This window comes from Python bivittatus, unplaced genomic scaffold (genome assembly GCF_059951505.1).
Source record: "Python bivittatus isolate LINGU-HERP-01145 unplaced genomic scaffold, Pbiv_v1 ctg000840_np1212, whole genome shotgun sequence".
Lineage (NCBI taxonomy): Eukaryota > Metazoa > Chordata > Lepidosauria > Squamata > Pythonidae > Python > Python bivittatus.
In genome coordinates this window covers 35,214,616-35,417,221 of record NW_028277113.1, presented here as the reverse complement: position 1 = coordinate 35,417,221, position 202,606 = coordinate 35,214,616, and the positions used below count along the sequence as shown (strand labels likewise).

At 37.4% G+C, this 202,606-nt stretch overlaps 1 protein-coding gene across 16 annotated transcripts; it reads right to left on the bottom strand.

The window, feature by feature from the left end:
• Positions 1-361: 361 nt before the first annotated feature.
• On the bottom strand, positions 362-184,227 carry GREB1L (GREB1 like retinoic acid receptor coactivator). Of its 16 annotated transcripts, none has more exons than XM_025165066.2 (35): positions 184,076-184,227; positions 108,084-108,186; positions 93,048-93,219; positions 92,462-92,659; positions 84,492-84,668; positions 79,390-79,566; positions 77,274-77,393; positions 67,680-67,814; positions 63,219-63,356; positions 62,889-63,008; positions 59,717-59,854; positions 56,479-56,664; positions 45,991-46,317; positions 41,156-41,284; positions 39,064-39,198; positions 37,453-37,650; positions 36,492-36,672; positions 35,783-35,975; positions 33,678-33,811; positions 31,653-31,992; positions 29,365-29,480; positions 24,142-24,386; positions 20,473-21,026; positions 17,456-17,558; positions 16,349-16,504; positions 16,077-16,216; positions 14,446-14,607; positions 13,142-13,346; positions 12,394-12,559; positions 10,234-10,464; positions 9,821-9,962; positions 8,600-8,671; positions 6,784-6,984; positions 6,010-6,148; positions 362-4,136 (listed from the first exon to the last, which is right to left on the bottom strand). In XM_025165066.2, exons 3-35 carry the CDS (start codon positions 93,214-93,216, stop codon positions 3,973-3,975), a joined length of 5,991 nt encoding a protein of 1,996 aa, XP_025020834.1. In that variant the 5' UTR covers positions 93,217-93,219; positions 108,084-108,186; positions 184,076-184,227; the 3' UTR covers positions 362-3,972. The 16 variants fall into 16 exon arrangements, with proteins under 16 accessions (XP_025020834.1, XP_025020836.1, XP_025020838.1 ...); XM_025165068.2 differs by having other exon boundaries at positions 10,234-10,461; XM_025165069.2 differs by having other exon boundaries at positions 794-4,136; positions 93,060-93,219; positions 184,076-184,226.
• Positions 184,228-202,606: the final 18,379 nt, after the last annotated feature.

Here is a 202,606-nt window from a genome sequence, read left to right as displayed (position 1 = left end):
ACCAGTGTTTCTCAACTGTGACAACTCTAAGGTGTGTGGACTTCAACTCCCAGAATTACCCAGCCACCATGCTTGGAGTTGGTCCACATATCTTAAAGTTGTTGAGTTTGAAAAACACTGATTTAAACACTATTGTATTCTGAAAGTTTAATTACTCAGAACAATTGTGGAACATTTTTTCTAATTCTAAACTAAAAAACCTACATCACTTACCTTTAACAAAATTAGAAGAACAAGCAAAGCAAAACAAAACTAAAAGATTGGTTGTATAATGGGAAAAAAAAGCTTAAAAGTACTGTTATTTCATCTAAGTGGACCCACAGACAGTTTAGACTATATTAAGACCAACACTTCAAGGTAATAACATTACTGAATTTAATGAAAGAACATTATAAACATACTATAGACACAACTGCAGACAACTTCAGTTAAAATAAATGTGAGGTAGACTGATTAGTGAAGCTAAATTCACCGTGTTTTGGTTAAAAGTTTTACACCAAGGACTGCTTCAAATCTGAAGAACTTCCTATAGAGTGGGTAGCTCTATGTAGGAAACAAGAAGACAAATAAGGAATTGTTGATAGACAAACAAGCCAAATGTTTGTTTCAAAATATATATACATGCTCTGGGAAGCTGCAACCAACTTTGCATAACAAATCTGGCATCTACGTCATTATCACGTCGTTGATTTACGGATTACGTGCTTTATTCCTTAAAAATTTTATCTGGCTAGGAAACTGGTCAAGTGTGAAGCAGTCCTAAGAGAGCAACATTTACCCTCTTTTTTAGAGATCACACAAAGCAACTGTACAAATTACAGAAATATCTGAGTCATTTTTAAAAAATTACAGATTACATTCAGTATAACCTGGGACTTGTCAATTACTTGTATTTAACAAGCTCACAGGTAAAATAATGCTGGCCTTTTAATACATTCATGTCATCTACCTTGCTGCAAGGCTTGTAAATGAAATAACAACATGGTAACATCTGGTATCTTGCTCTGATCTCCTGTCCCATTTATCACATCCAGAACTTATTTCACTGTACTACATGAACCTTAACGTTGAGTTTGTGAAGACATTTATTAAAGAGGTTTCAAAGAATATTCAACCAAAACTCTTCTTCCTTTGCTTTAGTGATGCTATGTTGAACTACCAATTGTTCTTGTCCAATTTAGAAAATACCTTTTAGGATCTTTCCACACAATCACACAAAACATTGCTTAGTAATAAGGGAGAGTGGAGTTTTTATACATCAGTGATAAACACATATTCCTGCACAATTTGTTCAACAGGGAGTGCACTAGTAAATTCTAAATAAAAACTGCTTGATTTGGATAGCATGTGAGTTAAACATTTTGTGCTATGATTACAACTCAACAGTATTAAAAACTATGTGGTGCATCAAATAAAATAGGAATGTGCTATCCAGGAAATACATTTTTTTAGGTATAAAGCATAGTGTTTGCTCAGATATTATATTCTCCCTCAAATATGGCCCCAAAGCCCGATTGTGTGAAAAGACCCTTTATCCCTAAATTCTCAGCCTATATTTTTATACCTCTTTATCAAGGGTCAAAGCACCTGGAATTTTAAGAACATAGTGCAAACTTCAAATATATAAAGAAGATTTTAAAAGCTTTCAATCTGCAAAATTTGCAATAAAATGGCAACTCTTTGGAAACATTTACAAATTATGTTCAGCCCCATATAACTAGAATAAAACCTAGGTTATCTGAAATCCCATACTTGTAGCTTTTATGTAAATTTCTACTCCAAAAATGTAAAGGTATTTATTAAAGTATAAGGCAGATTTTATAAGGGTACCAAAAAAAGAATAATCTACACTAAAGTAAACAATTGTTCATTTGAAATATGCTACATTTATGTAAAAGTACAATAAAAACAATAGGTTTGAAAACCATTACTTTCCTTTCAACTTCAATATATTATGCTTTTCATTATTTGTAAACAGCTCTTTCACAAGGTAAAAAAGTTGCATGATTAACACTTTGTTCTAAATGCAGTTTGGGCAGGTGCTTAATTGAGAATTGCAGGTATCACCATTTGTATTTAAACGGACCGGACCAAATTACTATCTGTGTTCACCATCTTATGAAATAGGCTGCACAACTTTAAATATCTGTGCAAGAAATGTAAGAATGTGTCTGAAGGAAGAACTATAGTAAAAGATAACAGTAAGAGAAACTGAAAACTGACTAATGAGCAGGAAATAAGGGGAATTCTGTCTATTGTTAACTGCAGTATGAAGACTGATTGTACTAGACTCATTTAAACACTCAGCATATTTCACAGCACAAAGTGCTGGTGCAAAGAACTTCACTTTCAAACAACTTAATGCCTATTTAAAATTTAATACATCTCTTTCTCTCTAATTCAAACAAAAAGCACAGGGCTTGATCCAGTCAAGCACATACACGGTATTTGCATATGAAGGAGTTGTGCTAAGCTCAAGAAAGCTCCAGTTCTCCCATTCCCCACCAAAATACACACATGTGCAAGCAGTGCAAGAGGCATTGCAGCAGGAGATGCTCTGGACCTACCTCCCATATCCCCAACTTTGTGCCATGTAAAATTACTTGAGCTCTGGAGCAAAAGCATGGCACCAAGGTGCCAGATCCAGACAGGAATACTGCCCTGTTATGGTGCCTCCATGTGCTCACACAGGGAAGTTGGGAAACAGAGCTTTACGAGCCCTGCAGGGCCAGTGTTCAACTGCTTCAAGCCCTACAGATCTAAAATAAACTGGCCAACTTTTCCAGGTGTGTTTTAGACTTCTGTAAAGCATGGTGTCTGTTGCTGGTCCCAGTTCAGGGGAAAGTGATTCCTAAAGGACTTACAAGCTTTTATAATTCAATTACATAATGAAGTACTAAGCCCCATTATTCCTGTTCTGTGGTCAGTCTCTTCTTAGAATAGTAAATGCTCTTCATAAAAGCACAAAACCAACATTTTCTATTCCCAGCACTCAAGACAGCTGAGGCAGGGAGGCATCCATTGCAAAAATAATGCCAGGAATTTCAGCTATATAGGAAACGAGGTTACTTAGCCACTTCAAAACAATATCCCATAACATTGAGGACAGAAATCAGTGGTGGACCTTAAATATACTGAGGAAACAATATGCAAAAGCTATCTATTTAGGCTGGCTGAGCAGATACTTTTCAAACCATAGTCAGTGATGATCTGTGTGCAAAAAACAGGTTTGTACGCAGCCTTTCTTTTGGGATCCAGTTCCATATGTACTGTTGAAGGAAAAAAGTGATCACCTACACAATTTCTCTCCTCGCAAAGGATCTCTGGATTTAAATCAATAATGGATACCCCAAACCTGCATCTTTATACAAATGCCTGCCATACATTCACTGATTTGTTCAGGCTTCTGTAGTAAACGTTTTAACTTTTGTGGAAACTTTGCCAAAACAGTTTCAGTACATAAAAATTACAAACCTTAACCTAACACTGCACAGAAAGTGAATAAAGATTACTCTTTCAAACACAAATATCTGTGTTTTGTAGTTTCAAACCCCTGAGATACACTGTACCAAAAGTACAGATATGAAGAGAAATGGACAGCATTCCTCAGTACATTATCTTCACATAATTCCACTTGCTTAGTATGAGCCTCATGTAACTCAAGCTGACAGATGCCAAAAGTAATTTCATCCCCCCTCCCCTTCAAAAGATTTCTCCATATCTTAGTCACAGTGGGTATATTATCTTCTATATCAGTGACCCACAAGGAATTAATTTGAAATCAATGCTCTTTCAATCATAAAATAAGAGAGAACATGTCTAAAAGTGGGCCTGAATTTGGAGAAATCCTTAAAGTAATGACTGAACTTGGGTTGCACTTTGCTCCATAGTGATTGTACTTTAACTGAAATAAGGAAAAAGACACAATTTGGCTCATCAGGTTCTCCTGTGTCCTGTGCCGTTGACTCAAGCTTATACATGGCGCCCAGTCAGAAAATAGAGTGGCTTGTCATCAGAGCTGTTAGCAGTTTGGAATTCATCTCTCAGACGGAACTGCCATTCATCTTCCAGCTCTAAACGGACAATGGTTTGACGCAAGGAACTCCTGTCTTGGCATATGACACACAGTGTTGCACCTGAAGTTAAAAGATTAAATTAAATAACAGACGGTTTATACCACGGTTCAATTTCCCCAGCACTTACATTCTGAGATTGCTCTCTATTGCTTGGAAACATTATCACACACATGTGCAAATGCTAAAAATATAAAGTAATATTAAGGGTTAATAGAATTCTGTTACTGCTATTAAATATTTTGCCCTTTTTCTGCCAAATGGATAGATCACAGGAGACAACATGAATTTCTTCCAATTATGACTGAGATCACACCAGATGCTAAGCTGTCGGTCCCCCCCCCGACGTTTCTGGCTTGAAGTGTCATATGAACCCAACTACTATATTTATTTAATATAGTAATATTTAGGGCTATCTGTGAGAGTCTGTCATTATCATCATAGGTGGTAATACAATTAAGTCATAACAACATGGAGCTTTTTTCCATTTACTACTTCAGGTGAAAGCTAATTTTTAAATATGAACACAAAACAAAGCATACACAACATAAATCATAACAGATGGCAGTAATTAGGCTGAGCTCAAATCAGATAAAGTTAATATCTGGAGGGGAGACTACCAAGAAATCTCTGGACTGTGGATTAGATTTAGAAGTTAAAAAATAGAAAGAAAGAGAAAAATTCTGGAAGACAATGGCAAACCACTTCCATGTCTTTTGCCTCAAAAACAAGAATACGCTCATGTAGTCACCAAGAATTGAGCTTGATTAATAGGAGATGTAACTATTTGCACCGTGCAAGAAATATATCAAGACAAGGTACACAAAGTATTTTCCTGATTTTCACACATAGCTGAGAAAATGTACACAGGTGTATTAATTAATATAGTATATTAATATGTTTGGGATTTTATTGCATTTATAGATTTTTACTATTTTGCTAACTTTCAGAATCTGGATAAGAACAGTGTATCATATTTTTAAAACATCCTAAATAAATATAAATGCAAGGTAGAATCTCTGCACAAAGTATCTCATACGTGAAATCAGAAATTCTACCTCACCTTTTATCATTCACTGAAAAAAAGTGGAGCAAACCAACAACCTACCATCTTTATTAATAAAGCAAAGTAGGGAGGTCTGGAATGCTTTGCCTCTCCTTGCAGCAGTGGCTATGGGAGATACCTGTATTTTCTTCTATGCAGCAAAGTATCATGTATCTCTCTCTGTGTTGCTGCTCTGTTCTTGTGTTGTGTGTATGTACATGTACCTCGAAGAGCACAGGACAGACTACACAGTGTCTCCTCTGGGTCATGGGACAAGGAAGGAGGGGAACTTAGGATGGAGGTGTCAGTAGCATTCCAACGCATTGCCCAGCCCCCTCTCTCATACAGATCCAGCGGGGATTTTTTTTTCTCCACAGCCCTTGGCCAGATCCAACCAATTTTCAACTTGATCTTTCTTTTGCCAGCTTCTCCCTCCATGCCAAACACGGTCCCATTCCATTCAGTTTTCAGAAAGTGATCGTGCTGATGGACAGAATCCCAAGACCCTTTACATAAATTTTCCAATATTTCACTGAGTAGGAAAGAATAAAAAAATAGACACTTTTGGGTTATTAAGGAGCAGCCAATTCAAACTTATTTCAATATATTCCCAAAAATAGAGAACAGACTGTGCTTAAATGGGCATGCATACGTTAGAATCAAGGATGAGATTCTTTTGCCCCCGGCTTTTTCATGTTTTGGGTGTAAAATGCTGGAGAAATAGAAAGTGGAACTGGAACTGGAAGACAACACTGGTTTCCATTACACTTCTGCAACTGTCTCTTTGTAGGGAAAGGGTTGTTACATTACATGGCATATAATGGCAATGTCCGTTCACAGTCTACCCTTGTTAGGGACCAGTTAGCAAGTTCTATATAGAAATCACATTACCTTTCAGGAATCTGAACTTTTTAAGAAAGTCTGCTCCGACGAAGGAGTCACAAAGGTAGAGAAGAAGACCACTGAAAAACACCCCTTCACAGTTCACATTAACTGAGTGCGGCCGTGAACTGACATAGCAAAGAGCTACCTATACCAGAAATGGGAACAGATACATACATTTAAGCCTTCTTTCTTTAAAATACTTATATCTCAACATTTATGTTCCTGTCCCATCAAATTAGCACATCAGTGGTAAATTCCAAACATGTTCATGTTTAGAATATAGATTATTAGTAACAACTGTTTCCAATACCCTAATCAAGGAACTACCAAGAGGAAAAAAACCCCCGCCAACACTGGCAGGGCACCCCACTGTATATAAACAGAGAGGAAATCCCATTCCATTCTAGCACTGAAGATGTTACCTAGCCAGGTAGTGAAACATTTACGAAAAAACAACCAAGCTCAGAGAACCCCAAGGACTCCATGGAGCAAAAATTGTTTAAATAGTAAAAAACATATCAGAAGAATCTACAATATGCCCAAGAGCATTAAATTGTCTAATCAAACATTTAAAAAAGGAGAAGGTAAAATATTATGGAAAATGGATCTCAAAATTCAAAAGATTTATAAAGCAATTAAAAAGGTTAATATCAGTGCTTCAGCTGAAGAAATATAAACTAAAAGTCCCAAGAATGGAGTTGCCTTGCCATATTCGTTTCTTTCAAAGAGAAGCCTTTGTTTTCTACTGAGTTATAAAATACAAGATTTCTAGATACGTACCTGAGGCCCAATATTCAAATAGCAGTCAACAGCTAAGACCGGGTTTTTAAAGTTATAGATGGCCTTTGGGAAAAGCTTGTAGGTGGCATATTGAAGGAACTTCTCTAAAAGGAACTGAGCTGGAGCTGCCAAGAGGGTGTGCTCGCTGTCTGGAGCACAAACATACTGAAGAGGTATTATTGGAGTCAAACTTTCTGAGATCTGAACAGGAAAACAATATGTCCATATGAAATATACTGAGCAGCATCTTTATATAGCTTAGGGTGCAACTAGCATTCAATTATCAGTTTAAAATGTTGGGCAGAACGGAAAGAGCAAGAAAAACTGGAGCCAAGCTTGAACGGTTCTTGAACAGTACCCAGCAACAGGGATAGCACAGGTGACACTGGGCAGCTAGCATTTCCTATACAGTCCTGGACGTAAGGTTGCTTTGACGCTCCAAGAACCAAGGCGGTGGGGGCAGGGGGGGAACCAGTAAGAAAGAATTAAAATAATCCTATAACAGGCACTCACATTTATACAGGTGCTATGTAATGGCGGCAAGCCTAGATAAATAAATAAACAACCCCCGCCCCAAGAAAGAGTTTTAATATGAGTGCCCAAAACATTTTAAATCTGAAACATTTCAAGTTCAAAGTACGTTGTTCCTATCGTACTGGAATTGTTCTGAGCTATGAATTCAAAACACTTGTGTCAAAATCAAGACAGGCTTTGTTAAGCATGAAACACTTCCGAAATAGTCAGAGTGACAGGTTGCAGCAACCTCTTCTGAACTCAAACTATTTCATATTCAAGATGGTTTACAACGCCAAAGTTTTTTGTGAGTTTTCCATCATTTTTTTTTTAAGCAGCTTTTATCCTAGGCCTGACTCCCGCCATTGCACTACAGAAGCATTCATTGACTGATGAGATCAGCCAGGTAGCGAGCAACACATTTGGCACTGCAGAACTAAGGGCAGCAGAAAATATAGCAAATGTGGTCATATTTAGTTTCTGATTACAGATCCAACGATTATCCAACTTGATAATCATTTGAACAGCAGAATGATTATTAAGAAAGAAGCCGAAGGCCATGTGAGTAGAAGACGACAGAGCACAGAGCCACAGTTGTTAAGCAGGGTTCCCATACAAAGGCTAAAATATTTCATGATATACGTAAAGCATACAGATGGGAAGAGACTGATGAGGTTGTATCATATGGAGAAGTCAGGAAGTACAGAAATATAATCAATGAATAAATAAAGCAATGGCTTGAAAGGTGAGCAGAGGCTTTATAAGCCATAAAACTAATTTCGTCTCAAACACAGGAAGTTATTCTCTCCCTCCTTTTCATCAGATAGGAACTGATCCTATCTGAGAGCTTATAAACCTGCAGAAGAGCCCACTGGGGTGGTGGGAGTGGAATCTGGTGCAAACTGCACTGTTCTGGACATGGACAGGGGACAGTAATCCAGCCAACGAGTTGCTCCAATAGTGAGATGATCGGGGCACGAACCAGCTGCTTTGTCATTTGACTCCTATAAAAAGTCAGGTGGGATTGGTACCATTTGGGCATCAAAGGGGATGCCTGAGGTATGTCAATGACTCAGAATAGTCCAATCCATCCTCCCTCCCTCCCTTTATGAAACTTTTTTATATCCCACATTTCAAGATAAAAAATCCTTCCAAAGTAGCTTGGGCTTGGAAATGAATAAATAAATATGTAAACTCAAGGAAGCCACACAAAGTAACACATTTCCAGGACTTTCCCACCACAGAGTTGGTGGCAATGGCTCTGTAGGGATTGGGAAGGAAAAGCTTGCTGGGTAGCTCTCACCTGCCTGATTTCCTTCCTCTCTCCAGAGATCCTTCCACAAGACAGTTGGTGGAAATGGCCCTGGGGTGGGATCTGAGGGAAGAATCCAGCTGAGCAGATAAGAAAATAGAGGCTCTCTTCTTCAGTTCTATCTAAAGCTCTCCAAAATGTTTTAAAAGAAAAGCAAAATACAACATACAAAACAAAACAAAACAAAACAAACAAAAAAACACCCTTTGGCTTGGGGCATCTGTTGAGCTGTATCCAAGGGCTCACATGAGTAATGAGAGTAATATGGTCATTAGGTCTGGTAAAAAAAATATCCAAGCCAATCAACCACAGCAAGTGCTCCAGCAGCTGTTCCTGGCGGTCTCCACAGGAGTATGCACCCACAGCCCCTTGGCTTGGCTCCTGCAGGTGGCACAGCATCTCTTTCAAAGGATTAACACTGCCTTAATGCAGTGTTGTCCAAACTTGGCCACTTTAAGATGAGTGGACTTCAACTCCTAGAATTCCCCAGCCAGCCATGACAGCCAAGTCTACTCATCTTAAAGTGGCCAAGTTTGGACAACACTGGCCTTAATGGTTAGGAAGGTCATTGGTATACCATAATAATTCCTCTAACAGGGAAGTATGCAGACTCTAAATTGCTGGACTCATTTCCTTTTGTTTTTCTATAACCTTTCTAGAATCATCTGGCCAGGTACAAAATGTAAGGAAAATGTGGGAACCCAGTTCATTCATTGCGGATGTTTACCACAGCATATATTTGTGAGTTAAACAAAACCCATTAAGAGTGTCTATAGACAAATGGTCAAGGTCTAAAAGAACCTCTACAATTTATAAAAGAAGTTGCATGATTTTTCATGGTTCCTTATTTTTGTAATATATCTTAATGACTGGGAGAGGAAGGTAGGTTGCTCATTTTGTTAAACAACAGGGGGTCATAAATAATAATAGTAATAATTTATTAAATTTATATGCCACCTGACTCCCAGTGACTTGCCAATCAATTGCAAACCAGTCAGATGTCTGTCAGACCTTATCTTCTCCCCATGACCCACTGCCAAGCACTGAATGTAGCCCTTGGACCATTACCCGTGGCCTAGAGAGATTAATGACTTGGCACTCAGAAACCTTTCCCCTTACCTATGACTTCATAAGGATAATGGAAGAGGGGGGAAGCGAGGGGAACACAAATTTTTCCTCAGGTAAAAACAAGCACTTTCCTTTTCCACTCACCATAATTTTAGGTTTAATATCAAAGTCTTTTTGACCGCCAACCTGGATGTGTTTCTTCATAAGACTGAAGTTGTTAAAGCAACAGATAAGTAAGCCACTGCTGTTTGTTCTCAGATTAAAATCCACATCTTCACAGAAATACCTAAGCAATTGAATATAATTTACATGTGTTTATTCAAGGTAGGCTTCCCAAACGTGGTGCACTCCAAATATGTTGATACTACAATTCCCAAAATTTAAATTCTGTTAAAGGAAAACATTATATAGGAACTCCTCTCATTGATCTTTTTCAGAAGAGAAAATGGAGGCAGGCAGGGACAAAGAGGGAAAAATGTAATGAAATGGCTGTACATGGACAAACATGTGAAGACAGCCAAGCTAGTGGCATACCTGACTTGCATACATTTACTCACCTGTTTAAATCATATTGCACATTTTGGGTCAGGTCTATGTTGAGCAGTATAAAATCATGTATGTGGCATCTGGAAAAGGGGTTTTTGGGTGCTCTGGAATTCAATTTGCTGTTCCATTTCTGGATGCCCAGTATTGCATAATGGACAATTTTTGGTGTGGCTTCAATATGCTGCAGAACACTCTTTAGAGACACATTTTTGCTGGTTGATCCTTGATCCATACATTGACTACTGAAAGGCAAAAAGACTGATTATATTACATCCCAATGATAACGATAAAGCATACATAAAGATAATGAGCGTACAAGAAGTCTGCTAGAAAACAAACCATTTTAGGTAATTTGTGACTCTAGCTGCTTACAGTTTATTTCCTAGTACTTAGGAAATAAACATGGAAAATGGTAGAGCAAATGCAGCATTTTTCTTGGATCATTGAGAACCAGACTTAAGCTACCATTCTTCAGTCTTTCAGCTTAAACTAACGAAGAACTGACTATTTTTATGAAGATACTAATATTGGATGCCTTATGGGACTTCCACATGACATCATTTTCACTTCCCAATATCTCTCAATTGTTTTCAAGCAGATTGTGTGATTGTCTTGACTTCTGCAGATTTCAGCATGCAGAGAATCAACAAGGAACACCATGGGTTAATCAATGTTTTCTCTCCAGCTGAAAAACAGATGAGTGCAAAAGGTATCATTTCCTCAATGCATCATTCCAAGCTACTCCATCTTGGAAGAACAAAATTCTCTTACATCCCCTACTTTATGCAAAAGGGAAACAAAATAAATTGCTTGCAACTGCTCTCCAGTCCACATTTTCAGTTCACTTTGTGAGCATTCAGTCACCTGCAAAACATCTTAGTGTAGGATAAAGCTGCATCCAATCAAGGTATCATTCCACCTGAATTAAAGACACCATTGGGAGCAGTGAAGGTGGTATGATATTGCAACATTAATTTTACAACTAAGCACTTTCCCCAAACCTTCTAGCCACGGTTGTAAGCTACTGCAGCAGTCAATGTAAGGAAGTTTTAAACAACCCTCATAGACAGAGATTAGCAACAGGGTCCTGTGGAGCACCCAAAATCTGCTCTCTCTCTCACACCAACTCCATACAAAAGGAAAAGAAATTACACTCACTCCCATCTAGTGGGTAGTGAGGTCTTCAAAAAATAGGAAATGTACAGATTGCTGTAAGTGGAGAATGCAACAATGCTAATTTAAGACCATCACCTTTCAGAGAATACAGAGCCCATAGAGTGAACCCAACCACAGATGCCAAAAAACATATCCCAGAACAATGATAATTTAAAATAATGATGTACCCAATAGCTGGAATGATTAAATAGCAAAGGAAAGGTGAATAATCAGGTCAGAGAAATCAGATCAGGCCTGTACTTGTTCTTGCCCATGTTTTCTATACACTTGGGCTAGTCTGTCATGGGAATACTGGTTATAATTTTACATTTTGTGTATAAAATACATAGAGAAGAAGACATTCTATGTTGACACTGAACTACAATCACAGTTTGGACAGTTGATTAAGAATGAGAAATACGAAGGGGAAAAAGACACAGAACTAAAAACTCATTACTCTTTAGGGCCTAATTCTCTTAGAAAACACTGTAGATCTTAAACCAATAGACTTCCAAGTTAAACATATGGTAGTCATGCAACCATAAAAATATACTACTGAGCCTCTATCAAATCAGATTCATTAATGGACATACACAACTGCATTAAAATGTTGAATCATGGCTTTAAAATGAGAAAGAGAAACCGCTGAATATATTTGAGATTATCCTTAGTGCCATTTCCCTTTCATTTTTTTAAAAAGCTCTTAATTTCAAACAGCAGATACAGCTAAGGTACAGAACAGTGTTTCAAACACTTTAGTCACTTTGGTGCAATATTCATATGATGGGGGTTCCCTAATAAAGCAAAGGTATCAGGCTACTGATCCTATCCTATATATAGGATATTCCATTTTAGATGCCTAAAGGAGTATGTAGATTATGTTATCAAAGATCATCATCACAACAACCTTGCTCTTTCCTGCATGGAATTGGTGGATATGCCATTAGGACTAATGCTGTATTGATCCAAAATTCTGCTGTCGGCCATGAGTGCCATCTCCGCATTGAGAAACTTACCTAGACTGTTCTTGGGCAGCATGACTGTTCCATAAGACACAAGAATCATCCATGACAACAATAAATGGCCAAACACACTGACGTTTAACTCCCAGTTCCTCCAAACGGTTTCTTTCCAGTTCCAAGTTATGGTAAGAAAGTTCTTTAATTAGGAATCTGGCAGCACCTGAAAAAACAGACCTTTTTTTAAAAAAAAAAAAAAGACTAGACTTCCAAATCCTGAAGAAAAGTTGTGAATTTATTAAAATAGGTAACAGGGAGATTGGTTTTTCTGATTTCTGAGGAGCAAGAATTGTTGAGCTTGCATGAAAGAGTCCAAAGAGAAGCAGATTCTGAAACTAAGGCTAGTTCAGTGTTTTTCAACCTCAGCAACTTTAAGATATAAAGTAGGGTTTTCTTCCTTTCTTTCTCAGTTTGCATTTTTAGTTTGTTTCTCTATTTTTTAAAGTTTTTTTTAAGTTCCAAGATTGCTTTGTTAATTGTGTATGTATAAAATTTTTAGAAAAATAAATTCTTTTTAAAAAAGTAATAAAATGTACATGAATTTAACAGAGGACATAGGCAAGCATATTGTTAAAGATGCTACAAAGAGTGGAATTTACTACTATTTAAATGTTTGATACTCACTAAGCTGAAATATTTTTATACAGTTACATAAACACTCATCTGTTTTTATCCATGGGAGTTTTCTCCCTTCTCTCCATCTTGCAAACAAAAGGAAAATGTCCTTATTCTGGGTATTACTCACCAACTCCTGCATTGTTGAACATGCCTGGCAGAACCAGCATGATATGGTTGGGCCAATATTTGCGATAAAGCGGCATTTCATATTCCTTGACCACAAGAAGATGGAGGTGGCTGATACCTTCCATAGCGTGGTAAAGATTCAAGAGACCATGTTCATGACGTCCGCTTGAAGGTGTAAAAATAGGACTCTTCACTGTATTCAAATTCTGCAGGATGACAAGCCAAAGGCAGATATTATGTGTCTTCCATATGTACTCATTGTCTGTGATGTTGATGTTATTCACTTTCTGGACTATGAGATACAAAGAAAAAATCAGACTGGGAGAATTCTGCCAATTAGAGCATTCTTCAATTTCACTGCCTTCTCTTTTTCCCATAAATGTTGTGATTAATAATTTTAAATAGTTATGTAGTTGTAATATAGAATTTATGTATGTTGGCTTTATTCCTGAAAGAAAACCTTGATAGGTTGAGAGATGGAAAAGGGGAGCTGGCAGTGATACTAGCAAAGTATCTACCAATGGATCAGTTTTTTGAGTCCAGAAAACCCTCACATGCACCCCGAATGCAATCTCATCAAATGGTAAAATCTCACCAGTATTGGTTGTGCTCCTCTATCTAGATTAAAGGTGGATGGGCAACATTTTCAGAAATCAGCATTTTTAACAATGATCTCTAGTAGTGTCAGCCCTTCAAGTTAGGTCAGAAAACAGACACCACAATAAATACGAGAACTCTACTTTCTTGATATAAATTATAACAACAGAAACTTGAAAGCTTGACAGTGTTTCTCTTTCCCTCCCTCTTATACTAAATAGAGACAAGGCGGAACTCTCTTGAGTTTCTTTTTCACTACCTTCCCCTTCCTGGTTTTCAAGGTTACGTTCATGTTTTCCTAATGGCTGCTGCATGTGTTCTTCAAGGCCATCCCTGCACTTCTCTACTAGCTGGGGAAGGGAGCTTTTTAGTTCCTGCTTGTCTCCCAGCAACCATTCTCAATGTTTGCTGGTTTCCCATGGAGAGTAGTGAAAGAAATCCACGAACTTGTGCAGCAGTTTTTAGTCCCTGTACATCTTTGTATCTATCATGTATATTTGGACATGCACATGCACACACACCTCAACCCTGAGCAACGAGATGCTGCCCATGTGGCTGAAAAACTATCCACCCGTGGGTTAACTGAAGGTAATGAAAAAAGGACCTAGTTCAGACTCTGGAACTGAATACCAGCCTCTTAGATATACTCTTTTACACTTGCATGTATCTACGTAACTCACCATCTCATCCAAAACACATTTCACCAACCTTATCAGATACAAGAGGAAGACGCATGCTTTCCAAATGTCTGCCCTGTTTGCTGAAGACAAAATAGTTCTCTTTGGATTTAGGAATGATAAAATGTAGCTGAATCTCTTCTCCTAACATTGAGGATGAGAATGTAAATGCATGTAGGGTGGAATCAGATATCTGCATACAAGGGAGAAAAAGGTACTGTAACCCACTAAGGAAACCAACTGCCAATATTAATCTACTTTAGTTCATGAGGATATATTACCAAAATTTTACATATGCAGGCAGCATATTTGGATTACTCTTATTAAAATACTATCAGCAAAATAGGATCCATTTTCAATAGATTAGTCTTTTGCAAGGATATGATACATGCTGTTGGACTCATCTTTTTGCATCACAATTTAGAATAAGAAGAATGTTTTTCATATTGCTAGTAAAACCTTGACCATGGTCATATACTAATGAATATGGGCTAAGACTATGTGATGCTTTAGATTTGATTCAGAAGAGATGTTTCAGAACACATAGGAATACAAATATAGCACTTGTCTGCAACTTATTGGAGTAGTTGTGTCTGTTTCCAGGATCACATGGATACAGCAGACACCTGTACAATCCGGAAAAATGATGCAGCTGCTTTAATGAGTCACCAACAGGTGCTATGTTCATATTCCTGTGTTTTTGAAGCACTTCTTCCACTGAAATGCAAAGCATCTGCTGGCATGTATTTGGCATACAGTAACTTATTCCAAAAGAGAAGCATCACTAAGCTTAAAATGAAAGTTAATGTGGAGATATGGTCAAAGCAAAAAGCGAGAAACTCCTTATAAATCTCAAAAAGCCTTGAAATAACTGTGATGCTGATTATGTGCAATGAGAGCATAAAAATGTTGTTACAAGACCAAGTTATTTATACTATTCCAGAACATTATCTTAAGAGCTACACTGTGAAGCTATACTGGTTTTCATGACTCTTACATTTTCACTGAAAAATTGGTATTTCTGTTAGGGGCAATGGTGTTCCCATAACAAATAGTAGAGCCCTAGACTCTCAAGTAAAAAAACGATGGTGATTAAACCTGATAAGAAAAACTATGAAGTGAGCCATCCATGGCCTGCTGGCAGCATATATTCACGTTCTTGGGTCCTATGAAGACCCCCAACACTGCACTGCTGAAATAGAGTGGCAATTGCCAATTGTTGATATTGTGACTTTCCCCATTTTTAAACCAAATTACAAATAGGTGTGTAAAAGACCCCAGTATGTCGAATATACCTATTTTGCCTTTAAATCTTCCAATGCAAAAAGAGACCAAATATTTCAATTCTGACCCACATCTTAATTTTTTTTAGATTTTTATCCTTCCAGCAACTCAAGGTAGCAAACACAGTGCTTCCTTTTCCAATTTTTCTCTCAAGCCACAATCTTGTAAACCCCAAGGCACCCTATGAACTTCCATGGCTGAAGATGAACTTGAAACTGGGGCTTCACAGTCCTATTCAATACTTTAACCACTACTCCACTCTGCTCTCATAAGAACATCACGTTCTATGACCCCTAGAAACCAATATTTTCTTCTCCAATGTGGCTCCCAGTGGAAAAAATGTCACCTGCCCCTGGCCTACATGGAACCATTGCATACCGGAGCTGAAGGATTTATGTCCATATATTGATGGCACTGTTCACAGTGGTGGAAAGTATTGTAGGCTGCGTACTTAGTCAGCATCATTGAAACAGTATTTCGCTTTCTGGGTTCTTCAACTTTGGTTTCTTTGCTTGGTTCTGTGGACAAAGGCAATAAAAGGAAAACAGTCAACTTAAGGAATCCTAAAAATGATTTAATTGTCAAAACAAACTGATAAGGGTTCTGAAAGGCTAGGTAGAAGAAGAAACCATAATTTAGTTTTCCCTTACCCTGCTTTATTTTTTGTAGTTGCTCTGTATAGACTGGACTCATAAGAACATATTTGGGATCATGCACACTGAGGTCAAAATTCATTTTCCTGACAATTTCAATGTCAGGCCACTGATCACTGCTAGACTGGGCAATTTCATTGTCTTCCGTATGATCTAAAAAAAGTGTGAATACCTTTTTTAATACCTAAATCATAGTTTTATGTTACCTAAATTCTTCATGCAGATTACAATGATATTTCAGTAATTCTTACAATTACAATTTTAAGTCTATAAAAACTATAAAGTCTTTTGCAGGTACATCTCTTATTCTGAGACACAGTATGGCTTAACTACGTATATGGGGTCAGGACTATGAAAAATAAATAATCTTTAGATCATAATTATTTTAATGTAATTCAATGTAATAAAATACAATGATATATGCTAGAGTAATACATTTATAGGATAATACATTTCCAGAATATAGGGACTATTGGTGAGTCCATGCTAACCATATCAGTCAAAAACAGTACTTCATATGCAGGGATAAACCAGAGGCATGTAATCATCCATTGCTGGAGAATGATGGCTTTTATTCTGAATCATCAAGTCTTTTCTTATAATATCAATGTTCTTCCTACAAAAGGTAGATACTACTCACAAATAATAATAGTCATGTGCCCTTTTAGGTTCATAAATGATGCTGCTATTCTATAAATGGCATAACATACAATGCTTTATCCACAAAATGGATTAAATACATAATGTAATATCTAATGCAGATAGCTCTCAGCTGAAATTTTCAGTCAGGGATATAGATTTCATACTTACCAAGATAAATTAGAATAACTTCAAAAGCGTGAAATTACACAAATGTCTCTAAAAATAGTATTTTATCATCAGGGAAATTATCAGGGAGAATGTTGGCCAAGGATAATTTGATATAATAGGCTCAGTATATTCCTAGCTCTGATTTGTCATTACTCCTTCCAATTTTTCATGCTAACACAATGCCCAAATTTATACTACAAGAGTTGGCCTTCTCTTCTCAGAGCACTCTGTATGCTTTACACACATTAGAGAGAACTGTCTTCAGAAATTAGAATACTGGCTGTTAGTACTTACTGATATTAATATCTTCCTCATCATACACATCTACCTCCAGCAATCTGATCAGCATTCGAAAGAGAATTCGTAGGAACTGCAAGTAAGATCCAGTTTTCCCTACCTAAAACAAAAACAAACAAACAAAGAAAAAACAGCTTCTGAAATTATACTATCAGAAAAGCATACTGTGTTCATTTGTTTCTGGGATCTCCTCCTTCAATCATTTCAGAAAAGAACTAATGTTCATTCAAGCTGTGACACACAAAATGTTTGATTGGCAGTACACTTTAGAGCACCAAGCATCTATTAAGTGGGATTTCAGAATATTGATTTTTAAAGAACAATTTATCTAGCCTCTATGCCACTATGAATTTTTCAAAAACAATAGTTATGCTTTAAAGCTCTTTCAGATATAGCTCTGAGATGTCAGAAGCTAATGATTCATGAGCAGCTTATAAAATCAAGTCATTCTTCACAGAAATCTTTCTTTAGTTAAATATGCTTGCTTGTCCAAACTTTCATCATTACTGTAATTTACTGAAAATTCAGTGATCCCTTGCAGATAAAGCCTCTAGAGTAGAAAATTATGTGCTTACATTTGGAGTTATTTAACAAAACAAGGATTCAGATTACAAAACCTTCACATGTCTTCCAATTATTTGATTCAAATGTTATTAGCTAATACTAATATTATTTAAATCAATGTTAGGCATAATTAATCAGCTCTTCTTCTCTTAGTAGAAATAAAATAATAACATTAATTCAGTCATCCATTCTGTTTTCCCTCACTATCCAACATCCAACATTTTAATCAATACAGGATTGATGCATTCCTGCAAACATATTATCAATTTTTGCAAATTATTTTTATTTAAATCAGGAATTTTATCCAGTTTTAAAAGAACAGGGAACTTTCCAAGTCATATACTTCATGTAACAATTCATCACTCATTTTAAAATAGCAATTATTATCCCTTCCTTGCACTAAAACCTGAGGGAGGTACGTGACAATTATACAAGACTAACATGACCCAAGCTGTTATAGTAATTTTTCCTACACATCTGTGAACACCAAGCTTTCAGACAAGGACACCAAAAATGCTAGAACTTGCAAATGCTGTCTGTGCACTGAGGCACATAAAATTAATTATCAGTTGTTTAATAGCCTTGACCATTCTGAAAGGAAAACCATTGAATGATCAGGGACCTTAACAAAATAATCTATTGGTTTTTAATTGCTGGAAAGGTATTACTGAACATCTCAGAGCTCTCCTCAACCTTGGAAGTTAATGCTTTCTAATACTTTTATAAAAGGAGAATGGCTTCCTCAAAAAACTGTTACCCTAAAACTAAGATGAAGTCCTGGGTGAGGGCTGAAATGGTTTCAATGGATAATGTTTACAGGATCAGTTTTTCCCTGCTTTATATTTGCTTCCAATAAGTTCCATTTATATTTTCATGAATAAAATTTATTACACATATTATATAGACCCCAATCCCCAGCATGTTCTGGTTTGAAGAAAATAGTATTTTGTATTCCTGACTATGGATTTCTCCTTGCCTGCAGGAAGTAGATGTATGTTACGAACAAGCATGAACATGCAAGTGCTAAAAGGCCCTTTTAAATATTATTACTCAGCTGCAAAGGCTAAAAATATGTTCCATAGCATTTCATTGACACCAGAGACTTCGTAGTATTTTGGGGATATGATATGAGCAGATGATGAATCAGGGAAAAAAAACCAATAATTATGAGGGCAAGACTGAGACAGTAGAAGAAGGGGAAAGCAATAGCTAAGGTGGAAGCACAGGATCAAAAGAATCCCTGGAATTCCTTGGAAACCAGAGACTGATCAAGATGGTGAACATTTGTCCTTGCAGTGACCAAGAGTCCAGTCCAACTCACTGACACCTAACTAACCATACACATTTGAGCTTTCTTTTCTCATATTAGTAATACTTATTACCAGGAGCATTTCCACTTATACATGATTTCCAAACGACAGCCAAAATCCCAGTAGTTAATTACATCAACAGAAAGATATCAGAAGTCTATCTGAGGCTGTGCTTCTGCAATAACTCATGCCCAATAGGAAGAAATACTGTGAAATGATTTGGCCACATTTGCACAGATTGATAAATTGAGATTTGTGGTTTACTCTATTAGTGCCTCTTTCCACAAGTTATTCAAACTAACCAGATAAGGATATCTTATCATAACATCTAAAACCAGGATCCAGAATCCTTGTTTAATGTTTATTATCCAAAAATAATTTGGAATTCTTCTAATTTATAATTCTAGCTTTTTCAAGAACAATGAACTAGAACTCTGGTTTAGATAGCATTAAACTTTAGCCCTTCCTGGTTATTTTTATTAATGTCCATGAAGGAAGGACAAAGTCACAGCAAGCAGGCAGCATGCACTAGTTTGTTGCTCATTCTTACAATTATGCAGAAGCATCCAAAATTCAATTAAGAAACACAGAGAGTTAAGTAACCTGGCACTAGCCCTCCTCTGAATCCAGTGAAGATGCAACCACGCCTGCTCTGAAGCACAGGCTTCTTGGCTTGATTATACACAGTTCATAGGGAAAAATAGATCCAGAATAGTGTCCAAATGTCACTGGAAGGTCATTGGTTTGGGTACAACTGACGTCAAAACAATCATAGATTAGATTTCACTTTCCAAGGATTCCATGCAGTGAATCACACTATTATGGAAGCATTTAACTATTACAGCCTGGAATAAAAGATTCCAAGGAGTTTACATGCTTCAAATAGCCATAGTTGCTTATAAACTGTATTTCTCAACATGTATTTTTATCATTAACATATGTGAATTACTAAACATTTTGATCTTTCTTATTTTCTAACAGAGCCTTCCTTAACCTGCTTAGATGTTTAAGAATTTCTACTTCCAAAATCCCTAGCCAGCATGCTCAAAGGCTGGGAAATCTCAGAGTTATCACCCCAACTCATCTGGAAGGAGCCAGGCTGGGGAAGGCTGGTCTGCCCTATGACATCTATTTATTTACCTGAGGAGGCCCTGTAAGAAGTAGTCGTCGTGGATGAAAACTCCTGCTGCTTGTGGTTTCACCATGGTTGCTGTAGTCTGCATGGTGTTGCCGTGCTGCAGTCCACTGTCGGTAGTAAAGAGACTGCTCTTCACTGGTCATATCCTTGTGAAGCAAAGGTCTTAGTGAGCTCACCCAAGACACGTCAGCATGAGGTAACAGAGCAGAAGAAAAAGATGGCTGCCCACTTTTCTGTGAGCCAAGGAGGCAGTAGGCAGCTTTTGACAAGATCACAATTCGGGGTAAGGATATGTGCAATGCCTTGCAATCTTTTGCTGACTGGTTAGGCCATCGGAAGGTCTGGCTGACCGAAGGGGAAGCTGCTGACAATTTAGAAGTGGTGCTGCTCGCTATCTGGTTGGCTAGAGAGTCACATTCTTGTTTCAAAGACTCCCCAGCAGCAAAGCCTTCATCAACAGAGCTACTAGCAACATTCTGGAAGTTCATAGACAGTGATGGCTTTTGAGACTTGTCTGTAGTACTAGAGGAGCTCACTCCATTTTCTGCTATAGAACCTGAAAGATAGATTGAAAGGAAGGAAAAGGAACGGCTGAAGGATATTCAGTAATATACAGTACATACTGCACTGTCCTACAACTTCTATACCAAAAACATCCAGCTTACACTTGGAGCTTTGGAACAACAGAAATGATCAGGAGAGGATAAGTAAATACAGGTGAACAGAGAATGGATCAGATGTGTATAGTACAAATTTAAAGTTATGCAGAAGTGTAACAGAACAGTCCATATCACATTTTTGTGTGAAAAAAAAGTGTGCATTCCTGCCCTTCCTACAATTTATAAAAGGTGTAGGAGGTCTGCCATCAGCAATAATGTATAACAGGGGTCAACAAATGTTTAATGTGCAGCCACCATTACATGAAATATCCTCAGATCCAAAAAATTTTTTTTTGAAAAATATTTCTAAAAGATACATTAAAAATGGCCAGAATCTGTGAGAGATCTCAGAACAGAGATACCATGCAAGATTTAAGTATTAAAGATTTCAGCCATGTTATCTACAAATGTGTTATTGTAGTGCCATGTTGTCAAACATCAGTGTATAATGTTTAGGATGACAAAGATTCGTGTACAAAAAAATGCTACCATTTTTTTTCTTCACTCAGGCCCTGTGACTAATAGCAACTAGGCAGCCAAAAATTAAATATAATTTGCACCAGGATGGAGGCAATGATAAAAACATTTTGCCTTTTGTCAACAGCACATGAGCAAGACCTGAGAAGAAAAAAGCATCAATCTTACAACAGCAGTGCTTAAAGCTATTAGCCAGAAAACCACTGGAATACTGGGTTACTAGGTCTAAACCCAGGAAAGTTCCTTTTTATTTAAGATTCAGTGTACTCTCAACCTTTTTTAAAATGTTACAAGATCACAATGAAGCACTGGGATTATGGCCTCCCTACCTATTTTAAGTCCCACTATACCACTAGCCAGTATAACCTCATTCAGTATTCACTGAAATCAAGCATTGGTATAAAGGACTTAAAAGCAGCATTTGAGCACCAACCCATAATGTAATTTGTTTGTTTATGGCGTAGTGTGCTGTATATAATCAGCCAATTTTGATTTAATTAATCATTCATGGATACGCAAGCCATATTTTAGTGTAATGTGGAACCACTCATACCATCCTGTTGCCAGCTCCCAATCACAGATATCTGCATAAATCCTAAAAGATTAACAGAAAAAAACCCACTCCAACAAGTCCAATTTCTCCAAATTTTCAAACACAATGATCTCAAAAGGAACATCTAATGAGACTATAATTTTTACAAACCTAGGGCTACCAGATCTGGGATGCAAAAATCCAGATTACCCTTCTATAGCAGCAAGGACTGCGTGTTTTCTATATTTCTTTGATACCATCTAATAGTCATCTGGATTTTTGCAGTCAAGATTTGGTAGACCCAGCACAAGTCTTAAAAGATCAGGAATCCTGTCCAGAAAGGGAAGAACAAATCTGGGTCAGGGTTACATCAATATTTTATTTTTTCAATGAGCTCATAGTTCTGGGAGGAAGTACAAAGTTTTTCCCCTCACTCCACAAATATTTTATTCTTACTGCTACATGGCTGAAAGTGACTGTCCCAACGTCTTTCAATGGCTTCAGGGCTCAGTAGAAATTTGTATATATACTCCTTTAGTACTGGTTCAGTGCTCTAATCTCTACATATCCTGGCTACTATATTCACCTTTTAGACAAAAAGGAAAGCACAATAGGCCAGGCTTTTCTTTGCTACTCATCTGGCATCAATGATTGTGCCATCCCTGCCCACTGAGCTACAGTCCATAAAGGTCACAATTAGGCTGCATCAGAAAAAAATTATGCAATATCAGTTTAGAAAAGAGAAGACAGCATTCTTTTCATAATGCTAATTGGAAAGATATTTCAGCCTTCCACCTACATTCAAGGCTATCTGGAATCCTGCATAAAGAAGAAGATATCCATTACTAATAATATTGTGCAGTTACCTTCAAAGTACCTCAGACGAGAAAATTGCTATGTTTAGATCACCATTATAGCCATATGCCAGTTTCCTAGAAGTCAACTGCATGCTAGGTACGACCCTATGTCTAGACAAAATAAAATGGCATTCTAGGTGGTAGAATGGAACAGGCAATGAATGGAAACTAAATTCTCATGACTGTATTGGCAATAACCAGTCTGCCCCAATGCCTTGCTATAAGACAAGAGTAGCAAACTTGAGGCTTAAGGTCTATAAGCAGTTCCTAAACCCCTTTTTTGAGGCCCTTAGAGACCCCATCAACCTCAGTGGCCATAAATTGGCAACAGTTTCCTACCTTTTTAAGTAGAAAATAGAAAATGTTCTGGAAGCCCTAAAAAGGCTTTGATATACTAAAAAAATGTTCTGGAAGCCCTAAAGGAGGCTTTGATACACTAAAAAAATAAAGAAAAAGAAAAAGAAAATGGAAGAAGAAAAATTCCAAAATTCCTGCCTCAAACCTAGGAAATAAATAGAAAACTGGGCCACCCACAGGTGTGATCCTCATTTACCAAATACATATTAAGTTCAGCCTCTGACCATTCAGTGCAGCCCACCCTGATGAAAGGACACTTAGAATCAGACATTTAGGATGACCAGCCACTCCAGAGAGCTGTCACAATTATAACCCTCATCCTGAGGAGTATCCAGGGTCCTAATAGCAAAGCACAAGTAAAGGAAGTACAGTGGCTGCCTCTTGCTTGATGACATGGGTGGCTACCATAGCCACCTTAAAATGCCTCACTCTTCTAAGGGCAGAGTATGGATTGGATGAGAGTCTCGCTAATAGGTGAGGAAGCAACTGCGGCAGCACCAAAGATGGCTGTAGTACTTCCACCTCAAATAGTTGCTTCTCTTGAGCTGCCTCTGCACAACCCTTCCACTTCTTCCATCTCCATCCTCCCATTCTGAAACAATCATTCTGGATCATTTTAAAGGTCCACCTATATCCATTTCTTTCCATTTTCCTTTTTCCGCTTGTCCTATTCTCTCCTAAAATCAATGTCCTCTTCTATTTTCTTATCTCCTGCAAAAACTGCTCTGCAGTTGGACAAAAGGCATTCTTTGCAAGGTATAGCTCTGAATGGTAAAATTAAGAACCAACCTGAAGTTCCAGTCACAGCACTGCTGTTGCTTTGTGGCCTCTCCAAGTCAATCAACAGCTCATCAGTATCGTTCTCACCAATGCTGGTCTTCTCTTGCTCCTTTTCACTAAGGTCAAGGGCTACAATAGGCCCTCGAATTGCATCCTTTGAAACATAGCAGCATGCTAGACCTACTTCTTGTTCTAAGGCTGTGCGAGTTAAATAGCTTGAATCAATCAGTCGAAGATCACAGTATTTCAAAGACCTGGGAAAAAACAATATAGAGGGACTTGCTGGAAGATGGGGTCACCATTCTTGTCATTTAAAGTGATAAGTGATACATATCCATGAGAAGTCAGGACAGACTTTTTATACAAATAAAATAAAATGCAAATTAACTATAGTGATTTATAAAATATGAAATTGTCAGAGTTTGTTTGCTTGCCACAAAAAAGACGATTTGGGATGCAGAGGCAGTCACCAGGATTTTTCAGAATTTTGTTGAACCATATTCTGTTTTATTACTCCCCATCCAATTTTTTCCCCTTAGATTGGGGTTTTAAATTACAAGATTGGTAATTTAGTTGCCTCTACATATTACCAAAGATGCTTCCTTGTCATAGTATAGCAAGGCACAGTTTGTTGCACTTCTACATTCATGTTCTTAGAGATTACACATGTTCACCATACATGCTACAGTGCAAAAACTGGGTGTAATCAAATCAAGATTTTTCCTTTATGCTTTAATAATCAAAGCACATGTAGTTATTGGTTAAATTACAGTACTTAAAGGAATCCTTCAGGAATTGACTTTCAGTATGTACAGTTTTTTATGGGAACTATCATTATGTATTAGAAGTGTCCAGAATGTTTCAGGATTGAAACATTCCAACTCCAAAACATCCCTTCCAAATCCAGTGTCACTGTTCCAGTGCCAAAATGATCTGTTCTGATCTTACCAGAAGTAAGGCAGGGCCCTAACCTTGAAACAGTGATCCAGTCTTAAAATAGGTCAACCCAGCAACTCTTTCAAATGGCTCATTTCAAAGTCAGACAAATTCTCGTAAAGTCAGAACATGCCATTCTAACAGTAGTGCTTAAAAGTTTGTGAACCCTTTTGAATTTTCAATATTTCTGCATAAATATGACCCAAAATGTGATTTGTTCTCCACATAAGTCCTACAACTAGATAAAGAGAACCCAGCTAAACAAATGAGTCAAAAACATTATAGTTGTTCAGTGATTTATCAAGGAAAATTATCCAAAGCTACACATTTGTGTGTGTCAAAAGTATTTGAACCTTCTCTTTCAGTAACTGGGGCGCCCTCTTGGGCAACAAGAACTGCAGCTAAACATTTCCAATAACTGATCAATCCTGCACATCAGCTTGGAGAATTTTAGCCCATTTCTTTTTACAGGACAGCTTCAACTCAGGGATGTTGGTGGGCTTCCTTGCATGTACTGCCCGCTTCAGGTCCTTCCATGACATTTCTATAGAATTAACATCAGGACTTTGACTTGGCCATTCCAAAACATTAACTTCTTCTGCTTTAACCATTCTTTGGTTGTATAACTTGTGTATTTTGGTTCATGACCCACTTGCTCTTGAACTTCAGTTTACAGACAGACACTCCAACATTTTCCTTCAGAATTTGCTGGTACAATTCAGAATTCATAGCTCCATCAATGATGGCAAACTGACCTGGTCCAAAGGCAGCAAAGCAGGCCCAAACCATGTGACTGCCACCACTACATTTCACAGATGCAATAAGATTCTTATACCTGAATGCATTTTGTCAAACATAATGCTCTTCTTTCAAGCCAAAAAGTTCTAGTTTGGTCTCATCCATCCACAGAACATTCTTCCAATAGCCTTCTGGCTTATCCATGTGGTCTTTTGCAAACTGTAGATGGCAGCAATGTTCTTTTCGGAGAGTAGTGGCTTTCTCCTTGCAACCCTGTCATATATACCACTGTTGTTCAGTGTTCTCCTGATTGTGGTCTCATGAACACTGACATTCACCAATACAAGAGAGACATTTAGTTCCTTAGACATTACCCTTTACTTCTTTGAAATCTCCTACACTGTGTGCACAATTATTAGGCAAGTGAGCATTTTGACCATATCATCATTTTTATGCATATTTTCCACCTCCAAGCTGTATAAACCTGAATGCTTATTGGATATAAGCATATCAGGTGATGTGTATTTGTGTAATGAGGGAGGGTGTGGCCTAAGGAGATCAACACCCTATATCAAGGTGTGCATAATTATTAGGCAGCTTCTTTTCCTCAGGCAAAATGGGCCAAAAAAGAGATTTAACTGACTCTGAAAAGTCAAAAATTGTAAAAAAGTCTTTCAGAGGGATGCAGCACTCTTGAAATTACTAAGATATTGGGGCGTGACCACAGAACCATCAAACGTTTTGTTGTAAATAGTCAACAGGGTCGCAAGAAACATGTTGAGAAAAAAAGACGCAAATTAACTGCCAAAGATTTGAGAAGAATGAAACGTGAAGCTACCAGGAACCCATTATCCTCCAGTGCTGTCATATTCCAGAACTGCAACCTACCTGGAGTGCCCAGAAGTACACGGTGTTCAGTGCTCAGAGTCATGGCCAAGGTAAGGAAGGCTGAAACTCGACCACCACTGAACAAGACACATAAGTTGAAACGGCAAGACTGGGCCAAGAAATATCTGAAGACAGATATTTCAAAGGTTTTATGGACTGATGAGATGAGAGTGACTCTTGACAGACCAGATGGATGGGCCCGTGGCTGGATCAGTAACGGGCCCAGAACTCCACTTCGACTCAGACGCCAGCAAGGTGGAGGTGGGGTACTGGTATGGGCTGGTATTATTACAGATGAGCTAGTTGGATCTTTTCGGGTTGAAGATGGACTCAAAATCAACTCCCAAACCTACTGCCAGTTTTTAGAAGACACTTTCTTCAAGCAGTGGTACAGGAAAAAGTCTGCATCTTTCAAGAAGACCATGTTGTTTATGCAGGACAATGCTCCATCGCATGCATCGAAGTACTCCACTGTGTGGCTACCTAGTAAAGGCCTCAAAGATGAAAGAATAATGACATGGCCCTCTTCCTCACCTGACCTAAACCCTATTGAGAACTTGTAGGCCCTTCTCGAACGGGAGATTTATGCTGAAGGAAAACAGTACACCTCTCTGAACAGAGTCTGGGAGGCTGTGGTTGCTGCTGCACAAAAAGTTGATCGTCAACAGATCAAGAAATTGACAGACTCCATGAATGGAAGGCTTATGGCTGTTATTGCAAAGAAGTGTGGCTATATTGGTCACTGATTTTTTGTTTGAAAAGTCAGAAATGTTTATTTGTAAATTTTGAGTTGTTTGTTTATAATTCTCACTTTAACAGATGAAAATAAATGAGTGAGATGGGGGAATTTTCGTTTTTCATTTAGTTCCATAATAATTCTGCACACTAATAGTTGCCCAATAATTGTGCACATATAGATATGCTCCTAAGAAAGCCAAAACCTCACTTTTACTTTCTTGAATATTCAGGTTTGAGGTTTATTAACATTTTGGATTGTCTGAGAGCACTGTAGTTGTTCAATAATGAAATTCATCCTCAAAAATACAACTTGCCTAATAATTGTGCACACAGTATAGAGTATTACACACTTTTTTCTTGGTGTGATCTTGGTTGGTTGACTACTCCTGGAGAGGGAAACAGTGATGTTGAATTGCCTCTATTTGTACAGTCTGCTGGACTGTGGACTGGTGGAGTCCAATCTCTTTGGAAAGAGTTTTGTAAACTTTTCCAGCCTACTGAACATCATCAACTGTTTTTCGGAGATCCTCAGAAATCTCCTTTGTTTGAGTCATGACACACTTCCACATAGCTGTGTGGAATCAGATCAGACTTTGATAGTGAATACCCAGAATTCTGTTCTCTAAATAAGGCAGGACCTCCCACACACACACCTGATTATCATCCCATTGATTGAAACACCTGACTCTAATTTCCCCTTCAAATGAACTCATAGTCCTAGAGGTTCACATTCTTTTGCCACACACAAATATGTAACTTCAGATCATTTATTTATTAAATCAATTTATATAGCCACCCATCTCACCACAGGTGACTCTGGGTGGCATACAACAAAGCTAAAAACAGTAAAAATACATTAAAAATATATAAAACAAAATAAAACAGAGAATAAAAGGAAGTTAAAAATAAGGGAGCCACCTCACTAATTCCCCCATCCCCTGGAGTCCTCAGGCCTGCTGGCATAACCAAGTCTTAATTTACCTCGGGAAGCTCAACAATGATGAGGCCAGTCTCACCTCAGGGGGGAGAAGATTCCACAGCGCAGGCACCACAGCAGAAAAGGCCCGCCTGGGCCTGCCAGATGTATTTCCCTAGGTGACAGAACCCATAACATGCCCTCTCTGCTGCATCTGGTAGGAGGGGCAGATGAAATCGGGAAGAGGAGGTCCCTCATGCCATGCCATGAAGACCTTTAAAGGTCAACACCAGCACCTTGAATTTTCCTCAATATATCAATGAACAAGTATAATGTTTTTGATTCATTTGTTTAATTTGGTTCTCTTTATCTAGTTTTAGGACTTGTGTGAAGAGCAGATCACATTTTAGGTCATATTTATGCAGAAATATTGAACATTCAAAAGGGCTCACAAACTTTTATGATGTCATCGATATGTGTGGACTTCACTGCCCAGAATTTTCCAGGCAATGTGGTCATTGCTGAAAATTCTGGGACTTGAATTCCATATAGCTAGACAGTAACCAGGCTGGTGTAGGCTGATCTGAAACTGAATGGTGAAAAAGAGGGCTTTTCACAACTAGGGTATCACAGTTATGAGGTGCCCTCTAGGACACATTCTGGAACCAAGAAAAGGTATTTTGATTTGTCCAGATTTTAGCTCATATCAATTGTATGAAAATTCTATCTGTACTGCTGAAGGAGTATGCGGAATTCTTACATATTTTATATTTATGTTTTATTACTGCAACTGTGCACTATGTTCTTTGTGATTTAAAAATCAAACAAATATTCTTTTCAGTCAATGCTGTCTATTTTCCCAGCTGTTTGCATGTTTTTTTCCTTCAACCATAAGAAGGAAAAATTACAAATGTGCCATTGAAGATTAACAGATTGTCACCTAAAATAAGAAGTTGGAAATAATGCAGATATTTTAAGAAGCTTTTATATTTGCACTATGGAGTAACTCAGCATACCTGGGAAATGTTTCTCCTAGTGGATCCTTGCCAGTTAAAACAATAATACAGGGTAGACCTTCTAAATCTTGGTAAGTATGAGGAAACCAATCATCTTCTTCATTTCCTCTCCAAGCCTGTGAGAAAGAATAACAAGAAAGCTTTCAATCTCCTTGTCAGGGTTATTTCAGAAACCCTCTTTGTACCAAAAGTAGTCCAAGCAGAGGGTAGCAACGAAAAAGTAGGCCATCAATTAAAAAAAGAGGTCTGTAAAAAGCAGGAAATATATACAAACTGAAACTCTTGCGTTTGATAAACTAGAAACATAAACTAAAAAAAAAGTTTATAAACAAACTCTTCTAGAACTCTACTCTAACAGCAAAAAACAGTGAGAAGCAAACTATGTTTGCAGTTTCAAACAGTGGATCCTTACTTCCTTATACAAAGCAAAATAGGTGATTGCATTTTCCAAATATCACATTGTTTTTTCTTAAATGGCATTTCCCATGTCTTTTTCTCTGCTCATTATGTTGTTGATGTATCTGCTGTTTTGAAGGTCACTAGACGCAAACAAGACATGACTGAGAACCTTCAGAAACTCCATGGCAGAGAAATTTATGACAGAGGATCTCTATGCTTTCTTCTTTGCTCTCTGTGGTACAGGTAGCTCTGGAGCTGGCAAATAAAAATGGGTACATTCCCACTAGACAAGCCTTGTGAATTAGGATGATGTGCTATCTGTCTCTAAATCTTCTTGCCATGTTAGGTAAGAATTTCATCTGAAGTAAAAACAAACCTACAAACCACCTAATTTGGATCACTTAAGGAAAAGAAGAGTGTATAATTAAAGTCCACACAAAAACATCCAATGGCAAGCCATTAAAAAGTAAATGGGCCCTCACCATGCTTAAAATAAAATATTGCCAACTTTATAGTGCATTTAACTTATCCAACAGATTTGTCCATTACACAGAGAGTAAGAAAGACCTTTCCAGTGGCAGTTTCTTTTCAGCTGTTTGCTCCTCTCCAACTGACATTTTTCTGTCTTTCGCCCCCTCACCCATATGCTGGGCATTATGAGTCATTTCTTGTGAGGAAAAAATAACTTGGAAATTGAACACCTAACAGTGGATCAATGAGTCAATACAGTGTCTTGCTTTTTCAGAAGATTCCACTGTGAAAAGATCTATGATTAATTCTTTTCTCAGGAGTAAGAGCAGAAGCCATGTTTTCTAAAAGAAACCTATTCCCTCTTGCCATTCCATGCAGGATAAATTTGGAAACAGCGCACACTGCCGCCACATTACCATCTCACACTGTTCCCTATTTAGTTGAAGATTATAGGTTTCTACTATCCAGCTCCAGAGGCCTGCTCAGGTGCAAAGAATAAAATATAATCAACCTGAAGAGTACATAAGTAGTACTAGATTTGTTCAAGGGCAGGTTTGTATAATACTTGAAAATGACATGGGAAGAAAGAAAATGAAGAGCAACTTTGGGCTAGCAAATCATGGAAATCTCTAATGTAATTCATTTATTTTCAGGGTATCCATATTTGTTTGTTTATCAGATGTATACCCTGCCTTTTCTCCAGGAGCTCGACAGCACATACAGAGCTCCCTTTTCCAATTTTTCCCCAACAATCCTGTGAGGTAGTTGGGCTGAGAAACAGTAACTAGACCAAAGTCATCCAGTGAGCTTCCATGGTTATTAGTGGACTTCAGCCTGGGTCTTTTCACTCCTAGTCCAACACCTTAACTACTATACCTGACAAGTCTACATTAGTTATAAATTAATATTCCTCTAGGGGATCCATCCTAGTAAATTCTGTTTGTGTTAACAATAAGGGAGTGCATGATTTTATTTCTCACTGAATTTTTAAAGGAAGGAATGATGAAAAGAAAGACATTTTGCTATATATTCTAAATAAAAAGTCTGCAATATGTGTGATGCTCTATTATCAGACTCTACTAATAGCACTTGAACAAATACAAGCTGGTCAGAATATAATGGCCAATTTGGATAACTTGCTTCTTTGAGCCTCATGTCTCTGAGTTAATACTCATAATTTGTGGCCACAATTCTGCAAGATAGGGTCCTTCGTTCTATCAAAATATAAAAAACTCTATTCAATAAAGAGAGAATGCCTCTATCACATCCCCTGCTATATCCTGTTTCTATCCAATATAACTGGCTTCTCCATAAGAAATTTAACAGAGAAGTCAAACAATGGGCAGCTATATGTTTCCATGCAAACCTACCAGATTGAGCTATTAGTCACACATAAACAAGCAGCCTTTGAAGCTAACCTTTAATCTCTTCACAAAGTGCTTGGCAACCATAAGCTCTGAAGCCGGGTTCCCCAAAATGATTTCAAAACGATACTGCAGACCTAGTTTATCTCGTGCTTCTTGCAGCCTCTCTTTTGCCAGCATTGCCAGCTGCACAGAAGGAATTCGGATCACTAACATGTGGCCGCGGCCATTCTTATCCTTGCCAGGAGCAGTGATGATGTCATCCATCATGCTGAGTGTTTCTGGTGTGCTGTGATCTCTTAGTGAAGCCATGGTAGTGAGAGCCATCAAGGCTTCCAAATACTGCTGAATGAGGAGATAGCAGCGAATCACCATGCTGTGCAACCTGGGATACCTTTAAAGGACAGAGGTCTTTTTTAGTCAGTCTGGTATAAACATATCTGGCATGAAAGATTATACTTCTGTTCCGGATAGCTGGAGCCTCCTACTGTGCTCAGTTGTACGCACATAAGCATTGTGCTTATATATATTTCAGTTTGAAAGGTCACAGACATACAGATGGACTCTAGTAGCCACAATCTAAGCAAGTATAACAAAATCCCACTGAAGTATGGATTATTTCTTGATATAACCTCTGCTCAACATGGTCATGCTGGCTGAAAATTCTGGGATTTGTATCCCAACACATCTGGTACTATGGGGTTGGAAAAGGTGCCTTAATATTTTCATAATTGCAATCAAAAGCCTGGCTTATACAAAGTTCCACATAAGAACTGGAAGATCCCAAAGGCAGAATTTCAGCAACCTTTTTCTCACCTATTGATTTAAATTAGGAAGTAATAACTTTATTTTACAGAGAAGCTATTTATACAATAGCCATGGCACACACAGTACTAAGTCATCACTACTTTTATTTATTTATATTTCAAATTTGGCCATTGCCCATCTTTTAACCATGGTTCGCTAAACAAAACATAAGTTTACATATAATGTGAACCAACAAAATTGCCATTTATAAACCAGAGAGGAAGTGTTCACCCACTATGTTCAGTCAAAACCAAATAATTCACATTATGATTTAACATGTGTGAACTTGGCAATGCTAACAGGAAGGGAAGCTGTCATAACCTCTTTGTATATGAGCAGCAGTCCCCTTAATGAGTGGTTGCTTGAAAACAGTCCAATAGTGTAATCTAAACTAGCACTTTGTTTTAGCATAATTTACCAATTTACCATAAAGTGTCTTCTGGCATCTTAGAGACAAATTAATTCATTAGCACAAAAGCCTGAACAGAGCACTGCCCCCTTAATCATATGCATGCATGCATATGATAAAGTAGTGATCCAGAAAACCTTAACCAATAATAAATTTGTTAGTCTTTAAAGTGTTACAAGACACACTGTTTTGCTTCAACAGCTTATTGTTCTCTCAAAACTGTCACAGTAGCTAGTTAAGTTGAAACCATTGGAAGATCATGCCAGAGAAGCAGTTTTCAAGACTACTAATTAGTTCTTAAATTAATTAAGTTTATTGGATTACAATTTGGTGGGATTTTATTATTAGTCATTTGAGAACATTTTTAGGGTTAAATATATAGAAATTAATTCATTTATAAGTAAATATAATAATGCCAGACTAGGTACTAGGTCCATACTAGCCAATGCTGCCTGATCTTAGAAAGCTAAAGAGAGCTGGATCTGATCAGTATTTGGCTGGGAGACCCCCAGGAAATACTAGGGTTGTGAGATAGACTGGGAAGTTGAAAAAAAAAATTACTTGAGCAATCATATCTTACTCCCTTTTGGAATATATGCCCAAAGCATTACTCTTTTAAGGCTATCATTGCTTAAAGGCTAGGGTCACTCAGAACGTAATTTAAAGATAACACTTATCCATGTTCCTCAGATTTATACTGGGAATATTTCAGTGTTAACAATATTGTAAGAGTTTATCTAGATAGGATTAACATTCTTACTGTTTCCCTATATATATATACGTATTGCATATACTAAATAAAAGAGGCTTTCTGGGTGTCCAAACATACAGTCCTGGCTAAGTACTATCCCCAAAGCATTTACCTCTCTAAGAGCGTATTCACCATTTTTTCAAAGATTTCATCACACCTCAGAAGAGGGCTTGTGATTCCCCACTGCAGAGATTTGCTGTATTCATTCAAGCCAAAGTACAGCTTCTCATCTTGGCTTATTTCCTCCTGTTTGATATATTGCAAGCAAAGTGATTCTCACAATCAGGTTACACTTATCCTGTATTTAAAACATAGGCCCGTTGTCCCTTTTCCCCTTAACAGTGAACATAATTATGTTTGTACACTTTATCAATGCTTTCCTCCATTGTGAACAATGTATCTGTTGAACACAGCCACAGCCTTGTTGAGCTCAGACTGTTTAGCTGAACTATCCTTCCCAGAAGAGCCATTGCAATTCCAAATAAAAGACTCTAAGATATACAACAACATAAAAATTAACACATCCCTCAATCTTTCATCCTTATTACTCCATTAACTTCAGAATAGAATTCTGAACAGAAATCAGAACAGAATTAAAATTCAATCAAAATAGAACCAATGGATCATCAAACAAATCAACCCAGAGTTCTCACTAGAGGTACAAATGACCAGGCTGTAATTATCCTACTTTGGACACATTATGTGAAGACATGGCTCTCTGGAAAAGGTTCTAATGCTAGGAAAGGTAAAAGGAGAGAAGAGGGCAGCCAGCAGCAAAGTGGATGGACTCAGTTAAAGTGATGATGAGTGCACTGTTGGAAGATCTGAAATACCAGGTATAGATCATCATAGAGAAAATCTGTCTATGTGGTTGCTAGAAGTCGAAAAGGACTTGATGGCACATAATCAAGCAATCAATCAATCAATCAATCAATCAAAAAACAGAAGGCCAGTCCAATAACACCACAAGCACTAGATTTATTAATTCCTGGAGCTGAAGGCGGCATAGATAGTACATAATTTCCAGCACAACTCTGTGAGAAAAGTTGGGACTGACCCATAAAAACCTAATAAGCTTCCATGACTGAGGGTGGAACTGAACCTACACCCCTCTGTTCCTAGTATAACATTTTACCAACTACACCACAGTAGCTTTCAATTTCCTGTCAGTCAGTCAGTGTCCTGGGGAAAAATACATTACAGTATTGCAAACAGGTCTGGATGTTCCAGTTAAGGTAGCCTGCTAACAGGGATCAAGCGTTCAGACTCATCACACATGCTCTGAAACCACTTTACTGGCTTCTAAGCCCAACCATAAGTACTATGATCTTCATTTCTTAGAATCCAGGTAAATGCTAGATCATCTTCTCCCACATCATCTTGCCCACATGGTGAGATCTATGCTTGAAGTTTTTTCCCCCCCAGATATTCCTACGTTCAGAATTAAGGAAAATGGGAAGAGAGGATTTTGAAGTGAGGATCCCTCTGTGGACAAAGACTTAAAAAAAATGTTCCTAGACTTTTCTACATTGCAAGTAGGAAATTGAAAGCTACTGTGGTATAGTGGTTAAAATGTTATACTAGGGACAGAGAGGTGTAAGTTCAGTTCCACCCTCAGACATGGAAGCTCATTAGATTATCATGGGTCAGTCCCAACCCACCTCACAGAGTTGTGCTAGAAATTATGGAGGGAGCTCCAGGAATTAATAAATCTAGTGCTTGTGGTGGTATTGGACTGGCCTTCTGTTTTTTATTGATTATGTGCCATCAAGTCCTTTTTGACTTCTAGCAAACATACAGACAGATTTTGAAGTGGGTCATTCTTTTAAGACACTACTAATTGAAAAATTTTAGCCAACTGTTTTATTCTATTTCTTTCTTTGTGCAATTCACTCCAGAAATCCACTTCATAACTGAAAGGCAAAATTTAAATTCCTGAAAATAAAGCTGGAACTATTACTAAATAATTTCTAGGATATCAAAGGTAAATGAAGCGACCGGTATTCTGGCGAGTTACTAAGATGAGTACTGTACAAGATGAATATCTTATGAAACCACTCCCTTCTTGAATGCAACCAGAGTTTGATAATGAACTGTGTAAATCAGCTAAGAAAGTAATCCCTCTCCCTATGCTATCAGTGAATTTGAAGCCATGCTATTCAGAATACATAACATTGCCTGAGAACTTTATTTTATTTGTAACCTTTAGACTCTTACCATATTGCCAAACTGTATCCAGTGCACCTCATTTGCTGAGTTGATTCGGGATTGGAGAGTCTGAAGGGCATATGGGAAACAACTCACTTGGAGGACAAGGAGGTTGAAAGCTTCAAGGACCTCTCTGCAGTTTATCACTCTATCAGCAAGTCCGTGACTAGGCTCTCCGTGAGACAGCGAGCTTGAGATAGCACTGGGAAGAAAGTCAAAACATGCATGTCCAGGATACCAAAACAAAAAAGATTAAAACAGAGACCACAGGATTCACTCGGTTCAAAAAGAAGCATGAGAGCAAATCCAGAAATAATGAATTCATATCTTTTCCCACCCTTTAATATAAACCAACAGAAGTAACTTCTGTAAAACCTATTCCTGCTTAAATATTGGTACCACTGAATGCTATCCTCATTTCACAAAAAATATTTCTACACATTAAGAACAGAAAAACTACAACAGCTGCGCCAATTTTAGAAAGACATCACTCCTCATTCAGGTAACAAAACAAAATGAAATAATTACAGATGTAGCTACCTACTTCTCAATCCAGAAAAACCAAGGTGTCTTTAACACAGGTTTGATATAGTTCAGTGACCAAAGGCATTTCTTGCTACATAACTTATGACAAGCAACCTGAGCACAACCTCACCATTGGCTTATAATCTGAATTCTACAGCTTAGTTTTAAACCTTATGTTGCTTCAATGTGTTACCTTGTTAAGTCCACATGGGCATTGTCATGTACGAGCACAAAAAGAGTATATGGATTCTGTTTCACTCGCCTCATGAAACCATCAAATTTTGTTTGAACCTCATTGTCAAGCCGCACCACATACTTTTCAGCTCTTTGGTAAGCTGCTCCACTTTCTTCAAGCCCTAAGTCTACAAGAACACCTAGAAGAAGAAATGAGGGCTTTATCCAAGATTAAAAAAAAGATCTTTAATTAGTTATTAAAGTGTCAAAATCAGCACGCAAAAGGCATTATTACAAATTCATGCTAGATGCATGTTTATGCATATAAAATTCATGCTAGATCTGTATGTAGGATCATATATAACTGTGCATCTATTATTACAGCAGCAAAAAAGATTGTAAATGGCATATTTACTCACACTAATCATCTAGAACAGAGTAAGAAAAATCTACTTGAACAAATAATAGATGAGAATTAGCGTTTACTTTTCTTTCAAGTAGCTTCTTATCCCTATGAGGCCTTTCAACAGTTTCAGAGACTATTTTCTCATTTATGAAATCTTCTGTGTTAAACAGCCCTGTAGGTATTTGCATTACACACGACCGCTTTGCAAAACTTTAGAAAATTCCTTCACAGTGCAATGTAAACAAAGCGTCTCTCTCTGAACAACTAAAACAACTGTGCTTTTTGCAGTGCTCGTGCAACTGCTTCAGAAGGTGCGCAGTTTTCTTCACATACATTATTCAAAAAGAGATGCTTTATCCATACTCCCACATATTGCAAAGCACTTCATACAAATGCTTTCCATAATCCTACTATAATGCCCATATACACTAATATAATTCCAGATCTTTTTATTGTGCAGCGGGGTTGTCAATACTGATATTGCTCCTCTATCTCCCCTTGACAAGGAAAAATAGAATTCTGAAAAATAAGTGTATACTAGCTTTAATCAGCATCTTTTCTCTTGGCTATTTACCTGATTGTCGAATCCGCTGGATGGTTTGTTGGACAAGGACCTCTGAACGAGGAACTACAACAATGAAATCTACTTTGCTGAAGTGGCCCAGATCCAGGCTTTGGCTGCCACTATCTGCTATGGCACACACCTGTGACAAGAGCTTTCTGGCAACTGTGAGTTGTGGTTGATAAATCTGGAAAGTTTCAGTATCCAACTCTAGGATAAAGTAGAATCATCATTTATTTTCTGGTCCATAAGTTGGCACTGAGACCCAGGGCTATATGTGGCCCCAACAACCAAAGCCTCTTGGATTCTATAAATCACTATTTTAAAACAAAAAATACATAAAATTATAATATACATCTTAAAGTAAGCTTCTCATAATTAACCCGTAAAACACCTAGGAAAAAAAAATCTGATTCCACCCATATGCATCCATTTTGCACCATCATGCTGCCTACCATGGCCTTCTCCGTTACAAACAATGTTAGGTGTGGCTCCTGAACACCAAAAGCTGGTCTGTCTCCCTTGTAACTTAGAGCAATCTTACCTAACTTGGCACCCTCCTGATGTGAGCTGGAATTGTAACTTCCAGAATTCCAAAATTGTTAGTAGGAATTCTAGATGTCACAGTCCCCACACATCTGGAAAATGGGGAACTGGGGAATGCTGATCTAGAGAAGTCTGATAATTAGTTTCTGTCTCTGAAATGAATCATGCCTGGGCCTTGCTATAAGGATATAAGAACTGGAGTAGAATTCCCCCCCTTCTCTGCAAGATCTTCATCTCTTCACACATACTCAGGTTTATGGTTTTGGGAAAAGACAGGATGAATAAATGATAATCATATAATATGAATAGTATAAAATGCATTAAATAAATAGCATAAATAACTGATTTCAATTTTAAAACATTAGCCTAAATCTGGGCAGTTACAGTATTAGCATGTTTAACAAGTATGCTTAATGTAACTTATAGTTTGACAGAAATGCAGACATGATCATGGATTAAGATCTTTTGCAGGCCAAGAACTTCATTTTTTAGAAGGGGCTCAATATTCCCAAATGTAGTCAGTTTTTTAATGTTTCATGGAAAATATTTCATGAAAATTTTTAAAATATATTTTTGAAGAAATACATGTACTGACATACTGTCACTGATTATTCATAAAGAATATTATTGACACACACATTATTTATGCTCTTTTACCTAAATTACTACTAATTATACAGTTTGATCCTAAGTACATTTCTGCATTAATAGATTCAGTAAGGTCAATGAAATTATCTCTTAAAGTAAATTTAAAGCTGTCACCTACACCTTTTGCCAACAGGCTAAATATTGGAGCTATGCTTCAGGCTGTTATTTTAGGAGAAATTCAATTCTAACTGAAGAAAAATATGGCAATGTAGCCTTTGATTTCCCAAACGCACACATACAGATATTCCCTTCTACTTTTTCCAGTCATTAGCATACAAACTCCAAGGAATCGCCAGCAAGAGTTTCATGACTGTACCATCTGATTTCCAGGTTTTCTATGGTTTCACTGTTTGAGCAGGTGATGCAAAATTATCCAATTCCTAAGCATAAGCTAAAGTTGGAGTTTGACATAAATCATTTCTTCCTTACCCAGTTCTTGAGTGGAAACCATGGCAGCTGCTTCCTGAGATGATACACACTCATTAACGTCTCCGCTGAATGGAATGACAACATTATCTCCCCGTCTCTGTTGCATCATCTCTAATAACTTGTCCAATTCATCACCTGATAGAGAAGTTGCTCATAGTATAAACATTTATCTATCCCATTAAATACTTTGCAAGAAATGGTGCGAGGCCATATAGTACTTTAAATCTGAGGCCCCAGAGCTCCATAAACCTTATGTGGGTCCCCAGATGCCTTCCAAAAGTTATAACCAAACTGTAATGTTTAATGTGATAGTGTGGTAGGAGGGGGAATTATTGAATATATAATTTGGGAGCTAAATTGTAACCTGTTAGCATTTAAGTTACCAAGTTATTAAGAATTAATTAATTTAAATGTGGCTTTTGTCCTGGCCTCATCTGTCTTTTCAAATGTGGACCCAGCATGTTACTCCAAGTCCAGCCCTCATCCTAGAAAAAACTGTGCACTTCTGGTTTCAAAAAAGACCTCCTCCCACCATCATTTTTAATAGCTCCAGTTAAAATACAGATGAAGGACAACCAGGGACATCCAAACTACCATAAGGAAGCTACAGAGGATGATTCATAAATACAGTATGGCAATATGGCATTGTTTTGCAGAGGTCTTGCTTTTCCTGAAAAGGAGGTTCCAAAAATAACGCTGTGGCTCTTCTCTGTCCCATTCCCATTAGTATTCCACATGTCTACATATTTCAATTTCATCTATTTTTTCTAATAACCCCACCAAACTGCTTTGAGAGGTTGTCCAAAAACATGAAGCAAATATCCCAAGACAACTATCACTCAACTTGTTCTCCCTTTTCATCAGATCTAGATGTGGCAATCTCCTTCACCAAATAATGGTTGGGAATTACTCATAAACTGAAAGAGGGTCAATCAAGACATGGCAAAGTTTATAGTAAATAAGAGACTAGCTAGAAGGAAAGTGTTTGGTAGAACAGAAATATTGTTTAGAGTTACTCTAACCCAGGAAAACATGAAACTGAAAGTATGCTGAGATCACCTTCAAAAACCATTCTCAGTGCTCTCATCCATTGCAAGAAGACAGACAGCAATAGGGAAACAGGTCATTTCACTGATGGTGTCAAATTGTGGAAACTGAACAAATCACTTAGTCATTTGAGTCTTGGGGCCACCTATCAAACTTTCATTTTGCTAATGAGGCTGAGCTTCAAAAGTATTTCCCCCCAAAAATGGCACTAATTTATTCTTGCAGCAGAGTTTTATTATTGTGGCTCCTGAAATACACAATTTACCCCTTGGAGAGCTTGCATACATTTTTCTTTGGTTGGTTTCATGACTTAAAGGTATGGATCTGTGGATGTGGAGAAGCCTCAGAGTAGGTTTGCTCAGGTGGATCTTGTCAGCAGTTTAAAGCCAGGTGTTTCAGCTAAAAGACCTGCAACTTTAAGGCAAGATCACCATTTGTGACTCTGAAGTCTTCTCGTTTCACTTAGCCATTGTTGAGGCAAAGTCTGTTTTCCTTACTGTTCTTTTGACACAGCAATGATTGGATGACTTTAGGATCCTCCTGCCAAAGTCAGCCTCAAAGTGGAGACTGTAGACTGAATGCATTGGAGTTTAGAATCCAAAGATGGAAAATAACGGTTGATTACTGCCATTGTTTGAATAAAAAACACAAAGTTTCACCTCTAATTTCTCTCCTGCCTTGGGCAAAGCACAGAAGCTTCTAGCTTGGCAGAGAACAGATACTTAAACAATTAATAACATCTGGAGCAAATGATTCATTTGTATTAACATTAAGAGGAAATAAGTTGATGCCTTTAAGAACAGAGGGAAAAAAAATTATTTTCTGCCTATTATCTCTTTTTCTTTACTTTTACACATATACTCTTCATAAAATTTGAAGCTTCCCTGAACAATTTTATGATGAATCAAAATTACCTTATTTTTTTTTAAATGACAGACTGTGGTAGTCAGCATGAAAGAGCTAATTTTCGAGATGCAATTTTCTGATTTGTGGAAATGGCCCCATCATTAATTCAAAGTGATGGCAGACTGTAAGATTCACTCACCTAAAGATGTGTTTTTGAAATGTGATGCCAGAAAACTAACTTTTCCTGTAATGAGCTCATAACTTATCTCCTTTAAAAACTCACTGGTAGTAAGCATGCTCTCTGCCAGAGCTCTAGACTGATATTGACCTATGGAACAGGGGGGAGAAAAAAGAGGGAAAAAAATCAAGACGTTGCTTATGTGTGTTTCACCTTCCTCTGTTTCTTTTAACACTCTCCAGAAAAAGCCAAGTAACTGTAGCCTTATGTAACGAAGACCTCTGTATATCTTTTATTTATCTAAGCATCATGAAAGTCTGAAGACGTCTGAATATATGAACTTGGATACTTTTTTACCTTTCAATATGTAACAATGCTGTTTTTTAATTACTATTCAGCAAACCTATTAGTAGTTCCAATTCTGAAAGAGAAAACATAGCATTAACAAAAAGGATTTGATATACACTCTGGCTTCAGTCCCAACTTCTCCAGATCTCACCCCACCAGTAAATGCTTTTTGCACTCTATCATTAAAATACAAATTTGGTTTGTAGATTTTTATTTCCCATCATCTCTGGGCCATGTATCTGGTAGAATTAAGTTACAAATGCTATGAGCATTCACACATGATACTAATGTTTAAAATCCTACATACACTCACTTAGAAACAAGTCTTATTTAAATATTACATTTATAGCCCACCTTTTATCTGAGATTTCAAGGAGGCATAAATTAGAAGCCTGCCCCTAATTTTATCTTTACAAGAATATACGTTGAGGTAGGCTGCACATTTAGAGGAGGGGGGGCAGGGGGGATGAGACTATATTATTGGCCCAAGGTCATCCAGTTGGCTCAGTGGTTGAGCAGGACTTGCATCTCCCTGGTCTAAGTCCAACACCTTAACCATACTCTGGTATTTTTCAGTAAACATGAGTTTACTTTTGTTAAACAATTTAACACTCTGTATCTGCAAAACGTTCACAACAGCGATTTAAACATACAAATCTGCTATTTGCTTTCTAACCTGCATTGATAACAATCACAAACACAGAAATGGTACAAAAAAAGATACAACTCTAGCTGCATTTAATGCCATGTGAGAGAGTCTGCATGTTTGTAAAGCAAGTACTGAAAATTGCAGGGGGTAACCGTAGAATATTTTAACACAGACTATTCTGGGAGCAAGTCCTTCCCAATCACACAGATTAGTACAGTATATTTTCACATCAATTCAGCACCAGCTGTTTCTCAAGGTCAGGTTTGCTTGTTATTGCTCATATGGTTAAAAGCAGCTGAGCAAAGGAAGAACGCTGAGATGGGGCAAAGAATTGTGTTTTTAGAGCCACAACCCCGAAGTTTTCCTTATTTTCATGTTTAAAAATGTATAGAATTTAAATCTCTAAAATGGAAATTCCTCTTATATAGCTCTTTGCAGTATGTTTGGTATTGTCAGGAAAGCAGAGGTATTTCCAGAACATCTCAGGATTTTTGTTTATTCAAGAGAACCTGTCAATACTGTCCTCAATAGCCTCATCTACACAACCTTGATTTTATACAGGTTCAAAGACATCTGAGTCTGGCTGCTGCCAGATCTGGAGCACAAGCTGTGCCTCAAGAGAGCTGTTCAGACTAATGACTACTATTTAGTAGACATGTTCTTTTTCTCAGGGGTCATCCTGAACCCAAAGCAAGTTTTCATATAATCCACGATGGCAAGCTAATGAGTAAGCCCTTTCCGAACAGATCAAAGGCCTCTGAGTGGATCAAGATCTAACCCTTTCTAACAGCCTTCTCTGCCTTGTATGTATCCATAATGAAAATCCAGATATTTTCTTTTCCATACATTTTCACTTTTGGGACAGTACTTAAAATCAGTGAAGTAGCTGGGGTTGTGAGAAATAATGTGTTTCTCAGACCATTTGTAGTGGATGATTATTACAATGATGTCACACTTGCCACTCTTTGGTTTAGGTCAGTGTTATCCAAACTGGGGATATGGCTGGGAAACATGGCTGGCTGGGGAATTCTGGGAGTTGAATTAAAGTGGCCATCTTAAAGTGGCCAAGTTTGGACAACACTGGCTTAGGTGGTCCAAGAATTATAAAAAGAACTGAAGTTGGTGATTACATTGCACAGGTCAGAGTGAAATCTAATTTCTTCCATGTCATACATGAGATAATTCTGCCAGAGAGGTAACATCCAGTATATTAGTTTAACATTAACATGAAACCTTGCTCATTTATTTTTTTTTAATTTAGTGTTGACACGGAAAGTCTCTGTTTCTCACCAGAGAAATCTGGCGCACACTGTTGCAGGAGGGAGGCCACTTCAACCACCACTACTGATTACCATTCTGGGTGTAAAATCAGATGAGGGCATTGAAGGGCAGAAGCATATTTTGACACTTAACAGGCAGACATCTTCCTTGCAAATGCAAGAGGGGTTATTCAATGCTACCATTCAATGCAGTAGGTTTCCTTTTCACAGTCACAGTTGTGTTTTCTGTCCAATTCACCCTGTCACACTGGACTGGGGTGGGCAGATGGAGGAAGTACTGACCCAGTGTCTGGAGGCAGTACAGGCTTGGATGGGAAGATACAAAGTAACACAGAATACCTGCAAGACAGAGTTGTTGTTTTTCCACAGACCACTGGGAACTTTGCTCTAGCACTAACTCAGGGTGGGGAGGCACGTGCTCTGAGTGAGTTTATATGGGATCTGGAAGTTTCCCTAGACTCATGGCCACCTGCTTTGTCTGAGGCACCCGTTGTAGCCAATCCTGGAAGATGATGCTCTGGCAACAGTTGCTCATTACCTTATGGATCAACTATTGCAATCTGCTTTACATGGTGTTGCTTTTGAAGACAACTCTGAAGGTGTAATTGATACAAATTGAAAGCTTCCATTGTTTCATAAAACATGCTATAGGTCATACATTGAATTATACCTGGAAGCCTATTGGCAATCAAAGTTCTGTTTTAACTTAAAAATCATATTACTTCATGCCCAGATATCTGAAGGGCTGCTTATTTCAGGCAGAACTGACCCAGCTAGGTTAGAAGAATCCTTCCACACACATATATGAGATCTGGGAGACTAAACACACTGCTTTTTGTGCTCTTCCCCCTTTTATCAAATATCTTGTTTCTGGAGATCCAAATGGCGTGCCACCTTACTACATTTCTAAGATAGTCAAGACTAACTTCTCTAGAAGGCTTTTGATGGTAAAAAGTTGATAGTATCACTCACATGGATATAGGATATCTTGTGTTCCATTGTGAGTATTTTAATGTTGTCTTTTTACTGATTTTTGTGTAGGAGCTGGTAACTTAAAAATATACTAAGTAAACAAGCAAGCAAGCAGATAAGTAAATAAATGAATAATCAATTCTTCAAGTCACAAACACTTTCAAGGAATACAGCTCTTCTCTAGAATTCATTTTGGGAATGACTTTATTGCATATATCCCCAAAATGAATTCTAGACTGTTTTATAGTCAAGAAAAGAAATAGGACTTTTTAAAAATAAGAGGCATATATGTCTATTTCTTGTTGAAGGCATAACCTGCAATCTTAAATATATTGGTGTGATAAGAAACTGTTAAGCTTCATGCATTTAAAAGATACACATACCTACCCCAGATACTACATGCAAATACATACACCTAGATGTTTCAATTGTGTTTGGTTCAGTAATAGGCTCCCACTTCCACACGCACCCTCATTCCACCCCATAAAGATGTACTATAATTGCCAAACCAGCTTTTAAATTAGTCACTGAGGATTGATTTGGCAACTTGAGAAAGAACAGGGTTGAACTGGAAATAGAAAGCAAAAACATGAGGCACTTATGTACAATGTTGGAAGTTGTGGTTAAGATGAAAGCCTAAGAAAGAAGAAGGTCTATGGAGAGAGCTATGTAACTATTTGAAGAAATCCATTTGTTGGAACATACTGGTTGCTCTCTCATTGGCAGTGTGGGATCAAAACGCAGGACACAAATGCAGAATAATAAAGGCTTCACTGCAGTGTTTATTGAGCAGTACGTACTGGAGGGGGACCCCACCAGAAGTTAGTGGGAGGCACTCCCCTACAGGCAAAATGGATGCTCTGATATTTATACAGTTCTACAAAAAGGGGAAGGGAAAAAGAACATATACGTATACACATACATATTCATATGATGATGCAGCCATACCTAAATAAGCAATAGTTCTCAAGTTACTCTCTGCCCCTCTGTTATCTGCTAACTGCTAATAAAACAATAGTGTCACAGAGAAGAAGACACAAATTAGTTCAAGGTGCCAAATGCCAGGAAGAAGGCATCCTCCCTCAGGACAGATGCCCAGGTTGCTATGGGAATGTTTTTGATAAGGAGTTTACAACCGGCCTGGTTCACATCAGCTTCAAGGATGCTTCCACATGCCTTTATGTTTCGATCTTATTAAGGCGATCCCATTCACCTGAGGCCTCTAGAAACTTGTCTTTTTCACCCAAAGATTCATTTTTCTCACAGCAGTAAAAATTGTTTATAAAGCAATCTATATTGAAATTACTTCATGGCAACTTTTCCATGTTTACAATGGAAAAGGATACTTACTACACAAGATCATTGGCATTCCTACTTCTTTGTAGTCTGCCGCAGTTTTAAAATTATTAAAAAGGCAATAAGCAGGATATTTAAAAGTAGATTTCAGTAAGCCACACAGCAGTGTGTCTGCCTGTCTGTCTATCTATCTGTCCTGGATCCAATGATAACACTGCAACTAGATTTAGAGCATGCTGAAACAACCAATATTTGTATTCCATTTCACCAACAAAATCTAGTCCTAAGATACTGTAGAGAAAAATACCTACCTAAAACTACCACGCAGAACTCACTTCCTCTGATCTTCGAGGTGCAGATAGCAACCACGTAATCTGGCACCCTTTGTTGGTGCTTCATTTCACTCAGAGACCGCAGGGTTTCAGAAATGCCTTCCGCCAAGGAATTCTGAGTAACCACCACATGCACCATGTCTTGGGAAACGCTGGCAATTAACTTGGCAAGCCATGGAAGTTGAGCTGGCGACAAGGAGATGCTCTGTGCATTCATTTGAAACGATTGTTCCCTTAGAGTAAATTCCTGCATAGCTTTCAGCATGATCTGTTCAAATTCTTCCCTGAGAGGTATCTTATCAGGACCTGCAATTTTGTTAAATAGAGGATCAAAACACATCATAAACACCTCTTCCATCAACCTAACTCATTCTGTTACCAGGTCAGAGTGCTAACAAAATAGTCCACTCAAGATAGAAAGTTTTCTCACTTAAAAACACGAGCACCTCACTACGAATGGATTTAACCACTATCACAATAACAGAAAATACAAGAAGTAAGAACTGTCTGGCAGAGATTAAGATGCTAGGCACAGAATGGGATTTCAACAGGTGACTTGGTTTGTTTCTGAGAATGGTCCCCTCACTCTTCTCTTGGCCGTGGGCTGCTGCTCCTACTGCAGTGGCATTCTGGAGTCTGGACTATATTGGATTGATCATGACTACCTGCATGATTGCTTGGAGGTGACTGGAACAAAAGATTCTCCTCTTTCTACCATTTCAATAAATTTATAACAGTGTGTTTTTAGGGGGAGAGAGCCAGTCACAAGAGAAATCAGCAGCTTTTCCATTGCCTTAAAGCACAATCCAATGGGCTGCACACAATCTCTTGTGTTAGTACACTAACAGAGACAGAGCTGACGGCAATTCTATATTGTTATCATCATATATAGAACAGAAGTGGAAGAAGAATGTGTACAAATCTGCATGCCTGTGGAAGGTTCACCTATGTAATGTGAAAAAAATTACCTATTTTACAGCCTTCTGAAGCACAGATGTATTGGATAATTATGAGCTACTAGGCCTACAATATTTGAAAGCTGGGGGGTGCTGTATTAGTCTCTAGAGGGAATATTTCAGAAGGAACATGTTTTATGTAGAGGCTGTTGTATTTCTAAGCATGCTACAATATACCTCCTAAGCCAGATTGTGCAGACAGCCTGATTGATTGGGATGTATAATTTTTCCCATAATAAATTTGAAATGACTGGCCAGAAGTTTAGTATATAATTTATTATCAAGATTGATTGAAAATAGGTCTGTTAAAAAAATACCTCTACTGGATCTTCACCTGGTTTAGGAATTATTTAGAATTGCAAGGGGATAATAGAAAATCTCCCCAATGCAGCACAGCTGCTTAGTGACAAGAATATCTCTGAATACTTTATAGAATTCACCTGTTAACCCATCCAGAACCAGAGATTTTCTATTTTTAATACTTTTAGAAACCTCATGAAACTCTGATTTTGCAAACAGAAAATTCAAATACTGACATCCATTAAAAATAATTCTGGAAAATTCAATTTATCCAAGTGCTTATTAATTTTTTCTATTGCTAGGCTAAGAATTGTGTACAATTCTTTTTTAAAAGTGACAAACCTTTTACTAATATTTTTACTATTAGTAATGATATGACTTTTAGTATCTTTTAATGCCTTTATCTCCTTTCCTTGCTTTTTAAAAATTTGCCTATAACCTTAAGTAGTTTTTATCAAATTTGTAATATTTTTGCTTTAAAAATAAAATTTGTTTTGATATTTAGTCAGTTTCTAAAATGTCAAGCTCTTTCTTCTCCTAATTGCTTATACAGATTATTTGATCTTGCTCTATTATCCAAAAATTCTTAATTCCTAAATATAATACATTCATCATCTGTGTAGATTTCTTTTTGAGCCTTCTCATTTTACTGATATATTCACCTCTTTTTACAGCTTTATGGCATTTCATTTTGTAGTTAACAAAATTTGATCCCTATCATTTTCTTCTTAATAAATCCAAATTCTGAGGTAAATGTTTATTCACTTGTGAGTTTTATAGCAATCTAGAATTAAAACATGAAGAATGATTAAATGGGTGTTTTCATTCAAACTACTGTAAATACAAAAATAATTGCAGCATGATCTGAAATGTATACTGCTGAACTTTCTACTCAGGCTAATTGATTAAAAATATTTTAAAGCCCAAATATAATCTATTCTTGAATGAGATCAATGCCTACCTAAATAATATGTAAAGTGTTTTGTTAAAGGATGCAATATCAATAAGTCCGTGCAGTTGCATCAAATTGTGAAATCTCTTAAATCATGATGGAACGTGAAGGTGGTCTTGGAAGATGGGGAAAAGAGATGCTGCCTAGGTAAGGGGAAAAAAGTCCGTGCAGTTGCATCAAATTTTGAAATCTCTTAAATCATGATGGAACGTGAAGGTGGTCTTGGAAGATGGGGAAAAGAGATGCTGCCTAGGTAAGCATCAGATAAGAGAGAAAGAAGTCCTCAACAGGGTAAAGGTCAAAGAAAGAACCTTAGGAAAGACCCACCCTAACTACTTAGGCAGTAAATAGGGAGGGCAGGAGATTTGTGCTTTCAGACTTGCAAGATTCTGTTAATATAGCCTAATGTATAATAAAGTAGAACTAGTTCATCTAGTCTTGTTTCCTGTCTGGTTTACCTGGGAGGGATGACATCAATCTTGCAGGTCTCATACTCTCTTCTAAAGAGAGGAATTTTGAGAATGGCCTCCAATCCTCAAGGAACCCCACTATCCATGGAACATCTGGCAGCCACGTTGTTGCAGCACCAGCAGCAAGTAGATGCACAGATGACCAATTACAGAATGCCATGCTACAACTAACACAGCAACTAGGGCAGAATTTACCTTAGCCCGCAGCAGCACAACTGATGACAGCCCAGACAATGCTCTTGCATTCCCATGGCAGCTTGCTGGTGAAGTTCGGAAGGGACCAGGATCATTCTGGACATTCATTGGTCAGTGTGAAATGTTTATGGCAGATAGACCAGTAGAGTTTATGGCAGATAGATCAGCGACTTCTGTGCTGAGCTTGCTGAAGGAAACAGCAGCTAAGTGGGCAATATCATTTATTGAGGGGAACGATCCAGTGCTGGACAACTATCATGACTTCATGTGTAAGCTCAAAGGACACTTTGGGGATCCCATACAGAGAATCACAGCTAGCTGAGAGATCCGAAAGCTCAAGCAGGGACAGAGAAGACTAAGGCGTATATTTCAGACTTTAAATTACTTGGTAGCAATGCTGACCAGTTCAGGGAAGGGCTGAACAATGAACTAAGGGATGAGCTGGTGAGACAAGGTGCTCCAAATAACCCGGATGAGCTATATCAGCATTGTGTAATTATAGATGCCCGACTGGGAGAACTGAGGCAGGGAAGGAATGGGAGGGAGAAGAGATCCTACAATCTGTCTTCCCCCATACCACCCATCCCGATGCCCTCCTCGGAATCCAGTGCAGGAGAGCCCATGCAATTGGTGTGGCCAAGAGATCCCTGTCATCGGAGAGAAGCAAGGAAGAACGGATTAGGGACTATGCTTTTACTGTGGGACCCCAGGACACGTAGCAAGATCATACCCGATAAAAGCGCCAGCAGCTGTTATAGCAATAAGATGCAAAACTTGTAAATCAACAGAGCACGAATCCAGCAATTGCCCAGTGCACTCTCAAACAGCACCCCAGGGAAACTTCACCGGCCTCTCTCCCAGGAGCTGTGCAGGGGGGCCAACCACCATTTGAGGAGAGCTCTGACAGCCAACAAAAGGCAAGCATATCTGATTACTCCTGTTATTGTTTCTTTAGATTCCAGGCAGAAGGTGGAGCTTTCTGTTCTAGTAGACTCTGGGGCAACTGCTACCTTCATAGATATAGAAATGGTACAGAAGCTGCCAACCCAAGCTCTAGAAAACTATCGAGATAGTCGAGACTATCGGTGGTCAGCCACTAAGGGCAGGAGCAATTCTGCAGCACACAGTTCCTTTGCAATTGACAATCAAAGATCACACAGAGTTCATAACACTCTGTGTAACTGCCTCTTTGCAAGTGCCCATAATCTTGGGTATAGAACGGCTTCAGGTGCAAGACCCAGTGATAAGTTGGGAGCAAGGGACACTCTCATTTCCATCCCCTAAATGGCAACATCGCTTACAAGCAGTGAACGCTACCCCCCCCCCCACTCCATTGCAGGACAAGGGAGGGTCAGCACTGCCAGAAAAATATGCAGCCTATGCAGATGTGTTCAGGGAGGAAGGAGCAGCCATCTTACCTCCACACCAGGCATCTGACTGTACCATCAACTTGAAACCAGGGGCCTAAATCCTAACAAAGAAGCAGTATCCCATGTCTTCATGCGAGTTAGCTATACTCAAGGAGTATCTGGATGTCAACGTCAAATAAGGGTTTATTTGCCCTTCCAGTTCACCAGCATCTGCTTCCACATTCTTTGTACCCAAAAAACTAGAGGGTGAAGCAGCAGCCACTCTGAAGGGAAAGGAAGGAGCCCACAGGCATACTGTTCATGACTACAAAGACCTGAACAAAGTGATAATTAGAGACCATTATCCACTCCCGCTTATCTCCAATCTACTAGACTGGCTACACGAGGCACACGTCTTTACCAAACTAGATTTGAGAAGTGCTTACAACCTAATCAAAATAAAAGAAGGTCATGAGTATTTAACAGTCTTCGATACAAGGTATGGAAAATTTGAATCTATAGTAATGCCATTTGGCCTAATCAACTGGAGGGCTGTTTTTTCTAGATTCAGGAACCAATTATTTGCAGACATTTTAGATAAATACGTAGTTGTTTACTCAGATGATATTTTGGTTTATTCCGAAGATCCCTCCTTGCACGTAACCCATGTCAGAAATGTATTGCAAAAGTTATGGGACAACAAGCTCTTTGTTAAATTAGAAAAATGCACATCTGATTTGGCCCAACTGGACAAAATCAGAATTGCCACAGAAGGCACACAGATGGATCCAGCAAAGATACAGGCTATTTTATCATAGCGTGCATGTACACACACACACACACACACACACACACACACTCGTAATGCAAAAGATGTGCAGCGCTTTCTGGCTTTGCTAACTTCTACAGGAAATTCATCCCTAATTTTGCTGAGCTTATTAAACCACTATGCCAGCTCCTAAGAAAGGGTTGGTGATTTTCCTGGTTAACCCAAGAGCAAGCAATGTTTCAAGAGTTAAAACAGCTTTTTGCTTCTCAATCCCTCCTCCATCACCCTGACTCCTCCTGCCCCTTTGTTGTGCAGACAGACAACTCAGATGTGGCAATAGGAGCTGTTCTACTCCAGGTAGAGAAGGAAATGGGGGCAGATTTGCTACCATGTGCCTTTTACTCGAGGGCGCTTCTATGATAGAAAGGAACTATGATATTTTCAATAAAGAGTTGTCTTACTCATTGTTGTCCTACTGCCAGTAACTCTTTATTTTCAACAAATGTTTGAAATGTTTATTGAATGTTTTTCAATAAAGAGTTACTGGCAGTAAGACAACAATGGAGACACCTGCTAGAATCAGCAGGATACCCAATACAAGTATACACAGATCACAAAAATTTAGAGATTCTGTAAAACACCCAATCTCTCACCCCCAGACAAATCAGGCAGGCACAATTTTTCTCCCACTTCGATTTTTACGTCTCATATGACCCAGGTTCCCAGAACAAACTTCTAGATGCCCTCTCACACAAACTGGAGTATGAGGTTCCACAGTGACCCCCCCCCTCAGTAGCAACACTGCAACCGTGTAGCATTTGAATCACGCCATAAATCAGACAAGCAAAAGAGGCTAGGAGCAGGAAGACAAGCTGTTGATCTCTTTGATCAGATTAGGAGAGCAACATTAGGGATGCAGGATGCATACGCCACGGCCCGGAGGGATGACCTCCAGGGATCCCAGATTTTAGAGAAACTATCCTACATTATTCACCTGTTGATCTTTTACACTTCTGCTGTTTCTACCTTGCCTACCATTCTTACACAGGAAACTCATCAACAGTGAAATCTATTTTTTCCAAGCCAATACATTTGTGTTCTGAGAAATCTTCAAAAATGACAATTTTTTGTGGCTTTCCCCACCCTCTCTCAGTTCCCCTCTCCATTCACCCCCTTTCCACACACTAACTACTTCCCAACTCATTCAGATCACATATGAACAGAAGTTCATCCTCTAATTTGAAAACCTGGCTCTGCCCCCCAAGAATTCCCTTAGGATGGTTGGGTGGACCCCTTTAAACTGTGTAGGATGTGGAAGAACAGTTTATTGTTGCCTTAGACAGGTGTTGTTTTATATATGATTGTTGTTTTTATGTGATGTAATGTTGTTCTTTTAACAATGTGGGGCTGCCAGAGTTGTTTTGGATTTGGGTGACAGTAAAATTAAATTAAATTAAAAATAGTCTAGTTAAGGGAGGGCTATGTTGCGTTCTAGTTTCCCCCTTCCCAGATCCTCTTATCCTTATATTAATTGATATATAATTCTTTGTTCTCCATATTTCATCTTATTCCCTAACTAATATGAAACAATATTAAACATCTTATAACAATCAACTTTCTTAAGTCCCAAATGCCAAAAGATCCTTTTATCACATCATCTTCTTATAATGATATATCAATTCTTTAAACATTAAAGAATGTTGTCTATGTGCTCTTCATAATTTATTCCATAGGTTAACTCTCTATTCCTCTCTTGAAGCATAGAAATAGTCTTTCTTCTCTATGGACGAAATAAAATTAACTTGAAGCAAAACTCTTATACCATATTTTGCTTTTTGATCATTCTTCCATCAAAGGCTGAAGACTTTTCTTCTTTATAACAAGTTGGACTAATATATTGAAAACATAATATATTATATCTGTCCCAATTTATGTCTTCCAGCCCACAAAGCTTTTGCTAAATTCTGTTTCTCACGCAAGCATTTACAAATCTTAGTATTACACCCCCTCCACATCTTCATCAGAAAGCTTTGTGTCTGGTAGCTTCTCATCAAGCTTCCAATACAATATCCAGTTTTTCTACATTTTCTCTAATTCCTCTAAGTCTCAAATTATTTATTCTATTCTGATCCTGTATAACAGCAAATCCAGTCTAATGTCTGTACTATTATTTTGAACTTTTCAAATATCAAGTTCATTTTCTGTAGCAGCATCATATGTTTTGCCAGCAATCTGGACCACCTCTGCAACTTGAGCAGACAATTCTTTTAGTTGTTCATTAACTTGTTCAAACATAACTGTCAAATCCTATCAGACTGTATAAGCTAACTTATCCCATTCCACCTTTAATTCTTAGTTGAATTCTTTAATTAGATTTCCCAATGAGTCAGTTTCAAAGCTTGTCCTGAATGGTGCTCAGTTTTCATGAGCTCTGTAAAAACATCCTCCTCCACCACCATTTATTTTCATTCCTAGAGTGGGGTGCCACTTCAGCCACTTCAGGATCATCCATGTAATCCTTAATTCCTCTGTCTTTTTTGGAATTACCTTTCTTAAACATCTTTTTATTACTAATAATGCCAGTTAGCTAGATATTTTTTAAAAAATGAACAACAAAATTATTGGAAAAGGTGGTGAAGAGACCAATGTGCCATCTTCTCTGGTGGCTAGCTACACCTGCCTCCTCCTTCATCCTTGGTCCTAACATTCAAAGAAACCTGAGCACAAGCTTAAAATTTATCCCACTGATATGAGCAGGTACTTAGTGTTGCCCAATTGTTTGGACCGTGTTCCATTATTACGAAAACATGTTCTTTGTAAGGGCATTAAAAAGAGTGCTGTTCTTATTTGAACAAAATATTATTTTGATCAGACTGTCCAGGAGTTAACTTTTCCCCACTTTGTCCCACCCAACCAGTTGCAGCAGGAGATAATAGTTCACACAGGAAATAGCTGACAGGCTGCCAAGGAATTTTTTTCCATCATCAAACTGGCACATAGAATAGGCACTGAATATTGATTGGCAGAGAGGAATAGAGGGTGCCTAGAACAGGACCCAGGATAACTTCTGCTCTCAGATTTTGAAGACATCTAAGTCCTACTCATTGTTCTCTGTGTCACAAGAATATAAGCAGCACTGTGCTGGATCAGATCAATACCCTAGCATGCCCTAACTCCTGGCTTCCAATGGGATATTGGAATCATCTCACATTCCTCAGAAAAGGACTGATATTCACCTGATACAACTGGTAATACAAAACTCATATGACAACTAAACTATGGCAGTTGGACTTTAAACTTCATAAAAATTGGTATGTTATTAATATGGATGTTTCTTGGCTATTCTATTAATGACTTTCTCTATATGATTCTTTAAATCATATGCACTGCCAGCATTCTGGAGCCCTATTCAACCATCTTCTTTGTTCACACAATGAGCAAGCACCCCCAGTATAACACTGTCCCTTGTTTGCAACTTCCATGAATTTATATAGGCAAACTTCTGACATGGAAGGACTTCTGTGCCCATGGAGGCTCTCTTCATGATTCAGAGCCCTGATGAAATAGGATTCTATATTATTTGGGACTCAAACTAGCAATGCATTTATCTTAAAATAAATAACACAAAGACAGCTACCGCAAGCCTTGGCTACCACTGAAAGAGAAAGTACATATTATAAAATCACACATGTAACAAAATTCAAAGATTGTGGTTTTGAGCAGGTAACTACTGTAGTGGTAAATATGCAATCTGGGTTTCACAGGAAGCAAAATAGGTAGCGTAAATTTTATAGAAAATGAAGCGACATACATGTGTGTACATAAACACACAGACATGTACATGCTTCTTACATTGCTTTTATTACCTCCCCCCCCAAAAATACTTCATCCATTCCTTTTATTTTTATTTCCCAAATTTGTTGCATGACACTGAAAACATTCTCCTCAGTTGTTTCCTGTGATGTCTAGCCTATATTTGAGAAGACATTCATTTACATTGGTACAGAAGGGGACAGGGGGGCTGGCCATTGTCAAATACCAGGCATATAAAGTCCTGCTACTGGAATTTCCTATATTTTTCCCTAGAAAAGCAGCCAGAGGATGTGCAACATTTGGTCAGATATTAATTTAGCTTTCGATTTGTGAATGTTTGTGCTATAATGTACAAATAGATAGATGCACATGACACAATACTATATACAGCTCAAGGTAATTTTTTTTTCCTGTTCCTGCCTTTGTCATTAACACACAGCTGTTAGATTTCAACACTTTTTATACCAAGTGAGCTTTTCAGTTAGGGTTAGAACCAAGCCTTATATAAAGCTATATATTTTCCAATCAATCCCAATGTTCAACAATGCCTCTGATTTAAACCTGTTCCCAAATATAGGGCTCCCCAAGCAAAATTCCTGAGGTACTCAGTAAAATACAGAGAAAACAGATGAAGAATGCTTGAATCTGCTGAAAACTGAACGGTGATTGCCTTGTGCAATTTTACAAGAAAGAAGATAGGAAGGTATACAAAGCTTAAAGTGGTATTTGCTGTAAAATAATGAAAGTTGTGGAGAGCTGTGTCTGTTTTTTTAAAAATTACACACTCTTAAGTATTCAGATCAAAATTACTTTAAACACCACATTTCTCTTCAAAGCAAGAACTTCATAAACTATTACTGCATTTCCCTAGGAGAAAAACTCTTGTAAAATATTTGTGAAAATTCTTAGTTGGCTAAAAATACACCCAGAATGTTTCTGAGTAAACTGAGTTTAAAAAGAAGGTAACGTGTGTGCATGCAGTCATGAGCATTGCCGTCTGCTGCAGGTTTCACAATACAGTTCAAGGGCATTTCAAATATCTACCATCAACCATTAATGCTTTTACAAATACAGATTAGCCATAATGGGGAGGGAATCTCTAATCACTAAGGAACATTAGTGCCATTCCAATGATGAGTCAGAGTAATCTGTAACTAGTAAGCAATCCATATTGGGTTCTTACCATAATGAAGTTGCAAAATTTGAGAAAAGGTAGCAACTTGTACTGAAACACATTTGTTTAACTGAGTCCTTTCTATTTTCTTAATGAGAATTGTATATCAATATACCTTGTGAGAGGCTGCTCTAACACTACTTGCTTACATTTACATGGTAGAATCTGGCCATTAACAGTTCACGCAGAGAAATCTTTCAGAATGAAAGCAGATGGTTGTAATTTAAAGTTGCTCCAAAGCAAATCAGAGATTTGAATTTCAGGATAAAACTGAAAGAATGAAAAAGGTGATACACTCCCAGAAGGAGGGCAGAATTACAAATATCTTCTGAACGCAGAATTTTGTGATATTTAGTCACAAGAAGATGTAGTAATCTCTTATTACAAAAAATAAAAAAATAAAAACTTTATTATATGCAGATGACAATGATTTGTAGGAAATAGTATTTACACACCTAAAAAAAATCAATATACTTTTTAATGTCTTACCTAGACGGACAAGATACTGTATTGTTAAAATAATCATGTTCTCCACACTTAGTAGCTGATTCCCAGTTAAACCAAAAAGATCCAAATCTTTATTTTCCAGCTGAGGAATCTTGTAGGAATTCACTAGCAAGGGACTTACTACAATGTCTCCAACATTCCCATAGAAATAAGGTAAAGTGCCATAACCTTTAAAAAACAAAAAGACAAGCTCTAATCAAATTATTGAAGAAGTGCTTTTCAATTTTTTAAATCTTGTAAAATAAAAATTATTGTTAAGCAAGGAATCAAAATATATTTTCCCACAAAAGCATGAAATTTTTTTTTAAGCTCAGATGTAAAGACCATTACAGGCAGTCCTTGCTTAACAATGGTAACTGGGACCAGCAACACCATAGCTAAGTGATGCGGTTGTAAAGTGCGACATCATGTGATCATGCTGACTTATGTTGGCAATTGTGGCAGTTCCAGTTGCCATTGTTAAATGAATCCAGGCGGTCATTCAGTGTGATGTCACGTGATTGCCATTTGCGACCTCCTGCCAGCTTCCCCACTGACTTTGCTTGGCGGAAGCTGGCAGGGAAGGTCACAAATGGTGATCATGTGGCTGCAGGACACTGCGATTGCCGTAATTCTGAGCTGGTTGCCAAGTGCCCAAATCGTGATCACCTGACCATGGCGACTCTGTGACTGCCGCAACTACGAGGACTGGTCATAAGTCTCCTTGTTCAGTGCCATATAACTTTGAACTGTTTCTTAATAAGTGGGAGTTAAGCAAAGACTACCTGTATAAACCTAGGTGACAAAGACATCTATGCATTTTAATGTCTAACAAAAATGAAGGACAGTGTAGAAATGGTTACAACATATATATATCTTTTTCTACTAACAGTAGTACTAAAATCCCTCCTAAATCTCAATTTTAGCTTATTACTATTAACCCAAATCTAAAGGTTATATGGGGAATTGTTTAAATGCAATGCTTACCTGTATCTGTATGTAATATGTAGCTTTTTAAAGTAATGGACAACACAAGATTTTCATACTGCCTATAGGTTTTTTCTGGCATAGTTACAGATTATACACACATACAGACACATGTATATAAATAAAAAAAAGTGGTACTTTTTTCTAGGTACAGTGAGCCTTTACATATCAGTAACTTGACATGGGCCAATGTCTAAAATTTAGAAATTGAAATAACACTCTATACTTTGTTCTTTTATATCCAAATATTAAATTCTAGCCTTAAAATGTATTATTCAAATAATAAATTTGTTCATTATCTATCTACCTAGAGTTTATTTTGTAAGATGAACAATAATTGCTAGCTCAGTGACAGAGCCCTTTTTTTTTCATGAGTTCTACATCCATATACTAGAAAGCTGTTGTCAATCAGGGCTGTCAATAATTCCTGTAGATCAGTGTTACTCAACCTCAGCGACTTTAAGATGTGTGGACTTCAACTCCCAGAATTCCCCAGCCAGAACATCCACACATCTAAAGTTGCTGAGGTTGAGAAACACTGCTGTAGATAAGGCAGCTACTTCTGTTCTTACAAGACTTAGTTGTTTCCTAGATTTCCTATGCAGAGCTTAATGCTTCTACTCCTTTACTGCATAAATTTGGGCTAAGGAGTACCTTTAATTTTTTCTCTTTTTCAGTATTATGTTCAATGATAACATTACTCAGCTGAATGGCAGAATGAAGTAGCAAGCTGCTGGCAAGCCTCAAGCTGCATTTATATTAATAGTCTTCTTTTGCTGTACCCCCTCTAGTCCCAATTTCCTATGTCTGCAAGGCTATAGAAGTGACTTGCAAGTAAATGCTCCTGTTTGCTAGGGAAGAGTCTAGCCTACCATCTGTTGTGACAAAATGAAACCCTCTTGGCAAAGAAACAAGCTTTCTTATTCCTAATGAAAAGATAGCTCAGAATCATTCTGCCATTCTGCCCACCCATCCTCTCCCTGCAGAAATGCAGCTGAGTTGTCAGCCAAGTTCTACTTCACAACAGACAACTGGAACAGCTCCTGACATTTCATAGCTTTAAAAGGGAAACACCCAGCGTCATTTCATCAGGCGTGTGAAATTGATTTGAATGAGATTACCATTTCTTAGGGGGAGAAAACTGGAAGCAGAGCCCAAATCACAAGCATCACTTAAAAAGTAGTGCAGAATATGTGCAATATAAGTACAGATAGTACTTAACACTTTAAGATTTTACACAAAACACCGCAGGTTTATCATCTTACATGGGAGCTCTTGAATAATTTGGACAGTACAATCCACAACTGCATCTAAAATATTAAGGAGGAAAAATGCCCACACAAGTAAGCTTATGAAGATATTGAAGTATTTTTACAGTTGTTCCTACTTCCTGTGCAAGGGTTGTAACAGAGCGTGGGATATTTTATTGACATAACCCCCTGATAAATAACAAGGGAATACTGTAAATCCAGTTCTTCTAAATAAGCGCTGAAATGCATATTTCTACATACTTTCAGTAACTATCTGCTATAATCATTCAGTTGAAATATTTTATACATATACAATTTTTTTAAGGAGCACAATTCTTCAGTTTAACTGCTTACTGTTTAACATTTCTCATGTGAAGATATTGCAGGATCAGGCATGAAAAATAAGATAATTTATTTTGGACTATATAGATTTTGGAGATTCTGGTCAGCCCAAAATTGCTTTGAAATGCTTAAGTTCTCTAAGATTCTGCAAATTGCAAGGACACAATTATTTCAGGGGCTGTGAGAAAAGCTATTTCCCTTAGTTCTTAATGGAAAGGTCTCTATGATTTATGTGCACACTCTTTCACGTTAAGCTTGAACAAGAGCATTCTAATTATCACCTGCAGTTGTCTAAGGCAGTGCTTCTCAACCTTGGCCACTTGAAGATGTGTGGACTTCAACTCCCAGAATTCCCCAGCCAGCATGGGGGGCTGGGGAATTCCGGGAGTTGAAGTCCACCCATCTTCAAGTGGTCAAGGTTGAGAAACACCTATCTAAGGTATCTTCAGTTACAAAGTTTTCATCCCTTTGGGAGCTTAAAGAGATTTTTTTTCTCCAAGAAACTGTAGTTTAAATTTTCTACCAAGATCATTTTTTAAGCATGCAAAGAATGGATGCAATATTTAGGTTTCAAAATTTTAATCCAAAAATAAACAACAATAACAAAAGAAACCAGGAAAGTAACAGCTGCAGATTATGCTGTTCATTACTTGAGAGCTTACCTATTAGAATCACTGGTCTGATTCCTGAATTAATCAGCAGATTTTCAGGAACTATTACAGTCTCCCCTGCAGGGATGGGCTGAGGCTGTAAAATTCCAGTTAACATCGACTGTGGAACTGGGACTGATAAAAGAGGCTCTATAAAAATACAGAAAGGGGACAAATCTATTACAAAAAGGCTCATACTGTGATTTGGCCCTATGAACAATTTAACAGGAAAGAAAACCATGCTCGTTCTACCAATCATTAAACACAATAAAATTCAGACTACATCTGCATTTCCTTTTGAGATTATAGTGAATTCCTTTAAACCATAAAGTTGCCCTATCTTTCCCTAGCTTGCCCTTCCAAAAGAAGTTACCTTAAAAAATCTAACACAGTTTGTAGCCGATGGAGGGGAAGTAGAGAGAAAAGGTTGAATGCACACTTTCCTCCAAAACCAAGTATTACTACAGAGCTGTTCACAAAAACTCCATTGTAATGTTACCTGTACAAAGAATGGGATTTAATACTAACTTATAAACTATCATATGCAAATTAATTGTGAAACATGGGCTTGTTCTCAAAGCTGAATTGAATATTGATTTATCTTATCCTAGTCACAATCTATTAAATCAAAACTTTAGACATAAAGGAGCCATAGAGCGTTTTACAGATAAAGATACAGCTGAAAGCACTAGGTATAAATCTTATCTCAGTTGCTATTGCAAAGCTTAATTAATGATTTGCAATAACTAAGCACAGAGAAAAATAGAGTGCATCTTTTTTTTAAGCTACAGAGGTCTTTTTTGCGTTAATACACAGTTTGTAATCCACCAGGAGAAATATCTGCAATTTGTTTTTTTATCTCTAGTTTAGGATACTGTTATCCATTAACATTTTATTTCAAAGTAATCCCATTTCAGCTGGCAAACACTTTGATGGGTGATCCAGGTCAGAGTGAGGTGGGGGAAGTGCTCCCTGCTCCCCTGGGGTTTCCTGGTGGTTCTTATACCACTGACCATGATATCCTTCTAGGCCATCTGGCAAAGTCAGGCCTTGTTGGCACTGTTCTACTGTGGTCCTCCCTGTCAGGATGCACCCGTAAAATGGTGCTGGGGAACTATGTTCAACAACTAGGTTACTGTTCTATGTTGTCCCACAGAACAGTATCTTGTCCTCCGTGTGGTTTAATATCTGGGGAAGGTCATTTTGAGCTTTTGAATGGGGTACCACCAGTACGCTGATGACACCCAGCTCTATTGCTCCTTACCATCTTCTTCTAAGGAAGCAATCAGTACCCTTGAATGTTGCCTAAACCTGAGAATAGGCTGGATAAAGGAAAACAAGATGAAATTAAATCCAGACACGATGGAGGTACTGCTGATGAGGAAAAAGTTGGACTCATGAATTGTTGTAAAAGTGTATTTGGATGATCCTGCACTTCCCCCATAAAGAAAAGGTTCACAGTTTGGGGATGTTCTTTGAGCCCCCAGCTGTGACTAGATTTGCAAGTGATGGCTGTGATGCGGAGCACGTTTGCACTACTATGGCTAGTTATCAAATGCAACCCTTTCGAAGCTGGTTGCACTTAGTGATAGTTATCCACATGTTGATTACATCCTGTCTTGACAACTTCAACAAACTTTATATGGGGTTGCCCTTGAAAAGTGTCCATAAATTACAGGTGATAAAACATGCAGGGATTAGGGTGCCAGCTAGTGTAAGGTATGGTGTGTGGTTATATTGAACAATCTACCCTGGCTACCAATTATCTACCGATTCAACCTAGTGGACTTGGCTTTGTGTGCTCTAAATAGGTTTGGGCCAGGTGGTGTGAAAGACAACTCATCTGCTACAAAGCTGCTGAGTAACTCAGACCAGCAGGAAAAGCTATTTTGAAGATTCTCCCTCTGCCAGAAGCTTGTCTATTTGGTAAACAGGAGAGGGCCTTCTCCAGCATGGCCCCACTCTCCCAATGCTCAGAAAAATGGCAGAACTCATTTGTTTTACCAAGCTGCTGTTAGCTGAATTTGGTGTTAATTGGGCATATTTTACATTTGTCTTGATTTAATTGTACTGTGTTTATGCTTAAGTTCTATAATTTGTATTTTTAGCTGCTGTTTAAGCATTTGTAGGTTCAACTGCCACAGTGAGTGGCAGAGAGAAAACAGGGTATATATCTAGTAAATAAATAATAATAAAAGCACTAACTTAAACAAAGAGAGTATCTGTTGGAAAGAGAGAGAGAGAGAGAGAGAGAGAGAAAATGAAGGAAGAGGAAAAGGAGGAGATGGAGATATTCTATTGGATTTCTGAGTAAATGGCCTTACTTCTGTGTAAATATATCTACCAGATTTTTCCAATAATATCCTTATAAGGTAGAACAGACTAAGAAACCAATGCCATACAGGTAAGGACTACTTTTATGGGAACAGCTATTGTAACAGAATCTTGTGAATCTGAATATACTTCCTACTCCCTCACTTTATCTTTGTGTGAACTAGGAAGGGGCCTTCCTGAGATGTTTACTCCAAGTAGTTTCTTGGAATGGGTCCAAGCCCCATTTGTCTGATCGTTGCATTGGTAGCAGCTCTTCCTCCTGTCCTTCAAGGCCATTCCCTATTCCCTCTACATATCTTTCTTCCAGATGTGCTAAACTATAACTCATTGTACTGACTGAGAAAGAAGGCAAATGACGTCCAACACATTTGGAGTGCACAAGATTGAGTAATGCTGATGTACTGAAGAAAACTTTGTGTGAAAGAGACTGCTGATGTGACAGTTATAGATAGCATTAAAAAGCATTTATCAGTTTAAATTATGACATGAAAGAGTAAAGGTTTCTGTCATGACATACAGATCAATGTTAGAATGAAGTTAGTTTATCTCATTCAATATGCATGTATTGATAATACACTGAGATGAAATTAAATACAACTTGTACTGACTAAGATTGGGAGACTTAGATTCATACCATAAGTTGGTCATGATGTTATTGGGAGACTCTGGTACAGCCTAATCTTGGAGGGGGAAGTTCTTGCTCTCTACCCTGAGCTACTATAGGAAAGTTGGTTATAAATGCACCAAATTAATTAATTAAGGTGGATATAAATTTAACAAATAATTAATAAACTACCAATGAAGCCACACCAAGTCAATGGCTGAACACACACATATATCAGAATCTTGCCTGCTCTTGGAAGAGGCCGGATGGCAGGAACAGGCACAATTACACCAGGAGGAGGGACCGGGGATCCAGGAGACCATCCTCGGTGTCGTTTCTTGGGAGGGCCAGAACTGGACAGGGTAGCTAAGCAGAAGTAAATTAACATACACACACACAAGCAGACATAAATAACAAAAAGCATAAACATTTGCCTCCTCTATGCTTTAGTATCCACCCCATGTAATAAAATATTCTTATTTATTGGCAACTCTGATTTTCAGAATGCTTTATATCTGCTGAAGTCATGAGATTATATTAAAGTAGGCAATAACAAAGTCAAGAGGTTAGTTTTACCTTGCTCTGCAGCTACACAACTTGGGCCGGGAGACATTGAGTGAGGCACAGGTCGTGAAACTGTAGAGCTCATGACATTTGTCCTTCCTGCAATGTTGTTTCCACTGGTAACATCAGTGGCTCGGAGAGAAAGGGGAGCTGAATGCAAAAAACCCACAAATACTTTTAGAATATTGTTGTAAAATGAACAATTGCATTGTGAACTAGAGGAGCACTGTCAGAAGACAACAAAGCAGGTGATTCAACAGGGGAAGTCAAAAAAGGCAAGATGGCAGCTATGATGGCACCCAACTTTTTTGACCACACCTTGGACATCCCTACAATAAAGGCTATGTACAATACATAGCCATATTTGAGATTTGGATAGCATGCTAGAGGCTTCTCTCTCCAAAGCTGACAGTTATAATTACCCCCAAGGCATTCATTTTCCACTCCTGTCATATTAAAAATAACAATTGGACAGCTTATTTTGGAGCTATTCTGGTGGCTACAATCTGTAAAATTTGAAAAATAAAAACAAAATTGGAAAACTGGTATATGTGCAGAACGCCTTGTCCGCTTTGTTAAGAACCTGAAGGTAGGTACATTATTTGGCTATAATTCATAAAAAGTAAAACAAAGATGTCAGCTTGAATCCTAGTCACATGGAAGCTAACTGTAATAAAAGGGAATACATTTTAAATTGTGGGATTGTAAAATTACTATACATGTCCTTATTTTGGAAGACTATTTTGGTTATTCAGTCTCTGGTGATATTTTAAAATTTTAATTAATATTTAATTTTAATTAATATTTAATTAATATTTAATTTTAAAAAATTAAATATTTTTTTCAATATGGCCACTCCTTTTAACAATGTGTTCTGGAATTGTCTTGCCAAATTTTAATTTCCAACACATTCTTTTGTATCTCAAAATCTATGTTATGCTAATTAATCAGCCACTAAGTTTGAAAGGTAAAACAAACTAAAATTAAGTTACTGACAGCACAAATAAAAAGGCATTTAATCATCTTAGTTCCCCTAATTGGCCTCAATTAGATCCTTTGGGAATTAATACTATTTCTAAACTTGAAACTTTGTTTCAAACTTGATTTGATCAAATATCCTGAATTAGTGCCCCATAATACAATACAATCCACATCTACTTTCAAAAGACAGTCCCGGATAGTTCAATGGAATTAATTTCCTTTTTTAAATATAATTTTATTAAGAATCTTAATTACAATAGGAAAAATGAATACAAACTAAACTTAGAGAAAGAGAAGAGAATGGAAAGAACTAATAAAAAGTACAGGAAAAAGGAAAAAGAAGAAAAAGAGAAGAATGTAATAAAGAAAAAGAAATATATAAAGAAGTGACTTCCAACCTTCATCACAAGTATAAACAAATTTACTGACTCTTCACCCCCTCTAAGGTTACAAACAGTTATCTCTTCATCCCATATCCCATCCCTTATCTATAAGCAAATCATAAAACATCAACTTCCATAAAGTGTTGCCAGAACATTGCAAAAAAACCCCCTTATTTTAACCTTGATCAAATCAACCAACTTTATATTCCTTCCTTTTACTTCTTACAGTCTTAATCTTTAATTCAATCAAATATTATTGTATGATTTTATTTCTTTTCAATTCTTCTTAATCCCATCGCAGATTTCTTCAAGGCTTTGACAAGCCTCTTTTGTAGATCCAATAAGAAAATATTTTCCAGATCATTCTCTTGGTTTATCATTTGTATTTCCCTTTTAATTTTTAAAGCTTCAGCCAGTTTCTTGGTATATCCAGTAAAGCATCCTTTTCCAAATCTTGTCATGTGTTGTTCCAGAAAGACATTCTGTACTTTCTCTGTCTTGTCAGATAAAATTTGTTCCACATCTGTCATTACTTCATTAACACTTTTAGACATAGTCTAGCCATACATCATTACTGACAGTGTTGATATTGTAGTTACTAATTTCACAATCCATTCTTCAAAGGTCTCCTTTAATATTTCCGATGTTACAATGTTTTGTGTCATTTTGTAAGTCCCAGCATTAACTGACATCAAGAACAGGCTTGCATTTTTTTTTCTCCTGATTAAAATATTTAGTCCCTTTAGTGTCCAGTTTCTAAAATCATCACTTACCTTTTGTTATAACTTGCAATAGTCAGGATAGCCAAATTAAGTCTGTTTCCCATGAGAAGTTGTTTATTTTTTATAGTTAATTCCAAAATCTTATAGTAAAAGTCAATATTCCAATTTATCTGGACCCTTAATCCATTTATAACTTTCTTAGATCAAAACCTTCTTTAGCTTTTTGTTGTTTATTTCAAATTCTTTAAGTTCTTAAACTTATAATATGTACTGATCTAACTGACTGTAATAAAGTTAAAGAAGAAACTTATAATTAATTTTTATTTTGTTTAGAGTTGAAGATAAACTCATCTGATGAAGACTTTTCAAACTTGTCATTCCAAAGGTCTCTAACAGCTTTAAGATGATTAATAGGCAATTTCTGAAAGTGATTAGAAAGTGAGGTTTGCGAACTTAATGTCCTTTAAAAGGCTCCACCACAGTTGCAAGCAAGATGGCTAATCCCATCGTCTCCTGGTGCTCAAACCTGTGGAAAGCTGCAATCCTGCGGTCTCCTCACAAGGAGCAGCCATCCGGATCACATGTGGGTGATCTCCCATTCTCTCCTTATCCGGAGACATTCCAAGAAGGTGGTCTACTCACTGGTTCCTTGGTCTTTGCCACGGTCATTGGCTCTACTTTCACAGAGCCGTCTTCAGTTCACCATACCCCCCTCCCCCCAGGAAGTCCCAATGGAATTAATTTCCAAGTAACAGTGCACACGATTCAGTCTTTAATGTTTGAGGCATTATTTTAAGTATATAGCCAAAATGCTCATAATTTGGATATACAGATTCACTGTAGATTCCAGGAAGGGGTAAAATTCACTAATTCTGAATTGTGTTACCCATTCATATTAGTTGAATTCAGGCAGAAACAGACATTGGTGGAGGTATCTATAATCTCCCCTCTTGTGATTCCAGATGTGAAACCTGGATTTCACTTTATAGAATAAGAATATCCTTATTATGGTAACTGACCAATATAAAATAACATGCAATAATAAAATTACAGAGAACCCATTATGATAGTAGTGTAGTCGACACACTGTGAGAAATTACCAGCACAAACTATAAAATTGTGACACTGTTAAGATTGTAAGATTAAGCATATGAAGACAAATATGAGTACAGAAGAGAATTTGGATGTTAATATATAAATCTATAAGTTGGACATTAACTATGAAACTATGGAAAAATAACTAAAACTAATTAAAAACTAAAATTAATTAAATATAGTTAACATGAAATATACAATCACTATCTCACTAAAATTTACAAGTAAAACTGTATTAAATATTGATATTGTAACTATAAAAACTATAATGGTATGGTGCAAATAAAGTGGTACATAGAAAGGAATAAGACTAAATAAGACTAAAAAGTTAAAGAACTAAAAATAACTAGTAGAATACAAATTTATGGGCATAATCTTTGTCAAACTGATGGCTTACTTTACACAAAATTATTAAATGAGATTTGAATGATGGAGTTCTGGCAACTTTAACTGCCAGTTGGAGTCCAAATGCAGAAACTGAACATTTTACAGATCCCACAATGTTTCAACCTTGTGTTTTAGTGGGTTTATTATTTAATAAATAAATTAGTGCAGAATATTAATCTGTTAAAGATGAGAGTCAAAATGATATAGTCAGTGATTAAGAACTAAAAGTGGGATGACTCAGGTTCTGCAACGAAACTCACAGGTTGATCCTGGCTAGTTACAACCTCTTAACTTCACCAACTTATCTCTTAGAGCAAAGATAAAATGAGGAAGGGAAGAGAAGGAGGAAGGGGGAATCCATTTAAATCACTTTAATTGCTTAGATGAAATACAAATTATAAATGTAATAAATAAATGAAGTTAGTGAAAAACATTCCAGTAGAATTGGTGCATCAGTTGGAGCTACCAGATTTGAACTACAAAAAGTTGTCAACCACTAGATGGCAGCAAAGGAAATATAGAAATTTCTAATTCTTTGCTGCTATCTACTGGTTAACTAGATTGTTGCAACCTAGAACTGGTAATTCTAGTGTTGGTAATAAACATCATAGAAACCTGATTTGACCACAGCATCATTTTAAAGTTGTCTTCACTAACCTGGAGCCTTTCGGATATATTATAGGCCATTACACTGATTGATTTAGCTGAGGATGGCAAGAGTTGAACATATCTGAAGGGCACCAGCTAGAAGACATTTGGAAGTATGAGGTATTTATCATCTGCTTTATTCCACAAAGGCAATTCTATAGCAAATTACTTGCATCTTGTGAGATTTTACATATTACTTTTACATAGTAGAGTCAAAGTAATATTAGATTCCAATGAACTCAAGTGAAAGATATTACCTGCTGCAAACGTGTTTCCTACAAGTTGCACAGGCAAAGCGAGTGGTCTCACTATGTTCTTATTCCGAGTCAAGTCTTGAATTCCACTTAAATTAACAGCAGAGGAAGACTGTGCTTCACTGAATACCGAGGACTCTGTCAAAGAGATAGTTGTAACTATTTTTTTTAAATCTACATTTTTGAAAAATTTGTCTAAGATATCATCACAACAATTCTTTTCAGAAGCCATTATGAATGTTGAAAAATTATTAAATCATCATATTTATAATTTATAATGCACCTCCCCCATTCCAGTTGTTTATAAATGTTAATATTGATCATACGATTAGACTGAATCTTTGAAGAATTAACCTATGAGTGTTACCATTATTTTCACAAGAGACACCTGCATATAGTTCCACATAATTCCACATTTTAGGAGACAAATAGCACAATCCTATACTGATACACTTAAAAGTACCATTCTTTTCAATGAGAATTACTACTCAGTAACTAGGTACAGAACTATAGTCTAAACTCCTACATCCATCCAGTAGATGCAAGATCCTTTTACTACATGTATAAAGAAGGAATAAATCGACAACCCAAAGAATATGCAGATTTGTTTTTGTTCTTCACAATAGCATATTCACTAGAGCATATCTAACAGAAACAAATCTGAGTATGTATTAAATTGGAGCCAAATATTTTTCACTGTTATCAAACATGGTTACACCATGCTACAAGGCTATATAGTACACTTATCCTAACTCTCTTTTCTCTTGTACCATTCAGTTTATGTAGTATTTCCAAAGTCTGCCTGACTAAAGACAAAACACTAGGAGAGAAGGACAAATACATTGGTCTGACCTATCTGTAATTGCACTGTATGGCACAGGGGGCCCAATCAAGTGAGAAAGCTAAATAAAAGACAAAGAGAATCTGTATGATGATGCATAGATTGTAACTGGTATTTATCAGGACCAGCAGCTTAGCTCAAGCCTTTATTTCACCAGCAGTCTGCTGAGTCCCCAGTGCCTCTGAAATGCCAGAACAGACTTCTTCCTTAATCCAAGAAAGATGGGTGTTCTGTATCTCTGCTTACCATACTAATGACGGTGTCTAATAATGATTGCTGCTATTCCTTTCAACTTCTAAAATCATCAAGCTCAGGATTTCTGAACTGCTCCTGTTGAGCTGGGAGAACTACAACTCTATCACTCTATTTCCCATGGAAAATATGGCAAGCTGGATCTTCCTTCCAAACTTGAAACTAGAGGCAGGGAAATCATCATTAAGGTTGTACAGGACTTTGGAAGCAATTGGGACACCTTAAAAATGCAGCACAACTGTAGGCACGATCAATGATGCCCTCTTATTTTTTCTTACATTTCTAACCTATTTGCTCCCAATGAAGCCAGGTGGAGCAGCTTTTAATACATATCTAGACAATAATAATTGTGGATCCATATTATGGAGAACTTCCTATTTTGATGCTAGTAGTTTGAAAACTTTGGAAGTACAATACAGTTTCACTGCAGAAAAAAATCCCTTTCTTTCAAAGGACCGTCTCTGACTTCAAACAGACATGCAATAAAAAATCAAGGGCAAGTTTAATTGTTTACTGAGGCAAGACTAAATGGGTGGATCTCTGCTCTAAATACTTTCATATTGCCCAATATGCTGTACATCACAAGGCCTGAGCAATGGGCTTTCTTTATGCTCCATTATATACATGTGTGGTTTCTCCTTTCTTCTTCTAGGTCTTTTGTAGCTTTTTAGTACCCCTTTCTTCTTCTTGTTTCCCTGGAATATGCATTTCTAAGTGATGTCATTATCAATAATGCTTAATGGATGACTTAAAACCAAGGCACAGTCCCACCTCATTATCACAGCCTAGAATTCTCAATTACTTAAAGTGCGGTTGAACTAAAATATACTCTTCCCCAATCAGATGAACTCAAAATATTATGCATAATTCCCAGCCAGCATGGGTACTGGCCTTGCTGACTCATAATGATGAAAGTTGTAGTCCAGAGTACAAGATAGTCCTGACAAAAGCAGAATGAACTACGTGATAATTTAATCTATACATTATGTAAACTGTGCATTTTCTTATAAGTTGCAGAATTCAACTTTTCTTAGCACAGAATATTGTTGATTTTGATCCATAATTTTGGTGTTCTTATGACAGATTACACAGCCCTAGAAATAAACAGCTCCAATATACTGAACTGTATTCCTGCTCTTACAAATGTATACAAATGACTTCTTTTGTCCCCAAGTTACATTTTAACATGGGATCAATCTTCTTCTCTAGGTTGTTGATATACCCAACTTGTCTGAAATTGTTGTGACCTAACAATGAACTTTTCCTTGGAAACAATGTAAACTGGCTTTCGCCAGATAAATTAATCTAAGAAAAGCAAACAGGCTAGTTTGAAACTGTACCAATCCTACTGAAAGTAGTCAGGGAGAAAAGGCAAAAAGAAGAGGGAAGGGACATTTCCAAAAAGCCCTGCCAAGATCACAGACCCTGGAAACAATACACAACTTTCAGGAGTGAGGGGAGGGAAGGAAATATAGAAAGGGGAACACTGGCCAGTTAGAGAATGGACATTAAAACTCTCATTTGCCAAAGGACTGACTGAGCTGTAACATGGTTAAGTCTTAGGAGAGACACCAGTACATGGAAATATGACAAGGAATCCAGAAAAGAATTTTCTCCTCCCTTCCCTATTTTCCAAAACGATTTGCCTGGGGGCCTGTCAACACATAATGGCAGGATAGCTGAATATTTTTAACCAGAAAACACAGAAAACAAATTGTAGAATGACAAAGATCTACACTACCTTACCCAACCTGGCACCTTCCACATGTATGGGGGATTTTGGCTGGAGGGAGATCTGTGGCTATGGAGATCTTACTTCAAGTCCCCACTTGACTAGAGAGCTCACTAGGGGATTTTTGGTCAGTCACAATCAACCCCATGATTGTTCTTCTGAGGATAAAATGAGGTATAACCCAGAGATCTCACCTTAAATTTCTTAGAGAAAAAGTGCAATATACATTTAAGATTTTTATTACAAAAAATTAAAAATGAATAAGAGGAAGAGAAGATGTATAATTATATCTTTTCTAGAATAGTAGCAAATATAGCTTACAAAGGAAACTCCCTTGAGGCCACAGTCTTATTCTGCTTTTAAAAGAAGCATAACAGTAATTATATACTAATCTAAGCCAAGTATGCAACATTTCTAGACCTGAAACTATTTTTATGTGCCTTGCCTTCCATTTATTCTAGAACAGCAATAATGGAAAGCTAATCCACATATTAGTATTAAGTTCTAGGAAGAGGACCTAAACCAAGGATATATGTCTGGGGAAAAGAGGAACAGAGTGGCCAAACTCAGATGAAAGAGAACTCTTGTACCTTCAAGAGTTGTATAGTACAAGGATCTACAACAGCTGCATAACAAATTACATATTTCCTCTTCTCCTCAACTGTAAAAGGGAAAGGAGAGGATCCGTATTGCCATACACCCATATATTCCCTACAGATATGATTAAAATTAAATTGCAGAAGTAGCTTGCCACTTGGTTTGGTAGTAGCACCAAACCAATCTTCAGCAGAGTTAGAAATGTTTAATTACTGGATCGGAGACTACTAGGAAAATCCAGGACTGGGAGGTAAAAAAATCCTAAAAAGAGGCAATAGGAACTTGTGTACTATTGCCAAGAAAACTACATTGGTGTTACCAGGAGTTGAGCTCAACTCAAAGGAGATTTTACTTTATCTTTAGCCAGTCTTCTCCAACTCTTTTCCCTTCCCAACAAACTCAGTTCTGGGTTTCTTAGCTATACTGAACAAGTTATATTACAATAATTGAATCCATCTGAATAAGATACGTAATGGTTGTATATTAAAAATAATGCCTATATAAATGGATATCATTAGATGGGGCTCATGGAAATCAAATTAACTGTATTATTGGTAGAAGGAAGTAGAAGACTCAGTTATAGAAGCAAAGATGTGGCCAGGGGCTGTCTGTGGAACAGATCACAAACTGCTCATGCACAAATTCCAAGTCAAGCTAAAGTGGAAGAACAAACCAACCAGTTTCTAGGATATGATCTTAAGCATATACCCACCATATTCAAGCAGGAATCTCTCTGAAGTCCTGAACCTTATTGAGAGGGAACCACTGTAACTATGGAATGAAATCAAATAAGTTTTAAGAATGAATGTGAATACTGCCAAAGACCAAGAAACAGAAGAAAGCAAACTGGATGTCAGAACAGTTGGTAGAAATTACCAAGATGAAAAAAGAGTCCAAAGCCAAAAAAGATAGACGTCTCAAGGAGAAAACTAAGAATTTCAGAAAGCTGCTAGAAGAGACAAGGAAGACAGAAGCAGATATGGAAAAACAGGGAGAGCCTTCCAAAAATTTCTAAACTCAAAAGAAGTTTCCAGCATCAAATTGGTATGAAGGATGCCAGTGAACAAATAATAACTGATTTAAAGAAAAATGGAACAATGCTGTACAGTAGGAAGGCCATCATCTAATATAGCTAAGAAAAAGAGGTTGGATCAGCACGATCATTATCAAGTCAAAAGGCTACATTGGTGGAATCTCTACAGAAAGCAATAGAAGAAGCATGAAAGTTCTAACTGAACTATGCCAGCAAATCTGGAAAATGACACAGTGGCCAACAAATTGGAAGAGGTCAGTCTACATACCAGTACCAAAGAAAGGAGACTTAACAGAACATACAAATTATCACATAATATATTTAATTTCACACACTAGCAAAATAATGCTCAGGATGATCTAATACAAATCAGAGCCCTACCTGGAATGGGAAATACCAGATGTTCAAAATGGCTTTAGAAAAGGTTGAGGAACAAGATATATTATGGCTGATGTACAATGGACAATTGAGAATGCCAAACAATACCAAGAAGTGTCAATATATGCTTAATTGATAGAAAGGTCTTTGATTGTATCAACCATGTCAAGTTGTGAATGTCCTTAAGAAAATGGGAATCCCAGAACATCTCACTGTTTTCATGTTAGCCCTTCAAGGCCTTCAAGGCAGGCCAGGTTAGGAAATAGACCCTACCATTTTGACTGTAACTATGCTTCATTGATATAGGCTATAGTAACAGAATCTTGAAAGCCCGCCTGCGTTTTCCCTTCCCTCCCTCTTATACCCCACTTGATTAGGGTGGAGCTAGTAAGAACTTCTTTCTAATGCTTTCTTTGTTTCTCAGGCTTAATGAATGCTTTTGTTTTTTGTAACCTTTTGTTTTTGTAACCTTTTCTGCATAGTTTCTCCAAGGTCATCTCCATAGCTCTCCACACCTCATGCAAAACAAATACACAGAACAGAAAGCCACAGTGAAGAAATGAGATTACAATTACATATATAAAGATGATCAAACAAATGATAACAGGTACAGCAACTGTCCTTAGAAATGACAGTGAAGTTTGGTGGACAGCTGCTTCTTTTTAGAATTGACAATCAACAGTAAAGGAATCCACAGTCAAGAAATACACGGCAGACTAAGACTTGGTAGGTTAGCAATGAAAGCCTTGGAAAAGATATTCAGATGTCGTGACATACTTATACCTACAAAGATCAAGGTTTTCCCTGTGAACTCTATGGAAGCAAAAGTTGGACTCTGAAGAAGTAAAACAGAAACAGTATTGATGTTTTTGAACTTTAATGTTGAAGAAGACTCCTGTGAATATCATGGACAGCCAAGAAAACAAACAAATGTATCATAGAACAAATCAATCCCAAGTTCTCACTTGAGGCACAATGGCTCAAATGTTCATACATTATGCAAAGACCCAGCTCCCTTGAGAAGTCCATAATGCTGGGAAAGGTGGAAAGATAGAATAAAAGAGAACAACCAGCAGCAAGGTGGAAGACTTGATTACAGTGGTGATGGATACACTGTTGGGAGCAAATCATCTTGGGAAGATCTATCTATGTGGTCACATTGATTTGATGGCACATAATCAAATCAAGCAATAGTGAAGTGATTCACTAGTCAGTGCAGGGGAACCTTCACAAAGAGGTCAAGTGCACTATGATTAATTTCATCTGCACCTCCACCTCACAAGGCAATCCCAGGGAGCTCTTTCCCTTGAGGGAAGGCCAACAAGGACAACAGCCAGCTGGATCCCATTAATGAAGGACACTCTATGGATTTTCCAGTTCTGCCATACTACTGACCTTTCCTAATAAATGAAATCAATTCATGGATGGGCCTTGTAGCTACAGAACCTTTCAGCAGAAACAGCATTTACCATGCCATTCACACCTTTCCAGTTCCAACCCCCCCCCCCACTCCCAACCATACCATCAGGAAGCAGGAGTATATCTTCATGTGCCTCCCCCCAGCATAAATAGATTATTATTATTTTATCACCATCCTCATCACTGCCGCCACCACCATCACTCAAGAAGAGCAGATGCATTATTAATTGGCAGGCATAATATAGTATGAATTTATTTCTAGAGGGGAAATTATCTCCACTCATCCATGTTGGTTATTGGCAACTTTGGACCAGTCACCTTTTCTCAGTCCAACTCACTTTATACCTTGCACAGATAAAATTAGGCACATCTGAGGTAAACCACCTGGAACTCCTAGAGGAATTATTATTAATGCATAAGTCTTATGAAACATGAAGTAGACACTAATCCAGAAAAATGCAAAAGCAGACTGCAATATATCAGGAGATCTCATAAAAATTAGCAGAAAATGAACAATTATGCTTACATCTCCATTTTTTCTACAATCATATAATAAAAGGACTCCTCCCTACCACCCACTCCAAATTATACTGCTGAAATATAAAAGCTTGTGTGGAAGTAGATGACTGGGAATGGATTTCTGTATGGAATGTCTGCAGCTTACATTTGGTCCTGATACCCAAAATAAATTCCTTAATTTTAAATGATATTGTATGTTATTTATACCAAATTCTAGTTGATGAACCTCAATACTCTGGTAAATAAAGTCTGAAATATTTTCCCCCTGCTCTAATCCATGAAAGTTTATGCCATAATAAACCAGTTCATTTTAAAATATTGTTCTTCTTGTCAGTGAATCACAATTTGAACAACTGGAATTTCAGGAGGAGACTGCATTACCTAGTACTATCTTTGTAGGCTAACCTTTTTCAATCTGTTGATTTCCAGGTATGCTGGATTACATCATCACCTTGGGGATAATATGGGTTACAGTCTAACACCTTTCCTGGGCAGCAAACTGGGGAAGGCTATTTCAAACGCTGCTGTATTTTTATTTATTTATGGTTCTTATAATGCTATTCAGAACCTTCAGTACTATTTATTCACTTGTGGCTTCCTCACTGATTTGTGTCTGTGATTATGTGGATTTGTGTCTGTGATTATGTGGATCAATAATCCCTGACATATTAAAAAATCTGCCTTGAGTCGCTCCCACAGTACTTTTTGAAACAAAAAGAGAATATACATTGAATAAAGCACCTCTTTTCACCCACACAACCTTGCTGGTGAAATTGAAATGGATTGACAAGGATAAGGTACACTGTGGCCCCAGCGGCCTCTTGGATTTCTTAGCTTTTTTTATCTTTTTAATGTTTGGTTTTATAACTTTTAACTGTATTCATGTTTTTTAGTATGTTGTAAGCCGCCCAGAGTCCCCCATTGTGGGGAGATGGGCGGGGACAAATTAAATAAATAAAATAAAATAAATAAATAATGTGACTGTTTCTTCAGTGAAAGACTACACTTCTAGCAGCAGGTAAAAAATAGTTTAGCAACTCTGACCTGACCAATAAACACACATACGGAAGGACCAAGTAAACAAAACCATAATGAGCTGATAAGAAAAAGGAGAGCAAAAAAGGTAGATTTACCGATTTGGCAGAAGTAACCCAAGGCAAAACTATTTAGTTTACACATTACTGCAGATATAAGAGCTTCCTTTGTAATGACATTTCCATGCCAAGAAACCATGAAAGTCAATGATTTCACAAAATAACATTCTAACCATTCTCTCAATATCTACTGAAATATTTTGAGGCTGGCTGAGAAGGTTCCATAAATATATACATAATTCCTATACTTTCAAAGAATGATTAACCACAGATTACATAGTGGACCCTGCTAAACACTTGAGATACGGTATTTTCCATTTCTGAATATTCCTGAAGAGTGGGTAAGGTACTGATAATTAATATGACTCTTGTTTAATAATGCAGATATATTTCCACTGCAAATATGTCACTCTTGGTAGGTATGGATATTGCCACAGTGGTCTTAAGGAACAAAGAGTAAAATTAAAAGTTCTATTTGGCCACTTCATATTGGTGTAGAAACAAAAAACTGTTGAAATGATAACTACTCAGAATTGGAAACATCTATACAGCTGCAGAGATTGTGTTTACTTTATTGAATTTATAATTGTGATCCAGGACAAATCTATCTTTGATCCTCGTTAACACTAATCCCAACTAAACACTTAAGTATAATTAAGGCGGGCAGAAATTATCTGTCCCTGAGATATGGAGGAGACAAAAAGAAGTAGTATATTGATCAGATGTTTTGAGATGGATAGCTCGTAACACTACTAATGAAAACAAACTGTGTGATTGTTTTCCTCTTTAATACATATTTCTGTGATAAGAAAAATGATGAAAGAATTTGAGGGAAAACACCAGAGATTACAAAGAACCACTGGAAAATTCTGTGAATGAAGCTGGAAGACAACACATTAAAACCTCACCTGGAAATACTTTCAGTCTTTAAATCAGAAAAAAAAATAATTAAATTGGCTGTAACATTCCTTGTTCCAATTTAAATTAACATATGTGTTCATCAGACAACAATAAATCATGGAGAGCTTTTTGAAGTAGTTGTTTATTCAGATCCTAGCCTTGACCTTATGAAAACAGTGGAGCACTTAAACAACTGAAAAAGAAAAGTGTCATTCCAATGGCCTGGGAACAGATCATGCCAAACACAGAAATTATCCTCCATCTAAAGGGGCTGTTCTGCAGCTTTAGTTCTTTTGTGATATTATACTCTTGCAAGATTTCACTTCAGTACTACACACATTGTGGTGCAAGGCCTGAAGTGAGACCTGGTCTATATATTTACTCTCCACATAGGACTCCAAAATATGCAGGTAGCCTGTATGAATGAATCATGAACCTTCCCCAGACCTCCCACCAACATATGAACAATGGGAAGAGATAACCTGTCATAAAATCCTGAGGGGAGAAGGGCCCCAAAGGGTTTTTACTGTTCTTCAACAGGACATCTTTGCAAACCTTACTGAAACAAATATATATACTGAAGATCCACCATGCTAGAGTAGTTTACCCTTTGATGGCAACTATTGTGTTCTTTCTTAACACAGACTCCAGAGTAAGTTATAACTTAAAATCTTTTATTACATAATGGTTTTAGACATACAGTAGGACTCTACTTAAACTAGAGCAGCTTCAAATCTTATGATTGGGGGCTTCACAGCTACAAAGGTAATGGCATCATAATCACTACTTCACAAGTGTCAGCTCTAGGATGCAATGGACTCTCAGCTCCTACCTGTCTGGGTGAACCCTGGCTTGTATCCATTGGCTGTTCCACTCTCAGGGGTCACAGATGGAGATGCTGAAGAACTAGGTTTAGCAGAATGGCTAGCAACAGATTGCCTGCTTCTACATTCTGCAAGTAAAGCAGCTATAGTACATATTTAAGCAGCCAGATTGACAGTGAAACAATGCAGCAGAACAGATATTATATGCAATGTTTAAAAGCACATCACAACATTTGAAACAAAACAAAAGACAGCTATTGTGCAATCAAAAGAGTTAACTAAAAAGCAAAGTTTTTGGAATTTGTTAACTAAAGATTATTTTCAGCTTAGAAACCCTTAAAAAATTCATGCAGCAGCTATGATCCTAACTCTGTGAGGGGAAATAGAAGAATAATTTCAGAGAAAGCACTTCACGCAGAGAGATCATCAAATATGTCTGATACTACCATTCCCCTGGTTTCTTGTGCATGGGGGGAAAAGGACCCTTGCATCAGAAGCAAGGACTCTTACAGAACTGCAACATCAGTATATCCCTCATACAGAAACACTTCTAGGACATTGCACTAGAGAAGCCCATTGTGTAGCTCCAATATACCGTATAAGGCCTTGCATAAGTCACAGGAGGGTACAGAGGGAGCACATCACTAAGCACAACCACACCTACAGGAATATTGTATTAATTAGGCCATGACAATGGGAAGCTGCTGACACAGAAAACACAGTCTAAACTGCCATAGGATTGGACTATTGGGATATTTTCAGGAAGATCTCCTTTCTTGGAAAAAAAAACATATAATAAGACAATCAAGTTAAACATGATTTCTCAGCAACTTCTGGAATAAATATCCATATATGCCTATCATCAATTGCCTTGTGTTCTTGGAATCCCATGTTTTACTCTAAGCTGTTTCTGCTGAACTTGATATTTTTATTAGTTTAAGCTAAATTCTTTACCTCCACTATCTTCACACGTTTCTTACGCTATATTTTTACAGCCACCTATTTAGGAGTGAGCTCCACTGAGGCAGGTATGGCTTACTTCCAAGGAAACATGCATACAATTGTGCTATTAGTGTTTACTTATAGACTGTACTAGACCAGAGGTGGGCAACCTGTTGTCATAAAACTCTCTTTTTTGGTGGAGGCTAAACTCCCAAAATATAGCTGAATTTGGGGATTTTTTTTTGGGGGGGGGAAGAACAATGATATGATCTTCCACCAACTAGAAAAAAATCACACCCGGTTATACATGACTCCCTTAGGCTAGCATTCTAAAAGCATTCAATTATATTTTGTCTTTTCACTGACATCAGCATAACTCTGATTTTTCAACCTCGCTACTTTATAGGCTGCTTTGAGGCACAAATTGTCCTGTGTTCCTTATTGGGAGGGTAAGATTAAGAAGAAATTAACTACTTTGCAAGAGAAAATTAATGTATTTTAAATATGAATTTCTACATCCTTTGAAGTTACTTCTAAATGTTGTTCATGTCAGAATTTGTTTGAATAAAATCAATCACTATTTCTTTGTCAAGTCCTCTATATATGTCCACAGCAGCTATTTACTTACATGTGCACAGAAGCAGATTGTACAAGTGGATTAATCTTTCAAGGCTTCTTTGCAAATTACATGATATGTCAATAAAACGCAAGCTATTTGAAATATGTCTATCCTTCAGATTCCCTTGGTACAAAAACAAGGTTGGTTGTAATTCCTGTTGATTGCGTGTCTAATTGCAAACCGAGCTCTGCTGCCATATAACGGTCTTCCATAACCTGGTGTTCTCTTATGTGTTGGGACTATAATGGTCAGAATTTCTATCCAACAAGAAAACGGTGCCTATAAATAGTAGCATTGCACCCCCACCCACCAAATAGCTGGATAAACCTAGATTTATCCAGAAAACTGTCATGTAACATGTAGAAAGGTCCTTCAGTGGCTGATAAGAAACACTTAAAACCATATATCATGTCCTACACACTGAAAAGATAGGTTTACTATATCATATCATCTGGAAATTCCCCCTTTTAAGAAAAAGCATTCAAAAACAATTTAGCCATTCTAGAATTAAATTCTCACCCCTACCCCCCACACACTCATACATCAAAGAGAGTATTTCTTACCTTTCCAACATATAAGAGGTCCCTTTGACAGCACACCTTGAGCATTCCTTATTAGGTAGTACTTTAAGTGCTTCTGCTTCTTTGGCTGAGTGGTGAGTTTCAAATTAATGTGGTTTGAAAATTCAGTGAAATATCGAAATCCCCTTTCTCCACAGCCTATACAATTTCCAGAAAAACCTGCAGGGTTGAAGAAAAGCAGGTTAGCTTTACATTTTTCCTAGGATATTTGATAATTTTGTTTCTATTCAAGTTCTCTTCTTGGCATCTACTTGGTTTATTAAGGTATTTCCCCCTGCACACTGATAGCTTAAAGAACAAAGAGGAATAATTAAATCTACATTTTCCAAGTATCATCAAACTACCCTGGGCACTTGTACCCATAGGCACCTGTTTGTAACCATTACGATTCCAAAATTTCAAAACTTGTAGCATGACATCATGACACAAGCTCCACCCTTTTGTACTTGTTACAACCTTGCATAACATAAGAGGCAGAGTTTGCTTTACAGTGTTTTGTCACACGTCACCCTCCCCCTGTGGATGTCCATGCTTGAATCTGTGGGTTATATCTAGACTGTTAAGCCCCTGAAAGTTAGGCCTCAAACCTTTCCCAGGTCACCATCATTGGTTCCATTCAAGCTTACCAATCTTATTTTTACTCCATCCTGCCTTGTTCCATAACCACAAAACTCACTGAGAAAGCCTTGAACATGCTGGGGAAAAAGAACACCAGGATGCAAATGTCTTTTTTTTCTCTCATTAGATACTGTACAAAGGCAAGTCACATCCGTATCTCTAATTTTGAGCAACAGCCTCGCCCATTTTGGGCTATCATCTATCCAGTGCTAAATGGTAAACAGATATTACCAAAGGTAGGACAGATCTAAATAGGAAAGAAAATTCCCATTCCTGTTCCAAAATACCAAAGAGGACCAAATTGTGAAAACTGACAAGGAATGACAGTTGTTAGGAAAAGCAAATAGTTCAATTAAGATATTCAAGACCTTTTTACAAAGCCATCTTTCTCTACTAGTGAATTAATTCCAAAGTTGCAGTTTTTTCCATAAACAAATATCTCATTTTTTTTAATAATGCTACTTTATTTTTGCTTGAATTTTCAAAGGCTTCCTTTTTATTTTGATATGGATAAATGATTTAGAGGAGTCACAGGAGATGAGAAAGAAAAATACATATCCTTTCAGCTCCACAGAAATCCCTGGTGTAAGTAATCTGTATTGTCATTGGAGAGATTTTTCTGCAAAGTGATTAGGCATAAATATGTAAATTTCAACAAAAGTTAAAAGCTCATTACTTTGAAGAATATTGTAATTTCTTCTAAACACAAAAGGCTAGGGAAGAAAGGTCAGCAGGTCAAACCAGTTTGGCAAGGTGGCCTAAATTACATCTTTAATTGAACTAGGAATCGATTGGGGGATATATTATCTTTGATCCACTGTAGATTTCCTACTGATTTCAAAAAGCACTTTGCACAACAGCCAGTAATTTATTTTCTTAATTATTATAATCCAAGGTTAGGCAATTTGTTCAGCATAAAGGTACACACAATGCATTCTCAAGTGTAAGGCCTTCGTTAGCTGGTTGCTTTAGTTGTCACAGTGGCAAAGGCAAACTATACTACTGTGCGTTTTAAAAAAGATTATGAGTTATTTCAAACAACAAAATGAAACAGCTATCAGATCAACACGCATACTCTTACCTACCAGTAGCTTCCCCCTCTCTGGAAAGAGATTCACAAATCTCTTCCAAAGGTTTAGAAATGGAAGAGAAGGAAACAGCAGAAGTCTATCAACATAACATTGCTTATAGCCTCATATTTTTACACCATCAGATTTTAAAACTTGCTTTACAACTTAAAAGATGATAAATTATAGTCCTTAAATATAGGAACAGAAACATTTGAACAACAGCAACAACAAAAAAACAGGAATTACTTACATGCATTTATATTTTGAAAATTTTGCCTTCAAATTTTCAAATTTAATTCTGCTTAGAGACTGTTTTTCTTGTTTAAATGAAATTTGAGTCAATATGCTTCTAAAACTCCACAGACTAAATACAAGTGATCACTAAATTGTCCACTCTTTTTTTCAAGTAATGGAATATGTCTCACACACACAATGTGTGTACTAAAGTGGTTATGCATAAAGTTAAAATAATTTAGTATAGGTAGTCCTCAAGTTACAACCACTTGTTCAGTGACCGTTCAAAGTTACAGCATTGAATGAGTGGTACTTATACCCGGTCCTCAAAGTTCCAGCCATTGCAGAACACCCCCAGTCATGTGATTGCAATTTGGGCACCTGGCAACCGGCTCACACTTACGACGTTTGCAGTGTCCCACAGTCACATAGTCATCATTTGTGACCTTCTCTCTCAGCTTCCCACAAGCAAAGTCAATGGGGAAGCTGGCAAGGAAGGTTGCGAGTTGCTCCCGTAAGTCACTCCCACTGCTTTTTCTCCCAAGGAGACCCACTACGGACTCAGGGATCTTGTACTCTGCAACATCCTCCCACCTGCCCACGCTCCATAGTGCACACCAACCTGCAGCACCCTCCTGCCAGATCCCCTGTGCTCTGTGGAACCCACTTGCGGCATCCTCCCACCTGCGCCTGAGGCCCCCACCATCCCACCCACAGCCCCTGCCAGTGCACCCCCACCCCTTGTAGCAACCACATACCCCCATGCTCTGTAGCGCCTGTCCACGGCAACCTCCCCACAGCACCCCCAATGCTCCTCAGACTCCCTCCTCTTCCCACTTAGCAACCCACATGGTTCTGGGGTTATAACGGCAACCAGGACTGCTGTCACTAAATGATGCAGTCACATCACGCTTTATGACCACATCTCTTAGCGACGGAAGTTCCAATTCCAACTGCCGTCGTAACCCAAGGATATCCGTACAAGAGAATTTGAAAACAGAAGACTTCCTCAACTTTTGAGCCATGGAATCCCTTGTAAGAATAGCCATCTCTGCAGCATGTAATAAGCTAAGAAAATATAGTCTGGAATACCGAAGTGAGGGATTTCTAAATAAGGCCAAGTCAAGTTGACAAAGAGAGCTTTTCCGGTGTCCGTTGAGAAGGTACTTCAAGAAATAAGATAGGACACAAGTGTAACTCAACTCTTTATATATGCTAACAAATCTGTAAATTCCAGTGGTAGTCAAAAATGATGCAAATAAAATACAACAGTTCATTTCATCTCTGGGCACCTTGAAAGGCAAATTAAGTACTTATACTGTAACTTCCTTGGTGAGAGTCAGTTTGGTGTAGTGGTTAAAGGTTCAAGGCTAGAAACTGGAAGACCAAAAGTCCTGCCTTTATCACAAAGCCATGGGTGACTTTGGGCTAGTCATTCTCTCTTAGATCTAGAAAGAAGGAAACAGCAAACTATTACCAAAAATACTGCTAAGAAAATTGCAGGGACTTGTCCAGGCAGTGACCAGGAGTCAAGACTGACTTAAACGCACAAAATGTATTAATTTAACTTTCTTAGTACTTCAGTCTTCAGGGAGGAGTACCATGTGCCAAGAACTAAAAATGGGCCCATTACTAAAGAAGCAAAGGAAGAAAACTCCTTCCTTTGCATATGTCTCTGAAAACGTATTCCATTATAAAGATTAAAAAAGGTTTTAAGAGTTAAAAAGTCACTATACTTGCATTAATACTAGGCAAAAAGAGACTGAAACACTGGATTATAAAGCAATTAAATGACAATTGAACAGATTTTTTTTCACAAAAGTCTATTGCAACACAGTACAGGTAGTTGCCACGTTAAGAACACCTAGTTTACAGAAGATCCATAGCTAAGAACGGAGCCTATTGTAGCAATAACAATGGTTTGAGTTAATTACACAATACTACTTATGCCGTATTATACAATAACACTGTTCTGGCTTACATACAAATTCAATGTAAGGACCTTGGGAATGGAACTTGTTCTTAAACTGGGGACTACCTGTACAGAGATTCAGGTATTCCACAGAAAGCATTTGCAAAACCTATGTAAAACACATCCTTGCAGGATCTCAGATTGGTTGCGCATTCATAGCTGAACTGGGGATTCTGGGAATTATAATCCAAATTTATTTGGAACAGAAGGCTGATTTAAAGGATTAGGAACTGGTTGTTCCGAATGAAAGGAATCCACAAACTCTAATATTGTAACGTCATTCTTCTTGGAATCATTCATTTCCATGTGAACAATGTGAGCAAACTTGATCACTATAATCCAGCTGCCCTTTGTTTCATCTGAATTGTCTATGCCAATCTCCAAAGTCCTTGCTTTGTTCCATTATCTGCCTTTGATCTTGGACTAGCCTAGATACTTACGTTCCTGCCACAAATAGGCTCTTACAGAGTAATCCCCATGCTACTGCTATAATTCTGATCTCATCCTGGGGAGATACCATTATTTCCTGGCTACTGAAAGAGTGCAGTGAAATAAATTGCAGCTATACCTCCTAATTCCTAAAGTCTTTCAAAACCTAATACCTTCCATATATTTGTTGGACTTCATTTCCCATAAACCCAAGCCAGCACAGGTCATAGTTGGAAAATTATGAGAGTTGAAATCCTACACATCTGGAGGCACTAGGCACAACCAAGTTTATATGGCATGTGTACAAGCTAATTTGCATCTAATATTACAGCACTCCTATATGGTTTAACAGAAAAAGCCATAATGCCACTTTATTTGTATTCTGGACTGGGAAAAGCAGGGAGGAAATCATTATAGCCAAGTGATATCAAACAATTATATCTTCTTCCATGAGGAAGAAGAAAGCTCAGAGATAGTCATTCTAGTGAAGCATGTAACTTCCTTAATAAACTTCTCTTTTCTCTTGTATCTCAAGCCTGTCTCTACAGTAGATGCTCTTAATACTACTCACAAATATAGTCCAGCAAATGGAGTGGAGGACTCCCAAACAATTTTTCCCTAAAGAAAGAACTTTTAAAAACTATTTCAGAATAATACAGGGAGAAAGCTCTCCAGTGAATCAATCTCATATAACATTAATTCAGTCCTAGGGACTGTAAATTTGTCACGTTATGAGGAATAATGAATGAATTTTCATTTACCTAAAAGTGCATTTTTTCCATGGTCATCTGGCAGAAATCTTTTATCAACAGCACAGACTAGAAGATGCTCAGGAAGATTTGGAGACTTGGCTCCCACCAACAGGAAGCCTGGTGGGATATCAATCTGTTCCATACACAGCGATGATAATCGCAGATCTTTGCCGGCTTGACAAAAACCTGAAAAGAAATGATATATCATGAAACAGCCATTTAGAGCAACTCACAAGTATACTGGTCACTCCAGGCTTAATATTTCTAACCCCTTCCCCTTCACAAAATAGCTACCTGGTTCATTAATTCATCATGGGCAAAGGACACGAGATGAATTAGTAATATATAAAACAAATATAGATTCATGAAACAAAATGAGGAATTTATGTATTATGCTCCTTAGAGGGAGAGATGTTAGCAGTAGTGTATTGTGCTGGTAGCTTTTATTTTACATATTTGACAGAATCTATTTCTGATTCACAAAAATGGACACAGCAAATAGGAAGACAAGAATTCACCTCCTTCTTTTCCTTTTCTTCTCTCTGCTCCTGAAATCCAGGTAAGAACAATGGCATACAAAAGGCACCTTCCTTTTCCATTTGTGAATTAAATGTGCACCTGTGTGCTGTCAACTTAAACAACATTACTTTCAACATGTCTGGATGCAATGCAGGTAAATTGCCTTGGCAACTGGAAGGTTGGGGAAAGCTCATTGAAGCCTACATCCATGCACTTTTTCTTCTACAAAGGAACCCAAGGCACTGACTTTACAGACCCTCACTACAACTTCTCTGCTGGAGCTGGAAAAGAGTGTGCCTGTTACAATTATTCTGGTGTAGTTTGTGGAATTATTCAGAAGACACACATTTTTCAAAACTGCTTCTCACTCATTCCTTCAGTCTTTAAACTGCAAGGACCATTTGCTTCTCAATTTAAGGGCAAAGCTATTTTCCTCCACTGTGAATTACACATAAAAGAAAAAAAAAAAACTAGGACTGCAAGGAATATGTCTGTTGAAGCAGTGATATCACCAAAGGGGGCAGGACCAAATGTTCAGCCTGGGTTCATTTGGGGGAGGGGTTGGGAGTTCTAGTGCAAAATAGCTGTTTTAAACCATTTGGGAATTTAATTTACTGAATCTGTCTCTTTCTTGCCTCTAAAAGCAAAAAGTCATATTGCTGAAAATAAATAATTTGTTACTGAAGTTGGCAATGAAATTTTAGTTCTGAAAGTGTAAAAATAGGACTTGTGCATGTACAACCTTTGGGGTGCCCATAAGGTAGGAGGATGCTGGACCCATCTCCAAATTAAGCCCCATTTTAAAGAAATATAAGCCTATTCACAATCTGCTAAGGCAATTAGCAAGACTGGAAGAGCAGCCATTCGGAAGCATGGCCATTTTAATTTGGCAGTAGGAGCAGAATGGAAAAAGGCGTCTCCCATTCTTCATCCAAAATATGTACTACTTCAATGCTATGCCAGTTCTAGCATAGCATCTCAATAAAAGGTGCTCACTTTAACAGTAACAACAACACAGTTTTATATTAATATTACATCATCTTGGTAACCAGTAGAAGATTTCCCAAAGAATTTTCATCCATTCTGAAAACACTCTTAGATGTTCCTCTACCTTGTTCCTATCTAGTATTCTGCCACATTCAGACCATGATTTAGAGTTCCACATTCTTACTGGCATTAGTAGAAAAAGAGCTGGATATGAACATGTTGATGCAATAGAATCTCAGTATTTTGAATGACTTCCACCAACTAACTCATGTAGAAGTAGGAAGTACAGTATGCGAGAAAAAAAATCTGCATCTTGAGGAACCTTACAAGCCAAAGGCACCATCATATGGGAATAATGAATCCAACTAAGCCAGAATCACTCTAAAATGTTACTTCCAAATACCACCTCAGTCAGATACCCCATGAGGAAGTCACAATTGATGATACTGAATGCCACCTGTCCTGCCAAATCTCAGTCCAGTTCTTGGTACAGGTCATCTACAAAAGAGACTAATGCTGTTAGTATCCCAAACCTAGGTTTGAAAAATAGAAACGGTGATGCCCTCATCTGTTCTTTAAAGAGGGAGATCTAAACTGACTGATTATAGAAACAAAGTTTCACAGGCCATCCAGCCCAAATCCTTGCTCAGTGCAGGATCCACCACAGCATATCTGACAGATGACAATCTAGCCTCTATTTGAATTCCTCCAGCAAAGAATGTGTCACTTCATGTGGCAACTTGTTTCACTGGTTGTTAGCTCATACAGTACAGTTAGAAAGTTCCTCCCAATGTCTACACTGAACCTACTTTTAGCTTTAACCAAGTAGCATCTGCTTTTGCTTTGAATACTGCGTTGAGTAACATTTTGAAGAGCCTATTGTATTAGTCAGACAGCCATACATGCATATATTTCTTATCCTTTCTGTCTGCCAAAATGTGCGCATCCAGCATTATTTTGGGTACATTGTTCTCTATGATCAAAGGGTGTTCTTTATGCATGCAATCACCTTTTTCAATCAAACATTCAGCAGCAGTGAGCAGTAGCAATTACTGCCATGGTATATAAGAGAGCATGGCTATGGCCAGAGGCAGACAGAGATGAAGATAAGGGAAGCAAATACCACAAGTGATAAGGAAGAGCAGGGTGGTCTTAATTGCAATCATCAGTATTCCACAACTTTTGCTGGAAAAGTGCTAGAAGAGACATTAACTGACAAAATGGTGTCACAAAGAGCAAAACAGATTTAACTGATCATAGAAACAGAATATAAGGGAAAGAACTATAGACATTTTGAAGTTCTCCAAGAGAAACTCAAACATCTTAATGTTTCCCTTTCAAGAACACCATCCATGCAAAAACCTATTGTTTACCAGAAAATATAGCAAATAGTCTCTCCACCCATATTTGCTAGTCCCTTTGGGAGATCCAAGTAATTTTTTCTTTATTTAACTTCTAAGATACTAGATTAAAAAAAATCATTTTGTGCATTTTTGTATATTCATATTTACATTTTCTTATTGATTTTAACAGTCATATACTTCGTAAGTTATTTCTGATTGGGCTAGCACCCATCTCTCTCTTCCCCCCGCCATTGTTAAAATGTGTCATATACATTATTGTTAGATGCAATAATTAACAGGAGAAACTGCTAAGGTATAAGAAGCATTTCATGTCTAAGTGAAAACTGGATGGAGGAAATGGGGTTTGAAATCATTAAAATATGTAACATGCTGGGTTACAGAAGTCACTGGAATATGTTAAAATGACTTTCCCTTCTTACTAAAAAGATTTTAGATGAACAAGAGAGAAATCTTTAAGGAGAAAATAAAAACAAGCAAGGAAACTAAACAAATTGATCTTGAAAGAGTCTTCAAGCCCAAAAGATTCCTGGACAGGCTATCTGTACTGTATTTATATCAGTTCTTTAATTTACAATCTTTATGTTTGATTATTCTGTTATCTACAATTGAGGGCTGAGTCTTTGGACCCCTTTGAAACTTAGAGAATATCAAAGGCACAGCATAATTAGGTTCTAGGAGTTAAAGATTGAACAGTTCTATAGCAATGCAGACTGCTAATTTTAACCAGCATTAGCCATTAGCTGTTGTTGTCTTAATGCAGAGTACAATGCTTTTTTCCAGAAGAACTCAAAGAGTTTGTTTGCAATTCTACTATTGTTTCAGCAAAAAACATTAGCATTTTGAATTAAGGACTGTGGTATCAGCTGAAAGCAGCAGATAATTAAGAGATGCAAATTTACTTCTCTGAAGTAAAAAAAAAAATATAGAAAAACCTTACATTCCTATTCCAAAGAAATGCAAATACTGTTGCATTCCCAGGAGCAATTCATTAGACTCCATTTTAAATGGTTTCCATTCAACAAATCATTATTTGGAGTTTAAGAGCTTGCTGCTTTTCAGGATTGAATCAACATATCCTTGTGTTTTTCTGCAAAGATTATCTCAAATATTATCAAAATCCTTAGCTGGTCAATATTTTATTAGGATCAACGCCACAGAATACATTTTAGTCCTAATAATTTTGCCTAACCATGGATTTTGGAATGTTATTCGATTTTGGAAAGTATTAACCTACTTTGCTTTTTTGTTCCTCGTATTATGTAATGAGGTTTTTTAAAAATTGGAAATAACTTTATCCAATCACTGTAACAGAATAAATCTATACATTATTCAATCTACACATTAATAGCTTTTATATAGCTCTACACTATCAAAATGCAGTTTTTGAATATAAGAAATTTAACACCAGAAATAACAACTATTTGAACTTCGGTAGGTTACTTTGGTAGGTTCAATTCAGATATAATTCATCATATTTTAAAACCATTGGTTTTAACCACATAATTAACCACAACTAAGCAAACTTTGACTTAAGTGATTCACTTAAGAATAAATGAACCAGTTCACTGACAAATTTAATTCTCAGTTATTTGACTTGGGGGTCAATTTTCTGGGGATACTGATAACAGCGTACTGTAATCTATAACAAATGTTAACTGTTTTTGTTCCAACAGAAAACTCAGCGATATACTCACAAGGACATGCAGATTGTTATTAATATTCTTAACACAATATAATACACAAAGTGGTCAATTTAACTAATTTTTTCTTAAGTAATCACAGAATGAACTCTTAAGACCAGAGATAGATTGGAAGCTATTTTCTATGTTTTTCTTTCTTTTCTTTACTTTATATCATGTTTTCTTTTTCTTTTTCTTATAATTTGTATTTTTCATTTTCTTTTTCATTTCTAACTTTTAACTTTGTAATTTTAAAACTTTAATAAAATATTATAAAAAAAAAAGTAATCACAGAGTGAAGAAGCATCTTTCACATATCCAAAGAGGTCTATCCTTTTCCATTAACTAATGATCCCTGCTTCCAGCAAGGAGCACTGAAGCATTTGTTTACAAGGACACAAATTTACTTATGCAATACAATTTGTAGATGTGACTGTTACCTTCTCAGGAGTTACCAAACTACAATGAAAGATTTTGGAAATCAATAAAATATAACAACAGAAGCAATTATATATTACACAATCAAAGGTGCTAGGAGTTTACTTCAAACAGCCATGCCTTGCAAAATGATAAAAATAAATAAATGGTTAATAAGATATTTTTGTGCTTTCCAGAAATACTGATCTTTGCATTCTAGAGTCATCTTTTAAGCCACTAAGAAGAAAAGAGTTTGGCCAACACAGCTGTGAAAATACAAACAAAAGGTCTGAAACTGTGTAAAGTAAAAAACTGTTTCTGCCCCCCCATCCCCCCTTTTCTTTAACAGTAACAATTAACATCTCCTTTGTGAGGTACAGACCTGTTTTTGTGCTACTTTAAGATAAGGATTCTGCATAAGAAATTACCTACCACGATTTACATAAGAAATGCAGTTCACAGTCATTTCCACTTGGTATTTTTACAGTAGCTGATCTGGTATTAAGTATCTGACTAACTCAGAGCTTGAAAAATTAAGAATTTAACTCTCTGGCTCTCTCTCATATTGCCCTTAACAACCAAACCACATCATTAGTAATAAACAATACTCTTGAGATTGTATATATTTTATAAATGAAGCAATGCATAAACTAAAATAATTTTTTTTATTTTACGCATACTCTACAGGCTTTATTAAAGTCACTGATAATTAAATAGGTGACTAAAAAGAGCATAGGAACTGAATGAATGCTCGTGGGCACTAAAATAAGAAAGATACATCAACACCCAACTGCAAAAGTAATTTGTGCTACAACTCCCTGAAAGCTCAAAAACTGATACCCATGCTATTATTGTTATGATATTATCTGTTATCTTTTCAGCAATCCACTGGGGAGAACATCCATGTACCAGCCAGTGTTTCCCTCTCAATCTAACCAATCATGTAGAAGGAGGTGAGTGTATATTACAAGAGCAAAAAACAAGAGGGCTTTCCCACCCCATTGTTCCATCTACAGAATATAATTAAGTCGACAGTTGATTCTCCTTCAACACACAGGAAACAGGCCAGCATTCACAGCACCTGATGACAATAAGTTAATTCAAAGGTTGCCAGGCAGGCTGCCAGAATACACAGCTTGCTTCTTCAATGGAGGGGAAAGGCCAGAAGACTGATGCTGTTGCTGAGCATCTGTTATCCAAGATAACATTCAGTCCAATGGTAGGGCCACTCCTGCTACCTAATTGATGGGTTCTGCTCCAATAGCTCCAGAGGGACATCATATGCTATTCAGTTACAGTCTCTACATGAAGTCCAGGTTTTTAAAGTCAAAATCATTTAATCCAATACTATAGTCTTTTCTGGAAAATCAACTGGTCGTACTGGATTATACAGAGTATAATGGAACAAGATATCACCACACAAAATGCAGGATGTTTGAGAGAGGGCAGATGAGCTGGGTGGATGGGAACGCAAGGCATAATACTTGCTGTTCTCAATCAAGAGAGGATAATATTAACCAGTTCCTTATCAAACAGATTTTTGCTGAACACATTCAGTACATCATTAGCAAAAAACACCATTTGAAATTCAGTTTTAACATGGTTTTCACAATTCCCACAGCAATAACTTCAAGCTTTCATACTGCCTTGATCCCACCAATCTAATTGCTATGATTTGTATGTATGATTCAGTATATGTTTATTTCAGTCTCACTAAATTCAGTGAAATTTGTTTCCAGGTAAGCAGTTTCACACTGCAATCTTAATCTAGTGCAAATAATTTGTCAACCTTCTGGCAGGAAGAATAAGGGCAGGAAGGCACAAAGGTCACAGAAGTGAAGTATAATTTAAAATGAAGCCAGTCTAAAGAGCAGCATACATTCGGTGGCTAAAACAACCTCCACAGTAATTTTAAAGAATCTCACCTCTGTAAATAAATCTCTCTTCTGGTGTACTTTCATTTTAGAACTTTCTGCAACCTGAATTGTACTTTATGTGGAAGCTTTCAGATTTGGGTGGTGGGGAGTTGCTTTATTTATTTAATGAAACAAAACATTTCCCCCATACAACTTGTTAAAATATTTTTAAGTCTGGTGCCATCAGAAAGACAAACCAGACTATATCCAAATATATAATCCTAATTTCTTACTTTAACTGTAAAGTTAACTAGAATAGTACCAAAAATACATAGCCATCTTTCATTTCTGGGCTAAGAGAAATACTGCCTGACTTACTCTGTATTTTTAGAAGATTCTGAAAACAATTTTCATAAAGGACAATGTTTGAAATTACTTTGCATCTTAAACATGTTAACTAAAATTATTATTAATCTTTAAAATATATGATTTAAATTGCCTGTTCTTCCTGGAACACTTTCTAAAATGCCCTTGTAGAATACAACAATTGGAGCTGTTTCCAATATTGCTTGTTGCCCAAGTAACATTGCAAACAGATTCAGATTTTAATCTTGCATTCAGTTTGCATGCAAGCAAATCCCATTTAAACAGAATAAAAATGCTCCATAATGGAGCACTAGATATTTTAATGTTGGAAAGTACTATAAAACCTTAAGATTTATTAAATAAGGCTTATTAGGTGAAGCTGTTATCCTATACCAACTTAGCTGGAAATATTCCACTGAACCAAGTAGGACTAGCATCAAATTAGAAACAGAGATTTGCACTGTCTTTAAGAAGTTACATGACTTTTTTAGATTTTGTTGTAACAAACAAGAAAGATTATACATTCATATCCCAAATGTATCTTTAGTCTAATTTCTTTCTTTCTAACTTTGGGCTAAATAGTATTTTGCAGGATCTGATCCTTTTGTTAAAATAACAGAAGCAGCTGACACCATCATAAAGCAAACTCTGCTCTTTTCCTATATGCCTGTGACATCACAATGTATATACAAAAGAGGCACAACTGCTTTCATCATTTGACAACTTCCCCCCTTCCCCGTGGACACCTCTGATTCTGCATGATGTGTTAGATAAGGAAGATTTAAACCAACCATCAGTAGTGCAAGATCCTTCTGGGGCAGGCTTTTGTGCATACGGGATTGGCGGACTATTGGAATCAGACATGTCTTCATCCTCCTCATCTTCTTCTGTTTCATTAATAGTTTGGCTAGTGGAAAAATCCAAGCTTCCATTCAAGGTGTAACGATGCATCAATTCTTTGTCCAGCTCTTCCACTTTTGGTTTCACATCTGGAATGTATGATTTTTAAAAAGTCAAACATGTTTTTTTTTCTTCCTAGCATTTTTCCTGCAAGCGCAGGGTCTGCTTTTTTTTCGGATCAACCAAACGTTGATCCATTGGTTCTGACAGGAATTGACCGACCAGCTTGTCACCCGAGCCTGGCATCATGGGCTGAGAGACAGTGACTGGCCCAAAGTCACCCAGCTGGCTTTCATGCCTAAGGCGGGACTAGAACTCACGGTCTCCTGGTTTCTAGGCTGGAGCCTTAACCACTAGGCCAAACTGGCTCAAAAAGTCAACCACATAAACCTGTAGAAAAATATACTTCTTTAAAGTTATTTTTTTTTAAAAAATAAACATTTTACATAGCATAAGAACAATTAGAATATGCCATACTTGCTTGGTTACCTTCCGGCAAAATAGGAGGCTGCTCAGGATCAAGATAGAGCTGGGAAAAGATGGGGCGAGGAACAACGCTATTACATCGGAGAGAGGCCTCTATGGAGTTGTGAAGGGCTTCTTCAAAACGGGCAGATTTCAGTTGCCCTGCATAAGAATTCCCCATGGTCTGTAAAAAAGTAAAAATAAATAAGTTAAGCATTTCATTCTTTTATTATGGCAAGCAGAAGTGATGTATGAACCAACATTTTGTAACATTTTTAAGGATGAACTATTAATAATGGTAAAGAAATAATTAAAAAGCCATCTTGGAAAAGGACTGTTTGTTCTTGATTTTGTTTAAGTCTGCCAGTGTGCTTTTCACTGATAAACCTCTTTTCTGTCACTGCAAATTACCTTAATATCTCTCTGTACATCAGTGTAAATTAAAATGGACTATGACAGATTTCAGGTGCAGCACAGGGAATGTTCAGACAAAAGTCAGTATGTGGAGACCTTCGAGGATAAATACTTAAAAACATTATCTATTATAGGAGTATTTCCTTTCTATCTTTACTTCACAGATATGTGATAGCAATTTTGTTTTGGCTGGACTGGCTTCTTCACCCAACTGAACATCAAAATGTCAATGAAATGGAGGTCACACAAAGATCTGCCTGGAAAAGCATAACCTATTGTTTCAACTTTAATTTCCCAGCTGCCATGAATGAGTTTCATGAATTCCCAGTTGTCATGAATTCACCAGATTGCTGTCTAACGTGTGTATTGTGGGGTTTGTTTTGGGGGGGGGGGATAAACCAAAGAAATTGGACATAATTCCCAGACAAATCAGTTAAATACATCTGAATACCACTGATTTGAAGGGACAGAGAACTTAACTCATCAGTTTTAAAAAGACTTTCATGCTCTAAAATTGCTATTGGATTGCTTTACAATAGGAGCGTTTCTGTTTTGTTTGATTTTGGGTTGTTGTTGCTGTTCCAGAGATCTAACTGGAATACAATGTTAATAGCTGAGTAAAAGTCAACCTTAAATCCAACAATAGATTTCATCATCAAATAATTTTCCTTGCAATGCAAAACAAAGAGCAAAACAAAAAACCCGAACAAACCAAATCCTTTAAAATGTAAAATATATGCAAATGGTTCAGACTTCCAAATCACAGCATAACAGGATGAACGAACGCTGCTTCCTTAAAATGCCCATGCCCTGAGCTTGAGAAAAACCCTTTGGAAAAGCAATGGATTGGCAGTAGCTTGCACAGCATTCAGTCTGGGCTGGAGATTACTATGGTCTTCCATTGGACAATCTCCCTGTTGCCCTGACCTCCCAGTTTTCTTTTCCCCAAGGTCTGCTGCAGCCACCATTACAGACCTTTCTCAGTGACATATCCCAATGGGTTAGGGTTAGTCTAACAGCTATTTGGAAGCTGGAGGTGAAATCCTTCTACCTCAAATGACTGGAAAAAAGATGAAAAGGTACACTGGTGGACTTTTTGGGGAAAAAAGCCCAGAAGAAAAGCAAACAGCTTAAGAAAAGAAAAACAGTAATTAAAAAGACATTTGTGCATGTCAAGAAAATGTTATAACCAATATGCCACGAGAAAGACCATGTTGATGAAAAGCTCAGAAAATGCTCGGGATTATAGTTAAAGTAATTTCAGCAGATGACTATCTACTTGATGGAAGTACATGCATATGAACACTTTCCATCAAAATGTGTGAAGTTCAGTTAAGGACAGACTTTGCTGTGCATTTCTAAATAGTTGAATTTGAAGATATGATCTACTACACACCTCCCCACATAATTAATGGAGCTCTTAGAAGGAAAAACTCAGTTCAGATAAGCCTTTGAAACATCAATAAGCTTATGACTTCAAATATTATTTATTTGCATTTGATGTTGCAATTGAAATGGCATGTGAATTACAGCAACATACTGTAACTGTAAGCCTGAAGCAAATTTTCCAGGTATTCTTCTGGGCTGCCATAGCAACTTTAATTGAGTTTAGTAAGATGCATGGTACTAAATTATAATATAGGCATATCCATAATGTTAGCCCCTGCCCTCAGTAACACAGTGGCTACATAATATCATTATATAATTCAGTGTTTTTGAATTTGCAGTAGCATTTATTTAGCTTTATAAAACTATTGTCCTTTCTTAAGATTGTCAGGATTGTAAGCCCTATGAAAATCAACAAATTTCATAGATACACCTACTTCATATTTTCTTTTCAATTTCTTCCCCCATCTTCCCAGCTTCTATATATTTTGTACGATTTACCACATCCCTTCAAATTACTTAAAACGCCTGCTGTGATTAATATCTTCTAAAAATTCACAATTGTATAATAATCCTACTCCCCACAGTAAACCATTCTTTGTGGAAATGCAACTGATTATTATGATTACTAAGGATGCTACATAAAATTCTTAACAGAAGTTCTATCTGGAAAAACTGCCAAATATTGTTGGGCTATAGCTCCAAGATCTTTGACTACTGGCCATGCTGGACAGTACTGATAGAGTAAAAGATCACATTTTCACTCCTGGTCAGCTGAAACAATGGCCGAATACGCCCTTGGAGAAGGACCAAAAAAGGCACAATGGCCATCCTGTTTGTCCTTGAAGTGTATTATTCATAACTTGGACACTCTTATTCATAACTTGGATATGTTGGATAGATTATTCACTTGCTTTTTCTTCCATGTCCATTTTAACTAAGATCCATTCATGATGCTATCAAGAAATGGTCTGTCCAACATTGAGAACCTCTTATCACCTTTGCATCATTCACTAATTCTTTCAGTATTTCATCATAAACTATCAAATCATCATGCATTACATTTATATTTATTCCTTTGCCATGTGTACATAACATAGACCTCTTCTTAAACCATGCATTTCAAACAAATATATATTTTTCTAAACAGATAATCACCAAAGGATGATTATCATCATTCTAATTCATTCTTGGGTCTCTGAATAGCCCAGGGTTTTTTAAAACTCTCTTCTCTAGGTCCCACTGATCTTTCATGTCAACTAGCATAATGTTTTTCTCTTGGATCTTATTCATTCACAGCACTGAACAGTTCCCCCCCGCAAACTCATATATAGTTCTTTTATCATTACAATTCACTATAGCACAAATGCAACTATCATCATTCTATAGATTCCTACTTTCATATATGCCTGTAACATCCTGATTATTGATTAACTGATTATCTGCCATAAAATAGTGTTAACTCTTAGCAGCCACATAGATGGAAATTCTCCAGGATGATTTTCTCCAACTTGATGCTTCACGTCCTCCAACAGTACACCCATTGTCACCATGAGTCTATCTACTTGCTGCTTGTTATCCTTTTCTTCTCTTTTCTTCCACCTTTCCCAGCATTGTAGACTTCTCCATAGAGCTAGGTCTTTTCATAATGTGTCCAAAATATAATTTGAGCCTTGAGAGAGAACTCTGGTTTGATTTGTTGTATCATCCATTTGTTTGTTTTCTTGGCTGTCTGTGATATTATTAGGAGTCTTATACAAGCTCAATGTTCAAAAGCATCAATATTCTTTCTCTTCTGCCTCTTCAAAATCCAACTTTGGGTTCCATATTGATTGGGTGCCAATCAAGTGTTCCTATCTGAGGCAACAAATTAACTGTGCTGAGTAGCTTGTGATGTCTGCTGACAGTTCTTAGCCTCAAAGTTACTTGGTACTATATTCTATATATTTGTCAATTACGGATTAAAGCACCTATCCCTAGCCTATACTTCCAGAATGTATTGGACTTCAATTACCATAATTAACAGCACAGAGATTCAGGCTATGTTAAGAATAACAGGAATGTCAGGAGGGCTTCAGGTTGGGAAAGGTTGGAAAGTGGGTAGAAGTACATTCTTAGAGATACAGTAGCCATTTCCATCCTAGAAAGTTTCTATATACAGCTACTCTTTTTTTTCCACTTTTTTTTTAATGTTCATTATGTCCCTACCCCTCATTGTAGTCTCTACTTTTCCAAAATAACGAAGCCTATACCTTCTTTACTTTATTAAAAAGTATAATGTTAGAACCTTGATTAACCAAAGCCATGATGGGAATGGAAATTAATATCTATGGATCAATTTGATGATGGTCCTGTCATATGGAAAATTTACAACTTGGAATGTAAGGTAAGCCAACAGCAAAGTGCATGAATTAACAAATAAAATGAATGAAAGCAAAGTAGATGTGTTGTGTGTTCTTGAAACTATAACAATGGGGAAGGATGTTATAGTTATGAATAAAGGTACTGCATTCATAGTCAGAAAGAATATATACTGTAGCAAAGACAGCGCCTGGGTATAATGCAGTCAATGACCAAATAATACCATTAGCAATACCAAATTTTACTGTGAACAACCATTTAATATGGCAGTATCTTAGTTTATGCTTCAGCCACTAATGCAGAAGAAAAGGAAGAGGTTGATATGTATTATGATCAAGTTCAATCTGAAATCAATACAGCATGAAAGCAAAATGTGGAATTCCAAAATTGGAAATAGTAAGGAGGAAAACATAATTAGACTGTATGGAAATGAAGCAACTTTTTAGTTCCTGCAAATCCAATTATTTCTTCTTTGCTAACTCGGTCTTCAAATAACCAAAATGATGTTGTATACATGAACATCACCAGATGGAATATTCAGAAATCAAACTGATTATATTACTGGTGCAAGGAGGTGGAAGAGCTCAGTTATAACAACAATGACATGGCTAGGGGCTGAGTGTGAGAAGAACACAAACTGCTCAGCAAATCTGGAGGATAACATTGGCCACCAGATTGGAAGAGATCAGCCTACATTCCAATAGCAAAGAAAAGAGACTTAACAGAGCATGGAAACTATCACACAATAACCTTAATTTCACATGTCAGCAAAATGATGCTTAGGATTATCCAATGCACTTTAGAACCCTGCATGGAAACAGAGATGTCAGATGTTCAAGCTGGTTTTAAAAAGGCTGAGGAACAAGAAACAGTACCATGGATGCAGAACAGATAATTGAGAAAGCCAAACAGTACTAAAAAGAAGTAAATATGTGCTTCATTGATTATAGAAAGGCCTTCAATTGTGTTCGTCATGCTAAAGTGATGAATGTCCTTAGGAAAATGGGAAACTCAGAACATCTCCTTATTCTCATGCGAAACCTATACACAAGACAGGAAGCCACAGTCCAGACTGAACATAGTAAAACACTAGCTCTAGGTTGGCAAAGAAGTGAGACACGACTGTATACTCTCTATTTATTAAATGTATGTGCTGAGTCCATATTAAAGGAGGCTGGATTGGAAGAAGATGACCATTGTTATAAAATTGGTGGAAGAAATGTCAATAATCTGAACTATGCTGATGACATTACTCTGATAACTGAAAATGAAAATTATCTGCAAGCTCTACCAATGAAAGTCAAGGAGCACAGTGAAAGAATTTGGACAAAGATTAAATATAAAGAAGATCAAACTAATGACAATAGGTATTGCAACCTGCTTTAGAACTGATGATAAAAATATTGAAGTAGTGGATAGCTTCTGCCTTTTAAGATCGACTATCAACAACAAAGGAACCAGCAGCCAAAAAATCCACCACAAACTAGCAATTGGTACAGTAGAATGAAGTCCTTGGAATAGATATTCAGATACTGGAATATGTCTATACCTACAAAGAGCAGAATCATGCAGGCAAGGGTTTTCCCTGTGATACTCTATGGAAGCAAAGGTTGGACTCTGAAGAAGCAGGATAGGAAGAGTATTGATGCTTTTGAACTTTGATATTGGAGAAGACTCTTGAGAATATAATGAAAAGCCAAGAAAACAAACAAATGGATCATCAAACAAATCAACCAGAGTTTTCACTTGAGGCACAAATGACCAGGCTCAAATTGTCATTCTTTGGATACATTGTGCAAAGACCTAGCTCTCTGGAGAAGTCTATAATGTGGGGAAAGTTGGAAGGAAAGAGAAGAACAGGATGACCAGCAGCAAGGTGGAGGGATTCAATTTCAGCAGCAATGGCTATACCATTGGAAGACCTGAAACCAGGTTTTCAAGGATTTATGCTAGATTCAGATAGGAAATAAAAAGTCCATACATGTAATCTTTTAGAGATTTAAGGATGCTGGTATTAAATTTATTATCTATTTGATTTATCCTGCCTTTATTTTTTGTCAACTCAAGGCAGAATACATAACTAATGCTACCGCCTCCTATTTTCTCTACAGCTGGTTTCAATTTCTAATCTAAATTTGTGAAGTTTTATAAATCTCTCTTAGTATTTTAATTAAGATGGAAAATGTTAGTTTCATTTGCAAATCTATCAGCAAGGGCATTTAAAAGAATAAGTCTGGCACCATCCTAAATGTTCTGGAACAGGAATTTTAGAAGAAAAGCTGGAGGATGTCAGGATGGTGAAAGTACACTTGTTAAGAAAATGATAGTTAAAACTGCAACAAATGGACTCAAATGGTTAAGATTTTACAATAATCCCTCACTTTTCTTTAGTCTATTTGAGTATTACCATCTATCAACTATATTGCTCTTTTGAGCAGTCATGTTGACATTCTGCACCATTCAATTATATAGCCATGTAATAGCTAATTTATTTAGATGTGGCCTGAAGATCCTTTAGAGGCAGGTGACATCACTGGGGATGAGATTTTCCAAATTATAGGACCACCACATTTGGAAGATATCACACTGGGGAACGTTACATGAGATTCTAATTATGAATTCTTAAGGAACTGCTGAATCATGTAGAGCGTGGGGAAAAAGCAAAGGAATATTCAGTAGGGCCTCTCTACAACTGTACTTTAAGAGATAAGAAAATCATCCTACTCGAGGGATATGTAATGTTCTCTCTGAATGTTTTTGATTTCAACTACCATCTACTTTAACAGGCATGGTCAATTGCAAAGTATAGTTGGTGTCATAATCTGAGAGATCTGTAGATGACATGAGGTTATTTACCCTTGTTCTACTAAAATTTCTCTGCCAGAACAGATTAATATAACCAAGAACAGCATGTAGATGTACCTAGATCTGTCTTAATTAACCTTTTGTCTGTGAAATCCTTGGTGCCCTCTGAACTTGGTTGTTTGTTTGCAGATGTTTCATTGCCCAACTAAGTAACATCATCAGTGCAACACTGCATGGGTATCCACTTTGTTGGAAGATACTGTATAGGCAGTCTGTTTCCTTTTTCTGGTGTTCTAGGTTGCTGCAGTGCACTTGTACTTGTCTGAATAATGTTCTTACACAGCTTCTCTTGTGGGAGGTTGGGTTGTTACTTTGGTAATGGAGCATTTGGTTAGTGTGGGTTGTTTTTCAATAGACTTGCATTTCTAATTTGCCATCGTTTCCTCTGCTGATGAGGGTATCCAGGAAGGGTAGTGTGTTGTTTTCTTCTTCCCTTGTGAATTTTATTCCTTTGAAGATGTTGTTGATCGTTTCATATGACTTCTCTAGTTGTTCCTTTTTTATGACGACAAAGGTGTTGTCTACATACTGGAGCCATACTTTGGTTGTATGTATGGGAGTGCTGTCATTTCTAGATGCTGCTTTATGGTCTCTGCCATGAGTCCTGAGAGTGGTGATTCCATGGGTGTGCCTTTGATTTATTGGTATATTTGTCCATCAAACTGAAAGTAGGTAGTGAGGCAGAGGTTGATGAGGTCCATGATTCTGGGTATTTCAATCTTAGTGTATTTGGCTAGGTCAGGTGTGTTGTGTAGTACTGCAGCTATGGATTATTTCACTAGTTCTGGATCTATGGACATAAAGAGTGTTGTGACATTGAATGAAACCATAATTTAATCTTCTTTTATTTTTAGATCTTTGATTTTCTGGAGCTGCTGCATATAAACAGGGAGCAAACCCCCGCACTCACTCTCACTGATGAATGTTACCTAGTTGGGTAATGAAATGTCTGCAAGCAAACAACCAAACTCAGAGAGTACCAAGGACTCCACAGTTCAACCCTGAGCTACATATATTCTCTTCTATTATAATTTTTTGTCTTCCAAATGTGCTGCACTACAGCTTTAATCATTCTAGCCAGCTTTAGCTTCCCAGGGAAGATGGGAATTATAGCCTTAACACATCTGGAAGACATTGGGCTGGGCAGGCTGATTTAGATGGATTGTTGTATAATCTATGAGAGAATTATAAAAAATGTGGAGACATGTTATGCTATTCAATAACATTATTTGGAATTTAACATTTAATGAATTCATTGTTACCTGCCAAAAGTGTATATAATCTCAGTATAAATAACAATATATTGTCATTTCAATTATAAATGTGTAACATTTAGCTGCATTTCTTTATAATGTGTCATGTCAGTAGAAAAATACTACAGTGGGACAGTGGCTATTTATTTATTTTTTAATCATTCCCTTCCACTTCGGTGAAAATAAATGCTGGCTAGTTGCCTATAGCTAACCACTGGGCTTTTTTTTCAGCAAAAATCACTTGATATAAGGAATCTTTGTTACACCAATATAAACCACCATGTGATCCCAGGTGATCCCAGATCAACACTGTAGAGACACATGCCAGAAAATATGTTTTAAAGCTAGTCAAGAGGTAGCAATCTCTGTATGTCACCAAATCTCATAGCAACTCCTCCATGTCTATTTTCACCATCTACATCTAGCTTCTTATATCAAAACATCCAACCAGGTATTCAGTATAAAATCTCTTCAGTATAAAAACTCTCAGAAGATTTCCTGTGTCAAGCAAGTGTCATTTTAATCATTTATTTATGAAGTATCAGCTGCCCAGGAACTGTTTCAAACAATCTCTAAGCCATATGAAGAAATAACACAGAGGTCTTCCTAGAGTGCTGGGTATAATAATTCAGCTATGAATGTGAACTAATCAGTACGAAAAGACAAAGTATACTTTATTTCCCAGTTACTGTCCTCACAAAGGAAATGTAATAATAATGCATGTAATAGTATTCATGAAACTTCTACTTTGTAACAGACCATTACTGTAATTGATCAGAACTCATAAATAAAAGCATGAAATGGTCATGCATATACTGGTTTCATATACCATTAATTAGTAAGAAGATGAGACATTTACATCATCAGGAGAATAAAACCAGACAAATATATGTCTCTAACTCTAGATTGGAAAGGGGCAGGGGAATCTCCAAAAATGAAATTTAACTCTCAGCAGTTGCAACCATTATGAGCAATGACGCAGAAAGCTGAAAGTTGTAGTTCAGCAATATATACAGGGAAACAGATCCCTTTCTCATGTTCAGTTATGATAACTTTAGGATTACCTTATCTACCCATTGAACAGAAATATAGCTTTTGATAATAATTCATACAAGTTATGAAACTACTTTAAAGTAATTTTTATGAGCTTTGTAATTCTCTTGGCAAGCGCAGTCTGCCCAGGCATGTCTAAGCATGAATTTCTTGTAACATAGTTTCCAGTCAATCAGTAGGATCTGGACCAAATTTGGAATTAGATCAGTGTGGAAAATTCAATCCAATTTACTGAAAGAGTTTTTATTACTTTTCTGATTCACATTAATAATTATTTGTAATGCCAGAATTCAGAAAGGTGCAAAAACCATGCCATTGTATATTTATTTTTTAATTCTTTTGGGAAGACTCTTCTTGTTACTTTCAGAAATCCCACTTCATTATTAGTCATCCAAAGAGGAAAAGAAAAAGAATTAATGTTATTAATAAACGAGCATTACATACCACATTACACATCAGCAATGGTAATCTGTCAGACATGGGGATTCTCATTTATGTATTATAATCTTTTGTAATTTAGCAAATACTGATTATCTGAACAGTGTCCATTGAATGACACCTTTCTGTTGTGTATCAATCTCTGCAGTCAATTCTGAGTACTTATTAGCTGCACTTCTCAAGGACTCCCTGCAGATTCTCAACAGAATCTGGGCCCCAGGAAAAGATCCATTTCCAATGAACTTTCACTGCCGCCACGGTCTAACAAAGAACAGTTTTTGGCAACTGAAAAACCATCTCACTTAATAAATAAGTTGATCAAGAAGGGAATAGGTGATGATGTTCCAGCGCCATGGCAACAGAGATGCTATCTCTCACCATCCAATTCCAGTATATTCCACAGCAACAGAAAGAGAAGAGTGCCTTTGTCATGCTTGGATAACTTCCCCATTTCTTTCCAGGAATCCATGTAGAATAAGGGAAAGAATATGGAAGAAAACAAGATGCAGTAAGGCACAACTCACTCTTTCCTATATGTGAGACCAAAGATAGGGTAAAACAGGAAAAATGTGATAGTAACTTTTGATATTTATGGTTCACAAAGAGATCTTAAAAATCCAACAAAAGGCAAAGATTTCTTAATACTCTCAATAAAGCAACAGAAATTGCTTTTTAAAACTATATCATTCTCTTCTTTCCTGAATGGTACTGTTTTCCAATTCAGCTACCTGTGAAAATTAGGGTCAGATTTATTAATTACAGCAAAAGGAATTATACTTATGCATATGTTCCTCTTTCACGTCTTTCCTCGCACATGAAAAGGAATATCTTTTCTCACTCCTCCCACTGCCTGATTATGTCAATGTTGTATTTGCAACTTTGTAGCTACAAAAAGAACCCACAATCATTTGAAATCTTACTGTTTGAAAAAGAAAAAAGAAAAAAGAAAAAGTTGGTACCTAACAATACATGCATTCTTCTTTTATCTGAACATAAAACAGGCAGACAGTATTAAAATAGACAGACAAATAATTTGTCTCAGACAAAAATAGCCATTCCTATATTGCTTAGCATATTCCAACATTTTTGGGCAAGTGCTAATGGTTTATTCTCCCCTTGTATTTTTAATCTGAACACATGTCCCCTCTGTCTTTGTCTCTGAGTTCTAGTTTAAATACAACAAAAAGGATTGGTGGCTGAAGACTTCCATTCTAAATTGTTATTTTTAATAAACTGAGGTCCTTCCTTTTAGCATCTACTTAAAAAGAGCTCTGTTAAGCTGAAGTGAAGAACTTTTGATGTTCCACTCTCATTTCATCTAAGACAAAAAAGCAAATTCTACTCTGTTTTCTTCCAAATAACAAATGATTTAAAAATACTTAATCTGAAAGGAAGAGAGATCAAGTCTTACGAGGATGAGCGAAAAACAATTTAAAAGCCTAAGTTTGGAAAGCCAAAGAGGGCAGGGCTTCCATTCTGTAATTTGGTTTCCCTGCCTTTCACTGAATGTACTACCAAAGCTGCAAACATTGGTAAGGGTTGTCCTTTCAGTTAGACAAAAGCAGCATTCCTTACCTAAATCAGCACTTTTTGCCACCAGACTCATAAAACCTTCCCACAGCAGAGATTTCAAGAAAACCCTTTAAAGGTTTTAGGATGTCCCTTCTTTTACTAAGTAACAAAATACACCCCGCAGTGTCTCACTGACCCACTCAGCTGTCTTTTGACCCCTGCAATTGTTGCAACTTCACTTCGGGGACCAGAGAACTTAACTCCCATATCAAAAAGCGACTGTTGCTTCCTCTGAGCACCTGGTGAAACAAAATGCCCGGAGCCCCCCTCCCCCACTCCTGCTACCAGATGTTTCCAAAGCTGCCTTGGTGTCTGTGTGGCAACCAGAAAGCAACAATTAGGACCTGTATGATGGCAATGACCCTCTTATTCTACTGGGTCTATTGGGCCTCCTGGCCTTAAGGATACAGCAGGTCATAAAACAGAAATAGATCTTTGGCCTCCTGGAAATACTGCTTATTTAAGAACAACAAGGAACAATAGGAGTCCAATGTTCCATATAAAGTAAGTCAAGCCACTTCAACTAACCTGCAGCAAGAAAATATCATAAGTTATTTGCCCTCTCTCACTGAAATAATATACATTCTACATTTTCTCCTTCAGTTTCTCATACTGAATTTTCTATAGATTATATTTTACAGAAAAATCCAAAAATCTCTCATGTGCACCAAGTATTTGATTTAAATAAAATCTGTCTGAATTTACAAAATTAGTTTAGTTGAAGGAAACCTCAAGAGACATCACTTCTTCACAGACAGCCTCATCTCATCTATTATGATTTCTCAATACTCTGGTTTCATTTCAGATCATATAAATCATCCCATAAAAGGTCACTAAGACTCTAATTTGTGAGCCTTCTTTCCAAGGATCAATATTGTATCCTAACTTGTTGACAGGACACTTCAACAGACTAAAACACTATTTACACCACTCAGATTCGCTGTTAAAATGGTTTTGATTCTTAATCTCTAAATCAGTGACTTATTGCAGTAATGTGCTAGACAAGGGTGAATAACATGAAGCTTATACTATATAAGACAGAAGAAATGCTCCTGTTTGGAAAACTAAGTACAGGTGGTCCCCAGTTTGTTTGTTTGTTTGTTTATTTATATTTAGAATTTAGATACTGGCCAGCTCACAAAGAAGTGACTCTGGGCAGTTCACAATAAAACAAGAAATAAATATTACTTAAAATACAATAAAAACAGTATAAAATACAGTAAAAATACAATAAAACCAAACACATAAGCAAATAATAATATCTTACAAGATGCTAGTGATCAGTAAGCATATGGGAGCATCTTCAAGGTGCTAGCCACCCCCAGGGTTGGTTGCCCCTTTTTTCGCCCCATGCCAGTTGACAGAGCCAGGTCTTGACTGCTTTCCAGAAGGACAAGAGAGTTGGGGCCTGTTTCACCTCTGGGGGGAGGGTATTGCATAGGGCAGGGGCCATGGCAGAGAAGGCTCTCTTTCTGGACCCCGCCAGTCGACATTCTTTCATTGATGGGGTCTGCAGCATACCCTCTCTGCTTGACCAGGTGGGACCGGTCAATATAATGGGGGTGAGATGGTCCCTCAGATAACCTGGTCCCATGCCATGTAGGGCTTTAGAGGTGATAACCAACACCTTGAACTGGACCTGGAAGCAAACTGGGACCCAGTGCACCTCACGCAGCAAAGGTGTAACATGTGCCATCTTTGGGGCACCTAAAATTGCCCGTGCGGCTGCATTTTGAACCAGCTGAAGCTTCCGGATACTTTTCAAGGGTAGCCCCATGTAAAGCGCATTGCAATAGTCTATGCAGGAGATGACTAGGACATGAGTGACTGACTGGAGGGACTCCTGATCCAGGAAAGGGCGTAACTGGTGCACAACATGTAGTTGAGCAAAGGCCCTCCTAGACACGACTGCCATCTGCTCTTTGAGCAGGAGTCGTGAATCCAGGAGGACCCCCAGATTGCACACTGGGTCTGTCTGGGATAGTGCCACCCCATCCAGAACCAAAGATGGTAAACGTCCGGATACAGGGGAGCCCCCAACCGACAGCCACTCTGTCTTACCAAGTTTAAGAATGAGTTCAGTTCCCAAGGTCTGTCCTAAAGTTGAATTTACCTGTAAGTCAGAACAGTATTATTGTATAATACTGTATAAATAATATTGCATAATGAACTCAAACCATTGTGTATTTAACTCAAATTTTGCTTCAACAGGCTCCATTCTAACTATGGGTCATCTGTAACCTGGGCGTTCTTAATCCAGTGACTACTTGTATCTCAGGGGCCTCTACCACCAAGATCTGCTTTCCCCTTGAAAAAGCACGCTTGTGGATTTGGGAGTACTCATCGATCCAATTCAAGAACTGGATTTTAGTTGGTAATAGGAACTCAGAATGCTTTGCTTATTTTGTTAGTGTGCTAATCATGCCATCTCTCATCATGGAACTCCTCATTTGTGGATATATGTAGGACCCCTCACCTTTTATTAATAGTGTAATGTCATTTGATAAAAACATTTTTAAGCAGAACGAATTCTTTTTTGCTTTTTCTCACAAGACAGAAATGAAACTAATTACCTAGGGATGTGGTAGGCTCCCCATCACTGGACATTTCAAATAGAAGTTGAACAGCCATCTCTATGGGATGCTTTAATTTGGATTCCTGCATTGAACAGGGGTTGTACTTGATGGTCTATATGACCCCTTCCAACTCCCAAAATATTCCAAGTTAAGTAAAAATTAAAATTTAATAAAATCAGAATCATAAATTTTAATTTTTACTTAACTTGGAATATTTTAAATATTTTTTTCAAATAGTGCAAAAAAAAGATATTACAATGAAACTCTACCTACGGGAGATTAAGTATAAATATTAACCATATTGGTAATCACAGTATCATGTATGCTTTTAAATAGACAGGATTCATCCTCCATTTTTGTCTGATAGTCATAAAACATAAATCTTGATTGTGAAACTTTAAAAATAACCCTAGCAGACACACCAATATTTAGTTTGACTTTCCATGAAAATTATTTTGTTAATTGTTTTCAGCATACAGTATGTGAAATGTAAACAGCTTTATATAATTTAATAGGTAAATAGAGTACATATTTTTCTATACATTTTATTAACTGTAATATGATGTTAGTGTTATGGTAATTTCACAGAAACACACGTTAACATAAGATTTCAAGATCTGTGTGAATAAATTATGACAATGGTCCACAACATATATTCTAGGGACAACTGGTAATCAGTAAGGGTACTATAGGTTTGAACCCATGGATCTTTCCATTTTTTTTCATTAGCAAAAATCTCATTACACTGTCAATGTATCTTGCCAAAATCTTGCAAGATTTGATGAGCCCACATTTTAGCAACTGAAAAATGTTTTAACATATAAATTCATTTTTATTTAATTTTAGAATCCTGTAGATGCCACTTGGGAAAGGTCCTGTATACTGTGGTGAACGCAACCCAAGGCTTAAGTGGTGATCCTCAAAAGCTTTTGATGATGTTGTAGTAGTTCACATAAAAGAAAAGGCTGGGGGTTAGTGAAGTGAATAAAAACATTGAAATTAATAGTACAATTAAACAGCTTCATACAGACGTCATGTATCAAAGGACACAAAATATTTTTGTACTCTTGCTGCCACTGAAAATAATGTTACCAAGGATAAATGCATTCCAAATATGGAAACAATACTACCTTCTTGTATGTCTTTCAATCTTCATTAAATGCATTCATGATGGATGATTGTTCAAAGTTATTCTGCTGCTACTTGATCCAGGCAGTTAAAAATTTTAAATACCTGTGAAATAATAAAATAGTTTAAAATGGTACATGACAGATTCAAATCTGGATATAGCAGCAAATATTTAAGGACTGTACAAAAAAGTCAGAGCTTCTTAAAAGTAACTCTATTTTTTGTTCTTAATTGTTCGTTATTGCTTTGAGCTTTGAACCAATCCCCATTGGACTCAATAGGACTGCTAATCACACCTAGGGCTACTATGCATTTACTGTCAAGTAAATACATGTAAAAATCCCTGATCATAAACCTTGACCAGACTGCACTGGCCTATATGTTAATTTCCTCAAACAACTACTACAATAGAAAAAAAAACTGCAATCTTCCTCTCACAGTGTTGGAGACAGTGAGAATGTTAGACACACACACCATCCATCCATTATCTGTAGGTTAGGTCTTGGAAATGAAATACAGTGGTACCTCGGGTCACGAACTTAATTTGTTCCGCGACTCTGGTCGCGACCTCTATTGGTTGAGACCCAAATCAAATTTTCCCATAAGATTCAATGTAAATACGGTTAATCCATTCTGACCCCTACGAATTTGGTCGCCAACCGATTTTGGTTGCCAACCAAATTAAATTTTCCCATAAGGTTCCATGTAAATACGGTTAATCCGTTCTGAACCATATGTTTTTTTTTAAAACCACAAAAATATGACACAAAGTACAGTACAGTACACTATGAAGAGAGAGAACGCTAACCTTGCTTGAGGCGTGGAGGACAGGAAGGCGGGTGGGGAGGCGGTTATTGTTTGGAGGGAGAGTCCCCCTCCCTACAGGAAGCCACGACCACGTATCACGGCAGGGAAATGGCCGCGGATCCTGTTCGTCACCTGATGCAGAGTTCGCGAATGGAAGCAAAATTTTGTGAACGGTGCTGTTCGTGACCCAAATTGGTCATGAACAGAAACGTTCGTGACCCGAGGTACCACTGTATATATAGAAATTCAAGCCAATCTAGATGGTATTCTTCTTAATATAAGGAAATATACCTTGTTCACCAGCTGGTTCACCCCAGAGAACAGTCTCTAGCCAATTTGGATTTCAGGGAACTATAATTTCAATACTTCTTTCTTTCAATGTGGCCTAACAAAACCCTCAGATAAAAACCTAGAAACAAAAAATGTTATATATTTTTTAAAAACTATGAGAAAACATCCTTTGCATAGGCTTGTCATATACCCAGGAAAGTATTAAACAGTGGTTGGCCCTAATGAGGATGAAGGTAATACAGTGGTATCTCAGGTCACGAATGCTTCTGTTCATGAACAATTCGGGTCACGAACAGCACCGTTTGCAAAATTTTGCTTCCGTTCGCGAACTCCGCATCGGGTGACAAACAGGATCCGAGGCCATTTTCCCTGCTGTGACACGCGGTCGTGGCTTCCTGTAGGGAGGGGGACTCTCCTTCCAAACAATAACCGCCTCCCCACCTGCCTTCCTGTCCTCCACGCCAGAAGTCGCTTTGAGCAAGGTTAGCGTTCTCTCTCTTCATACTGTACTTTGTTTCATATTTTTGTGGTTTAAAAAAAAAAAACATATGGTTCAGAACGGATTAACCGTATTTACACTGAACCTTATGGGAAAATTTGATTCGGGTCGCGACCAATTTGGGTCGCGACCAGAGTCGCAGAACGAATTAAGTTTGTGACCCGAGGTACCACTGTACTTATAACAGACTGCAAGTTAAGAATTTTTCTTTAAAATATTTTCAAAAGTATGCAATAATAATTAGTATAGTAAGATCTTTGACTCTAAATAAAAGTAAGTCACACTACTGACAAAACTAATATTCCATGGTACTAGCTTACCTTATTAATATGTGAAGAGAAAAAGTTGAAATTATATACATATTTTAAGTTTACAACATTCAAGGGATAAATTAAGCAACATTAACTGTGCATCAACATACATGGGGTAACATAAGATCAAGAGGATAGCACTTCAAGAATATTGTGATTTATAATAAGCTGCAAATAACCAACATGCTGATGTCACTGCATAATTTTAAGTTTTTGTCTACACAAATTATGCATTTGGAAGAGGAACTTTTACTTGGGAGAAAATGCCTAAACTAGGAAATCAAACGCTGACTACAGTACAAGTCAATTTGAAATCTGCTTTCACATCCTCTTGCTGCAATCCTAAAACAGTTGAATTAAAAAGATTTCCATCTGAATTCCTGGCATATGGGCAGTCGGAGCAGGGTGGGAAAATAAATTACATTGTAATCTGAGATTACTTTTTTAAAAAAAGTGTATATGTGGTCTAACCACAGGAGGAAACCATTTTTTGTTAGTCTCAGCAATACAGAAGATTATCTAACACAAGAATGGTTGCAGCAGTGGAGGACAGCCAAGTTTTAATATGGCTACTTATAATTGGTTCTCATGTGGTTCACTAAATCCTGCCTAAGTCTTTATCTCCAAATGCTAAGTGGTTGTGTAATTCTACCTTCCTTTCACATAACTTGTTCTGATTTGGGAACGTTTAAATCAAGCATTATAAAACTGAAAGTTCAAGGTGTCCAGAAATATTTCCTTCTATAGGAAGCTTTTGTCTTTTGAAGTTGCTGCTGGGACTGAAACGTGACCTTGAATGGCAATTCTGCTAATCCAAATTTATCCTGTGTGTGTGGTGTTGTTGCCCTCATAAACAATGAGTAACAAGCAGTATGACTTAGATTTCAGGCAATGCACTTCCAACTGTGCAATATTACATTGAACAAAGTCTCTGATCACTTTCCACAACACTGAAAAATTTAACATAAATTAATTAGCCTCTCGATGAACAGAAGACATGTCTATCACTATATTGCTGGAGATCCTAAGGAGATCAAGCCAAACAATTTCTGATGTGCAGGTTGCTTCATCTCTAATTCATACCACTTTCCACAGTATCAAGTTTTACAACAATCACCAGTGATGATCAAAGTCAAGCTATATTGTTTCTGAACAAACTGCAAGGAGACCTTGCATTAAAAAACAATAATTAAAGTCCATAATCCAATTTCAACAGTCATAAAGGCTGAAACTACTATTTTTGGGGCCACGTGCTGAACATTTCACCTGCTAGTAATGACATCTTTGTATTGTCTTCTAATTACACTCAAAGCTAAGACCTTTGGCCCTGAGCCACAGACCTCTATTCAGGCTGCACACATTCTCTTAAGCACCCTGAGCCTTTGTTGTCATTCTCAGTCTTTCATCTATTATTTACATTCATTGAGGAGGGAGCTACTCTACCATTCACAAAGCTTTAAAGCTTCTAATCATCTTAATTTCTTTGGCTTTTCCACTCTTCATTCCCGCCTCATGGCTGAACACAGCAAGCAAGCAAACTGACAAAATCATTTTTCAAGCTGCTGGTTCAGATGGCTAGTCACAATCAGAGAAGCTTCTCGTAAGTAAAAGACACATTCTGCCATTTTGTCCTTACCAGAAAACTTCAACCTCAGCAGCTTTTTAAAAGTACGTGCTTCCATTCAGATACATATGTCAAATGCAATCAGCTGAACTGAAAAACCAGTTATTTTCTAAACTGAAATAATGGAGAATGAGTAATGCTAAAATGCTCACAATTTAAATGTTTTGGTTTCTTAATAAAGGAGTGACAGCTAATAGAATAATCAGGCAAAATTTCAAATTAAACAAAGCAGCATGCAACAAAACAATCTTTTTCAGAAGAAATATAACCATACAAAATGCAGTTTTTGAACTACAAAGTAGCCTATACTACTTTTGTAAATGATAAATTACATAAAGCCCAGCCCTGAAAAGCATGTTTTATCAATGTTACCAAGTATTTTCCTCCACACTGAGAGAAAACAACATAAAACATAATTATTGTTCCTAGTACTGTCGCAATGATAACAAAATGCAACTTTTTTAAAATGGAGGGGGTTGCCATGATTTCAATGGTCAGCTCTGATTATTACATTCTTTGAAATATCTAGGGTCCAACTATGACAATCGGTGACCCTACCAATGGGTACCTTGGTGTTCTCCTCCTAACAGTGTTTCCTTGTTGTCTCTCCCTTCTGAAAGCCTCCAGCCCCCTTGTCTTTTCTTATTTTCACCATTTGTTTCAACCAGCAGTTCACTTGAGACTCATCCATCTTAGGATGCCTCAAGTGACAGATGCTCTTAGAAATGACCATATTGCTCAGTGAACAAAAGATAACATCACCTTTAGGAACTCAAGGGAGGAATACAACAGCAGCCTTAACCATGTGTCCCTACATCGGATAATAAATATATTGCAAACCTCTTATAAATTAAAAAAGAAATTAAGAAAACACTTGAAAAGAAAGCTATCTTTTACTCTCATCAAAGCAGAATAAGAACTACAAACAATGCATCCTGGCAAAGAAACATAGGATTTATTCATTAAAAAAATTGTAGCAGTTAATCAATGACAGTGCATTCCCCATAAGGAATCCCTTAAGAAACAAAAATGTAACAATATTAGCCTGGATCCAGATTTAATTATAATGATTAACTTAAGCTCCACTAATATCAATAGTTGTGGTTAAATACAGACCCATTTTATTGACATACTTAAAAAGTGAACAGCTGATTCTAAATCAAAAGTTTAAACAGCAATTCCTAAAATGGGGGCAAAAATGATTCCTTCATTCCTTTCTACAAGGGAAATATCTGCATATTTTTCAACAGGGAAAGTGGAAACTCCAGCAGGACTAGAATAATGCAATTCGTATCATAATTTAGCTGATTTGGAAGGAACTTTAAAGCATACAATTTGTTATATATTAAAAGGAACAACTCCACATCTAATGAGAGAACTCACATCTTCTCTCGTGTGCTGACCTTTTTTTGACCATAGTCATACAATTCACATCTTCTCTGGTCTACCAACATTCACTTGTAAAGTAAGTGCAACTAGTCATTATAAAATGTGTGATTCCAGCAGTAAAAAATAAAGAGAAAAGAAAGAAAAGAATGCTGTGATGAGCTATAAATCACTTTTCTAACAAAAGAAGGTTTTATTAACAGCACCAAGCAACAAATTGACGAGATGCTATATATGAAAAAAAATAGCCCTCCATTGAATCTTAATGTGTACCTCTTTCTTCTATACAAAAGAACGTATATTTGTCCACATCATTTTTATATAGAACTTCAGAATAACTTTTGGCATGAAACAGGATCATTTGTTTCCCCCAATCTCCTACTTGTGGCCTTGCTGGAACAGAAGAAGGGAGAAAGTGAGTACAAGAATCCCAACTCACTATGGCTCATGCTTATAATAATAAACAAATTCTTACTGTTACACCTAAATGCAATAACTACATTTTAAGGTATTTCCTTCATGCCAAACCCCAGATAGAACAAGAAAACTACATTATAGCTGAAATATTTCTTCAGTTGATAGATGTAAAATTCTGGAGCCCAGATAATAATTTCAGTCATTAGTTTCAGGCAACGATGCATAAACTGAAATAAATGTAGAAGGCGAGGATTTTTTATGGAACTTTTCAATACAAAACTCTCTCTCACACACATACACACAGCACAAACACATACACAGAGTGAATAATAATAAAAAAAGGAATTTTTACAGAAAACACATAGTAGTAATAATAGTACATATCTACAGATAGGTGGAGAGAGTCACTGAACTCTCAGAACATGGAAGACATAATAACCATATTCCAACAACAGTTTTTGCTGCCAAAGGAGATTTGCAGTTTATTTCGCAAAGGTTTGCCCAGATGCAACAACAACTTCAAAAGCTCCTTATGGAGGAAGCAAGAATTTCTTTGCTTTAGGTCACCACAGAGCAACACTAGCTATATTTCCTACCAAAAATCTGAGATGCTTAGTAGAAACAGTACTTAGGCTAACAAGTCCATAATTTTTCATGTTACCATTTTCTAAAAGATCAGGCAATTACTTTTTCATACCACAATGAGCATAACAAGTAGTGAGAACCCTAAGTAATATTTCTTTCTGTAGACATCCTAGTAGAGGATGATGTTGATTTAATATTGTAGCTGTTTTTATGTCTTTTTTAGTTTGGTGCACCAACCAGAGTCCACTGGAGTTGGGTGGCCAATAAATTTAAATTTAAATAAATTAACAGAAAAGCTTTCAAAATATATCATAATTTCATACATGGCAAAGAAGCTTATCAGTAGGGCTCTGCAAATCCTTCAGAAGAGATATTTTCAATGTCAGTTATCTAAAAAACAGGGCTGCGAAAAATCCTTCAGAAGAACACGTGGGGGAGAGTAGCACCTCCCTTTGAAGCATTAAAACAGTTGCATCTTTCTGTAGGCTCACATGGCAGCTTTAGAGTTGTTTCTGTCTCTCTCTGCATGAACTAGAAGTGAAATTGCTGTGCATACACATATTACAAAGGCATCTGGAAGCGATTCCCAAAGCAGCCATGTAAGCCTGGGAAAAGATGCAGCTGCTTTAATGCTTCAGAGAATTCCAAAGCACTTATTTTGAAGGATTAACAGCCTTACTTTGCAGATAACTAATACTGGAAATAGAAGAAAGAGCTTAAAAATATATATACTGAAAATAGGCTCCTTCTATATTCACATGGGATGGATCCCAAAATGAGTGGATATCTAATGGTTTAAAATATTAATATTATTTAGCTTTATCTGAGTTTTAGTTTATTCATATATTACCACCTTCATTGTCAACCACAGGAGACAGATGTACAGACTGTCAAGAAGAAACTGCACCATTAAATTTAGTGTCAAGGAATACCCTGCCAAGACTGAATAAAGGCAAATATGGCTTGAGTCAACTTGACTCCTGGGGATTTGTGCATACAACCATGCAGTTTTTTTGGCAGTATTAAGGATGTGGTTTCCCACTGATTCTTCTGAGATGTTTTTAGACTTCCTAGTCTAGCCCATAGCTTGGATTTTCTGGTGGTCTAGAAGCACATTGTTCAGTGCAGAGGGAAGGCCAAAGCCTGCTTGCACAAATTAGTACTGTATCAGGATAAATGTTTGACTCCTTAAGTATTCAGAAGATGAGAACGTAACCTTTTTCATAATGTTATGGAAGGGTTTTTTTAGATGCTACCACTTATTTTGATATAAATTTGCAGGTAGCACAATATTTCATTTTGCTTGTTTAGCATATAACTCGGCTGAACTTTGTTTTTGTTATCCATTCCTGATAACAGAGTTACATTTTATAAACATCCAAATAGCACGTTTTGTGGTTCATAACATCCTACTCTATTTGCTAAAGATCTGTCTGCATTCAGATGAATCCATTAACAGCTCTAGAAAATATAACAAGTGGTTGTTCAAACACATTTCCTCCTATTGCAGGACTCTATTAGCTAAGAAGCTGCCAGGATAAGAACATGACCTTGACATGACAACTCTACTAACTCATGTCTTATTGGGTAGATTTTTTTCAAAGATCCTATTAAATTAGCTACTTTTAAGCACAATAGGATCAATATGAATGCAGGGGAAAAGGTACATCCCCCGTGGCCAGTTCTTATTGCATGATTGATCAAAAACAAAACAAAAAATCCCTGTAGCTTTTGAGATCACAGCTAGTGCCAAAATATCTCCCCTCGCCCCACAAAAATCCATCAAGTGAAACTCTGAAAGGGTTTACCCTTCACCAACCTATTTGCACTTCAAAAACCCTTTAAGTCCCTTCAGCTAAACCCCAGGATTTAAAACACTGAAAAAATAAAGAGGGGGTGGGTGTCATTTATCTTCCTTTTGGCCTCTAGTCAGAGCAGTAAAGTCTGCCAATTTCGAAGGGGGAAAAAAAACACACATTTTGTTTCAAAGAAAACTTCCAGACTCAATTCTTGCACAATTTATCCCTTTAAATCTAATCTTCAATTAAGAGATACAGTGCTCCTAATTGGCCACTGAAACTCACTGAAATATAATTGGGCAAGGTTGTATAAGGAGGGCACAGTCTTATCTTTTTACTCAAATCACATTATCAAGCAGCATGTCCTCATGCACAAATTAATTTAAATTAACAATATGCCACATGCTAGCCAATATACAAAATACATTTTATGATTTCTGCAGTCTAACATGAATGGAGATTTCATCGGTCACAAGGACCTTCTTAAATCATTGTGAAGGCACTCTGACTCCATTTATATGTTGTACTCTCATTATCAGATACATCCTGTAATTAAATTTTTGAGGCTTTTAAAAGTAAGCATATACGTAACTTCTGTTGTTACATCAAAATCTAGGTCTAGTGATTCATTATGATAGCCAATAAATACAATTATTATCAATGCTCATTTTCCTACTGATTTCAATGAATTTACTTTCAAATAAAGCTTTTTTAGCTATTAATTACATTTGATTGAGATAGATAAGTTCCTCAAATTATACAGTTGATGGTGAAAAGCAGTACAGCATTTATTTTATTTAAATAAATCCTAAAGTTTTCACACACTTCTCCACTCCATTTTCAAGGTGAAAAAGTAATGATAAAACCGAATTAGAAATTGCCCTATACAAAATATTGTCTACACAAATTAAAATAAAACATTTATTTCTACTTTTCCCTATATGCCAAAACTGAATACTGTAGCTCATCTACAGAAAGGAATTTGGAGAACTCAAATTTTTCTCTGTTCAAATCTACCAAAGTAGCTTTCTACCAAAGCTTCTTCACAATTCATGCAATTGGATGGGGAATGTATATCTACTTACTAACTACTTTGGGCTGTAAATTTATCAGTTAATTCCTATCTAGGACTTATCCACAATGCATTTTTGTCTAGTACTTTCCAACTCCTAAATCAGGACCAGATTAAGGCCAACTGATGTGTTAAGCACACCCAACAATGGAGCCCCTTGGCCCTTCTATTGCTTAACTGACAAGACATTAAGACTCAATAAGTGCTGATGGTGAAATAAGAAATTAAAAATTCAGTCTTCTTCAAGGGCATTCTCCAGGCTATATTAAATATAAACTTTTAAAATTTTTATTTGTTTAACACTAAATAGCAGTAAGCAATATAAGCAAATAATTTACTGTACTTATAACTAGGGCAAGAGAGAAAATGCAAATTTTCAGTACTTTTTAATGCATTTTTTAATAAAATTGTTATAAGGGAAAACTGCAAATACAAAAAATTATTGAAAACTAAAGTTGAAAGTGGCAGTGAAAAAGTTAAAGATAGGGGGAAAAATTTGGTGGCGACCCCTTCCTTTGATGTCATAAGCATGCGCTTATGTTGCTTAATGGTTAATCCAGGATTGTCCTAAGTATTCAATTTGTCAGTCAATTATGTGCTAAAAGAACATGAAAAAAAAGGTAACTCTTTATCAAACGATTTTTTGTTTCCAGTTTAAGAAACACAAACAGCAGCTTGGGTGCCAGGTACCAGTCTAACTCTCAAATCAAAATTTGGGATAACCTACAGAGTACAGGAGTATGAACCGCATTAGTGGCAGATAAGAGATGAAGTGCTGGGGGCCTGGGAAAACTAGTAAGCAGAAGACAACCATTCTAGATAAATACCACTACTAGAATCAGCAGTGTGAATTGCTGGAATCTGATAATAAAAAAAGTAGATTAGAGGTTGGAAATAAAAGAATTAAAATGAGGAGCAAAGAGGTAGTTTTGATACTTCAAGACATGATATTCATTAACAGGGGCACTGCTGGCATGCAAGGCACCCTTGTGCATACAATTGTTTAAATATTGCAGCTGTGTGCATGTGCTATTAGAAACATTTTTTAAAATATTTCAGCCATGCACATGCACACTTGTTCCCCATTAAAAACATTTTTTTTTAATCTTGCAACCCCCTCTCCCTCCAATCTGATGCCCTTGCATGGCATACAATTTGCATAGTGGGTTGTGGCAGCCCTATTAATTAATCCAGTGAACATTTACTGTGCAGTCAAAAACTTTTCTTTTTTTCTTTTCTATAATTAGCAAAGCAAGAAGTAATTTTGTATTACTTAACACTTCAAAGAAAAGATACATAAACCAGTACAGACAGTCCCCTACATATGAACTTTCAAGTTGCATATTTCCACTGATATGAACAAGATGGACCCGGAAGTCGGAGCCGGAAGTTGAGCCGGAAGTCAGGAGAAGGCACACCGCAAACTAACCTTTTCCTGCCGTCTCCCAACTTCCGTTCTGACTTCCAGTCCTGACTTCTCGCATGGTCAGTTGTTTGGCGTGTGGCAACTGCAAATTGCAGACTGCAATTGTCTGCAATTAAGTGCAAGAGTGCTGATGGGGAGGGAGTAGCATGAAGAAGTGGCAATCCATTATGATGCTCACAAAGATGGAGATATTGAAGAAAATGGGGGGGGGGAGAAGATGGTGAATGTGGCACGTTCTTATGGCATGAATCGTTCCACAGTCAGAACTATCATTAAGAACAAAGATAAGATCATGGAACATGTCAAAAGTTCAGTGCCTATGCAATCCATGATAATAAGCAAGAGGAGAGGTAAAGTGATGGAAGAGATGGAGGCACTGCTTGGCATGTGGATCGAAGACCAACATCAGCAGCGTGTGCCGCTTAGTCTAATGCTGATCCTAGTCTAAGGCTAAGAGCTTATTCCATGACTTAGAACAGAAGGCTGGTGAAGGTGTTGCTGAAGAGACATTCGCTGCAAGTCATGGGTGGTTCCACCACTTTAAGGCTCATATGAACCTATAACGTGAAAGTCAGTGGTGAGGCAGCAAGTGCAGATGAGGCTGCAGCCAAGGAGTTCCTGGAAACCCTTAAGAAGATCATCAAGGAAGATGATTATTTGCCCCAGCAAATATGCAGTGTGGATGAATCGGGGCTTTACTGGAAAAAGTTGCCGGACAGAACGTACATCAGCAAGGAGAAGATCATGCCAGGCTTCAAAGCTGAGAAGGATAGGCTAACTGTGCTGCTATGTGGCAACGCTTCTGGTGACCTGAGCCTAAAACTGCTGCTAGTCTACCACTTTGAGAACCCATGCACTCTCAAGAACTTCTCAAAAAGCTCACTTCCTGTTGTGTGGAAGGCTAACAAGAAAGCTTGGGTCACCCTTCTCATCTTTGAAGACTAGTATGAAATGGTGGCATTTCATCCTGGAAGTGGAGAGGTACTGCCATGTGAAAAACATTGACTTCAAGATTCTGCTCATATTGGATAATGCATCTTACCTGGACGATTTTCATCCGAACGTGAAGGTTGTATAACTGCCTCCCAACAGAATCTCCCTCCTGCAGCCAATGGACCAGGGAGTGATAGCAACTTTCAAAAAATACTATTTTCAGCACACGTTTAGGCAGGCAGTCCAGGCAACCAAAGCAGACTCCCAGATGATCTTGCACCAGTTTTGGAAGTCCTATGACATCTACAAGGCCATCAAGAACATTGATGCAGCCTGGAGTGAGGTTACCCCTGCGAACACAAACGGGGTGTGGAAATATCTGTGCCCTCAGTTTGTTCATGACTCTCGCGGGCTTGAGGTGGCAGAAAGGGAGTTGCAGGCTTTTACCAGCAACTTGGTTGCCCTCAGCAAGCAGCTTTAGTTCGACCTGGAGGAGGGGGACTACATGAGCTGCTAGCTGCACAAACAGAGGACCTCTACAATGAAGACCTCATGGAGTTGGAGTGACAGCGAAAACAAGAGGAAGAGGAAGAGATCGAACCATCGGGGTGGTTCCAGACCAAGCAGATGGCAGACAGGTTCAGCTTAACTGAGAAAGCACTATCATTGTTTGAGATGCAGGACCCTAACGTGGAGCGCTTCACCAAGGTGTCTGCAGCTATCCATGATACAATCCAGTGCTACAGCATCATTTATGAGGAAAAGAGGAAGACCACCACCCCAAAGTTCACTGGACTGCTTCTTCAGGAAGATGGAAAAAAGTGCTGTTTCAATTACAGAGGACGAGCCTATACCATTGCTGCGAGCGCCTTCGCTATTGCTGCAAGCGCCTACACCAACGCTGCCGCTTATGTAAGGTATGAACTGCGCATATTTTTTTATCCTTGTTGGACTAGCAAACAAAATGGACTTACAAACAGCTTCTTGGAACATAGCCCGTTCATAAGTAGGGGACTGTCTGTACAAAAAAGAACATGAAAAATAACAGAATACAAATGAATGAGCCAAAGATTTAAATATGTCATGGAGCTTATAGCTTTCTACTATAGCATTAATTACTTGTAAAGTATATATACAATATCATGGTAGAAGAGCCAGTTTGGTGTAGTGGTTAAGGCTAGAAATCGGGAGACTGTGAGTTCTAGTCCTGTCTTAGGCATGAAGCCAGCTGGATGACCTTGGGCCAATCACTCTTTCTCAGCCCTAGGAAGGAAGCAATGGCAAACCACTTCCAAAAAACCTTGCCAGGAAAACTGCAGTGACTAGTCCAGGGAGTCACCAGGAGTCAAACAAACAAACATCACAGAAACGGACTAAGGATCTTTATGAAATATAAACTGAAAATGACTATCAAGAAGCATAATTAACTCTATAAATCACCAAATACAATCACATACTACAATATGTTTAGTCTACATTACCAGAAACAATTTTGATTTCAGTTTTGTGAAATTGAAATTCTATGCCTAGAAAAACTCAAATGTTGGGTGTGATACCAATTCAGGTATTAGAGTATATAGTACTCAATACAGGTATACATAGTCTAGGAATGGTTTCCAGTTTGAGTTAAAAGATATAATCTTCATTAACCCCTTTAATATTAAGCATATTTAATTATGCCTTGAGTTCTCATTTATGCTGCAATCCTAAATATACTGAACTGGGAGAATACTGGATATTCACTAGATTGCACAAAGTCATCAGAAAGTGTTTAAACCCATGTATCTTTTTTGGATTTGATTTAATTAAACACAGTGTCAGAGACCGTGGATTCTGCATTATACTTCAAATAATGTCTTCAGTATTTTGCCAATTTTATTATACATGTGATTGATCCTGTAAGAAGACTTATTTTGGCATTACCAAGCTGAATTCTATCTTACCACCACAAGCAACATTTGGTATTGGAAGTACTTAATTTTGATATATTTTGCAGTACAAAATGTGAAAAATGAATAATTTGCTTATAATTCCCAATCTTACACACACACACACACACACACACACACACACACACACTGTATTGCCTCAATTCCTTAAACATGATTCATATGTCGAGTAATTGATAAGACTGATTTATTTTCTGGAGACCATTTGTCTAATGGATAAGGTTTGGAACGGCACTGCTGGAGCCATCAAAAACTACATGCATGAAAAACTTGCAGATGTTGTGGGTTAAATTTTCATCAACATAGATGTATTGGTACTTAATTTAATTTGTTATTATTTCAAGTACGGGGGGGACAGATATAATTGTATATGTTTATAATAGAATTAAACTGTCAAGAAGCATTTTGATAATGTTCCAATAATTGCTTTTTCAATCTCTTACCAGTAGTTAAGTGAATATGTTAGATACATGAAAATAGCTTTTCCTATTTGATGCCCTCCAGTTATGCTAGGAATACAATTCCCAGAATTTACAGCCAGCATGTTATGAAATTGAAAAAAATGACACAACTAGCACAAGCTACACTTAGAGATCAGTTTGGTTCAACATAACTCATTCTCCTCTTAGACTAAGAGCATAGTTTTTATCTTGCTAAGCCAATAGTTCACGATTAAGCCTCGAATAATGGATTTTAAAACATGCAGCACATCTCCTGTATTCAAGTATATTAGAAATGGGCAACGTGTGGCTCTCCAGAAGTTGCTAAACTACAAACCTTAGAAGCCTTAGCCAATTTAGCCAATCCTTAGGGATGCTGAAAACTGAAGATTTTATAGTATTTGGAGGTAGTTTTCTCACCACTGATGAGCATAAAAGAAGATACCCATAAATAATTTGTCTTCTATGCTATTATCCCAATGGTATAGAAGTTAATTCCAACTTATATTTTTAAGATTGTTAACAGAAATGGTTGTTTGAAGCTACAGAATAAATTATGAAATAGAAATTATGAGCAAAAGCTGCAGAATTAAGATCGTATCAAAACATTTTGGGAAACAGTGGGGGAGAAGAGGTTTCACAAACCTCTCTTTGGCTAATTACCTATAGAGGATGCAGATCAAAATACCTTTATGAGCTCTGAGTGGAAAAATAAGAACGGGCAACAAACAAGGCCAGATACAGTTATGACCAACAACTCTGTTCCACAGGAAGCATGCATCTGTTCAACATCCCTACAGAAGAGTCTTCCCATGTTATACAGCCTTGCCAGTTACTGGAAAGAAAGAAATGAAAATCTGTAGATCGGTTCCTTCACTAATCCAGACTGCTTTTGTTCTTGCCTTTTTGTTCGACTCCACAACCGGTTGCTTTATTTTCTATATTCAGCCATTATTTACTGTTTCTCTTGACTTGGACAGCTGGCCCTGACCCTAGTTGCTGACCCAGTAAAACAGTCAGTACTCAGGAGGGAGATGGCACTCAGGAATTGCAAGAAGGCCTTTCCATGAAAGAAAGAATGAGCAAATGGATGCACCCAAGTGCTATTCCAGATGCCTTGAGTTTGATTTATGAAAGAGTACTACTTCTAGAAACAATTACTGCAGATGCTTTCTTGTGCCTCATCGTGCTTCTGAACCATCAATTCCTGTAAACATGCCCTCACATGCCCACTTTAACCCAAGAATATTTTCATTACACCACTTAAGAGAAGCTCCTAAGCAAACCTTAGGCGCGTCCTTCAAAAAGTGTCAGCTACAAAATCTAAAATAGGTCACTTTTACTTTTAAACAGTGGTAATACTGATTTGAGCAAGGCTTCTCAACCTTAAAGCCTTCGCTACTGATTCCTCAGTAACAAAATACTAAAGCATCTTCTAGAGATCTAAGATCTGGTTCACATATAATCTAAGATATCTGAGAGCTATATAAATATTTAAAAATAGAATATGTATTTTCTAAAACAAGATATAATACATGTTTATATATAAATAACTTAAACATTAATCAACCTACACCCTGTAACTTCAATATCATTTTAAAAAACATATTCATCACCCAATTCCTTTTTGGGGTAAACAACTTTATGCAGATCACAGAAAATGACTAAGAAGTACCAAGCAAAGAAATTAAAACAGAAAAGAAAACCTAACAATGTTGTTTACAACACCACTCACTATACTTCTCCTTCCTTTCTGCTCTTGCAAACCAGTTTCGCTTCTACCATGACCATCCACTGGTTCATATGATTCATATACTACTTTTTCTTCTTTAAACTTCTTGCCTCTGTTTTTTTAAGAATCTCATCAAATCCATCCAATCATGGCTTTGTCTTCCCTTTCCTCTTGATCCATTCATTTTTCCTTCATAAATTTATGATTCCTTCATAGATATTTATATTAATTATATTAATTATATTAATTCTCTCTCTATGACCTATCCACTCCAATGGACTTCTTTTGTAGGGGTCATTCTTTTTTTTTAATACAATCCATATTCATTCATCACTCATCCACTTCTTGCTTTATCACACACTCTTCTTAAATAATCTAGTCCCACTGCATTCAACTTAAGTTTATGTTTGTCCTTGTTTGTATATAACAATGTCAGCAAAAACATGCTCTTATGCATACTATTTTCTCTTATTTCAACAAACAGAAAGCTTCTGCTGTCTGAAAGGTACATCTGAAAGTACACTTTCTCAATTTTACAATGCAGTATGCTAGAGATTGCCTTACACTGAATTTATTTAGGTATCGCACAAATTTTTCAGCAGTTATACATTTTTATTGTACAGTTTTATATTGTATTTTACTTTCTCTACACTGGAATTTCTTGAAGCTGAAAGTACAGAATATCAATTTAGTAGTAAATTTAGTACTGACAAATATATAAAATGAGTGTTTTATGAGAAAAAAGTACCAATATAAATATGTGGAAAATGTTTCCCACTCAACTCAATGAAAATCAAAAGATAATGTCTCATATCTCTTCCCACTCCACTTCCATGGAGTGTAAATTTTCAATTATGACACATTATCATGTAATTACTTTACAAAGCTAGATAAGGAAACCTACTATTTAGATGAAAACAGGATTCATGGCACACTGGGTACAAAATAAGACATTTTAGTAGCAAGACCTATTGCTCCATATTGGAGCGTTTTACATCTATAAAAGTAATTTGTTACTTTCAGAACTTTATTAGCTATGTTTTACAAAACTAGTAATCACAATCCAACTGAAACTGTCTGGGAGGGTCATTAATTTTTTCCATGGGATTTCATCTAAGAAGTACCGAAATGCATATGCCATTCAAAGTTATATCAGTACAACACATTTGTACCCACATCAGTACAACAAATTTCTGGGGAAATTAATAGGTTTACAGTTTTCACTTCTTTCATTTTTTCTTTAGATTTAAACTTCCAGAAGGAGTTTATGTATGAGATTGTCATAAGTTTATAACTATTTCAATGAAAATGTTTTCTAAGGCTTCTTTCACATATAGGACCCACATGAATCTAAGAGTAGAGCATCTCCTGTAGCTGGGGCTTGGAAACTAATTAGCTTTTGGCTTACATCCTGTTTCAGCAGTAATGCTGTGAGGACAGTTATAATATCTCCTCTGAAGCTAAGGGGCTGGAGTGGGAGCTCCTCCCTCATTCAACCTCCTGGGATCTCCCCCCTCCTGCCTTAAGTTAAGGCACTGTGCTACCTGTTTTCTTTTCACACCTTCTCCTCTTCAGGAATGGCTGGAGGGGTGGTATTGCTACTTCCTCCTGCTGAATTAATCTTTCTTGTTTTTGTGGTAAAAGAAAATGCAGGGGAACACAGAGGACAGCTGGTAAGGTGCTCAGTGGAGTTCCACATTTCCCATTTCTTCACTGTCCAGCTGGAAGGCCCCTCTTTCCTCTTCTTCCTTATCCATCAAAGTCCCACTGAACTGCCACAGCTATGCAAAAGAGGAGTATAATAAGGGGGGAGGCCAATGACTGCATGGAAGTACCCTAAGTAAAGATTTGAACTTGTGTGGCTGGGGAATTCTGTTGAGAAACACTAACTCTAGGCAATATGGCTGTGCAAAGCATTCACGGAGAACGCTTCATGTGTCATGCAAATGAAGCACCCTTCTCAAAGCAAATATGTCCTATGGAAGAATGGCAGACAACTGCAGTAGGGGCCCTGCTTGTACTAACATGCTTTGTACAATCCAACTTATACCTCCTTTCCCCTATTTCAGTATTGAAAGGACAGACAATTCTGGCTGTACCATTTTTGCAGATGAATCCTTAGGCTAAACTATTTATTACAGATAAGTCTTTGGTTAACTACAACAATTGGGAGGCAGTTATAAAGTGCAAAGTCATGTGACTGTGCCACTTAGTGACAGCAGTTCCAGCACTTCTGGTTGCCATTGTTAAGCAAATCCTGCACTGTTGTTAAGCACAACGTCACATGAATGCCATTTGCAACCTCTTGTCAGCTTCCTCGTTGATGTTGCTTGTTGGAAGGTGGCAGTGAAGGTTGCAAATGGTGATCACATTACCATGGGATGCTGCAATGTTGTAATTGCAAGATGGTTGCCAAGTGCCTAGACTGTGATCACAGGGATGCTTTAACTGTCCTAAATATAAGGACTGGTCATAAGTACCACTTGTTCAGTGCTGTTGTAAGTGTGAACAGTCACTAAATGAGTAGCCTTTAAGCGAGGACCCCCTGTAATGTGTCCCCTTCCCCAAGAAATGGGGGAGAATTGACTGGCGCCATAACTATTTTAATAGAATTGCTGCTGTTTTGCATCCATCCTTTAAAAAAAAGGCTGTGCCTTTTGGCAAGTGCAGCTCTTACTTTCTTTTTCTTCATCAGTTTCCTTGAGACTAACTGCATAATAAACATAATTTTGTTAAAGAAGGATAATTAAAATAACAAATTCCATTGTGAAGCAGAGAATGGGGCAAACAGGCAAAAATATAGGGCTCTCCAGATATTGGCCTTCACGTATATGTCTCTCTCTATCCCTCCCTCCCTCCCTCTCTCATCCCCAGCTCAAAAGCTAGCACTATTGCTTCTGCATTCTTCAGTGTGGTTTGGAAACTTGCCAGCATGCTACCGATTACATTTCCACCACAGTTAGTTTAACCTTTGAAACATGTCAGTCAATGGATAGACCACTAGGTAAGGTCAGCACAACCTTGCCCATGCCAGCATTCTCTCTCTATTTACTCAGAAAACAACAGCGCATTCCGCAAATCCTTCCCTGTGAATGCAAAACGTATCCAGGAACGTGTAGCTGCTCTTCTTTTTTGCTATAGGATACAGCAATAAATTATCTTTTGAAGAAAACTCATACGCATTCACACTTTATGCCATTTTAAAAAGATCTATGATATAATATTAAGACAGCAGATTATATCAGAGCTAATTGTTATAACGTTCATTAGTTGCTTTTCAACTATGGTTCTCAAAACGGTGTGTAGCATAATAAAATAAATCCACAGCATGCCAACAATAAACTGTGGGAGGGTTGAAACACAACAATTAAAAAACAGAACAGTCATAAGAACTTTTGATTTCTTTTTAGGGTTTTTTTTTTTTAATACTTACAGGGGATTTGTTTATGAACAGGCACTACGCACAAACAAGCCTCCATGCATTGCAAACTCTTCTGCCTAAATATTTCTGTGGATGGAAACAGATCTAACAGAGTACAGACCAATTACACCTCCGTCCCATTGATCGACTTGGGCCTCAGGATAAAAATATATAATTTATTTGATATCCATACTGCATACAAATATGATTAAAGGCGGTTTATATAAACCAAAGCTAGAGAAGGGCAAGAACATTATAAAACAACAAATGGAGTATGCTGCATTTTGATTCCTGCAGAGTTCTATTTCTATCCTGCACTACTGAAATGGTAGTCCTATTCCCACCACCAGCCACACCACCCTCACTCCCAACCCAGCCCTCCTCCTACACACCTTCTGAAGCAGGGAGCTATTTAACTTTTTGAATAAACCTTGTCCACGGTTTGAACCCTGGAACTCACTGCCCCTAGCCTATGCAAGACTTTAGTAATGAGGATAGGTGGCAGAGAACACAACCCATTGCCTCACACACACTCCCCAGTCACGCCCTGTGTAACTGTGAGTACAAGGGCAGGAAGAGAAGATTGAATTGGTTGTTTTTCTGTCTCTGCAGCTAAACAGGGTTGGGCCTAGTTAGCATGTGTTTGGGAGAGCCCTAGAAAAACCTAAGATTGTAAGTTAGTTTGGGAAGTAAAAAAAAAATCTCTCTCTCTCTCTCTCTCCCCCAGGAAGCAGCAGCAGCAAACTGTTTTTTTACTGATGCCAACAAAAGTACATGGATGAATCCATGAATTCACCAAGAGCTAAATGTAACTCAAGAGCATCTTTACTTTTGTGTATGTTGGGGGAGTAAATACAAATTTCACACATAATTTAACTGCAGTTTCCAGTCACAAATACTTATGCATATCAGGTGACAGCACCAAGGAGGTGTTGGAATGCTTTTCTTTTTTTTTAATCTGGCCTTACTTTTTCTCAATAGGAGTTATTCAAGGTGGCTTATAATTTGAATCCAAAAATCAGCAACAGATATATCAAAGGTCACATTAACCAACAGAACAAAACAAATCTCAGAATTTTTTAAAAAACAGCAACAATAATTAAAAAGGAGAAGATAACTAAAAGAGCCAGGGTTTTCAGCCAACACTCAGATCAAAATCAACTTAAAATAAGAATATCTTCATCTATTGTTTCAAAATCAACATAGGGTAGCAAAACATAATTCCCAAGGCAAAAAAGCCACTAGCGTGCCTCAATGGAAAAGCACATTTCTCAGGTCTCAGAGGATGGTGGAAAAGGGGAAGCCTCAGCTAAGGATTCTATAGCTTGAAATGCAAGACAAATATCTCTTTTTTTCTTCTTCTTCTGCAATAATCCATGAGACTGGACCTACAGAGCTTAACTACCGTTGTAAGTTAAGCTTGTACCCAACTGAGAAGTGATAAGGCAGAATGCTTTCAAACTACACTTGCATTGCTTACAATACTTATTTCAGAAGACACTTTTATTACCTTCTTCTTTTGTAGAATTAGATGGGGATAATTGGCAGTATCTAATACTTGTAAACCCACCATGTTACCTCACCATTTCCTTCTTTTTTTTTTCATTACTGGAGCGAAAAAAAACTATTGAGGAAGGAAATATAGAAGAGTTGCATGTCATCTTTTGATTTATGACATGGGAAGCCCTTTGTCTGCACAACCAATGTATTACATCCATTGAGGCGATAAGCTGGGGAGACTAGGGATTCAATTATCCAAAAAAACTCACTAGGTGACTTTGGCCAGTCATTTTTTCACAGCCCAACTTATCTCACAGGGTTGTTGCTGTGAGATCAAAATGAAAAGAAAGATTCAAATTTTATGGGGGTCTCAAGAAGAGACAGAATGTAAATGCATAAACAAACCGGAACAAGACATTGGCTGCCTGAGACAAAGATGTCTCCCCTCTCTCTTGTTACAGAGGAGAACTATAAAAAAGGCAGCTGCTGAACCTCCTTTCTGCCTGGTGAAGAAACATAGGAGGAATTATGAATGACACATGAACGCTGCTTCCTCCATGCTTTTTAGAACCTGCCTCTTGTCCCCTGCATAATACTAAGGCTGGTCCTGACTTTCTGGAAACATTCGCAAGAGCAAAGAGTTATCTTTGACATATTATAAAAGAAATGCTTTACAGAAATAAAATTTATGCCTCTTTCTCTACACTACTGTACCTTAATGAATTGCTTAACATGTCATTAGCTTGCTTTTTTAAAAAATAAAATTCTTTCCTTTGATAGATCTTTTCAGAACTAGATTGGCAAGTAAGAAGCAAAGCTGATTCATACCTCTTTCTTTTGTACTTCTTGACAAAGCCTCAAAGAGAGTTTTGCACCCTGGGGGCTCTCAGAAGGCCCTAAGACATGGTTCTTCTTGCCCTAAAATGTGGGGGCCCTCAGAAAGCCCTAAAACATGGGTACAAAGTGTGATATGAATCCATCCAGAATGAAGAGTTTCAGTATGGTTTATACAGTTGTTGGTCTCTATTATTCTGTTATTGTTTTATTCTATTACTCTGTTTTTTGGTTCTGGATATTTGCTGTTTTATTTTTCTTTTTATATTCAATTGTAAACCACCAAAAATGCTTTGGCAAGTTGGGGAACTTTACAAATCAAACTAACTAACTAAATAATAAAATACATATATTGTATAGTTTAAGTATTTTATATTAATGTCTCTAGTATGTTTGTTGGTTTGGCTATTAAAATTTTACTGTATTTTATTAAGTTCGTTTTGTATTAAATGTTTATCTTCTAACTTTTTACTTGCTTTTGCATCATGTTGCTTTTTGGAGATGCTTTTAGATGTCTGTTTTATACTACAGTATTGTGTTTCTTTACAGGTAGCCCTTGTTTAGCAGCCACAATTGGGACTGACAACTTGGTTGTTAAACAAAGCGGTTGTTAAGTGAAATCACGAGTGTGCTTACAACCTTACTTCAGCTTTCCTTTGCTTTACAGACCTGCAAAGGTTGTATATACAAGGATTGGTCACAACATTACTTCTTCATCACCATCGCTAAATGAGGCAGTCACTAAACAAGGGTTACCTGTATGACACCTAAAGTATCTGTAAGAAATATTGAATTTGTAAAAAACTGTGAAAAAAGAAACCACGATCCATTCCTCTACTCTTTCTTCCTCCAACTTCAAAATACTATGATTGCTGCAACTTACAACTAAAGATTGTACATTCCACGTCAAATGAATGTCTTTAAAGAAGACTTCCACTATCCAATGCCCCTTAAATATGTCAGATTATCACTTCATGAAATCTTAGTCAGCCAAATGCCATGCTCTTTGAAATTATGGAAGTGGTAGTAGTTGGTTTATCAAAACACAGAAAAACCAACTATCACTGATCCAATTTCCATTATATGCATTTTTGACAAAATATAATTACTAAACATAAATCCCTTGACATATATTTAAGAAGTGTCATTTCAAATGGTTCTGAATTAATAAGTTTGTGTTTGCATTTTTTATTTACCCATGCCTAGCTAAACCATCATGTAATCAATTAATTCAATTTTATGGGTTCACCCAACACATTATAGGTTATTGGCTGCTTCATGTAACATGCTACACTAAAATATGGTTTCCTTGTTTGGATTCCGTGTATTATTTTATGTTTTGATAATGAATTTGATTTCTTATAAATGTAAAGTGTTATCTGTTAGAAAAAGGAGAAAGCATATTAAGAAGTGGAGTTTTAAGGAGTAGTCCAAATGTCTCGCAACAATATTCAATAACAGAGGTGACCAATGTTCTTTTTGTATGCTTTTGGAGGGTGTACACTGAATACATGCAATATAGACTGTTCTTGTTAAACTGAAAACTGTACAGTTGAAAACAGACACAGTGTACTCTTGAAGAGAGCAAGGAGTACTCAAAAGTTAGCAAAAGGTAAACACAAAGTAAATTCAGTAGGTGCAAGTTCTTGTTTTCTGACACAAATCTGCATTTTAGTTAAACTGTAATTTTGACTTTTTTTTAAAAAAAAAAGGCTACATTTTAAAAGTATAGAATCTGACATAGTATTTCTGATTTTTTTAAAAATATTTTGAAATAGTGCTTCCATTTTCTTTACAGCTTAGATTCTACAACCTAGTAGTTATCTGGTTAATGTGAATTCTGTTCTGTTGTTACTTTATCTTATTTTCTCCAATTTGGCCTAAAGGTAAACCCAAATTAATCTGGATCATTATTTAATGGCCATTATTAATGGCATTATTTAATTCCATGTTTCAAAATGGTAAGAACACTACTGAAAAATACTAGCAAGGTTTTTTCCTTCTCAGAGATTAAAGGATTTAGTGCCTTTAAAGATGCTCGCAATAGAAACCCTCCTTGGAATCAGACCACAGTCTTTTTGAACAATCACGGATTGAGACAAATAATGTGATGAATGTTTTCTAAATACCCTTAAAGATGCCTAGAAAATTGCAAGGTAAGGACAATTAAGTCTTTTTCTTTGGAGTTCCTGTCCTGTCACAGATCAGAAGGATGACATTCTAGTCTACCCAAGTAAGGGAAATGTTGTGTGTTCATGAGCACAATTAATCTCTGGCAGCCTTGACAAAGAAGTGCCTTGACAGAAGAGTTTTCTGATTTCCTCTCAGGATAGACTCTGTTTTGATCCATCTTTCCCGCTTCCTGATCTCTTCTTACCAACTAAAAAAAAACATCAGCAGATCTGCCTATCAGCTGAGACAGCGGGAGGGAGAGGCCTAAATGATGGATGGCGCAACACTCTTCTTCCATTGCTATTTAATGGTAAGAATTTATTGCTAGAAACTTACTTTACAGCAGTTAAACAAATATAATGGTTACCCAACCAACCATTGTGTTGTTTGAGCTAATCTAAAAGAACCAAGTAGAGGTTAGCTGATTATACTAAACCAGATTCTAAATCTAGTCATGTTTCATTGAAAGGGTAGTTCAAACATATACAGGCTGGAAGACAATTATCTCTTTTATATGTTTTATATACACACATTTCTTACAGTTTTCACTTAATCAACACTCTCTGCACCAAATCATACCACAATCTTTTTCAAACTCTTAACTAATTGATTAAAAGTGAAAACAAAAAGCAAAAACAAAAAAACCCAGCCATACAGATACATGCCCATACGTTTTATTTGGCAAACGGGTGGCATCCTGACAGGGAGATTAACAAATGTAGAAAAGAAAATCAAATATAAGATGCGCCTTGCATATGTTATCATTTCTTCTATGTTATGATCTTCATAGTCTTTGTTCCCTTGAATTTTTGGGCATAGTGGGAGTACTGGTCCCATACAAGGAAGTGCACTTACAGTAAATTGCATTGCTTCATATTGTAGCTGATGAGATTTATTTTTGCTAATAACTCTTATCCACTCAATGCAACATTTTACATTTTACCATAAACCAGGTATGGATAATCTGTGATCCACTGGGCCCTTTTCTGTGGCCCATTACGACCCTCAAAATCACAATACAGAAATAAGGACATTAATATGATTAACAGGCCTGTTTTACTATAACAAAAAACCAGTCCAAAACATTAAAAGCAAAACACTGAAAACAAGGGCTTGAAAAGTCCAGTCCTGCTTTTTCCAATGGCATAACTGTCTCACTGCTTTGTCTTTTACGCTCCTCAGTGCCCCCTCCAAAAAAGTATAACAAAAATTAAAGTGTGGCCCAGCAGTAAGATTGCTTGTCCCTGTTATAAACTATCCTGAGGAATATAATTAAATAGTAAACAGATCAATAAAATGTTCTGTACTCTATACCACAAGCTCTCAAAACTAATAAGCATAACCATCCGGCATCTTTGTAATATGTTCATTTAAAAAAAAATCTGATTTCATTAAAAAAATTGATGTTATTAAAATGATCTGTATAAAGGGTCCTGCTAAAAAGTGGCAAGCAGCATGATCTAAAGATGACAAATAGGAAATCAGACTCCCCCCCCCCCAAAGGATATATACGGCTGGTGAATAGTTCTAGATGTTGGACAAATTCATAATGAGTAAATAATTTATTTTAACATTATTTACTAGCAATGTATTATACCATTACTTTACTAGCAAGACCCCTGGGATTTCAGCAATCGCTCTCAGCTTGGCAACTATAGCTCTTGAATTTCAGTTCTGTTTATCACCAGCACTATAGCCCTCACCAACAGCTTCTTTGTCTTTGTTTGAAAAGAATAATGGGTTCCAACTGATGAAGGAGCCCACACAAACACAGTTCTTGATTGCAGACATTCAGACTCAAACAATGGGAAATGCTAGAGTGGCTACACAGGCTTCATCTTACAAGTCATTCAGCAAAACTAAAATCACACAAGTTCAAGCACTTCCAGGAATACCACAGCAGAAAAATTCATTCCATTAATTACTAAAAACAAGTATCTTCGCGCAAAGGAATATGTTTTAATATTAATGCCAATGCATTATTTGGTTGAGTTTTGAGCAGAATATTTACAAAAATTAAAATAAACACCTTGCAACCTAAATCTGCTTCAATGCAACTTAAGCCCAGAGAAGAGAATTCATGTGAATACTATGAGATGAAGGCATTAATATTGACTTTCTGTGTTAATGAAATAGCCAGCAATAAAGCTGACCAGTTGGGTACAAGAGTTTGTAAACTTATTCTTGAAGAGCTAGAAAGTTAGTGAAGTAGATTGCAGTGAGAGAGTTTGAAGGGAAAAAGAGCCTTCCATGTATAACAATATTTTGAATAACATTTTGATGGTCTCCAAATGTTTCCTGGGGATATTTGTGATAATTGTTTACAAGGCAAAAATGATTGCCTAGAAAATATATACATCTGGTAGCTAGGATATTCAATGTCTGAAGTAGGCAGTGTTTGGGGTTGCAACTTCCACAACCTCTTGCCATTTGCCATGACAGCTTGGACAGATGGGACATGAAGTTCAAAACTTGTATGAGGCACTGAGTGGTCTGCTCCTGCTTTATATTTTGAAATCAACAATTAATTCCTTTGAAATTCTCATGGTTCTTGGTGCTATCAACCATTATAATTCTTCTAAGGTACTTCACTGGAATAGAAATAGGAAGTATTATTGTAAGTTGTTTATGGACTTTCTGGGGTGAATTTGTAACTTCATCCTGTTCTTTGGCCTACAGAATGCTACAAAACTCCATATAAACTGTACTATTTAACATCTGTGTGAATACAATGGATGAGATTGATAATACTATACTCCAAATCAGTGGACAATCATTTGATAATATCCAATTTTAGTTTCTTATCTCTGTATGGTATCCTTCTGGACCAGCTGTGGGAGTTGGGGGTGGGTGGCATTGTACTGTGCTGATTTTCTTCCTTCCTCCATGGCCAGTTCCAGTCAGCATTGACTGGGAGAGGTCCCATCCTCAGCCCCTACTTTGTGGAGTGCTGCAGGGTTCAGAATTCTCTCTTCCTGTTTAACATCTACATGAAACCACTAGGTGAAGTCATCGGTAGCCATGGGGTGAGGTATCATCAGTATGCTGATGATACCCAGCTGTATACCTCTGCCCGTGATGAAGTCAGTGATGCTGCTGACATCTTGTCTCCGTGCTTGGAGCCTGTAGGGGCTTGGATGGGGAACAGCAAGCTTTGGCTCAATCCTAGCATCACTGAGTGGCTTTGGGTTTTGGGGCCATCAGGATCTGGGAGTTTACTATCTTTAGTTCTGGATGAAGTTGTATTGCCCCAGACAGACCCAGTACACAAACTGGGGGTCCTTCTGGACTCAAGTGGCAGTTGTGGCTAGGAGGGCCTTTGCACAACTTCGGGCTGTGCGCCAGTTGCACCCATTCCTGGATTGAGACACCCTACACTCACTCACACCCCTGGTCACCACCCACATGGATTACTGCAATGCACTCTACATGGGGCTGCCCTTGAAAAGCATCTGGAAGCTTCAGCTGGTGCAAAATGCAGTGTCACAGGCAGCTATGTGCACACCTAGATCAGTGCATGTTATACCTCTGCTCTGCGAGCTGCACTGACTACCAGTTTGCTTCCGGGTTCAAGATGCTGGTAATGACCTATAAAGTCCTACTTGGCATGAGGCTGGGTTATTCGAGGGACCACCTCTCCCTAATCACATCTAACTGCCCCGTAAGGTCTGGCAGAAAGGGCATGCTGTGGGTCCCATCCATATATGTCATCTGACGGGACCCAGGAGGAGAGCATTTTCTGCTGTGGCACCCTGCCCTTTGAAACATCATTTTCCCTGAAGTCAGATTGGCCCTGACCACGTTGGCCTTCTGGAAGGGCCTGAAGACATGGTGTTGCCATCTGGCCTGGTGATCTGGTAGTGATGGTGTGGAGCCTACAGAGTGGTTACAGGTAGTCCTCACTTACTGACTGCAATTAGGATCAGAAACTCCATTGCTAAGGGTCACAGTCATAAAGTGAAAAATCTTGTGATCGCTCCCAACTTAGAACAGCAGTTTGTCATTTCTGGCTGTGGTTGTTGTGATGCAATGTATCTATGAGGAGGAGAGTGATGTGGGAGATCAAGACTATCAGGAGGGAGGGGGTGCATTCCAGCAGGGGAAAGGAGACAAAAGACAATGCAGCCCACAAGAGGAGCATGAGTAGAGTAACAGATTCAGGATAGTCGCTCCCTTGAATCTCCCAGGGTATGTCCACTAGTTGTTGTGGTATAGATTTAGTTTGGCAAGATTCTGTCTATCAGGTGTAAGCAAATAAAGGAACTATACTTGACTAGACCGTTTCATCGTTCTTGGGCTGGGCCTGACAGTTGTTAGGCGAATTATCATGGATCGTTAAGCATAACATCACATGACCATGACTTGCAACTTCCTGGCTTCCCCATTGACTTTGCTTGTCAGAAGTTGGCTGAGGAGGTCGCAAATGGCAATCACATGACTGCAGGACACTGAGACCATCATAAATGTGTGACAGTTGCCAAGTGTCTGAATCGCGATCATGAGTGCAGGAATGCTGCAACAGCCGCAGCTTCGAGTACCAGTCATAAGTCTCCCTGTTCAGTGCCGTCGTAACTTCGGTCTCTGAATGAATGGTTGGTAAGTGAGGACTACTGTATACTGCTAGTGAATTGACTGTGCTCTCCTGTTGGTTGTATTTGTAGGGGTTTAATAGTTTTTATTGTTTTAACGTTTTATGGTTATATTTTTTGGCTTTTTTTGTATTGTTTTTGTGTTTTTAACTTTGTAAGACACCCAGGGTCAAATATGTGAGATGGGCAGCAATATAAATTTAAACAAAAATAAATAAATACATACATACATAGATACATACATACTTCTAGGGAAGCAATTGAGAATAGTCTGGATGAAACAAAATAAATGGAAGCTTTGCAGATGTGTGCATGCTGCAAAAATTATATGGAAGAAATGCTTTGAAACACATGGGAGAGTAAGAACAGCATCGTTTTAGACACATCTTGTTTCAGATTTCCAGGCACAGAAGTCCTAAGAAAAGTCACTGCTTTTAAAACATCTCTTCCAAATCATTTGTGAAGCATGTACAGCCTAATATTTATTATTGAGCCACAGGGTATGGCTTATTCGAATTGAGACTTCAGTTTTCCATAACTATCAGATTCATTGTTTGGGAGTGTTCTTGCATGCTTAATGATATTTGTAGCCAAAAAGCATTTTTTTCACTTTAATCTGAAATGCCCAGGAACCCCTGTCTTGAAGGACACTGGCATTTCTCACACAAGTCTCAGCAATACTCTGGCTACTGCAATGCACTCTACTTACTCCCTTTGAAGAGTACTTGGAAACTTCAAACAGTTCACAACTGCAGCTGCTAAAATGTTACTGGAACCCATCACTGTACATGTAAGAACGGCCCTGCTCCATCTATACTGATTAAATTATGCATAGAAAAAATTGGCAAAGTAAGAATTGGCAAGAGGCCAGGATCTTGCGCCAAGGCAAATGTGGCAGATGAAAAGGATCCTTCTCAAAGATGAATGGGGAGTGCAGGATGCTTCTTCTATGAAAGATTGATTTTTTCCTTTAAGAATTTCAGAACGATTGTGAATATTTAAATAACAATGACTACCGCAACAAATGGTTGTATAGTTATGCTAGTTTTGACATCTTTTTGTTTTTTATACAAAGGATACAAGGATACAAATACTTTAATGAGCAAGTATAAAATATATACAAGGAATTTGTCTTCGGTGACGAACAGCAAGATCAACAGTGCGTTTGGATAGCAACAGAAAAATAATAAACAGTAATAATAACACTGCCCAGTAAAATAACTTTTTCAAAGGGAGAAGCCACTGTCTAGTACATATCAAGTCTTATAGTATTTAACAGAGCAACGGCATAGGGGAAAAAACTATTCCGATGTCTAGATGTTTTAACATATGGTGCTCTGTAGCGCTGTCCTGAAGGAAGAAGTTGGAACAGATTATATCCAGGATGGGAAGAGTCTGCAGATATCCTCTCTGCCCTCCTTTTAACCCTCACAGTATATAGTTCTTCTATAGAAGGCAGACAGGTCGCAATTATTATTTTATTTGTGGCTGCTGTGCATATAGCTTTATTAAAAAACCCAACTATTGAGTTGACTAATGGAAAGTTGCGATACCTTTTTATTTAAAGAAATATTCACAACACTTTGATATTACAAAACATGATTCAATTTTAGTCACAATTGATGGAACAGGGGAAAATTCTATGCACATTTAATCAAGAAATGCCTCATGATGAATTTACCACGAAAGTATCCCCAACAATTTAAATGCGAATAGAAGCATTCTTCGCATGTATACAAGAAGAAAACAAAAATTATGTTGTAATGTCTTTTATATTCATTTTTCCCTACTTGAATGAAAAATCACATGCCTAATAGACTCAGATACCTAATCTTTGCAACTGAGATTTCAGTTCTCAGTAACCAGCTTTCAGAGACGGCTAGATTAGAGTCTTTAGAAAGCTGTACTGGCAGGCCTGGGAACAGCAGCAAAAGGTTTATGGTAGCCTTTTGGAGAGACTGCCAAGAAAACAGTCCTGTGTAAGATATGAGAACCGAGTGAACTTCTCAAGTTTATCTGTACCATTATAACCCTGGCTATTTAGATTTGGAGCTTGCATCATAAAAATATTTGTTTTCCCTGTTTTCTGGTGAATGTTCTGCTTGATGGCTTCCTTTTTCTAGTTCTGGGAGAAGGCTAAGACAATTCCATGGGAGTGAGATTTTCACCTGCCCTGAAAAATTTCCGCTCCCCTCTCAAAAGTTAAGCTTAGAATCTCATGTTTTAATTTCCTAGGCAAGGCTATATCCATATACAAATGGACCCCAGTGATTCTTCATATTTACAGAGAGATCCAGCAATACACTAAGCTCATAAGAAGTTGAAATCACGCCCCATTTTTTCATAACTGCACATTTTGAAATGTGTTACTACACACTGGTTTTGTTCCCAATCTATTTTCAATCCCTGCCCACTATGGGAGACTGATATAGTTCACCACAAATAATGCACTTTGACAACATGAATCAATCCTTTTCTTTCATTTTACTGCAATAAACTCAAAAGGAACCCCCCCCACAAACTGTGATGACAAATCATCAGAACTAAGATTCTCATATATGCAAAACAAAATCTTGCAACTCCCAAGTGATCTGTCCATTCTGACCTTATCTCAACATGGAAGTTACTGCAGGATAAACCCCTCCAGCACTGTTCTGGTAACAAGGGAACTTTTTGTCCTCCAGATGTTTTGAACTTCAACTCCCAAGAGCCTCACCCAGCAAGGCTAATGGCAAGGAATTATGCAAGTTCTGCCCCTAAGTATCATACTTGTTGGATTAGTCCATTGTGTGACTTCTCCCATAATATCACCTTTTCCTGATAACTGGAGCAAAGCTGGCCCAGCAAAGAGTCATGATACATTACATGTCATACCTACATTACCAGACATTGTAGGAGAGAGCTGTGGTGACAAAAAATCAGGAATCTGTAGAATTTAAATCGTATATCAGTTTTGCTACTCTGTGCGTCTGATAAAGTGACCTGCAGCTCATGACATGTTTTGCCTTTTAATAAAATGTGTTGGTTGGAATAGATGCTACCATATTCCTGATTTTTTGCCACACCACCAGAATGTATTGACTCCCACATCACTGGGATAAAGGTAAAAACAGAAAAATGTTTACAGCAAAATTGTGTGTGCGCGCGCATGCATTTAAAAGAAAGAGCCTTGGGAGACCTAATCTGGATCAGGGAATTGTGCAAAAGAAGGGGTTAATCCTTTCCTCAAGATCTCCACTCTAGATGAAAAGCGTTTGCTCGCTCTCACTCACTCTCTGTCACACACCCCTAGGGGCAATTTAACTGGAGAATAAAGTGGTTTGGGGCCCTCCAATTATATTTAAAATATACACAGCAAATACATGTAGAGAGGGAGTTAACACCTGTCTCATTTAAATTCGGCTGTTTGTTTCAGGACATGCTTCCTTAATTTAAGGAAAAAATGGTGAAAATCTAGATGCAGTTTTCAAGTCCACAACGAAGTATTAATTCTGTAATGACAGTGGTCTTGCATATACCACACCAACTCTACCTAAAATAAACCAAGGCAAGGACAGGCAATGAGACACTCTTCAGATGTGTTAGATTACAAATCCCTTGCTACTGGACATATTGGGTAGAATTTTTGGGACTTATAGTTAAAACAGCCAAACAGCACTATGTTGCCTGTTCTTGCCATAAGTTTTATGTTGTTTTATGCAGCTACTTAAAATATAATATATTCAGTTCTCTCCAAGACTTAAAAACAGACTTGAACTTCAGAATACTTGCTCTTTATCAATGAAACATGGACTTGCTCCTTGTTATCCAGCACATTCTAAAGTCAATGCCACATTTTTAAAACACTGTAGATAATATGATTTAGTCCCTCACACAAGCCACACTGCATCCATTCTGGCACCAAGCAAAATCCTTGGCAGCACACACAGAATCTCAGTGGAAATGCGGGGTCAGCACATTGGTAGAATTTAAACAATGCAAATTCCAGACAACAAAAACTGTCTTATTTTAGTAAAAAGAAAATCCTATACGTCAGCTGGGCATTAAAAGATGCAAGGAGAAACAACAAATCATGCAAAGATTCCCAGCATCCAAGGAACCCAACTCTTCTTGGATACCATGAAAAAAGTATTTTTCTTCCTTATGCTTTAAAGTTGGACTCTGGGGAACTTGCAGCCGTGAGTTAGGTTAATCCTCTAGTATTTCCCCCTTCGTTGTAGTCATACAGAAATCCTGTCTGATCATACGGAAGAAATAAACAGCTGCTATTTCAGTTTGTTTTACTCTGCTGTCATTGCCTTAGCAAGAAATCAACAGGAGTCAAATAATTCATTAGGCACAGGTCTTTTCATCTAAGGGAGAAAGCAAAAGGCATGGAAAGAGTTAAATGGCCTGCTCCCAGGAACAATGCGTCCCCCCCACCCCCCAAGCGTCGGCCGGGCTTTGAAGAACAGTGCAAGCACATACAGTTCTGCCCTTATTTGAAGAAATAAAAAACAACAGTAAAACCTTGTCAGATCAACAGTTTGAAACAATGGCTACAGAAGTTCATAGTTACTCTTCACTGCTGGTTTACACTGAACATATGATTGTCCATGTTAAAAAAAAGTACCCAACCCAATTAATTTTTTTTAACCCACAGCAGTTAGAAAAGCCAATTAACATTTTCAGTATACATCAATACTGTCAAATTTCTGAGTAATTTCATCTTCAAATATCTCACAATGTTTTGGACTGAAGAAATTTCAGGCAATCTTTCCACATAGAAGGGTCTTAATAGAAGCAGCATCATATCCAGGAGCTTTATAGACCAAACTATACAAATACAAAATACAAGAATACAAAAATAATGGTAGGCAAGTGTTTTTTCTATTGATTGAGATAAACTAGCATTTGAAGGTGTATGTATATGTGTCTGTAAAACAGAGATAGAGATTGGATTCACACACTACACTGACCTAGTTTATTAAAACACAGTTAATAAAATAAGCTATAATTTGTTCACACAATATGCTAAACCATAAATAATGGTTTATAAACCACAGTAGTTGAATATACACAACATGCTAAGTCAAAGCAAAACAAATAACAAAAAGGTTGACTGTAGTATGTGTGTGCCTGAACAGAAAGAGAAATAATCATTCTGAACATTTAGAACTTCAACTACTCCTATTAATTTGAAGAAGTGATTATACCATTCACTAGAGGCCTTGTATTCCATGTTTCCTGTACTTTCATGATGTAAATGACAGTGTATCTCAGTGAATTCTAAATGGATTGTTATGTTAGGACATACCAAGGGACTATGAAAAAAAAAATCCTATTAATCTAAATTGGCCAACTCATAAAGTAGGTAACTTCCTTTATTCTTGTTCTAGGATTCTTTACATCCACTGGAAAAACAGAGGGAACTATTATCTCAATTTTATTAAGGCAACCTTCCTCAATCTAACATTCCCTGGAGGTGTAGCCCTACAGTTCTCATCATCTCTAAAGGTAGCATGACCTATAGCTATGTTGGCTGGTGAACAATGGAAGCTGAAGTCCAACATAACTGGAGAGCACAAAGCTGGAGTAAAATACTGTAGAGGTACACTGAGTAATTTTTATTTTTATCTTAACAAGACCAAAATACTTTGACCATAAGATGGTAACTGAAGATGCTGACAATGGTAACATTTAAATGGCAAAAAAATGTTATGCCTTAGATGTCAGCCTTTTTAGAAGCAGAGGTCTCTTCATAGACCTTTGAGATAAAGCAAGGGAGACTCAAAACTGAAAGCATTATAAGCAGGGAAGATGAGAGCAACAGTGAAAATGCTGGTAACATTTCCAACTGTTTAAGATCTTCTTTTCCAGCACCATCCCTACTTCTTTGTCCCCATTACCTCACCTTCCTTTAACTGAGATTTGCTTCTATATGATAAAGTTGGCTCTGGCAAAAGCTTGATTCAGACTTTAAGAGTCCTGCCAACACTGCTGTAAAGTTTGAACTTGCCTCTTAAATACGCTAGCTGTGTTACATGGAAAAATGAGCAAGTAACTATTTAAAAAGATCAGCTTTAGGCTAATCAAATACCCATTTGCAAGGGAATAAGCCCCATTACATTTAATGAGTTTAATACAGACTAGATAGATTTGTACTACTAGAAAATGATCTGACTTTCTTCTTTAAGCAGTTTGCTCAGGAAGAGCTTTTCATACCAGTTCCAAGGTTAGCAATCTGGCCTGCTTTCCAAGCCAGGAAATGTGATTGAACTGCACATATCAATACAAGCAGCACTATCAACTGAAGTATTTAAGGTATCTAAATAAAGCAGGTTGGATTCTGAGATCGATAAGCTGAGTTCAGCATATCAATTAAGGCATGCTGGGCTGCTGTAAATAGAAAAAGAGGATGCAAATTACTTCTGGCCCTTTCTCTGCAGCCCTGGGTAATTCTGCTCCAAAGGTTTAGAGCCCTCCAGAACAATACAGGAGGTCATATGTAGACTTGTTACAGAGGGTTCAACTAAAATTGCCTCTGTTCTTCAACTCATAGAGACCCAAAGTGGAAAGAAGACCCTTCTGCAAAACAAAAAAGGCCTTTTAAAATGGAAGGACTCTCTTAGTTACTAGCCAGTAACCTGTAACTAGAAAATAAATAACCTTTAAATGTTTAAAGGTATTGTATCATAAAACACATAGAGCATGTATTATATTTAACAGGACAGAATTCAGTCTGATGAAGACTAAGGTGTCTGACTTCTTCATTCTTTGGTGCTTGCTGTTCTCACCACTGCAATTGTTCTTATTTTCAAGGGACACGTTTTGTTCAGTGCTGTTCAGCCTATATATTACAAATGAATGAATAACGAATGAATGATGGGTGGTTTTATACATTTGCACTTCCGTGGTAGTAGCCAACTCAACTATTTCTGGGCTGTGTCTCTTTTTTCATATAGCAGCTTAATCATTTTTGTAATCTTTCAAATACATCAGTTCTCTTAATAGTAACTTACAGTGATTAATAAACTTCATAATACAGAATACTTCTAATACACAACAGAGGATGGAACCATAATGTTGTTGAAGGCATTTTGATGAGTGGATATTGGATTCTGCTCCACAGAATCACATGGTCCATAACCTGGGAGTGGGCAATCTAATCTTGATTAGATAGTAGTCTTTGGGGTGATTTCAGAAACACTACAAGAAACTTTCAAAGCAACCACACAAATCTTGAAAAAGACACAGCTGTTTAATTAACCAAAGACAGGATTTTGTTTGTATTCCTATGCATAACAAAAGCACTTATTTTGAATGCTCTGCAATCCTAATGGAATTGTTTAGACCCTAGATCAGAGCTACTGAGGATTGCATTCTCTCAAGGGCAACATCAAGAGAAACCACATTCCAAGGAGCTGAAGCAAGTGGTCAGAGGACCAAAAGCCAAAAGATCATCCATCCTCTTCTCTCTTCTTTGCCTCCCCCAAAGCAGGAGTCTAGGAAGGAGCAAATAGCTCTTATCGGACGTCTGAGAAGCTTGCTGGCAGGTTGAAATTAGCCAACCCCTATATTAAGCTAAACCTTTTAGGTCCTGATGTCACCTGCCTCTCACAGCAGCTTGCCTGTTGCCATCCATGTACATGAGACCAAACAAAAAAGGAAGACACTAACTGCAGAGATAGACAAGAAATAGCAATTGCCATAAAATGCCAAGATGCACTTAACTGCTGCCCATTATTAAAGGACGCCCATCTCTTGGGGCAATCTATAAATACATTTAAACAAGTAATTTTAAAACCTATTTAAATAATATTTTAAAACAATATTTAAATATTAAAACAATATTTACTTTTTATTTAAAAATAAAAATCAATTGTTACTGATATATGCCAATTACCAAAGCAATATCTTTAAGTAGAATTGCCCACTACCTTCAAAATCTGTCCATTTTCATGATATGAAAACATTTAGCAACATTATAGTAATTGTTAAGTGGACAACATTTCAATCTATTACATGAAAAGTGAAGTCTGTCTCTCTATGTACTGTATTTCTCAGACATTATAATAAGTGGACAAAATCTCACACATATGTCTAAACGAAGACAAGACCTTGTATACTGCACAGGATTATTTAATAGGAGGTCTTATTTGTTGTTTTGGAAGTTAACAAATGGTCACCCATGTTTCTTTGTGTTATTGACTACCTCAGTCATAATACAGGGGAAGGGAAAATGTAGTTCAGCCACAGGAGCAATCAATACTTGTACAATGTATGTGCTGCTATAAAGTGAACTTATATAAAAGACGTATTATTAATATATTTGGATTTACACTATCATAGATATTACTACTACATTTATATGCCATCCGACTCCCAACAACTCTAGACCTTATACTAGTGTTGCTGTAGAATAGCCAATAGTGACTTTTAAAGATAAACTGGTTTCCTTGTGCAACAAAAATGAATTATCCACTTCTTGTGATAGCAGCAACAGTCATAGTGAAAGTTGAGAGCTTTTGTTTGTTTGTTTGTTTTGCATTTTGGCCCATATTAACAAGCCTATGCAAAAGCCACCAAGGTTCTGCTGCACAAGTTATTCTGACTTTGGATTATTCCTCTTCTGCATTTCCTCTGAGGAAGAGAAAGGAAAGGGGAATGCATGCGATCATTTCTTTGCATGGAGGCTTTTCTTCCTATGCATGTAGAAGTATGTGATGACTTAGCACTCCACGTGAACGCTGCCTCTCTGTGGAGACATTTTCATGGAGCGAAAAATGCACATCAAACCTCATTATATAAATCTTCAAAAGAAAAACAACGGAAAGAGATATTGAAACTTTATAGACCTACAAGTCTGAAGGATTTATACTTGTGTTCTTTACCATGTGGTTTTAAAACTTGGAGTCCTTTTAAGTACATAACAATTAAACAGGAAATAGCAAAGTCATAATCAGTAACCTTAGATCTTTTTGAAGTGCAAAGAAACCAAATGACATCCTACTGAGTAAAAACAACATCACACCTTTACAGAAGTGTCTGATGAGGGAGAAAGCATTAAACAGCTATCCTGTTGTACAGTGAGTATTTAGAAACCAACGACACTTAATAAGTAGATTCAAAAAGGCTTATCCTATATTTCTTGTTATTTGCATTTCACTTTTAGAAACTTTTAAAAGTTTCCCTAAACTTGTTTGGGCAATTTTGTCCCTTTTAAATAAATCCTATCTGAATTGATTTAAACATAGTCAGCTTTAAGTGTGAACTTCATGAAAAACAATGTAAAGATATTAAATTGTTTTCAAAGGAAAAACCAAATTAAAACAAAATAGAGGTGGAAAACCTATTATAACTTCTACAATAGACTATTGCATGACCATACTACTTGTTTGTATAGTTTTCTTAATAATATGTCAGAGTCTAATATTATTAATAGACATGATTTCACATTTTTTTAAAAGAAGATACAAACTTTATCGCACAGCTTTAATGAAGAGTGATATAATTATTTCAAGATAAAGCAAATAAGGCTATTTGCTGCACGGTACTGCAGACAGAAGTGTGTTACTAACTGAAGAGATGTTGATTTTTTTTTTAATATTAACCATATCATACACAATATTAAACTGGGTGAAAAAATTACCCGCTGAAATTTAAGACTATTCAAAAAGATTCAAACTTTTTACTAAAATTTGCACAAACTCCATAAATTATAATTCAGTAATTAAACTCCATTATTTTAAAAATAAGATAGTAAATTCATATAAAAATGAAACAGAATACGCACCTCTTCAATGGGGCAATATAAGCTATCCAGACATATAATTAAAATCTTCTCATGGAACTAAAAAGTGCTTGAAAGAAAACAGTTTGTTAGAATTTAGGATGGTATCAGATGATGCCAGAAACAATTAAACACAGCCAAAGAAATGCAGTCTTGGTGCCCTCCAGATGAGTTCAACTACTATACCCATCAACCTTTGCAAGGAATGTTCATGATCTGAGGAATTAATGATCTTGTAATTCAATTCCTCTGGAGGGAACCAAGCAGAAGTGTGAAATGTAAAGTGTACAGAAAATGTCATCTCATAATGGTTTGTTCTGCTTCAGCACGCATGTAAATTCACCGCTTACAGATATTATGTCAACTTCAACATCAATTCCACGTTTATCTTTAGTTCTTCTACTCAGTTCTTTTGGTGCAAAAGGGGTCAGGAAATCAATGAGGTAGCATCATTCAAAGCAGGCCATTCACTGGGCACCGAAAGGAGTAACTGCCCCATAAACTGCAGTGATCCGTTTCCAATTAGCATCACACAACAGAAAGTGACATACATCATTTGCATTAAGAATTTTTACAGCCTGCATAGGTAAAAAGGGCAAGGGTAGGAAATTACTTTTCTTTTTTGCTGCTGTAAAATGTCTTAGAACAAGATTTTGACAAAATGCTTCTATTCTTGGGGGAGAAGACAAAGATGTTTACCCCTTTCCATTTTAACATCTTTAAATATGGAATTTAAAACATTTTAAAATGATAGCTACAATCTAAAAAAATTGTAACCACCCATTTAAAAAAATAAAAATAAAATCTGGATATATAAATTTATTTCATTTGTTTATCTTTGCAAGGAAAGGGAGAAAAGGTCCAGGAAATTAAAACAAATGTATTAAATGTAATTAATTAATCAATTATTAATTAAAATAATTTAAAATAATAAATGGTGAGACTTATAAAATTATAGTAAATGCAAAGGACAAAAGCTCAGGTTTTCTCTCTTCTGACTTTTTAAATTTAACTTTCTTTCTGAAAGTTTATTGTCAGGAAAGGAACAGGAGAACAGCTGCAGACCTAAGTTCTAAAGGCTTACAGCAGTTATAAGCTATTTCAAAGCAACAAAGGGTCTCAGCATATTACAAATATGGTTTATTTCCAACCACTGGAATTACTGGTTAGTGTTTCAAAATCTAACACAGAAGAAAACTGCGTGAAAAAGCAGCTCATAACCATCACTAGCCAGAGGCAAAGGAGACATGGTTCCTATAGCATTAATATAAGAATAGCAGATAAACTGTAGCAAATTATCTTCTAAGGTAAGAACTTCCCAAGTTAGCTCATTGGTCTATACATGTCAGTAAGTATTGCCTATACAGCCTGAAAAAGTCTTCTAGGATTTCACCCAGGAGTTTTTTCAACATTCCTGGAGATGACCAAGAGTTAAATTTGGAACCTTTTGCAAAGTTATGTGTTCTACTACGAAGATATAGTTCTGCCCTGGGGAGTCCTCTCAAACCTTCTCTACCATATAACTAGTAAAACATAAAATCTGTTGTTGAAATATGGCCCTGTGTTTTCTATGAAATGAATAAAATGCAGCACTTCTTGCAACTATTAAAATACAGTGTCCATGCCTGATGTATATTCTCAAGTGTCTGTTATGGCTCCATTACCAGATCAAAGTACTGTACCAAACTACTTCTCCCTTTCTAATTATCAAAAGGGGAGCAAGAGCAGAATTACTAGGGGATTCATGGAGCTCTCCATTTTCTTCTCCACCAGGAAAGTCATATTCTAACTGTCCCTGTTACCTACTCATGACAGGAGCCCAGCTTCTTATCAGTACGATGGAACAGCTTTTCTGAACATTTCAACAAAGCCTTCTGAGGAAAACAAGGATGGAGGACTTGAGGATCAGAACTTCATATGACAAAGGAAATTCACGTTCTTAGGCACAAGACAACCACCACTCCTACCAAATCACAAAAAGGCATTTCAGCATTTTTCACAAGCAAGCAACCATTGTGAATGGTCGCGAGTTCCAGGATTATAAAATGGATTGGACTTAGTTTTCCTAACATGTTTCTATACAAATGTACAGTTGTAGATATACAGTACTTCAAGAGTCAAAGAAGAGCCAGTGGTTTGTAACACAGGACTAGCAAGACAAGAGTTCATTTGGGGAAAAGTGCAGTTTATCTCCACGCTTACAAGGGGATGTCGCTTTCTCTAAGAAGTAACAGCAGTGTGCAAGAAAATAATCTCAGCAAGGAGTTGCCATTGAATCACAGGCCAAAAATATCCATACATATATCTTCAAAACAAAGTAGCCAGAATCAATAACATCAACAGCTGAAGTACCATCTGATTTAGAGAAAAAATGGATATTTAATAGAATCTATCACCAACCACAGAAGCGTGCTAGCAAAGCAGCTTTTCTGCAACATAACTCATTTGCTAGACGGAGCGGTCGTGACCCATTCATTTCTACAGCACAGGCCTTTATCATAAATAAGACTCTTTGCCCTCACAATTCACATGTGCCTAGTAATCACCAAGAACACAGCATGTTGTGGCAGTAATCTCTGTAAACAGGAGGGAAAACTCATGCATTACAGACTACATAGAGGAAAAGAGACCCTCAAAGCTACACTAAATTTGTATACAAAACACATTTCTATATATAATACCGCCAATAAGAATATTGTCAAGACTCACACATTAGATTAACAGAAATTAGACCTGTCAATGACAAATAAGAGTTTTCCTCTTATGACAAGAACTTTATTTTCTTGATTTGTTCCACCCAGTTGTCTCTTACCTCCCACAGCGTTTTCCTACACAAGAGGTATATTATGGCTTCATAAATCACAGGCACTCCTGCAAAGAACCATGTCAAGGAAACACTAAATGCTAGACTTTCTTTCTTTCCTTTTCTTTCTTTCTTTCTCTTTCTTTCTTTCTTTCTTTCTTTCTTTCTTTCTTTCTTTCTTTCTTTCTTTCTTTTTTTCTTTCTTTCGTTCCTTTCTTTCTTCTTTTTCTCTTTCTCTTTCTCTCTCTCTCTCTTTCTCTTTCTTTCTTTTTCTCTTTCTTTCTCTCTCTCTCTCTCTTTCTTTCTTTCTATTTTAGTGAAAACACAAGTCACAGTATGAATACAAATTCAAAACACAGTAAGAAACTGTCAAAATACAACTCTTTGGAAGAGTAACTCCACTGAGCCCATTCCATTATTTCTCAACTTCAGGGCCATCATATACATTTTATTTTTATTTACCTATGGACATCATGTACACTGCCACAATATCTATTTAAAAATTATATCAATATGGTTAGAAGTATCCATTTATTGTGATAACCCCTGATTTAATGATATTAGTTGAGTTAGCCACAATTGTCTGGGTTCACTCAAAATGGTAAGCCAAAATCACATTAGAGTTTAGCATAATCTGTAAAGTCAGCCATTGTTCTCCAGAAGTAGCAACATAGGGAGCTGGTAAGGGCTAAATTCTTAAAACTGTTGTTCAGCAGGACCACACAGACCCTTCAGATATATGAAGTGCCTAAAGCAGCATGTCACTCAAAAAAGTTCATGCCACAATAAGTATCTTAATCTTCAAGCTCTATCAGAATGCCCATTGTTCTTTTGCCCCTACAGAGTGACATTCATGAAAGAAAAACAAGATACAAAACAAGAATAGGAACAAGGACTCATTCACTGTAAACAATTTATGTAGATTGAGCAGGGATACACTTTGCTTGAAGTTTTTAAGGAACAAGTTATGACACCTTTGAATCTTCATCCTAATTCCTTGCCAAGAGTTAAACTTAACCTTAAATGCTGTGAGTTTGGACCAGTTTATCATGAATACAACTTGCACATTTTGAGGAAAAACTCCCACAGGATACATGTTAGCAACACATGGAAAAATCCTCAAAAGTAAAGGGGAGCAAACTGTGGCCCCAAGCATACATGTGGCCCTGATATCTCCTTCTGCAGCTCTCAAGCCCCTCTGGCAATCATAGCTGAAAACTGACAGCCCTGTTCCCCTTGTTGAAGCAAGAAACAGAGGTAAGTCTGAAAACAGGCATCTCACTGTTAAAAAAACAAAACAAAGAACCTCCTCAAATTCTCTTAAAGTCCAGCCCTACCCACTCAGCCAACCAAAAACGTTATACGCAATCCTTGGCCATCCAAATGTTGTCCACTCCTGCCACATGGCACAAACAGAGCCTACTTTTTCTCACTACCACTAAACAGGGAAAACTAAGTTTGTATTCTGCCTGAGCAGAGGGGAGAGGATGAAGGAAATATGGGAATCACACATCAACAGGAACGTGCATATGTTTCAGAGAAATGACACACTAAACCAAATGGGACATGTTCAATCCAAACTGCATCTGTTTCGAAACGAATGCTACAAGCAATACTGTAATAGCTTTTATATAGCACTTTTTCCTTTCCCCACCTGTTTGAAGGTGGAGGGGAATTTACCTTTCCTTAGCTGTACTTAGCATAAAGCTATTTCTTATTACTGATATTATTTAATTTTTCCCAGGAAATCACATGAGTTGTCCTATTCTTAGCCTTCTGGGGATCAGTGTCAAATATGGTTTACATTTGGGCAAATAGTTTTCCACATATGAAAATCCTGGCAATATGAAATTGAGCTGATTTCACATTTGTGCATGTTATGTTAAATTCTTTAAGCTCTAGAAGTGCTTGTTTTCATACTGAAATACATTTTTTCATAAAAAACCTATGTAAGCACCAAGATCTTCTCAAGCATCTATGTTTAATCCAAAATGATATTCCTTCATAGGACTAATATGTTCCAATGGAACAGAACTAAACAGAGAAACAATATATTAAAAACATCTATTTATGGTTTTAATGTTTTGTGTTATTCGCCCAGAGTCTCCCATTGGGGGGAGATGGGCAGAGGAGAAATTTAATAAATAAGTAAACAGACAAACAAACAAGCATTCAACATTTGAAATGGGCATTTTTATCATGAAAAAGATGATATTGCAGAACTGGAAGATCTTACGCTGGTATCTTACATTTCTTCTATGAGCTCAAGAAAGTATATGTGGGGTTCCCCCCTCATTTTATCCATCCCCCAATAACTCTGTTAGACAGGTTGGGCTGACAATCACCATGGCCCGAAGTCACCATGATCAGTTGGAATTTGAACTAGGAAATCCTCTGTCCAAGTTCATGAGTTGATTCACTACAATATACTGCCTCTATACATCAAGGCATTATGGTTATAGCATTTTTTAAAAACTACACAGTACAATTTTTTTTAGTCAAATGGTACAGATTATGCAGACTTTCAGAATTTTTAGGACAATTCCAGATACAACAAATAAATAAATCATTCCCAATTGTGCTGTCAAAAACTGTATTTGGGTGATTCTTAACTAGCAAACAGTACAGACAAGATCCGTACTTTTCTTCTTTTAGTACAGTATATTCTGAAGCAAATATGTTGATCTCATCAATGGGTAAAAAAGCTATTAAAATGTATCCTGGAATAACCTGCATAAGTACTATATGCCCTTGTCACAAACTGACCATATGAGGAGGAAATTAAATCCAAAAGTGCTTTTGGTCATGCAGTCTTTTTGTACATAAACTTTAGGCAAGCTCTTAGTTTCTATTCTGATCCATTCTACAAAATCAAACTCAGAAAGCCAAGACAGAAAGAAAATATATCTAAAAAAAAAGGAGAATTGCCTTTAAATTGGGTAACAAATGGCAGTGTGCCAGATGCTGTCTGCTCACACTTTTATTACAGCTCTAGGAACAATTTGTGTAATACTAATGTGTGCAAAACAGCATGTTGTTTCTATCCCACATTTCTTCTGCTCTCCTAGCTAGTTATGTCACAATGTCCCACAAATTGCCTTGAACCTAGTTGCCAAAATGTTGAAAGTAAAGCTTTAGAAAATTGTTTCACAGATGCATGAAAAACTGGAAAATCAGTGCTGCAAACATATCCCCTGAACCAGCACCAAATGTGAATTTTAGAAAACATTAGTTTTGCTAATACAGATAAGCCCCATACTATGCTATGTCAGATAATCTTGTAAGGTTTAAGACCTAAACCACGAATGGGCAATTTGCAATCATAGGGATATTTAGCTTAATAATAATAATTTAAAAAAAACTTCTATAAGTGATCAATTCATATTTCTGAAAATAATTATTTATTCTTTACTTGGCATTCATATTTAATACTTTCTGTGGACATCCCTGCTTCCACTTATGAACTCAAGCATAGCACTAAATAAAATAAACCAGAACTTATACAAGATAAATTTTTTGCTGCCCCCTTTCTTTCTGATATAGCAGGGGGAGAGATGGTAGATCCATTGTTTTATAAATTATGAATGAACTGTTCTAATCTTGAAAACTCAAGTGTTTATATACTCATAAACTGTGTCCCTGTCCTGTTTGATCATCCTTAGCAGATAATGGTCACTACTCAAATGATAACCTGTTGGCCTTCCGTAAGGCTTTGAAAACTTATTTTTTCCCCTGGGCCACAGCACTGGATAAACTCGTCCTGTAATGGTGCTGGAATTGGAATATGTTGTGGCTTGGCCTCAGTTATGCTATATTGTGTGTCTTTGTGTGTATTGTTATTTTTGTTAATGTTTTTAATGATATGTAAGACCACAGAGTCACTATTTGTGAGTTGGGCAGCCATATAAATAATTTAAATGAAATAAAATAAAACCTACAACTAATCATAGAGATAAAGCAGTGAAGGCAACTTGAATCCCAGTTTTTATTATTTTACATACATAGTAAAACAACAAAACAGTATTTTAGTGTTGTGGTTAAGGTGAGATCCTAGAAGCCAGGAAACTGTGAGTTCTAGTCCTCCCTTAGGCATGAAAGCTGGCTTTTTCTCTCAGCCCAGCCCACCTCACAGGGCTGTCATTGTGTGAAAAATAGGAGGCAGGAGTATTAGGTATGTTTGCTGCCTTGAGTTATATATAAAAAAGGTGGGTTAAAATATAAACTCATTATTATTTCTGCTTCTTTGATCTGTCTCCTAAACACAACTGAAAATACTAAAAATGGAAATTAAGTCCTCAAAGATAGCCTGAAGAATCCACCAAAATAATTTAGCCTTGAGAAGAGAAGGATAAGGAGAGATAAGATAGTACTCTTGGAGTACCTAAAAGGGTGGCACACAGATGAAGACCATGACCTATTTTCTATCATCCCAGAAGGCAAGGACTTGGAATAATGGTCTTAAATTACAGGAATGTGAATTCCAGTTGATGGGTAGGAAAACATCTTACCAGTTTGACGGTGGCACTAATTACCTGGGGAGATGACAGGCTCCCTTCCATTCACCTATGGGGGATTAGTAAGAAGTTGAACTAGATGGTCCAAATGTCCCTATCCAATTCTACGATGGTATGAAATAAAGAAAATAGTAATGTTGCTGAGGATCTGAAGCTATTTAAGAATGTGTCAAGCCACCCAAAAAATACTGTATTGTGTGCACTGTACTGATTCAGTATTGTGCACCATGACTGGCAACAGCTCTCCAAGTTTTTAAACAAGGATGTTTCCAGCCCCATTTGAAGATCTTATGGATTGAAGCTGTCATGTCTGCCAACAAAGCCCCTTACTTTTACAAGTCAGACTTGTAAAACACTAATTAAAAGCAACTACTTTAATCCATTCATGGGCAAATTATGGTCTGACTATCTTGTGAATGGAAGAAAGTGTATTTCCCCAAAAGTTTACTTACAATGTTTATGTATATCAAATTGTCATCAGCAAACTGTAGACACCATAATTGTTGGAAATCCTACATTTTTATATGGGTCAATTAAGCATAAGACTTAAAATACGATTGAAGATTAGAAATACATAACATTTAGTGGTGAAACAGTGATAAATATATAGAACTTCAGATTATGTGAATTAGAGCATTTGTTTTATCATTAAAATTCATTAACACCAATGTGCATTTAATATAACTGTTTAAATTATTTAATGAGAAATTCCCAGCACCTAAACTTCAGTTTTCAACACACAGATTCACTTGTTTGCTAATATAACCTATTTAAAATGTCATACGTCCTTGGCCTGATTGTTTTAAACAAGCGAAAAAGAAGAGCAAGAAAAACAGAAATGTGAAAAAAGTTTTTTTAAAAAACTCAGCTCTAAATAAATATACAGCATGTCTGATATAAAAGGAATGCAATTGATTCATTACATCAATTTCCAATTTATTCCTTTTATTCAAAAGGCATTGTTCAAATTGCCCTAATTTGAAAACAGCACAATAAGTGTAGGAAATACTTGACAATGAAGATGTAAAATCTCTGAAAACCAGTTACCTTAGTAACCATGAGAATGTAGAAGAATAAGAATACACAGACAGTCAGAACATCATTTCGGATTCTGCAGGTTTTAAGATGGAATACAGTCAGCTTTCATTAGGTTTTTGTTTTTCTCAGCAGGTCCTTGGCCTTTGAAAAGGAAACCTGAATGACAGCTAAGAGCAATTTCAATCTTATTCTTGATTACCCAGACTGATAAGGGGAGCTTTCTCCAGGGTAAACTTCTCAGGCAAACCATTGTCAGCAAACCCATTAGCCACAATTCTAAATACCAAATCATAATCAATATAATTCTGTGCTCCAAACAGAAGGAATAAAATGGCAGCCTTTTGTGGATACATCCAGTTAATATTTAACCCCAAGTTCAGGGAAAAGAAGAAAAGCAAAACCTATTCTCTTCCATTTGAAGGTTCTTATTATCATACTAAGTCCCACATTAATAAGGATCCTTCAGAAGCTGGAAAGTAACTCAGGAAATTTAAATGAACCTTGGAGGAGCAGTCACGTACTCTGTAATAGAAGGATATACAAGGAGAAAAAAACAACTTCATGCCTTTTTCAATTATAAGAAAAGATAGCTATTTACGGCTTTTAAATTCTTCCTTGCAGATAAGACATGATACATAAACATAAAGAAACAAAGTATCTTGCAATTGTTAATCTGCATACTCTCTACAAGTAAAGTCAAATTAAAAACTATAATTAGTAATGAAGATGACTTCAATGACACATTAAAAACAAGACAATGAAATGCTAGAAATTAGCATTGAGATTTATGGTTAGAAACCTTTTATAGAAGCTGGCAGAAGCTGAAAATGTGAGGATATAGGAACGGATTTTACTCTGCTTCAGCATCCTAAATACTACAATCTACATCAGAACCATTTGGCCAAACTGGACTGCTGTATAATTCTTCCTCAGGACAAGGTCTGAGAATAAATTAATTAACAGTGCATAGAATGAAAATGTGATGTCTAAAGCTAGTAATAATCTATAATTCAATAATTTGCAATAACTAGCAAATGAACAACTGAATAAGGATGCAAGTAGGACAATAAATTATTTTTGTCCCTTCAGATAATTCCTATTACTAGAATAATTGTTTTCACAGGGTAAATAAGATAGAAATATTATCTCCTTCCTTGAAACATGGCTTTGGATACTTTAAAATAAATTATTTATTATGCTTTATGTAAGCAGAACAATTATTGACATATTAATGTCGTCGGCTAAATATTCTGCATTATCCACACATCAATTTAAAGATTTAAAATACTGTACTAAAAATGGTGCCTAGAAACATTTGTAATTGCTTTGCAACACTTAAATGCTAAGGAATGTGCAAATTCATGAAATGTTTTCTCAAGGAATGCTGATTTATTTTTGGAACACAAATTAGGGTCATGTGATTGACCAACATATGGTAAATTGTTCTGAAATTACTAGAGGAAGCTGATGACCTGCAAGTACTAAACCAATACCGGGTACTCTTATTTAATGAGAAAAGAATTTTTCCATTGCTTGCCAAACTGGTGCCTTCCAGATAGGCTGGTTCTACATCTTTCAGAATTTCGAGTCAACATGGCCCCTGTGAGTTCTGGAACGAACATACATGAAAGACACACAGACATGTTCAGCAGCCCTCATTTTGAAATAAATATAAATGCTTTTGCTTCTATAGTTATGTATCTACGATTCAGCTTTGCAGATCTGGAATTTAAGCCTCAGTTCTGTAATGAAGTATGCTACAATTTGTAATATGAAGCTGTCCTTTAAAAAAAAAATTACAAAGAAAATAACTGCTATTACTACAAATGAAATACTTGCCATGTTAATATTTGCTCCTGATTTGCTATTAAGGCATATTATGATAAGATATTTTATAGGGAAATCGCTTTGCTCCCCGTTTCCTCCTGTAATTGCAGAGGGTCTATTATTATTATGTGCATTAAATACAGCTACCCACTATTTACAGAAGAGGAAGGAGGCATGGAGGGAGATACCACCAGTGGTACTTGGAATTGCATATAGGCACTAAAGAGAACCAATTGTTTGAGAGAAACAAAAGCGAATTCAATAGGAAGCCAACCAACTCAGGACAGATGGTGACTGATTCAGGTTTCACCCCTCCAACCCCCACAACAAAAATAAGCTTAGAAGGCATTTTCTGTCACTAAGCAACAAGCCAAAGAAGGCATGTCTTTTACTACATCTTATTTCCGCTGCTTCTCTCTGATTTAATGTAGGAAAACAATGTCATTCCTTAAGATAGTGAGATTTAAGGATTGAGATGATCTCAGTGTGAATATATCTAACCAGAGTTAGAATTTTAATTACTTAAAGCAGATGAGCAAAGGGGCTGAGGTTTTAATCATAAAATCATGTAGTTAATATTTTGAAAACATGCATTATAGTCTATGAACCTTTATCTCCCGTAAAGTTTCAGCAATATAAGACAGACCCATTTTTTTTAAGTACCAAAGCTGCAAATCTAGGCTTCTTTGTCAGATAAGTAAATGATTGGATTCACATACATCTGCAACTTCCCAAAGTTCAAGTTTCTCTCCCTTTCTTATCCTATGCTTTAGTTCTGGTTCAAACCCAATGAACACTGAAAGAAAAAAAATGAAGACAATGTATCCCAACAGTCGTTCTCCTTCTCTCTCTCTTTTTTAGTGACCTTAGAGCTGCCAGATCTGCACTGCAGAAATATGGAGGACCATTAGAAGGAATAAAGGACAGAAATATATAATTCCTTGTTATTGTCTAACAGTAACCCAGAGTTTTGCAGCCGAGATCTAGTAGCTCCAGTATGCCTGCATACAAATTTTCCTCATGCATGTGCCTAAACGAATGTTGAAGGATGATGAAAAATACATATTTTATTAGCATCAAAAAGGAGCCTATAGTAATTATAAACATGATAAAGATTTGCAGGTTTGGTTTTTTCATCCCGAGACAGCTCACAAAACATACACAGTTGAGTAGGCTGGATTGAAAACATAAAGCAATTATAAGGAATTTCTGTTAATCAAGACAATTCGATGAAAGAATTTCTTCTGAGAGGGAAGAGAAGAAGAGAGCAATTCTCCACAGCCTTTACCAGAATTTTGCCAGCTGTTTTTGCATTTTAGCTCCAGAACAAGAAACAGGAGATTAGCATTTCTCAGCAGCTTTAACCTTTCTAATTTCTTGTAGGATAAGCCAAATGGCTCCAAAACGTCTGCAACGTGCAGAACACACACTGAAAGGAGCAAGAAGAGAAGGGAAGAGGGCAAAAAGAGAGAAAAACTTAGTAACAGACAGTAAGCTAACAGTATAATTTTCTCAGAAGAAAATGTGATGAACCCTTTGCTTGTAGGGAGAAAGCATGAGGGTAAGAGAAGCAAAAAAGAAAGAGGAGAGTTTTTGTAGTAAAAGCCCTTTGGCTCAATTGAGATTAGAATCAAGAAAGAGCAAACAGGTTTGCCTGACCCTGTTTTATACAAGTAGGTAACTACAAAGAGACACATTTAAATTAGCCACATGAGTGACTTGCAATTAAAAAAAAAAGATTTACAGTTATGATCTTTACCCCAAAAGTGTGATGGAAAGATACCAGCTCCTTAACACAGTAGCTAAACCTCTGTTCCAACTGTGGGCCTCTTGCTATGCCACTGTCACATTCTTAGGCTGTTCTAAAAAGGAATGCCAAATAAATCTTTGCACATCCTGTTCTCCCTATTTGAATGTAATACCTACACACAGAGCCACGCATGCGTGCAGGCACTATCTATTGATACTCGAATATTCCAGACTCAAAGGCGTCAGCATCTCTAGACAAAAAGAAAACCTACATTGAGTACAAAACATATGGTCAAATAAAAAACCACAAGGAAGACATTTTGACAGCATGTGGTCTGCAAAAGCTTTACTTGCTTGTTCACTAAAACAGCAATTCCTTCCTTGCCTTTCCTAGGCACTTCTAAGACATCTGCTGAAAAGAGCCAATTTGGTCGCTCAGGGTTAGGACCTGATATAACATTTGGTGTTTTGTTCATGTATAATCAAAGATTCTATTTAGCTAATAAGCAGAATGCTTGATCTGGAACACATAAAGCCACAGTTATATTTCACTTAGCAAACAGTATGGTTTAAGAATCAAGAATTATTATTAATGATGGACTTTTAGTGGAACATATATTTTTCTTTGGTTTGAGTGTGACAAAATTTGATACACCTGAATTTCAAAATTTGAGATGCAAAATTGAAAATGACTTGTGTAGGTTCAGTTCATATACTGTTTCAAAACTGCAAAAGCAGGTAAGTTTGTAGTAAAGTACAAATTGAAACAGATTTCCATCCAAATATCTTCAGATATTCTATGTTCTATTATTGAACATAGATACAATAATATCTGTAATCACCCCTTGATTATGACTTTGCATTGTATTATACATTGTATAATATTGTATTGTAATTGTATTATTATTCTAATAACTTTTGCTCATTCTTATTTTACTCCTAGTTATACAGCTACAATAAGATTATGAGAGAACTCTTCAGCAGAAGATAATATTGAGTCTATTTGTTTTTGTCTTTTAGTAGAAAGACATTCCTTACAGTTTCTCCTACCAGACTTACAGAAAGGAACTTCACAGTGATTCTAACTTCCCTTACACAATCTATTCCATCTTATCTTATGTGTGTTTGATAATACTGTAAACACCAAATTTGAGTAGGTTTTCAAACTTACCACAGAAAACTTGCAGAGAGCCTTTGGGATTAGACCAAGAGGACTTTATGCATCTACAAGACCAAATGATGCTCATCAGAAAAGTTAGCACTAGCCTAAATACAGATCTCTGAAGCGGTTAATCCATATAATACATTATATGAATTATTACAATAATGCGTGGTGTAACTGTGATACAGCTTGTGATACAGTACTGTAAAGATATAAACTGGAACCTTTCAGATTGGACTGAATATAATTTAAAAAATTATTAAACCATAAAAGATCAGAAAATCCCTAAGATCTACTTCTGTAGAAAGAAGACACTCTTGTCTAAATTACAATTTGGTGGCAATTTTTGGAGGGGATCTGTGGGAAACTTCTAAGGCTTTCAGGGACAGCCTGTGCTTTTAGGGCCTCGGGTAGTACACCCATATTCTAGAGCTAAAAAAGATACAGAAAGAGGCAATTAAATTGAAGGAGCGAAGACCTCCTCTTAGGAGCAAAAGTAATAATACTTAATGCTAGTTAACTTAATGCCTCTCCAAAATAGCTTCTTTGCATTGCTCCAGAGACAATACAGGATCTTCCTGTCAAACTGACCTTGGTGCATTTGGAGAGCTGACTTAGATTTTTCTTGTTTGCTCCACACCAGTTTTATTTGGAATCAGAATAAAACTGGATTTTTCATTTTAATTTTTAAAATTTGGGGCACCACTGTGACCTGTGGCTGGTCCATTTGTCTACTGACACAGGTCTTGCCTCAAACTACCTTCCAACTCCTAAGGGCCAGGAAGTTGCTGCTCAACATTTGCTGCAACTTGACTATGGAAGGAAAAAAGAACAGAGTGGCAAAAAGAGAAAAAGGGAACAAAGGACTGGCTAAGGGGCCAGATCTCTGAAGAATAGGAGTATGTTGTAGCACCACCAAGCAAATGCCTCCTCATCCTGTTACATGTCAGCTTGATGTGCTTCTTCCTCTCCCTTTCATATTGCAACAGAGCAGTCCCACCACATCCTTCCTCTGTGTTTTATGGAGCATATTTCCATGGGTAGCTGATCAGTGATGGTAACAACTCTGGCTATACCTATGATAAACTCTTTTCTGCCGCTGTAATCCCTTGATAAACTCCTGGCTGCAAGGCTCAATATTCCGCCCTTGTAGCTCTCAGTGGGATTTTAAATTCAAAAGTGACAGCATGACAAAAATGAGCAGACAACCGTACGTATATATAGAAAACATGGAGAGTGTCGTAGCAAATTTTTAAGTTATTGTAGAGTTGTTTGATGGGAGCTTGGCCAATTAGTTTTTACCTCTCCTATTTGTCAGCTGGATGGAAATGTTAATTGGTTCATGGTGTTTGAAGCAGGTTGGCTTCATCCTGTGTCAAGACAATTCCACCATCAGCTTCCATACAGTTTGGAGTGACTGGGGAGAGGAAATAGGGTGGAATGGTGCTATGTGGAAAACCTTTTAGAAACAGTGACAAAGGTGGGCATGAGAGAGATGTTGAGTTATGTATAATATAGACAAAATAACAGCCAAACCTAAAGGGGCTAAATAGTGGGAGATTCAGGGCAGTTAAAAAGAAGCTATTCCACAGTGATGGCCACCAACTTACATGGCTTAAGAAGTGTACAGATTCACAAAGAGCAGTGGCTACTAGTCATGAGGACTATTATCCATCCACTAACTTCAGCAGTAATATGCCAGGAAGTTTAGCAATATGCCAGGAAGTTTAGTGGGAGTGCTCCTGGGTCTTCCTACAAGCATCTGCCTTGCTATCCTGGGAAGAGAGCAGCACATGATAGACCTCTGATCTGATCTTATGTGCTTTCCTCTGCTCCTCAAAGTTAAGTGTCTGTATACCATATCTTGACCCATACAGAAAATCTTCAGGGACACAAGATCATATGTTCTTCATTGTAAGTCATTCCCTGCAATTTGCTATTTTTTGTTTCTCTTTCAGCAACTGATGAAAACCTGGCTCTTTAGGTAGGCTCTTCAGTTTAGATGAAGGCTTCTTGATCTCCTTGTACATTGATAGTTTAAAAATGAGTATTTAAAGTTCCAGTTTTACAGATTATTGAAAGTAACCTTTAATTTTTAATTGTGGTGATTCATCTTTTCATGATTTTTTAAAACTACTTTAAGAGCCCTTTAAAACCCAGACATATAAAAATAGTAACTGAAGCATTCTTGAGACAGAAATAGTCAGATGCCAGGAAACAGTTACCTTCACTGTATTACCAAAGCAGATATTTATGTACTTATCATTGTTATACATATTAACTGATAACCTATATAAAAAGTTGTTTATTTGGGACCAGGGGGTTAATAACTATTTAAATCTCATCAAAAAATTTGAGCATTTCTTCCTCCATATGTTCTTTTCTTACACCATTAACAACTGGAAACAGTTTGTCACCCACCTATTTCAGTGTCCCATACAAGTAATCCAATTCTCCTGATAAGCAGCTGTTCCCTTTCTTAACATTATAAAGAGTTAGTCAGCACTCATCATTTGCACTTGGAAACTGTGAAGGCCAGTCTCAAAATTGAAGAAAGGAAACCACACAATTGTAACTAGAACTGCAATCTTACAGAGACTTATTTGGATTAAGTTTCACTGAAATTAAAAAAAAAAAAAAAAGACTGCAGGAGGGTTCATTATCAGCTTGTTTTTCATAAACTGAGATGCTACAGGTTTTTTTTTAATATAGAGTAGACAAAGGCTAACTACACAGAGAATCAAAAACTGTGAACAAATATGGAGCTCTCTTAGCAATTTAGGAGTTAAAGAGTTAACTTGATTTAAAAATAGAACCTTGAAGTTCACTCATTATGTGAAGCTATGTTTTGTTCTGATGTTAGTTTAGGATTATATGTGAACACATTATGTTTATTCATCAAATCATGATTTTAAAAACCCTAACATTCCATGATATACAAAATCAGCCAAAATGCAATTGACAGAGTTGTTACATGGATGTATGAAGGTATATCCATGATAGCCCATGCTATTGCACTCTAGACCAGGTGCAATTTCCAGGTGGTCTTCTAGGGAAACTCACATAGAGTACATTGCAATAATTTGCATGCTGAGGTGACTAAGGTAAGTCTGTGAAAAAGAATTCCCAGTCCAGGAAAAGGCACAATTGGTGCACCAGATAAATCTGGGCAAAGCACCCCTTACCACAGCTGCCACATGCTCTTTCAAAAACTGCAATTCCAGAAAGATCTCCAGGTTGCACACCAGTTCGGTCTGTGAGGGTGCTACCCTGTTCAAAATGGAGAACCAGAAACAGGAAGCCACTTAGTGCTCTCAGGGTCTTAAGCCTGTTCCTTCCCATCCAGACCCTGATAGCCTTCTAGCACTGGGACAAGACCTCAACAGCCTCACTTGGGTGGCCTGGAGTTCAGATATAAAACTGGATATCATCAGCATATTGATGATACTTAACTCCATGTCAATGGATGACCTCACCCAGTGGCTTCATGTAGATGTTACACAGAAGTGGAGACTGTGTCAAGCCCTTCAGTACCCTGCAAGTCAAAGGCCTCCAGTTTGACCTGTCCTGCCTGCCAATATCTACTGGAACTGGCTGTGGAGAAAGGAGGAAAACTACCACAACACCATGCCTTCCATTCCCAATCTGTAATGGTATGCAGGAATGACCTTGGGAGGGAGGGCTGCAGCATAGACAACAGTCTGATAAACCAAATTTTATTCTAAAGGAGATGGGGTGGTGAAAGTGTTTCAGAAGAGACCCTCCCTAGTTTTCGGGAGAGTAAAAGTGAAGGAAGGGAGGGGTACTTTCAAATTTGAAAGATTCTGTTAATGTAACCTTACAATAAAGTTAGAGCTAGTACTCCTGGTTGTTATTCTTGTCTGGACTACCTCACAAGGCTAACATCAATTCAAGTGAGTTTGTTTAGAGTATTCCTCATAGTGGCCTTGAAGATGTCCCCCTGACTCCTTCCCCAACAGAGAGCGTGCCACCTTGAACAAGGCCATTTATTCCAACAATGGAACTGTTTCCTACCTAAAATGAGAAAATGTATTTGGTTTGCTGGATAGTAGTCATGAATGGATAAGTTCACACAACATGCTAAGTAACAATGTAGTTGGCTACTCTGTGGCTCAGTGTATCCTATAAACATCATTGTATGCATACAATAAAAAGAGGGTTCATTAAGGATGAACTTGACCACTGCTTGATTTCAAATGTATTCTCAGTACAGTATTATAGCTTAGTCCGAGAACATGAAAGGCACAAAGCATTGAGGACTTCTGAAATGTACAGGTTGTAAAAAGTACTGTAACTATTTAAAACGAATCAGAGAAAGGACTGTGTATACATACACTAATGGTGCAACTTGACATTATGAGTTATGAGTATTAACAAAATGGTTAGCTTCTGCCCACAGAACAACTGGGTTGCATTTAATTATGTCTAGCAGCAGAACCAACAGATTGGTTTCCCTGGGCATCTTTTCCATGATCTCCAAATCTGCTCCAAATGGTTGGGAGACCTTCAAGAGACAACAGATAAGGGGTAGAGCAAGCCTGTTCCTTCCACAGGGATAGCCCATTCTTTCTTTAAACTGCTCTTCAATCCATGAGATTGTAGAACTGGGTAACAACATATATAATTTTACCTTAATTACTGTACAGTACACACTTAATTTGCAAGAATTCTATAAGCTGTGAAATGTTCATTAAATTTAATATTTTAAAACATATTTCAATACATTAAAACTAACATCCACTCTCAGTAATAAAAGACATACCGCATTTTTCCGACTATAAGATGATACTTTTTTCTAAAATCCTTACGCTAAAAATTGAAGGGCGTCTTATTCAAGGAAGTCAGCCGAGGAGAGAACCGCGCGGTTACAAAACTGCCCATACTTTGTCTCTGCAGACAGGCTTCCTCCTATTGCTAGCCTCCAATCACGAGTGAAATAGCTTGTCTCCCAAACAGACTTCCTCCAATCACGAGCCTTATGTAACTGATGTCAGCTGATGCTGAACAAACCAATTAGAGGAAGTCTGTTTGCAGAGACAAGCTATCGGCAGTTTCACTCGTGACTGAATGTAATCAGTTATGCAAAAGAGCATGGAAATAGAGCTGCAGAGAGACGGTTTGGACCTCCTCCCACCGAGTGTATCAGGTAAATGTTAACTAATTACTAAATAAAAATGTGTTCTGCACTATCTTTAAAATACTGATTTCTTAATTTTGGGTTGGAAAAGTGGGGGTCATCTTGTACATGGGGGCGTCTTATTGACGGAAAAATATGGTAAATTTCAAAAATCAATTACACAAATGTGAAAGGAAAGAAGAACTTTATAGTTTGGGTGATCTATTCCAAGTAAGCAGCCATGTGTTGGGGGGTGATCAAGCAAAGTTTTCATTTGCATTATGTGTATGTGTTTGTCTATTTTTGCAAAGGAAAGCAATTGTCCTTTTTCCTGACCTAAAGAATAATGCTTCAAGGGTTTTTTTCTCACTTTATCTTCAACCAAAAATTTGAAATTCCTGATTTTGTGTTTTCATTTTATTAAGCAACCCTCTCACAAAGTCTGAAATCTGATGTCACAGAGATATTAGCAAACATATTGCCCAATTTAGAAATTAACAGTACAGAACATCATTCATAATTTAACTTTTTTCAAAAATAAAACACAGTACATTATAGACAAAATAATCTAAAAACTTTTTACCAAAGCACATATGAAGATAGATATATTCCCTGCTATGCATAAGGCTTCTATAATTTCTGATACTTTGAAATTTCAAACAGCAGAGGAGAGTATATTTTTCTGACAAACAACAGTTGTTCTAAAGCCATCATGACAAATTTATGCATTTTTCTGTTTTCTGAATGTTTGAAATCAGGCACAATAACTTCTGTTTACCAATGTCTGACTCACAGAAAGTGCTTTGGTGACTTCCAGATGGAAAAACTAGAGGAAGAGAGAAGGGTAGATGACATTGTTCATTCTCCTGAGATCATCAGATAGTCCCCAGAGAGTGGGTCCCTGTGCAATAAGGAACCATTTTGTCCATTCTGCCAGCAAATGTTTCAATTTTTTAAAAATACTGAAGCATATATGTACAAAAAAGTCTACATCACCAAAAATGTGATGTATGATTACACAGTGAAGAAAAGAAACTTAAATATATTATAGTGTTTAAAATAAACTTTACATAACAAAATTCCTATAATTAACAGTAAAAGGTCAAATAATTATAAGTACCCATATAAAATTAATTCAATAATTAAGTTTATCATTAAATCTATACCATATAGCAACATATTATATCATCTTCTCATTTTTAGTACACAGAGACTTTTCAAAAATAGTTAACTCATATCCTGGATCCATTCCTTAAAATCAGGAGAGTAACTTTCTTTCCAATCACATAAAATTAGCCTCTGCTCCATACCCCAAAGCTCTTAATGAGATGACAAATTCTGTATTTTAAGAATTCAACATCACATTACACTAGATCCTTAACTATAATATTTCTTCCCAGAATTGTAGTAACGTATGTAGACATTTGAAGCTAAAACAAAGATACAACAAAACAGACCAAATCAAATGAGTTAAAGAACCTTCAAATTTCTTACATTGCCAACATAAGAAATCTAATGTCCATCCCCTTTTAAATATTCTTTGAGGTTCAAAAGGCATGAAATATTTTCTGATGAATTTCATAGGAAGTGTATTTTACATAAAGACCTGGACCCATCAATTCTCCAGAATTGGATATTACAATTCTTCTTTCCACATTTCAAATATGTTACTAATACTGATTTTCATTTCATATTTTAATACCTTATAAAATTTAATTGTTGGTTTCCATTAAACCACTGCATTTCTTAAAAAAGTTAAAACTGCAGGTACTTTGGAGGCTACTAAAGCATCCAAGCCATACTGTTTAGGTAATACATATTTCAATTATGTATACTGATAACATATACTAGAGGTAAATCACACTCAGGATACAATATCTTCAAATTTTTAAATCAACTATCATAAATCAACTGATTTCAAGTAATTAATCCCTTGTTCGGCCCAAGCTTTCCAACAAAAGTTCTTTCCTGTTATTTTCAAATTTGAGCTACATCATAGCAACATTTTCTCATGTTATTTGGAATCAAAACATAACTGTTTACTTATTAATAACCAAATATGCCTAGCAGCTTTCAAAGCAAGCAACAATGGTCCCAGTTTAGTAACTGGATCCTAAAACCTGCCAAGACTTCAAAGGTGTTATACATTTGCTCTTCAGCCTCACTCCAAAAAAAAAATAGATAAAATAAAAACCCAATAATATCACTGAAAATCTATACATTAAACCAGAGTTTAAGCCAGTCTTCATAAAGTAGCCACAGTTTACCTAAAGATATTCTATGGGCTTTATCCTGCCATAATTTTTTTCTTATTAACTTGCTCATCTGTATAAAATATCTAATAACAATTAACATTGGAATTCCTCTAAGATATGCATCAATCTCAATCTAATATTCATTTTAATAGCACTGATCCTACCTCAAAGGCTTAATGGGAGTTGTATCTGAGATGTATCTATTGAAACTGCATCTATACATTTATCCATTCTGCCAGCAATCTTCTCCACAGAAATGCTGCTAAAATACTGGAGAATTGCACTAAGGGAAAACAACCCAGCACTGTGGTGACAAATTAACTAGGCTCAAGATGGATTCTTAGCTATCATCAAGAAACAAAAACAAACACACACCCCATTTTGTAATTTAACAGAAACCAAGGAGGAAGGCAGCAGGGAGTGCTTACAAAATACTCCAGTGTTATTAGACTACAACACAAAGCTTGAAAGTAAAATTGCCCACATCAATCAAATGTTTAGATAGCATGTTCATGAGGACCAAGTCATAAAAGAGCTTTCATATTTTTGTGACATTTTGGGCTCCAATTGCTGTGTGTTTTGCCTGAGTAAGGTATTACAAGGGACTATTATTTAGTAAAATAAACACAATCAAATGTCTTAATAACTCACTTTACAGACATTAAAATTCATTTAAAAAGAAGCCCTACCTCTAAACATCAATACAACTACTTATGCACTTCAGGATTGCAATTTGCTTCCTGCCAACCCATAGTGATTTTAATAGCTACAAAGTGGGCAGATGCTAATCAGCTGGTGGGGATTCTTGCAGCCCATGCCCGTTTCTTGTTCCAGACACAGTTTGAACTAACAAACATCTAGTTTAAGTAATCAGGCCTTCTAATCATGTTTACTCTGAGCCATTCTTCCACATGGAAGAATTAGCTGAATTTCTGCCATGGAGCTGACTGAAGTAGAGATAGCTGGTTAGGGGAGAAGTCCATCTTTGTGTCTTCAGGTACAAGTGATCATTGCATCCCAGCTATAATGTTCTAATCCAGCCTCCCCTTTTCCAGCCAGGCACTTCCATAAATTGCTGTATCGAACTATATAATTAGATAGCATGAACTACAGCTCTTCTCATTACAAATCAGAAGGGCAATGCTGGCTGGGAATTCTGGGAGATGCAGACTCAAAACTTCTGGAAGACACCAGGTTGCGAAAAGCTATTCTTGGCAATGATTGGTGAACACATCATTACTACAGATTATCTAACAACAGTTCAGCCAATGATTGTAATTGGCAAGGTTCTCACAAGAAGCTAAACTGCAAACAAACTACATGTTGGTTTAACTCAATGTATAAACCTAGTCAATGACTGGGTGTGGAAGGAGATTATTCCACATTTTGCCTGGGTTCACATAACACACTAATATAAGCAATCATAGGTATCCATGGGAGCAAGCAAGGGAAAGCAAGTGACACTGCACACTGTGATGTTGTAATGCACATCCCAAACCTTACTTGCATGCAACAGCAAAACTACCAAAGGGTAGAGCTTACATCATGATGTTACAATGCATGTTTTGTTACTTTGGCATCATGTGATTATGGATGCTATGTAAGCAATCATTAGTTTAACCATGTTTTACTGAATAAGCTAAAATCAACTGAGTTTCCATGTCACAATAAGTGGATTTACATAGCACAGTATTCCAAAATCAAGCAAACCATGTTAGCATTTAATGTTGAGATTCCAACACCTACCAATGTTCAATGTGAACACATATATATATGGTAAGCTGATATGCTGCAAAGTAAAGCACCAGCCCCAATCCTCTTGTTTATTTCTAGGAATGCTGTAGACATTAAAGAGGCTACTTGGTTTCTCAGAAAATAGAAATGATGGACCGCTGCAGTCTAGTGCTCTACTTGGGAGTGTGCCTACCCACCCAGGAAAAGTACAAAAGAAATCAGGGGTAGTAGGACTCATGCTGCAGGAAAGAACGGCATACCGCATGCTAGTAAATCAGTATTTGTATCCAATTAACATCCTCACCATAGCCACCTGGTGAGAAAGCAAGCCTTTCCACACTAGCAATTGTTTTACAGAATGCCCACAATGTGTTCTCAAAATGTATTCATCAACCCAAAAATATTATAGACCATATGCTTTATGTTATGTGAAAACAATTTACGATTCACATTTTAGAGGTTATATCCATTCTCCATGTGGGGAATTTAATGTATAGAAGATCAGACTTCAATCTAGAGGCAGAATGATTCCAACGTATGAACCTTTATTAAATCTTTGAGTTGTTTTTTTCCTCCATACAGAATTCTCTTGTCTTTTATAGCTTCCCAACAGACAATTATTCTGGTGATACTTTTTTTTATAAATGCTCACCTGAGAGATGCCAAAGAAAAACATTCACTGCTAATATTTGCTCTCTTCTAAAGCATAATAAAGCTGGCAGAAAAAGCCAACAACAGCCTGCAAGAAAACAAGATTGGGGAATATATAGCCTTTCAGATACTACTGAACTACAAGTCCCCCAATATCCCTCTGCAATGTACAGGGCTCACAGGATCCAGACCCGGGTTTGCTGATTCCAGGACAATTCTGTCTGGACTCCAAAATGGGCCTGAAGGAAAAAGAGGACAAAGGGAGAATGTGAGAGGCTACAGCTAGCTTGCAGATAACTGAGGCTATGATCATTGCTAAAGCCAAAACACCACACCCTCTTCATAAGCCACACTGGTTATATCTGTTGGGACTAAAAGGCCACAAGGTCCACATTCCTTGTAGAAGGATTCAAGCATCAAGCAGGCAAAGCTGGGCTGTAGGAAATAACATGAAATAGTGGAATACAGTAAGGTAAGAGAGTTCACCAAACAGCTAGTTTCGGACAGCACACTAAGGTATCTTTTGTTTAACCACTGTAGAAGTAGTCCTCACTTAATGACCATTTGTTTAGTGGCTGTTTGAAGTTACAACAGTGCTAAAAAGTAACTTATGACTAGTGCCCAAAGTTACAACCGTTGCAGTGCCTGTATGGTCATGTGATCACGATCCAGGCGCTTGGCAACCAGCTTACACTTACGATGGTTGCAATGTTCCGGCGTCATGTGATTGCCATTTGCAACCTTTCTAGCCAGCTTCTGGCAAGCAAAATCAGTGGGGAACCATATGATTTGCTTAACGACCGCTGCAAAAAAGGTAATAAAATTGGGTCCAGTCAGATGATGATCCACTTAATGACTGCATTGGTCCCAATAGTGGTCATTAAGTGAAGACTACCTGTATGTGTAAATCTAGCAGTCAATGCTTACAAACCACAATGTCAAAAGTTGCACAACACACTAAGCTAAAACCAATATTATCGTTGCACAACATGCAAATCTAGCTGAACTGCCTTATCTGCTGCTGTTCTAAATGCATTTTTATCTAGATTCTGTTGATTTAATTTGTATCTTGTTTCAATATTGATTAGTTCCAATTATATTGCATTTGTTGTATACTGAAAACAGCTACGGCTACCCTGTTAACAAAGAGCAGAGTAAAAAATAATTTAAAACTTAATAGCAAAATGAACAGCAACAACATCTTTCTCTTAGGCCAACTCTTCTGCATAACAACAAGGCCATCTGAAAGTTAACTCCATTTTCCAGCTGCTGGTCAGAGTTCCCAAAAGTAGGAGATCATGCTAAAAAATGCAGCAAGCATGACAAACCTCACCCCTCCAGATGCTTTTCAAGTCCTGAACTATCTCCTTATCACATAACTTGAGTGCCTTGGCTTTAAATGAATAAAGCATTTCTTATGAAAAAATTGTGCCATTATCCTAGGGCTGCCTTCTGCAACACAACCAGATCTAAGCAGATACAATTTCCATCATCCTCAGGTAGATGATATGATTTCTACTCAGACATAGCTATAAGTGCCAGGTTGGGGTAGGCTGTTCTGTAACAAATTAGAAATAGGGGATGTTCCAAGAGAACAGCCAATGGGAGCTACTGGGTGCTTGGGCTGAATGTGGGGCTACCATCTACAAAGCCACTAGGGATATGGAAGCAACAGAGAAAAAAGGCAGAGAAGAAAGGCAGAATTTGGCTCTAGTTATCATAATCATATAGGAAAGGAACAGAAAAAAGAAAAGAATTTTGTCTAAGTTTGTAAAGGAAAAATTCAGAAGTTGATCCAATTTATCATAACCATGGATGTAAGTAGGAAGAATTCAGAATTTGACCAAGCCAGCAGAATTACACTTCTGAACAGAGAAACAAGCAAAACTTAGTCAAACAAAAAAGGGATTTATTTAAAAAAAGACAAAGTTCTCCCCTACCCCTAATTTTAGCAATATTTAGCCAGAGAGAATCCAAATTTAAAAATACACTGAAATTTTAAAACAAAATGCATATACCTCAAAAGCAGATCTTTTGAATAAAAAATAAAAATAGGCCTGCATTTTTTAAAAGTTATACATGGAAAGTAAGACCTGTAAATGCTTTCTTTTTGTCTGAAATGCAATGAAACAAATCAACAACTAAAGTAAAAGTGGAGAATAGGATCAGCCCCAAGGGCTGGATCTTTCCCAGATCCACCTCCAAATCCCAAACCTGCTCACCATCAATAATGTCACCTGATTCTCAGGAAGGTGCTATTTCAAAGTGCCAGGAGGGCTTTGAAGTAGCTCTTCCCTTGGAGACAATGTTAGAATACATTCTCAGCAGGGAGTGTTTTTACCAGCTGGCTGCTGGGAGCCAGCTTCAACCGTGGCTGTTCAAAAGGAAGGTACAGAGTGGCTAAAAGCTACTCCCAAGGAATGTGGAATGTTTAATGGAAACCTTATAGACAGCTGGAAAGTCTAATGGTTTCATATAAACTAGCAATGATCAGTTTCCATTTCCACATCTTCCTAACTAGCAGATATACAGTATTTATATGTATGGCTGCATTCAGTATTTCTTAGATCCAAGTTGCCCCATCCAACTGTATGATGAACTTGGAGACTAATTTTAGCTAAACCAGTTTTGCTTTGCCATAGATTAAATAGACTCTGGGCTCAAATACACCAACAGAAGTTGAAGAAGTTCCAAAGCTCAAGGATGAGAATGTTCAGTCAATCAGCTTTCCACAAGCACCAGATGCTAATGAGACTTCAGATGTCCTTAATGTACATGTGGTAGAGGGAAATCAAAAGGAGTCACAATCAATCAGAGAGCTTTTTTTGGGGGGGGGGGAAGGGAAACTAAATTCCTGTACTAAGAAACCAGTGTACTATGTATCTTCAAAGAACTGGTAGAATGTGTTCTTGGTTACAAGCTGTGCCAAACAGATAGATAACTGGTGTTTGCTCCAAAATACAAAATGTTCTCTTCCAAATGTATGCAGCTAGATTAACCAGCCATCAAAATGGTTTTTGCAGCAGCTTTCTAATTGTCAATACTAGGGGGAAGAGAAATTCTCTTCTATTTTTTTTTAATGTGAAGAAAGAGGTTTTTTTAAAAAAATGAAAATGTAAATCTATAATAAGAAAATAAAGCTGAGACAATATCTTCAAGCAAACGTCTAGACCTGCAATAAAAAATGCCAGTGGTAGAAATATGCCTTCTGTCACTTCTGGACCTTTAAATCATATATGTGTATAAATATTGCCACCCTCTTCTTTTTTCCCCCAGGATTCCAATCTGCCAGCCAGCTCTAGTCTTCATCTCCACTACGTTTTCTATTTTCTTCTTTCTTTTTCTTTTCCAAACTGAAATATAATATTCTGTGCCTGATAAGAAAGCCCAGCTCTCAAAGGGCTTTTACAGGTAGTCCTTGCTTAATTACCACAGTTGGGACCAGCAACTCTGTCACTAAGCAACTCGGTCATTAAGCAAGACATCACGTGACAGTTACTCGTGATTTTACTGCTGGCTTCTCCATTGACTCTGCTTGTAGGAAGCCAGCTGTGAAATGTGCAAATGGCTATCACGTGACCACAGGAGGCTGCCACAGTTGTTAAGTGCGAGGACCAGTCATAAAGTTACTTTTTTCAGTGCTGTTGTAACTTTGAACTGTTGCGAAACAGGGTAGTTGTTAAGTGAGGACTACCTGCATATTGTTTCAGGGATATACATGGAGGCATCTTGACTTTTTAAATCCCCCTGCAGACACCCCTCTTTTATTCATACTGCTTGCAGGACTTTTTTAAATAAGAAAGTGTTTGTCTACAGCAGTGTTTCTCAACCTCAGCAACCTTAAGCATGCTGGTTGGGGAATTCTGGAAGTTGAAGTCCACACAGCTTAAAGATGCTGAGGTTGAGAAACACTGGTCTACAGAGTTCAAGATGTGATAGCTCACTTCTTATCTCCTAATAGCTCCACATGGCTTTGCTACTATTAGTATTCATTATGGAGTCACCAACAGAATTAAAAGCAAACTGCGATGATGCCAAAATGACAACACACCTGTGCTGATGTCATAAAGCAAATACAGCGGAACCTCGGTTCACGAACTTAATTCATTCCGCAACTCTGGTCACGACCTGAATTGGTTGCGACCTAAAGCAAATTTTCCCATAAGGTTCAATGCAATTACCGTTAATCCGTTCTGGCGTGGAGGACAGGGAGGCGGCTATTGCTTGGAGGGAGAGTCCCCCTCCCTTCGACCACGTGTCAGGGGCGGAAAATGGCCATGGACCACGTGTCAGGGGCAGAAAAATGGCCGCGGACCACGTGTCAGGGGCAGAAAATGGCCGCGGACCACGTGTCAGGGGCGGGAAAATGGCCGCGGACCACGTGTCAGGGGCGGAAAATGGCCGCGGACCACGTGTCAGGGGAGGAAAAATGGCAGCGGACCACGTGTCAGGGGAGGAAAAATGGCCGCGGACCGTGTCACAGGAGGGAAAATGGCCGCATATCCTGTTCGTAACCCGAGGCAGAGTTCGCGAACCGAAGCAAAATTTTGCAGCCGGAGCTGGTCGTCACCCGAAAAGTTCGTGAACAGAAGCGTTCGTAACCCGAGGTTCCACTGTACTGCCCTTACATATTTGTGTTCCAATGGCCAAAACAAATATGGAAGTCATGGCATTTTTGTGATGATGTTGTCACCCAGGTTTATCATTTCCCCTCCCAGACACTCATGCCAGTCATAGATGAACTTGCACTCGCCTTAAGCAATGTTTGTTCGTGTAACTGAGCTGACTAAACCATAGTTCTGCAAAACTATTAATTACTGTTTACAAACTGCAATAACTGAAATTGCACAATAGCTAGTTGTTTTTTTTTAATTTATGCAATTTATCTACCACTCCAGGCCTCACAGACACTTTATCAGGGTCTTAGACCAACAATACCTAAACAAAATACAACTGAAAAAGGAAGTACACCGAATAGTGCTGCAATAGTGATAGACATTACAAGCAGTCCTTGCTTAATGATGCTAATTGGGACCAGAAACTTCATCGTTAAGCAATGTGGTTGTAAATCGAAAAATCATGTGACTGCATCGCTTAATGCTGCTTAAAATCAGATGTTAAAATATCCATAATAGAAGCATAAATAAAACATCTGCAATAAAGAACCTAAGTTAAAAGATCCAGGATAAATGTATTCACAATAAAGCATCTCTATAACTTCCAACGTTAAAGCATCTAAAGAACTTTTAAAAAACTCCACTTAACTTAGTGTTAATGCAAGTTTGTTTAACTGGACTTTTTTTTCCACTACAAACACATACGTTGTGTCCAAAACTTTAATCAAATAGCAACTATAGTTTTGAGTTTTCAGAATTTCTTGTTTAACATAATCCCAACAGCAGGCATCACCAACTTGCAGTCCATGCTTCACTGATACACAGCAGAACAACAACCAGGAGCAGCAACTTGCTGATCTTGACCAGGCTCTACAGATCACCCCTGCTAAGAAGAAAGCGTGGCCCAACGCCTGGGCAGGGAAGGCCCCTGTAGCTCTATATTGAGGGCCAGGGTCTGTTGGCTTCCACTGGTAGCAAGGAGCTGGACAGAAGAGGTGGAACAGGCACTTCAGTTGCCTGCTGCCCAACTGTCTGTAACCTTCCTCCTGGTGGCTTCCCTCCAGCTACCCAGCTGGAAGAGTAGGGGACAGAAGGGCAAGTTATGCAAGACTGTCATCTCAAAGGACACCCGTAGACTTGACAGTTGTTAACCAGGGTGGAGGAGAACACCTTCCTGCTTTGGGGAAGAGGTTCAGAAACAGTTAGCAACAGCAGTGGCAACGTACTGCAATAACTCCTCACAAACCTGACCAGGAAGGGAAAATACCTGGCAGGATTCCTGGCGCAGCCCCTGCCAGCTGCATCCTGCTGCTTGTTCCTCCCTGCCAACCACCTAGGAGGTGCACCCAGATTTCGGCGGGGGGGGGGTACCAGTGCAGCACTGGCTGGACAACCATCTTGTCAACCATGAATCCCAATGAGGCTGCTTTGTTCTCACCTTCCATCCATGACAGCCTTGTAAAACAGGTGAGGCTTAAAGAGAACTACAGCTATGTAATTCAACAAAAGGCAAACCAATTTCTCATGTACTGGTTAATGAAAATTGTGCCCAGAGTGAAATGGCCAAAAAAAAAAAAGCATTAAAGCAGTACATTTCTTTTTATTTAATAAAAGAATATCATATATGTTGTTAAACATACATTTATTTTCTTCATTTTTTGCTCACTAGAGACTTACATCAATGAATGAAACAGCTTCAATGCTATAGCCCCTGAGCTAATGAATGAGTTCCATCAGATCCTCATGACAATTTGAGTTGGAGACTCCTTGAATTATAGTCTGATACTGCCTTTACAAATAGCAAAGATGTGTACAAATATTTGCAAGCTTTCAGAATCACTAATGATTAAAAAAATAGGATTTGGGGAGATGGAGTTTTAAGCTGCAGCCTTGAGTAAATTTACTGAAGTATTTCTGAGTAATCACATTTTAGGAATCAGTTACTGAGAGCTTTCACATAGGTCTGGTTCACATAGGTCATATTCTCTTCTATTGGTACATAGGTCCGGTTCATGCATAACTCTAAGCTAGGCATGTTTTAATTACAGTTTGTTGACTTTTGGCATTATGTACCCAAAACAAGCAAAACAAATTATGGCTTAACATAATGTATGAATCCAGCCAATCCTCAATACTTTTTACTGCCGAAGTTAATTAAGGTTTAGTCATGGAGCTGCCATAAAAGGTACCTGAAGATCTCTCCTGATGAAACAGCACACCAAACCTGCCTAAGTTAGTTGTTGCTGACTGCTCTTCTCATTTAAAAACTTGCTAAGCTTTCTTTCCAAAAGAGGAAAAATGAAGGTTATATTTATACCCTTGGACTTAGGGATGGAGAGGAAATTTATTAGCTTTACAGTGTAATGTGAATTTACCCAATTCAAACTTCCCAAACTTGGTACAAACTAAAATATTAAGTTATTTCTTAATTTTACAATGCAGTTTGTAACTTAAAATGTACATCAATGCATATATATATTAGGAAAAGCATAAGAGAAGTACATTATATATGGAAAAACTGTTTGAAAAAAATGTGTATATTTGGAAAAAAAATATTCAAAAATGCCCATGCCAGGAAGAGCGCACACAAAGATGCATATAAAAGTTTGTGCAAATTTCACGAATTTACAACCAGATGGAATGAATTTAGGCATAAAAGTTAAGTAAAACTAAACTTCACAGATGAACTTACATGTACCTTTCTCTGGATTAAAATCTATGTGGTCCTCTGCTGAACATTCACTGAAGACCATATTCAAATAAAGAGTGAATTCATGCACTACCACTGTCTGCATTAATTTACAGGGAAGGTTCATTTGAGGAAGTTGATGCTGCAAAAATATTGAGCAAATATGAGAATGTAATGCTGGAGTTTTTGAATCCAAAACTGAGCATAGCCAAACATGTATCTTGGACTTTAAAAAATAAATTTGGAGCAATGATAAATAGGATACTGTGGAGGAGTAGCTAATAAGAAAAGGAACTCCAGAAGGGTGGGAGTACCTAAAGAAGACAGTAAAAGCAAAAGTAATTGCAAACAATACCAATGAGGTTGAATTAAATAGAGATCAGCCAAATAAATCCATGTAACTACACCAAAAGCTTGGTAGAAATCTGAAAACAAAAGAGAACACACAGAGGAAATGCAAAGAGAATCTAGTCATAAAGGAGCAATAAAGAAAGTTATTAGGAAAGAAAAGCTCAGAATGAGCTAAAGTTAGCAAAGAAAGTTTTTTTTTAATATGTTCAAAATAAAAAGGAAAGAATCAGTATACCAGCTGCTTAAATGATGAAGAGGAAATGCTAACAGGTTAAAACAAAAAGGCAAACCTACTCAACTCTTCTCTATCAAAAAAGCCATGTGTTCCATCAAGAAATTATGAAGGGGCAGAACTGCTGCTAAAATCTGATAGAAACAGTCAGAAATTACATCTCCACTTTGACAGCACATAAATCTCTAGAACTAAAAGTGCATCCTAAGATACTGAAGAACTAGTTGGACAGTCAAATCCTTAGTATTATCTTTGAGAAATCTTGGAAAACTCATAAAGTGCCCAGTGAATAGAGGAGAGCAAATCCTTATTGTTCATGTAGTAAATAATGAGGGAGAATTCTTTTTAAAAATTTTTTACGGCTCCCTGTAGTTATGATAGGCTAATTTATAAACTATACTGTATCTCTCATTTTTTAATAATTTTTTTTACCCAGAATCAAGCTAAGACCTTGGTTCTTCCCTCAGCAAATCACAACTACAATGGATTATCATGAGCCCATAACTCAGGAACGGATAACTTGTAGTCCTCCAGCTGTACTTTAATTCCAACTCAATGGCATGTTAAAGACGAATTCAAAAAGGTACTAGGTAAGATCAGAATCACCTGCCCCCATATTCTGGCAAGCAGGAGAACTCCAAACCAAACAGGTGTGTTATTGGAAAAAGGCTGCATCCAATGGGGAAACCTTTAGGCCATGAGAGCCAAATTAGCCGAGATCTCCCATCCTCTGCTATAAATCCATTCAACTCAGTGGTACTGTATTCCTCTTTAACAATGCTTGATCTATTATTAAGCAGTGTCTAGGGATAAGCGATATCAAATCTTTCAATGACAGTTGATGTCCTTCAGTAAATACAATCAACTCAGGGTGTACCTTCAGTGCCCTAAGTTTGTTTTCTTTTATTATGGAGTTTAACTTCAATGTGGACACTGTGGGTGTAGGGTTTTTTAATTCAAATGTGCCATTTTTCCCTTTAATATTCACACAATAAAATGCATTTTAATCTGGTTACTGAATTTACCTGGAAAAGAATACCAAGCACTCTTAATTCTGAATTGAGCAAATGATGGAAAATTGAAATATAAGCCTCTTAGCTCACATACCTGAAGCATTTTGTTCCATGACTTCTACTGGCACAGGGTGTAACCTGTGGATTGAACTGTACAACTTTTCAAAGAAAGAGCCCTAGCTCCTGCCCACTCCAGTTGGTGGCATGAAACCATCTGAACACTGAGGCTATAACTGAGTTTGCCTGGGAAACTAGGTAGACATAAGATAATGAATAAGAATGCAGGGATCAAGCAACTGAGGGCTCCATATATAGTTAATAGAACCCTGAACTACTGAAGCCAGAAGCAGTGCATGAAGCTCCAAAACCATGAGAGTGTATAGAACTAAGTTTTGACTGTATTTTGTGCAACCTGAAGTTCCTGAATTTGCTTCATAAGAAGCTTGTCAGAGATCCAGTTTCAACAGTCCAACCTAGAGATTACCAAACATGCACTGCCATTGCCAAGTCAACAGTTGAGAGAAAAAGGTAGATCTGACTAAACAACCTCAGGTAACAGAAGTAGCTCCGGGCCACAGCATACAACTGAGATGTCATGGTAACGGAGTGATCTGTTGTGATAATGAGCCTTGAGCCTCAGTCACAATCTTATAATGGATTCCCAAGAATGATATACCACCATCCTCCTGTATCAGTTCTCTCAGATGCTTCCCTCTCCTTAACACTGATAGTTTGGTTTTATCAGGATTAAGGTTCAAGACACTCACAATCTTCTAGATAAAAATATTAGGACCACATTGGGACAGCACACAATCCCACTTAAATCTGAACACACTAAAAGAGTGGTCAATACCAATGTACAAATGATACTGCAACTCATGGAATTTAATCTGTTCTCCCAATGGTCCCATGTACATTCTGAACATGAAGGAAGAGAGATTTATCCTTGTGTAATATCCACAAAGATGGAACCCAAGAGCTAGGGAAAAAGTGCCCAGTGTTACTAATTAGGTCCAGTCCTCCAAACAGTACTGGAGACAGGCAACAGCAAGCATGTGAACTGTTTTCCTACTTTTCAATCCAAGACCATGTTATTGTCTATATATTTACATATCAGGTCAAGTATAAGATCCCTGATGGTCACTTACACTTTAGTCATCCCTACTGTAATGCCTGCTATATGTGGGTCACCCTTGAAGATCATCCAGAAGCTACAGTACACTTGGTCCAAAACACAGCACTTCAAGCAGTTATGGGCATTCCTTAATATGCCCATGTAACACCAATATTTTGTGAGTTGCACTGGCTTTCTATTGGCTTCTAGGTGCAATTAAATGTGCTATAAATCTTACATGGCACAGCACCAGGTTATTTGTGGGATCACCTTTTCCCAATGACATTTGCCCATCCCATATGCTCCAAAAGAGAGGGCATGCTCTAGGTCCCTTCTCTGAAACAATGTCATCTAATGGGAGCTAGGAGGTATGCCTTTTCCATGGTGGTACCCATTTTTTGGAATGTTTTCCTCCCCCCACAATATATAGCTAAATTTGACCCTGTAGGCCTTTAGAAAGGCATCAAAGATCTGGCTCTTTCCTTAGACATTTGGGTCAGGATGAATGCCTGTCAGGTGACATTTAATATATCTGAGTCCCTGATCACATATTAACAATTAACAGATATAATACTAGCAAAAAACAGATATTGTTTTTAAGATTTGGGTATTTTTTTTCTTATGGGATTTTTTGTATGCCACCCAGAGTTACATTGTCCAAATTGGGCAGCCATATAAATGATATATATGTATGTATGCATGTATGTATAAAATAAATTCTGTTTCAGTGACACAACATAGTGGCTTCTAATTATGCTCGTACTTTCTTATACAGGTAAGTCCTAGACTTACAACCATTCATTTAACAACCATTCAAAGCTACAACAGTATTGAAAAAAGTGACTTATAACTAGTCCTTGCAGTTATGACTGTTGCAGCATCCCCAAGGTCACATGTTCACAATTTGGGTGCTTGGCAACAGGCATGTATTTACGATGGCTGCAGCATCCTGGGGTCATGTGATCACCATTTGCAACTTTCTGAGACAGCTTCCAACAAACAAAGTCAATGGGGAAGCAGGCAGGGAAGGTCACAAATGGAGATTATGTGATGTCTCGCTTAATGATTGAGATGATTTGCTTAACAACCGTGGCAAAAAAGTTCATAAAATCGGGTGTGGTCATGTGATACCTCACTTAATGGCCACACCACTGAATTATGAATTTTCCAGTCCCTATTGTGGTTGTAAGTCAAGAATTACCTGTTTACAGTCAACTTCAAACATACATTTCATTTTACGCCTCTTTTAGTTAGCTCACACAATTAAATGCAAATAAATTCAACATAAGTACATTCAGGAGTAGAGCCTCAGGCCAATGTTTTGAATGCATTTCAATGAAAGTGCATTAGATGAATTCAATGGAATTAATTCTAAGTAACAGTTTAGAATCTCTCACTTTCTATTATGCCCCAAAGAAGTTAACAAAACCATATACTAATAAAATAATAAAATGGTGGGATAAAGCAGAATATAAAAATCCAGTGAGTTAAAAAATATCCTAAAGTACCCTATAATTTGTGTGCTGCCATAAAAAAGATCTCCACAGCAGTAGCCTCACAAGGAGGTAAATCCTAAGAATGAGCCCAAGATCTTAACTGTTCATGTGAACACTGGGCTTAAGAAAAGATGTTTCCTCCCTCAAGGCAGCTCCCTACCTTTGAAAAGAAATTCCTTACTTTCCAGATCCAGCCAGTCATTTCCATCTAGCCAAGAGTCTGGTACAACCAGCACATTTTCAGCTTCAGTCATTGAAACTCTTGCCCCAAACTATTGACCAACGAAGCTCTAAGAACATACTGCAAATATACTGGGACAAACAAAGGTAATTTTATCTGCAACATGCCTAGCAAGGCTATTACAATTGGTTTCCAAGGATAACTGAATCTGCCTGAAGGCCAAAATAAAAAAGGATCCTTACATTTAGTAAAAATTCCACTAAACGCAAACACAATGGTTGCTGAGAAGTACAACTTTACCATTCTCTTCATTGTCACGTAAGCTTCCAAATTGGTTCTAGCTAGTGTTTTTTAGAATTGTTAAGTTTTTCTCCAACTGCATTCCAGTTATTTTCCTTACTCACTAATTGCCCCAAAGTCCCTGGAGCACTAGGAAAGTAATACAGCTCTAACCAGTAAGAAAAAATGTCTAACAATGATCATGTTGATTACTTGGGTTCATTCCAAATTCTAATCAGCAGGATGCAAAAGTACTAACCATGCTAGCAAGAAAATCACCCAGGACAGTTGAATCCATCTTGTGCCAAGGGTAGAATATCATCCAAAACAATCCTTTACTGTTAGGGAGGATAAAGTCGCCAATAGCTTACACTGTAACTTAGCAGACAGTTATATGAACATAACAAAAATTATGTTATAACAATTATCACACAGACGCAAAAACAAACAAACCAACAAAAAACACTTGGACTGTTCCTTTCCAACCCTTCTTGTCACTGGATTACCAAAGAAAGCTTTGTGGCTGTTCAGGTGGCTAAAAAGCCCTGAGCCAGCCAGCCGGCCAGGTCTTAGGTTGATGATGAAATTCCTGCCTTTCAAATCCATTACCTTTTCTACCAGCCCAGATGGTGGTCTATCCCACTATGAGTACTATGTGTGAATCCTCAAAATAGCCAGAATAGGAACCTAGAAATGGAGAGATATTTGGGTAGACTACAAATGCCTAGCTTGGTCTTTTCCAGATAATGAAACCCGAGGTCCAGCATATTCAGAAAGAACTAAGTTAGATCTTACTGAAACTAATTCTGGCAAGATTAACATTTAAGTCTTTGCTGGTGTTTCATTGAGAATCCGGATGGGCACAACAGGAGAAGTCATTATCTTTCCCATGATCTAGGCTGCTCGCCATTCACAGAGATCAAGTGAGCACCCTAATCTAGGCTCAGAACCTGGTGGCAATACACTGATCTGGCATTTCATAGCACTGCTCATTTCTTTTCCTTTTTGTCCCCAAATTCATCCTTAGTATTCAAAACAAATAGTCTGTTCCTTCCCCACCAAAAGGAAATATGAGAAAAAATAAATCACAGTGAAAAACAGAAATTGCCAGATAACAATAAAAACAAAAGAACATCAAATATGGGATCTTAAAAAGAAGAACAGTGCACATGAACTCCAATTAATGGCAATAAAATATTCGCTAGGTCTGTAATTTTCAGCCTATTTAACTTGAAAGTAAACATCACTGAACTTCTTGTGCCTTCATAAGAAGCACTTACAGCATAGTTAAACACCTGGTGGGAAGAAAGTATCTTTGTGTTTCATAGGATTTACTTTCAGATCACTTAGGTTGTAAATCAGTTTCCCACATGTGTAAATCTAATTAAAAAGCTGTACTGACAACCAGTTACTTTATAAAAGTAACCACTGTCTGGTTTTTATCCTACACTGACAACATTCCAAACTAATGAGCCTCAGACTATGGCTGAACTTGAACAAAATGATTAACTGACCATGGTTTATTAAATTATTACTCAAAGCACCCATTTTTCTGGGTATAGACATCTTTTAACTATATACTTATCACATAGGCTGGGTCAGAGACATCTACAAGATTGAAGGTTTTTGTCACAATTTAAAAAAAAAAGCAGTGTTGCACCATAAACTTCATCCCTTCCATATGGAGTGTGGCATCACGACACATGTACAAAAGGGGTGGAGTTTGTGTTGCAACAGCATGATGTTACCTTCATCATTTGCTCCCTTCCACAGGCCTCTGGGCTGGGTTCACACAGCACGCTAGGCTGAAATGTGATTGCCTGATTATAGTATAATGCCTTGTGGGACACTGGCCTTAGGCTACTGCACATTCTTAGAAAACCAAACACTTTCTTACCAAACACAGTGGTACAAGATTACAAGTAAACATGTGTGGGACTGTGGTGTTCGAGGCACTCTCAGGAAATAATCACACACTGCATTAACCCGTGGTTTCTTTAAACATCTTTTACTAAATAAATCACAATTGGCTGCATTTTGATTTACTATGTTATGCGACCTGCCCCAGCCCAGCCTTACTCTAGAAACACACACAAGCGAGACTGAAGCCAGTCATACTCTCAGCAAGCACAGGATCACCTAAATGGACGCAGTTTTAAATATGCTTATTTGAAATCAATAAATGATCCTGTCTGCATCACCACCTTTAGTAGGATTGCAGAGGTATATATGGGGTATTCAAGATAAAGGACAGTATTTTAGAAATATTCCAGAATTATTTCTTAAAGTTCACTAAGGTTATGTTGACACAGCTCATTGAAACATAAAATAGTCAGTCATCTTGATCCCAGTGTGTTTTGCTAACCAACCTGTGCAGTTAGTTTAAGGTTCAGTATCCCATGAAAACACAGTAAGCTGTAATTCAGTTCAGCATGGCTAAGAATGTTGTACAAACATACACAGTACTTCTGGGCAAGGAATCTGCCAGGACAGACTTGGGTAATTAGAAAAGTTCATTCCTCCTAAATCAAACTGACACCCAGTTTTAATGGTTGTAACGCCACCCACAATTTGGGATCTGCACCATTAATATACTTTACATTGCTCTATTGCCTACAAACCTCAGCTCTGTCACAGAGTTATTTTATTTCCCCAGATATTTTGAATAAATGATTCGGTGACAAAACTAACAACTTCTAAGCACTTCGGTAGCAGAGGCGTGCGGTGGGGAGGAATTCTACCGCTGGCTCCGCGATTTCACATTTCATTCCTCCTCCGATTTACCCCGCTTGGGAGAGAAGAGGCTGTCAACTGTCACCACAGCAGCATCTCTACAAGGACCCAAGGCGTCCAGCAAAATACACAATGAAAAAGAGATCGCTTTCAAGGAAAGCATAGGAAATGCCAATCCTCCTTTGTCAATGCTTTCCACTTACTTCCTCCTCAAAGGTAGCAGCGGTTTAATTCATTCGTTCAGGATCGATCGACTGCCCCCCGCCCGCGACTGCACTGACAAGCCTAATGGCCAGGGGCACCCCTCTCGGCGAAGCCTCATCTCGGCAGATGGCCAGCCTAGCAATTTTTTTATTCCCGCGGGACGGGAGCGAAGGTTTCAGGCTAAGGAGTCGCCGTCTCGCAGCGAATCTGACACTCACAGGCAGCCTTCCTCAAGGGAAGGACCCAGGCTAAGGCAGGCCAAGACCTCCACTTGGGTGCCTCTCTTCCCCCCGCCGCCCCCCTTTTGCAACCTCCGTTCTTTCCAACTGGGTCAAGGAGGGTCTGAGCCCCACGGCCGAAAGCAACACCCTCACCCCCACCGAAGGAAAAGCCTTTGGACGGACCCACAACTAGTTTGTTGGGAACGAAGACCCCACGCTTTCAGAGCCGTTCCGAGGGCACCGCGAGCCCCGTTCGGGGACTCCGTAGCCCGATTCGGCCTGCGTTCCCAAGACGAGTGAGAAGAGGGAGCCCCCGAACCACCCAGCTCCTCTTCCTTCGGCGTTTTAGCTATTTTTATTAGTACTAGAGGTGTTACTACATCCGAGTCGAGCAAAGCAAAAGAAGGCCCCGCCGCAGCTGAGAGTGCTTTCTTACCGTGCAAAGTAGGAAGCAGTTAAGGAGCAAGGAGAGTGCCGGATCCCTCGTCGCTTCTTCCTGCAGCCCGCGCCCACCCACCCCCCTCCCTCCGCGCAGTTTCTCCGCAAAACTCTCCGAAGGCGATCGCTGCCGCTTTCTCGTTCTCTCTCGCAAGCTCTATAGCTGGAAAACGAGGAGGAGGGGCAGCAGAGCTGAGGGGTGGGGAATGTGGGCTGGTGCCTCCCCTTTATTCGAGGGGGAGGGGGAGCGGAGGAGTGCCGATACGTGTGGCTGCTTGCGGGTTAGTTGTTACTCCCTGCTCCAAATTTCCTATTCGCAGTTTTGGAGCTGGATGCGGCTCTCTTTCTGCTGGCCCTTTCTTTACTGAAAAGGAGCCAAATAAGTTTTCTAACCTTCCTTCTAAATGGTGACTCTGTTGACATGGCAAACGGGGTCGCAAACTAGCCAATCACATTTTGGCCTAGTCTGTGTTGCGTAACTTTAGGTACGCTATTAACTCTGGTCTGCAATACTCTGGGTCTCTTTTCACCCATCTAGTAGCCGTCCTGATTTTTACAAACCAGAGCTGGCAGCTGTATGGCTGTCGTGTGAACCTAGAAGATTGGATAAATGATGGTTCTGTTGACTGCGGGTAAGTGTGTCATGCTAGCAACCATGGAAAATCAGGGAAGAACCTGAAGTAGACTGGAAAAGGTAGCTTTGCACTGTCATTTATTGAAGCTACCTTAAGGGATGATAGGCTGGAGATCTCAGCCTTGTACTATGGAATATACTGTCACTATCAGTTCTTGGTCTGATTGTCATTTAGGTTAGAATTTAGTCATGCCTGAGGTGATGTTAAATTTTATGTTATAAATAAACAAAATAAATACTTTTATAAAACAGGGTTTGTTTCATTTCATCCCCAGGATGGGGCAGAATTGATCATGGCATGGTGCAAATTGCAATGTGATTCTATTGGCTGTGTTCATGCAACATAGGAATCCAGAGTTAACTAATAATGGTTTGCTGAAATTCCAGTCACCTGGATTTGTGCAAGGCAATGACCCTAAATTAGCCAGTCATGTTTTAGGTTTCACCTCTTGTGCAAACCAAACTTTCATTACTTAAGTTAATTACTTATCCAATTAAGTTCCTCCCAAGATTGACCCCTGGCATTTTGTTGCCTGAAGCGAATCAGGAGATGAGGTAACTCCTCCATGCATTGGTTTGAGCCATCTGCTTAAGGATGGTTTGCTGAATAAGCCACAATTAGCTGGTTCATACATTGGACTATATAAACTCTGGTTTACAGATCAAACTGGTTGGGTTCATAACATTGTGCTGAAGTAGAGACTGCTGTCATGACACATTGAACTACAAATAAGCCAGACAAATGTTAGTGAACTTGGGGTTAATTTATAGTTCAATATTTAATGTGAGCCTAGGCAATTGTGTTAATTGAAAAAGCCATGGTTATATTAACCACAGATTAGCATTTTGTGGTAACACAACCAATGCCACAATGCTGCAGTAGACTGCACTACTGTACACAGCAGTGACAATAATGACTTCCGAGTATTCCTAGGTGCGGAGCAAAACAGCCCAGTTTATAAATTAAGCATGGCCATGTGTCATGTATACGTAACCACACTTATATAAAATTACTTGGTAATTTGGTGGTCATTAGATCACCAAATCCAATCTCTTTGATAATTTCAGATGCTTATGTGGACAAACAGTACCACATATGAGCACAAAGATATCACATGGCTTACTCAGAACACTAAAACTTGGAAGAGTCCCCCCCCAAATCTCATTATGGTTGGAGAAGATCTCAGCACTTCCCACTGAGGACCAAAGAGCTCAGAAATAAGAGAGCAGTTGAACAGCTTGTCCTAAAAGAGCCTGAATAAGCAGGAAACACTATACTGTAACATTTTGTTGCACTAGTAACCAAAGTATCAAGGTGCATAAATGCTACTCAAGGCTGGCTGAATTATTTGGATATTTGAGGCTACAAAGTTCTACAAGCATCTTTGGAGTAAAAAAATAATTCAAATCAGGTACCTGGCATGGCAGCCATATTTTGTTAGAATCAGCCTTGTCTTGCCATGAATGGTGGGGCTTCTCCACAGCAAGTGTGGTTGAAGTTGCAATGTATGTCAAGCATAAGCATTACAAAGTTGGGACAGAAATCTTGAATTTAAATAAAACATTGGCTTGGCAGAAATGTTGTGAGAGAGTTAGACTTAGTGGGCTCCTAACTTGTTTTCTACAGAAAAAAGTTTAGGAGAAAAGACCAAGTAGTACATTTGGATCAATATGCCAGGAGCTGTCCAACTGAAAGCCCTCTAATGATGGTAAGCAAAGCCTAACCAGTGGAGAAAGAAAACAAAAGAATGGAAATCAGCCAAAGGGGCCCAAAATATGGATGTTTCTTTAAAGTTGAAGTAGTGAGAGGGAATGAAGGATATCAGAGACAATGGACATTTGGTCAGTTGGACCACCCATCTCAACCCCCTTCCCAATTTGTTTTTCAGGAAGTCAAGCCTCTAGCCTTGGGGATTGAGATATCAAGAGCTAAACCAGCAGTGATCCAGGTTGCCTTGTGGGACTCCTTTCAACTGACAACCATGCAAGTAATTCTTGCTCAGAACTGAGCAGTATCTTTCCTGGCACTTGCCAGGGCAAGGAGGATTCAAAGAGGGGCAAATTAAAACATACAGCAATCTGAGGCAGAAGACCTATCTTTGAAAGTTCAAGTGACAACTGCATCAACTACCATTTGGAGCTGGCAAGCTTTTGAAAAATCTTGATTATGGTACACATTTAAAAATTCTATTTTTAGAATGAAAACAAGAATTGTATTCCCAATAATTGTATAATCACATTTATTATTAATCTCGGAAGATGATCCAATTAGTACAAAATTAGTAGCATGTGATGTTTTCTTTTTACAGGAAACAAGCCAATTAGCATCTCTTGGAAATTTAAATACCTTTTAATAAGATAACAATGTGGGGAAACACTGACATAAAATAAATTCTCCTTCATTGCCAAGTCCACTGAGTTGATCCCACTTAGTCAGAAAACTACATTTTCTCCATCATGGTCTGTTTGTGCAATTCAAACTCAAATAGATTGCTTGATTTCTCACTGATTACTGAGTGCAAAACATATGGACTGTCTTAATATCCTTGATATAATGTGAAGTTTTAATTAAAACTGTATCCAGCGACTGATCTGTGGTGGTATATTCACACATGCAAATCACCATAGCATGCTGGAGGCACCTACTTGTGTAAAATAGGCTATTTCTGCCATATTCTAAGTTTGGTTTTCTTGAAATTGGTAAAATGTTGGCATTTTGATTGGGACTGTGTTCACACGACACACTTAACCACAAACTAGCCAATCATATTTTGAAATAGAATGTGCAAACCTAGAAAATGGGGTTAGGTCATAATCTGCACTTGTTAATCATAGGTAACCATGTTTTACAAATAGCCCGTGTGTTTGTACTGAAGACAGGAAGTTGGCAAAGAAGTGGACATCTCCCTACCTCCAGAATCTTACACTGCTAGTTTTGTGGCATATGGCCAATATAAAATGTTAATACACTCTGCTTGTAACCAAAGGTATTTAGTATGATGTCCAAACCATTCTTTAAAAAATATGGGTAAAAGGCTTCAACTCCCAGCCATGATCCCGCCATGTTCTGAAGGAGGTCCTAAGCTAGTAGTTTTGTACTCTAGTTATTCAGCTCTAATAATCTTAAAAGATCTGGACGTTCCTTAAATATACATGTAATATACACACGAGAAGACACATGGTTACATATGTGTTCTTAACTGTGACCTATCAGCTTCTGTTTGTCCTTCATAGTAGTTGGCTTGTTCTGTTAAGCACTCTAAACTCTAGCTTCCTGCTGCATTCTGGCCTGCACATCTGTTTTGTCCTGTGCCTTCCTCCCTGAGAAGATTCACATAGCGTCCATTCATCCATCCTTGCGTATCTCTACTTTAGAGGCTAGTCCAGACCCCGAATATACATTGGAATAGAAAAAAACATTGATCAAGCTGGAAGGGGTTAAGAAGTTGGGGGGACCCTTGATTAAAAAACTTATTTCCTTATGCATCCAGTAAAGAAAATTATGGCTCTGAATTTGTCACCCAATATCACTTAAAAATAAGACAGACGTACACAAAAGACCCACCATAGACACAGCTTCTCACAGGACCCTTGTAAAGCAAGAAAACTGCTATATTTGCACAAGTGCTGGCCTAAACTGTGACTTTCAAATTACCATTAGTAGTATAGTGATCATGGCCACAGAGCATATCCTGCTAGTAAAATCTGAGGAGGAGGTGAAAGAAAAAACAGGGAATGGAGTGAGAAAAGTATGTCAGTGTTTCATTGGTGCAAGACCAAAACACAGATGTTAACAGACCCACTGAAGGTCATATCATTTGAAGCAAGAGGGACAAAAGTGTACACATACGAATCCTTAAATATCAGGTTGGTTTAAAAAAAAAATACAACCCTGATAACATCTGAGATTATTGAAGAAAGAAATTCTGGCAAAGATATGCTTCAGAAAAGCGTTACAAGTATGCATCAAGTTCTTTGGTTTCATAATTGAAGACCACTGCCACAGAGGAATGAGAAAGACTCAGAAGATAAGGCTTTCAAGGAGATGAAAGTTGAGAGAAGGTTCCTTACAACCAGTGTTGACATACTTTCTTTATCTGTCCTCCCTGACTCACTCTCGCAACAGACCTAAGTTGAGCAACTGGCACGCAACAGCTTCTGCTGATAACTCAGCTCACTTGGACGCCTTTCCTGTGAAGCGTGCATTAGAAGGACAGGGAATAGATAGCTTATTTAAGACTGCTTTAATACTTATGTAGAAAGCACCATTGCTACATCTACAGTCGTGTTTTTATGCAAGTTGCAGGTACCATCTGTGTACAAAATCTGCCTTGCCATTTCTAGAAAATGTCTGTTTTTCTGTCTTATTCTCAACTTGCTTGAGAATTTATTTCAGATTTCTCTTGGTGTGTTTTTCCCCCTGAATTTCTTATTGGAAGATAGCAGTGGGTAATAAAGCTGGTGCTGCCCTTTTCTCTTGAGTGTCTTTATATCACTCTGAAACATCTGATTGTCCACCTTTCCCAGACTGAAAAATCTCAGTGGAAGAAGTTCCGTCATGATCTCTTTCTTTAGGATTTTCACTGAAATATGGGATGCCTGCAGAATACTGAAGAAACAACAATGAAAGGTGAAACATTCAGAAATATACCTTGACCACCTCACAATGAAATAACTTCAAGAATATCACTTTCTACTCATTCATTCCACTTAAATTCTTTTCTCCTTTGAGTGAAATGTTGAATGAAAATTCTTTTTAATCAATTTGGTTGCGTAGTGGTAGAAAAAAAATCTGATTTTTTTTCTGTATAGCACTAATGTCTACACATATTTGGAACACTGCTTGAAACACATATATATGAGGGTATAATATCTCTGTATCACATGGAATTTTCAAAAGTATTTATGTGGCAGTTATAGTTGCTAAATGGCCTGTAGTACTTTCTTCAACAGATTGGTAAATATCAGAATAGGAATATTAAAAGTTGTCTTACCTCCAAATGATTAGTCCATCCAGCCCAATATAACAGTCTCTCTTTGGGCTCTCGGGAAGAGAAGCTTTCATTTTCTGTTCCCTGGTCCTTTAATGCTGGAAATTGACCATGAGCTCTTCTGCAGCAGACCATGTTAAGATGGAGAGAGATAAGGGAAAAGATCATGCTTATCAGTTAAAAAGAGACAACAGAAGTTGAGGAAGGGACAAAACGAATCTAATATTCCTAGCAGTTCCTGCAAGAGGAGGTACAAGTTTCTAGAATTGTGGACCATTTTGAAAAGACTTGCCAAACCTACCAGGTCAGTTTCTGAGGCCACATTTAATTGTTACCCTGTTGTTAGTGGACTACAGAATGTCTCTTGAGCAATGTGCTATTCAAAATCATGGTGAAGTTGCAGCTAGGACTGATATCTCAAAGTGCCAGAAGGATCTTCAGAATTTTATGGTGGAAGAAACCTGATTCCTATCAGACCCTCTCCCACAAAGTCAAAAGACATATACCACCTGGTGCAAATACGTGGGAGCCAATACTGTCATGGAATTCAATAAACTGACAGAACTTGGAGAATGTATGGCCCAACTACCAATCAGCTCCATGATCAAATCTTTCTAATGGGACCTAAGACTAGAGAGGCAACAGGAGAAATGGCCCAAAAGCTAGCAGATTTCAGAACTCAGGGGCAGTGCAGACATACTAACATCTCGGGTATTCTTGAGGCTGGAGGAAATAGCCAATCAGGATTATCCCAGAAGCTACACCACATCAAGCAATATCCAACATGCCACCGGGACCTATTGATAGATGAGCTGCCAAGTGCTTTAAATATGAAGAACCAGCACAGCTGTCCCCAAATGAAAGTCCAAATAAACCAGGTTGAATTTAAAAGTCACGGGCCAGAGAATCTTCCAGTAAAAACTTCCCTAAACTCAGCATGGATGCTATTCTATCCTGTGAGGCAAGTGATAACAAAAGGTCATTGAGTAGAAGCCTGGTGAGATACTGGAGGCACAGTCTCCACCATGGCCCCCTCACTTATAAAGGATCAACGTCCCCCCAAGGCATCATGAGTGCAGATACTGTTTGCCAAAAGCTAAGTGGAAACTGCCCTTGTGTGAATCCACCTAGTATAGTCTGTAAATAATAATTTAAAAAAGATCCACTCTTTATTGTTTAGAGTATTGTATGAACCCAGCCAACTGTGGTTTATTTCATAAACCATGCTTAAGCAAACCATAGCTTAGCAGCTGTTTAAACATAGTCTTATTTTTCAAAGGAAGAAAAAGAATAATACATTTTCTTACAGAAACTGTAGCCTTATACATTGTGCAATTGTTGTGAACTGATGCATAACATCCTTAACACATTCCTTTCTATAAATTGTTTTGGTGCTGTGAGACAATCAGCCTGATCCTCTTTAAGCTTAGTTTGAAATTAATCTCACCAACCTCAGCATAATTTGTAAGAATGTATGAATTCAATCTTATTTTTTTTCTTACAGTTACAGCAAGTTACTTTATAAAGTGAGAAAAAGATGTTTGGTGAATAGACAGTTGTAATGCTTGCTAGCTAATGTTTTTTTAAAACAGGAAAGAGAACCAGAAGAAACTTGCAGCACTGTTTCTTGTTCTCTGTATGTTTACCTGGAAACAAGTGACACAGCTTTCGCGGGGCTTGGAAATAATCACACACAGTTTGCAACTTTAGATTCAACTAACACATTGCATCAAATGAGACATATTTGCATAGAGGGGAGTGAAAGAGCTCAGCATAAATGAGTGGGAGGCCTATAATTCTTCCTCCTCAAACTATGGGTGCCAAAAATAAGTAATAAAAAATGAGATACAAAAAGCCTTGGCTATTGCTACCAATCGTATGACCAAGAATAATCCATAAACATACATCCAACACAACTGCAGGGGAACAACTGTAGCCATTTTTTAAAATTACATAATTTTGTAGGCTTACACAAAAGCTCGCTTTCTAAAAATATACCTTTTTGAAATAGATCACTAATTCATTATCTGCAGGAACAAAGCTTTAGGTGAGTCACTAACAGGAATCCTATGTACAGTATGTTTACTCCTAAGTAGGTCCTACTGAATTCAGTGGGATTTAATTCCATGTATTGGTGCAGAGAATTATAGCCTAAATCAACACACTAAAGAGTGTGGGTGCTATACAGTGGTTAAAGTGTCAGACTTACATCAGGAGGACCCAGTTCAAGTCCCACTCATCTATGGAGCTCCATGGCAGACTTTAATGTAGTAATTTCTCTTAGCTCAGCATTCCTCACAGAGCTGTTGTGAAGACAACATGGTGAATGACTCCATGTACACTGCCTTGAACTCTTCAGAAGATGGGATGTGAACATTACACGTATCTCATCAATAGCCAAGAATTTTACCCATCATGTTATCAAATCCAGGTTGCTCCAATATAAAATAATGTAAAAATGTGGTATACATTTTTGTCAATATTGTAACTATAGATATTTAATGTCCCTCCATCTCATTTAAGGCAGTATGCTTGTTTGTGTGTTCTGTGGCATCCAATATTATGCAGATTTAGGTCTCACACAATTTGTGATACAAAGGAGAAATTAGATGGAGCAGTAAGCTGACATTATCACACTTTGCATTTTGCAAAAACCCTTGGGCTTTAGACCTTACAGTGTCATCTTTGGGGCTTATATTTGGATGATGGGCAGGCACTTCCAATCTACTACTTTAGCCAGAATGTTGATGCCTGAAATGGTGAGAGAATCTATGAACTTTGTGCAGCAGTTGGTGTAAATATATGAAAGATGGATCACTGTTAATAAACCATGATGACTTTGCATACTAGTTATACATTGTTTGCCTTGAAATTATCTTCCAGTCCAGGGTCTGCTATTACTTTCTGATTAAAATAGTAAACTGTATGGTTGAATATATTTTGCTTCAACAGAGATACACAGTCTTATAGTGAAATGCCAGGACTTTTGAGGGAAAAGTGGTGGTGTCAAGACAAAAACTGAAGTTGATTTAGTTTATGATTAAATAACATGAATTGCATATAGTATAAATGCAGTTTGTAAAATTGTCATCTGTATTTCATATTTGCCCTCTTCTCACATATTACAAATTACAATTCTGTGCAGCTTTTGATGGGTCTCTGGGTGTTGCACCCAAGGTGAGAAAGGCACGTGTTGTTCTAGTGCCACAGATTTTGCACTAGATTGTGCTATTTTCTATAGGTGTTACTGATGGCCTTTTTTTCCATGAACTTGTCTAATTAGTAATGGATCCTGCCCATAGTATGATTTCTTCTGAATTTGCATGACAAGAAATATCTTCCCTAGATTTGTTTAAATTAATGCTAAATCAGGTCCCCTGTTAGAAAAAGGACATACCAGGAGATGACAAGATCCACTTAGATCCAGTTCGTACAGTAAAAGAAAAATGGCCTTATGCTAAGGCTCTGTCACATATGGGAACTGAAGGGGTCTTGCAGCCCAGTCAGAACTGCATAGAGACAATGATAATTTATGTGAATTGGCACCTTCTCAGTTGAGCAACTGCAGCTCTTTGAACATGTGCCATCGTAGGACTGCCTTTATCACTCCCATATGGAAGAATCAGTCACAGGGTCATTGCCTCCATAAAGTCCTCTCAGGACAACAACCCTTCCCACAGCCCTATGTACTTATACAGATGATCAAATACAGATGAACCACCAACTCCAAGCCTGTTAACTACAGTAGTAGGTAGGCAAATAGTTTCCTATGGATTAAGCTGGACTGTAGAGAGGCAGCATTTTTTGTTACTGTACTATGCATAAAAACAGCACAAAACCACAGGCTGATTGAAATCCAGATGGAGCCATATTTGCATTTCAGAATAATCCACAAAATGGTTCCAACAATATGTTAACATGATCACAAAATAGGCATATTAAATGCAGTGTTATGGGAGGGTTGTGCAGTCTGGCTTTGTCCCCCCCCCCCCGCCCATTCTACAGAAATCTCTATGGAGTGCCAGGATGGAATATAACATTAAACTAAGCTTAAATGTGTGTATTCTTGTTTCAGAATTTAAGTGTCTTTCTGAAATAAATCAAGGCCCACCTAGTCCCGCATTGTTTGTATGAATCCAAGGCAAATGGCAGGTGCTTCCCGGTCCACTGGAAGTTGGCCAAATGATTCATGGTCAAACTCTCCAGTATAAAAGTCCCAGACACACAAAACTGTGTCCTGAATGCTTTAAGACTCCTTTTATTAATTTCTTTCTCTACTTTAAAACACATTTTTAAACTACCATTCAGTGGTTTTTCAGGAGTCTTTTCCAACATCAAAGTTCAGAAGTGTTAATACTCTTCCTATCCTGCTTCTTCAAAGTCCATCTCCAACTTCCACAAGGCCATAGGAAAAACCGCTGCCTGCATAATTGGGATCTTTGTAGGTAAAGGCACATCACAGCATCTGTATTATCTCTTCCAAGGCCTTCGTTGCTACTCTGCTGAGGGCTAGTTTGTAGCATATTTCTTGACTGCTGGCTCCTGCAAATTACAGACACAGTGAATTACTGTTGATCAATGTCTAGAAGTCACAGATTTCTAAAATAATTTATGAAATAATTTACTTTAGAGCTGAAATTAAAAGAGAGTTGCAGATTTCTTCTAGGTAACAACTTTTCCTGGCACAAATTCTTTTTTTTTTTTTTTTTTTTTGGCAAACAGATTTAACTTAGATTTTATTTCCAAGACCCTTAGTACAGGAGAGGCTGTTCCACAAAATGGGTACTGCTATGAGAAGCAGCGCATCAAGGCTTCTATCTTCCAGACCTTGTGGCAGTAAAAACTCAGTTATATATTTAAAGTTACTCCCCTTTTAGAACACCCCAAATCATCTGCATGAGACAGCTGCTGATCTCAACCCTTATCTGCCATAGAACAAGAGGTGCATCATAATAGGATATCTTGCATTATCCACATTGCATTTCATTGCTATGTGGCAAAGTGTTGTTTTCAAGTGTTCCTAGTGGTCATATAACAGCATGTTGTCTAATAATAGAGATGGCCCTCCTTTTATCTGCCACAGAACAGTACATGTGTCATAACAGAAGTTATCACTCATATCCTCTTAAAGGCATAGCAAAATACACAGAGTTACTGTTGCTACTGGTGGGATAGCACAACTGAAGTTCACATGATGCACTGGGCAGTGAATGACTATTTACATGGCATACTGAACCACAAACTAGGTTGACCACATTGTAGATTAGTGTGTTAACTAAATCTTGCTTGTGTGGTTAACTAAAGGTTCAATATCCCATATACAGTTGCAAGAAAAAGTATGTGAACCTTTTGGAATTTCATGGTGTTCTGCATTAATTTGCCATAAAATGTGATCTGACCGTCATCTAAATCAAGGGTATTGACAAATATAATGTGCCTAAAATAATAACACAAAAACAATTCTGATCCTTCATGTCTTTATTGAACACACTCATTCAACATTCAAAATGCTAGTGGAAAAAGTAAGTGAACCCTTGGAATCAATAACTGGTTGACCCCTCCCTTGGTAGCAGTAATCTCAACCAGGCGCTTCCTGTAGCTGTGGATTAGACCTGCACATCGTTCAGGAGGGATTTTAGCCCATTCTTCCTCGCAGAACTGCTTTAGCTCTGTCATATTCTTTGGACGTCTCATGTGTATGGCTCTCTTCAAGTCATTCCATAGCATCTCTATAGGGTTGAGGTCTGGGCTCTGACTTGGCCACTCCAAAAGGTAGATTTTGTTTTTCTGAAGCCATTCTGTTGTGGACTTGCTCCAGTGTTTTGGGTCATTGTCCTGTTGCATCACCCAACTTCTACAGAGTTTCAGCTGACATACAGACATTCTCACATTATCCTGAAGAATTTTTTGATACACTTGGGAATTCGTCTTCCCCTCAATGACTGCAAGCTGGCTAGGCCTTGATGCAGCAAAGCAGGCCCAAATCATGATGTTTCCTCCACCATACTTTACGGTTGGGATGATGTTTTCATGATGATATGCAGTGCCCTTTTTACGCCAGATGTAGTGCTGTGTGTTTTTTCCAAATAGTTCAATCTTTGTTTCATCAGTCCACAAAACATTTTGCCAATACCGCTGTGGAGTGTCAATGTGCTCTTTCGCAAACTTCAGGCGTGCAAGCAATGTTCTTTGTAGTAAGCAGCGGCTTCCTTCGTGGTGTCCTGCCATAGACACCCTGCTTGTTCAATGTTTTACATACTGTAGACTCATGAACACAGATGTTAGTCCAATGATGCCTTCAAATCTTTGGCTGTCACTTGGTTGTTTCTTTACCTCACTGATGAATCTTTGTTGTGCTCTTGGGGTCATTTTGACTGGGTGCCCACTTCTTGGTAGAGTAGCCACAGTCCCAAAGTGTCTCCATTTGTAAATCATTTGCCTAATGGTAGATTGGTGAATTTCTAAGGTCTTTGAAATCACTTTGTAACCCTTTCCAGCTTTATGTAAATCAACAATTCTTGATCATAGATGCTCTGAAAGCTCTTTTTGGCGAGGCATGGCTCACATAAGTGTATTCTTCTTGTGCGGAGCAAACTCAAAAAGTTTGAGTGGTTTTTATCAGTCAACGTAGCTCTTGTCCACACCTCCAAGGCTTAACAAGACTCCAGGTATGCTAACACCTGACTCCAATTAGCTTTTTTGAGATCAACTCAAGGGTTCACATACTTTTCCCACTAGCACTATGAGGTTTTTATGGCTGTTCTCAATAAAGACATGAAGGATCAGAATTGTTTTTGTGTTATTATTTTAGGCACATTATATTTGTCAATACTCTTGACTTAGATGGTGGTCAGATCACATTTTATGACAAATTAATGCAGAACACCATGAAATTCCAGAAGGTTCACATACTTTTTCTTGCAATTGTAAATGCAGAAAATTAGACTAATTCCATAAACTAGGGAATAGTGTGCTATTCACATATAACCACTCTCCTTCAAGTCAAGCTAAGTTTATACTGATTTCATTAACATGTCCAAAAATTAGGAACCAAAATGTCAGTTTCAGCCCACAAGAAGAAAAGACTGAAACCCAGATTAACAATCATTTTCAGTTTCACTGTTTTAAGGAAGACTTCTTTGTTCCATTCTTGGGGATTATTTTATAAAATTGCTGCAGAAATATTACTCTTTTACTGAGCAGAAATGTCAGCCCAGCTACACTCTACATTTTCAAAGTATTTTTATGAACTTTAAGTTTTATCAAATACGTTTGCTGGAGATCTTTGTAACACTGTGGCTTTTGATCTCTGAAACAACCATCAGGTGAAAAATGTGGTTAAAATGCTTAAAATACTTCTGATTACATTACTTGAGAGTGTAACATAATGATCACTTTGTTTAGCAGCTGGAGTGTGTAAATGATAAACTAGGCTGACCCCTTTGCAAAAAGGAAAAGATGTGGCTATTCAGTTTGTATAGCATTTGAATTAAAAAAGCACAATTTTTGTGCTCTGAAAATGCAACAGTAGTGACACCTTGTGGTAATTAACCCACATTATATAACGGGCATGTGTCAGTTTTAAACAAAATAAAAGGATATACCAGGAGAAACTATAATTAACAAAACACAATAAGGAGAAATTGGGCTTTCATTGCAATCCCTAAATAAAATGTCTTAGAAAATGAGTAGTATCATAAAACAGTGGCATTTGGGATTGGAACACACTTATAATAAATAACTTTGTGGCTCCTTAAAAACAAATTTATGATTGCAACGTTTCTATTTTATCAGACATTGCTTTGGGATGCCATAACACCGCCAATATTACTCTTACTCCTCTTGTCCCCCACAGGTGCCACTGTATATGAACATTCACATTCACATCTCTACAATCTTCTCCTAGATTTTGTTTTGGTTATTAAAACAATTTATCTGGTATCTAGTCCATTCCTGAATCAAACTGAGTCACACCCAAAACTGTTTCACATTCCTGAAAAATCCTATTGGATATCATTTTAAGAAATATTTTTAAAATTACTCCTCAAGCTTATTGTATGATATTCATTACATTCTTTCACATTGCTTGTTTTAAGTAAAGCAATGAACATAGATATTACCCAATCACCTGGAATATTCCCTATGTCATAGATTATAATGAATAATTTTGTTAACACGCCTATGCCAGTTTTGTCTATTAGCTTTAATATTTTCATACAGACACCATCAAGTCTCACTACCTGGCATTATTCCTTGTTTTAACTGCTTATGTTACTTTTCTCAATATATAAGAACCTGTGCCATTACGATATGGTGCTTTTTGTCATTAAAAAGTTGTTCGACAAATACTTCTCATTTATTTTTTTCCTTCATCATTTAGTATATTAGCATTTTGGATTATGGGCACCTGTTACTTATTTTCTTACACACTATATATTAGAAGTATTGTATTTAGCTCTATTGTTTCAGTTTAACTACACCTATCACTTAACTCCTTTTCCTTTGCAAATAAAAATGTTCTCTTGATTTTCTTATGCATTTATATTTTTTCTTTTACGACCTTTTTCCTTTAGCTTTAAACATTTATTCATCATCCATTCCTTCTTCATCTGTTTCTATCTGAGCCTTTTGCTGGTAATTTATATCAGTGATTCTCTAACCATCTTTTATTTTTTATTCACTCCTGTTGTTAATGTTTTCTTCCACTTGATTGGGGAAGTCCTATACAATTAATTAATAATTATTTCTATACCTTGTTTTATTTCTATGATAACATTTGGATGCCGTAGTACTTACGGTTCGGTTGTTTTCCTTGTCTTTTTGATGATTTTTCAATCTTATTCTCATTTTTGCCAATTCTAGATTATGACTAGAACCTGTATCAGCTCCTTGGCATGCTTTTATATCCAACATACTATTTTTAAATCTTTTACTAGTGATATTATAATCTGTTTGATTTATAACTATATATTTTATCTGCAGGTGATATCCATGTATATGGTCTCTAGATGGTAATTTATATGTTATTGTTAACAATAACTTGTTCTTCATAGAATCTGTTGCTCTGATGTTCTGATGGTGGGTTTTGTTTTGTTTTGTTTTGTTTTTTGCGGAATTAATGCCCAGCGGCATTTGAACTGAGCAAGAGAAAGTGTTTTTAAAAATATGGTGCCTATTATGCATTGCTCTATAATATTTGGGTGTTACTTGGACCTGATTTACACTGATGGTATGTTCTGAACAGTTAGGGTCCAGGAGCAAGGCAATTCCAAAGCTGCGCAGAAGATATTTGTTGAAAACTATTGTCTTGCTGATCTTAAAATAAAATAAAATAAAATAAAATAAAATAAAATAAAATAAAATAAAATAAAATAAAATAAAATAAAATAAAACAAAGAAGCAGGAACTCCAGAAGAATAAGATGGAAAATACTTTTTCACCTTCTTTGCCTTCTGAATGGGGGCATCAAAAAAATCAAGATGGTTGCTGCAGAATAGAAACCCTGCCCCCTGTTTGTATGTAAGTGGCAGGGCTTCAATTGCGTGCAGTCCCCATCTTGACTTTTTTGACTTCCTGCAGATGCCCCTGCTTCCAAACAGGATATGCAGTTGATGGTATCTAATGAAACTGGGCTAACCCAAAACTGTTGCAGCTCTTGCTTCATTTTCTCTCAGCGGTAGCAGCAGCAAGAGAAATATAAAAGGGCAGTTTCTTCCTTTCTTTCCTTTCAACAATTTATATGCTGCCCACTCTCTTTATGGTTCTAAGCAGCTAAAATATCCATAAAAACACTGATTAAAGATAGAAGTCAACATTCCAAAGCAACAAGCATAACATTAATTGATTGGTAGAATAGGTAAGTCTGTTGTAAAGGATTTGATTTATTTTGATTACAAGTAGTCCCCACCTTAAGGAGTTCCATTCCCAAGGTCTGTCCTTACATCGAATTTGTACGTAAGCCGGAACAGTATTATTGTATAATACTGCATAAGTAGTATTGTGTAATTAACTCAAATTTTGCTACAAAAGGCTCCATTCTTAACTATGGGTCGTCCATAAACTGGGCATTCTTAACCCGGGGATTACCTGCGCTTTGGAAATATTCTTCCTGCCTCCTTTTCCAATTGTCTGAGTGGTGCAGTGGCAGTTATTGCTTCTGCTTTTTTTTAAGCAGATGCTCTTGAAAACCAGCAGGGGGAGCTGTTGTTTGCGCTGGACACACAGCGATGGAGAAACTGCCCCCTGGTTCATTGTCTTCAGTGCCAAAGGTGGAGAATCTAAACTACATGAAGCAAAAGCCTCTCTCAGCTTAAGCTTTCTAGGTTCTTCACTTCTTTATGCTTAAGTGCCGTATGAGTGTGCATGCCTTGAATGCAGCGTGTATAGTTTACAATTTGTAGAAGAGGAAAACAGAACTCTTCATTTTAAAAAAGATTTTTCACTTCCTCAAAATTGCTTCTTGAAAATTTTCAAACCTGTTGCAGTGAATCTTAGAGATCTGAGCAACAAACATGATTTCTTTTCATGGAGACTCAAAACCGAACTTGATTTCATCAAAGGCATGTAACTGCACTTCCAACAGCTGTGTTTTTCAAGCTTTATGTAAAACATGCCAGTGCATTTTTCAGGCTGCAACCTTGTGCTTTTTGATGGAAGTAAACTGCCTTAGTACAATAGGATTTGCTTCTCAGCAAATGTGCATAAGATTATGTTGTTAAAGTTGCATCAAGTATACATTATGGAGGTATGATGTAATTCCTCATCCCTTCCTTCTTGTGGAACTCCCAAATGTTTGGACACTGTGGATTTTCTAGAACCAATAAATGTTTTAAAATTCATAATTCTGCTATTCCTACATGGTTCCTTTTCTCTCCTCTCTCCCTTCTCTTCCACCTTCCTGCATTAAGATTGTTTTCCTAGTTTGTGTTCCTTTTTGTTCATCATAGTTGGACAGAATCTCTACATTCTGATATCTGATTTCCTTTGTGCTTTTAGCATCAGGCTTTCCATCTTTCTTTGACTTACTACTACCTAGTGGTTATGCTAACCCACAATTCACTGAATCATGTTTTACTTAATTAATCCAATTGTCTAAGTTCTTGTAACATGCTGAACCGTAAACTGATGGCAGAGCTATCCAACCATATTTGAGCCTGGCACATTGCATAAACCCAGACATTACATAACACCACAGTAATTAGGCAGCGTTAGAAAGTAACAGACTCTTTTCCTGCTTTGATGTGATTTTGCAGTAGATTTTGCACAATCAAATATACGAACAACTTTGCTATCCTTTAACCCTAACCCTAACCCTAACTATCTGTAGTTAAGTAACTTACCAACAAGATAAATAAAATAGCTATTTAATTTATACAGGAAACTTTTTATATTTTTCAATCTTAAAGAATTGAACAATAAGCAATATGAAGCTTATTTTAGTTTCAGTATGATTCTGAAAACAGTGATTCAAATGACAGAAAATTTGAAGATATTCAATATAACTTTGGGGTCTGTGAGACAAGGACCAAGGACTGGAAAGCTGATTAGAAACCTAACATGTTGGTTTTTCAAATAAGACCAATATAATTCTAAATAGGAAGGTTAAATTTTTTTTTTGGTCCAGGGAAAGGGAAAGTGTAATCTTATGGTCTCTGAGAGAACACCCCAGAAGGTTTATGACTGATTGGACTTCCCTCCTTGAAGTCAGAAACAGAACTCTAACCTTAGACAATGAAATCTGACATTCAATCCTCTTCCAAGCCAATTCCCTGAACAGCTGACTTTGAAAAATCCCCATTGAGATATACTGGGAAGTATGAGAAAAGTTCCCAGGTCTAAGCACACCTAATATTATTTATTTTATTCATTTATCAAATATTATCGTAAAATGTGCACCAGGTCTAGATAAATTGTATTTATTCTTTCCCATTGCTTCCATGGAGAAATGCTTTCGGGTTTTGTTAGTTTGGCAGAAACTATAAGCAGGATGTTGTTCTGGCATTTTTCCCTACCTGAATAAGTCAGGTAGGGTACTATTTGCCAGAAACTTTGCTCTCAGAGCCCTCCAAGCAATCCAATGGGATTCTTCTGCCCAATACTTTTAAGTCCCAACATTTCACTGGAGAAATGTAATACCTAAGTACTAACTGAAATCAGTTTTAAAACATTTTAAAACAATCAATTTACAGGGGACTCATGCTTTTCTTTTTTACATAGTCAGAATTGATCATATCCTATTTTTAAAAGAGAAAGGGATTTTACGTAAATATTTAAAAGAACTTAACCTGACTTACAATGTAAATGGTCTTTGATTGTTTAAATATATTCTTCATAAAATGTCATGTTTCTGCTCACACATGAGACTATGCAAGTTGAAGTTTAGAGCAATCTCCTTGATCCAAGTTGACCTCTTGTTCTTTCTACTACTTTTAAAACTGCTCTTTTCAACAAAAACTAAAAAAAAACAAAAACAGTAATAGAAAAGCCTGAGCTTCCAGGTTCTTATTTTTAAAGCTAAAATTCCTATTTTAAAAACAGAAGAACTTGTGTCTTCTGAAGAACACTTCAGAAGAACTGAAGTGTGACATCAGTTCACATATGTTGATAGTTTCCAAAGCAATAAGAAATTCCTTGGGTCACATTTCATTCAGGTCAGCCAAATGTACAATCAAGTGGTTAAAAAAATGAAAAATTCTTCTACATTCTACAGTCTCTCTTCCTTATTTTGTGAGCTTGTATTAACTTTGTTTTGGTCAGTACTCTGCATCTTCTGTGGATATATGAAATAGCTTTTTATTAAACTATTAGGATCTTTTTGCCCAATATAATCTCTGTTGGCTATTTCTAGGCTTGGTACCATAATTCATTATGCCTAACACTATCATTAGACAGAGTAAGGCAGTCA

What these genes read in the sequence shown, in the direction of transcription:
- GREB1L (XM_025165066.2), bottom strand. Translation starts at nt 93,216, where the DNA reads ATGGGGAATTCTTATGCAGGGCAACTGAAATCTGCCCGTTTTGAAGAA. An exon ending in TTTCAAAAACACATCTTTAG is followed by an intron (nt 39,199 to 41,155) that starts GTGAGTGAATCT and finishes CTTCTCTATCAG; the next exon opens with GTGATGAATTGGACAAGTTA. An exon ending in TGCTGTGACTGGAACTTCAG is followed by an intron (nt 21,027 to 24,141) that starts GTTGGTTCTTAA and finishes TCTATCTTTCAG; the next exon opens with GTTCTATAGCAGAAAATGGA.